Source organism: Caretta caretta, chromosome 4 (assembly GCF_965140235.1).
Source record: "Caretta caretta isolate rCarCar2 chromosome 4, rCarCar1.hap1, whole genome shotgun sequence".
Lineage (NCBI taxonomy): Eukaryota > Metazoa > Chordata > Testudines > Cheloniidae > Caretta > Caretta caretta.
Genome location: NC_134209.1, coordinates 148,361,225 through 148,649,582, shown reverse-complemented (window position 1 = coordinate 148,649,582; position 288,358 = coordinate 148,361,225). Strand labels below are relative to the sequence as shown.

Below are 288,358 nucleotides of genomic sequence, written 5' to 3'. Positions count from 1 at the left end.
TGCTGATAACATTCAATTGTATATCTCGTTCTACGACCATGACTACTTGTAGCAAGGTGGAGTGCCCTCCCTCTGACGCTGACAGGAAGGACCCACTCCCCGTCCCCAGTGGGCGGAGTCAGGCCCAGCCCACCCCTTGCACCCGAAGTGCAGGGTCGGAACAGGAAGTATAAGAGGTGGGTGGGGCCTCCAGCTCAGATGAGAGAGAGCCAGGGACAGAGTTAGATGCCGCTGCCTTGCTGCTGGGCCCTGAACCAGGGAATGAGATGCACCAACCCCTGCTTCTGGAGGAAAAGCAACAAGGAGTTCGGTGGCACCTCAAAGACTAATATCCCGAGGAACTGCTGGAACTGCTGGCTGCCGAGTACCCCGAGGAGCCTGAGGGCCTGTGAGCGACAAAGCCCTAGGAACAGGTCGGGGTAGGAAGTAGCCCAGGGAAACCAGACATTAGTCTGGTTGTGTTGCTGAAACCACACTCCAATGTCAGTGTCTACAGGATGTTAGCTCTTAGATGAAACGCAGCTGGCTCAGGCTGGGCCCAGGCAAGACTGAAGTGATGCTGGTTGAAAAGGGGAAACGCTTTGAAGAGCTGGCAAAGATGTTGTCTTCACCTTCTAGCTAAGTCTCACAGCCCTCGTGTGTCAAAGTGGGGCGAAGCCTCAGGGATCTGACTCCTCATTAAGCCTGGATAATTAGGTAGCTTCCATTTTCCAAAATCCCTTTTATCTCCAGCTAATGAAAAAGCTTTGTTCCTTCCTCCTGGATGAGGACCTGGACCCAGTGATCCATGCATTTGTCACCTCCAGGCAGGATTACTGTATTGTATTTGGAAGTTGAATAAGACAATGAACAAGCTCCAGATAGCAAAGAATGCACCTGTCTGCCTTCTCCCTGGTTCAGGCCACTGTGTGCACATGAGGTCTGGGCTCAAATCCTTCTTCTGGCTCCCAATCAACTTCTGATGCCAGTTTAAGGCCTTGAACCTAATTTTCAAAGCAATTCATGGATCCAGCCCTGGCACACTGTTGACAGCTAAGGTCATGATATTTCACTCTTTCTTCCAGTGGTCCCATGCAGATATTGAAGAGAAGCTGAGCTAGTGGGGATCCCTGTGGGAATCTGTAGATGAGGGTCTTTGGAGAGGAGGAGCAATTACCTATCACCTCTCTCTCTGAGTTCTGCTAGACAGGAATGAATTTTGATCTAGGAACCACTGCAACACTTGCGGTCCTGGAGGGTACTGCAGAGCAGAAAGACCAGGATGAAGCATCCGAGGGCTGGGGGCAAACATTTTCTGTCCACAGGCCCCAGCTACGGAGCAATCTTCCAGAGATCAGGCAAACCCAGAGACTGACCATCTTTAGGAAATGTTGCAAAGCCTTCCTCTTTGAGAAAACTTTTCCACTGTGACAGTTGCAATCCAAACTATCCTTTTATTCCTACCCACCTCAAATTCCCCTGCCGCCCCACAAAACCCAGCCAACCAACAAAAAAGAGCAAAAAAAAAAAACCCCTACCATGACCAGAGTTTTGACCCCCAAAAGGGAGAAGTGCCAGAGACTCCATGAAGTCCACTAGAGATTTGACTATTGCTATTGACTTGACATGAAAAGCGCCCAGATACCATGGTGATGGGAAGCAGTATAACATTCTAAGGTAGACAGATAACAATTCCATCTCTGATAAAGCCTTTGAAATTGACTCTCAACCCCACAGGTCACTCGCCAGCCTGGGATTTCACTTCAGCTCCCAACAAATGATTCCCCCCACCTGACTGCACAACTCCTCAGGAAAACTTCTAGAATGTACATCCTGTGAGTTGCCATGACAACTGGCATGTGGCCAGCCTAGCATTCTCTGGTGTGTACTTATTCATAGCATCACAAGGAGAATTCTGATTTCTGGGGGGAGTGAAACAGGAGAAAGCGATAAACAAATAAATTCAGGTTTTTTGTCTGTGTCTCCAGCCCCTGTTAAAGTTAAGGAATGCGACACCCAGAAAACTGATGTCAGGGTAGAATTGTTTCTGAATAGAAGCTTTTCCCAAAGTTGTCCATGAGGTGTCAGCAGATTTAAGAATCACTTGTGTCTAGATGAACTGTCTTTTTAAAAGCTCCGATCTAGTTCAACTACACGTCATTGGATTTGGTGGAAGAATCACTAAGTGAAACTCTATGACCTGTGTTCTGCAAAAGGTCAGACTGTCAGTGGTTCTCAACCTATTTACCATGGTGGGCCACATATGCACCTTTCTATGTGTAATGTGGGCTGCACCCACACACAATATATATATACACTACCTGTATGGCCCTGAGGATGTCACGTGGGCCACAGCTGTGTGCTGATTGGGCTGTGGGTTGAGAACCACTGGACTAGATTTCAGAGTAGCAGCCGTGTTAGTCTGTATTTGCAAAAAGAAAAGGAGGACTTGTGGCACCTTAGAGACTAACAAATTTATTTGAGCATAAGCGTTCGTGAGCTACAGCTCACTTCATCGGATGCATTCAGTGGAAAATACAGTGGGGAGATTTATATACATAGAGAACATGAAACAATGGGTGTTACCATACACCCTGTAAGGAGAGTGATCACTTAAGATGAGCTATTACCAGCAGGAGAGCGGGGGGGTAGAAAACCTTTTGTAGTGATATTCAAGGTGGGCCATTTCCAGCAGTTAACAAGAACGTCTGAGGAACAGTGGGGGGTAGGGGGGGAATAAACATGGGGAAATAGTTTTACTTTTCTTTGTGTAATGACCCATCCACTCCCAGTCTCTATTCAAGCGTAAGTTAATTGTATCCAGTTTGCAAATTAATTCCAAGTCAGCAGTCTCTTGTTGGAGTCTGTTTTTAAAGTTTTTTTATTGAAGAATTGCCACTTTTAGGTCTGTAATCGAGTGACCAGAGAGATTGAAGTGTTCTCTGACTGGTTTTTGAATGTTATAATTCTTGACGTCTGATTTGTGTCCATTTATTCTTTTACGTAGAGACTGTCCAGTTTGACCAATGTACATGGCAGAGGGGCATTGCTGGCACATGATGGCATATAGCACATTGGTAGATGTGCAGGTGAACGAGCCTCTGATAGTGTGGCTGATGTGATTAGGCCCTATGATGGTGTCCCCTGAATAGATATGTGGACACAGTTGGCTACGGGCTTTGTTGCAGGGATAGGTTCCTGGGTTAGTGGTTCTGTTGTGTGGTTGCTGGTGAGTATTTGCTTCAGGTTGGGGGGCTGCCTGTAAGCAAGGACTGGCCTGTCTCCCAAGATCTGTGAAAGTGATGAGTCGTCCTTCAGGATAGGTTGTAGATCCTTGATGATGTGATGGAGAGGTTTGAGTTGGGGGCTGAAGGTGATGGCTAGTGGCGTTCTGTTATTTTCTTTGTTGGGCCTGTCCTGTAGTAGGTGACTTCTGGGTACTCTTCTGGCTCTGTCAATCTGGACTAGATGATCATCTATTTTAGGGTCAGCTATTGCCACCCATCACCCTAGTATCTCAGTCCTCAGATTATTATAATCGATGGATCTGTTCTTCTGTGTCTCTTTTCTACCCCTGATGGCAGCATGAGTCATATGCTATTCAGGGAGGAGTAGAATACACTGGATTCACACTCACCCTCATGCTCATGCTCTGGTCCTTTGGCTACTAACTGTAATTTAGCCAAGGAAAACGGCCATCTGAAAGCCATTGCATAATAGGATGGAAGTCAGGCTTGCCTCACATCCTGGCTTGTGTGACCATATTGAACCCTAAAAATAGGCCCAACCGGAAATCTATTTCTGGGCTCTTTTCTCTCCCTTCCCACAATAATCAAATCAATAATAAAGACAAAGTGCTAATGTAACAAGGGCTCAGAGGATCCAACAGAGGACAGAAGAAGCATTTCTATTCCCCCCTTAATTACCACCTCTGTTCTCAACATTCTTAGCGTGTACTTTTTGCATTTAATGGGCAGAGGCAGAAAAATTAATCGGGGCCATTATAAGCATAGACTCAGCACACAATTACCAGTAACGAAATGGTTCTGTGGTGCAGCGTGTGGGCATTTTTTCCTTAACGAGCTGGGCGGAGAGGTTGGTCTCCAGGGGCACTGTGGTAGATTTTGTTTTAAAATCATATTTTCTTGTAAGGGCTATATTTTGAAAGATTACATTTTACTTAAAGGGACAGAGCCGACGGTACCCTCTGGCATCTCAGAGCCGCCAATAACTTGGCTTAACCAGCCTGTTACACTGAGTTGATGGGTACTTTGCATTGCCAGAGTGCCACAAAGCAGCTGAAATGGACTGGTGAATCTGGCCCAGTGTGCAGGGAGCCCGAAGTCACTGGGGCCTTTCAATGGACCCTTAGGCTGCGTGTATTCTGCAATTAACCAACTCACGGCACCAATTCTCAGAACCCAGGGCAGCTGACTTGGGCTGGCGGGGCTTGGGCTCCAGGGCTATCAAATTGCAGTGTAGACATACGGACGTGGGCTGGAGCCCGGGGTTTGAGACCCTCCCCGCCCTCAGGATCTCAGAGCCTGAATGTCTACATTGAAATTTGTTAGTCCTGCAGCCTGAGCCCTGAGAGCCCGAGTCAGCTGCCCTGGGCCAGCCCCAGCTTGTCGCAGTTCTTTTATTGAAATGTAGACATAACCTTAGACTCTGAATGTGTCTCCGCAAGAATGGCATCATTGGGCTCCATAAAAAGAACAGGAATATTTGTGGCACCTTAGAGACTAACAAATTTATTAGAGCATAAGCTTTCGTGGGCTACAGCCCACTTCATTGGATGCATAGAATGGAACATATAGTAAGAAGATATATATATACATACAGAGAAGGTGGAAGTTGCCATAAAAACTGTAACTGTAACTGTAATTAAGATGAGCTATTATCAGCAGGAGAAAAAAACTTTAATACTGATAATCAAGATGGCCCATTTAGACAGTTGACAAGAAGGTGCCAGGATACTTAACATGGGGAAATAGATTCAATAAGTGTAATGACCCAGCCTCTTCCAGTCTCTGTTCAAACCCAAGTTAATGGTATCTAGTTCGCATATTAATTCAAGCTCAGCAGTTTCTCGTTGGAGTCTGTTTTTGAAGCTTTTCTGTTGCAAAATTGCCACCCTTAAATCTTTTACTGGGTGGCCGGAGAGGTTGAAGTGTTCTCCTACCGGTTTTTGAATGTTATGATTCCTGCTGTCGGATTTGTGTCCATTTATTCTTTTGCGTAGAGACTGTCCAGTTTGGCCAATGTACATGGCAGAGGGGCATTGCTGGCACATGATGGCATATATCACATTGGTAGATGTGCAGGTGAACGAGCCCCTGATGGCGTGGCTAATGTGATTAGGGTGGCAATTTTTAAAAAATCACCCGTTTTGCTAAAAACCAGTACCTTAGAAAGAATAAGCAGGCTCGCGGGGATGGGGACCTTGACCATAATTGATATCAAGCAGGGTTCCCTTGGTAAAACTCTTGTCCTAGCCTATATGAATATGTCAAACGCAGCACCAGGCAAGGGGTGAAGGCCGACCTGGTGCTTTGGCCAGACTCACCTCTTGTTTTCATTGGGCACCAGAGGGTCATTATCTGCCAACTTCCATTAATGGCAGCAAAGCCTAAGAGCTTGATCCTATGCCAGGCAGGTGCGAAGAGCTGCACGATAAACTCCAGATGCAATCTGATAGGCAAGGGAACTTGGTCCTGCACTAGTGAGGCTCTGCTGGGCAGACACCGAGCGCTCTGGCCATATGGCAGGAATGAAGGCTAAGAAGAGAGCATGGAGGTGTTTAATCATCTCATCAGCGTAAAGATAACTGTCTGAAATCCCATACACCCTCAGACACACCCACGCTCCAATCCTTTGTTACCCTGTGAATTTGCAAATAACAGCGCAGGTGTATAAGTGGCCGGAGACTTACTACTCAGTGTATGTAAATAGCGACTCCTCTTACTAAATCTAAGGTACTTATCTGGTGCCCCTCATTGTAGTATCTGAGCGCCTCACAATCTTTAATGCATTTATTCTCACAGTGCCTTTGTGAGATGGGGCGGTTCTATTATCCCCATTGTGCAGATGGGGGACTGAGGCATAGAGGGCTGCATGCTCGAAAGGAGTTAGGCTCCTAACGACTATCGAAATCCTGCTGAGCATTCAGCCCGGAGAGACTAAGGTCCAGAGACCCAAAGATGAAATCAGTGGAAGTTAAGAGCCTAAATAATTCTGAGCATAGGCGCCGACTTCCCCTCTGCCCGGTGGGTGCTCAACTCACCCTCTGCCACTGGTCCAGTCCCTGCCCCGCCTCGTCCCGCCCCTGCACCATCCTCGCCCCACTCCCATTCCATCCCTTCCCCAAAGTCTCCACCCCACCCCACCTTTTCCTACCCCAGTCCCGCTCCTTTCCCACCCCCTTTCCTCAAGTCCCTGCCCCTGCCCTGCCTCTTCTCCGCCTCCACCCCTGAGCGCGCCGCGTCCTTGCTCTGCCCCCCTCCTTCCTGGAAAGTCCTAAGCACCACCAAACAGCTGTTAGGCGGAGTTGGGGTGGGAAGCACTGGAGGGAGGGGCAGGAGCAGGGACGCGGTGCGCTGCGGGGGGCAGAGAAGGAGGCGAGGAGGGGGGAGCTTGGCTGCTGGTGGGTGTAAAGCACTCACTAATTTTTCCCCGTGGGTGCTCCAGCCTCGGAGCACCCACGGAGTCGGCGCCTATGCTTCTGAGGACGTTGGCATAATGCCTTTTCCTGGATAGCACAGTAAGCCTGTTGGAAAGCAGTGAATTGAACCAGGTTCACCCACGTCTTAAGCCAGTGGCCTAACCACTGAACCATCTTTCCTCTGCAGTCCCATGCCTCTTCTCCACTTGTACTTGCCCACAGCAACTTCACCCTGCTGCTGCAGAGGTCTCAGGGAAGGGGACTTGCAAGATCGAGGCATTGACCAACAGTTGATCCCAGATAAAGGTTATCAATAGACTGAGTTCTGAGCATCCCGTGCTTCCTTTCCCAGCTTACTGCTCCTTTTCAGGCGCGCTTCCAAGATTCTGGAGAGACGCTCTCCAGAGCCATTCATCAGAAGAGCATGAAGATTTATTCACTCTCCTTTCACAGAAATAAAACCATCAGCCTCCAAAGTTCATTTCTATGCTATCAATTCTTCCTCCCCAGTAAATGTAAAGGCTATCATTGTTAGCTGCTACCGGAGACAAATCCATCCATCAAGTTCTGATTTGTTCCATATAGTAACAGTAGTCAAGATTCAGATCTAAAAATAAAATTTAAATTATAGTTATTAATGCTTGTCATTAGTATTAATTATATTAATAAAAGATAAACATATTCCTGCCTCTGGTGCTTTCACCAGAGGGCTAAAGTGCATGGGAATTCATGGATCTCTTCTGGTTAAGTAGTCTGTTTCCTTTTGCACACGGTGAGACAAAAAGTTTGATTTTAATCTAATAAGGCTGTGTCTACACTACGGGGGTAAGTCAACCTAAGTTACGCTATTCCAGTTACGTGAATAACGTAGCTGGAGTTGACATAGCTTAGGTCGACTTACTGCAGTGTACTTGCCTTCATCTTGATGTGCCAGTGAAGTACCGGAGTTGACCGGAGAGCGCTCCATTTTAAATCGACCCCCGCTGCATTGGATCACAGCAGTGTCAATCTCCAGTAAGTGTAGACATGGCCTAAGGTGTAATTTAATTATGGTCTCTTTGATTCCAGATTTAGAATAGCAAAATTCAGATGCTCAAGGTTATGTGCTGCCCTAGCCTCTCCCCGAAAGCCATACTTGTAAATTCAGCGGCTTACCCTTTTTATAACCCTCCTTCTCTCTCTCCCCATAGCATGCCCGGTGGTCCAAGTTATTGGGCTAACTGGAGCCAGGGCCTCCAGCCTGAGTGCCCCGCCGTGCTGTGTGTGGGAAGGAAGGGTGCCTGGGCCCTTCTTTGAAGAGTATGGGGGAGTGTTGGGATATGTAAGGGTTAAGTAGAGACCTAGGAAACCGCTGGTGTGCTGGCATGCTATTAGGGACTAAAAGCAGTTTTTGTGCTTGATAAATAAAGTGCTACCCCTCTCCCTTCCCTTCTCCTTGTTAAGGATTGATAAGCATTGCTGCTGCATAAGGAATGTGGGTATCTTTGTGTAGAGCAGTGTTATCTCCCCCTCCCTTCCTTTCCCAGCTACATAAACGAGCTCGGGATCATGGCCCCTTCCTCCCTCCCCTGAGAATTGCTGATTAAGGGAACTTGAGTCAACGATTACTGCAAAGAAATGTATTTTCAAGGTAAAAATGTGTGTATAATATGTGTAATGCTGTAATCAGTCAATAGAAGTGGGTATAATCATAGTGTGGGTGTTTGTATTACTTAATAAGGGTTTTGGGGGTGTTGTAGCGGATGTAGGCATTTACATACTAACTTAGCTAAAAGGAGTGTGCTGAAACTAATTCAGTGCTTACTTGACAATGGGGTCGAGGGGAACAAGAAGCCCGTTTATGCAATCCGTCTCTGGGTCCCCCTGCTCCTCTGCTCCCTAGCCGGACTACATCTCTCATAGTGTGTCCAATGTTTTGTTTTGACAATTGTGGAACTTTTTGTTCTATGAAAAATGCTGAGATTTCAACTTTTCATCCTGAATCAAGAGGAAAACACAGGTTTTCAACAGAAAATATTGGAACTGGAATTGGAAAACAGGTTTTCAAGAGGAAATATTGGAATTTTCCATAGAATGGAAATTCTGATTTGTGCAATTCTGTTTTTTTGCTCTGTGTGTGTGTGTGTGTGTGTGTAAACCTGCTAGAGCTGGTTGGGAAATTCCTGTTGGAATGATTTGCTGATGCAATATGCTGTTTTCACATAATTGAAATTTTCTGCAGGAAAATTTTGATTTTGTCGTACATTTTTGATTTTCCATTGAGAAAATCAAGATTCTTTTTTCAGAGGAACAGCCGTGTTAGTCTGTATTCGCAAAAAGAAAAGGAGTACTTGTGGCACCTTAGAGACTAACCAATTTATTTGAGCATGAGCTTTCGTGAGCTACAGCTCACTTCATCAGATGGGTCAATTCAACCCAAATTGGAATATTTCATTTTTTGAACTGACCTGAAACTTTTAGTTTCTAATCAGTTTAAACAAAACAGTAAACTGCTTTTGTTATGAGCACATTGCCTTATGGGAGTTGTAGTTTGGGTCCCCAGTCCCGCCTATGGATGGGGCTCCCTGGAGGACTACATCTTCCTAAAATGCAACCCAGCTTGCCCTTTAACCTAGCTGCATGGGTGCATCGTGGAAATCACATGGCTCTGGGTGCATTATGGGAGATGTAGTCAGGCCAGGGAGCCTGGCCCATGAGGGAAAATGGAGGCGTCAGGTTCCTGAACTACAGCTCCCATGAGATAATGCAGTTATGGAAAAATTCAGTTTAATATTGAACTGACTCAAAACAAAGATATGCCTTCCTCTGAAGCATGTGGTGGTGGCCAATGTCATAGAGAGAACTCTTAATCTAGCCTAACGGTGTTATGTTTTGCCACACACAAAGAGCCACCATATATACTTCCAGTCAGAATGACCTTTGTTTCACACTACAAGAAAGACTAGACAAATCTTATGGAGAGAAAACTCAGTGTGTTTCTCTTCTGTAACAGGCTGCATCAATCTTAGGGCAGCTGTTTCCAGTTAAACAGGAGATCTCTGGAAATGGAAAGGTACAGCACACAGAAAACAAAGTCTCACCAGCTCCAGGCAGCCCACTCTCTGGGCCTGTGGGATCAGAGCTTTACAGAGATTAACTAGAGATGGGAGCAGATACTACGGTGATAGGCGGGATTTAAAAAAACTTAAAATAGATGGGATTGAGTTGCAAAGGGACGATAGGTATCTAAACTTTCAAGGATGTTCAGATACCCATCTTTGGTTTTGGCTCATCTCTAAAGTTAACCAAGTTTTCATCCCTCTGCGTCTGCTCAATCAGGCGTCTTATTCTATCAGGACTGGGTGACATGTCCGTCGAAAGGCACGTGTTTGCAGGATGGTAATTTCACAATGAACCTCTTGCAAATTCACCTGAATCCTGCAGTCCAGGTATTGCTTGCTAGGGGACTAGTCTCTTCCCTGACTCCTGGGGATTCTATTCATTATGGCTCCACCCTGACTCCAGTGCTCATGTCCGCCCTGGCCTCCTTTCTTGTCTCTCTGGCCTGGCAGGTTTTTTCAGACATTTCAGTTGTCAGCAGCAGAGGGATCTGGAGGAGGAAGGCAGCTGTCAGTAATGCACTCCCAGCGTTCCGCTAGTAAATATCAGTGTGGCTCCTACTGGGATGTTGGCATGAGCAGTCCTGCAATTTATTCTCTCTCCACCTTAAGCATACCCAGTACTGCAGATTTGCATGGCAAATGATCCTATGTTGGTACTCTGCAGTGCTAGCTTTTTGCTCTAGCCTCCGGATTATGATTATATTGCACTTCTCAGCTGTGTCAAGGCAATTTGCTCTCACAAACCATTGGTCTACTCCCCATCCTCTGTATTTTCCTCTGTCTCAAGCTGGGCTGATACCTTCAGGTCTCTGGGTTTCCTCTGCTTCCTGTCTCACCTGACCTGCCGATATGTACAGTAGCTTCTCTGCCTGCGAGCACTCTCTACTCTTTATTCTCCTTTCTTCCAACCATCACCCATTACCTTCTCTCCAGTTTCCCAAAGCTTCCCCACCATCATATAGCTTTTCCTGCTCCTAGATCTCATAGAATCATAGAATCATAGAAGAATAGGGTTGGAAGGGACCTCAGGAGGTCATCTAGTCCAACCCCCTGTTCAAACCAGGACCAATACCAATTAAATCATCCCCACCAGGGCTTTGTCAAGCCAGGCCTTAAAAACCTCTAAGGATGCAGATTCCACCACCTCCCTAGGTAACCCATTCCAGTGCTTCACTACCTTCCTAATGAAATAGTGCTTCCTAATATCCAAGCTAGACCTCCCCCACTGCAACTTGAGACCATTGCTCCTTGTTCTGTCATCTGCCATCACCGAGAATCATAGAATATCAGGGTTGGAAGGGACCTCAGGAGGTCATCTAGTCCAACCCCCTGCTCAAAACAGGACCAATCCCCAACTAAATCATCCCAGCCAGGGCTTTGTCAAGCCTGACCTTAAAAACTTCAAGGGAAGGAGATTCCACCACCTCCCTAGGTAACGCATTCCAGTGCTTTACCACCCTCCTAGTGAAAAAGTTTTTCCTAATATCCAACCTAAACCTCCCCCACTGCAATTTGAGACCATTACTCCTTGTTCAGTCATCTGCTACCACTGAGAACAGTCAAGATTCATCCTCTTTGGAACCCCCTTTCAGGTAGTTGAAAGCAGCTATCAAATCCCCCCTCATTTGTCTCTTCCGCAGACTAAACAATCCCAGTTCCCTCAGCCTCTCCTCATAACTCATGTGTTCCAGTCCCCTAATCATTTTTGTTGCCCTCCGCGGGACACTCTTCAATTTTTTCACATCCTTCTTGTAGTGTGGGGCCCAAAACTGGACACAGTTCTCCAGATGAGGCCTCACCAATGTCGAATAGAGGGGAACGATCACGTCCCTCGATCTGCTGGCAATGCCCCTACTTATACATCCCAAAATGCCATTGGCCTTCTTGGCAACAAGGGCACACTGTTGACTCATATCCAGCTTCTCATCCACTGTAACCCCTAGGTCCTTTTCTGCAGAACTGCTGCCTAGCCATTCGGTCCCTAGTCTGTAGCAGTGCATGGGATTCTTCCGTCCTAAGTGGAGGACTCTGCACTTGTCCTTGTTGAACCTCATCAGATTTCTTTTGGCCCAATCCTCTAATTTGTCTAGGTCCCTCTGTATCCTGTCCCTACCCTCCAGCGTATCTACCTCTCCTCCCAGTTTAGTGTCACCTGCAAACTTGCTGAGGGTGCAATCCACACCATCCTCCAGATCATTAATGAAGATATTGAACAAAACCGGCCCCAGGACCGACCCTTGGGGCACTCCACTTGATACCGGCTGCCAACTAGACATGGAGTCATTGATCACTACCATTGAGCCCGACAATCTAGCCAGCTTTCTATCCACCTGATAGTCCATTCATCCAGCCCATACTTCTGTAACTTGCTGGCAAGAATACTGTAGGAGACCTTGTCAAAAGCTTTGCTCAAGTCAAGGAATAACACGTCCACTTCTTTCCCCTCATCCACAGAGCCAGTTATCTCATCATAGAAGGCAATTAGATTAGTCAGGCGTGACTTGCCCTTGGTGAATCCATGCTGACTGTTCCTGATCACTTTCTTCTCCGCTAAGTGCTTCAGAATTGATTCCTTGAGGACCTGCTCCATGATTTTTCCAGGGACTGAGGTGAGGCTGACTGGCCTGTAGTTCCCCGGATCCTCCTCCTTCCCTTTTTTAAAGATGGGCACTACAGTAGCCTTTTTCCAGTCATCCGGGACCTCCCCCGATTGGCATGAGTTTTCAAAGATAATGGCCAATGGTTCTGCAATCGCATCCGCCAACTCCTTTAGCACTCTCAGATGCAGCACATCTGGCCCCATGGACTTGTGCTCGTCCAGCTTTATTAAATAGTCCCGAACCACTTCTTTCTCCACCGAGGGCTGGTCACCTCCTCCCCATGCTGTGCTGCCCAGTGCAGTAGTCTGGGAGCTCACTTTGTTTGTGAAGACAGAGGCAAAAAAACCATTGAGTACATGAGCTTTTTCCATATCCTCTGTCACTAGGTTGCCTCCCTCATTTAATAAGAGGCCCACACTTTCTTTGACTTTCTTCTTGTTGCTAACATACCTGAAGAAACCCTTCTTGTTACTCTTAACATCTCTTGCTAGCTGCAACTCCAAGTGTGATTTGGCCTTCCTGATTTCACTCCTGCATCCCCGAGCAATATTTTTATACTCTTCCCTGGTCATTAGTCCAATCTTTCACTTCTTGTAAGCTTCTTTTTTGTGTTGAAGATCAGTAAGGATTTCACTGTTAAGCCAAGCTGGTCTCCTGCCATATTTACTATTCTTTCTATACATTGGGATGGTTTGTCCCTGTAACCTCAATAAGGATTCTTTAAAATACAGCCAGCTCTCCTGGACTCCTTTCCCCCTCATGTTATTCTCCCAGGGGATCTTGCCCATCAGTTCCCTGAGGGAGTCAAAGTCTGCTTTTCTGAAGTCTAGGGTCCGTATTCTGCTGCTCTCCTTTCTTCCTTGTGTCAGGATCCTGAACTCGACCATCTCATGGTCACTGCCTCCCAGGTTCCCATCCACTTTTGCTTCCCCCACTAATTCTTCCCGGTTTGTGAGCAGCAGGTCAAGAAGAGCTCTGCCCCTAGTTGGTTCCTCTAGCACTTGCCCCAAGAAATTGTCCCCTACACTTTCCAAAAACTTCCTGGATTTTCTGTGCACCACTGTATTGCTCTCCCAGCAGATATCAGGGTGATTGAAGTCTCCCATGAGAACCAGGGCCTGCGATCTAGTAACTTCCGTGAGCTGCCGGAAGAAAGCCTCGTCCACCTCATCCCCCTGTTCCGGTGGTCTATAGCAGACTCCCACCACAACATCACCCTTGTTGCTCACACTTCTAAACTTAATCCAGAGACTCTCAGGTTTTTCTGCAGTTTCGTACCGGAGCTCTGAGCAGTCATACTGCTCTCTTACATACAGTGCAACTCCCCCACCTTTTCTCCCCGGCCTGTCCTTCCTGAACAGTTTATATCCATCCATGACAGTACTACAGTCATGTGAGTTATCCCACCAAGTCTCTGTTATTCCAATCACATCATAATTCCTTGACTATGCCAGGACTTCCAGTTCTCCCTGCTTGTTTCCCAGGCTTCTTGCATTTGTGTATAGGCACTTGAGATAACCCGCTGATTGTCCCCCTTTCTCAGTCTAGATCCATCCTCTTTGGAACCCCCTTTCAGGTAGTTGAAAGCAGCTATCTCCCCTTGATCTGTTGGTGCTGTAGCTGGCTGACTGTAGTTCTTTGTAGACGTCAACCCCCAATTAATGACTTGGGGCGATAGCATAAGTTACTTGGCTTAAACACAGGTATAAAGAAGTATGGTAGTTCAGAAATTAATAATATAATCTTAGGCACATAACAGTGTGGTCTGCAGGCTCCTACTGGGAATGCATAGCACTTTGCAACAGTAGATCTCAAAGTACTTCACAAAGGGGAGAATGGATCAGTGTCCTCTTTGGAAGGATGGGGAAACTGAGGCACTGGTGCTTACCCAAACTCATAGAGCGAGTCAGTGGTGGCGTGAGAAACAGAATCCAGGTCTCATGATCCCCAAGTCTATGAACTACACACGTGGCCACGCTCCCTTCGTGATTCACAGCCCTGCGGTGGGTTGCTCAACACGTTTTGGCCTCCTGCGTGTCGTTGTCAAAGGCTGCTTGCGCAGCCATCTCATAGCAGAGAGAATCCTACAGTGGGGAAAAGTTGCTTGGAGCTTACAGAGAGTTAAACAAAACCCTGGTGCTCGTTGACGCAGCACAAATAGGAAGGGGTGCTCTTCAGTTTCCTCTGCCCATACCTGGTTTTGAGGCAGAAACAGCAGGCCAGGGGGGTCAATGGGATTCCAGATTTGCACCAAAGCATAATTTGGCCCACTGTGTCTCAATGAAAAATTAAAAAACAAAACAAAACTGGCATAAAGGATAAACCACCTGCCAGGAGAGTGCACTGTTTCCATAGAAACCCCTGACAATAGAATCTGACGCTAATCTAACAATCACTGGAATAATTCTGTAGCCTCTGTGTTATAAATGGGCTCAGCCTCTCTTTCTCTTTCTCTTTGTAAAGAGTAGAATGTAATAGCCTGAGACAATGCAGAACCCAAGGGCCAGGGATGGATGGCTGTCTCCTCACAGGCTGTATGAGAGCCAGCGATGACAGATGCATGTTTGGCTTTCATAGGTCTCTCCTTCACTGCTCCACTTCAGGACTAAAAATAAACAGAAAACGGAGCTTAGGCTGGTTCAAGGCTTCCTGGGGAAAAATTGTTTGTTCCTGAACTCAGATAGTTCCAAAATTAGTTAAACTCTTTCTGCCCTAACCTTTTAAAATTCCTCCTGCCCTGCATAGGGACTTCCACTGAAATAACACAGCTCCTGCTAAAAAATTAACTCTCCCTTCTGGTATGGGCAGGAGGAATTGAAAAGGGCAAGGACAAAACCCATATTACCAATCCCAAGTGTTTAAAAATCCTGTAATGAGACCCCCAAAAATCAGGAGATTGGTTAAACATCAGTCCATTTTTATAAACAATTTTTAGTTGCCTTCTGCTTTTTGAGCTGTTAGGATTCATATTTCATTCTGCAGCCATGAGAGCTAGAAAGTTACCTTTAAAATGAAAGCTGTAATCACAGGACTCCAGGAGTTTGGACTTTATGAAAAACAAATATTGTGAGACTCACCATAAAAATCACAGGAGTTGACAAGAAGGAACTGGGTGATTCTCAGGAGCGGGAAGGGGCTTGAGAGCCCTTCATACCTGGCTGATCGCTCAAACCCAGGCCAGGGCAGTAGGCCCTCCGCTATTGCAGTGTTGGGTGTGGTATAAAAGGCTATACAGATAGTGACTGAAAGTTATGACCATCCATGACTGTTCAGTGCATAGACACCGACTCTGTGGGTGCTCTGGGGCTGAAGCACCCACGGAAAAAAAACAGTGGGTGCTCAGCGCCCACCGGCAGCCTCCCCCCCCCAGCACCTCCTGCCTGCCGGCGGGCCGCACCAATCAGCTCCTCCCGCTCCTTCCCAGCACCTCCCTCCCACCGCAATCAGCTGTTCAGCGGTGTGCTGAAGGGGGAGGAGCGAGGGCGGGATGCTCGGGGGAGGGGTGGAACGGGGAGGCGCAGGGGTGGGAAGAGGCGGGGCAGAGGCAGAGTGGGGGCGAGAAGAGGCGGGGTGGGGGGTAGGGAGAAGGGGTGGAGTGGGGGGTGGGGCCTGGGGCAGAGCAGGGGTCGAGCACCCCCCAGCAACTCAGAAAGATGGCGCCTCTGGTTCAGTGAGCCCCTGTATGCCATGAGTTTGGTGATCTCAGTCCATTTCCAAGTGGACAGGTAGCCAGGTTCCTGGAGACAAAGGCTGACCATAAGTTAAGGCACTTGACTGGGATTCAGGACAGCCAGGTTCACTTCCCATTTTAGCCAGAGGCTCCCTCCAGCCTCTGAGCAAGTCATTTAATCTCTCTGTGCCTTAGCTCCCCCTCTCCCACCCTACGTTGTCTCGGCTGTGTAGGCTCCAGACTCTTCTGGGCAGGGGCTGTCTCTACAGCACTCAGCACATCGGCGCCCTGATCTTGGTTCAGACCTCTAGCTGCTACTGTAATACAGACAATAACGGTAGCGCCCAAGGACCAACTGAGAATGGGCCCCATTGTGTGGAAGCCCAGGGCTGAATAGTTATGGCAATAACTAAGTGGGTGTCTTCTGCCCTAAAACAGGAGGGATTATAGCCCTTATATTTTTTAAAGAAAAACGTAATGTAATGTGACTCTGGATGGTCTCGTTATGCACATCAACATCTAATCGTTTTGACTCCTCCAAAGCTCTGTGACATCCTGTGGCAATGAATTCCATAGGTTAATAATGCACTGAATATAAAAATGTGTTTTCAGGGTATCAGTTGGAACTGTGATGCCTTTCAGTGTGCCCTTGTTCTCATATATTGGGGAGGAACAACAGGGCCATCCCACAACATTTTGGCACCTGAGGCGGGGAGCTCAAATGACGCCCCCATGCACCCTCACTTGAGTCAAAACTTTGAAAGGTCTCGATTTTGCCTTCGTCCTGTTCTGCTCCTCTCATGGTACTGCTCTGCTGCCTACCCAAATAAAGGTGAACTAATAACTTAAAATGCCTTCTTCAAAAATTTTAAGTAACACTTAACTTTCAAACATCCGAACAGCAAATGTAACTTTTCTTGTCTGCATGGTAAACACTGGTTTCAGAGGAACAGCCGTGTTAGTCTGTATTCGCAAAAAGAAAAGGAGTACTTGTGGCACCTTAGAGACTAACCAATTTATTTGAGCATGAGCTTTCGTGAGCTACAGCTCACTTCATCTGATGAAGTGAGCTGTAGCTCACGAAAGCTCATGCTCAAATAAATTGGTTAGTCTCTAAGGTGCCACAAGTACTCCTTTTCTTTATGGTAAACACTGGCATTTTTATCTGTTTGAATAATCAAAGTGGTGCTTTCCGAGCCTTCTTGGTTGCAAAGATTGAACTGCTTCCTGAAGGTCCACAGTCTGGGCCAGCTCCTGCTCTATTGAGATGGTTGCAAGGCCGACCAGCCTCTCCTGTGTCATTGTGGAGCATAGATGTGTTTTTATTAACTTCAGCTTGGAGAAGCTGCGTTCTCCACTGGCAACTGTTACAGGAAGTGTTAGACGTATGCGCAGAGCAACAAAAGCATTTGGAAAGAGGGTGGTCATCTTATTTGTGCACATATATTCCAGAACAGCCTTTGGAGTTGATCCTGCTAAAATGTTTCTTGAAAGGGCTTTCAGTTCATCACCTAAATCACTCGCATCAATATCGCGCATGTCATCACGTGTCAACACTGTCTCTAGTGCCCGGCATTGCTGGTGTAGGTCTTCTTCAGGTATAGTGAGGTGTTTTGGAATAATCATACAACAACCCGAATATACTGCTGTGTTCCTTGAGCTGCATGAAACGTTCTTCAGCTGACTGTATTGCACAATCTAGCACCTGGTTAAAGAATTCAACTTTGAATTGTTGTTTGGGGTCTCTTGTGGGATTATCCCATGCCTCGTAATCAAAATGTCTTCTTCTTCGGTGACCGTTGTATTCTTGAATGGGTGGGAAAATAGCTTCAGTGTGAAGTTCCTCTGTCAACTTCTATGCACTCTTCAGAACATTTTGAAATCCCTCATCTGACCGGTAAGACTGTAGGTATGACTTCGCTTTGTCCAGTTGTTCCATTGCTCCAGATGTATCACCTTGGAGTCTCTTGCTTACAACATTTATTTCAGACAGTACGTCATGCCACAACACTAAGCCACACAGAAATTTGAAGTTATATATGTTTCTGGTGATTCAATTTCCCTCTGCCACTGTTCTCCCATGAACAGTTCCTGTCACGAAAGCTCATGCTCAAATAAATTGGTTAGTCTCTAAGGTGCCACAAGTACTCCTTTTCTTTTTGTCATAGCATTATCCTCCATAATGGCAGCTATGGCATCATCTATCTTCCCAATTTGGTGTTTCATAGGCTTTATCGCCTGCACTCGACTTTCCCATCGTGTGGCACTCAGTGGTTTCACTGAGAGAGGATGTTCCCAGATGTTGCTTCAGATTTTGCCATCGATGAGTTGATGCAGAGAAAAATACATAGATGCTTTGAATTACATTAAAAAATTCAGCAGCCTCACTAGAGGCTGATGTTGCATCACTGACCACCAAGTTCAATGAATGAGAACTGCATGGGACAAAAAAAGCTCAAGGGTTTAACTCTCAGATCCGTGTCTGCACTCCTCTGTTCTTTCCCCTCATGTTGGCACCATCATCGTATCCCTGACCTCTTATGTCAGCTATCGCGATTCCTGTATCTTCCAGCTTTTTAAGAAGCACATTTGTCATACCAGTTCCTGTAGTATCATCAATGTCAATAAATCCTAGAAAATGCTCTCTGACAGTCACCATTGCAGGGACATTTTCACTAGGTTCTGTTGTTGTTACAAAATGCACCATTGAAGTCATTTGTTCTGTATGGCTGATGTCAGGTGTGCAGTCCAGATAACAGAGTAATATCTTGCTGACTTCCGATCTGCCACAATCTTCTGTTTGACTTTTGTTGCCAGGAACTGTATGATCTCATTTTGAATTGTTTTTCCCAGGGAGTGGTGTGTGTACATTTCTTGGGTGGTGACTCTTCTTAGATTCTCCTGGAGCACAGCATCAAAGTCAGCCATCAGCTCCACAATTTTAAGGAAGTTTCCACTGTCTGGCACATACAGCTGATCTGAAGTGCCACGCAGTGCTAGGTTTTGGGTAGCAAGCATTCTCACCATGGCCATGAGCCTTTTCAGAACATTTTGCCAGTAAAGAGACTCTGATGCAATCTTCTCTTGATGCTGATCCTCTATGGTGGCCTTTAACCTTAGTCTCATCTCAAGCTCTTTCCAGCTATGGAATGCTCTCTGGTGATTTGCTACTTCTCATGGCATGCCAGATTTCTAGCCAGAATTTTCCAGTCCTTTGTTCCTGTAGAACCCAATGTGGTGGGAACATTAGACTGGAAGAGTTTGCAACAAAAACAGTATGCAGCATTCTGGGTTTCTGAGTACATAAGCCATGGCCTCTGCACTTTGTCCCCATTGTGCCCCCCCCTCCCCCCCCAGTCTGCCACCTGAGGTGGCCGCCTCAGTTCACCTCACAGTAAGGCCAGCCCTGAGGAACAAACAGGTGTCCGTTGTCCCTTCTCTGGCCCATTCATTATTTTTAGGCCTCTATCAGTCCTCTCCTCTCTAAACAGGTTCAGTCTTTTTCAGCCTCTCTGCACTTGGTCGTTTTTCCAGGCTCACTTTGACGGGCCCACTCTGAATCCCTTCCACATCTGCTATATCTTTATCGCAGCAGGGTAAACAGACCTGTACACAGTGTTCGAGGGAAGGCACCCTCAGGAGTTATATTTTAGGTATTGTTTCCAACACGCCTTTCTTTAGACACCTCGTTGGACACACTTTGGCTTCCCAGAGGATCACAGCAAGCAGCAGGGTTTTGAGCGGAGCGCTTGGCTGCCCGTCTGTCTTCCTTCGTACAGAAAGGAGGCTGCGGTGGCTCTGAGGTCCTGCAATGAGTTCGGCATGGGCAAATCTATGCACAGCCCCCCCCCCCCCCCCGCCCTGGTTTTTTTAGTGAGCTCTGTGTGCCCAAACGGAGCTCCTGGCAGGATTGGGACCTTTGTGGGGGGCCAAGCATGGAGAAAGTAGCCGATCAAACAGCTCCCAGGTTGGCAGCAGGAGTCAGTCGTTGCGGCAGCAGGGCACCCGTTGGAAGTTAGATACATGGCGCGTCTTGTATATGGGTTGGCAGAACAGCCAGGTCTGTCAGTTTCCGCCAATGGAACCCTCTGGTTAGCGTGTTACAGGTCCCTGCGTGCCTGCTCCACAGAGGACGGGAGTCGGTTACTGCCTCAGCTAGGGAACACTGGAGCTTTAGCAGCTCCAGCTTTTAGCTCTGGAGGCCCCTGGTTCAATTCCTGGTGGACATCTGGTACATATTTACAGGCCACTGGAGCAAGGACTGTATGACGTGGTGTACATTACGGTTTTTATGCACCTTTCCCTTATTGAGTCAATGGTGGGTGGTTGTAGTTGGCTTTATGAGGTCTTGAAGTGACAGGGAGGATGTGTCATTGGCCAAGACTCCAGCCTCTTTCTCTGGGCGTGTTGGGTGTTCTTGCTCTATTAGACAGTGGCGGGATTGCGCTGTTAATAGATGGCGTTATGTGCAGAAGAACCTCAGAGTTACGAACACTTCGGGAAAGGAGGTTCTTCATGACTCTGAACAACGTGTTCTGGCGGTTCTTTCAAAAGCTTGCAACTGAACATTGACTTACTACGGCTTTGAAACTTTGCAGAACAAAAACGCTGCTTTTAACCATCTTGACTGAAATGAAACTAGCAGAGAAGCAGTTTCCTTACCTTGTGAAAACTTTTTTTTAAAAGCTTTCCCTTTATTTTTTAGTACTTTTCGTTTAACACAGCGCTGTACTGTATTTGCTATTTTGTGTGTGTGCATGTGTGTGTGTGTGTGTGTGTGTATGTCTGCTGCTGCCTGATTGCGTACTTCCACTTCCAAATGAGGTGTGTGGTTGACTGGTCAGTTTATAACTCTGGTGTTCGTAACTCTGAGGTTCTATTGTACCTGCAAACTTACAGGGGTCAAGGAAGGTCTTGTGACTAAACCGCTAAACAGGGAATTCAGCGACCTTTATCCTGTTCCTGGCTCTCCCAGTGACTTCCTGTGCAACCTTTTAACTGCTGTGTGCTCCAGTTTCCCTGCAGGCGCAAAGGGATAGTTACACAGCAACGCAGTTGCATATAGAGCTTGATCCAAAGCTCACTGAAGTCAGTGAAAAGACTCTTGTTGGCTTCAATGGCCTGTAGAGCAGGCCCATGGGTATTTAGGGACCAATACCACAACGTGCTGAGAGCTCTGGCTCAGCTTCAGCAAAGCACTTAAGCATGTGCTTAAAACCCTAAAGGGACTTGGCATATGCTTTAGTGCTTTGCTGGAGCCCTCAGCACCTTGCAGGAGCAAGCCCATACACAGCAAATGAAGGACACAGTCCCTTCACTGAAGAACTTACCAAAGTTTAGACATACACACTGACTACAGAGAGGATGGAGAAAGGGAGGGCAACAGACTGGAAGTGTTCTTCTAGGAACCCATCCTGTTGTCAGGCTTGGCCAGTCCTGTGAGGAGATGCTAAATGAGTCTTGGTGACTCACTGTTTGTAGCTGGGGCTCACTAACCCCACCAGAGCTACAACAGAAGTGAAAGTAATCCTTGAGCTGGAGAGATCTTGGATCGGAGGCAGAGAAGACCCCAAGTCTGGTCCTGAGTAAACTGGAGGAGGGAACTCTAAAAGCCACCAAGACCACAGAGAAGGTTTGGGCTGACCGTTGTCTGCTTGTTAATTTCTTTGTTAATAAAACCAAACCCCACGAAGAGAGTGGGCCAGGGCTTAGGCTTGGCACAGTGTTTTAAACTGGGTTGGGAAAAGCACCTGCTCATACTAACAAAAATAAAACGATGTGATTGGTTGGGTTTGCTGGGTAAGCACCTTGAGGCTGGGGTTAGATCTGGTATTAGCATAATACTGACCCACTCCAGAGAGACATTGTGTGGTTTAATTCATTAATGGTGGAGAAGCACTGTGAGGTGAAGTGGCTTGGCCGAGGTCACACACACGGTTAGGGCTTGTCTACACCAACATTAAGCTTGCAGCAAGCTGGGGTGTGAATCTACCCTGCCACAGACAAACCCTGCTGGTGTATGTTAACAGTCTATTAATGCGCTTTGATCTAGTCCTCTTTGAAACATGACTGAATCAAAGCGCATAACTAGCTGTTAATGCACATCAGTAGGGTGCAGGCTGGTGGGGGGTAGATTCACTAGCACCCAAGCTTGCTGCCAACTAAATGTTCCTGTAGACAAGCCCTTAGTCATCTCCAGAGCTGACAATACAACCTAGAGGTGAAATCCTGCCTCCGCTGAAGTCAATGGGAGCTTTAATATTGATTTTAACGGGGTCAGGATTTCACCCCAGGTCTCCTGTCTCCCACTGTTGTACATGGTTGTTGTGTAAAGCTACTGTGTGGTTATTTTGATAACTACCTGTCTGATAGTAATAATCTTTATGCATCTACCTATATCGCTATCATCTAGAAGGCTACAAAAGAGCTTTGCAGGTTATAGGCTACATTCTGTGCTGCTGTGGACCCAGTGTGACCTGATTCATGACTGCCTTTCAGCCTCTGGGGGAGTGTGTGTGTGTGCAACCAGCTCTATTGTGGAGCATGTTAGGTTTTCTTCAATCTGAACAGTGCATAGTGATTTTTTTTCTTTTGTGAAGATCTATTCAATTGGTTATAATATAAGCTGTAATAAACATACACACACAAAATCTCTGCAACCGTGCATTTCAGAGCACGGCATTTATTGGAGGGAGGGAATCGGTAAATTTTTGAAAGCGTCTGAAAGGAGATTACGTTTTGCTGCTGTTGTTGTGACTTTTCAGGGTGATAATTCAGGCAATGCCCAGAACATACATTGCATCAGCAAATGTGGCTCCCCGCCTTCTTTTTATTCTTCTCTTTGATTATAACCTCTCGTTGGAACTGCTCCAGCTTCCTTGGTATTCATTGTACACGGTGATTAATATTATTTGATACTTTTCTGATGTGTGAAAAAACAATCCGTTTTGTAAATGCCAAACTTTTGCCTGAGCTGAGTTGGGAATATTTTCCTCCGTTTGTCAGATTTCACCATATACGTTATCATGATCGCCACAGAATAATTTTCTTTCCTTCTGCAACCATGAATTAAACTCTGGAGCCATGAAGTAAACTGCATTTCATTTTCACCTTTGACTTCCTCACTTGCACTTTGACTATTAATCCAGATCTACTGGACTATTTTCTTTCTTGTAAAATGTTACCCCACAAAAATATGTCCTACTTAATCCCCAGAGTATGGATTAATCCCCACCTTAATCCCCACCTCCTTTCTGAAAATTATATTGGCCCAAGGTCTAGGGCTGACAAATTTCAACCCTAGATACTGACCTGATTTAAGATCCTGTAGCCCACAAACCAGACATTTTTGTCTTATCCTACTAGAGAGCTGGGATTCTACTTTTTCTAGGGGTTTTGTGTTTAGCTGCGACAGGATACATCCTGCAGTACCAAACCTTAAAATCTTGATACGTTGATATACAGAGACGCTATTTCAGATCAATCTAGAGGTTTTAAAATATCAGTATGATGTGCAAGCCTCTGGGTGACATCTTTGAACCAAGGGAACCCTGCTTCACCAGGTAGAGGGATACAAGAAATAGTGCTGTTCAAATGACTTAAAATTCTAAAGGCAAAGTCCAAGTTAATGGAAAGACTCCTACTGGCATCAGTGGGATTTGAATCAAGCCCCCCAAATGTGGGCTATCATTTTTCAGCTGCATGGTAATCGCGTAGCCAGCAAATGTACCTGGAAAAGCTGTCTCTTGCTACAACCTCAAAGGAGGCAATCCCTTCATATAACTTTGCATCGAAAAATAATGATGTGTGTCAGCACCATAGATATGTGCTGAATCAGCCAAAATGATTCAGAACCGTTGGCAAAAGGGAGGTGTTAGTTACTATGAAAGATCGAGAAGTGAATGTTGTCATACTGTGGGCATGTCAAGGAGAAATGGAGACCACCTAAGGAAGAGGGTGATGCCATAGAAGAGCAGCAAAGAAGGGGGCGGAAGTGAATGGAGAAGCTGCTTAGATAATGATAAAGTAGAGTCTGGACTATACACGATTGCAGGCGACACAAACAAGTCACTGGTACTGGCAGATCAGGGTGTGACATTGTCTATGCTCAGAGGACAGGGGCAGGTGACAAAGACATGCTGGTTAACAAGGATGCATGCTCCTATGTATCACAGGGCCCCTACAGGGGTCTTACTCTATGAGAACTGAACCCGGGACTTCTAGATCTAAAAGCCTGAGCATCTCACTGCTTGACTTAAAAGAACAGCTGTGGTAGCTTTGGAGACAGTAGCACTCTCAGGCGTGGTCTACACTGAGGGGGGAATCGATCTAAGATACTAAACTTCAGCTGCGTGAATAACGTCGCTGAAGTCAACGTACTTAGATCTACTCACTGCGGTGTCTTCACTACGGTGAGTCGACTGCTGCCGCTCCCCCGTCGACTCCGCCTGCGCCTCTCGCCCTGGTGGAGTACCGGAGTCGATGGGAGAGCTCTTGGCGGTCGATTTATTGCGTCTAGACTAAATCGACCCCCACTGGGTCAATCACTGCCCATCGATCCCGCGCGTAACGTAGACAAGTCCTAAACCTCTGTATCCTAGCCACTAGAGGGGGACAAAGAACCACACGGCATTAGCGTAGATCACATTTGCACACCACACTCGTTGACTTTTCTACTTAGTAGGGTGAGTTGATTGCTGTGCAGAGGGCCAGCACTTGGCCAAATGGACCCCTTAAGTCCTGTTTGAAGACTTAAATGCTGCACAGGTATTGCCCTCTACATGGGGATGAATTTTACCTTCTAGACACTTCTACCTAATAAAGAAAAACACTCAGTGGATGGCTTGGGGGACTGCCAGGACAGCTGTCACTTCTAGGTTGCTGATTCATATCCAGTCCATATTGGAAGTGACCTGTAGGGCAGGTGTCATAATCAAGACTGGTACATTTGTGAAAAGATTTCTCTTTCGTGGACTACGGCCATGACTATGTGTTGGGGGTGGGGGAAGGCCTGGCAACAACAAAATACTAACGAGTTAACAATAAAATGTACTTTTACTTACTCATCCTGTTGTATTTTTTCTGTAATAGAAAGAGGAGGGGAAATGGGGGAGGAAGCAAAGCGGTTAAGAAGAAAAAAGAAAACAAAAATGATTCACTCCCCAAATGTGTGTCATTAGCTGGGGGTGGGCTCCACCTTTGCTCCTGAACTTCTCCTGACATTTTACCCAGCACCTGGCTGAGATTCTGAGGATGGCATCGTTAAGTAGCCAACCATTTTCTGGCACTTCTGGATGCTACAGCCACAAGGCTATGTTGTGGGGTTTTATTTTGTTCTGGCAACCAAAAACTCCGTAATGATTCAGCTTTAAAACAATCAACATCAACAACATTTGAGAACAAACAGATTAGAGATATTTGGCACAGCAAATAGAACAGATGAGCTGGGGTTTTTCAAAGACATAACTGGGCCAGGTTCTGTGCTGATGTAAATTGGCAAAGTTCCATTAAAGTCAATAGAAGTGTCACCAAAACACGATCAGAGAATTTGGACCAGAATTTTTTAAAGGCCTGATCCTGCAAACACTCCTTGTTATATAGCTTCATAGATAGAGCAGTAAGCACTATGGCCAGAAGCCAGCATGCACAGGGTGTAGCCCCGAATTGGTAGCAGTTAACTCTGAAATGATGGCTCAAGCCACTGCGTACTATGATCCATGCGATGTAAAGCTATTTAATATTTTTTTTGGAGGGCTTTGCAAGTCCTGTGCAAGGGAGAAGTGGTAAACTGCAAGAGCTGAAGAGAAGGATGGTCTTGGGGTTAACTGTTAAAGCCTGGGCAGCTGTGTTAGAGGACTGGGTTCTCTTCCTGGTGATGTTGCAGATTTGCTGTGTGGCCTTAGACAAGTCATTTTACCTCTGTTGCTCCATCTCTGAAAAGGTGATGAGGCTAGTAATAGTCTATCTGAGTTCTTACCTGCCTCACGGGGCTGTTAGTTTTAATTTATTCATATTTGTAAAGATCCACAGATGGAAGGTGCTAGACATGTGAAATTATTATATCATATTATATAATATGAGTCAACAGTGTGCCCTTGTTGCCAAGAAGGCTAACGGCATTTTGGGCTGTATAAGTAGGAGGATTGCCAGCAGATAGAGGGATGTGATCATTCCCCTCTATTTGGCATTGGTGAGGCCTCATCTGGAGTACTGTGTCCAGATTTGGGCCCCCCACTACAAGAAGAATGTGGAAAAATTGGAAAGAGTCCAGCGGAGGGCAACAAAAATGATTAGGGGGCTGGAGCACACGACTTATGAGGAGAGGCTGAGGGAACTGGGATTGTTTAGTCTGTGGAAGAGAAGAGTGAGGGGGGATTTGATAGCTGCTTTCAACTACCTGAAAGGGGGTTCCAAAGAGGATGGATCTAGACTGTTCTCAGTGGTAGCAGATGGCAGAGCAAGGTCTCAAGTTGCAGTGTGGGAGGTTTAGGTTGGATATTAGGAAAAACTTTTTCACTCAGAGGGTGGTGAAGCACTGGAATGCGTTACCGAGGGAAGTGGTGGAATCTCCTTCCTTAGAGGTTTTTAAGGTCAGGCTTGACAAAGCCCTGCCTGGGATGATTTAGTTCGTGTTGGTCCTGCTTTGAGCAGGGGGTTGGACTAGATTACCTCCTGAGGTCTCTTTCAACCCTGATATTCTATGATTCTATGATTATTTTTATTAAAAGATTTCAAGAGGGTTACTGGGTGGCACAAGAGATTGTTAATGGGCTATAGCATATTTTACTTCTAGTGTGGTAATCTTACTCCAGCCCTAATGGATAACATATCTGAAGGGTATATCATCCGATGGCTATCAGTGATCTAAGAAGGGGACAAAGTTTGATGGTCTCTGTCCAGACAAGCATCCATATTGCAAAACCTACCAGAATTCATTGATGACCTGGAGTGAAGAGGACTGGCTGATTTAGGACTGAATGTAAATGGCGTCTGCTTACCATTAGTGAATGTGTTCACATCAGGGGTTAGGCGCTTTGGTGAGGCAGCATGTGGAAAGCTTGCATGGCAGCGCTGCCTATGACTGGACTTGTGGAGAGCTCTAGTTTCAGGGCTGTCCCTTGGCACCTAAAATCACCTAATGCTTTTACAGAAAATGAGAGGCAAACTGCATGCAAGTTTCTCTGGGAAAAAGACCCCAAAGTTGTCATGCTGGGGATTCAACAGGAAGCCCTCTTCCCTGGGTCAGTGCTGAGCCAATGCCTCAGCCTATGGCTGGTGATTAGTAGTGCCCCAATGGCACTCTTTGCAAGGGAAGGCATGTCCCAGCCAAACTGCAACGTGGATAATTATATTCTGCCTCCTTTAGACTGTAATGCCCTCAGGGCAGGTGATGTCTCTTTTCTGTGTTTGTACAGCATCAAGCATACTGGGCCCTAGATCCTGACTGGGTCTTTGAGTGTTACCAAAGTTACTGTTACTACTAAAATCCCCTCCTGTGTGTTTCAGCTGGATAAAGTGTTCTTTACCCTCTGCCATAAACTGTCCTGTCATGTTTCTGTGCTCTGTTAAAAGGCTGCTACACTGCACTCCAGAGGTGGCTGCATTTCTGCAGTGGGGCGGGTGGAGTGATTATCTAGTACTTGGAAAGAACTTTGGGATATATACAGGAGTAGAATGAAAGGATTTGCATAGAAAGCACCCATTGATAATAAAACAATCATAACCTCTCTTCAAGGAGAGTCCATTCTTCTGCTTAATAATGTGGAACTGACCAACAAGGAGAGTGGGATGCTACAAAAAAATACACCTGCTTTTGATAGTCATCTGTTGCTTTGACAATATCCTGCAAATCTCGTTGAAATTCTTCAGATGTCTGTTATTTGCTACACACTTCAATTTAATTGCTCTGTTTAATTTATTATGCTATTCCATTCTAAAATAGATAACCTGTTTGGCAGAATTTATTCTTAAAATAATCAGGGTTGGTAACACGATTAAGAGCAAAATCAATTAATGCTTCTGCTACTAGACAGTCAACTGAAGAATGTGTGTTTAAATAGACAGCTTCTCCTGTGTCTCTGATTTTTGCAAAGCATTAAAACATAGATCATTTAAATAAATCCATCCAAATATAGGAATGTTTATAAAAAAAAATTCCATAAAATAGGAAGAAACAGAACGTAAGAAACGCAAATTCATAGATATTCATCGTGTGACTAATGCAGTAGTGATCAATTAGTCTGTTCAGAAGCCAAATATCAAGGATTCTATGTAATATCAGACTATCGGTGATCATGCAATAAACATGAGTGATGGTTATGATGAGTAGGATTTTGCTAAGATGCTAAACTTATATTACTAAGTTTAGATCTTTCCTTTCTTAAAATACAAAAATTGCTCTGTCCAATTAACACAGTTACCCAGCCAACTCTGAAAATGGGCTACCCTGCTATGTCATTAATCTAAGTTTGGAGCTTTTTAATTGTACCTATAAATCATATAAGGATGCTCAGCCAATTAAAATTGAGAATACCGGTATGGATTTTAAACCTCCCACCACCTAGTGAAAAAGGCTTTGCAAATGGTTTTAGAATAATTATCATGATTAACGCTTGCATAAGGCCCATTCACATTATCATTGATGTCAATGGCCAGACTTTCAATGACGTCAGTGGTGCAGGATTGGGCCTTAGTGGTTTACATCTTCAGAGTGCTTTACACTAAAGCCTCGATCCTGAAACAGGATCCATGCAGGTGGATCCTTGCACCTGCATGAAGTCCCATAGATTTTCATAGATTTCAAGGCCAGAAGGGACCATTGTAATCCTTTAGTCTGAGCTCCTGTATAACACAGGCCAGAGACCTGCCCCACAATGATTCCTAGAACAGAGCTTTTAGAACAATGTCCAATCTTGATTTAAACATTGCCCGTGATGGAGAATCCACCACCAACCTTGGCAAATTGTTCCAGTGATTATTTACTCTCACCGTGAAAAATTGACATCTTATTTCCAGTATGAATTTGTCTAGCTTCAACTTCCAACCATTGGATCATGTTATACCTTTCTCCACTAAATTGAAGAGCCCATTATTAATTGCTTGTTCTCTATGTAGATACTTACAGATAGTGATCAAGTCACCTCTTAACCTTCTCTTTGTTAAGATAAATAGATTGAGCTCTTTAAGCCTATCACTATAAGGCGTATTTCAGAGTAGCAGCCGTGTTAGTCTGTATCTGCAAAAAGAAAAGGAGGACTTGTGGCACTAACACATTTATTTGAGCATAAGCTTTCGTGAGCTACAGCTCACTTCATTGGATGTTTTCCAATCCTTTAATGATTCTCGTGGCTCTTCTCTGAACCCTCTCCAATTTGTTAGCATGTTTCAAGAATTATTAGCACCAGAACTGGACATAGTATTCCAGCAGCAGTCGTACCAATGCCAAATATTGAGATAAAACAATCTTTCTTTTCTTATTTGAGATTCCCCTGTTTATAAATCCCAGGATCACATCAGCTCAGGTGTTCTCAAACTGGGGGTTGGGACCCCTCAGGAGGTTGCAAGATTATTATATGGGGGGGTCACGAGCTGTCAGCCTGCACCCCAAACCCTGCTTTGCATCCAGCATTTATAATGGTGTTAAATGTATAAAAAAAGTGTTTTTAACTTATAAGGGGGAGTCGCACTCAGAGGCTTGCTGTGTGAAAGGAGTCACCAGTACAAAAGTTTGAGAACCACTGCATTAGCTCTTTTGGCCACAGAGTCACACTGGGAGCTCATAAGAATGGCTATATTGGGTCAGACCAATGGTCCATCGAGCCCAATATCTTCGGAAAGTGGCCAATGCCAGACACTTCAGAGGGAATGAACAGAACAGGGCAATTATCAAGTGATCAGTCCCCTGTCATTCAGTCCCAGGTTCTGGCAGTCAGAGGTTTAGGGACTTTTGGGGCACCCAGAGCATAAGGTTGCATTCTTGACTATCTTGGCTAATAACCATTGATGGACCTATCCTCCATGAACTTATCTAATTCTTTTTGGAACCCAGTTATACTTTTGACCTTCACAACATCTCCTACATAAGAACATAAAAACATAAGAACAACCATACTGGGTCAGACCAAAGGTCCATCTAGCGCAGTATCCTGTCTTCTGACAGTGGCCAGTGCCAGGTGCCCCAGAGGGAATGAACAGGTTATCATCAAGTGATCCATCCCCTGTCGCCCATTCCCAGCTTCTGTCAAACAGAGGTTAGGGACACCACCCTGCCCATCCTGGCTAATAGCCATTGATGAATTCCACAGGTCGACAGTGTGTTGTGTGAAGAAGTACTTTCTTATGTTTATTTTCAAACATGCTGTCTGTAAATTTTATTGGGTAACCCCTGGTTCTTGTGTTATGTGAAGGGATAAATAACGCTTCCTTATTTACTGTCTCCACACCAGTCATGATTGCATAGACCTCTATCATATCCCCACTTAGTTATCTCTTTTTTAAGCTAAAAATCCAGGTCTTTTTAATCTCTTCTCATATGGAAACTGTTCCATATGCCTCATCACTTTTGTTGCCCTTTTCTGTATCTTTTCCAATTCTTTTATATAAAATAATATATATATATATATATTATTCCCCCAGCTCAAATATATATATATATATCTTTTGTTGCCCTATATATATACTGTACTTTTTCTGTACTTTTTCCAATTCTTTTCTATCTATCTATCTATCTATCTATCTATCTATCTATCTATCTATCTATCCACAAAAGAATTGGAAAAAGTACAGAAAAGGGCAACAAGAGATAGATAGATAGATAGATAGATAGATATATTTGAGATGGGGGACCAGAACTATATGCAGTAGTCAGGGTATGGGAATACAATGGATTTATGTAGTGGATCTATGATATGTTCGGCTGATTACCCACCACGACTCCAAAATCTTTTTCGGTATCACTGCTTCCCAGGATAAAGTCCCCCATCAAATAAGTATGGCCAATATTTTTTGTTCTTAGACATATATATTTACATTAGCTATATTAAAAACATTGTTTGCTTTTGTCCAGTTTACTAAGCAATCCAGATCACACTGAACCAGTGACCTGTCCTCTTCATTATTTACCACTCCCCTAATTTGTGTCATCTGCAAACTTTATCAGTGATGGTTTTGTGTTTTCTGCCAGATCATAGATGACATTAAATGGTGTAGATCCAAGAGCCAATCCTTATGGGACCCCCTGAGAAACATACTGTTTGATAATGATTCCCTATTTACAATTACACTGTGAAGCCTATCAGTTAGCCAATTTTTAATCCAGTTAATGTGTGACTTCTTAATTTTATATCTGTCTAGTGTTTTAATCAAAATGTTCTGTTGTACCAAGTCAAATGCCTTAGAGAAGTCTAAGTATGTAACATCAACACTATTATGTTTATTCCCCATCCCACCCCCCACCAAACTTGTAGTCTCATCAGAAAAAAATATCAAATTAGTTTTACAGGTTCTATTTTCCATACATCCATGTTGGTTTGCATTAATTGCATTACCCTCCTTTAATTCTTTATTAATCAAGTATCAGCACCTCCATTATCTTGTCTGAGCTCAATGTCAGTCTGACAGGCCTATAATTACGCAGGTGTACCCGTTTGCCCATTTTAATAATTGGCACATTAGTTTTCTTCCAGTCTTCTGAAACTTCCCTAGTGCTCTAAGACTTATTGAAAATCAGCATTAATGGTCCAGTGAGCTTCTCAGCCAGCTCTTTAAAACTCTCTGATGCAAGTTATCTGGACCTGCTGATTTAAAAATATCTAACTTTAGTAGCTTCTGTTTTCCATTCCACTAGTATCTCTGGAATATGTTAGAGTGTTATCATAATCATAGGATGAGACTATAACATCTGTTTTTTCCTCAGATACAGAAAAGGAATATTTATTTCACACTTCTGCTTTTTCTGCATTATTATCGATAATTCTACCAATTTCATCTAGTAAAGGACCAATTCCATTGTCAGAACTCTTTTTGTTCCTAATATATTTTAAAAACTCCTTCTTATTGTCCTTAACTCTGCTGGCCATAGATTTTTCCTTGTGTCCCTTTGCTTCTCTTATCAATTTTCTACAATTCCTATCAACTTCCCCTTTCTTCCATTTGTTATATATATTCTTTTTTACAGGTGCCATCACTTCCCGTCTAAATCAGGTCAATGCAAGGTAGATTGATATAAATTAAAGTGATTTTAATCATAATTTAAATTAGCAAGGAGGAAAGCTTGATTTAAATCATTGCTTTTAATCTCATTGTTTGATAACCATTAGAACATGTTAATCTGCAACTAAATACAGGTTTTATACTAAATTTGGTTCTTTTTGCTGAGCAGGAGGATTCACTGTATCTATACACATTTATTTAAGCAATTATATAGATTAACATACACTTATCCAGACTATTTTTTCTACATTTTGTATTATGTTAGAAAATGGCGAATGATACATTTCTTATTTACTAGATGATTCATTTTTTACTCATGATTTGTGTCAGACTGTTTGTATGGAAATTGGAATTCAATTAAAACTGCACAAAACAGCATTTTAAAATTGTTTTTTATTAGTTAAATAACTCTACTTGAAATGTGTTGGAAGCATAAGGAAAACATTTGTCAACCCTGATTTGCATTTAAAACAAATTGATTTATCAGGCAAAGAAAGTAGTATCTGAGTTAGTGAATTGAACTGTTGTTTCTGGTCACCATGTCCTTCAAGATATTAGAACCTGTAGATCTCATGCTCTTTCACCTAGTTTTATTGATAGATTGGAAGAAGAAAACAAGCGTTTCCTATTCCCAATTGATTTCTTAACTTTGAACTAGTCATTGAACTGAACTAGTTGAATAAACTGAACTGAACCTGCAGAATATGCTACTGCTGTCAAAAGCTAGTTTAACACTTCAACAAAGGCCATGTCTACACTTACTGAGGATTGATGCTGCTGCGATCGATGCAGCTGCAATCGATGCAGCAGGGGTTGATTTAGCGGGTCTAGTGAAGACCCGCTAAATCAATGGCAGAGCGCTCTCCAGTCAACTCTGGTACTCCACCAGAACAAAAAGAGTAAGGTAAGTTGACGGGAGCGCATCTCCCGTCAACGCAGCACAGTATAGACACCGCAGTAAGTCCACCTAAGCTACGTTGATTCCAGCTATGTTATTCAAGTAGCTGGAGTAGCGTAACTTAGGTTGACTTACCGCGGTAGTGCAGACAAGGCCAAACTCTGGTTGCAGGTGCTTACCTAGTGACTTCCAGCAGGTCAGTAGTTTGACTTTCTTTAAAATTTTGGCAGCAAACACTTACTGCTTAATATTATTTTTTTATTTAATTCAAATTAAATTTAGGCATTATCATAGGTTGTCATAAACCTATTTAAAATTAAATTTGAAATTATTTTTAACAAGAAATATGTATTTCATTTCAATTTAAAAACATTCAAATTAAATAAAAATGTGATTTTTTAAATGTTTTTTTTTATCCATCATGCTTCAAGGCCTGCAAAGCTTGAAAACTGTTATCATGTCCCCTCTCAGTCTTCTCTTCTCCCAATTTTTTCAATCTTCCCTCATAGGTCATGTTTTCTAGACCTATAATCATTTTTGTTGCTCTTCTATGGATTTTCTCCAATTTGTCCACATCCTTCCTGAAATGTGGCTCCCAGAACTGGACACAATACTCCAGCTGAGACCTAATCAGAGCGGAATGGAGCAGAAGAATTACTTCTCGTGTCTTGCTTACAACACTCCTGCTAATACATCCCAGAATGATGTTCGCTTTTTTTGCAACAGCATTACACTGTTGACACATATTTAGCTTGTGATCCACTATGAACCTCAGATCCTTTTCCACAGTACTCCTTCCTAGGCAATCATTTCCCATTTTGTATGTGTGCAACTGATTGTTCCTTCCTAAGTGGCGGACTTTGCATTTGTCCTTATTGAATTTCATCCTATTTACTTCAGACCATTTCTCCATTCAGACCATTTCTCCAGTTCCAGATCATTTTGAATTTTAATCCTATCATCCAAAGCACTTGCAGTCCCTCCCAGCTTGGTATCATCTGCAAACTTTATAAGTGTACTCTCTATGCCATTATCTAAATCATTGATGAAGATATTGAACAAAACCGGACCCAGAACTGATCCCTGCGGGACCCCACTCATTATGCCCTTCCAGCATGACTGTGAACCACTGATCACTACTCTCTGGGAACAGTTTTCCAACCAGTTTTGCACCCACCTTATAGGAGCTCCATCCAAGTTGCATTTCCCTAGTTTGTTTATGAGAAGGTCATGCGAGACAGTATCAAAAGCTTTACTAAAGTCAAGATATACCACATCTACCGCTTCCCCCCATTCACAAGGCTTGTTACCCTGTCAAAGAAAACTATCAGGTTGGTTTGACGTGATTTGTTTTTGACAAATCCATGCTGACTGTCACTTATCACCTTATTATCTTCTAGATGTTTGCAAACTGATTGTTTAATTATTTGCTCCATTATCTTTCTGGGGAAAAAGTAGTTAAGCTGATTGGTAGATCATGGCAGATGCTTGCACTGCTGTTGCTATCCTTATTCTCTGGGTAAAGGAATGACTTCATCTTCCAGACCTGCCAATCAGACAGCTTTCACCTCCACTAAATTCACTTATTTTTTCTTTTTTTTAAACTTAGTGCATAACCCAAAGAATACCATGTTTTAGCTTGACAGGAGGTTTAGTAAGGCAACTGATTTACCAATTCACAGGCTATTCCCTAGAGACGCTTGCCAGAAATGTCAGTTTTGAGTTGTGAACCTCTGATTTCATTTCAGAAAAACTTATATCTTTAAATATTATCTCAGCAGGAAAATTCACAATTAGTTTTACATTTTCTATACAGAACTTTCTCCAATTCATGTGAAATCTGGAGAAAAACTCTATAAATCTACCATAATTTCCTAACACTTTCTGCTTAAGCATTAGACATGTTGTGTGGGCAGATTTAATAGGCTCTTACTAGCATCCTGCTGAGGATAAAGATTGCATAATGTGTGACTCAAGATATCTGGCTTGAATCTGTCATTGGAACACTCACTGGAGCTGTGTTATCAGATGTTGGTTTAATGTCAATGAAGAAATAGCAAACCTTTGGAGCCAGGATATTGGCATGCATATTTGGTCACCGGGAAAAACCTCTATAGAATCTCTTTTGCACGCAATCAGGGGTCAACATTTTCAATTCTAAGTATTATGCCAGCATCCATGATCATGGCCTGAGAATTCATCCCTCCAGCCATGAAGAAATCCAAAGCTTTGCAAATGTTAATTCTCACAGTATGAATGTGAGGAAGAGATTAGTCCTCCCTAGATACAGGGAACTGAGACACAGATTCATGAAGTGAATTACTTAATTCCCCATAGTGAATCATGAATGAAGCTCAGAATAGAACCTAGGAGTTTTGGCCCCTGCCCGTGCTGTGATCGCTAGACTACACTACTGCAGTACATTTTCACTTATACTGGACAATCCTTTTTTGTACGTGTCTGAGAACAAAGGAAAACTCTTCAGAGAGCAAATTGTCTGTCATGATTTGTAAATACAGGAGATGCTTTGACCAATTTTGAGATGGAAGGTAACTTTACTTCTAAGAAATTCTGCTAAATTCCCACGTGAGGTTTTTATTTTATTTTTTTATGAGCACAACAAAAGCAAGAAAATGTCTGAGAATCAAGTGTCCAGCATTCAAGCCCTCCCTTTTGTCTTGACAGGTATCTTTGATCACTGTTAAAACAGGTTTCAGAGTAGCAGCTGTGTTAGTCTGTATTTGCAAAAAGAAAAGGAGTACTTGTGGCACCTTAGAGACTAACAAATTTATTTGTTAAAACAGTAAGTCAGTATTCTGTGGTAATGTCCCAAAACAATTACCTCTTGGTTGCATACCTCACATGAATTAACAAGGCCTTTGTCACCTTCAGACTGGATTGCTGCAATGTGTTCAAGATCATTCAGAAACTTCATCTTGTGCTCACTAAGTCTGTCTGCTTGCTTAGCATGTTTTTTCTCATATGGAGCAAATTATGCCTGTGCTCTGTTGATTACATTGGCTTCCAATTTGTTTATAGCTGTATTTTCAGTTGTTGACATTGCTCTATTAAGCCCTATCTGGGCTTTGGGTCTGGCTATCTTGTGCATTGAGTGCCATCTTTCATAGATTCAAGGCCATTGTGATCGTCTAGTCTGACCTGCTGTATAACACAGACCATAGAAGTTCACCAAAATAATTCTTAGAGCAGATCTTTTAGAGTGACAATCAATCTTGATTTGTAAATTGTCCGTAATGGAGAATCCACCTCGACCCTTGGTAAATTGTTCCAATGGTTAATTGTTCTCACCATTAAAAATATATGCCATAGTTCTAGTCTGATTTGTCTAGATTCAGCTTCCAGCCACTGGATTGTGTTATACCTGTCTCTGCTAGATTTAAGAGCCTGTTATTAAATATTTGTTCTCCATGTAGGGGTACTTATAGACTGTGATCAAGTCACATCTTAACCTTCTCTTTAAGTTAAATAGATTGAGCTCCTTGAGTCTATCACTATAAGGCATGTTTTCTAATCTTCTAATTATTCTCATGGACTTTTCTTGAACACTCTCCAATTTATCAACATCCTTCTTGAATTGTGGACACCAGAACTGGACACAGTATTCCAGCAGTGGTCACACTGGTGACAAATACAGAGGTAAAACAGCCTCTCTGCTCCTACTTGAGATTCCCCTTGTTACATACTATACCTTGGGGGAGCATCTTGTCACCCCCATATTCCTCATTTGTATATAATTGTGATATTGCATATAAAGCATGCCATGTGAGATATCAGGGAAAAGGTTATGATCAGCTGAAAGTCACTGTTCTATCTAAATATGTATATCATTAATGCACATGAAGTTATGAGAATTTTGTTGTTTGGTTGTCACCAAAACATGCTGTAAATTGGGGAATTAGCCAGATATTAGCTCCCCAGAGGCAACAGCAAGGAAAGTAACCAAAACCCAGGTGGGGTGTCAAACAACCCATCAACAGCCATTGTCCAGCAAGGGAGTTACAACTTAATGACTCACCTGCATAAGGCCACACCAGGGGAATTGCTCAACCTTGCCTTGGGATTCAGCAATGCCCACCAGACCTGCCTAGACTTGTGTTCTCCAAGCACATGGGACTGAGGGTATAAAACAGAACATGGGGCCCAACCTTGGCCTTTCTCATGCCTCCACCTACGCTGCAAGCAACAAGGACACTGAGAAGACTTAAGACTCCAACAGATGGGATTGGCCCAGGTTTCAAGGGTGAAACCTGTATACTATGAACTGCAATTTCCAGTGGGGTGAGAAAAACTGCTTAATCTAGATATTGCCCAGTCTAATAGGGTTGAAAATTTAGACTGCATGCTTTATGTTTTCTTTTCGTAACTAACGCTGACTTTTTCCCTATCACTTATAATCACTTAAAATCTATCTTTTGTAGTCAATAAATTTGTTTAACTGTTTATCTTTACGAGTGAGTTTGCCTGAAGTGTGTGGTAAATCTGCTCAGGTTTGCAAAGGCTGCTGTATATCCACTTTCCATTGATGAAGTGGTGAACCAATTAATTAATTTGTGCAAGATGGTATATTCCTGAGGTACAGTGATAGAAAGTGGGGGGATTTGGCTGGTGCCCTTCTCTATGTGATTCATGAGTGGCTCTGGTAGCATTCATGCAAACTAACTGGGTGTGGGGCTCCACATGCTGTGGTGCTGAATGATCACAGGACCTGGATGGGTTTTCTGCTTGTCACTAGCAAGGCATTGTGAGAGACAACCCAGGCAGGAGAGAGTTAAGGGGGAACAGTGGTCCCATGGTCCCACACTGCACCCTGGGGATCCCGTCACACCCCTGTTTTTGCATATAAGGATTGTGTTAGACCTTTTGGCTACACTGTTGCACTAGGAGCTCATATTCAGCTGATTATCCACCACAATCCCCAAATCTTTTTCAGAGTCACTGCTTTCCCATAGAAGGTGGTCCAGTGTTCCATGAAAAGATGAAACCAAAACTCTCCACCACTTACCTAGCCAGCAGTTCACTTCCAGAATCTTCTGCTTTCTGTCTTCCTTTGCTTGTGGGATAGGAGGGTCTCAGAGAAGATCGCTTAGACATTCTTCTTCAGCACACTTCAAAATTCTCTGAAGTCCGCTACTAGCTGTGAGATATCCCACAATGTAGCATCTTAAGTGTCGATATGAACCATCACCCCTGGCTCCTTTTGCATCAACTTCAAAAGCCTATCCAATCTTTGAATGATGTCTCATGTCTTGGTTCCGGGGGTGAGTGGAGAGTTGAGATGAGATGGCATTGTCTTGCTGGCAGTCCACAGATTAGTATCATCAGGGACAGGGTCAGGGGCTTCAGTTCTGGAATATGCATCCTCTGTTTTTTCCTGCAGGCTCTTTTTTTCTTCTTCTTCTTCTTCCTCTCTAGGACACATTGGAGAGCCCTCGGATCACTCAGGCTCTCTCCCAAATGGCTAGATTGCAGGGGAAGATTTAGTGACTGCTGTGGGTTGGGGAATTCTTTTTGCTTACTCGCTCCTTTGCAAACTTCAGTACAGTAAAAGCTGTGTTATCTGGCACTTTACCAACCGGAAAGCTCTATAAACTGGCATTTCTGATTGTCACCATGCCTCCCATGGGTCACCTAATTCAGGACAAACTGCTGAGAAACTGGTGGTTATTCTCCCATAAGATATACCAAAGCAGCAACAAAAGTAAACTTCTATTTCACCACACTGCCTAACAAGAAGTCAGAAAAGCAGTCTCCTTAGGCATTCCAGTCTTGTATCACCACCAAAAAACACTAGACTTAATGATGAGTGGTTATTTAAAACCAATTTAATCAAACAAAAGGGTTCTTCTGATCCCAAAGGACCAGCCACATACCCAGGTCAGTATATAACTCAGGTCTTACCCAATAATCAGGCTGTTGCCAATCCTTTAGTATCTAAAATCTAAAGGTTTATTTATAAAAAGAAAGAAAGAAAGGTGAAAGTTAAAATTGGTTAAAGGAATCAAATACATACAACAATTGCAAAGTTCTTGGTTCAGACTTGTAGCAGTGATGGAATAAACTGCTGGTCTTGTTAAGTCTTTGGTTGCTTCCAAATCATTGGAAGGTCCTCAGTCCCTTGGTTCGAATGCTCCCATTAGTGTAAGTCCATAGTCCAGAGGTTTGAGCAGGAAAGAGGCAAAATGGAGATGTTTCAAGGGCCTTTTATAGCTTCTGCCAAGTGAAGGGAATCCCACTGTTCTCACTGTGGAAAATTACAGGTAACAAGGTGGTGTTTGAAGTCACATGGGCAAGTCACATGTCCATGCATGATTTTGCTTAGTCATAGCAGAAGCCATTACCCGTACTCCAATTAGAACGTTCACAGGAAAGTCAATTAAGTGTAGATAGGCGTCTTCCATGGTCCACTGAGAGTCAAGTGTTTTTTGATGGGCCATTCAACTTGAATAGTTCCTTCACAATGTGCTGGCTAAACACCTTGTTGGTGTTTCCACATGAGCAAACATTTGAAATACAGGTACATAGTTAATACTCATAACTTCAGATACAAAAATGATATAGGCATAGAAATAGCATAAACATATTCAGCAAATCATAACCTTTCCATAGACACCTTACGTGACACACTTTGTATAAGATTTGTTGCAATTATATAGCAGGGGTAGTAACAGTGATCTACATGGCCATATTTTAATCAGATAATGTCATAATGATCTTCATTGAAAGTCCGATTTAAAGTCTGTGTGCCGTGGGGCTGGCAGGCTACCTACCTGGCTCCGTGTGGCTCCTGGGAAGCGACAACATGTCCCTGCTGCTCCTAGGTGGCGGAGCGGACACCAGGGTTTTGGAATGCGGGAGTGGGTGTGGGGCACGGGCTCTGGGATAGAGTTTGGGTGTGGGAGGGGGCTCAGGGCAGGGGGTTGGGGTGCAGTAGCCGGTGTGGGATGCCGGATCCGGGCGGCGCTCACCACGGGATTTGAAATAGGTTATTTAATTTACCATGGAAACTTTGTAATTTGCACTAATCACGTCAATGAAAAGTTCTGCTTCAAAATCAATGGCACAGTAAGGAGACGCATTTCAAATGACAGTAAAAGCTTTCTTATTTGGCATGTTGGAGGAATGTGGGGTGCCGGTAAGTAAAAAAATTCTGGTTTACTAAGAGGGAGTGAGTTTGGGTGCGGGAGAGGGCTCAGGGCTGGGCCACGGGAGGGGGTGCAGGCTCTGGGAAGAAGTTTAGGAGCAAAGTGGGCTCAGTGGATGATCCCAATGAAATATATGTTGGTGTCTCCTGGAGACAGAGGCTGGTTCCCAACGCCTGTGATGACTTTGCCAGTCTCTTGCACCCAGCAGCACAGCCCCTGGGTCCCCGCAGGATCAAGCCCTTAATACAGTGCATGACCTATTGTGCCACATTTATTAAGCATGACCTCAAAAATTAGATTTTACCCTGATTCTTTCTTTATATACAAAGGGTAGGGGGCCAATGCCCCCTGTGCTCCTGCTGCGGGTTGCTCCCCAATGCTGCAGATGATCTGGCACCCATGTCCCCAGGCCATACTCACCATGCCGGGTACAGCAAGCTGGCTCAATGAATACCTTGTATAAATGTTCTGCCTTGTACTTCAGTGGAGTAAGGGGAGTGATTTTTATATATCAACTGTGCACTAGACCTTGGTTATGCACTGACAATGATTGCTTTGTGCTTTCCATGTTTTATAGCTGACAGTGTGGCCTTCACCTCATCCTCCACATCGGTGGAGAGGCTGTCCCAGATTAGAAGAAGACAAAGGAGAACATGTGATGACACGTTTAATGAGATTATGAAGGCCTCTGGGACAGCCGACACCAAGCAGAGAGTGTGAAGGATTTCTCTCTCTGAAAAACTGGACATGGATACTGCAAGCAGGAGAGAAGCCCAGGAGCAGGAGCATGGCCTGCAGCAGGAGATGGTGGGGATTCTGAAGGAACAAACAAGACATGTTGAGGTGTCTGGTCGACCTTCAGGAGAAACAACTTGAGACTAGACTCCCTCTGCAGCCCCTCAACAACAGCGTTCCTGCATCACCGTATTCCCCTCTGGAGGAGGTATTTTGCTTTGAATGTTATGAGATACCTTAATAGAGGCTCACAGAAAAACCTCACACAGCAATGTGACTACCTGACAGATCAGAAGGACCACAGATGAAACAAAAACTGAGTGCGAGTGGTAGATATAATTTTCCATCCATTAAAGGGTGCCTGAGTTTGTTTGTAAATAAAGCTTGATGCCTGTATTTGAGTGAGATCCACCCCACACATCCTACAACCGCTCGGCCAGCATTTACAGGATGTTAATACTAAGTGTTTGATATTAAATGTTAATTGTGTGATGGTTTTGGGGATGATGTGTATAAACAGGGACTAGGATAGGATGGACCAGCAAATTTATTTTCACTTGTTAAAAGAAACAGGTTCAACTGTAAAGATGAAATGTCATGTCAGCTAGTTCTATCTTTGTAATTCTTTTAAGGAATGTTGTCCTGTATAAAACTTGGTGTTTTTGGTCTACCCACTGTAGAATAATAGTAATGTCCAACTTATTCTAGGACATACATAAATAAAATGGACACATATTGCATTGGCAGGCATATCATATACTCAGATGCCAACATATACCAAGGGGAAATGAGATGATTCAGAAGACAGGAAGTGGGATTGGGAGCCTTTCACCTTTAAACTTTCTAGTTTAAGTCCAGTTTCTAGTGGACAGTTGCACACGTCACTTACATCAACATCACAGCTGGCTGCATAGGAAAAAAAGGCATGAATGCAATTATCTTGGAGAGTATGAACCTGATTCACAGCTCATTGAAGTCAATGGAAAGACTCCCATTACGTTCAACAGGCTTTGAATCAGGCCTAAACTACAGCCCCATACCTAGAAGAGATCCCTAGATCAGAGCTGAAGCACATTGGCAGAGTAGTACGAGGAAAGCATGCACTGCTATTTCCTGTGATGTACAAGCTCTATGGATAAAAAGAGGACTTAATTCTCCAGGGCTGTCAGGATAGAATCATAGGACTGGAAGGGACCTTGAGAGGTCATCTAGTCCAGTCCCCTGCACTCATGGCAGGACTAAGTATTATCTAGACCGCCCCTGACAGGTTTTTGTCTAACCCACTCTTAAAAATCTCCAATGGTGAAGATTCCACAACCTCACTAGGCAATTTATTCCAGTGCTTAACCACCCTGACAGTTAGGAAGTTTTTCCTAATGTCCAACCTAAACTGCCCTTGCTGCAATTTAAGCCCATTGCTTCTTGTCCTATCCTCAGAGGTTAGGGAGAACAATTTTTCTCCCTCCTCCTTGTAACAATCTTTTACGTACTTGAAAACTCTTATCATGTCCCCTCTCAGTCTTTTCTTTTCCAGATTAAACAAACCCAATTTTTTCAATCTTCCCTCATAGGTCATGTTTTCTAGACCTTTAATCATTTTTGTTGCTCTTCTCTGGATTCTCTCCAATTTGTCCACATCCTTCCTGAAATGTGGTGCCCAGAACTGGACACAATACTCCAGTTGAGGCCTAATCAGAGCGGAGTGGAGCAGAAGAATTACTTTTCGTGTCTTGCTTACAACACTCCTGCTAATAAATCCCAGAATGATGTTTGGTTTTTTTGCAACAGCGTTACACTGTTGACTTATATTTAGCTTGTGGTCCATGAAGGACATAAATCCACACCGTGTAGAGGTCAAGCACAGGAGTTTATTACGTACAGTGCTGACGGAGTGTCACCTTGCTTATTAGGCTCAGAGACACTGTCAATCAATTGATTACAATGGAACATATGGATTTTCCATGGGCGGGGGAAAGTGATGGGGTAGGCAGTCCCACAAGCCCGGATAGGTCTACCAGCAAGACATGATAGCACAGTAGCCAATGGTCAAAGGTTACATAATGTCTCCGCCCATGGTCTCAAGTTGACAATTTAACATTTAACTAGTACTTTAATAAATGTATCAGTATAAAATATATATGTTGAATTCTGATTTGGGGTCCATAGGAATGAAGTAGCTCCTTTGATTGTCCAACAGATACATATCTAGGGGTAAAAGCAAAGAAACAGTAAAAGTATATGGCAATAAAGACTGTCTTTCAAGTTGTTCATTTGTGTTTTAAGGCATGCATTGGTCTCTGGGAAAGGGAGATGGGAGGAGGTCATATCTTATACTGTTTATTGTTTCATATTCTCTGTGTGTATATAATGTCTGCTGCAGTTTCCACGGTAAACATCTGATGAAGTGAGCTGTAGCTCACGAAAGCTCATGCTCAAATAAATTGGTTAGTCTCTAAGGTGCCACAAGTACTCCTTTTCTTTTTGCGAATACAGACTAACACGGCTGTTCCTCTGAAACATATCTTATACTGACATGCTTGAATCTTTCATAAACTCAAGTTTGGATGTGTGGGAAGAACATCTCCTTACAGAAGAAACTAACACAACAGAAACAGGGCTTCTTTGTTCTATTTGCAACTTTGAATAAGGCACAATTATTGCCCCCAACATCTGGTGTTTTGCTGACCAGGCATATTTTAGCAAAAGCAAAATTATCTTTGGTTATTCTGCTTTCTCTTAGCTATTGCTAGGCTTCTGACCTCTTGACCAAACTCTGGACTTTGGGCCTGTACACAAATCCATATACTGGGTTATTACATCAGCAATGGATTTTAACCCTTCAGTCCACTATGACCCCCAGATCCCTTTCCGCTATGTCTTCCTAGGCAGTCATTTCCCATTTTGTATGTGTGCAACTGATTGTTCCTTCCTAAGTGGAAGACTTTGCATTTGTCCTTATTGAATTTCATCTTATTTACTTCAGACCATTTCTCCAGTTTGTCCAGATCATTTTGAATTTTAATCCTATCCTCCAAAGCACTTGCAGTCCCTCCCAGCTTGGTATCATCTGCAAACTTTATAAGTGTACTCTGTATGCCATTATCTGAATCATTGATGAAGATATTGAACAGAACCGGACCCAGAACTGATCCCTGCGGGACCTCACTCATTATTGCCTTCCAGCATGACTGTGAACCACTGATCACTACTCTCTGGGAACAGTTTTCCAACCAGTTTTGCACCCACCTTATAGGAGCTCCATCCAAGTTGCATTTCCCTCGTTTGTTTATAAGATCATGCGAGATAGTATTAAAAGCTTTATCAATACTAAAGTAAAGATATACCGTGTCTACTGCTTCCCCCTATCCACAAGGCTTGTTACCCTATCAAAGAAAGCTATCAGGTTGGTATGACACGATTTGTTTTTGACAAATCCATGCTGTCACTTATCACCTTATTATCTTCTAGATGTTTGCAAATTGATTGCTTAATTATTTGCTCCATTATCTTTCCAGGTACAGAAGCTAAAACTGACTGGTCTGTAATTCCACGGGTTGTTCTTATTCCCCTTTTTATAGATTGGCACTCTATTTGCCTTTTTCCAGTCTTCTGGAATCTCTCCACTCTTCCATGACTTTTCAAAGATAATCACTAATGACTCAGATATCTCCTCAGTCAGCTCCTTGAATATTCTAGGATGCATTTAATCAGGCCCTGGTGACTTGAAGACATCAAATTTGTCTAAGTAATTTTTAACTTGTTCTTTCCCTACTTTAGCCTCTTTCAATCCTACCTCATTTTCACTGGTATTCACTATGTTAGATGTCCAGTCACCACCAACCTTCTCGGTGAAAACCAAAAGAAAGAAGTCATTAAGCACCTCCGTCATTTCCACATTTTCTGTTGTTATTTCCCCCCATCCCCTCATTGAGTAGCAGGTCTACCCTGTCCTTGGTCTTCCTCTTGCTTCTAATGTATTTGTAGAATGTTTTCTTGTTACTCTTTATGTCTCTCGCTAGTTTGATCTCATTTTGTGCCTTGGCTTTTCTAATTTTGTCCATACATACTTGTGTTAGTTGTGTATATTCATCCTTTGTAATTTGACCTAATTTCTACTTTTTGTAGGACTCTTTTTTGATTTTTAGATCATTGAAGATCTCCTGGTTAAGTCAGGGTGGTCTCTTTCCATACTTCCTATCATTCCTACGCAGTGGAATAGTTTGTTCTTGTGCTCTTAATAATGTCTCTTTGGAAAACTGCCAACTGTCTTCATTTGTTTTTCCCCTTGGACTTGCTTCCCATGGGATCTTACCTACCAACTCCCTGAGTTTGCTAAAGTCTGCCTTCTTAAAATCCATTGTCTTTGTTTTGCTGTTCTCCCTTCTAGCATTCCTTAGAATCAGGAACTCTATCATTTCATGATCACTTTTACCCAAACTGCCTTCCACTTTCAAATTCTCAACCAGTTCCTTCCTATTTGTCAAAATTAAATCTAGAAAAGCCTCTCCCCCAGTAACTTTCTCCACCTTCTGAAATAAAAAATGGTCTCCAACACATTCCAAGAACTTGTTGGATAATTTGTGCCCTGCTGTGTTATTTTCCCAACAGATGTCTGACTAGTTAAAGTCCCCCATCACCACCAAGTCCTGTGCTTTGGATGATTTTGTAGTTGTTTAAAAAAAGCCTCATCCACCTCTTCTTCCTGGTTAGGTGGTCTGTAGTAGACCCCCTACCATTACATCATACTTGTTTTTTACCCCTTTTATCCTTACCCAGAGACTTTCAACAAGTCTATCTCCTATTTCCATCTCAACCTCAGTCCAAGTGTATACATTTTTAATAAATAAGGCAACACCTCCTTCCTTTTTCTCCTGCCTGACTTTCCTGAGCAAGCTGTACCCTTCTATATCAATATTCCAGTCATGCATATTATCCTACCAAGTGTCTGTGATGCCAACTATGTCATAGTTATTTTTATTTACTAGCATTTTGAGTTCTTCCTGCTTATTCCCCATACTTCTCACATTAGTATACAGACATCTAAGATACTGATTTGATTCCCCCGCCCCCCAAGTTCTGTCTTGTCTCTCCTTTTTACCTGCTATAACAGCCCATGCTCCCCTCAAATTCTGAAATTTCTCCCAGGTTTCCATGTTCTTAACTTACCTGTGGGCTTTGGTCACCTGCCCCCTTCTAACCTAGTTTAAAGCCCTCCTCACTACATTAGCCAGTCTGTATCCAAATATGCTCTTCCTCTTCCTCAATAGGTGGACCCCATCTCTATTTAGCAATCCTTCTTCCTGGAACAGCATCCCATGGTCCAGGAAGCCGAAGCCCTCCTGGTGACACCATCTTCACAGCCAGGCATTCACCTTCAGGATGAATCTGTCTCTGCCTGGGCCCCTACCCTTGACTGGAAGGATTGAAGAGAACACCACCTGTGCTTCCAACTCCTTCACCCTTAGTCCCAGAGCTTTGTAGTCACTTCTGATCTGCTGGGGGTCATACCTCACATGATCATTAGTGCCCATGTGGATGAGTAGCATGGGGTAGTAGTCAGAGGGCCAGATGATCCTCGACAATCCCTCCGTAATGTCTTGGATACGGGCCCCTGGCAGGCAGCATACCTCCTGGGATGCCATGTCAGGGTGACAGATTGATGCCTCCGTCCCCCTCAGGAGACAGTCACCAACCACCACTAGCTTACGTTTCCTCCTGGGAGTGGTGGCTGTGATCCTCCCAGCCTTGGGGGTGCATGGCTTCTCCTTCTCCACCTTTGGGGGTGATTCCATATTGCTTGTCGCCAGGGCAGTATATCAGTTTTCCATCATCATGGTGGGTGGGTTGGGAGTAGGGGTGGAGCACTGTCTGCTGCCAGAAGTAACCAGCTGCCAGTGTCCTCCGTGTGACAGAGTCATATCCTCCTCCTTGGTGCTGTGACTGCAATCCTCCGCAGCTGGATAGATTCCTCAGCCTTGGATGTCTCCATATGAATATTCTTGAGGAATTCCTCATGGGCACGGATGCTCCTCAGCCGAGCCATCTCCTCCTGTAGCTCTCCCACCTGCTTCCTGAGAGATTCCACCAGCAGGCACCTTTCACACTGGATGGTCCCCCCAGCCTGGCTTTCTGTGAGTGGGAATTATAGGCCACAGCCTCTGCAAATACATACCGGGGTAGAGGCATCCATGGTTATGTTGTCTGTCTGGATACAGGTGCAGGTGGAGGAGACAGGAGCAGTGTTGGCACTGGCAATGCTGCCCTTCCTAACCATAGCGATTATATTATGTCTCCCTCCCACAAACTCCCCTGTTTCTGGTCCCCTATTCGCTAGCTCCCCTTGGTCACTTAGCCTCTGGCTTTTAAGGCCTTCTCTCTTAGGTCAGCCCTACCCCCTCATTAATCACACAGGGGTAGAGTGATCACAAGGCTGACTGAGGCTGATCAAAGATGATGGAGGATTATCCAGGGAACAAAGGCTCAAACAGTCCCCAGGCACGCATTCCCAACTGACCAGTAACTGAAATAACTGAAAATAACTAAAATAACCTGAAAGAGAAGGAAAAACACAAACAGCCAGACAAACTCACTCACATGTCACTGTTCACTAAGTTCACCTCTACTTTTTTTTAAAAAGGTTATTAATACGGATATTTGGAAGGAAAAACAGGGACTCCACTAAGGTTTGAGTTTTCTTAGAGGGGCATTCCCATGTTTTTCACCCAATATTGGTATATCACAACGAAGTGCGACTTTTTAGTGCAACATTGTCATGTAATGTCAGAACACCCCACAGAGATGTAACATGTGGGTTTCCTGGCAGAATTTTGCCACATTTGCATCCTGGCATTATCTTGTTACATGATAGTAGTACAACATGAATGAGTTATATCAAAACACCATCAGATAGCATGAGGTAGTGTCTCTGGGGGCAATGAACTGTTATTTACTGTATCTTTGTACAGTGTCTAGCACACCAGGGCACCAATTCATGTTTCTGATTCTGAAACATCACCACAAAGCAATAATAGCAGTATGAGAAGACCATGTTTGCAATGCCAATATGCAACAGTGTTGCCAAAAATTGTGATTTTATCATTGTGACAATCAGGATCGAGACACCCCAAGGGGAGAACAGGAGATCTGAATCCTAAAGAATAAGCAATTGACTCTCAACTGGTTTTATACAATGTTATCATGTATAATTATGTCAGGTAAGGTCTTTTATGAAAGCTTGTAAAGTTCTGATAGGTTATGTTTATGAATGTATGTGTAGAAAATTGTAATTGTAACTGTGGTGCAACTACAGCATCACCTCTCAACTGGGAGGAGGAGGGAGTGAAGTAATCAGGCAGGGAGGGGCACCGCTCAGGCTAGCTGTTTGCAGGAAACTAACTGCAAGCAACTAGCATTGTAATCTAAGGAAAGACAATGGTGGACCATTAAAGGTAATGAAAAGACGTTAAAACAGAAAAGAAAACCCCAGTCTTGGAGAATTAAGACTGTGTAACCATGAATTACCAGTGTGAGAAAAAGGGGAGGGGAAAACAAACTGGAAACCCTGTTAAAAGGAAGAGGGTTTGTTGCATGTTTTTTTGTTCATTTCATGCTCAATATAGTCCTTATGATGTTTATCACAATGTTCTATGCACTTTTAGCTGTTTGTTATTACATTTACTGTTATTAGTACATTTTAGACAGATTACAGTATTTTCCAAAACGGAGTTCAGGTGTCCATCATGGCATCCGAGGCAAAGGATAACTCAGATGCCACACTGGGGAAGCTTCTTTACGGAACTTTGGCATGAAAGAAGCCAATGGACATTTGGAATTAGTTCCAACTGGCTCCTGTAGAGCTACTTACCTCCGAACCTAGGCGTGTGCGTCTTTAAAAAAATTAAATTAGTCTGAGTACCCGTTGCTAGGGAGCTCTCTGTTATAGAGACAGTCAAGGTGCAGTCTTTTTGTGCGGCGTCGGATCTCCGGATCAAGACCACTGGATGAGGCAATCGGATCAAGATCACCAGCAGCTGTAAAGACATTAAAGACTGTTAACAACTAGTCACTTACCTCAAACATCGTGGTGTTCCAGAGTTCCAACATCTTCCCTTTGGGACCAGTCACCAGGATCCTGAGGGCTCTCACCTTTGGGCCCCACTACTTCAGCTTCTAGATCCTGTAAGCCCGTGGATCACCTGTGAAGACAAATGCATCTTAACCTCATTCCTGCTGGTTAAGAAAACCTAGAGACAGGAAAGTATCTTGGGGTATTCTTTTGTTCTCTTTTGTTTAGTTGTTGCCACAGTTTGGGTTAGTTGGGGCCTGAGTTTTATACTCACCTCCGTTAAACCACAACTCACTTGTTATCTGGTTATAGTTCATGATTCTTCCCTGTTCCTGTTGTTACTTCTCTTAAATAAATCTTCTGTTTTTGTTTTGGAAAAATCCTCTATCTCTTTTGTCCACTACACACACAAGGGAGGTGGGAGGCACACCAACTTCTATCTAACCCCAGATGATAGATCCTGAGGGATGAAAAGATCCTGCTGCTGAAACCAGAATTGTAGCTGGCCTATTTACTCTGAGTTTCAGGTTAACAGGTTTGGAGTGATGGCTGTCTAGAAACTGAGGGCCAGCACCTACGCAGGCTGCTGTTTGTGAAACACTGGATCCCCTTTAGGACAGAGGGCACACAGGGAAACTGTTCAGAGGCAATAGGCAACTTGTATTAGAAAACGGAATTTAGCTACTATAGAAATGTGAAGCTGAGATTGCATCTTTGTTTATTTTCTGTGTATCTTGTATATTCGCTCTTCCTTACTATTTCATCTTTGAATCTGTGATTTTTTCATTAAATAAATTTTTTATTTTTTCCCTAAGCAGGCCGCTGGTGTGCAAACTGTGGGAGTGTGTCCCGCAAAGTGAACTGATAATTGGTGCCAGGTTTTACTCCTTCGGGGGTGAGGATCCAGAAAGAAAAATTCTGTGTCTGGCAGTTGAGAACTCAGGGTGATGGATTTTGGGGGGGACTCAGGACCAAAGGGGCTGTGGGGTCACGCTGCAAGGAGCAACTAGGCTGCTGGAAGTTAGGGTTGAGAGACATTTATGCTTGTAGGCTGGCTAATGGTGTCAGGGATGTGAACATCAGGACATCCAAAGTTACAAGGCAGATGGTGCCAGAACCTCTTAGTGGTCTGGGTGATCCCAAAAATGTCAGTCACGAGTCTCACGCTATTTACTGCTTTTCTTAAAGGCCAAGCACCTAGCGCTGAGAATTTCAGCTATTGTTTTTTGGAGTAATATTTTCGTTCTAACAGTTCTGGAACAAGGCCTGTCCATGTGACCTGAGAGCACCCTAACGGCTCAGAAACCAAAGACTCCAACAGTTACTCTTATTATTAAAATCTTATCATTTTTCTGCTGGCTCTCATGATTTTTTGAAGGTGTGGGGTTAGCCCGGCTGCACAGAATGTCGACAACCCCAAATTAGCAGGAGCTTGGGTGGAAAACGGTGACGTTCCTTTGTGATTTTTTTTTCTTTTTAATTTCTGTGGAGAAAACAATAGTTGACATTTCAAATTTTGTTGGCCTCCTTGGAGTCGTCCCGTGGCGCCAGGTTAAGAAGCGCCACCATGTGGCACCCTCATAACCCAGGGCGAGGGCAGGCCGTGTCGCTGCCAGGGCGGCACTGGGCACGACGCGCAGTCCCCAGGCTGGGTGCCCCAGGGCTTTGCGAAGGGGACAGATGCTCATTGGCAAGGCCGACGGGGCGAGCGCCCTTGTGCCAGCAGGGCCATGGGCACTGCCAGTGCGCGCGGCCGTCACTGACATCCGGGCATTTCAACAGCAGCGCCAGCCACCGCCGCCTCCGCCCCTCGACCCTCTCGGCGGCGCGCGCACGCTCAGTCCACGGCAGGGACGGAACCCTCGCGCGCGCGCCCAACGGCTCTTCCTCGCGCTGTTGACAGAATCGCGCGCTCGTTTCTCTCTCTCTCCCTCTCTCTCCCGTCAACGGCTCCTGCGCTGACGCCGGCGCTCGCGCCGCTCGTCCCCGCTCTCCCCTTTTGCTCTGAGCGAGTCCCTAACAACGGGCGGGGGAGGTGGCCGCGCATGCGCAGCTGGTTGCCGCCTGCTTGCCTGTGTGTGGCCCGAGTAGCGGGCCGCTGCGTGAGGGAGCACGGAGCAGCATGGAGCCGGGCGAGGAGGAGGGGACGGAACGGCCGGGCCAGGCTCCTGTGAGTACACGGCGAGCCAGGCTTGGCCCTGTTGGCTTGGGGGCAGGGCAGTGGTCTCTGGGCTGGGGGCCATGGCTTGGGGGGAGGGGTTGCACACAACACAACACAACACAACACAACAACCAGCGTCGCTGCCAACCGTCCCCTGCAAACGCTTGGGGTTCCTGTGTGACAGGGCAGCCTATAGCGCTGACCCATGGCCTGAGCACTGGCCTCATGCTGCCCCTGCGAGGTGCCCCCCTGCTCAGCGAGGCTGCCGGGAGCTGGGCCGCTGTGGTGGTGTGGAGCCTCCTGGCCCAGCACGAGGTGGCGGGCTCCCGGGTGGTGCCCAGACGCCGTGAGGATGGGCCTGTGGGAAGTGCGGCACCTGCAGCCTCCGGGCGGGTGGATCTGGGAGGCCGTCCTTGCAACAGCATTATAACCAGCGGCTGCAGCGTGGCCAAAATGCGGCTGCTGGTTTGGGGCGCCTCCGTCTTTGGGCGCCCAACTTGCGACATCTGAGGCCTGGTTCCCAGAGGTGCAGAGCACCCACGACTCAAGCTGAAGCCAGTGGGGTTCAGAACCACAGCAAATCGGGCCCAGGTTGTCTCAGATTGGGCACCCATAATCCATAGGTGCTGTTGGAAACTTCAGCATCTGTGTTGTGGATGGGAATATCCACATTTATTACTGTATGGGATTGTTATTGCACAGAAACTTAGCCTGCAAAGAAGAGATTTAAATGACACCTTAGGTTGCTACAATCCAAGGAACTTTTAAAAATCTAATTTACTTTTCACTGTCATGGTGTTTTACTTTTGATGTTCCTTTCAGCTTGGCCAGTGCAAATAGATATGTGAATTTCAATTTCTGTCTCTCATGCACATAAGAGGATCACATAGGACCCTGTTCTGCAAAGACTTCAAACATTTATGCACCTGAGTAGTTGCATGCTTTTGCAGGCTCAAGAACCCTCAGTGTTTGGGCTGCAGATTCTGCAGGGTGATGTTTAAATCCTGAAGAAAACATTTTCTCTTAGTGTTTGGTTTTGTAACTTTTTAAAAACAAAACCTATATTTGGGTCCTAAGGTATCTGACCAATGTTCCTTTAATTTTAATCCCAGTGTAAACTTTGGATCTGGGGGAGAGAGGAATGAGCATTTGCCCAAAGGAAGAGGGCAACTAGGGTAGGATGACAAGTATTATTTTTTAGTTTAAGTGTGAGTGATATAAATAAACTAAAGAAGTTATAGGCTTGTTTCATTATGTAAAAAGGACAATGAAGTCCAAACATGTTGGTATTTGTTGTTGGAGTTTGTTGTTGTTGGAGTTGTGATCTGAAAGACAAGCAATTAGAGGCTCTCTGAATGGGAGTAAAAATAACCGGCTATATCTGCCTGTCTGAAACAGGTAGTTTTAAAGTCCTAGGCAGTTTCTTTTGTTAAGTTTGCTTGTATCTGGAACAAGCAGAGATAAAAATAGGTAAACGGTTGGTTCTGGTTACCCACTATTATACTATAGGATTGTGGCAGTTATGCCAGTGATGAGCAGTAGGGTTTCTAGAAAACTGTAGTAGATCTTCTAAAAGTGGAGATCAGAATGCTTGGGCTTGGATTAGTACAGCAGCAATCCATTCTCTAGACTGAGAGCTCAGTGCTAAACACCTATGGTTCATTTATTCAGAACTCCTTATTCAGTCAACTTTTTTTTTTAAGGTAGAGCGTTTTGAAATCGGTGAGTATGGAGCACTGAATAAAGCTTTGGGCATACTTTGAGCATCAGGGCATATTACAACAGTCAGCCATAGACAACCACAGAGTGAAGTAGACCAGGGGTCTGGCAAAGAACAGAGGCCAGTAAAGATAGGTAAAATTGTTGTGGGGCAGAAATATGTAACTTTTCACCTGTTACTTTGGGAGCTTTCCCTAAACTATTCCTCCTAGAATAGATAGTAGGTTGTAATCTTAACTGTAGAAGCCACGGCTGCTGCATATTTTTCTTTTAAGATATGAAATGATGCTCTTACAGCAGTTAGTTATTCAATATACACTGACATTCTATCTGGATCTCTTTTCTGGCACTAAATAAATATTTGGTATATGTGTTAAGGTGTTGGGGGCATGCTGACTATGGCTTAATACATTATGAATTATCTGTTTCACTTGAGACATGATACAGGGACCTTGAGTTAACTGATTACTGTTAGAGCTGTCAATTAATATTTCACAATTTATGTAATGCTTAATCCACTTGTTGGCCATAGTCTTCATGCCATAAGCAAAGATGAAGGGGAACGAACTCATATACATAATAATAATAAATAATAATTAATAAAAAAAACTTGCTTAAGCAGCGTCTCCTAACATCTCTGAGTAGTAAAGAACAGAGTTCACTATGATTCTGTTTGCGGCTTTATGAAGTTACTGTATCAAGAGGTTAGAGGCTGTGGTGATGGGTTATTTAGAGCAGCAGTTCTCAAATTATGGGGCGGGCAATGCAAGGAAGGTGCAGGAATGGGTCAAGGGAGGCGTGAGCTTTGTGCTTTTTTTTTTTTTTTTTAAAAAGCTCTGGTTGTCAGCCCTGGATCACTGGGACTCACGCAGAGTGGCTGTGCACACCCAGGAGGTGAGCATAAAGGCGACAGCCAGAGCCCCACTTCCCTGGGGCTGACAGCTGGAGCCCCGCCACCCAGGCTCCCCACTCTTCCCCCAGTCCATCACCTGGAGGCAGCAGGGCTCTGGCTGTCAGCCCCGGGTGGCAGCAGCAGCACAGAAGTAAGGGTGGCAATGGGGCACGAAGTCTTCTGTGAAAAGTGATATTGACAAATACCACTTTTCACATTGCCACCCTTATTCCTGTACTGCTGCGTTACACTGCAGTGCAGCCATTTAGGTGGAAGCAAAGTGATTTCTCTGCATATGTATAATCTGCATAATGTTTTAGGGATACCTTTCATCCAAAAAGAAAAGGAGTACTTGTGGCACCTTAGAGACTAACCAATTTATTTGAGCATAAGCTTTCGTGAGCTACAGCTCACTTCATCGGATGCTCACGAAAGCTTATGCTCAAATAAATTGGTTAGTCTCTAAGGTGCCACAAGTACTCCTTTTCTTTTTGCGAATACAGACTAACACGGCTGTTACTCTGAAACCTTTCATCCAAAGAAACTGACTGCTAGCAGGCCTTTAGCACCTATAACAAGATGGGATAGGAAGAAAAGGAGCACTTGTGGCACCTTAGAGACTAACAAATTTATCCAATGAAGTGAGCTGTAGCTCACGAAAGCTTATGCGCAAATAAATGTGTTAGTCTCTAAGGTGCCACAAGTCCTCCTTTTTTTTTTTTTGCAGATACAAAGATTAACACGGCTGTTGCTCTGAAGACAGGATAGGTAAAGCACTGTTGTAAAGATTTGATTTAAACATTTATTTTAAGTTTAATTATAAATATATATACATTCATAAAATATCTATAATTTTTTAAAAAGTCAAGCTATTTTCAGTAATAAATGTTATAAAAAAAGTGCAACTAACTTCTTCTTTTACCCCAAAGGACAGTTATTACCATCTTTCATACCATCTAAGAGACTGCCAAACAAGGTTTCCCCCCCCCCCTAAATATTCTCTCCAGCTAAAGGGAAAGACTAACTTCGTCTTCTGGAAAAGGAGGGATGACTCCTGAGGGTCCTCATCCTTCCTCAATCTTCTGAGGCCTGTTTGCCAGTCCTAAATTTTCTTGAGAGTTAACAGCTGCCTGCTCCCTCATGTTCGTTCTTCAGAAAGGGGCTGTTCTCCCATATCCACAAAGATCTTTTTCCTGTGGCAGTGGGATTCTGACCTAGTCTATTACTTAAATTAGATCCATGCTCAGGGGTGTGAAAACTTTCGCACCCTGAGTGTTGTGGTTAGGTCGACCTAACCCCTGGTGTAGGTGCAGCTTCTATTGATCTAGCTCAGGCGTCGGCAACCTATGGCACGTGTGGCAATTTTTAATGGCACTTTGCTGTCTGCTGGATCCGGGCAGACAGCAGCGTGCCACTAAAAATCCTGCCTGGCCCGGCCCGCTTTTTTCCGCCCCCTGCCCACTGCTCTCTCCTTGCAGGGCAGGCAAGCTTCCCCCTCTCCCCGCCTCTTCCCCCAGCATGCTGGGTTCCTGCCCCTCCTCCGCTCCCTCCCTGTGGCTGATCAGCTGACGACCCTTGCTACGGAGGGGGAGAGGTAAGAGCGGAGCCGGAGCCGCAGCATGCTCTCTGCTCCGGGGACCTTGGGGAAGGGGCTGGAATCAGGGCATATCCCCTCCAGCCCCCTGCTGTGAGCCCTGCACCGCCCCCACAACCTCAGCCCTCTGCCCTGACCCCTGCACCGCCTCACACAGCCCCAGCCCTCTGCCCTCACCCCTGCACTCCCCTCACACGCCCTCAGCCCTCACCCCTGAACCCTTCTCACACATCCCCTGCCCTGACTCCTGCATCCCCCACATCCCCACTCCCACCCTGAGCACCAAACGGGAGCTCCTGCACATCTTCTCCTTCTCCCCCCCCCCCCACATTCCCACCTGCACCCCTCGCACCAAATGGGAGCTGCCCAGGTAAGCGCTCCACACCCAAACCTCCTGCCCCAATCCTGAGCCCCCTCCCTCATTCTAGCTCCTGGCCAGACCCTGCACCCCAACCCCCAGCCTGCTCCTTCACCCCCAGCCCTGTTCTCAGGACACTCCCACCCTCACCTCAGTGCAGAGAGAGGAAGAGAATGGCTAGAACCAGGGAGAAGATAGGTACCTATTCTATGTGGACAGGGCCGGGACTCCAGACCGGCAGCGGGCTGAGCGGGGCCGGCAGCTGGGACCCTGGCTGGCAGGAGCTGGCAGACGGAATCCCAGACCGACAGCGGGCTGAGCCGCTCAGCTTGCTGCCAGACTGGGGTCCCGGCCGCTGGCCCCGCTCAGCCTACTGCCAGTCTGGGGTTCTGGCTGCCTGCCCCTTGCCAGCCGGGGTCCCGGCCACAGGCCCTGCTCAGCCTGCTGCCGGCCTAGGTGAACAGAACCCCAGGCCGGCAACGGGCTGAGCAGGCCGGCGGCGTAAGATCATCATTTTAATTTAATTTTAAATGAAGCTTCTTAAACATTTTGAAAACCTTGTTTACATGCGACAATAGTTTAGTTATATAATATATAGACTTATAGAGCGAGACCCTCTAAAAAACGTTAAAATGTATGACTGGCACGCGAAACCTTAAAGTGAGTAAATGAAGACTCAGCACACCACTTCTAAAAGGTTGCCAACCCCTGATCTAGCTACTGCCTCCTGGAGAAGTGAGTTTACTAAAGTGACAGAAAAATCCCTTTCACTGATGTAGGATGTCTCCCCAGTATGGTACTGTGGTAGCACAGATGCACTGCTGTGCTGTAGTGTAGACATACCCTCTGCCTCGAAGTGATGTGAGTTCTGTATTTCACTTCTGTATATATACAGGTTTTCCCAGAACACTGCCAATCAGCTCTTCCCTATTCCGCAGGATTTTCCACAGCCGAGCTGAAGCACTGTCATATTTAGAAAGTTTAATAAAATTTTTGAGTATGGCAACTTTTGATTTTTTTTTTTAAAGCATTAAATAGAGTAGCAGTTAAGAAAAGTTCTGTTTTATGCCCAGATATAAATGGGCTTCTTTTTAAACTGCAGATTTCTGATAGGTTTAGTCCTCATTAAGGACAAGTGTCTGATGTACTGTAAATTGAAATCAGGTAAATGGAAATGAATCACATTCACTCAGTGATCACACATTCAAAAACATACATGCTGGGTGTCTGTTTGAATTGGATTAAACATGAAAAGATATGTGCATATGCACGGCTTGCAAGATTGGTCCCTCCCTGTATCTGTGTTCAAATCTGACATTCTACATACATATATTTGCAGTAAATGCTCAAAATTTGCATTTATCTGAATGTGATTGTGTTTGTGATGTCACAATTAATATGTCCCTACATAGTACATGAATTCATTCTCCTCTCCCTCCCCCAAGCCTAAGGAAATAAAACACAAAATATTACATGAATGCGTATTTCATTATAATAAAGCATAAAATTAACCCCATCTCCAGTAATGCAATAAAATCAAGGGACATAATTCCATATTTTATAGGAATGATAACTTTGGATTTCTAGATGTGGTTTTAAAATCCAACCATAGCACTATGCATTTAATAAAGATAAACTAAACTGAGTTCTTTCAGAGTCTTTCCTAATTTTTGATGTTCTGGGCGATGCACTTGTTTACTGTTTGAAATTTGAACACTTCACCTGGGAACTGTATTCTGGCTAGGTCCCTCTAGCTTTCTCTCTTTGTTGTGCTCTTTTCTGTTTGTTTGTGTTTCAGTAGACTCAGGTTCAGAACAAGGATCTATACAATTTGTTTTATTACCTAACCAAATTGAAATAGTTTCCTTGGTGCCATTTTTCCTTTTACAAAATGTAGCAGACACTACAGATTTCCAACAGAAGTTGGTATATAAATCTCCCCACTGTATTTTCCACTGAATGCATCCAATGAAGTGAGCTGTAGCTCATGAAAGCTTATGCTCAAATAAATTTGTCAGTCTCTCAGGTGCCACAAGTCCTCCTTTTCTTTCAACAGAAGTTACTCTCCCTAGCAAACAAATCATCACAGATGTGATGCGTTAGTTCAGTTACTGAGCCCTTTCTTTTTTTCTCAATGTGGAGAGAAAGGGAAATCATGAAAACTTGACAATTTTTCTCCTCCCTCCTTGATCTGAACAAACCCTCAGATAACTATTCTAGTGTAAATTTATTTTCTGCTTAAAGAAAAGGCGTACTTGTGGCACCGTAGAGACTAACCAGTTTATTTGAGCATAAGCTTTCGTGAGCTACAGCTCACTTCATCGGATGCATACTGTGGAAAGTGTAGAAGGTCTTTTTATACACACAAAGAATGAAAAAACAACTCCCCCCACCCCACTCTCCTGCTGGTAATAGCTTATCTAAAGTGATCACTCTCCTTACAATGTGTATGATAATCAAGTGATTGTTTTGTGCATCACAGCTAAGATGACATTAGCTTTACACATTACTGGTATCAAATGGTAGAGCTTCTTGATCACTTTCGTGTTGCTCTCTGGTATCTGGTATTTTTTGAAACAACCAGAATGTTATCTTGCCTGTTTCTTTTGATTTCTCCAGCTGCTACCCTATGAGACTATTTAATTAGCGTACTAGGCTGGGAGGCTTCTCAGGAAAAGCCTAATGCTGCAGGAAGTAGTAGTGATCAGTAGGCGGCGCTCTTCTCTGTGAGTCAGTATTAATTCAATTCCCCAAATTTGATGACTGTATTTTTTTAAAGGTTTCAGAGTAGCAGCCGTGTTAGTCTGTATTCGCAAAAAGAAAAGGAGTACTTGTGGCACCTTAGAGACTAACAAATCTATTTTTTTAAAGCGTCCCTGTCTCAGTGTGATGTGGCTTTATTCTCTTCTCATTGAAGTCCTTCCTTAAAGCACATTTTTCAAAAAGAGCTGTGGTTTATGGGCCTTCTGCAGAAAAGTGTTACCAAACAGGTAACTGGAAATCATAAACATTGAAATTAAAGTGGAAGGGGATCGGAGCAGGAAATCCAAACAGAAACTGTGGAATTAGCAAGATGGGTGGAGGATGCCATTGTACTGTCAATTTTTTTTTTTTTTTTTTGCTGCTCCCTTCCCTCCCCCTCCTCCTTTTTGTATGTTTTGTATTTAAATTGGGAATTTTCAAATTGTTTCACAATGTGGATCATATCTTAATAGAGAACCAGAGTCACAGAATCACAGAACTAGAAGGGACCTTGAGAGGTCATCTAGACCAGTCCCCTGCACAGATGGCAGGATTAAGTATTATCTGTAGTTCCCCAGGCTGTCCTTATTTCCCTTTTTATAGATTGGCACTATATTTTCCAGTCCTATGGAATCTCTCCCATCTTCCATGAGTTTTCGAAGATAATCGCTAATGGCACAGATATCTCCTCAGTCAGCTCCTTGAGTATTCTAGGATGTATTTCATCAGGCTCTGGTGACTTGAAGACATCTAACTTGTTTAAGTAATTTTTAACGTGTTCTTTCTCTATTTTAACCTCTAATCTTACCTCATTTTCACTGCCATTCACTGTGTTTGACATCCAGTGAAAGATTGACTTGTGAACACCTTTTCTCCTATTCATCATTGAGCAGATCACTTCTCCTCCCATTCATAATCACATAACATCATGGTTACATATACAGTTATATATACAGCAATTGGGACATGCAATATTAAAGTTAAGGAACTGTTTTGTACACTTCAGTTATCTTTAATTCAATAAGTATTTTGTTCTTTTTGAAAAAAAATTAATCACATTGTCTTCTACTCATTTGATCTCCTCTTCCCATCTTATCCTTTCATCTCTTTTTGCCTGCTCCCAGGCTTCTCTACTGGCTTGTCCCCCTCTCCTGGACACCTAAGGCAAAAGGACAGACAACTTTTTAGAAATGCAAATAAGGAATACAGTACTATCTAATAGTTAGACCAGGGTACTGAAAGTCAAGAGAACTAGGTTCTAATGCTGGCTCACATAGTGTCACATTAGGCAAGTCATTTACCTCCTTTGTGCCTCAGTTTCCTGATCCGTAAGATGAGGATGATAATACTCATATACCCCATAAAGTGTATTATGAAGCCTAATGTCTATGAAACGCTTTGAGATCCTTGGATGTAAGGCTCTGTGTAAGTATTCTTTATTATTAATGTCTTGTCTTAATGTATTACTAATCTCATTCCTCAAGTTAAAGCTTCTAAAATTATCGCCTTCCTTAGTTTTGGGCCCAGTTGTGATTCTTATAGGCTACTATGGGTATTTGTAGTAAGCAAATAATAATTCACTGAGCTTTCTCCTCTATTTCCACTTCCATGAGGAAGCAGCATGTATAAATTTTAAGTATCAAAGTAAACAATATGATATCTGATATTAGCTGACAAACGTCAGTTTTCCATGGTGCATCTATCTCTGATTCAGCTTCACTCTATTTTTCCCCACTGTACAGGATCAAACTAACCTATTCCAAGTTCCATACCATTCATTTGAGATTAGTGTGTCTCAGGGGAATAATGTACTTGGGGAATAAAAATTTCAGTTACTTCGGTTTTTGCTCCAAATGGAGAACTCAGATATGCTTCATCTTTCTATATTCTCTTTTTTTTATGTAGTTTTTGCATTATTTTGGGGCTGTCACAGTTTTGGGGTAATTGTACCTTTGACCCTCCTATTGTCTCCCTATTTGGTCTGTGCAAAGAATGCCCTTTCAGGCCTCCTACCCACATCCCTCTCCCTCCTGACCACAGGTTTAGGCTTGAAGTCCCTTTGCATGTTGCTGTGATTCTCCCAGCAGGTCTGACTAAGGCCTGGTCTACACTAACAAGGTAAGTGGATCTAAGTTACCCTAGTTAAGTTACATAAAATACATAACTTAAGTCAACGTAGCTTAGATTGACTTACAGCGGTGTCTGTACTGCGCTATGTCGACGGGAGACGCTCTCCCATCGACTTACTGCGTCTTCATCAGACCCACTAAATCGATGCCTACTGCATTGATTGCAGCAGGGCTGATTTAGCCCATAGTGAAGACAAGCCCCAAAGTCCAGCACCTGTGCTTTGTTTTCTGTCCCTGGGCTATGAACAGTGTATGCCAACAATTACAAATAACCAAACAGCTCTTTCAAAACAGAATACATTTATATTAGGATAAAAGCCTTACAGAGAAAACATAAAAAAATAAAAAGGTCTAATCGTGTATTTGAACTTACCAGTGGCATACACTGCCAGGGTTAATTGATTTAAATTGTGATTGAAATCACAAAGTGGAAAACCTCGATTTTTAATCAACTTTTCCATTAGTACTTCAGTTATTTTCTCTGAAGGGTGCATTCTCATTGGATCATCTAATCATTAAAACTTGTTGATTTACTAAATATAGCCTTTATACAAGATTTGGTAATCTTTCTGCTACATAGGTGGGCACACTGTAACTATATATATTTATATAAGCAATTATATAGCTTAATATTTTCAGATTCTTGTACATTTTTAGTGGGTTAGAAAATGGTGAATGATACATTGCTTATTTATTACATTTGTGTCAAGCTACATTAGGATAGTTACTGAAATTTAATTAAACACAAAACAACATGTAACATTTATTTATATAAAGCAAAACCTTAAATGTTTTGAATACATAAACGTCTCTTATCAAAACATGTTTCATATTCACAACTAAATAATTTATTAAAGAAATAGAGTAGACAATTGTAGTCAGTGAATTAAACTGATCTCAGGTCAGCGTGGAAAAATTTTCAGATATGCCTAAGTGAAAGTGACTGGAGCTTACTATGGTCCTACTCACCTCAGTCTCTTGAAAATGAGACAGTATTCTAAGTTACTTAGGCTGTTCTTCAAATTTTTAAACCTAGTAGATCTCATCCCCTCCTTCCTCCTTTTTATTCATAGACTGGAAGAGAGAGACAAGTTCTTCTTTGAGTGCTGGTCCCTATGTGTATTACACTGTGGGTACACGTGTGCTCCACGCATCTGGAGTGAAAGAATTCCTGAAAGCCGTGTATGTTGGTCTGCACATGTGCCCCTGCTCTCCTCATGCCTGCAATTGAGGAAATAAAGGGTGGAGTGGACCGACCACCTGTCCAATTCCTTCTTATCACTGCCTGGCCTGTGTCAGAGCTTTGTCTTAATTTATTCTTCTGTCTGAAAATACATGTGTACATATTTTGTAAATAGTTGTAGAATTTTATCTGGTAATTTTTAGCTAAGTTTTTCTGGTTGGATGGATAGATAAATAGTTTTCCTATCCAGGGGAATCCCTGTGTTCTCCTCCTCCTCCTCCCCGGTACCCTGTTATAGGTATTGGACTATGCCCAGGACTAGGCTTCAAAATCTGTGCTTCTTGTCCATGCTCCTTGGTCAGCGATCATCAGCGCTATCTGTACTGCCTCTGGGAAGTGCATGTCATGCCAAGGTGCATGTTCTTTACCCAGCCATACCTGTGAAGGGTTGGAACTTTGCCTCAAGAAGCACTTGATAAGACTATGACTCTGCATTTGGCTTCAGGCCGGGGATGACACCTCCCTTCCCCTTCCCTCCTTTACCCCCCGTCCCCAGCCCCAGTATGTCAGCCTGACTCAGGAGTGCATCTCCTGCCATGCGGTCCAACTTAAGAGTGAGGGAACCTACCCCCACAAATCCCCCTTTGGGGTTTTGTTGGGAGGGTAGGAGCATTTTCATAAACAGGATAGCAAATCCTCCTCTAAATCCACTTCAAAAAAGTTGTATTTAGCCCTGCCTAAGTCAAACAAGTCTTCCTGCTCAGCCCATGAGCACTTGGAATGTCCCAAGTCTCAGGGTCACAACAAGAAAGCCCACAAATCCAGGGCTCTGTCAGTACTATGCTGTGCTCTGGTTGCAGCACTACCTCTGGCACCCACTGAGCCTAAGCTCCGAGAACCAACAGCACTGACAAAAAGGCAACCATCGAGAGCCTCAGCCATTGATGGTGCTGGGTCTGCCTTGCCCTAGTGTGGTACAAACAGTAACTGATCCACTCCCTTCCGTTCAGGCAGACAGGATCTCTTGCACTCCATGGAGAACAGAATGTGATGCTCCACCTGATGACATTTTTGCTCTCCTGGATCCCCAATCTCCACCTTCATCCGTTCCGTCCCTTACAAGAGAGGTCCTGACCACACTAGAAGATTCAACTTTTGGAAGGAGTCTGGCTCCTAGTCAATTATCGAGCATTGGTTTCCCTCCAGTGTGACTATTGGTAATGTCGATGGATATAGCATTGGGGACTATGGGACCCGTACCACCTTGCAGAGTTGGCATGATCTACTAGGGGGTCAGCCCACCTTTCCTCTCCAAGAGGACAGCCAGAGGTTCCTCCTGACCCCATGGAAGGTGAAGAGTATGAGTCAGATCTGGCAGTTTTGCTAGTACTGGTGAGAGTGTCTTTGTCATCTCCTGATGAAGCAGTTGCCCCAGTGTCTCCATCTCCCCCTGATCACCCAAGACAATTCCAGGAACTGTTACATGGGATTGCAGAGGAGCTACAGATCCCCCTTGAGGAAGTTCAGGATCCCAAACACAAACACACAGATGTCCTCCATTCCTGTGTTTCCAGCCAAGTAGCACTTCTTGTTAGTGATGCCATTTTGGAACAAGCTAGAACAGTCTGACATACCCCTGCTGCTTGTGCCACTACCCATAAGGGGGTGAAAAAATGCTATTTTGTCTCAGCCAAAGGGGTGGAATTTCTTTTTTTTTTCATCTTGCTCTGAATTTTTTGGTCATCCAGGCTGCTGTTGAGAGATTTAGACAGCAGCACCCTAGTTCTACTCAGTCAATAAAGAAGGTAAATGACTTGACTTATTGAGGAGGAAAATACTCACTTTTACTTGCCTTCAGTTTTGAATAGCCAGTCACCAAGCACTGATGGCTAGATATGACTGCCTGGACTATTCTAAATTCACAGAGATTCTAAATCCACAAGAGGATAGAGCCCAGTTTCAGGCTCTCATTGAGGAAGGCAAGTTGGCTGCCAAGACGGCTTTTCAATCAGTGGTGGCTGCAGCAGATACATCTTCTAGGGCAATGTCTACTGCTATTGTGTTGTGAATCATCTCTTTACACTTCAGGGTTTATCAGGGAGGTCAAGAACCAGTCTGGAGGACCTGCCTTTCGATGAAACTCATCTGTTCAACCAGAAGACAGAGATGAATCTGTACATACTTTAAAAGACTCCAGGGCCACTCTCTGCTCCCTGGGAATATATACACCTGCCCTGAAGAGAGTTCCACAGGCAATTATACAAAGCTAGGCTAATGGCTCAACAACTTTTACCACAAATGATCTTATGAGGCACCTGTAAAAGACAAATGGTTCAGAAGTCCCATTTCCCTGTACCTTCTGTGGCAACATTATCATCCTGATCCCATCAAAATGATGATGCCAGTGCCTTCTGATTTGTGCATATCCCTTGAGAGTCATCTAGCACTCCTTCCACCTCTGGAAGTAACAATAGTCAAGTGGGTACTAATCATCATCTATTCTGGCTATGCAATTGAATTTACCTCCCTGGCTCCTCTAAATTCCCAACTCCACTCCTTTTCAGGGGCTATTCTCATGAGGAGATTCTCAAACAAGAAGTAGAATCCCTCTTGCAGGAAGGAACAATAGAACAGATACCTCTTCAGTGCTAACCTTCGATATGAAGGATGAGTATTTTTCATGTGGACGTTCATCTCACTCATAAACACTTCCTCAGATTCATGGTGGGCCCAGACCATTTTCAATACAGAGTGCTCCCATTCAGCCTTGCTTCTGCCCCCCCCCCCCCCCCCCCCAGGGTCTTTGTAGTAGTAGCAGCTTGTGTCAGACATGGTGGCTTCGCAGTCTTTCCCTATCTTGGTGACTGGCTTCTTGTTGCCAGAACACATCAAGAAGCTCACAAAGCCATTTCGTCAGCACTCCAAGTCCTCTCTTCCCTAGGAGTCAGCATAAATTTGGAAGTCTGTACTCACTTCAGTGCAGACTTTAGAATTCATGGTGTATCCCTAAATTAAATCATGGCAGGGGCCTATCTGCCCAGGAACAGATTCCACATGATGAACACCTTCATAGATCAGATCATGAGTCCTCGAACTCCAATTAGAATTTCTCTCTCTCCTGGGACATATGGCTTCAAGTACTTATGTCACACTATTTGCCAGACTGTCTTTGTTGTCTGGAAGCATGGCTTCAGGCAGTGTACTCACCAAGCAAACAATCCAGGAATGCTATAGTAACTGTGTCCAGCAAAGTAACCTCATCTGTACTATGGTATGCAATCTTTTTGGATTCGTCCTGTTTAGCACAGGGCATTTGGACTTCCTGAGAGACCAGGATGCACATCAACATTCTGGAATGATAGGCAGTCTGAGAAGCTTGCAAAGCCTTTCTCCCATTAATTCAAGGTCACCATGTCTTCATCATGTTGGACAGTGTGACGGCAGTCTTTTACATCAACAAGGATGGAGGAGCGAGATCCATTTCCCTGTGTGCAGAAGCAGTCACCCTGTGGAATTGGTGCATCAGCAATTAAATCACCCTGTTGGAAACTTATCTTCCAGGGAATCAGAATATGTTGTCGGACTCTCAGCAGACGCTTTGCTGCTATTGACCACGATTGGGAGTTGCACAATTCAGTAGTATAGATGGTATTTTTGCTCTCTGGGGAATCCCCACAATAGATTTGTTTGCCTCTCCAAAGAACAAAGTGCAACATATCCTGCTCCAGAAGGACTCTAAGTCTTCACTCTCAGGGCAACACTTTCCTCCTCCTGTGGTCAGACCGTCTGAACTATATCTTCCCTCCCTTACCAGTCCTACCTCGGGTCTTATGAAAATTTGTCAAGATAAGGCATGAGTCATTCTCATCACCCCCAACTGTCCCAGGTAGTTTTGGCACCCAGATCTTCTACTCATGTCATCATGGTTGCTGATCAACATGCAGTCCTTTTTTCAATCTCCTGACTCAGTGGAAAGACAGATTCAAGCATCCCAAATACTCCATCTCAGCACTTGGTTTTTGGATGTGCATCAATTCTAGAATATTCTTGTTCTGAATTTGTGCAAAACGTTGTTAATAATAGTAGAAAAACCTCTACTAGAAAATGCTGTGCAGCCAAGTGGAAGCATTTCTCTATCTGGGCACAACAAAAACTTAGTCCAGCATGCAGCCTCTGGTGATGTCGTCTTTCACTCAGAACAGTGGGTCTTTCCATCAGCTCTTTATGGGTTCACATGGCAGAAATCAGTGCATACCACCCATTTTCACATGGTTACCCTGTTTTCATTCACCAACAGAGTAGCAGATTCTGGAAGGCCCTAATCAGAACCTTTCTGCCGGTAAGGAAACCTATTCCTCAATGGTACTTAAACCTTTTTCTTCTGGTGTTCACTCAGCTTCCCTTTGAACTGCTGGTTATATGTCTTTCCTATCTATGAATGTTGCATTCCTGGTGGCCATTACCTCAGACAGGAAGGAGGGTGAGTTTGGAGCACTGATGGCAAATGTACTTACACTGTATTCCATAGAGACAAAGTCTCATTGTGTTGACACCCGAAATTCACCCCCAGAATAGTTTTTCAGAACTAGTGAATTAAATTACTTGTGATTTTTCCAAAAAGTCCACACATCTGAAGAAGAAAGGGGATTTCATTCCCTTGATATGCAATGAGCCCTAGCCTTTTGCCTGCAAAGGATGAAGCCAATCTGAAAGTCTGATTGTTTATTGCCATAGCAGAAAGAGTTTGAGGTCAAGCGGTATTCTCTCAGAGGATCTCTAAATGGATATTGACAGATTTCAGAGTAGCAGCCGTGTTAGTCTGTATTCGCAAAAAGAAAAGGAGGACTTGTGGCACCTTAGAGACTAACAAATTTATTTGAGCATAAGCTTTCATGAGCTGCAGCTCACTTCATCGGATGCAGTGAAGTGAGCTGTAGCTCACGAAAGCTTGTGCTCAAATACATTTGTTAGTCTCTAAGGTGTCACAAGTACTTCTTTTCTTTCAATAGATATTGGACTGAATGCTCTGCTGTAAGCTATCTAACGTTCTTCCCCCACATGGGGCCAAGGGCTCATTCTCAAGGGGACCAACGATGTCAGTGGCATCTCTCTAAGAAATACTTTTGATTGACATTTGCAGAGGAGCTACGTGGTGGTCCATCCACACATTTTGGAAGGCATTATGCTTTAGTGAAGGCTGCTTTGCTGATGCATGCTTTGGGATGGCAGTCCTTCAAATGGCTCTGCCACCTGCATCCTCGCACCTACCTCCTACTTGACTACAGCTTGTTGGTCACCCCCAGTGGAATACAAATAGGGACCAGCACTTGAGGAGGAGGAAGAAGAGAAAGTTACTTACCTTTGTAAATGGGGGCAATTCAAGATGTGTGGTCCATATCTGCATTCCACTCCCCACCCTCCTTCCCCTCTGCTTTGGACAGTTCTTTGTGGTATAGAAGGAAATGGAGAAGTTGTCAGTCCACTCCGCCCTTTGTCTCCTCTGTTGGAAGTACAAAGAAACCAGACCAATGGACACTGCTTTCAAGAATTCTCCAACTCTGAGTGCATGGAGTGCATGCATACCTATAGTAAAATTCCAATAGGGACCGCACATCTCAAAGAACCTCCAGTTACAAAGTAAGTAACTTCTATTTTCCTATTTTTTCAACTCCCAATCGATTTCTCAACTTTAATGAATTAGTCCACATGAAGAAAATGTTCATTTTGTGCTGCAGAAGAGGCTACTGCTGTCAAAAGCTGGTTTAGCACTTCAACAAATTCTGGTTCTAGGTGCTTAGTTAGTGACTTCCACCAATTCAGTGGTGTGACTTTCTTTAAAACATCATCAGTAAATGTGCTGCTTGAATGGTTCACCTCTAGCCTTGACATTTATTATGGTTGGCATGATTGATTGAATGATTTAGATGTCCATTAGTCATAGCAGCAGCATCTTCTTTAGCAATTGGGTATCTACCCTGGTACCCTGGGTTGGACGTATTGGCAAAAATATGAGGTGGTGTAAGTGCTTCTTTTCTGCCTGCAATTTACCTTTGTTGTTGGGCATTTCGTTCTTCAATATCTCTTGAAGTTCTTTCCAAATTTCAGTGGTATCAGCAGTACAGCAGCAATCTCTCTGCAGTTTGTCCAAGGCTATGGAAATAAGTTTCGATATATTCAGCATATCTTCTACATTTCTCTTCAGTCCCATGTTGACTACTTTGGCTATGATAGTTCATCTATTTTGTCATGGTTTTCTTCAAAAATTGTGATCAGAATGGGCCAGTTCTTCATAAATATCAAAACAGTCAACCACTGAATTCCATTGTACATCTTGGGGGAGAAATCGTTCGGATCCTCCTGCTTTCTTCAGTGATGCTGAAGCAAAGTGATTGTTTATGGAAGTTTTAACAATTTCAACATTTTCCTTGGTTTCGGGAGTTTTACTTAAGCCTTTGATTAAAAGATGCATCAAATGAGCAAACATAAGTTTTAGGTTCCCTCCATTATCACCGTCTAGATTTTCTCTTTGCTACATTTGCAGTATTGTCTGTGACAAAGCTATGCACTTGACACTTGAATTTTGCTCACAGTTTGTTCGAGCTTTTATTGCTACTTTTAAGTATTCTGCTGTATAAGCATTTCCTGATTTATCAGTTGTTTCTGTATGATTGACAACCCGATCTTCTGTCACACTAGCATCCGTTACTGGACTGGATCATTGTGTACATTGGATGTGCTCCATCTATCAAGATTCAGATTAACAAATTTCCCCTTGTGTGTTTTACACTGTCGCAGGGTAGGCCCACTCCGTCAGGGGGGTTTTGAGTTGTGGAGGAATTGAAGTAGAACTGGGGTGGCCCAAATAGCCTAGTCTTCCCAGCCACCACAGCAGCCCTGGCTCCTAAGGCAGTGTGGCCTAATGGTGAGGGTCAATGTGTAGTAGCCCTTTGATGAGGGTTCATGGGCTGATGGCCTGAGTCACTAGGGCTACCCTTCTAGGTACGGCAGTGCAGCCTAACAGCTGAAATCAGTAGAACTACCTTTTACGGCAGGGCAATGCGACCTAGTGGCCAGAATCAATAAAGCCACCCTTTGCAGCAGGGCAGTGTGATCTAATGGCTAGAGCGGGGTGGGCAACAGCTGGGGCAGGGATATCTGCTACCAACTCAGTGTGCTTCAGAAGGATCCCCACTGAGTCAAAGCCCGGTACCTCAACTAGAGCAGTGCTTAGTCACCCTGGCTACTTCTTACCCCTTCTTCTGTGGCTGGTAGTCTCGCAGGTTCTGCAGTCTCTCCTCCATCTGTGGCATTGTGTGGCTGGGGTTCAACTGGAGCCGCAGCCTGGATGGCCTCTGTGTCCTAGAGTGCCGGCAGTCTCTCTGCAGGAGCCTGCAATGCACCTCTGCTTCCTTCGGTGGTCAGCCCAGACTGAGCTGAGCTGCTCCATTTATATCCTGGTTCCAGCTGGAGTATGCCCAGCAGGCACGAGGGGATGTGGCCTCCTCGGTCCACAGAATGTGATTAACCCCGGCTGAACCAGTGCATAGTAGGTATGTCCGATTACATGCACATTGTTCAGTTTCCTTCTCATACATTGTATCCAGCACTCTTCCAGCAGTGTGTGATCTGTCAGATGGAGTGTAGCCTGGTTGTAACGATTGAACTACAGTAACTCCTCACTTAATGTTGTAGTTATGTTCCTGAAAAATGTGACTTTAAGCGAAACGATGTTAAGCGAATCCAATTTCCCCATAAGAATTAGTGTAAATGGGGGGGTTAGGTTCCAGGGAAGTCTTTTGTCTGGTGAAAAAAATTACCTTGTATGTACAGTATAAGTATTAAACAATTTAATACTGTACACAGCAATGATGATTGGGAAGCTTGGTTGAGGTGGTGGAGTCAGAGGGTGGGGGTTTCCTGGGGAATGCCTTAGTGCTAAATGATGAACTAGCACTCGGCTGAGCCCTCAAGGGTTAATACACTGTTGTTAATGTAGCTTCACATTCTACAAAGCAGCACAAATGGAGGGAGGGGAGAAAGCATGGCAGTCAGAGACACATACCCTGTGTGTGGGAGAGAGAGAGAAAGAGAAGCGCATTGCCCCTTTAAATATACCAACCACACTCTATGTACCTTGCCTTTTTAAGTAGATCAGGAAGTTGAGACAGCAGCTGCTACCAGCAAGCTCCCTCTGCCCTGAGCCCTGTCCTGTCGTCCCATCCCGTCCCCCTCTATGGAGATGGGGTAAGCAGGGTGCAGGAGCAGGGGGACACCCTAACATTAGCCTCTCCCCCCTCCCCCCCCTCCAGCAAGCAGGAGGCTTCCGGGAGCAGCTCTAAGGCAGAGGGCAGGAACAGCACATGGCAGTTGGGGGAGGGACAGCTGAACTGCCGGCAATTGATAGCCTGCTGGGCGGCTGCCGCATAGGGAACTTAGAGGACCAGGGAGTTTATAGGGGGCTGCTGGTCCACCCTGGTTCCAAGTCCCCACCAGCTAGCTCCAACAGGCTGCTCTTTCTGCAAGCAGTGAACAAAGCAGGCGGCTGCCAAACAATGTTATAAGGGAGCATTGCACAACTTTAAGGGAGCATGTTCTCTAATTGATCAGCAACGTAACAACGAAACAACGTTAACTGGGACGACTTTAAGTGAGGAGTTACTGTATATCAATGAAATGTTTGTTCTGAACAAGATGAAAGGGAGAATTTTTTGCATAAATGAACCGAGCAATCTGTTTATGGAATCTTGCTGGAATTTACTGGTTCTGATTACGAACTCATTCATGGCTTGATTGGATGATGATGATGAAGAAAGTCTTTTTTTTTTTTTTTTTTTTGGTATAGGTAATTTAATGTCTGATGTATATTAGTTGCAGCATTGCTGGTGGCACCAGCAGAAGACTGAAGTTGTAGACATTGCAGATGTTGGACGTTGATAAAATCCCATATGTCTAAGCTTGATTCTGAAACAAAATGGTGGTAAAAAGTCATGGTGTCACTGAATATTATTCAGTGCACTGCTTTGAAAAAACTGAGACTGTAAGTGAAAGATTCCTTTTACTTCAGCTGTTTGTACCACTGTTTAAATGATGTAATTTATTCTTGACCCAGTTTTATAGGGAAAATAATAAATCGTAAGGATTATTCAAACCTATTTAAACCCTTATCTCTAGCAACATACCAAACAACTTGAAAAAAGTTTAAATGATTAAATTCATAAATACCTAATAAAATATTACTTTTTAACAGGAAGTCTTGACCTAGGATGTTTGTTTTATTGTTCAATATAATCATTCATTTCAGAAGTCCAGGAGTAACAGTAAAAATGCAATTGATAAATACTCCTACAACAAACTAATAGCTCCAGGGCTGACAGCTGACAGCATTTTTCACAATGTCGTTTCAGTACGACAACCAGGCTTACCTCTGTTTGTTGCACTGCGTACATTTGGCACGTGTTCCCTTTTTACCCAGAGGTACAAGAATTTCTTAAAAATATTCCCAAATAAGGCTCTTTTTACGGCCTGTGGCCATGATTGTTTTCCCTCCAGCTCCCATGTGTTGATAGAGGCTTCACTCTGAAGAAAGTTGTCCCTTCCTTTTCCCCATGGTGTCCTGCTATGACTCCAGAGTTGCTCCTTTTTGGTTGCTCATGTTTGTCTTTTTTCCTTGTTACATAGCTCCCCCACCCCCAGAAAAAAAAAAAGCACTAACAACAATCAAAGACTTCTGCTCGTGTAACCCACCTGCCTTTTTCACTGCAGTATTTTATTGAGAGACAGAGAGGGACTCTAATGAGAAATTAATGGGTTTCTTTTTATATTTCTGCCTGTACACGTGCAAGTAGACAGAGCAAAGTCATTTACTTGGAGGCCCCAGAACCATCCAGAAGCATGTACTTGTAGTTACTGGGCCAAAAAGTGTTTTCCTCATCATCTGGAGTGTCAGTTTCCATGGTAGGTAGAGTCAGAAATATTCATAATTTGAGAACTGAACCAATCAGAGCTCAGGTAGGGAGAAGCTATAACAGCAGTTCAAACTTCATTGTACCATGACTCCCTTCTGACAACAAAAATTACTACACAACCCAGAAGGGGGGAGTGAAGCTTGAGCCCTCCGAAGCCCCGCTGCCCCAGGCAGGTGTGGTCAAAGCCCAAAGGCTTCAGCCTCAGATGGGGGTGGCTGTAACCTGAGCCCCATTGTCCAGGGCTGAAGCCCTTGTGCTTCGGCCCTGGGTGGCGGGGCTCGGGCTTCGGCTTCAGCCCCGGCCCCAGCAAGTCTAACACCAGCCCTTGCAATCCCATTAAAATGGCGTCACGACTCACTTTGGGGTCATGAGCCATAGTTTGACATCCGCAGAGCTTTAAAATAGGAGTATGAGACTACCAAAGTGGGCTCAGTGGATGGTCCCAATATTATACATGTTGGTGTCTCCTGGAGTCAGAGGCATGGTGCCAATGTCTATGATGACTTTGCCAATCTCTTGCACCGAGCAGCACAGTCCTCGGATCCCCCACAGGATCAAGCCCTTAATACAGTGCATGACCTATTATAATTTTTATAAAGCTTGACCTCAAAAGTAAGATGTTTTTCCCCCTGATGCTTTCTTTATATAGAATAGCAGCCTTTCACTCAAGGTTTTTGATAGAGGCTCATGGATTCAGCATATGTATTTTTTTTATTTAAGTATTTTAAGGGATTATAACAAGTTTAGTCTCAACATATTTTGTATTAAATTCAGATTTGACTTGAAACAGATATGTTTTTAAAAAGAAAAATGTATAATCATTTAAATAACAATTTAAAAATCTGATTTAAATAAGAAATCGTAAGTTTTTAACCATTCTGCTTTAGTTGTGTTGAATTGGAATGTTCCCCTTTTCAAAACTTTTCCCAGGGGCGTGGTTGAAAAAATGAGTTGATGATCTTGGTCTAATTCTTAATGGACAGTTCTCCCAAAAGGTGGGAGGTGGGGGAAAGGGGCACTTACTCCCACTTATTCGAAGAGGGCAATGAATGAGTGGGCTTTGGAGACTCCTACCTTGCATTGATTTTAATGGAAGTTAGGATTCTAACTACCTTTGTGGATCTGGCCCTGAATTCTCTCCCCTCTTCCACCCCCCCCCCCCCCCCCGTTGATTCCTCCCTGGTTATGGGTGGGAGAATGTGGAGGAAGGAAATCTGCAATTCCACAACTTGATCTATAGACAAAGTCTTCAAGGCTGCCAGGCTGACATATTTATAAATAATAAAATAACTTCAAAAAGTAACAAATTTCACCATAGACATAGGAAGTTTAAATTAAACAGAGAATCACAACCACTGCTCTTTTGTTCCATCTTACTCTATTCATTACATGTATCTTTAACACATGCCCTTGTTACTGATCTGTTCTAGTACCATTCAGAACACCCAGCCAATTAGCCATACTTAACATATCTAAATAAAATCAATATCTATCACATTTAATGCTTCGTTAATTATTTGTACTATTTTGCTCATGTCTCATTACACTTTTTTGATTAGCCTCCTAAGGGCAATATGTGTCCCATACTGAAGAAAATTCATTTCCAGTGGGATTAATAAAAACTCCCCTGTATTGAAGATATATATTATAATACCAAATTGTAACCTTTTCAAAATCTAAATTTTAAATAAAAGGCCCCTTATTTAATTATCAAACAGCTGCTGGAATGTGTTTTTATTCAAAACCATTGTCAAGTACCCTAGTGTTGCTTCTTCTAATGACTGATTAATATGAATAATGGAACATATGCATACAGGATAAAATTAATTTCCTCTGCCCTAGCACAAATCCAAAGCAAACTGCCACGTAGGGGTGTTTGGAACGGACTTCAGCCCCAACCAGTAGCCAAAGCATGGAGCAGCTTCTCATTGTATCTGTTGCTGTGCTTCCGGCATCTGGACTGAACAGGAGCGGTGACTGTTGCACACACTGCTGTGCAGAGGTTCATGGCCACTGGTCTATTTAATTGCGGATTCAGTGGCCTTGTCCTGGCCTACCTCAAAGTTCCTATGCATGGGTTACACAGAATAATCATTCCACTGGTTTCAGAGGGTAGAGAGTCACCCTGTTTACCTACTGTGTTAGCTGCCCTTCTCCTGTGCAGCAGAACAGCTGCTGCAACAGCTGTTCTGCTGTTACCAGTTTTAAGTGGCCCCTGTTGTTGTGGGTGAATTTCATCCACACTTAAATACTGCTTTAGAGAATGATTTTATTGCATAGATTGCCTGCTGTCAGTTGAGCATATGAAAGTTTGATTTTAAAAAATTATTCAGTAATGTCTATGAATGCTTAAAAGTTTAAATAAACATTTGATCTTGTTTTGAGTGACATGAATAATTTTCTTAGAAGCTGTTTGCCTTTGTCTTAGCAACATTGTTCCATGCACAAGCACTAGGTAGCACAGCGCAGGTTTTCAAAATGATGCCATTAGCCTTTTACAAATACTGATGCTTTTAAACTGGTTTCAACCGACAGCTTTGGAACAGCTATTTTCAAGGAAGAGACCCCCTGTGTTGTACACCCACAGTTGTTCAGTACCAAAGAACAGCCACATCATGTATATATTTCAGTGATCTGATTTCCTGGAAGACTTGAGGAAGGCAAACTGAGCAATAGAGCAAATTTTGGCTCTATTGTTACGCCTCCAGAGCTAAGATTTCTGAAATTAATTCATGAAGTGGCTTTTTTTTAACTGGTGCTGAAGAAATGTGGGTGTGTGGTGCTGGTGGCATCTCTCTTTAAAATCAGCCATTTGGGCAAGCCGGCTTTTCTTAAGGGGCCATTGAGCACTCAAAGCCCCAAATTAAATTTGCCGTTCTTAAAAGTGAAGTGGGTTGTGATTTACATCCCAGGAGAGTGACCTCTTCCATTTATTCACAGATGGGATGTGCAGTGTAGATGATCAGGTTTCCCAGTGCTGTTTGCCATTGTGTCCCAATGCTAACCTGAGGAGAACACCATTAAGGGCGAGAGGGGAATTCACTCTTTATGATCCATTCAGACTTCATTGTGTCAGTTGAAACTACGGCCAATAATGTAATGAGAGTCTAATGTATTGGTGGCTTTTGTGATGTAGACCTCTGTCCATTGGGAACTAGTTTGAGACCCTAAACTCATTTCTTATAGGCCAGCAGTCAGCCATTGGATGGCAACAAATTTCAATTTGTTAGCAGTTTGAGGCATATCTGGAAGTGTGACCTACAATTGAAAGGATCTTTATGCCATTATTGATCCCTGAATGCCTCTTTCATCAAGGTTGCCTCATCTTCATGCCTGAATTGATGGCTTGCCAGGAGCATTAGAAATACATAATTTGTGTATGCACTTATGTATTTTTATTATTAAAAATAAACAACCATCAAATGTGCTTGAACTTAAAATTCTTTGTTAGATGAACTGAAAATACTTGTTATGAGTGCCAGTATGAGAGAAATTAAAATATAAACAAACAACGTAAGGGAAAAATAGATTCCACTTTTAAGTTTTTCAGATCTAATAAATATAAGATGCAATTAGTTACGTAGGTAAGAAAATGTTTATTTAATGAGTTACAACATAAGTCTCCTTTTAAGCTTGATTTTTGTTTTACTGCATTTATTACATTAAAATTTTTTAAAATTTTTAAATTTTTATTTTAAGCATCAGCTAGGGTAAATTCTCAACCTTTGTATTAGACTGACTCTTATTTTATACTTACAGAATCTAAATAACTGAATTTCATGTATTTGTTTTTGACATCAAATCTTCATTCTGGAGTGGGGTCTGCCAAGATTGAATGCCTTACCTCGCATTTTGGGGTACAGAGACTCTCTATGAAATTGCCATAGCATTTTTTGCGATTCATATAAAGGTAAATGGAAAATACCCCACAATTTATGCAGATCTATGCAACTAAGTACAACTTTCCAAGTGAAAACCAGGAATAGGTTATGTATGACTATAGAAATGTCTATAAAAATGATTCACTGGAAGATTTTTAGCTATATTGTGCCCCTAAAAAAACTATTGTAAATTCGTCTACAAGGAAAGATCTCATATGTAGTAGGTTTCGTGTCTCGTTGGTTCTACTCCTTTACCAATCCATTCCCTATTTTAGTAGAACCTGTTACGAACACCTCGAATGGAGGTTGTTTGTAACTCTGTACAAAATGTTATGGTGGGTCTTTCAAAAGTTTAAAATTGAACATAGACTTAATTAAATGTGAAGCAGGCTAGAAAAGCTGTATGTAAGCAGGCCTGGCAGTGCCCCTCCCCAGGCAGTTTCAGACAGAGGTACTTACTCCTTTATCCGTCATGTGCCAACATGTCATGTGTCATGTAGTAGTTGGGTGGGAGAGAGAGGACTTCTCCCTGAAGCAGCTTGAGGAATGGAGCTACGAGACCTGCTCTACAGCTATCTTCTTTAAACAGCAAAGCACAGGTGGAGAGAATGAGCATAGACCTGACAAGCCAAAGATGGCTTGAGGGCAGGGCCATCCTTAGGCATACGTAGCTGCATAGGGCACCTGAAAATTTGGGGCACCCCGGGTCTTCGTGTCCACCCCCCTTTCCCCCCCCCCATTCCTATCCCTGTTCTGACCCTTCCTGCAGGCTCCCATCACAGCTGGCTGCTGCAGCCTGGTAAGTCTTCCTCCAGAGGGGATCTAGTACTTAGAAGTGAAAAAGCCACCAGCTTGCCAGACCTATTAGCACAACATTGAAACTGTTAAAGAGCCATTCAAGTGATGATAAAAGGAGTACTTGTGGCACCGTAGAAACTAACAAATTTATTAGAGCTGTAGCTCACAAAAGCTTATGCTCTAATAAATTTGTTAACCTCTAAGGTGCCACAAGTACTCCTTTTCTTTTTGCGGATACAGACTAACAAGGCTGCTACTCTGAAACCTGTCAAGTGATAATGAAGCCATTTAACAGGCATTTGTCAACCCCCAGGTGTACACGGTCAGTTTCTGAATTTACTGACAAAAACAGTTGTGCATTACTGTAATATTTACTCAGAACATGTTAGTCTACAGGACCTTAGTTTAAAACTTGCTTTAAAAATATTTCATTAGTGTATTACTGAAGATTATAAAATCACATCTCTAAAAAATCCTTGCATAGATTTTTAGATGCACAGTCTGAGTATTCATCTTTAGCCTTAAATGCTTGGCTCTTCAGACATATAGTTTTTTAAATAAATCCTTCAAAAGACTACCTTTGTCTAAAATACACATGCGAGCCTGGGCTGTCATTGGGCATAGGGGCACCAGTTTAATAATACTGCATAGGGCCTCATAAATCCTAAGGACGGCCCTGCTTGAGGGTGTGGGGGTATGGCATAATTACAAGAGGATTATGGTTGAGGATGGGGTGATAGGCAGAGATGACCTCCTTGATATACTCTTGTTATACTTGATATACTTTTTGTGAATACAGACTAACACTGCTGCTACTCTGAAACTTGATATACTCTGTGGTGGTGTGAAATATGGAATGAACAGTGATTGGTGGTTAAGGAGGATGGAGATGCCATGCACAATTCCCTATTGCTGTAGTCCCTCAGACCCTCAAGTAGTACTCCTAACACTCAGTCGGGGTGCTCCATGCCATGCTGAAGATGTAAAACATTGGTTCTCTCTTTTTTGAAGATCGTTTCCTGGTGCCGAGGTGGCCTGTATCTGATGGAGCTGAGGAGTTACATTACTGAAGTCTGAGAGTGAGGAGATGGGAATGGCTATGGCAGACTATGGAGGAGAGAAATGGGGGAATATTGGGAATTTGGAAAGACATCCTTTCATTGATCCCGAGTGTGGATAGGGGACAGGCTTCATCTTCCACAAGCAGGAATCTCATTCCTGCAAGTTTTGTTGGAGCTGTTATTCCTCAGAAAACAACCAAAGAGGGTGGTTGGAAGGAAAATCTGCTTCAATAGTGGAGCTCATGGTGTCACTCTAGAGTTGTGTCCAGTTGCTGTTGTGCCCATCTCTGCAGTTACAGTAAAAGGAGCCAGGGGGAAGAGAAGAACAGTATCTGAATATGGCTCCAGAGCAGAGCTGTGAATTTCACTGCAGAGTCAGTTACAAGCTTTTTCTCCTTGGTTATAATTGATTGTCTTAGTGTGGAGGTGTTTATCCTCCTCTCCCTGCAACCCATTTCCCATAAATCTCAATGAAGAGACTAGGTCAGTTTCATCCCTGGAATAATTCATTACTTGAGTTACACTAGAGGTGAATTTGGTCCTGAATGTTTACATAACATATAAGTTTCTGTAGGAGTTGCAATTTTCCCCATCTTTCTGGCACTTTCTTTAGACATTTTCTCACAAGGGCGCTTTATAAGATTCCACAAGGTCATTGAGAGCTTGTGTTTGCATTTTTATCTTACCAATATGAAGCATCTGCTCTGCTGTCCCCTGGTATATCAGGTGACTTTTTTTCTTCCTACTGTCGGTTGCAGAGAAAAGTCAGGCTTGCTCGACCCGGAATAAATTAGTAAATGCTACTACAGAGTTTCACTATCCCTCCCTGCCTTTCAGCTGCAATGTTATGTGGCAGACTCACTTATCTCTTCAGAAGCAAAGAAAATCACTTTGGATATTGAAAGAGAAATTGAAGCCACAAAAGAGCATATAGGCCATCCCTGTCCATATGACCAGTAGCTCTAAATTAACATTGTTTTTGAGAACTGTTTCACAGGCATTTAATGTAAATGAACTGCTCTCAGAATCGGTGTAACACGTCTCCATTACCTTTTCCAGGACTTAGGTCAGCCATAACTCTTGCTTTGAGATTAAGCCTATGTGACGTTATTGACAGAATCTCTAACCGTATAGATCACTGTTGCAACCACTGTTATATATTTGCAGCAAATATTGTACAAAGGTTGTTGTGTGAGGTGTCTGTGGGAAGGTTATGATTTGCTGTTTATGATTATGCTATCTGTATATGTGTATCTTTTTTGTAGTTGAAGTTATGAATATTGGCTCTAAACTGTCTGTATTTCAAACTTATTCTATGCTTCTGGGTGACACCCCAGACAAGTTGGTGTCAGCTCTGCCTAGCCTGCTTGATGGCCCATTAAGGACCATCAGCTATACAACTGACCCATTGAGAGAAGGCAGATACACCTTGTGACTCAGCAAGGTATGCAGGGACATGCCTGTGGACAGAACTCTAAGGTATTTTTTTGCCATGTGCTGGAATGATTGTTTTTGGAACAAAGAAAGAAAGGCCCCATGACAAGAGACTATAAAAAGCTGCTGCAGCTCCTCCATCTTGTCTTCAATCCTGCTTCTTACCTCTGGAGGGACTTTGCTACAAATGGAAGCTCTACACAAAGGACTGATGACCCATCCCAGCTGTGGATGTACTCCAGAGATTTGATTTGAACCTGCAATTTATTCTATCACTGCTACAAGCCTGAACCAAGAACTTTGCCATTACTGTATGTAATTGATTCCATTTAACCAATTCTAGCTCTCATCTATATCTTTTTTCCTTGTATGAATAAACCTTTAGATTTTAGATTCTAAAGGATTGGCAACAGCGTGATTTGTGGGTAAGATCTGATTAATATATTGACCTGGGTCTGGGGCTTGGCCCTTTGGGATAGGGAGAACCTTTTTTCTTTTATGGGGGTATTGGTTTTCATAACCATTTGTCCCCATAATGAATGGCACTGGTGGTGATACTGGGAAACTGGAGTGTCTAAGGGAATTGCTTGTGTGACTTATGGTTAGCCAGTGGAGTAAAACCAAAGTCCTCTCTGTCTGGCTCATTTGGTTTGCCTTGGTGTGCAAAGGAACCTCAACCTTGAGCTGTAACTGCCCTGCTCTAAACAATTTGTTCTGAATTGGCACTCAGTTGAGTTCCACCAGAACCAGCATCGTTGCAGCCTACTAGGGAGAGAATCAGATTCAAACAGTGTTATTTCCTTTTTGTTTTTGGAACGTAGTCTACATGGCGTGCTGCATCAGGAGCCATTTCTTCTCCTACTCTTGAGGATGGGATGAATTCTTTTTTCACTGCTAAGCCATGAAATGACCACTTAGCATTTTTCAGCCTCTTTGCAGCCTTGGGTACCAGTTGTCACTCATCTGGCAGCCCTATTACTCAAGCCCTGGCTCAGCCTGAATGTCACACGTTTGGCTAAATCTACTGGTTCTCAAGCTGTGGGTCAGGACTACGTTTTAATGGGATCGCCAGGACAGGCTTTAGATTTGCTGAGGCCTGGGGCCAAAGCCCAAGCCCTATTGCCCAGGGCCAAAGTCTGAGCCCCACCGCCTGGGGCCAAAGCCTGAAGGCTTCAGCCCTGGGCGGCAGGGCTTAGGCTTTGGCTTCAGCCCTGGGCAGTGAGGCTCAGTTTACAGGCCCACCGCGTGGGGCTGAAGCCCTTGAGCTACGGCTTTGGCCCCCTCCTGCCCAGGGCTGTGGGGCTCCAGAGGGCTCAAACTTTGGTCCCCCCTCCTGGGCTTGTGCAGTAATTTTTTGTTGTCAGAAGGGGATCATCGTGCAATGAAGTTTGAGAACTGCTGGGCTAAGCAATGGGCAGGAGCTGCAGTTGTGCATTCTGGAAACTAGAGACCACTGTGACATATGGTTTTTGGACACCCTTGGATGCCTGTGTGCTTCCTCTCTGGTTACTGACACTGATGGATTGAAGCATCAGCGGCAACAAAAGGAGTTGCTGTCAGTGTCTGGTGAGGACAGTAGGTGAGGGGTCTCAGTACTATCCCCAAATTTGTCTCCCAGCTGAACCTCAGATCCCTTATCTTAGTCCCAGAGAGACCTCAGCCAGACCCTAAACCCCCAGAGACATGCCCCGCTCCTCTACTGGGAGTGCCTCCTTCCAATCCCCAGTCCTTCAGAGATCCCAGCTGGACCCCAAACAACTGCCCTTTTGGCAGAACCTTGCTTCCCAGACAGACCCTAGCTCCCCTCCCAGATGGCTTCTGTCAACCTACACTAGCTCTCCCAGATGTCTCAGCCCCTCCCTAACCCAGAAAGAACCCAGCAACACCTAGACAGCAGACATGCACTTCAGCTACCCCAGACACTCTCCAACAGCACTCCCCCTACGCTACCCCAGCACCCCAATACACTCTGTCTAGATCGGCTTGGGTTTGATGCTTCTCTTCTGGACTAGTGCTTTTCTTGTCTTAGGGAGTAATTTTGTTTCAGTTGAATCTCAGTATAATACACCACAGATTTCATTTTACACTTTCATGCTGGTGTGATTGGAACGGGCTGCCTCGCCTGTGAAGCTGGCTCCAGGATTACTAGGAGCTTAGACAACTGCACGGATTCCCTCTTGGTGTATTATAGAGAAGAAATGTGACTCCAACCACAAAATAGCTTCATCTGGTGTCTCATGAAGGCAAAAAGCCCTGTGACAGGTGTTTTTTGCAGGCACAAGGCAAACTTATTTTTTCCCCAAGAAATATCCTAAACATTTTTCAGGGTCCTACAGTTACATATATAAACTTCAAAAAGAACAGGAATATTTGTGGCACCTTAGAAACTAACAAATTTATAAGAGCATAAGCTTTCCTGGGCTACAGCCCACTTCATTGGATTATAGAATGGAACATACAGTAAGAAAACACACACACACACACACACACACACGAAGTTGCCATACAGACTGTAAGAGGCTAGTTAATTAAGAAAAGGAGTACTTGTGGCACCTTAGAGACTAACCAATTTATTTGAGCATGAGCTTTCGTGAGCTACAGCTCACTTCATCAGATGTTTCTGATGAAGTGAGCTGTAGCTCACGAAAGCTCATGCTCAAATAAATTGGTTAGTCTCTAAGGTGCCACAAGTACTCCTTTTCTTTTTGCGAATACAGACTAACACGGCTGTTCCTCTGAAACTAGTTAATTAAGATGAGCTATTATCAGCAGGAGAAAAAAACTTTAGTACTGATAATCAAGATGGCCCATTTAGACAATTGACAAGAAGGTGTCAGGATACTTAACATGGGGAAATAGATGCAATATGTGTAATGACCCAGCCATTCCCAGTCTCTATTCAAACCCAAGTTAATGGTATCTAGTTTGCATATTAATTCAAGCTCAACAGTTTCTCCTTGGAGTCTGTTTTTGAAGCTTTTCTGTTGCAAAATTGCCACCCTTAAATCTTTTACTGAGTGGCCAAAGAGATTGAAGTGTTCTACCAGTTTTTGAATGTTATGATTCCTGATGTCAGATTTGTGTCCATTTATTCTTTTGCGTGGAGACTGTCCGGTATGGCCATTGTACATGGCAGAGGGGCATTGCTGGCACATGGTGGCATATATCACATTGGTAGATGTGCAGGTGAACGAGCCCCGATGGCGTGGCTAATGTGATTAGGTCCTATGATGGTGTCACTTGAATAAATATGTGGACAGAGTTGGCATCAGATTTTGTTGCAAGGATAGGTTCCTGGGTTAGTGTTTGTGTTGTGTGGGGTGTAGTTGCTGGTGAGTATTTGCTTCAGGTTGGGGGGCTCTCTGTAAGCATGGACTGGTCTGTCTCCCAAGATCTGAGAGTGTGAGGGATCATTTTTCAGGATAGATTGTAAATCTTTGATAATGCGCTGGAGAGGTTTTAGTTGGGGGCTGAAGGTGACAGCTAGTGGCGTTCTGTTGTTTTCTTTGTTGGGCCTGTCCTGTAGTTGGTGACTTCTGGGTACTCTTCTGGCTCTGTCAATCTGTTTTTTCACTTTAGCAGGTGGTTATTGTAGTTTTAAGAGTGCTTGATAGAGATCTTGTAGGTGTTTGTCTCTGTCTGAGGGATTGGAGCAAATGCGGTTAGATGTATCTTAGAGCTTGGCTGTAGACAATGGATTGTGTGGTGTGTCCTGGATGGAAGCTGGAGGCATGTAGGTAAGTATAGTGGTCAGTAGGTTTCCGGTGTAAGGTGGTGTTTATGTGACCATCACTTATTAGCACAGTAGTATCTAGGAAATGGACCGCTTGTGTGGATTGGTCTCGGCTGAGGTTGATGGTGGGATGGAAATTGTTGAAATCATGGTGGAATTCCTCAAGGGCTTCTTTTCCATGGGTCCAGATGATGAAGATGTCATCAATGTAGCGCAAATAGAGTAGTGGTGTTAGGGGATGAGAGCTAAGGAAGCGTTGTTCTAAGTTGGCCATAAAAATGTTAGCGTACTGTGGGGCCATGCGGTGTTTTCTGGAAGATCACCGATGGATTGTAGTTTCCTCTACACCAACATTCCACACACAGATGGACTACAAGCCATCGGGAACAGTATCCCCGATAATGTCACGGCAAACCTGGTGGCTGACCTTTGTGACTTTGTCCTCACCCATAACTATTTCACACTTGGGGACTTTATATACACCTTCAAGTCAGCGGTACTGCTATGGGTACCCGCATGGCCCCACAGTATGCCAACATTTTTATGGCTGACTTAGAACAATGCTTCCTTAGCTCTCTGTGAATTGCACAATGCTGCATGAATAGGGAAAGATAATCTCCTGACTCATGCAAGTAATCGTCTTATGCACAGAACATGATATTTCATTGCTACTATTTTAGCGTGTAAAACTAGAAATGTTATGCACAAATTAACTTTCCCCCTTTGCACCTCCAGCTACAGCCTGTGTTTCTTATCTCATTAGTTTGGGCCAGCAACTATCTGCTTTTACTGATATTGCATAGTACATTACAACTTAGATGGCTCTGTACCTCAAAGGATCATGAAAATAAATTTTTACTTCTCTCTTTAAAAAAAATGATTTTAGCCTATTGCTACAACACCACCACACTGTGGATGGAAGGAAGAGTTGTTAAGCCAAAGCAGCAGTGGGACCCAGATTTCAACTGCCAGTGGGATCTCCTTGGGAGAAGCAATCCGACAGAGATCTGCCGTTAATCAGGTATTTCAAATATACCTTTAGTAGATCCTTGTTTATCCAAATAGAATCAGACAAGGAGTTCACTTACCTGAAATCCTGTGTATCCAGGTGAGAGATCTGTAATGCAATTGATACATGTTGGGAATACAGCCAAAGACTGTGATCCTGCAAACATTTATGCATGTTCTTAACTTCACATAATGTTAGTGGTCCCATTGAAACTAATGGTCCTCTTCACTGTGTAAAATTTAGCACATGCATAAGTATTTGTAGGATAGAGGCCCATTTTTGGCTATTGGGGGTTTTCTGATGAGAAAATAGTTAATTTTTAGTTTTTAGTTATCTTAAATTAGTTTGTAAGTTCTTCGTGTCAAGCATGATGTTTTTAAGTGTTTGTTGAGTACCAAGTACACTCTTGATTGGTTCCTCTGGGTGTTCCACAATACAAATAATGAGAAAACTAGTTTTCTTACTTACAGCTTTTATTTCTCACAAAGGAGGGCATCCACTGGTCTAAATATGACTTTTGGATTAGACTTACTCATTCTACCATGATGGAATCAACTTCAGCTTTTTCCCCTCTGCTTCTTTCCTTCTTTGAGTTCAGACTTTTGCTGGTGGATTGATGCAACAATCTTTAAAGCAACACACTTTAATGCCATATGATTACTTCCAAAGAACTACATGAACTAGTAGAAAACAGTTAATAAAACTGTAGTAAATTATAAGATAAATAGAAAGAAAGGAATAACACCAAAAAAACTCTTAATTTTTATCAGGGACATTTTGATTTATAAGGCAAGTCTGTAATTTTACTTTATTAAAATAAATTACTCAATACATTAGCCTAATACTTCTGTTAGAGTAGGTATGGTGAGTATTACATTAAAACACAGCAATGTCTTAAATATCTCTGTCAAGTCCCTATTTTAAATTTAAAAATAAAACACTAATTTTTCAAAAGCAATAATTTTTTTCTAATGTTTGCCATTAGAGGTATGATCTAGATAGCCATCCAAAATATTTTTTCCTACTTTGTTCATTTGTGCATATGTCAGTCAAGATCCTACAGATGTCAAAAGTGGCTTTGGAGTTTCAGATAGGTCAGGTGATGACCAGCTTGCACAGTTGAGAGATCATGTGGAATTTTTTTTATTACAGAGCTGGCTGTTTGTTTCATGCAGCATATTACAATAAAAACTGTTTTATCTGGCACTTTGCCAAACAGAAAACTCTATAAACAGGTATTTCTGATCTTCATTGAAATTCCAGTTTATAGTCCGGTTGGTACAGGTCTGGCAGGGTGTTGGGGCACGGGAGGGGGTGTGGAGCGCAGGCTCTGGGAGGGAGTTTGGGTGTGGGAGGGAGCTCAGGGCAGTGGGTTTGGGCACAGGAGGGGGTGCAGGCTGTTGGATCTGGGGCGGGGGCGCTGACCTCAGGGGGCTCCCTGCAAGTGGCGACCTGTCCCAGCTGCTCCTGGACAGAGGCGTGGCAGGTGGCTCTGTGCGCTGTCTTCGCCCACAGGTGCTGCCCCCACAGCTCCCAAGGCCATGGTTCCCAGCCAATGGGTCCTGTGAAGCTAGTGCTTGGGGCAGGACGGGGGCACTGTGCAGAGCTGCCTGCTGCGCCTCCACCTAGGAGCAGCCAGGACAGGTCACTGCTTGCGGGGAGCTGCCTGAGGTGAGTGCCCACTGCATCTGGCACCCCAACCCGCTGCCCTGAGCCCCCTTGCGCATCCAAACTCCCTCCCAGAGCTGCACCCAAACCCCCCAGCCCCGCACTCAAATTCCCTCCCTCTTAATTAACTGGCATTTTGCACTTACTGGCACCCCCGATTTCCCCAACATGCCAGATAAAATAGCTTTTACTGTAGTATGTTTCCTTAGCAAAGCCATAGTGGTATTCAGGTGGGGGAGGTTTTTTGTTGATTCTGTGACATACCCAGTGTACAATCCAGACTAATGAGTACCTGTGTGTCCCCTGCCCTCTAAACTGGGGTGCCCTTTACACGGCTTTGCTGCTGTAGCCTCCAGTCTGGAATGCTCACAAACAGCCTCCCGCATGCAAGTCACTCCCAGCTATGTCAGAGGGTGTGCTGTAGCCAGCCAGCCACACATTTGTTCTTACCAGCTTTGGTTATAATATGGGGTGACCCCAACACACCACCAGTCCTAGATTTCCCCCCAGCAATGTATGTCCTGTATTGCCCAGCCCTCTCCTGGACAATACAAATTCATATAAAGTCTGTATTTCTTTAATAGAAATAATATGCACACTTTATTACCCCAAATTGAGTTTCCCAGACACTTCCATTCAAACACATTGGATTAGATAAAACACTAAACCAACTTTATGAACTATAAAGAGAGAGATTTTAAGTGAATACAAGTAATAAGGCATAAAAATCAGAATTGGTTACAAGAAAAATTGACGAGCTAGTCTAGTGAAACTTTGAAGTGGATTCTTCTGAAGATTACCTCTCAAAGCAAAGTTCATTCAAACAGTAAGGAAGGCGACATGGAGTATGGTGATCAAGGAGACACCATGCTCTTTCTCCCCACTTGTTTGCTAAAATGCATATTTGATCTGCTCTGCTTCCCCTGCTGTCTTACTGGCCCTGTTTACTACTTATATGTAAATTGAGGTAAATACACAGTACTTTGTTTAGGACAGATCTGATTAATAACCGTTGGCGATGTAGTGTAGTTGTAGCCGTGCAGGGCTGTGTGGTTTTGAACATGTGCTAATAACATCATACAGGGGGATTTAATTTTACATATAATGTTGCTATATATATTTCATCATGATATTATTTACCAGTGAGTTATGAGTTTTCAAGTGGTACCTCACAAGGCCTATTTTGTACAAAGATGATTATGGTAGTCTGTAGGATGTGAATACAGGGGTGTGTTCAATCACAGGGGAACTTTAGCTAGCCTCTAACAAGAAGGAATCCAGGTAGTTCCCCAAGACGATATAATCTTCCATCACTTACTGCCGTCCTACCTGATTTACACTGCAAACTTAACGTTGCCTTCCAATAAAATATATCCAAAACTATATGCCAGGGTCAAATAACAAATTATTAGAAATTGATGTCTTGAATAAGAATTAAGATTTATAATCCCCCAGTAATTTATTTTTTGACCTTTTGCTTTTTTTTTTTTTCAAATTTTATTTGGAGGCAGAGTTCAGTTTGGGTGGGTGATATTGAGTGATGAGAGACTTGTGGTAGTGGGGGAAATGACTGGATACTTCAACTGTTCATTTGCAGGTTTTGTAACTTTTTTTAAAAGTATTTTTGTGTAGAAAGTGTATTTGAGGGGGAGAGTTAACTGGGCTCCTTTGAAACACATTTTCAACCTTTAATTTTTTGGGGGCAAAAGTTTTTGGTTTACAAAATTCCCTGGATTCTTAAAATAAAAAGTGCCGATGTTTAAATTGGGCTGGCATTCAAGATTTGCTGGAGGGAACCTTTGCTCAGTCAGGTAATATGTGGGCCATCAAAGCAGGGTGCTGTCCTCTAAATGTTTGCAAATCTGTAGGAGGTATGTTGGTGGAGGGAGTTGTACCTTAGTGGAATACGGGGATGCTGGACATTGGAGAGGATTGGAGGCTTTTATCCAGATGGAAAACTTGAAGAAAACTTACTGTTCCTCTCTCCCTTATCTTCAGGTTCCCTGTGCTCACTCAATATTTTGTTCCCCGCACTTACCTCCCATGCCTTTTCTTAAACCGTGGACCTAGCAGTAAGGGGTTGAAGGCTAAGTTCCCTGTAAGCTGTGTGGCCATGCAGCCAGCTATCAAGGGCCATGCAGGCGGGGAGAGGTGCCTTTTCCCCCGGCCCCAGTTCCGGAGCTGCTGGGGCCGGGGAAAGGCGCCTCTTCCCCTGGCCCTGGGCTGCTGCAGCGAGAGATGGCTGGGGAGAGTCCTCTCTCCCTGCTGCAGCCCCCAGGCAGCCTGCACCCCAAACTCCTCATCTCCGGCCCCACTCCAGAGGCCCTCACCCACCCCATCCCAACCTTCTGCCCCAGCTCTGAGCCCCCTCCAGCACCCCAAACCCCTCATCCTCAGCCCTACCCCAGAGCCCACGCCCCAAGCAAGAGCCCTCACCCCCCACACACAACAACCATCTGCCCTAGCCCTGAGCCCCTTCTCGCACCTCCCAAACCCTTTGTCCCAGGCCCCACCCCAGAGCTCATACCCCCAGCCAGAGCCATCACCCCCCCGCACCTCAACCCTCTGCCCCAGCCGTGAGCCCCCTCCCACACTCCGAACCTCTTGACCCCACCCCTGCCACACATCAACTCCATATTGGTGCACATAACAAAATTCATTCGCACATGGATGTAAAAAATTAGAGGGAACATTGGTTGAAGGCCTTTCTTAACCCCTTTCCCTCCTCTGCAATTCATGTTGCCTTCTGTCTTAGCCCTATGGAGGCTCTGTCTTCTACCAAGTACAATGCTCATTGCACGCTTTAGTAATTATGAGTGAACATTGTTGGTGACTTTTTGTCAGACTTCTGGTGCGTTCTGTTACCCACACTTAAAGGGTAGGACGACATTCACCTTGTAATCCTTGATTGTGCAGTTGGGAGATCCTTTTGAAAATGTGACATCCCAAAAGGGCTTTCCTTCTCTTAAAGAATCATCCTGCAAGGAAATTGACCAGCGTTGACTGGTACAAGGGCCATATTTGTAATGCTGTTGAGTCACATTCAAAGTTTATATCGGAGTGAAGTCTGTTTTTAATGCACCAGCGATATTGCATGCTTCTCTTTACCACATTTGGATTTAACTGTCTTGCTTTGGTTGGGACCTTTATTTATACCTGAGTAGATAGGAATATATTCAAGACATTTAAATAGAAGAACAGTCTGTTTATACTATAAAATACATTTTAATGCAATAATAATACAAATAGCTAATTATTAAACTTTTGATTTTGGAAGCAAAAGTAAGACTAATGAAAAATTAAAGAATTTTTCTTCCAAATTGTTGTAGGGAATGGAGTCGTGGTATCAGCTTCCAGTAGAAATGGATGTCAGCCATCTAGCGGCAACATCAGGGATGAGGTTGGGCCTGACTGGTGGTGGAAATGACTTGACAGAGTTCCCTACTCTGGAGGAAGGCTTGTTGACTCCGACAGAAGAGCTTGGAAGGCAGCATACAGGCGACATGGCACACACTCCACTATTGGGTATACTGAATAATCTTTTAACAAGATAAGCTTAGTTGCTTACTGAGCATTCACAATCCTTAGCATGGATTTAATTTACTACAGCTCTGATCAGTGGTTTTTCAAAATAAATCCTATGTAGTTTTGTTGTCAAGGTCCATCTTTGGAATGAGGAACCTGACCACTTGTATCTTACTTTAGCAAGAGAACCTGTTATCTTTAGTGTTTGAACAAAATTCCAGTCTTGGTAACTATAATTAGAAAGGCAAGGATAGTATAGTTTAGTGAACTCAGAGTTGGGAGTTCCTAACTAGATGATATAATGGTTCCTGCAGGCCTTAAAAACATATGAGTTGTAATCCTGCTTCTGCAAGTGGCTTGCACTGTGACCTTGGGCAAGTCACTTAACCTCTTTGCCTCACTGTCTCCACTTGCAAAGGGGGAGTAATCCTTAGCAAGGTTGAAGATGAAGTAGTCCAATTTGTATAGTGTTTTGATAACGTAAACCACTAAGCGATAAGCGTATATAATTCCCTATGTAAAAAATCATTCTCTTCTGAAGTGGGTAAAGTATTCTTCGTTTTCTCTGCAGTTGTTGTGCAGTGTTGTAATACATTTCACTGGTGGGAAAAATAATCTACATTTATAGTGTTTTGAAACTTTCGTTGAAAGGTGCTGTATAAACATAAGTTGTTATCATGCTTCAGCTAGGTCAATGACTTAATGTTGCATAAGATTTTTATTTTCAGTTACAAAAGGCATCTGAATAATAATTATTTCTCAAGAATTTTAGCTAGAAATACCTTATCATGGTAAGACTTATACAAATCTTTTTATTTGAATGTATCAGATTTTAAGGTCAGGCTTGACAAAGCCCTGGCTGGGATGATTTAATTGGGGATTGGTCCTGCTTTTGAGCAGGGGGTTGGACTAGATGACCTCCTGAACGAGACTCTGATAGTGTGGCTGATGTGATTAGGCCCTATGATGGTGTCCCCTGAATAGATATGTGGACACAGTTGGCAACGGGCTTTGTTGCAAGGATAGGTTCCTGGGTTAGTGGTTCTGTTGTGTGGTGTGTGGTTGCTGGTGAGTATTTGCTTCAGGTTGTGGGGCTGTCTGTAAGCAAGGACTGGCCTGTCTCCCAAGATCTGTGAGCGTGATGAGTCGTCCTTCAGGATAGGTTGTAGATCCTTAGGTTTGAATAGAGACTGGGAGTGGATGGGTCATTACACAAAGTAAAACTATTTCCCCTTGTTTATTCCTTCCCCCTCCCCCCCCCCCCCACTGGTAATAGCTCACCTTAAGTGATCGCTCTCCTTACAGGGTGTATGGTAACACCCATTGTTTCATGTTCTCTATGTATATAACTCTCCCCACTGTATTTTCCACTGAATGCATCCGATGAAGTGAGCTGTAGCTCACGAAAGCTTATGCTCAAATAAATTTGTTAGTCTCTGAGGTGCCACAAGTCCTCCTTTTCTTTTTGCGAATACAGACTAACACGACTGCTACTCTGAAACCTGTCCTTAAATAACTTACACCTGTTTAGGGGGAAAGCATCTCATCAGAAATCATGCGGTGATTATGAAGGATGTAAAAGAGTACATTCAATGAAAAAAATATATTGTGTGCTAGTGGGTAGAGGGACATTTATCATAATTGGATGACATGTTAAAAGAATCCACTTTTGTGATATTCCAGGGATCTAAAAGTGCTTAGTTGAGTAAAATTAGCTCTCATGGTGCAAACTCAGCTTGCCCTTGCCTACACGGAGAGGTGGTCTACACTGAGAAAATACATCATATTAGAATATGACCTTGAGGAGCAGTGGTAAATAAATGCAATGATGAACACAACTTAGCACTCATTGTCAACAAGTATGGTTTTGTTTAACATTGTGTCAGTTGGTCTGGCTTAACTCTAGGGTATTCAGTATACCCAAGTTTTCCATTAAATGGATGTAAGGTAGAGACTATCTGCTATTGACAAATAAAACTTGGCACTATGTTAACTTTAGTAGCTGTAACACTTCTGGTAAAGCAAATTTAAAAATGATGGCTGCCTCTTTATCCTTCGTAGAAAGAAGAACCAATATTTTGTTTGGTCTTCAGCTGAGGCAGGAGAAGAGCCATGGAAATTGTCTGAGGGTAATTTGTTTGTTCAGTATATTACTGATGTGCCTTACGGTTAACTATGATCAGTTGTCAAGATGTTAAACATGGCATTTGGTGTCCACACTGTGTAGTAAGCCCTGTTCAACTTCTTGTTAGTGACCGTGACGCCTTAGGATGGTATTCTAGTGCAATGTAATTTCCTAGGGTAAGTAAGCCCTTACGTCTCGGCATTGATGCAGCTATACTGATTACTGAACATGGACTTTGAGTGGTTTCAGAGTAGCAGCCGTGTTAGTCTGTATTCGCAAAAAGAAAAGGAGTACTATTGGCACCTTAGAGACTAACCAATGTATTTGAGCATAAGCTTTCGTGAGCTACAGCTCACTTCAAATAATTTGGTTAGTCTCTAAGGTGCCACTAGTACTCCTTTTCTTTCTAGACTTTCTGAGTGAAGACCAGACCAGAATTTCTTTGCCTCAGTTTTTTCTTCTGTAAAGAAAACTCTTCTCTATCTTGCAAGGTGGTGTGAGGCTTAATTAAATGTTTGAGCAGCCTTACAATGAAAAGTGCTATATGTTTTCAGCGTTATTACTGGTTCACTATAACCAAAGTTGCAACTTAATGTATTGAATAAATATAGGTTTCAGAGTAGCAGTCATGTTAGTCTTCGATTCTATTTTGCAGTATATGGAGTTTCATTGTAAAGTCATAGAAGTTAGAGAAGGATGAGACCCATTAGCTTATATTATCCAATTCATTTCCCTTCCAATTCATCTTTCCAATGCAACATTTCCCTCTTGGTACTTTTCTAGAGCTTTGTCCAGTATAAATGTCCAAAGATTCTGCTACCTTTGGGGACTATTGCATCGTGAAGAAAACCTCCTGATACTTGGCTAAATTTTCTCTTTCTAAATTTTATCCTGTTACTTCTATTTACACTGTCCATGAGAGAGTGCAGAGCTTGATTGTGATGTGATATTGAAGACTCTCGAGGTACTTTAGGAAGCAGTGACTAAAAAACTGCATGTGTAGAGAGTGCATAGGTTGATACCATACACGTTAAGCAGTAGCTCAACACACAAGCTTGAATTTTCAGAATTGTTTTATTGGGGGGAAATATTGGTTCTAACAACAACATTTCTCTTTTTTTAAAAGTGTTTTGAATCTGTAACTCTGCCTTGCAGCTTCCTTTTAAATGCCATTATGAAATTTGTATTGAGGTCACCTGATCTACATATAGAGCAAACTGACAAAGCCAAGAAAGTTCTGTTTTGTTTTTGCCTTTCTCTTTAATCTTCCATGAACAGCAATTTGATTCTGGCATTCAGATTTGTCAGTAGACTGTAAGATAAAGTAGCATGCCCATGTTTGCTTGCTCGGTAAATTCAACTGTGAGAAGGCTTTTGACCTTTAGAGTGACAGCAGGAAGAATTACTGTTTTGACACAAGATACTCAAAGAGTGTTGCGCTGACGTCACTTGCTGCTTTGAGCATCATGCACCTGCTTTTCTGCCCACAAAACCTAGGGTACATCTTGGTGTAATGATCCCTTAAATCATCATAAGCAGCCAGAATATGATAGTGATGATCTTTCTGTTCCTGAAGTAAATAAGTGATCAAAAATGTGATGATTCAGGCAGCATAAAATTAGAAAACCTTAAAAAATACTGAGGGGAGAGGAAGATGCATTTTTTAAAACTGATAGGACTGTGTTTGTGTAAGGAATTAGTTCTGTAGCCTTAAACCCTTAGAACACTGGCTTAGTGCAAGGTATTTAACCCCTTGGGGCGTGTTTAACCAGCCAGCTTCCTTGGTTTCCAGTTAGCCTCTAGGGGGCACTGTATTGAGGAAGGAAGGATTCAGGGTGCTGGAAGATGGGTCTAAGATCGGACTATACTAAATTTGACCGGCTCCTCTTCCTCTTTGCTGAGAATTTCTCCTTCCTTTGCCACTTGTTCTCTAGCTTGCCTCCCTGACCCACTCAGTTGTTTGCTGCTGGTCACTGACCACTGCCATCAGTCCCCTAAGGCTGGACACCTATGGGGGAAATGAGATGCATTGGTCATCCAGCCCAGGAAAGAACTGACATGGAGCAAAGAGTCACTCCATGCAGGGAACAGGCCAGTAGCTCAGAGGTGGCCGACTGCTTTAAGGCAGGGGGTGGGGAGGTAGGAAGCAGAGAGAGAGAGGGAAGTTGAGGACTTAGAGGTAGGGAGAACAAGACAGAGTTTACTTTTCTGCTTAAAACTTTTCTGTTTATTACTCCTCTCATAGTAATAAATTGAGATGCCTCAATGCAAGGCCAATTTAAAGAAAATGAAAGTGTATTCCAGCTTGTAGACTTAATAATTAGTCACAATAACTTTAAAGCCAGGGAAACAGACATGTACAGTGAGATGTTTTGGGATATTTCTGATGATCCCCCACAAACGGATCCTTTGCTGTCATTACATGCCCTTTGCCTTTTTAACTGCCATGTATTCCATATCACCTCTCCCTTCTCACACACTTGTCTTGCCTTCTTTCAAGCTGCCTTCTGCACCTGGCATTCTGTGCTATCAAAGAGCACCAAGCACATACCCACTGTACTTCCAAATGCTATCTCAAAAGTTCCTACAGTCATACACAGTAAACCATGGTAGAAAAATTGGTATTTCTTAACATTATACTGAAAATTAGGGTGAGAGAGAGAATGGAGGGGGCAGAGGACAGAACTTTTCTGTGGGTGTCCCAGTCTAATCTGTTTAGACTGTAAGCTCTGAGGCATGGACTGAGGTGTTTAGTGTCTTGTACCGTAGTAGAGACAGCAGCTGAGATACAATGAATTATTTGAAATTGCTTTGTGATCACATTATTATTACGGATGGGGGGAATGACCCATATTCTGGGCCGCTTTTGGTCTATGATTTTGTGGCTGTGGAATTATCTCAGTCCGTATAATCATCTCCTCACTGCATAATGGAGCCACCCTTGCCTCCACTTCTCTTCCCCCCCCCCCCCCCAAAAAAAAAATTAAAATCCCTACATCAATTCTAAAATGTATTGTGATGGGTTGTCACCCCCAAGGTCCAGTCTGGGAGCTGTGGGAACCACTGTGGGCTCTAACCCTCCAGTTGTGCTGGCCCTTTTCTCTCACTGGTGGAGATTCAGACAGCCTCACCATGCCCTTTTATCGTAAGTATGTAAGAATGGCCATACTGGGTCAGACTAAAGGTCCACCTAGCCCAGTATCCTGTCTTCCGACAGTGGCCAATGCCAGATGCCCCAGAGGGAATGAACTGAACAGGTGGTCATCAAATGATCCATCTCCTGTCGCCCATTCCCAGCTTCTGGCAAAAAATCAACACAACAGCAGGTGGCGCCACACACCCAACTGAGCTACCTCAGGTTTCAGAGTATCAGCAGTGTTAGTCTATATTCGCAGAAAGAAAAGGAGGACTTGTGGCACCTGAGAGACTAACAAATTTATTTGAGTATAAGCGTTCGTGAGCTACAGCTCACTTCATCGGATGCATGCAGTGGAAAATACAGTGGGACGATTTATATACATAGAGAATGTGAAACAATGGGTGTTACCATACACCCTGTAAGGAGAGTAATCAGGTAAGGTGAGCTATTACCAGTAGGAGAGCCGGGGGGGGGGGGGGGGGGGGAGGAACCTTTTGTAGTGATAATCAAGGTGGGCCAGTTCCAGCAGTTGACAAGAACGTCTGAGGAACAGTGGGAGGTGTCGGGGGGGGGGGGGGGGAATAAACATGGGGAAATAGTTTTACTTGTGTAATGACCCATCCACTCCCAGTCTCTATTCAAACCTAAGTTAATTGTATCCAGTAAATTAATTCCAATTCAGCAGTCTCTCATTGGAGTCTGTTTTTGAAGTTTTTTGTTGAAGAATTGCAACTTTTAGGTCTGTAATCGAGGTGACCAAAGAGATCGAAGTGTTCTCCAATTGATTTTTGAATGTAATAATTCTTGACGTCTGATTTGTGTCCATTTATTCTTTTACGTAGAGACTGTCCAGTTTGACCAATGTACATGGCAGAGGGGCATTGCTGGCACATGATGGCATATATCACATTGGTAGATGTGCAGGTAAACGAGCCTCTGATAGTGTGGCTGATATGATTAGGCCCTATGGTGGTGTCCCCTGAATAGATATGTGGACAGAGTTGGCAACGGGCTTTGTTGCAAGGATAGGTTCCTGGGTTAGTGGTTCTGTTGTGTGGTGTGTGGTTGCTGGTGAGTATTTGCTTCAGGTTGTGGGGCTGTCTGTAAGCAAGGACTGGCCTGTCTCCCAAGACCTGTGAGAGTGATGGGTCGTCCTTCAGGATAGGTTGTAGATCCTTAGAATCATAGAATATCAGGGTTGGAAGGGACCTCAGGAGGTCATCTAGTCCAACCCCCTGCTCAAAGCAGGACCAATCCCCAATTAAATCATCCCAGCCAGGGCTTTGTCAAGCCTGACCATAAAAACTTCTAAGGAAGGAGATTCCACCACCTCCCTAGGTAACGCATTCCAGTGTTTCACCACCCTCCTAGTGAAAAAGTTTTTCCTAATATCCAACCTAAACCTCCCCCACTGCAACTTGAGACCATTACTCCTTGTCCTGTCCTCTTCTACCACTGAGAATAGTCTAGAACCATCCTCTCTGGAACCCCCTTTCAGGTAGTTGAAAGCAGCTATCAAATCCCCCCTCATTCTTCTCTTCTACAGACTAAACAATCCCAGTTCCCTCAGCCTCTCCTCATAAGTCATGTGTTCCAGACCCCTAATCATTTTTGTTGCCCTTCGCTGGACTCTCTCCAATTTATCCACATCCTTCTTGTAGTGTGGGGCCCAAGACTGGACACAGTACTCCAGATGAGGCCTCACCAATGTCGAATAGAGGGGGACGATCACGTCCCTCGATCTGCTGGCTATGCCCCTACTTATACATCCCAAAATGCCATTGGCCTTCTTGGCAACAAGGGCACACTGCTGACTCATATCCAGCTTCTCGTCCACTGTCACCCCTAGGTCCTTTTCCGCAGAACTGCCGCCTAGCCATTCGGTCCCTAGTCTGTAGCTGTGCATTGGGTTCTTCCGTCTTAAGTGCAGGACCCTGCACTTATCCTTATTGAACCTCATCAGATTTCTTTTGGCCCAATTCTCCAATTTGTCTAGGTCCCTCTGTATCCTATCCCTGCCCTCCAGCGTATCTACCACTCCTCCCAGTTTAGTATCATCCGCAAATTTGCCGAGAGTGCAAACCACACCATCCTCCAGATCATTTATGAAGATATTGAACAAAACCGGCCCCAGGACCGACCCCTGGGGCACTCCACTTGACACTGGCTGCCAACTAGACATGGAGCCATTGATCACTACCCGTTGAGCCCGACAATCTAGACAACTTTCTACCCACCTTATAGTGCATTCATCCAGCCCATACTTCTTTAACTTGCTGACAAGAATACTGTGGGAGACCGTGTCAAAAGCTTTGCTAAAGTCAAGAAACAATACATCCACTGCTTTCCCTTCATCCACAGAACCAGTAATCTCATCATAGAAGGCGATTAGATTAGTCAAGCATGACCTTCCCTTGGTGAATCCATGCTGACTGTTCCTGATCACTTTCCTCTCATGTAAGTGCTTAGGTTTGAATAGAGACTTGGAGTGGATTGGTCATTACACAAAGTAAAACTATTTCCCCATGTATATTCACCCACCCCCGTTCCTCAGACGTTGTCAACTGCTGGAAATGGCCCACGGTGATTATCACTACAAAATGTTGTCCCCTCCCCCACCCCTCTGCTGGTAATAGCTCACCTTACCTGATCACTCTCCTTACAGTGTGTATGGTAACACCCATTGTTTCATGTTCTCTATGTATATAAATCTCCCCACTGTATTTTCCACTGAATGCATCCGATGAAGTGAGCTGTAGCTCACGAAAGCTTATGCTCAAATAAATTTGTTAGTCTCTAAGGTGCCACAAGTCCTCCTTTTCTTTGAGCTACCTCAGTTCTTTACCTAAGCCACTCAAAGACAGACAACCAGTTTCCCAGCTCCCCAGGCTTGCACCCCCTGCTATAGTATAAACCCAGAATTATATTGTCTTACACTGCACAGGAATCTATACAATGTAAGCTCATTAATATAGGTTTCAGAGGAACAGCCGTGTTAGTCTGTATTCGCAAAAAGAAAAGGAGTACTTGTGGCACCTTAGAGACTAACCAATTTATTTGAGCATGAGCTTTCGTGAGCTACAGCTCACTTCATCATTGTGGCACCTTAGAGACTAACCAATTTATTTGAGCATGAGCTTTCGTGAGCTACAGCTCACTTCATCATGATGAAGTGAGCTGTAGCTCACGAAAGCTCATGCTCAAATAAATTGGTTAGTCTCTAAGGTGCCACAAGTACTCCTTTTCTCATTAATATAGTTCACCTTCCTCTCTCTGTGAGAAAGATATGCACAACAAGCTTGTGTTAACCAAGCTGAGATTTTTCCCAGACACTTCACTCAAAATACACTGGTTAAAATAAAGCGTAAAACAAGTTTATTAACGACAGAAAGATAGATTTTAAGTGATAAGTGATAGCAAACAGATCAAAGCAGATTATCTAGCAAATAAACAAAACCACAAACTAAGTCTAAAATACTAGATAGGATTTGAATCAGTAATCTCTCACCCTGACTGATGATACAGTGTGTTCTTAATGGTTTTTTTTTTTTCCAGGTGGATTTTTATAATTTAATACTTTGGAAATGCCAGAGATCTGCTTACCTATCATATTAGATGGGAGATATTACCTGTATCAAAATGGGTGTGTGTTTTTAAAAGGCCTCTGCTGGTCTACTGTATAAATAAGTAACTTTTGTAAAATGCTGTTTTGCTTCTTGTGATATAAAACATCCATATCTGCTTTTGTTGATAATTAATGAAAAATAATGTATAGGTGCAAAGTTTTTTTCATACTGGGTAAACTGACCATTGGCATATAAAACAAGCAAATGTGCCAGAGAATCAAACGCTTACTGCTACAGAATATAACAGTGCTTGACATAGTAATCGATGTTAACGCTAGCACATTCTGTGGGCTTTGGTTATTTTATGCTATTACAGTAGAGGTTTAGAGGTCCCATTTCTTATACAAAGGGATCAAATAAGCAAATAAGTCTAAAAACCAACATCATAAAAGTTAGAGATGGAAAAGATCTACTAGGTCACTTGGCCCTTTCTGCTTTAAATACAAGTAGAGAGACAACTAACCAAGATAGCACTCTTTGGCCAGATATGTTCTGATTGAGTGGGGAAGGGAAACCACCTGTCTAGTAAATCCATCTAAAAAAATATGTGATTTGGTACTACTTTTTATAAACTCACCATTGTGCAAGTCCAAGGAGTTGCCTTTACTCATGGTGAAGTCTACACGGCAGGTGGGAGGTGTGATTCGCAGCCCGGGTAGACAGACTTGTGGTAGCTCAGCTAGAGCTAGTGCACTAAAAATAGCAGTGTGGACATTGCAGCGCTGGCGGTGACTCATGCTAGCTGCCCGAGCTCCCACCCAGGTAGCTAGTCTGAACTCCTGTCAGTGGCATAACGTCCATGCTGCTGTTTTTAGCACATTGGTTTGAGCTGAGCTAGCACAAGTCTGTCTACCTATGCTGGGAATCCACTTCCCAGTTGCTGTGGAAACATCGCCTCAGTGGCTCTCTTCCCATTAAGTCAATATTGGGGTAACTGGACTGATGTAGCCGCTGCCTCTATTTAATGTTTATAATTTATTTACAGTAGCTACTTTGATGTACTAGGTACTTTCCAAACACTTAAGGGATGGTCCCAACTTTACAGAGCTCATAGTCTAAGGGCAGACAGGGATTAGGGAAAGGGGAATAAATGGTAATTTACATACAAGTCAGCTCAGTTCACTAAGTGGTGTGGCAGAAGTGGATATTTAAAAAGGATTCAGATGTGGATTGTACAGGGTCTTTGTAGATGAGCTATGGGAATTCATACCATGGGGCTTCCTGGAAGTGATTATATGAGAAGCTGGCAAATGGGTGGACAAGGCTGGGGAGTATTGGAGCAGAGGTGGTGGGGGAAACATGAAGCTTAACAATGGAGGACAAGTAGGAGAAGTCAAAATATATAGCACTTTGAACTTGGTGACAAAAAGCTTAAATTTGATGCAAGAGTGGACTGGTACCACTAGAAGGATTCAGACGGGGCTGATCATGTGGTCAAATCAACAGTCAAGGAAGATGACTTTTTGAATTAGGTGTACAGTCTGGGTCCACTTGTGATCATTGACAATCCCATGGCACTTTTACAATTGTAAGAGCTTTAGCTCTGCTGTTTGAGCCAAATTCCAATTTGAGTAATTATACTCTTGTCTAACTAAAAGAAAAGGAGTACTTGTGGCACCTTAGAGACTAACAAATTTATTTGAGCATGAGCTTTCGTAAGCTACAGCTCACTTCAACTAAGTTCCCCCTGTAGTTGTAGTAGCTATTGTTTACTTTCCTTTTCAAAAATGTATTGTGGTGGTGGTGGTGTGCTCTGTCAAGCCAGAGTGTCTCCAGAAGTGGGTGCATATTAGTTTTGGGTGAGTGATCTGATCCTTTGTGCAATTTTTAGAGCATTTTGAAATCATTCAAAGTGAAGACTGTATCAATAGAAGTTTAAATATTGTTTGTCAAACTTGGTATTTTCTTGTAATTTAGATCCTAAAACAGAGACATAGATGCTATTTTTTTGAAGATTAGTGGGATCTTGACTGTCCTTTGTTGCTCAGTAAAGCAAAGCATCAGCCTACTATAGAGACTGATCTGGTAAAGTGCTGAGCCCTTTCACTGGGAATTGAGGGGGCTTGGCATTTAGCTGGATTGGATCTTTGACCAGGATATTGAAGCTGCATTGACAATTGGGCATGCTGGGTGGGTAGGTAGATTGATTTATGAGTACTTTTCTAGCTCTACTTTCTAAGATTCTAAACATCTAATTTCTGAAATTCCATCATCTATATAATTGGATGTCTGTATAAAGAATCATAATGTGATCTTCCATACCAACTTCTTTGAAATGTGTATTATTTCTTTTTGATTCACCTACTTCAGTCACTAGCATTGCTGGATTATGTAATTTTTTTTACCATAATTGGCATTTTTTAGCCTTGCAAGCTATGCCAGATGGCAGGGCAGTTGGATTAGTAAGGGGTTGCTTAGCAAGCCATGACTATTGCATTATTACCACATCATCATGATATTTTTACTCTTAACAGAAATTCAGGACAGTCGCTTCTCTCCCTGTCTCCCACTACTGATGACATATTCAGTGCAAGGTCAGAAGTTTTTGGATGATACCCTGTTTCAGCAAACTGAGCTGGATTTTGCTCCTCTAAGGTGGGATGAAGTTCCTGTGTGTTGTTTGAATTCTCTGCATTATATGTTCTCTATGTGCCTGTGATTCAAAGAATTTCCAGATACAGTAGAATCTACTTATTAGCAACCCCTCTGTTGCTAGCAAAAAGATACCATTGTCTGGGGATTGCTAATAAGTGGAAGGCAGGTTTGCGAGGTTGCAGCTAGGGAAGGAAGTGCTGGGCTGTGCCATCCCTGCCTGCTAGCCGGGCAGTGGCAGGGTAAGGGGCTTCAGCCCAGATGTTAGGGCTTTCTACAGTACGTGGGGGTGCTAGGGGCCCCACGAAGCAGGGTGCCATTTCAGATTTTGGTGGGGGGGGGCATTTTAACCGTGATTCCAGGGGCTACTTAGGCACCTGAAAACTCTCATTTTTTTTTGCAGATAATAACTTAAAAATTATTATCTGACAGGAGAACTGTATCTAATTCCTATATAAAGAAAATTAAATAAATATTAGACTCTAAAACTAACATGTTCTGACGTCTTGTCAACTCACTTAAGGGACATTGGTTAGGTTTAAAATTTTAATATATATTCTTACTTTGTTACTAACTCTTGAATACAACAATTATAGAAAAATCTAGCTTACTTTCTATTACTTTTTTGAAGTTCACCAAGCTTGGAATAGATCATTTAACTTTTGGAAACATCCTACTAGGGCAGGGCCCCGTGAGTTTAAACTGCACCTGCCTGGGGCTCTAGGGGTGTTACGCTACTATAAATAATATACTAGAAACTGACTTTAAACAGGAGTGAAGCTGATACTTTCACATTAACACTATTGCCAATCCCAAATGTTCAAAAATTATGAATCAGGCTCACCAAAAATCATGTGATTAGCTTTAAAATCATCATATCATGTAAAAATAATAGATTTGGTATTATTTTTATTTGCCTTCTGCTTTTTGAGCCTTTTGAGTGCACTGAGATCATATTTTGAAGCTTTCTCCACAGCCACGAGGGCTAGAAACTTCATTTTTCTTTAAGAATTGATGGCTGAAATCATCACATATCCACTCGACTCCAGGAGCTGAGGCTTCAAGGAAAATAATAATTATCATGGAACTCATAACAAAATCATGAGAGCTGGCAGCACTGCTTTCACTTCTGTTTAAAGGTTAGTTACTTTCCAGAAGGCTCTTAAACACAACACTATAGTGATTTAGTTGCAGTTCTCACAGGAGAATATTTAAAACCAAACCCTAAGAAAATTCCACGTTTTAAAGTTGAGAAAAAAATTGAGACCCCTGAGGTATGTCAGGGACACTGCAGGCAGGAAAGGAAAATAAATAGGCACAGGTGCTCTGGGCAGCTCTTCCTCTTGAAAAAAAAGTTGGATGGTCAAATCTTCTAGTCCTTAATCAAGTAAAATTTCAATTGCCATCAGCGCCACCACTCGTAGATGTTAACATCACAGTGAACATATGATAACATGGTCAATAACTATACACTTCGTAATTAAATATCTGAGCAATCTTATCCAGAGTTACACATCCTATACGCATTTACTCAGAGACTACATTTTCTGGCATATTCTGTACAGTGCTGAGCACACAGATGGTGCCCAGTGAATAATACAAATAATGACAATAATCGTCGACTTTATGGACTCCGTGGATGCAATTTCTGTTTTTTGTTCTGGAATTGGCCTGGATACAGCTGAAACCCTAAGAATTTGAGGCATAAACACATCTGATACTCATACGACACTTTCTCATTCCTTTCTTTTCTCGAACTTAGAACAAAAAACGACAAAACAAAATACTTTTCAGTTAAAATCTAAAATTGCACAGCAGGCATTGCTCTACAACCCAGCATGGGACAGAACCTGCCCCCCCTTGGCAGGTAAGTGCTCTCCTTTCATCTGACTCTCATTCTCTCTTTTCTTCATCCTTCCTGACCGCTGTGCTACTTTTCATACTTGTCAACCATGACATCCTTCCCAATTGCTGGAGTCTCGGAGAACTGTCCTCCTTGGTTTCGCTCCCATCTATCAGAGTCCTCTTTTTTGCAGCATGAAGCCAAGAGATAGGCTGGTCAGTGGATAGGGAGTTAGCCCTGAGAGACCTGGGTTCTACTCCCCCAATGGAGTTCCTGTATGACCTCAGGCCAGTGCCTTATGCACAGAGTTTCAAAGATTTTTAGGAACCCAAAGATGCATCTAGTGGGTTTACAAAGCACCAAGCCTCCTAGGTGCTTTTGAAAATCCCACTAGGTGCCTAAATACCTTTGAAAATCTGGCCTTTAGTCTCTCTGTGCCTCGGTGCCCCATCTGTGCAATGGGAATAACAGCACTGCTCTACCTCACTGAGGGGCTGTGATGTGAGGCTCTCAGATATTATAGTGATGGGGCCACATAAGTACCATAGGTAGAGTGGAAACTTCTCTATACCACTGCTAGCCCTTCCCTGGGTTTTGGCCCCTTCTTTTCACCTACGCCCCTCACATCTCCCTCTTTTCTAAATGTAAACTTGGCTCAGAGGGCTTGGCTGTATTTCTTCTGAGTCCCCTGCAGACTCAGGGGGTGGGGGGATTTCTTCAGCATCCCCCATCCCCTGCAGTGGGATTCCTGTTTTACAGGTTCATCTGAAGACTTCCAGATCTTTAATTTAATTACCAGCCCTTTCTTATCTTAATCACCCTGCCTCTGTTTGGCTTCCTGCCCCAGGGGCACAGGCTGGGAGAAGCACCTCTCTGCAGAACTCACATTCCACACTAATGCTGTGCAGTTAAGAGCTCTGCCTGGGAGCATACCTCCTGTACGAAACTCAGAGGGGGGCAGGAGCACCCCCTTGTTCCCACCTAAATGGCGCCCCTATCATGGAGCTACCTGGTACCTCTCCCTGGACTCTCCAGGGGTCGGGAGTCAGCTCGACACAGTGCTTCCTTCCCTGTGTAAAGTCCTCCCGCAGGGTGGAACCTGGAGAGGGCAGGGAGAGATACTGTGCAATTGTGCAAGTGAGCTGTAGCTCACGAAAGCTCATGCTCAAATAAATTGGTTAGTCTCTAAGGTGCCACAAGTACTCCTTTTCTTTTTGCGAATACAGACTAACACGGCTGTTACTCTGAAACCTGTGCAATTCTGACACCTGGGCTGCAACCCCACTCCCACCATTGCCTTGCCCACAGTGTCTCCTTGCAGCCCACAGCTCCTTACCTCCTATGTGGTCCTTTGTACAGGCAGGTTTGCAGGGCTGCAGCACCAGAAGGAAGCTCCAGGAGTTGCTGAGCACTGGCCGCAGGCAAGTTTGCGGGACTGCAGGCAAGGGAGGCACATCCCAGTACTTCTTTTGCTGGGTGCAGCCTTGCAAATCTGCCTGTAGTTGGGGCCTTTCTTCCACAAGATGTACTTAATAAACGCATGCTGTTGCCAATATCCGAATCCATTAACATTAAAGTCATTGGGACAGGACTAGTTGTTAGTATCCAGGTTGCTATTAAGTAGAATCTGCTGCAGATAGTTTGTATTAATGGCACAATGAATTAAAGTGATCACATTAGTAGATGGACAGGACAGAAACTGGATAAAATCTGATTAGATATCCTTGAGTTCTGTTTGGGGAAAAGCCTGTCCGTTTTACTGGTCCTTCCATTTTCTCCTCATTTTAACCCCTTTCTTGAGGATGACTGGCCAAAACCCCTTTTGAGTCATTCTGTGTCTCCTTAATCATTTGAGAGAAATCACAGTTGAATGGCATGAGGCACTCTCTCGTTCCCCAGGGCCCTGTCTGATATTCCAGCCCCATGGACGCTAATATGGATTGATCAATCTTTATGAGTAGAGCTGGTTGTGAATTTTTCAATAAGACATTTTTTGTCAGAAAATGTTAATTCTTGAAAATTGACATTGGGAATATTTCTTGGGTCCAGGATGTGATTTCTGGTGAGTGTGTGAGACCTTAGTTCCTTAAAAAGAAAAGGAGTACTTGTGGCACCTTAGAGGTGTAGCTCACGAAAGCTCATGCTCAAATAAATTGGTTAGTCTCTAAGGTGCCACAAGTCCTCCTTTTCTTTTTGCGAATACAGACTAACACGGCTGTTACTCTGAAACCTGTCATTATGCAAGGCACTTAGTTCCTTAGTAACCTAGTGACTAGGGCACTCACCTGGGTTGTGAGAGATCCAGATTCAAATCTCTCCTCTACCTGAGTTCCATGCATGGATTTGAACCTGGGTCTCCCGCATCCCAGGTGAGTGCCCTGGCCACTAGGCTACTGGCTATGCTGGAGTGGAGATGTCTTTCATGTTTTTTTTATTAAAGTGTAGAAAGGTCTTGTTCTTGTTCTAATGTGAAACAAAACATTTTGAAACTTCGAATTTTTTTCTAAAACTGAATGAATGGTTTTTGGCTAGCTCTACTTTTGAGCAGTTATGATTGTGTTGTAGGGATGAGGTCTTAATTCTCTTTTCACTAAGGCCAGTTTACATTGTTCTGGCTATACAAAGGGGCCTTAAAATTTTAGCCTATTGCATTTTACATTTCACTAAAACTCTTGTCCTAGAGAGTCTTTGTTCAGAAGGAAAACAAATGATTCTTCTTGTGTGATGTTGGTAAGGAGTGTACTCTGTTTTAAAAAAATGTGCGTTTCAAGACATAGATGCATGCAGTCTCCTTGCAATGTTGTCAGTATTTAGGTTACATGACACAAGAATCCAGGCATGAGGAAGGAAAAAAGTATGTTGTATCCCAGTGCCAAGTGTCACTGTTTCATTACTGGTTAATAACATGTGATTTAAGACTTCGTGGATTCAGCTGGAATTGATCTTCCAATGAATGTTGAAGAACTATTGTATGCACCGTGGAGTGAAGCTCATAGAAGAATGATTATCAAAAGCAAATAAGGCATTTAATAATTCAGGGTGAAGACAAAAATGTAAGAAATCTGTGGCAGTCTCCTAACTATTGCAACCCCTGGTGTTCATTTCAGGCCTGGCCTATTTTATATCCTCGTTGAAAAATATTTGAAGTCCTAACTTGGAAGATTTTTAAAACGAATACTGTGTAGGGTATTCATTTCTAAACAATATATAGTTGTCACATTTTTTAACTATTAACAAAAATGAGACCTATGAATACAAAGAGAGTTAGAGGGTCCTAACTGGTGGAAAACACTGACATGCTCATTAGAACCATAGTAGTTATATTTCCAAACCATTATTTATAGGGATATAGTAATCATTTTTTTAATGTAAATTATCCTGTTTTTAAGGATTTAAAATATCTGCTTGAACTATTTGGGTAGTACCTTCAGATGTATGTGTTGCTAAATCCTAGTTGTTTGCTCTCATGTAGAAGTCCTATCTTTAAGCTTGTTTCTTTTAGGCGGAAAATAAGCTTGTTTCTTTTAGGCAGAAAATGTTGGTGTTGAAAATAAATGTTACCAGAGAAACATTTTCTTTTTCTTTTCTTTTCTCTTCCAGGGGAACCTCTGATGTTTCTGATGCTTCTGAGCAGCATTCAAAGCCTTTGCAGATCAGTGAAGCTGTGCAGCTGGCAGCCACTGAAATACCTTCAGACTTAGTCAGTGGCTGCTTGACCCTGTCCGAGCATCCACTTGCAGTCAGCACTGTAGAACCTTGTGATGTCAGCTGCACCAGCTATTTGTCTCAGCACCCCATTTGTCTTTCTGGACAGATACCTGTGGAGAGGAAGGAGAAGGCTGAAGATCAAAATTGTAAACTTGGTATTAACAAGTCTTTCATCCCCAATAGAGATGAAAATTTAACAGACCCAAATAGAAAAATGCTGCTAAACGAGCCAGAAACAGTACAGCCTCCAGAAGTATTTGCTGCAAAGGAAGCCACTAGTGGTTTTGTAAATAATAACTTCTTTTTAGACAGCAATGTGCCAGCTCCTCTCCTCCTTGAGCTTCTGGAAAAAGAAGTAGGATTATCGAGCCATGGTGGGTTCTCATCTTCAGAAAGCTCTTCATGCAAGAGCATATCGGCTAGGGACCCAGGGAAAAACAAAACAATGCAGCGAGTAGGAAATATTGAGCTTTCTGACAGGGAGTCAAAAGTGTTTGTAAGAGAATCACATCAGAAGCTGGAAGAAGAAAAGTGTGTTCCTGAGCTTGACTCCTCCAGTATGTTTTCTGATGTTTTGAGGAGAGAACCTTTTAAAAATTCCAATGCCCCAGATGTGTTTTCTGCAAAGCCTTCAGAAATGTTCATGTTGTCCAAGGGACATAGTTCAGATCTGAATGACTCTGGCAGATTGTGGTTCTCTGGTGTTACTATGGAGCCCCTGGGAACCATTCTAGATGAGCAGCAAAAACAACTGTTTTCTAAAATGTCTGGGAAACAGGAAGAGGAGCCTCTCTCTGCTATGTCCAAAACTAGTGTCAAGAACAGCGCATCTGACCAGCCAGTCACAGCTAGTGTAGAATCTGGTGGAACATGCAGTGAGAAGAATACTGTTGTGGAAATCCCGTCTGGAATTAACAGAAGTGAATTAACTCTTTCAGACTTCACCATAGAAAGGGGACATAAAAATACAGGCATTTCACCTTTATTTAATCTTCCTGTAGATGATGGTTCATTCTTTGGACATTTAGCTCAACCAATCTATCAGTCCACCCCGGGGATATTTGTAAGCAGAAGTGAGAAGCAGGAAGTACCTGGTAAGCCCCTTCCTATCAAATCAAATCTTCAGGCTTCTCTTATTTGTTTAAATGAACAAACTTCTAGGAACTCATCTACAAATACACTTGTTTCTTCTGCTGAGAAGCATCATGCATTCCAGAGTGGACAGGAAATAAACAGTGAAAGTTGTGAGTCCTTAAGAACAGTGTATCCTCGTACTGGAAGAATCCAGTCTCTCCCTACCCTTAATTTCATGGAAAAGGTAGGAGCTTGGAACGTGAACCAGCCAATGGAGAAGATACCTGATGCTTTGGCTTTATGTGGCTTGAGTGGAGTTTCTCCAAGGAAGAAAGCCTACAGTGCAATTGTTGATTCCTTAAATCATATTTTATCAAAGCAGAGCAGCAGCAGTGGTAACCTCAAGAGTGGTTTAGCCGCACCCTTTGGCGGGACGGGTTCAATGACCAGTTTGCATTCCTGTGATAAGTCAGCACATGCTTCACCACTTATCAGGTCTCAGTCTGACAACTCAGTACATGTTATCAGCAGAGAGGCTTCACAGATTGAAGTTGTTCAAGCAACAAACCCAGATGAAGTTGTTCAGCCTACAGAAGACAAGAGCAGAGTTTCTGGAATGCCTGAAATTAGAGAAAGTGGTGCTCAGTTAGGAGACTCCACAACCCCACAGTTTACAGCTGTTCTTGTCACTACTGGGTCCGGTGGTGGTGGTGATGACGACAATAATAGCATAGGACAAAATTCAGATCAAAATGTCTTCATTTCCAGTGAAAGGGTTGCTCAACTTCTCAGAGAGGAGGAATGCTATCCAAGTGGTGAGCAAGAGAAACACAATGGTCTTGAAAATAATACCAGACAGTCACATGGTCCAGAACTCTCTACTAGCCAGATTGGTATGGATCATTTCAATGACATTTCTCCAGATAGTTTAAACCTCCTGGCTAGTTCACAGGCAAGTAGCCATGTTGACTTGACCTCTGCAAGCTCTTCTTCAGTAGTTGCCAGGGATTTTTTCACCAGTTTAGAAGGGGATAACGTCATTCCTTTCTTGGCTCCTACTTTGAAAACTCCAGATAAAAAAGACATAAATATTGAAGAAAGAATACCGGTAAGATATTGCTTGTAATTTTGCCACTTTTCTTTAGGTTTAGTCATAGGAAGACTGAGCGGCCTCAACTTGTGTTAAAAGAAATAGGAGTTGAAGGTGATTGAACATCACAAGAAAGAGTCCATTGTATGGAGAGACTGGTGTAGTTATAGAAGCTTTTAATATCCCATGTGTGGTAAGAATATTTGGTGCTACAGCTACAGACTTCTTCAGCTTAGATGTTAGCTAATATGATTTAGTTTCTAAATAAGGTAACTGAGCCAAGTAATTTTAAAGGACTCCTTCACTGAAGATAACTTTAAAATATATACAACTAAAATCTTCTAAACCCACTTTCTCCTACAGTGTTTTCTTACACTCTTTCTGCAGTCAGGGTAAAATTTATTACTGACTAACATGGCCATGGCACCACTGAAATGGAGTTGTGCCTGTTTATGGCAGTAGTGAATTTGTCCCATAATGTTGAATCAGTATTTTAAGTACTCATTGTTGATCTGGAAGTAATACACTTCTAGGGTATATTTCAACAAGACAGTGGAAATGCCTGGGCAATGGGTTTAGGGAGGATGATCCATGTGTAGAGGGTAGCATGGAGGCAGGAGTGGGAAAAGGATATATATGGCGTATTAAGGCTGGTGACAGTGGCTGAATGTAGAAGGTAAGAATAAAAGCAAAAGGAGACAAGGTCAGTGATATAGGTTGGGGTTGAGTGAAGCAGAGCCTTGAAATAAAGGACAAGGTGCTAGAATTTCTGTTTGCAGTGCAACGGCAAGCCATTTATGACCTTCCAGTCTCTTCCATGTAAGCAGACTGTGATGTCCCAAATGTCAGGTTTTGATTCTACCACAGACCCTGGGGAAAAGCTAGGATGCAAGAGAGAGAACTTTTCACACACCCACACATCTTCAATAATAGCAAAAGCAACACAGAAAATTCCTGGCGAAGCAGATGGCTTCTTCTATAAATATTATTTCTTTTTTAAGTTTGCCCCAGTGTAAAAGTCTTAAACAACTGATGATTAATAAACACACACACACACACAAAAATGATAGCCATTCTGCCTACAGTTCCTTACATAAAGACCAATGGGATCTTATTTTGCTAATCCAGTCTCCCCTCCCTCTCTTTTCAGAGTGGCTAGATATAGGATGGCTGCCAGATTAGGTGTCAGCCATGTTAACACTTGCCTTTGCTGATAGCTGATGAGTTAGTGAAAATTAAATGCAGATGTATGTTAATGATGGACTTTATAATTCAGAATAAGTGGCTCCTCTTCTTGCAAAATGATTTCTATAATAACAATTTAGTCTTTGGAATCAGACTTTTACTCTTATTTTCCTTGAAAATTCCTTGAAATTTACACTGGGAAAATAATCTTAGAACAGCTTCTGTGTGCATATAAAGCTATTCTCAGTTGCCTAGGAAGATAAATATTGAAAGAAAGATGTGTGAAATTTATTAAAGGTAAGAATCAGAGACTACAAACTATCTCTGTTCTAAATAGAATTAGCATTTCCCCTTTAATATTCGTTTTGAGGAATTCTCTTCTCATAAATCACTGACAGGACTCAGGAGGTTTGATCATGCATTTGGCTATTAATATGTATGTCTATAATACAATAATAGAAATAGAGATGGAAAAGATCTATAAAGTCATTTCGTTCATTCCCCAGCCAGTGCAGAATGTATAATACAGATGAGGCGAAATTTAAACCGTCCTTATGAGAAGGAATCAGATAAAGCTTTGCTTAACTGGCAAGTGTCTTCACTGGTGTTGCAGACTTTGTGAGAGAGGGGGAATCATTTTCCTAGCTGATCCGGGGAGGTCCCTTGAATCTGTTATAGTAGCATATTCAGAATATTTGCTTTTTCTTTTCTCCCTTTATTTGGGGTAGGAGCTGGAGTGACAAGGCAATTTGATTTCTCCTCTAATCTTTAGGTTGACTAGGGAAGAGAATTGGTCAGTTCCTCTCCAATTTGAATTCAGTGTGAGAAGGGGAAGAAGTTACTTAAGGTAAATCTGACTCTTCATGAGTCACTGATCTGATAAAATCACTTAGAATGGTGTAGAGCTGCAGACAAGGGATTAGACAAATGTGAAATATCAAGTCAACAGATTTACAAAAAGTTTTAATAAAAAACCCCAACAGTTTCTTCAAAAAGCTTTTGTATTTTCTAAAGAGCAAATCCACGTGATGATCTTGAAGAAACTTTCCAGCAATCACAACGGGTATGCTGCTGGTTCGATATAAAAATGGGGTTATCTCAAGTGCTCTCTTTAGAGTCAAACTGTTCTTGTTTAGTAGGGACAGAACATAAGAACATCATGAAGAAAGAAAGAGATAATAGGACAGAAAATATCGTATTACCTTTAAATAAATCCATGATACGCCCACATCTTGAATACTGCATGCAGATGTGGTCTCCCCATCTCAAAAAAGATATTTTGGAAAAGGTACAGAAAGGGGCAACAAAAATTATTAAGGGTATGGAACTGCTTCCATGTGAGGAGAGATTAATAAGACTAGGACTTTTCAGCTTGGAAAAGAGATGAGTAAGGGGGGGGGGGTATGATAGAAGTCTATAAAATCATGACTGGTTTGGAGAAAGTAAATGAGGAAGTGTTGTTTACTCCTCACAACACACAAGAACTAGGGGTCACCAAATGAAATTAATAAACAGCAGGCTTAAAACAAACAAAAGGAAGTATTTTGTTGCCAGTGCAGGCTTGTACCATGCAATGCTTTCACAACTGCTTTGTCCAATAAGACATTTAAACAGTTCCAGCAATGGGGCTTCCATCACTTTCCTTTGGAGACTGTCCCATGGTGTAATTGGAATGTTAAGGAATTTTTCCTGATGCCCAGCCCAAGTTTTAAGGTATTTTTTGGACAGGAGGAGGGTATGTTCCCTTGTGCCATGTTCTCATTTTGATAGAAAGGGCTATTAAACCAAAGCCTCATTTTTTCCTTCCAGATTTTAATTAGTAACCATTTTAAAGGAATACTATCAAGGGAAGGAGGCCTAAAATTAAGACCAAGTGGAGGGATGGCTTGATGTGTAATAAATGCAATGGTCTTGTTTGTTGTTGGTACATCTGCTGGAGAACAGGTTGAAACAAACTTTTCAAGGGCAGGGGGATGTTGAAAATAGAAACTTTGTGCGTTTTGGAGATGGTGGTTGGGGTAGGTTAAAATCTGAGTTCCTTTATAATAGTACCATATATATTTATTGCTTTCTTTGTTCCATGTCCCCCCTTTGTGTCAGATGTATCTTCGTAATCTTGGCATTGATCAGTCACCTTCAGCTATACTGACTCCATTTGTACCCAGAGGACCAATCAGGGAGGTTGAATTTTCCCCATCAGAGCTCAGAACATTGAAGGAATCCACTGACACCTTAACAAAGCATGTCCAGCTATCTGAAGGTATGGGGAAAGGCAGAGGCATGCTACAAAAATCTTAGAGAACAGAACACTTCATGCACTTGGTTATTTCTCCTCAGTGAGGGGTGTTTCCGTGCCAATTACCAGCTTTCTGCCTCCAGTAGTTTTGAAAGTAGAGCTGTTCACAAAAGTGTTACAAGGATATTTTCATAATGGGAAAAGTGTATCTTTGTTTCTCTCTTTCTTTAGTTTCTCTGGTGCAATATGTGACTAGGGTACAGGTAGACAGTCATACCCAGTTATCTAAATACAACCAATCCAGAGGCCCAAAATTGGGGATATAGCCAGGAGTGAGTCCACCTCAAAACAAAAATTGTTCAGGACTAATAAATACATGATTCTGTGACCTAGTAGGTGGGGCAAATGAAAGCACATTCAACTAGATCTATGGCAACTTCCATAGCATGCCTTCACAGTGAATTGTTTGTTGAAATATACATTGCTGCTGGTTAGAGAACTGCATAAGTCTTTATGAAACATTTCCTCCTTGATCTGGCGTCCAGATCTCATACCCAATTCAGGAGAGCAGTCTTGCAATCTCTTTACAGCTAATACTTTTCAGACCAACTCCTTGAAGGTCACTACTGCTTGTCTTCCCAGGAGTCTCTGCATTGAGTTGATTTGCCTTTCTGAGCCAAGGTGGCTGGATGCAACTCTCTCCCATGCATATATCAATCAGGCACTCTGTTTTTATTTTACTTTATTATTTTTTAAAGTATCATGAGTGTTTCTCTACATATCCTTAGGATTTCAGATCTGATGAGTACTCTCATTTTATTGCTCTGCAAAGAATACACATCAAATTAGAATATCTCAGCACTTAGACATTTAGGTTCATAATGTTTCTAGTTATTTGAAAGTTTCCTTAGTGTACATAAATCCTAGAAGTTTGTACCAAATGATCAAAAGGCTTTATTTCAGAAAACCGTGATCATAAACAGTTTTAGTAGAAGCCATATTCTTGTATATTTTCTTATATAGGTTCTTATATATTTTCTAGAATAATCACTTTTTAGGAGGCCTTTGGAACAAGGCAGATATTCTACACTGAGGTGAATGTTTCCCATAACCCTTAATTAATCTTTTTTTCCCTCTCCCCAGGTTCTCTGTCTGCATTTGACGTTACTCAGATAAGCTTTAACTCTGGTGCTTCCACGCTCGGCATGTCTATACCAATGGGTTCAGAAGCGGGCCCTGATACTCCATTACCCACTGAGCTCTCACTTCAGTTCTCAAGATCTTCCAAAGACAAACCACTGAGTCAATGCAGTATTGCCTACCATCAACTGGAGCTACCTGCCGCACACTCCACCAAAGGCGGCTCAGAATCTTCTGCTGTTTCAAAATCTGTTGAACTGAGCCAGATACTTCATACAGTTCCAGCTGGCTCTGACTTTGAAGAGGGTCACACTCTTGTTTCAAAACGTGTTCAAAAGCTGATAGATAAATTTGAGTCTAGGGATATTGGCCTCAGCCTAGAGAAGTTGTCCGCTAGTCCTTTGGCTGGAGATGCAGATGAAATGGATGTCGGTGGAGAACCACTGTCTTCAAATGTAGATGCCTCAGTTAATGATTTAAATAAGGATCAAGGAAATGATTCCTTCATTGAATCCAACACATTGAAAGAGATCCAGAAACTTTTAGCAGAGGCAGAAAATATAGCTTTGACTCAGTTTGATCCTGTCCCTTCTGTTGCCCCTTTCCAAGAAGTCGGCGACTTTTCATCAGTGCCAATTGAAAAGGATGGTTCTGAAGATTCCAGATTAGCAAAGGAGATCAGTCCAGCACTTCAGAGAATATTATCGTGGGATGAGTCCTTGACCAGAAGAAGCATGCAAGAAGATAGTTCACTAATGAAGACCCTGAATCCCCACAGGCGCAGTTTAAAATGGGAAAGCTCTCTTGCTATTGATTTACCCACCAAGGAAGAAATTGTGGAAGAGACGACTAAACCAACACAGCAGGGAGCTATGGAAGCTTGTGGCGTAGCAAAATCCATAGGGAGGTCAGAACCGGAGGGTTGCAGTAGTGCAACAGTAGATAAAAACTTGCCTGCTCTCATGGCTCTTACAAAGAGTAGTACAAGTAGTAAATCAAGCATTGAAAGGGTTTTAGAACTGCGGAATCCTTCTGCCACGGAGCCCTTAGGCAGCATCACCAGTGACCTTGGGGATTTTCAGCATGCCTTGGCTAAAACTAAAACCAATGTGGCTGGCAGCGAAGAGGGAGATGGCATTCGAGAGAGCGATGATAGTAGCAGTGTAGATTCACTAGCTGCCCGTGTCAAAAGTCTTCTGAAAAATGAATCTCCTGTGCTACATGCAACACAAATACTAAAAAGTGCGGAGAAAGAGGAGAGAAAAGCTCGTGGTAAGAAGCAAATCACTGTCTAAAATGACTGAGGGGTTTTACGCAAGACATGAGAACACTGAATCCTACTTTGATGAATATAATAGAGGCTGCTTTAAAAATTCTTTTGGGATGCAGCAGATTGGTTATGGGATATATGGAGCCTTCCATTTTGGTGTCACCATTTTGAATTAGGCATTGGTGATGGTGACCGAATCTTTACCCTCTGAGATTCAGGTATCCTTATCACAATTTGCACTAATTGGCACCCTTGTTGGCTGTCTGGTCAGAGAGGCGAAGGAATGAATGGCTATGAAGACTATTACTTTTTCACACCTAGAAAGGCCATTCCAGATCAGGATTGAGTTATACCGGCACAGTGATGTGGGGAAGCTTGCATCAACTCTGCCCTGTGGGTACGTGAGACTTGTGTCCCAGAGTTTTTGATCTGCAGTCTTCTTACAGATTAATAGCTTTGTACTCTGTCCCAGCTTAGAATAAACTATAGTATTACATAGATTTAAAATTATATGCAAAACTCCATGGAATTAAAACACTGAATTTGCCAGGTAAAAATGCCATATTAGTAAACTATAGAGGAAGGTGGTCTTCCAAAACCAGTTGAAAATAGTCATGCATTTGCTATTGAGGTTACTTTTCATGTAGTTTAAAGTTAGAGACTTCCCCTTCCCCTGCTCATTCCTGGAAATTGAGATAATTACCCTTGAATACGTAAGTGTCAAAATAATTCATAGACGGCACCAAATTGTTGATACTAGACCATTGGGCTGGATCAACTTAACTTGTGATTTGAACTCTTAACATGGTTGTTGATTCTGTATATCTTTAAAGGAAGCTATTTCATATGACTGTTTTCTGTTTGTGTAGATAGATATTCTTGCTGTCCTAGGTTAAAAGACATTTGGTAGGAAAATGTTACTTGACTCTGGATCGAGAGATGATTGTGTTATGAGGATTAGGCAGTGGGTACATGAGAAAGTGTATGGGGAAAAAGGTTGATATCCCTTAAAGGGATAGACAGGAGCCTGCAGCCTGGGGATAAATAACAAGACCCTGCCTTGGCCTAGGGGCTGAGTTATATAAACAGGAAGTAGAGCTGGGGTGAAAGAGGGGAGAAGAAGCCAGGAAGGCTGCACTGGGTGGTAATTGCTCCCTGAGGCGCCTGGAGCCAAACTTGGCCCAATTCTGAGACTTGGGTGTGTACTGTGAGATTGGGAGCCCTGAACCTGGGCTTGATGAATTTATTGTTGTGGTGATTCCTAGACTGAGAACTGTTTGATGTAATGATACCTGCCCTGAAGCCTTATTAAAATGTGCTTAATGTATGTTGGCTTCTCCTTGCTCTGGGTTGTTAAAGTGGAAGCTATTGCTGCTCCACTTGGGAAAATTACAGGTGGGGCCCAGCTGCAGCAACACATTAGGTTGCAAGGGAGTGCTCAGACAGTACCTGCACCTTTACAGTGCATCATTCAGGTAGGTTCTCACTTACTGTCATTAGAAGGTGTCATAATAGTCCATTTAAATTTAGTCCTATTCCTAGTCATTCTATCTTGTATGGTATTTCTGATACTAATGTATGTTCCCACCCAATCCTGATAATTAGCATATAGCACACTTCTCTCTCTAAAATTAAAATGGCATCATAAAGGAATTGGCTCTCTGTTTTATGTTTTCTGTTCACAGCATGGGTGAAGCTGAAGCTGACTAGCCAGCCTCAGGGTTCTGTGTCAGATCTGAATGAAGAGGACAGGCAGAGAATAGACGAGATCAAGACAGAGCTGCTTCTGAGTGCCAGGAAGTCTGTGTTAGCCAAGGTATAAAGGAGATGATAAAGCTAATTTAGGGGAAATTTTGGAAGGGGACAAATGCTACAGATTTTTTTATTTTGGTGTGGTGATTGTCTTATATCCACTGACTCAGTGTATTTTACAGTGATATCTGACCACCAATGATGATTTACCATATAAGTGTTGGTGACATTTAATGAAATGTAATTCTCCATGTAGCTTGAAATGTAGAGGAAATAGTGTGATAAATTTGATGATAACTTGCCACTGTCACTGCTGTATATTCTGTTCAGAACACTTCTGATTCATATATTTCCGTATACTGCATCCTGAGTGGAATTGATGAGTAAGCTTGACAGAGTATATTGTCTCCAATCTGCCCTTGAATTTCTATTTGTTTTCAGCGTTTGTCTGAACTAGTGTTAGCTATGCCATGAGGACCTTGGAACTATGAGCGGCTGCCTCTGTGTCTGAAATCTTGATGGATCATTTAACGGAAAGTTTGCAAGCAAAAAGGGCAGAACGGGTGAAAGTATGGAGATGTTTGTCTGAAAAGCTAACAAATGGGTTGGTGAGGTTTGCTTGTTGGCAGAATGGAGAAGGCCAGGTTGATATGGGAATTGACAATAAATGACAAGAAGGGAGGGGCAGAATTGGCGACAGCCTTTAAGGTGAGCACAAGAAACTTTAATTTGAATCTGTGCTGATGACTTGTCCCTCACCTGCTGTCTCCCCAAGAAAAGCTCACATCTTTTAGTAGTCCACAAAGGCGTAGCGACAGTTACCTTATTCTGCTTTCTGATAAATTTTCCTCGGCCTGAGATCTCCAGTAGAAAAGGGAGCTGTGGGGGGCAAAAAATCACAAAGCTGATATAAAAATAATTGATTGTGTCCTGAACTAAAGAATGTCATGGGTAATATTATCTGTGTGTTCTATGGTTCATTAACTATTAACAGTGGGGATGATGCAGGGAACATTAACCTGGAAACGCTTGTTTTTTCTGGTAACTCTCGAAGTTTTTCTGATTTTGATATAAACCTTATATGGAGAACCTGACGAAATAAAATTCCAGACTTTCTCATAAATACAGAGGAAAGAGACCTCTGTGTCTCAAACTAAAGGTTAAGAGGGGAATCATGCAGATGTCCAAACTATGAGAGGGAGCAAATGGATGGATGATAAAAGATCTGTTTACTACCATACATAAGTCCAAACCTAGAGGTATTAGGTTGATTTCTTCAAGGTGCTGATTCAGCAAAGTACTTAAGTAAGAAAGTGCTTTGCTCAAATGTGGCCTAAAACACTGGCATAGAATAACAGTGTAGTTTTTTTTTTTTTTTTTTAAATCACAATTCTCCCTGAAAATTATCTGGCATTTCAATTAACACCTAAGCCTACTGTAACTGACAGATCCGAAAGACCAGATATTTTCTGTATTTTTTACTTGATGCATTTGGCTGCACTCTGTACAATCAGTTTCTGTGCTTTCACTTATATTCAATCAGCTTGTTTCCCCTATCGTTTGTGTGGATCCTTCATACAGTAACAGATGAGAGAGAAATAGTTTGTTTAAAAAAAAAACAAAACAGTATGATTGTAAACTACAAAAATAATCATGGAGAGTCAGGCAGGTGTCAGGCCTGGAACTTTCAGCTTACTTTGTGAAATTTACTAGATTTCATATTAACAGTGTTCTCACTGGATATTTGCATACCTCCATAAGGTCATGAGTAACCTATTGTGGGAGGGAATGTGCAATGATTTTCCCTCTTATATTTTCTTCAGACTCTCATCTTGCCAGGATGTAACTCTGACTGGGCAAGGGGGCTCACAAGCAGTTTACAAGCAGTTTTTAAGTGTGAAAATGTTGGGGGAAAATAGCAGGTTTTGGGGTTAGTGTTTTTTTTTTTTTTTTGCTTTCTGCAATTCTAGAGCAGTGATGTTTCCTCACTGGCTTCAGCAATGCTGCAGTTTGTGTGTGTGGGGGTGTTTTTTTTTACACAGCTGTACATTTGATCTATACATCTAATAATGTCATATTCACTCCAATGACACTACTGGAAGTAGGCACCTCGTTCCCTGAACTCTGAACCTCTGCTACTTTGTCATAGGTACTGTTGCTCTTTTTTACACTGACAAATACATTCAGGTTGATTTTGAAACAGAAAAACTAGTCTAGAGAGAAGGTTGCGAAAGAGAAGTAGAAATGGGTTCTTTAAAAGATAATGGTTATAGGAAAAACTGACGGTTTGCAGGAAGGGTATATGGAACCTAGAAAGCATAAAATATCTAGAGATAGAAGAATGTGCCTGTTCTGAATTTCTTCTTCTAGATTTACTTTCATTATATGAATATTCCCATTGCAAAGCTCTGTAAGTGGATGTTTACAATTCGGCAATAAATATTCACTGTCTAAAACTCCTGTTGCTAAGCCAGATTGTGCTTTAAAAGTAAGGGCCTGAGTTGAGGATGGTACAGAGCTTCCCTGTCTTAGGGAGAGCTCAGAGAGTCATAAAGCAACCTGGAGCTCCCCAGCATGCAGGGAGAAGGTACATTCTTGTACCATCCTTTAAGAGTATTATGTGCATCCAACTCTGACCAAGGCGGGGAGAGACTCAGGAAGGGAGACCATGGCTTTGCATCCTCCCAAACACTTTGCTGTGATGGTAATAGGAAACAGTCTCTGTGTTTAGGAAAAGGCAGGCACTGTAATTGTTGCTGGCTCCTGTGACGCTTCCTGGGGGTACGCAGGGTTTTGAGGCATCTTGTTACCACCTGCCTTTAGAGTGAGGAAGCCTTGCCCATGCCTTCTGGGGTCAGCTCCCCAACTCCATGGGCAACACAAGCACTTCACCCTAAGTCTCCAAAGGTCCCACTGCTTCTCTACAGGTTAGCACACTTAACAAACCACCGAGCCTTGCAAGCATCTCCCTTGAATGTCCAGCCCCTGTTGCACTGGACACTCTCAGTATTCACGCATCTGCTGCTTCCAAAGAAACACCAGGTACACCTCAGATCACTGCTCTGCTTAACGCACACCAGTTATATATGTTTACAGAGAAATGAAGTAGAAGCTTATGTAACAGATCAGAGATTCAAGTATTATCAAGAAGTAGTATTGGAAACAAATGGCTACATATGAAATAAAATCATAACATGCATTCTAGAACCTAGACTTAATTAACAAGCTACTTTCATGTCTAAAGTATTGCTCACCAGTGCTTTACAGCTAGGCTGGCTGTGACCCTTCTTCCATGAGATGCAATATGCTGTCACCTCCACAAGTGAGGGATCCTGTGTTTCTTTGCATTCCCTGACATACCAGCCTAATCCTTTGATTTCAGTCATAAACAGGACACCCATTCTCCCCCGCACCAACTGATATATATATATATATATATATATATAAATTTATTTTATTCTCTGTAGATTTTTCTCTTGTAGATTTCACAATCTTTTGACTGATATCTGGTTCAGTATGCAAATAGGCATCCTTTTTTGAGGCATACAGTATACAATACTCTCGTGTCTAAACAGAGATAGAAGCATCTGTTACCTCCTGTTGGAAAAGAACATGTAATGCCAGGTGGTGACGTGCCTCAGACAGGTTCTGTTCAGGCATCTGTTCAGGTAGAGGCTTGTCTCTCTGTGTGGTCATTGTGTGTTGCACAAGGTATGTCTGTTTGCATACGGAGTCATTAGCTAACCAAGACTGCAAAATCGGCAAGCAATGGTGAAATCTACAGGAAGGAACACACTGCAGGAGTCTGTCCAGCTTATGAATGAAGATCAGAGACTGTTTTGATATATCTGAGGTTTTGAAGAGATGCACAGTATTCTTTACCTACGTGAAAAGCTGGAAGCATGTTCTCTCATATGAAAAAAGGATCATAGCCAGGCTGGGCTGAAAAATGTTGGAAGGACTTTAGAGTTAAGTTTGCTTGATACGACATAAAAGTATCTAGTTAAATAAGTCTAGGTTATAGAATGCATGTTATGATTTTATTTTATATGTAATCATTGGATATTAGGAAAAACTTTTTCACTAGGAGGGTGGTGAAGCACTGGAATGCGTTACCTAGGGAGGTGGTGGAATCTCCATCCTTAGAGGTTTTAAGGTCAGGCTTGACAAAGCCCTGGCTGGGATGGTTTATTTGGGATTGTCCTGCTTTGAGCAGGGGGTTGGACTAGATGACCTCCTGAGGTCCCTTCCAACCCTGATATCCTATGTTTGTAATATATTCTATGATTTGTTTTCAATATTTTTATATGCTATCATTTGAATCTCTTCTCTTTGTTGAATAAATTTTTCCTTGTTTTCACTATAAACATATCTAAGTGCTGTGTGTAAAATGGAGTGGTGATCTGATATGAAGCTGGTAAGCTGGAGTGTACTGCTTCTCTGGAAGCAGTGAATCTGTGAATACTGTGAGTGTCCAGTGGAGCAGGGTCTGGATACTCCAGGGAGATGTTCGGGGATTGGAGTGTGCCTATCGCTAACCTGCAGAGGGATATTGGAGCCTGTATATATTGGGAGTGGAGTATATGTGTTTCCCATGGTTGGTGGAGTCAGGGAGCTGATCTCCAATAGGCACAAACAAGACTTCCTCACTCTGAGGGCAGGTGGTAGCAAGGTGCCTTACAATCCTGGGTACCCTGGGAAATGTCACAACAATGGATTCCACTTTCAACAGATTCTGGCAAATTTGGCCCCATCCTACGCAGTGACCAAGGTAAGGGACTTTGGCTGCTCTTATGTTACATTTTGACTGCAAGATCTGCATCTTTGATCTTCTTCAGGACAATCCCAAGTGGTTTTTATGATCTGTCCAGAAGATGGCAATGTCATCTATGTAGGCTAAAGCAAAATCCTGGACCCAGCTAACATCTGGTTAATGAGCCTCTGAAATTTGGCTCTTGCATTAATTAACCCAAAGGGCAACACTTGGGTCTTTTTGAGTTCAGAATTGATCATGGAGGCATTTTTATTTTCTGCCCTTCACTGTGTAAGGGAATATTCCAGTACTCTTTTGTTAAATCCATGGTGCTCAGGAACTTTGCCTTGTGTAGCACAGGGGTGGGCAAACTTTTTGGCCTGAGAGCCACATCTGGGAATAGAAATTGTATGGCCAGCCATGAATGCTCACAAAATTGGGGTTAGGATGCAAGAGGGGATGAGGACTCTGGTTGGGGATGTGGGCTCTGGGGTGGGGCTAGGGAGGAGGAGTTTGGGGTGTAGGAGGGTGCTCCAGGCTGAGACTGAGGGGTTTGGTGGGAGGGAGGGGGATCAGGGCTGAGGCATGGGGTTGGGGTGTGGGCTCTGGGGTGGGGCTGGTAATGAGGGTTTTGGGGTCCAGGAGGGTGCTCCGGGCTGGGATTGAGGGGTTCAGAGGGCAAGAGGGGGATTGGGCTGGGGCAAGGGGTTGGGGCGCGGGGAGAGACTCAGGGGTGCAGGCTCTGGGTAGTGCTTACCTCAAGTGGCTCCCAGAAGCATCGGCATGTCACTTGTCCAGCTCCTATGTGGGGGAGCGGACAGGTGGCTCTGCACACTGCCCCATCCGTGGGCACCGCCCCCGCAGCTCCCATTGGCTGCGGTTCCCGGCCAATGGGAGCTGCGGGGGCGGCGCTTGGGTGGGGGCAGTGTGCAGAGTGGAGCCCCCTGGCTGCCCCTTCGCATAGGAGCCGGAGAGGGGCCATGCCGCTGCTTCCGGGAGCCGCGTGGAGCGGTCCCCGACCCTGCTCCCTGGCTGGAGCGCAGGAGCAGGGACATGCCTCTGCTTCCAGTAGCTGTCTGGAGCGTTCTCCGACCCCGCTCCCTGTCTGGAGCGTTGGAGTGGGGCAAGCCCCAGACCCCGCTCCCTAGCAGGAGCTCGAGGACCAGATTAAAATGGCTGACAGGCCAGATTCGGCCCGCAGGCTGTAGTTTGCCCACCCCTGGTCTAGCATGTCATTGATTCTGGGCATAGAATGTGCATTAGGAACAGTGACAACATGCTTTCTGTAACCAACAAAAATGTTAGACCCATTATTTTTGGGAACCATAACAACTGGAGATGCCCAGGGATTGTTTGACTCTGCAATTATTCCTGTTTCCAGTGTGCTTGTTATCTCCTTACGTACCTGCTCCTGCCTTTTACCAGTCATCCGCTATGCTCCACTGAGTTCAGGCTCTGTTCCTACAGTGTTAAATTTATGGACCATTTTGTGACTCAGGCCTGGCCTGCTGGAAAATACCTGCTGGTGACTTTGCTGCACAGCCTTAATCTCTTGATTTTTTAGTCCAAGTTAACCCTTTATATAGATCAGTGCTCTCTAGTGCGGTGTCACTATGGCATTCAGTCACCAAATCAATAAGTGGAGCTGTCTTCAAGTCGTCCTCTACATTGCATATCACGTTTATAATGGCTTCATATTTGTGATACACATTTAACTGGTTTATATGTGCAGTTTGAGGTGCAACGCTGCTTTGGGGCCTTTGTATGTTGTAAGTAACATCTTTAACCCTTTATACCACCTCACGTCTGCAATTTGTCCTTTATTAGAAGGAGTAACACCAGTGACAAATCCCCCACATGAAATGACTGAACACAGGTATTGTGATCATAGCATTCTTTCTGACCTGCCTGTCTTTTTGTGAGGTTTTGCTGCACTATCCCCTTCATGGATTTTAAATCTTCCCATAACCACTGCATATACTGAGCCACCAGTTTCCCTTCTGTTTCCGTGCTATCTTCCTAGGAGTCTCTAATTCGACCCAGGGCACCTCTGACATTTCTCCCCCACTGGAGGTCAAATGGGGCGAACACTGTGGATTCTTGGGGCACCTCCTCGTAAGCAAACAGGGTAGCATTGTAGCCCAGTCACTTGCCCTTTTGTTTACATACATTCTCAGCATAGATTTTAAGGTCCTGTTGAACCTCTCAGCTAAACAACTCTATTCTGGGCGATATGGGGCAGATGTCAGCTGTTTTACCCCTCCATAATTCACCAAGTAGCTGGGACATGAAATTTAATGCCTGATCTGATAAGTTCTGTTTTGGGAAACCCACCCTGCTGAATATGAAGAACAGTGCTTCAGCAGCTGTTCATAGATTCTAAAGCCAGAAAGGACCATTATGAGCATCTAGTCTAACCTGTATAATGCAGGCAATAGACCTTCACCAAAATAATTCCTAGAGCATACCTTTTAGAAAAACATCCAATCCTGATTTAAAAATTGTCAGTGATGGAGAATCCACCGTGACCCTTGGTGTAAATTGTTCCAGTGATTAATTATTCTAACTGTTTCAGCTTCCAAGTTAGACAGAGAAACTGCTTCTGGATACCAGGTGGCAAAATCAACAACCACTAATGTCAGGGTTCTCCCCCTCCCCCAAACTCTGGGGTACAGATGTGGGGACCTGCATGAAAGACTCCCTAAATTTATATTCTACCAGATTAGGTTAAAACTTCCCCAAGGCACAAATTCCTTGGGAGGTATTGTTGCCACCACCAAGTGACTTACACAAAAATTCAGAGAAGGGTCACTTGGAAATTTGTGGCGAACCGGGGAAGTCCCGGATGACTGGAAAAAGGCTAATGTAGTGCCAATCTTTAAAAAAGGGAAGAAGGAGGATCCTGGGAACTACAGGCCAGTCAGCCTCACTTCAGTCCCTGGAAAAATCATGGAGCAGGTCCTCAAAGAATCAATCCTGAAGCACTTACATGAGAGGAAAGTGATCAGGAACAGCCAGCATGGATTCACCAAGGGAAGGTCATGCCTGACTAATCTAATCGCCTTCTATGATGAGATTACTGGTTCTGTGGATGAAGGGAAAGCAGTGGATGTATTGTTTCTTGACTTTAGCAAAGCTTTTGACACGGTCTCCCACAGTATTCTTGTCAGCAAGTTAAGGAAGTATGGGCTGGATGAATGGACTATAAGGTGGATAGAAAGTTGGCTAGATTGTCGGGCTCAACGGGTAGTGATCAATGGCTCCATGTCTAGTTGGCAGCCGGTATCAAGTGGTGTGCCCCAAGGGTCGGTCCTGGGGCCAGTTTTGTTCAATATCTTCATAAATGATCTGGAGGATGGTGTGGATTGCACTCTCAGCAAATTTGCGGATGATACTAAACTGGGAGGAGTGGTAGATACGCTGGAGGGGAGGGATAGGATACAGAAGGACCTAGACAAATTGGAGGATTGGGCCAAAAGAAATCTGATGAGGTTCAATAAGGATAAGTGCAGGGTCCTGCACTTCGGACGGAAGAACCCAATGCACAGCTACAGACTAGGGACCGAATGTCTAGGCAGCAGTTCTGCGGAAAAGGACCTAGGGGTGACAGTGGACGAGAAGCTGGATATGAGTCAGCAGTGTGCCCTTGTTGCCAAGAAGGCCAATGGCATTTTGGGATGTATAAGTAGGGGCATAGCGAGCAGATCGAGGGACGTGATCGTTCCCCTCTATTCGACATTGGTGAGGCCTCATCTGGAGTACTGTGTCCAGTTTTGGGCCCCACACTTCAAGAAGGATGTGGATAAATTGGAGAGAGTCCAGCGAAGGGCAACAAAAATGATTAGGGGTCTGGAACATATGAGTTATGAGGAGAGGCTGAGGGAGCTGGGATTGTTTAGCCTGCAGAAGAGAAGAATGAGGGGGGATTTGATAGCTGTTTTCAACTACCTGAAAGGGGGTTCCAAAGAGGATGGCTCTAGACTGTTCTCAATGGTAGCAGATGACAGAACGAGGAGTAATGGTCTCAAGTTACAGTGGGGGAGGTTTAGATTGGATATTAGGAAAAACTTTTTCACTAAGAGGGTGGTGAAACACTGGAATGCGTTACCTAGGGAGGTGGTAGAATCTCCTTCCTTAGAGGTTTTTAAGGTCAGGCTTGACAAAGCCCTGGCTGGGATGATTTAACTGGGAATTGGTCCTGCTTCGAGCAGGGGGTTGGACTAGATGACCTTCTGGGGTCCCTTCCAACCCTTATATTCTATGATTCTATGATTCTATGAATCCCTATCCCCCAAAAATATCCCCCCAAGCACTTTCACTCCCTTTCCTGGGGAGGCTTGAGAATAATATATCAGCCAGTTGCCTTAGCAATGTGAGCACAGACCAGACCCTTTGTCTTCAGGACACTGAAATCAATCAGGTTCTTAAAAGAATAACTTTATAATAAAGAAAAAAGTAAAAGAGTCACACCTGCGAAATCAGGATGGAAGGTAACTTGGCAGGGTAATAAAAAGATTTAAAACAGAGAGGATTTCCCTCTGGGCTTAGCTTCACAGTTACAAAAACAGGAATAAAACTACTGTAGCATAGGAAAATTCACAAACTAAAACAAAAGATGATCTAATGCATTTCCTTGCCCTGCTTACAATTTCTGTGGATTTAGATGGATTATTCCAGGTATATTTTCAGGAGCTGTTGTACCTGCTTGGCTTCTCCCTCTGTACCAAAAGAGAACAACAAACAAATCCTTCCCCTCCAGGTTTGAAAGTATCTTCTTTCCTCATTGGTCCTGCTGGTCAGGTACCAACTAGGTTATTTGAACTGTTTAACCCCTTACAGTTAAGGCAGTTTAGTACAGCTGCCATGGAGAGATTTTATGCTACTCTTCCCTCTATATTTATGACAACTAATATCAATCTTTTTCCATTATGGGTTGGCCTGGGTCTGGGCCCTATGTTATCCATGACAACTCTGTGAAATGCTGCTTTGATCACAGGTAAAGGATGCAAAGGAGCCTTGCAGAGACCTACAGGCTTTTTCCACTTGTGACATAAGTCTTGCAGTATTCCCTCATCTCATTTTGAATATTGGGCCAATAGAAATTTTTCTTTTGTCTTTTGTATGTCCTCTCCATTCCCAAGTGACCTGTGGACTGGGAGTCATGAGCTAACAGCATTGATTTCACACGATGCTTTGAAGGTCTGATCAATTGTCCTGGGGAGCCCTACAAACTTCTGTTTTTTGCCTCCCTATAAATCCTCCCCTCTTCTATAAAGAACCTCACCCTGTTGTCTTTTTCTGAGGCATTGCTTAGGATGGCCTCCCTTATGCTGTCCATGGAGGTGCCTGCACTTTCTTCTGCAGCAAACTCCATTTGTTTTTTTCTTGCACAGAGAGCTGTTTTAGGCAAGGGGGGGAGTGACTCCTTCCTCCCTTCCCCTGGAGAGACATCGCTATTTTCTGCTAATAAAGGTGTTGAAGACTCCTCTCCCCTCTCAGCTGCCTATTCTTCCCCAGGCTTACCTTTGGAAATTTAGGGACATATTCCTCTTGCTACGGGTCACAATATTAACAGCTTTGGGTAGTGATAGTATGTCATTTCCCATCAATAAATCAGCTGCTAAAATTTTAAGAACCCCCATAGTCAAAGTACCTTGTAAGCCTTCCCACTCTAATTCAATGCAAGCTAAAGGCACCGTGGTTCTAAATTGCCCTAAGGCAAGGAGTTTTACCTCCTCCCCTGGGGGCATATCAGCCTCCTTAATCACATCCCTCCTGACTAGAGAGATCTGGCCACCAGTGTCTCCTTCTAGCATGCTTTACCATTTGCTTTGGCCTCTTTAATGAACTCGTTGTCTACCACTAGGAGGTCAGATCAGATAAAATTACTAGAATTTCCTCTGAGACCACTGAAGTCTCTGACTCTCGAGGGTAACTGGATTAACCTGCATGGACTGGGCATTGTCTTTGGACTCCCAGGCCTTGGGGCATTGTTTCTGCTTGTGTTCAAGGGACCTACATAAGAAGCACTTTCTTGGGCCAGCACCTTGGGCTGGGGTCCAATAATTAGGGCTACCAGGATGAGACCCATGGTGGGGTCATGTGTGTTTAGTGCCCTCATCTCCCTCCTTTTCCTCTTGAACAAACCAGGGACCCCCTTTTATGCCAGGCTTTTTCCCTTCCCTTTGGGACTTGTCCTCTGTGAATGGTCTTGTATGCAAAAGTCAGCTGCTCTGGCTGCCTCTTCCACAGTTGTTGGGGATTTTTCCAATACCGTTGCCGTCATCTCATCAGAGCAGATTTCAAATAACTGTTCGTGAGCAAACAGATCTACCAATTTGTGATTAGTTTCTTTCCCTTTATACATTTTCTCAAATAATCACCCATTTATGAAACACATTCCCTGTGACTTAATTTATCAAATTTTTGATGTTTATAAACTTTAGGCGATATGCCTCTGGAGTAATTTGAAATCTTTTTAAACACAAGGCCTTTAAGCAAATTGTACAGCATAGTTTCATTTACATCATTATATCATTAACCACTTTTAAGGCTTTACCAGTCAGTCTGGGAAGTAAGATGGTCATTCTGTGAGGTCATCAGGGATTTTGTGTGTCCTGTGTATCCTTTTGAAGGCGGTTCAATAGTATTCAATGCTATCTGTCTCCCTGTTGTTCGGGCACAGTCTTTCCCAGTTGTGTGATCCCTCGGGAGGAATACCTGTGGGCTGAGGGTTCAGTCCTTGTATTTCCAGCTTTTTAAACTTGTGCTGCCTTTCCATCTCCCTTTTTTGTGCAGCTGCCACCTGCCGTAGTTTATCTGCTACCCACTGTTGCTTTACTCGGGCACTGTGCTTACGGTCTTCCAGTTGCAGTAGTCTCTGATGGGACTCCTCTGGTGCTGCTTTCTCTGCCTCCTGCTACTGCTTCTCTGCTAGTATCTCCCTTTCCTGGGCTCTCTCTCCTTTGCTTCCTGCTCTCTGCCATTTCCAGTTTTTGGAGCTCTGTTCCGGACAGCTCTAACTTTGAGGCTGCCGCCCAACTGGGAACTGTGCGAGGCTAGTTTCCTGAGCCTGCACCCTGCTCAGGATCAGGCACTTTCAATGGATTAAACAGTTCTACCTGATGCTTATCATATTCCATGAGTAAAGTTCTCATCCCCTGTCCTGTTTTCCCTGTAGTTTCCAAGCCATGGTCTGCACAGAGTTTTTCCGTCTGCAAATTGGTATGTTTAGCATATGTCTCTGGCTTACTCATCCTGTCCTTCCCTTTGTTCTATTTTCCTTACCCAAATAAAACAAATGGAAAATAACAATCTATAATCTTTTTCTTTACCTGTTTCCAACCTTCTCAGTATTTATATAATCTGATATATAAGTGCCTGGAGTGTGACCTTTGGCTAAACAGCAAATGGGTTGTAGATCCTGTGACTCAGCCATTGTGATGCTTCCCAGAGGCACCCAGAATTGAGGCACCTCACTACCACTTGCCCTTAGCGTGATGAGGCCATGTCTGTGCCTGCTGGGGGTCAGCAAGCACCTCAGCCCCATCAGCCACAGGCAACACAAGTACTCCCCTCTAGATGTACGCAGGCCCTGCTGTCTCTCTACAGGTTAGCAATAGGCACGTCCCAATCTCCGAGCGTCTCCCTGGAGATTCCAGCATCTGTTCCACTGGATACTCACAGTATTCAGATCTGCTACTTCCAAAGAAACGGTACACCTCCAAGAAACCCGTATTTGAGGGTTAGCCGTGTTAGTCTGTATCCACAAAAGCAACGAGGAGCCCAGTGGCACCTTAAAGGCTAACAGATAAGCTTTTGTGGGTAAAAACCACTCTGAGGTTAGGTTTGGTATGATATGTAAGTTTACTCACGGCTCAGATTTTTGGATACTTAGGCACAGTGGGGAAGAGTTTATGCATTTCTGCTTTTAACTATTTTCTTGCCTTTACTAGTTTAATTTGGGCAGTCATGGTGATTTAATGTATTTTTAAAGGAATATCATTAAAATAAAATTTTAAAAAAGTTTGTTACTAACAGCACTTCAAATTACTAAAATGGAAAATTTTAAAAATCTGATTTATATTTGGGATTGTTTGTTGTAGTACTGTGTTAATCACCATGGTATCTGAATGCCTATTTTTCACCATTTTTGCATTTTGCTTAATTTGGGCAATGAAACTATACTGCTAGTCAGTTTATTTCTGGTTCTCATGCTCTAGCATATATTTGGCTTCACAGTACTGCAAGATGTCATGTAAATTGGAGATAAAAAACCTTTGTTAACTTAAAATACTTCTATGAAAAGATTTTAAAAAACATTTGTATTTATATTAGATTATACATTTTGTAAATGAAGAGAGCAAGATAAATTTTGGGCTGAATTAGTTCACACTGTCTTTTATTTATTCATTGGGAAAGCATGCATGCACTCTAACATGTTCTTAGATTTTGTCTTTGAATAGTCAGTTAAAAATAACAACAAAAACGTACTGTGGTTAACCTGATTAATTTTTCTGATGATTTGCCATGTAGGAAAAACCTGTCCAGACATGCCGCCTTATAATTGTATTTTTATTAAGGACAGTAAGAGGAAATTTAAAATGGTTCATATGGGTTTTTGGTGCCTGGAGCTGTAGCAGAACCTTGGCATTCCTGTTGCAAGGGGGAAGTCGGGAGTCTAAGACCTCCTCTCTTCTAGAAAAGTGCACCAGTTTAACTAAACAGATTTTTTAAATTTCTCTGGTTAAACTGGTGTAAACCCTTTTAATATGACACACTTAAATCGATTTATTCCTTACTTAAGTTGGTTTAGTCTTGGTAAATTACTGACTGAAGCTAAATTGATATAGGTAAAGGGTAAACGGATTTAAATGCATCTGTTAGGGCTTTTTATCAGTTTAACTTGACTGACTTTTAAATCAATGTTAGTTAATTGCTTGTACTTTTCTAGCATAGATAATGCCTCAAAAGGTGTGGTTTGGAAGAATGAACCTAATGCTTGTCTTGAAGGTTTTCTTGATCAAATGATCAAAGTATTTAATTTCCAATGACATTTTGGACGTCAAATAGCTTGTCCAGGATTATATATTTAACTCACGGTTTACACAAGACCATTTCCAGTTCTACTGTGGCTGGCTTTATTTGCTCATTCCTTTACTCTAGCTGTTGGAACAGTACGTGTTCAGACATCCACATCGCCTTCTACTAATGAAATGTAAGATTACATTTTCCCCAGTTGTACAGATCAGAAGATAAATTAACAAACTACATAGATTTTCTAAGCAAAAACAGGACTATCTAAACTTTGTCCAGGTCAATATAATTTATTTCACGTTAGCTCTTCACAGCATCAGTGGAAAGTCCGTCAATTTTGAATGAATCTAAATTAAAGGAATGCAAATACTGGTATCTTAAAAATAATACACTTTCGTCCCTGTCAATGAAATTCTCTATTTCTAAAGAAATTGGACAGGGATTGAGGTTTTATGGAGCAAATGTGGGCTCTAAAGAGATTGATGTAAAATTTGCTGATCAAAAATGTTTCTTGTCTATTTCCAGTATGTGGTGATCATGGCACTGCTTCTGATGCTAATTTGTAACTAAAGGTGATAGGATGAAGTGATGTAAGAGAGAGCGGTTTTCTAGCATGTTGTGTGGAGTGTGGTTGATGCATCTCAGTGCTGTCTGCAGTGGGGTTAAACCGTGTGGCCTCTCTTTAGTTAGCATACCCCTTTGACTTAAGGAATTTTAGACTGCTAGTTGAGAATTTTCTGCATGCATCTGGGAGTTTGGTGTTTGTTTACTTACCTGTCGACTTGTTTACAGTGTGATTTGCTCTGTAGAGGTGTATTTTATTTCTAGTTTTTCTTTTAAAGATGCCACCTGTTAGATCTATCAGGTAAGCTGCTGCAGAGAGAAGCTGTTTGTTTGGTGCTCCTTCCCTAATAAAGATATTCTTGGGAACCTAGGTTTTATTCTCTTCTGTTAAACAAAACAAATCAACAAACCTGCAAGAGACATATCTAAAAACAAAAAGCCTTGTTTTGAGTGGTGGTTATCCTTGGTAAGTCTGCACATACGTTCACTACTATATAGGGGTAAATATAACACCTTAAAATGTCCATTATTTATCATGAAAACTTGAAAGAGAGCAGAGAGTCTGGTATGTTCAAACCTTATATCGGCATACTTTTATGTGCATTATTTAGTACTACATTACAGTAAACAAATTTGGCACAGTAACCAGAGCTGGCTAAAGTATCTTTCAGGTCTGTGTCAGCATATTGTGTACTTGTTGGTATGCAACTGTCCGCAAATGACTGTGCAGAGACACCAAGCTTCAGTTTATTGTTTAGAAATTAAAGAGCAGAATATAGAGGAAGATATAGTCTATACACAAAGGAGTTAACAATTGAAGGGCAAACTCCTGCCATTTAAATTAATGGAAATTTTGCCATTTACTTCAGTTGCCCATGTTAGCAAGATAGCACACTAATAGATGAAAGACAAGAGATCTGACAAACAGAACATCATGTGACCAGGAGAAAGAATCATCAGAAAGTAGGGCAGCACTTATTTTCTGATTAATTGATGGGCTATACCATGTTTTATTTAGTTTTTTTGTTATTTAGGTTTTGTTGTTGCCAAGGCAAGTCTGTTTTTATCTCTGTGTCCTAAATTATTGTGCAGTTGCACATTTCATACCAGAGGTGCCTGTGTTTCAGTGGTCGATTAAGTAATTCCTGTGTATAGTTTCAATGTTAATTTTACATTTGTAAAGTGCTTTGGGATTAAAGGTGTTCTATAAGTGTAGGATCATTATCACAATTAACATCAACTTTTATACGTGATTGAAAACATTAAAAATGCTGACTGAGTTTTTTACCTGGTGGCTTTACTGGTAAGTAACTGGTCTGGTTTTAGAAATCTAAAGATTTCTCCCCTACCCCTCCACTCTTACTTCCAGTACAGTTGAAAGCAGTCTTACCAGTTTTTGTAAAACAAAAGAATGTTCTTATGGAATACATGTATATTTTAATAGGAAAAAAGATGACATATGTCTGGAGAGTGAAAAGTTATTGCTAACTAATAGTGGCTTCTTAAACTCTGGATATTTTTTGAATTCTGTTTTAATTTTCTTGTCAGTTTGACATTGGCTTGCAGAAAGAGCACTGTTGCAGATCTAATGCTTAGACTGCTGTTGGAAAGATTTGTTTCTTAGTCAAAAAAAAAGGAACTATTAAATGTGAGAATTAAAATCACCAAACTTTAATTGAAGACTTTTCTCATGTATCAGTTTCAAGAATAGCTTTTTGCTTTGCTTTTATCAGTAATTGAAGCTTTCTTTGATTTGTGTGTGAAGCATACGTGCACTTGGCTTCTTAAACTCTGTTGGAGTGGAACAAGGGAGAATTTTTATGTGCCCCGTTTTATTTCTTACAGTGACAGCTATGGAATGCAAGATGTCTGACAGCAGTAGTGTCCCATAGTAATCAGTCAGGTCCTCTCCTAAGTAGCTAATGGCCTAACCATATCAATATTTGTCATTTCTTAATGTCTAGAGGCCCCAGTTGGGGATCTGAGTTCTGCTGTGCTAGACACAGTACAAATGAGAAGTAAGAAGACAGTCTCTGTTCCAAACACTTTATAATCTAGGCTTATAACAAGATGGGACAGGATGGATGAAACAAACAGCTGGTGGGGTAGCGAAGTGGGAGAGCAAGATCCCAGTGAATGAAGTGAGCAAGTTTTGTTCAATAAGAAGTACTTACAGCTTGCCTCCTCCCTATCTCAAGAAAATCTATATATTGTCTATTTTATTACAATAAAACCAAACCCTGAAGAATACTGTTAGAAAGGTAAATTACAGTGATCATGTTGTATATTGTGGCATTGAAACTGACTGCTTTTCTGGCATACCTGAAGGCCAGTCTTGTTATGTTTACAGTCATATTAGCAGTTGTGTTCCAAAATGTTTGTATTTTCTGTGTGATGGCAAAAATAGGGTTATTGCCAACTTTAGTCCTTACTTGAATTGTTAAATTCTTATTGCACAATTTATTTTTTTTTTTCAAGAATCTTTGTGGTTTTTTTGCATTTACAGGATCCATGGGGAAACAATTCAGAGGCTATAATGAGTCACAGCCATAGTCGGAGGCAGAACACAGGACACTTCAAATCTCCAGCTGGCAAACAGTTGCAAATTGACAGCCAGACCCAAGATTTCAAACTTAATGAGTCTCCAGAGTCAAACACAAGACCGGTCACACCAATATATAGAAGTGACCCTGCTGATTATTCACCACTAGATGATGCACAGTTTAAAGCTTTGAATACCATCCAAAAACATATCTACCATCAGCTGCAGACGCTCAGACCTAATCCCTTTGATGCTAGCATTGAGCTCCACACACCCTTGTGTAAAGATATGGATAAATTTTCATTGGGATTGGTGGATGGCTCCTGTGCACCAAAAGAAGAGGATGTGATTCTTTCATCTCAGAAGAGGCAGTCTACAGAAAAGCCTTCTGTAGAAGTTGCGAAGCAGATTACTTCCATCACTTTTGCATCCTGTAAACGATCCCAGTCTCCATTAGCTTCCACTGTCCCTAGTGCCAGTCTCAGTGAAGATACTCTTCATGGTATAATGCCTTTTGAAATTGTATCTGTTAGTGCTAAAGACCAGAGACCTGGCAAGCAACAAGTGGAAAGTTCTAAATCATGTCCTTCGTCAAGCCCAACAGCCACTCACTCACATGATAATGATTTTAAGTTTAGTGCAGATAAAGACAGGTTTCAACATGTGCCCATTGCTGTTGGCAAACTTGGAACTTCTCGAGAAAAAGAAATTTTATCAGGTCAAGGTTCTATAACCACATACACTGACCAAGGACTGACCCTAGTTGCAGATAGTGTTGAGGAAGCTGAATCTTCCACTCACGATACTCTTGGGTTTGGCAGACATAGTTCCAAATTTTCTGGGGTTGATCGTGATATGAAATTTGATCAAGAAGTAAATATGTTTTATCAACCTCTTTCCATGAGTCCTCATCAGCAGGGAAAGATGAATCTCTACAACCAGGTACCCTTTGCAGATAGCTCAGAAGGTCCAGTTCATAGCCTACAAAACCTTTTGCTTAAAGACCATGGTAATTCGTTGGAAAAGGATAAACTTTCTTCTGATATGTTCTCCGTCAGCCAGACAAATGTTGAGACCGGACATGCCAATGTGACACATTGTCCTTCCCCAGATAAAACTTTAACCGCCATGCCTGAATCTCCTTCATCTCCAACCAGGAAAGCACTGTCTTGTGTCCACATAACTCTCTCCCCAAAACTTAATTCAGAACTGGTCAGTATATTGGATGCTGAAGCTGAAACAAGATCTAATGACAGACTTAAGACTGTTGCTCAACAAATGCTTTCAAGCTCTCCCCCCAAAATTTTGTTAGAATCTGCCTCTAAATTATTAACTACTGAATCTATCCCAAAGGATCAAAGTTCTTCACACTTCCCAAAACCAATATCTTCACAAGATTTAAGATATATGCCTCTGGAAAGTAGCCAGAGGGTACCATTCTCAAGTCAGGCTCACACCAGAGTTTTGGATTCATGTGGACATAATCTGCAGGATAATTTCAAGATCACAGTTTCTGCACAAACTGGAAAGGCAACATCTGATGCCATAACTCAGATAACAACAGAAAGTCCTGAAAAGACAACATTTTCAGCAGAGATATATATGAGCAATGAAGATGGTGAAACCAGTTCCTTTGGGTCCTCTCACCAAAGGGCATGTGAAATCGCTAACCTAGCTACTTCATCTCTGAACCACATTTCGCCTTCCCACAGGCCAGCTGGTGAGAAAATCAAAGTGTCTTCCATGAATCTACAATCTTTCCTCTTCCACACAACCTGTCAAGTCAAATGTTTTGATTCTTGTGCACTTAGTGGGAGAAACAAAGGGGTTTTTTTTTAAATGAACTTATTTTTAAAATTGTTATTTAAAATGATGCATATTAGAAATCATGAGGGTGCTCAGAGACCTTTGAGTTGGCAGGTAACTAATCGTATATTACTCTGTGGGCAAAATAATTTATTTACACAGCTACTGAGAGAGAGAATGTGGTAGTGATGATATATACCCCAATAAAATCTGAACTCACGTGGCAGATTAACTCACATTGGTGCAGGCCGTGCAAATTGTACCTCTTTACACCAGTGATTGCTGCTGCACAATGCAAGTGTATGTAGACTCATTCAGTTTCTATAATATTTCCTCTGTTCCAAACTCTGGGTCTCTCTCCTCTTTGAGGTGTTGTGTAAAGCAACATCAGTCAGTTGTGTGCATATGGGGTGAGAAGAGATCAGATGCCTTCAATATGTGAAGACCTCCAGCTCTGTTTAAATGGGAATACAAAGATATCCTTTCAGCTACTTGAACAATTGTTTATCTTCACTATTAAGAAGCACTAAGTGCTCCAGCCCTTGCCACCTGCAGCAAACAGAATCTTCCAGTGGAGTTGCACCATAGTTGCATGTTATATTTGTTGACCTAAACACAGGCAGGTGATTTCATTAGTTATTACTCACAGTGAGCAATGTTGGTATGTAAATGAGCTTTTTAAATTTATTACAGGTCTCACTAGTCACACATTTTATTAATCTTTAAGGAATGTTATAAATGATTAAGTCATCCTTTCTAGCTATAAGCGGGTCAGCTTTCTAACTAGCAGGTAGACTCCTTTCTGATCATTCTTTTTAAAGAGCGTATTCTCTAGGGCAGGGGTTCTCAACCTTTTTCTTTCTGAGGCCCCCCCTACATGCTATAAAAACTCCACAGCCCACCTGTGCCACAACAACTGTTTTTCTGCATATAAAAGCCAGGGGCAGTGTTAGGGGGTAGCAAGCAGAGCAATTAACGGGGGTCCCAAACCACAGGGGGGCCCCACGAAGCTAAGTTGCTTAGGTTTTGGCCTCAGCCCTGGGTGATGGGGTTTGGGGCCCCAGGCTTCAGCACTGTGAGGCATGGCTTTGGCTTTCTGCCCTGGGCTCCAGAGCGTCTAACACCGGCCCTTGGTGGACCCCCTGAAAGCTGCTTGTGGTCCCCCAGGGGAGCCCCGGGCCCCTAGTTGAGAATTGCTGCTCTAGGGAAATAGTAAACTGCAAACTGAACACAATCTATGCAGCACATCTTCCAGGATCTTTTTGGGTCCTTATCTGTGACCTCGGCTTATTACAGTTTTAGGCTTTGCTGATTTCTGTTAATTGCACTGCTCTCCATTCCTGCAGATCAGCCTCTGTTGTTGCCATATAAGCCTTCTGGAAGTTCCGTGATGTATTATGTTCCCCATCCGATGAAAGGACCCAAAATATCTCCTGTCAGGTCAGAGACCACTATTGAGAGCTCTCACTCAGGTATTTACATTTCTAAAAACTTTTACAAAACTGAGCCAAATTCTATCCTGAGTCTGAATGCATAGTTCTAAGCTCTTGCTGTAGTCAATAGGGCTAAGTATGCATAATGCAACTGCAGAATGTTCTAATGAGTTAAATTCAGCTGTTACAACAAGCAGATCTTGAGTAACTCCACTGATTTTTAATAGTTACTTTATCTGGATTTACTCTGTGAAACTGTGAGTAGAATCTTGTCCCAGTATATTTATGCCACTTATGTTTTTTAGCTTTGTAACATAAAGATGTGACATCCTGGATTTGAAAGATGTGGTCTAGACTTCTCTAGTCAGAGACTTCATTACCTCTGTCTGTTGGGACTGAAAGGAGAAGTGTGTATGTTTTTCACACAACCTGGCAGATTTTCCTTTAGTTCTTCTCTTTCCACTTGGAGTTGCTTCTTCATTTGGGCCTGTTTCATTTCTTCAGCGGTCCTCCCATCCATCCTGATCTAGTTCCCTGCTTTAAATCTCCTCTTAAAATGTTCCTTTTTTGTTTAGCTTGTTATGGATGCATTCTGAAGTGTAATATGATACCATGTATTAAGGAAGGTATATCAGAGTTTTTAAGAAAAAAGAAAAGGAGTACTTGTGGCACCTTAGAGACTAACCAATTTATCTGAGCATAAGCTTTCGTGAGCTACAGCTCACTTCATCGGATGCATACTGTGGAAAGTGTACAAGATCTTTTTTATATACACACAAAGCATGAAAAAATACCTCCTCGCACCCCACTCTCCTGCAGGTAATAGCTTATCTAAAGTGACCACTCTCCTTACAATGTGTATGATAATAAAGGTGGGCCATTTCCAGCACAAATCCAGGTTTTAACAAGAACGTCTGGGGGGGGGGTAGGAAAAAACAAGGGGAAATAGGTTACCTTGCATAATGACTTAGCCACTCCCAGTCTCTATTCAAGCCTAAGTTAATTGTATCCAATTTGCAAATGAATTCCAGTTCAACAGTTTCTCGCTGGAGTCTGGATTTGAAGTTTTTTTGTTGTAAAAATAGTGACTTTCATGTCTGTAATCGCGTGACCAGAGAGATTGAAGTGTTCTCCGACTGGTTTATGAATGTTATAATTCTTGACATCTGATTTGTGTCGATTTATTCTTTTATGTAGAGACTGTCCAGTTTGACCAATGTACATGGCAGAGGGGCATTGCTGGCACATGATGGCATATATCACATTGGTGGATGTGCAGGTGAACGAGCCTCTGATAGTGTGGCTGATGTTATTAGGCCCTGTGATGGTGTCCCCTGAATAGATATGTAGGCACAGTTGGCAACGGGCTTCGTTGCAAGGATAGGTTCCTGGGTTAGTGGTTCTGTTGTGTGGTATGTGGTTGCTGGTGAGTATTTGCTTCAGGTTGGGGGGCTGTCTGTAGGCAAGGACTAGCCTGTCTCCCAAGATTTGTGAGAGTGTTGGGTCATCCTTCAGGATAGGTTGTAGATCCTTAATAATGCGTTGGAGGGGTTTTAGTTGGGGGCTGAAGGTGACGGCTAGTGGCGTTCTGTTATTTTCTTTGTTAGGCCTGTCCTGTAGTAGGTAACTTCTGGGAACTCTTCTGGCTCTATCAATCTGTTTCTTCTCTTCCGCAGGTGGGTATTGTAGTTGTAAGAATGTTTGATAGAGATCTTATAGATGTTTGTCTCTGTCTGAGGGGTTGGAGCAAATGCAGTTGTATTGTAGAGCTTGGCTGTAGACGATGGATCGTGTGGTGTGGTCTGGGTGAAAGCTGGAGGCATGTAGGTAGGAATAGCGGTCAGTAGGTTTCCGGTATAGGGTGGTGTTTATGTGGCCATTGTTTATTAGCACTGTAGTGTCCAGGAAGTGGATCTCTTGTGTGGACTGGACCAGGCTGAGGTTGATGGTGGGATGGAAATTGTTGAAATCGTGGTGGAATTCCTCAAGGGCTTCTTTTCCATGGGTCCAGAGGATGAAGATGTCATCAATATAGCGCAAGTTGAGTAGGGGCGTTAGGGGACGAGAGCTGAGGAAGCATTGTTCTAAGTCAGCCATAAAAATGTTGGCATACTGTGAGGCCATGCGGATACCCATAGCAGTGCCGCTGATCTGAAGGTATACATTGTCCCCAAATGTAAAATAGTTATGGGTAAGGATAAAGTCACAAAGTTCAGCCACCAACATTCCACACAAAGATGAACTACAAGCCATCAAGAACATTATCCCCGATAATGTCACGGCTAACCTGGTGGCTGAACTTTGTGACTTTGTCCTTACCCATAACTATTTTTTCATGCTTTGTGTGTATATAAAAAGATCTTCTACACTTTCCACAGTATGCATCCGATGAAGTGAGCTGTAGCTCACGAAAGCTTATGCTCAAATAAATTGGTTAGTCTCTAAGGTGCCACAAGTACTCCTTTTCTTTTTGCGAATACAGACTAACACGACTGTTACTCTGAAACCTGTCGGAGTTTTTAAGGTAGCCCCAAGTTAGGTGATTTCAGATTAGAAACTTGTTTTTTCTTAAAGTGGTTTATAGTTGTGTTTCAAAAAGTGCTAGCGGAGTGGAAGAAAGAGAATGATTCATCAGCATATTCTGCCCTGCTTCTCTCTAAATATGGTTGCTATGTACAGCATTTGCTGCTCATAACAGACATTATAGGCCTGATTTTCAGGTATACTTCAACCTGGTCTCCCTTTTGGCACCCACAGAAATTTGCAGCCACAGTTAATGTTATGAAGATGTTGTCTTAACTCCCTGGTATACAGGTATACTGGATAATAATTACAACTACAACTGTGTCCACAGTAATCTTATCTGAAAAATTACAGAAGTAAAAGCAAAGGTCAGGCTTCCAAATCTGTCTCCACATGTTTCCTAATCTTCACCCATTCTGTCTGCTGTAATGTAAGGGAGAAGAGAGAGGTAGATGTGATGTGTGGGCTTTTTAGGAACCAGGGTGCTAACAGTGCAAATGCAATGTAGACATGATGCAGCTCAGGTTCTAGAAAACACACAACAGTATTTTTAAAAATCTGTATAAGTAGGGGCATAGCGAGCAGATCGAGGGACGTGATCGTTCCCCTCTATTCGACATTGGTGAGGCCTCATCTGGAGTACTGTGTCCAGTTTTGGGCCCCACACTTCAAGAAGGATGTGGATAAATTGGAGAGAGTCCAGCGAAGGGCAACAAAAATGATTAGGGGTCTGGAACACATGAGTTATGAGGAGAGGCTGAGGGAGCTGGGATTGTTTAGCCTGCAGAAGAGAAGAATGAGGGGGGATTTGATAGCTGCTTTCAACTACCTGAAAGGGGGTTCCAAAGAGGATGGCTCTAGACTGTTCTCAATGGTAGCAGATGACAGAACGAGGAGTAATGGTCTCAAGTTGCAGTGGGGGAGGTTTAGGTTGGATATTAGGAAAAACTTTTTCACTAAGAGGGTGGTGAAACACTGGAATACGTTACCTAGGGAGGTGGTAGAATCTCCTTCCTTAGAGGTTTTTAAGGTCAGGCTTGACAAAGCCCTGGCTGGGATGATTTAACTGGGATTTGGTCCTGCTTCGAGCAGAGGGTTGGACTAGATGACCTTCTGGGGTCCCTTCCAACCCTTATATTCTATGATTCTATGATTTTAAATTCCCTGCTGCAGTTAGGACTCGTAGTTCATGAGAACAATCTGAAGAAAATTGAGTTGAATAAGGCCACTGAATGTAACTGGATGGTGTTGCCAAAGAATAGAAATCCGTTAACTGTCTCTTTAGGCTTTCAGACTCATAGGACACAGAAATGTGGTGCTGTGGGAGCTCTGCTGGAAAAATGTGTTGTTGTTGTCTTGAGCTATTGTTTAGAGGCTGTGCAGACCTAGTTATGTAGCTAAAGAAGCATTCAGTAGGACTAGAAAAAAAAATCCCTCTAACTGCTGTTTCATACGTCTGTCAGCTTGCTTCATCCCTTCCCTGTACAGATCCCAGAAAATAACTGTTTGCATCAGTCAATGAAAATATCTAAAATTGAATATGAAGATTCAGCAGGAGGGAGTCTGGACCTCTGAGTGTGTGATCTTAACCTCTATGTGCCTGTCTGTAGTAAAATGGGTATAATATTTGCCTACCTCAGAGGGAAGCATCTTTTGATCGTGGGATCAGAGGCGCTATAGAAAAACTAAGCTGCTGGTATTATTTCACTAGAACTATGTTGTTCATTAGTTGAATGCACTACTAATAATGCCTTACTCAGGCAATAAATTAAACTCCCTATGTTAGCTGCCTTTCAGTGATTTGCTGTGACATGAAAGCTCTAGGTCAGTGGTGAGCAACCTGTGGCCCATCAGGGTAATCTGCTCGTGAGCCGCGAGACAGTTTGTTTACATTGACTGTCGGCCGCCCACAGCTCCCAGTGGCCGGGGTTTGCTGTTCCCAGCCAATGGGAGCTGTGGAAAAACAGTGGCTTGCACGTCCCTGCAGCCCACCACTGCTCTAGGTTGTGGCCTGGTTTGGCCTGTTCTTAAAACTGTACCTTCTCTGTGCTGCTTCGCTTTAACTTTTTATTCGTTATCATAAACCTCTGTGACCATGTTGCTTGCTTTATTTATAGGATCAAATGATGCTATTCCTCCAAATTTTCCAGCAAAGGTACTTGGCTCCATGGATGAGAATCCTCTAGACATTGTAGCTATTAAACATAAAGAGGGTGTCTACAGTAAGAGATCTGAGCCTAAGGTAGCCTGGGCAAAAGAAAAAAAGACATCACTGGAAGCTACTACAGGTAATTAGATTATCCATGTGCATTTTTCTTTTCTATATCTCTTACAGGTATAGCCTTTTATTTTATTTAAAGTGAATTTAGTGATGTTGTATTATACCACCAGGGGTTTGGCTCTGGTTGCTACAGTTTCAGATTTAGAGCCTTTAGGAACACATGAAGACCAAGGATAGTGACCACACATACATTCACAAGTACAGGATCTAATCTGTTTTACAAGTTGCATTAAAGCAATAAGTAAAGTTACAATCACCTATGCATATAGAAATCCTATAACAAACTATGCAATAATTATAACTGTTGTCATACTCACATCCTCAACGATATTCTGCGGGTCTGATGGTTGGCTTGCCAATTGATCCACAGGAGAGAGTTGGCTCCTGCTGGAGTTTTCCTATAGGTAACTCATTTTACCCAATCCAGGCACCCTCTCTTATCATGTGATTCTGTCTACACCTAATACTGTGTGCATATGCATGAAGGTGTCAACACTCATTTTCCTTATCTGTATTGTGCCCCCCAAGAATATTGGGGTAACCCATTTTTCATAGGTTGTTTTATTCTCATTAGCATCTACACACAACATCTACCCTGATGTCAGGACATATTTTGGAAGAGAACAGGGTATCAATACCTCATGGTTTTAAACAGTACCTTGCGGTCAATTTTTGTAACACCATCTGTTGGCACATCTTTCTCATGATCCTGTGGCATAGGGTCAGTCTTTGGTCATTTACTTATGTCAAGCACTTCTTAAACATATATGGTCTAGTATGACTAAGCTTAAAATCTTACAGGCCTCGGCCTTCTGCCCTGTTATACTTAGATACCTAATGCATACTTATCACTTCTAAATACTTATCAGTCTTATACTTCTATAATTCTACAACTTAAATCTATTAATTATTTGTAACATAGCATATGAGTTAATCATAACATCATACAGTACAATAATATATGGATAAAATGAACTAATTGGCTACACAGGAGAGTGTGTGGTTAGAGCACAGGACTAGGAGTTGTACTCTCACTGATTTCTCATGATCATGTTATTTGTGTCTCTCTGTCCCTCAGCTCCCCCAATAGCACAATAGATATAATTACAGTTAACAACATGCAAGGGGTGCTGAAGCTCAGTTAAGGTTTAGTAAAATGCTTTGAGGTCATCCAATAAAAGGCACACTTAGTGCAAAGTATTCTCAGTCAGGTGTGGAAAATTATCATGAGGTCGTTGAATAGCAATTTCTTGGCAACTAAAATGTGACAGGATGGCTCCATAGACTCATTAGACCTTTTGTTCATGTCCAGGGATACCTGACGTCACATTGCCAGGTACTGATTCATCTCTATAAGTATTGAATATTAATATCTGTTGGGTTTACTGTATCTTTACTCCTTCCCCCTCATAGCTTGGGTTGGCTGATATTAAAACTAGAAACTGATTTCTAGAGGCAGAAGCTCAAATTTATCATTGCAGCACTCTGCTAGAGGGGACACTGCACCATTGGAAACATTACTCTTTGATGAAATTAAGTGCATTTTTTTATATTGAGATAATGTATGAAGTGTCAATTATCCCATGGCAGTAGCTAAAATTAGTCTTGATTGACATTCCAGATCTTGGTCCTGTTTGAGTTGTTGGGAGTTTACCAACAGTACGAGTAGGATCAGGGCTTTCATTGACATCAGTGGAAGCTGCTCCCTCTTATTCCTGGGCAAAATTTGTCCTGTGTTTTTTACTCTAAGTGAAAAAATTGCTGCGTGACTGCCATCTCTACTGCATGCAGATATCCATTCCATTAGGGAAAAAAACGAGGAGTACTTGTGGCACCTTAGAGACTAACATATTTATTTGAGCATAAGCTTTCATGGGCTAAAACCCACTTCATCGGATGCATGCAGTGGAAAATACAGTAGGAAGATATATATATACACAGAGAACATGAAAAAATGGGTGTTGCCATACCAACTGTAACAAGACCAATCAATTAAGGTGGACTATTGTCAGCAGGAGAAAAAGAACGTTTGTAGTGATAATCAGGATGGCCCGTTTCTAACAGTTGACAAGACGGTGTGAGTAACAGTATGGGAAAAAATTAGCATGGGGAGATAGTTTTTATTTTGTGTAATGATCCATCCACTCCCAGTCTCTATTCAAGCCTAATTTAGTGGTGTCCAGTTTGCAAATTAATTCCATTTCTGCAGTTTCTCTTTTGGAGTCTGTTTTTGAAGTTTTTGTTGTTGGAGAATTGTGACCTTTAGGTCTGAAATTGAGTGACCAGGGATGTTGAAATATTCTCCGACTAGTTTTTGAATGTTATAATTCTTGATGTCTGATTTGTGTCTATTCCATTAGAGTTACACTTAGTGCTGTGTACAGCATTATGAAATACTCTTTGTACCAAACAAGAACTGAAAAAGTTACAATGAGGTAATGTAATTATGTCCACTAATGAGGGATGAGCGCAAAGTGGGTTCTGAATTAAGTGTCTGATTTCTCTGGAGCCCTATTTTTCCTCTTAATATCACATAAACTTGTTAAATGAAGATCTTCAATGCAATGAATGTTTATGGAGTACTTCAGTGTAATTATTGTATTCCTGAGCTAGTAGACAGTCCAACCTGACTGGGGTGAGGTCATTCCAGGAGACCAGGCTAGCACATCAGTGGACGTTCCTCTTGATCACTTTCACCTGGGGAGAAATCTTCCTTGAAGCTTTTCTGCTCCTTGAGTGGAGATTGTTTTGAGTTTTAAATATCCACGTGTATGTTGTAGTAAAATATCCTCTCATGTTTACCTTGCTTGTTTGGTAAGCGCATCTGGGAGCTACAGCTCCCATACATTGAATTTGTGTAGTGTTTCCCTTCACTCCTACAACATATCATCCTCTTCCTTAAAAAGAAGTAATAGCTGGCCTCCCAGTCTGTTTTCTGTGTGGTGTTCTTCGTAAAATGCTAGGCTACAGGAGTAAAAAGATGAGATAAGGGAATGACCCTTTCTCTCTTGGGGAAGAACAATACTAGACAAAAAGACCAGTCTTTGAGGAACGCCAGAAGTAAACCAACCCTGTTCAAACCAATGGTTCTACTTTCAGCAAAACCTGTTAGTCTCCCATTTGGCCACTTCCTTAATCACCTTACAATTATTGTACTAATCCCCACCTTCTCCAGTTGAACTAGTAATTTCCCATGTGGTGCCATATCAAATGTTTTACTGGTTTCAGAGTAGCAGCCGTGTTAGTCTGTATTCACAAAAAGAAAAGGAGTACTTGTGGCACCTTAGAGACTAACCAATTTATATTATTATAAATTTATAAATTGGTTAGTCTCTAAGGTGCCACAAGTACTCCTTTTCTTTTTGCAAATGGTTTACTGAAATCCAGATAGACTACATCTACTGCATTATCCTTGTCTAAAAAATTAGTTATCTTATCAAAGAAAGATATCTAGTCAGTGTGGCATGATCTACCTTTAATACACTCATGTTGCATTTTATCCCATTTTCCTTTTACTTCCATGTCTTTAATGATTCTTTCCTTTGAACTCTGTTCTAAAGCTTTGCATATCATTGAGGTCAGATCGCTTTCCCTTCCCATTTCCTAAATATAGGTACTGCGTTTGCTATCACCAATCATACAGTACCACCCCCACTTCGATAAGTTTATGAAAAATTCTTGCTATCAGACTAACAATTTCATGTGTCAGTTTCCCCTCCTCGACTCCCCCATCTCCCCAGACCCAAGTATATTAAGCTCTTTGAGTTTTGTTTCCGCCCCAGATGTAGTAGTTTCTGTTTCAATATGCTCATTCCCATTAACCATCCTGCCTTTGCCCCCATGTTCTACATCATCTTCTTATTGAAAACAGGCAAAATAAACATTTAGTTTTGGGGCCACGCTCTTAGATTATCCTTAGTTTCCACTCCAAGCTCACTACACATCATTTCTTTTTTTTCCTTGCTCCTTTTTATTTATATGGCTAAAGAATCTTTTACTTTTTGTTTTAATTTACTTTGCAAAGTCTAACTCAGGTTGACTTTTGGCAGTTTTCACTTTAACCCTACATTTTCTGACCTCCAAGATGTAGCTTTCTTTGCTGATCCATCCCCTATTTAATTCCTGTAGGCTCTCTACATACTCATAAATATCCTTTTAGAGATGATTATTCATCCAGTTAAGTCTGGAGCATTTCCTTACAAGCATTTTCTCTTTTGACTTGGGATGCATATTCCTACTGCAGTGCATGCCTACAAAATACATTCATATTAATTAAAATCTCATTTATAATACATTGTGTAGTTATTTGAAAACACAGGTCATTCTACATACATCATCTTTTGGTGGGATTTCCTTGCAGCCGTTCTACTTTGGGCTGAGTAATCCCATCAGATTTTACAAGCTAAGACTTGGTCAATACTTCTGTGGGATACCTCCAAGACATATACAGGGTGATACAGGAAGTAGCATCACTTACAAGTGGCATTTTTTTAAGTTAGTAGCATGGCACTGTATACTAGGGGTTTCATCCTTTGGAAGAGAGGTAAAACTGAGTTTCTGGCTGCTTGTCATTGAAGATCTTATGGCACTTTTTGAAAGAGTAAATGTTAACCTCAGCATCCTGTCCATATGCCAATTTGGGAAATTACATACTGCATGTTTAATTCCTCCTGCAGTTTTAATGGGTATGGTATTCCCCTTCATTTCCTAGCCTTAATGTCTGTATAAAACTGCTGTGCACTGTTAATAACTTTGAGATTCCATCCTAGAGGTTGCATTTCAGCATTGTGTGAAGTGACTCATATATACCTGCAATTGGTAAACTGCTTTGGGAGTCCTGTGGAATGAGAGTTCCCTATTTATAGGAGACTGTTTCTGAAGAAGCCAGTAGCCATCATTTGTGTGTGTGTGGAAGTAAAACAGCAGTTTTCTTTCTGTTTCAGAGTCTGTGAATCATTTGGAATCTGTAAAAACAACTCATTCAGTTTTCAAGACAGCCCAGTTTTACCTTCACCATCCAGTGCCCCTGCAACATGAGAGTTACTTCCTCTCTAATGATGAGCCTTCAGAGGAGTGCACTGATATTGGACACACGGGACCTTCTTCAAGAGATTTCTTCCAAAACTGGAGAGCTGCCAAGAAAGATCAACACTCATCCTCTGTTTATCCTCAAGAGGGTGAGGAGGATGAATTCTCCCCACTAACTGCAGAAATGGATTATAGCAAGGTTGAGGACTTGAGATTCAATGCATTTTTGGGGAAAGAAGCTTCAGGGAAAGAGCTTGTACAAGAGGACCAAAAGAAGGTCAGAGATTATCTGCTATCAAGCAGCCAAAGGACTGACTTAAGCAGGAGACAGAAGATGGATCTGCCACTAAAACAGAGTACCTATTCCACTGGCAGTTTGGATGAGCTTTGGACTAAGTTTTTAGAGCGTCAAAAGAAGCACCACCTTCATAATCTTAAGATCAGCAATGAGCTGTCCCTAGTGGAACGCCTTGATCGACTGGCCCGAGTCCTCCAGAATCCTGTTAGGCATTCACTAATGCCTACAGAGAATGGCAAGAGCAATATTGGAGAGAAAACTAGGGGAAGAGAGCAGAAGAAAATAAGACATCAGGACAAGAAGGTATATGAAAGTAACCTAGACTCTTATAGAAATGTACTGAACGCTGAAGAAAGATCAGATACCAGTTATGATGAAAAAAGACGAGTTGAGTCTAGACAACAAAGGGCAGGAGAGAGAACTATCAATCACATGAAGAGATTCTTGAAACAAAAATATTTAGACCCTCTGAGTGACACCTCTTTAGAGACTATGCCTACTAAAGACCACGTTGTGGTGACAGATTCTTCTGCCTCTGAATCAGACATGGTGACCCAAACAGAGATGGAAACAACTTCTCAGACTGAGGTGAGCAGTTCCATTTCCACCATTGACACTGCCAGGCTGATCAGGGCTTTTGGGCATGAAAGAGTACGCTTGTCACCAAGACTGTCCAAACTGTATTGCACCATCAGTCAGCAGAAAAGTCGCTCTGAAAAGTGGGACAAGGGAAGAAGTAAAGTAGTGGGCTTGAAATATCCTAACATGACTTCTGCTGAGCGACATAAAAAAAGAAGAGATACTCAGGTATGTGATCAGTTAAATCAAGAGGCAACCTAACAGGTTTTTTTTAATAGCTTTGTTGATGCTGTATCATAAACAGAGTGGAAAACATAGTAATCATTCCTTATTTGGAGAATGGTTGATACTGGCCTAGAGAGAGGGTTATTATAGGATAGGCTTCCCTCACCAGTGAGAAAAGTAGCCCACAAAACAAATCAAGTTCTTCTCCCTTTTTCCAGGGCAGCAAAATCAAGTTCTGTTTTCTCTCTTCCCTTGTCAAGGGGCGTCCTTGCCTCTAGGTACACCTTTCTTCCTGGACACAGCATTGCAGGGGTCTTAGCATCTTGTACCCCATGTGGTGGCTACTTTCTCTGACACTGACACAGTGACCACTCCCATTTGGACCTCCAGCCAAGTCATATAATAGTTCAGTCCTGTTGTGTGGTTTGGCTTCACAAACAAAAGGTCCTTTGCCTCTCCTGGGCTCAACTTAAGTTCTTTCCCCTAGTCAGCTTACTGCCCCCCCCACCCCACCACCCCAGGCTTTTCTCTGCTGGGAGTCCAAATACCATTTAAGCTGGCCTTCTACCCCCTCCCCCATCCCCAAGCTGAGGACTTCTCTACATTCTAGGGCCCCACCACAGGAATTAAGCCTACTTCTATAGCTCTGCTTCCTGGCCCTAGCCACTCCCAAACTACTGGACCTTCTTCCAGATCCTTCCCAGGAAGAGAGAACTCTCCCTAGCTTCTCTCTCTTCGGTCTCTTCCTCTCTATTGAGCTGTCTCATCTCCTTATACAGCTTAGCTTCACCTCCTCTGGCCAGGAGGCAATTAGTTAATCACTTCCCAGGTATGGAGCATAACTAATTAGGTTCTTTCCCTTATTTTACAGGCAGTGGGGAATTAAGCCCCATCACACCCCTTCGTTCACTTCCTTCCTTTGCTTCCTATTTATGTCTGTCAGAGACCCTGTAGAGCAACAAGCTCCAAATATATCTGCTCTCCAAACACTTAAATATTCCCTGCCTACCTCCATATTTCAGCAGATGAAACTGGGAAAGCAGGGTTGTGGAATTTTTATGCTCTTAAGACTAAGCTCCTTCCATTACAGTTGTCCACTGCTTGGGAGTCATCATTAGTGGAGTATGCATATGTATGTTTGCTTGAAGAAGAAAGGAAAATTACTTAGCTGTACTGTAATTGGAGTTCTTTGAGCATTTGTTGTACATATAGAAATCCCTCAACCTGCTCTCCATCCCCTGTACCTCAGAGTCCTTTACCAACCAGGATTCTGCAGTGGAGAGGAAACGGAGGCAGTTGGTGTGCTCTATCCGTTTATGCACTTGACTAAGGGCGCAAGGGTGCATCGAGCACAAGCGTGTCCACACGGACACTTTTGGCCAAAGATTTAGAACTCAAATGGATGGGATGTGTGCACATCATTAGTAGAATGTACATATGGACAACAGATCTTTAAGAACTCCAGTTACTGTACAGGTAAGTAACTTTCCTTTTTACTTATAGAAACCACTACTCCAAGACAAAGTACTGCACAATATTTAAATTATTATAGAATAAATATGTTGTATAAGAGAGTGGCACCCTTTTTATAATCAGTGTTTATTATATCTGTGTTTTATCTGAGTAATATTGTCAACTCTTCTTCCACAGAACCCTGTTTTGGATAATTTTTTTTATTTATTAATCATTTCAATGCCAATTTTATGCTGAACAGTATACAAACTCTGGACCCTTCCTCAGGGTGTTTGCTATCTAATATAATTTATCTCGTTCCTAAGGCACCCCTCAAAGCTATATCTGGCGCCAGCTGCAAAACCAAGGTTTACATTAAAGTTGGTCTGAATGGAAATAAGCATGTATATATTCATTGCTGAATGACTGAATATATCTAATCCTTCTTGAATGCTGAAATGCTTGTTTGGATGGGAGGGAAATCACGTTGTTCTGCATATAGAATAAGGATTCTGTTTTCTCAGAATGTATATCTGCATTTTGATTCTGTCCTCTGATACGCAGGTGTGTATCTGCCACATCTGTCTTGTAAAATCTGCCAGAGCAGATTTTACAAGATGCAAAGTGATGCATTCCTGTATGTGAGAGAATAAAAACCAGGCCTTTTAAATGTGGTGATTGAAATTATGCATTATGTCGATTTGGTGACAATGAAGGTACAATAGTTCCTGAGCAATAAAATATAGCTCCTGTCGTTCCCATCATATTTAGTATTATGAGTTATAAATAGAATACGGATTACTGTGATAGGTGAGAAAAATCTGTTTCCTAATTAAAAATGAAGCACAACTAACTTCATTGCAACAGCTGTTTGACGCCACATGGTCAGAATTGACGGCTGTAGAAGCATTGTCAATAAGTGCTGTGTTATTTAAGCACCAACATATCCCCATTTAGATAATCCGAATACAAAGCTTGTGTAACTAGGTGCATTATATTCACAGACAAAAGACCCTACATTTTAAAGGGCAATAAGATCATTATACAAACTTACAAAGCCATCTCATTCAATGTTAGGCTCTGTGAGTGCAGCTAGTTCTATTTTTATATTGAACTAGTGCCTGTGCAATCTCCCAGGTACTTAGCTCCTTGTTTCTTATAAATTACTATTTTCTGGATGGGTTTCACCTCAGTAAAGAACACTGATTTTGGGGGGGTACAAAAATGTGGGGGAACCTTCACTGATGCCTTTTTGAAAGTCCTTTGCTTTCTCTCTGGTACTGTAGATCCAGAAATCATTACTGAGCAGCAAGAGAACACATCAGAATTCCAGGCTAGTCCCTTCCCCTAACAGGCTCTGCAGCATTCAGGTACCCTTGGCCCAAAGGGTGGGAATGTGTGACTCACTTTAGAGCAGGGGTTCTAGCAACAAATTTTTTGGTGGCCTCAGAGTGCAGCCACCAACTCTTGCTGGTGGCCACACTGATACTTTTTTTCCTAAAATTATTTATTTTTCCTAAAGTTAATAAAGTAATGTGCACATATACACATCCAAATCCTTGTAATTTATTTATGTAAGGTCTTGGGGTTTTTTTGCAGACTCAGTAATAAAAATAGGTTTCAGAGTAACAGCCGTGTTAGTCTGTATTCGCAAAAAGAGGAGGAGGACTTGTGGCACCTTAGAGACTAACCAATTTATTTGAGCATAAGCTTTCGTGAGCTACAGATCGGATGCCGATGAAGTGAGCTGTAGCTCACGAAAGCTTATGCTCAAATAAATTGGTTAGTCTCTAAGGTGCTACAAGTCCTCCTTTTCTTTTTGCGAATAATAAAAATGATGCAGTTATCTCTATTCTTTACTGGACCTAACACAATAGAAATACAAATTAGGTGCTGTGCATGTTCTTGTCTTTTTTTTAATATTCTTTTGCTTTTTTGGTAAAAGTGGTTGTCTGTACAATTCTGAAGTAAATTTAAAAATGATTTGACACAATAGAAGTCCAAATAATAATGAAAAACATATGTGGGTGGCTTGGGTCTGGGGAGGGGAGGCATGGCTGTGATTGGCCCGGGGCTCCTCTGGGCAGGTGTGGGGCGGGGGGCTCAGAGCTTTGGCGGGCCCAGAGCTCCTCTGGCTGGGGGGGCTCCTCTGGGCAGGTGTATGTGTTGGGTGTGGGGTGAGGTCTTGGGGCTTCAGCCAGCCCGGGGCTCCTCTGGCCGGATGGGGTGGGAGGGGACGCTCGGGGCTTCTCCCGGCGGGGGGGCGTGTGACTTCAGCCGCAGGGGGGGTAGGGGGTCTCGGTACTCCGGCTTCCGGGGGTTGCAGGCGGAACAGTTACAGTTGGGGGCTAGCCTCCCCAAAGGGGGGCTCCACCCACTGCCCATCCGCCTGCCACTCACCTCAGTCCCTCACCTGCTGCTCGCCTCCTCTCACCCCCACACCTGCCGCTCACCTCCTCACTCCCCCCTCGCAGCCAGACCCCCCCACCCGCCTCCTCACCCTGCTGCTGGCTTGCTGCTTGCCTCCTTACTCCCCTGCCACTCACCTCGCCACTTGTCTCCTCACCCCCTGAAATGTTAGTACAATAATTATATTCCATTTGATTTTTTTTATAATTGTATGATAAAAATGAAAAAGTCAGCAATTTTTCAGTAATAGTGTGCTGTGACACTTTTTTTGGTATTTTAATGTCTGATTTTGTAAGCAAGTAGATTTTAAGTCAGATGAAACTTAAGACAAATCAAACTCCTGAAAGAGGTACAGTAGTCTGGAAAGGTTGAGAGCCACTGTGCTAGTGAATGAAGTTAAAGCTTTAAAAAATGTCATTTCTAAAACAGTGTTTATTTTAAGAAAGCAAACAATTATATATGTGAATGGATGTGCATTAGGATTTCGTGGCTGACTGTGTTAGTTACTGGTGGCAGAGCTGTTAAAGCATTGCCATTTTCTCACCTGAAGAATTGGCAGAGTGACGCTCCTAGTTCATCAGGTTTGATGCCAGCAATGTACGTCCGTTCTTCTAAACAAATGGAAGCCAAGGTTAGCGGAATTGTGTAGAAAGTTGTGGAAAGATGTTCGTAGGCCTGTGCTCGATTGTTAATTGAATCATTTTAAGAACTGAACTTGGGACTCTTGCTCCTTTGCAGCTTGACCCCTCACCCCTGCCCCCATGCTGACTTGAGTCGAATAGAGATTCCCAAGAACCTGTTATGTTTTTTTCTAGATGTCAGACTCTGTTATTTCATCAGATTCTGTTGCTACAATCAACGGTTCCTGTGGACCAAGTTCTGCCCTCGGTAACAAGCGACACATACGGATGTTAAACAAGGGCATCCAAGCAGGTAAGTTTCTTAGGTCCGAACTTCACCTCTGCTTATTCACTTCTGACTTTCATCTCTTCAAAACCATCGTAGAGGGCTGCTTCAGAGTCTAATGCATGTCTTTGCAGACTGGTATGTACACTGGACATTCACTGCCCACAAACTGTACTGCTTAGATGCTTTCACAATAAAGTATTGTGTTAAGATCAGACACTTCCATTTGCTGGCTCCCACTGTGCTACTGGCCAATGTCATTGCTCATCTGAGTTCTGCTAACCCAGACCTTTAATCCATCTCAGTATCCAATAAAAAGAACAGGAATACTTGTGGAACCTTAGAGACTAACAAATTTATTAGAGCATAAGCTTTCGTGGGCTACAGCCCACTTCATCATTGCATCTGATGAAGTGAGCTGTAGCCCACGAAAGCTTATGCTCTAATAAATTTGTTAGTCTCTAAGGTGCCACAAGTACTCCTGTTCTTTCTGCGGATACAGACTAACACGCCTGCTACTCTGAAAAGTATCAAATAAGTGACTTAGCTCTAGCTTCCATGTTATTTTTCTTTTGCAAGAGTTCTAAAGTTCCTGAGGTCCTTTGTCTGTATGTAAGTCACTGAATGTCTTTCTAAGCACTTGCTATTTTATCAGTGTAGTCAGCATGCCAACAGCACCCTTTTTATCCCTGTTCGCAGTATTGTCCCTTTGAACATCTCTTGTCCTCTGCTTAAGATATGATGTATCCATTGACTGGTATAATTCCTGTGTTCAGGCTCTTCCCCCCTCCCCCCAATGGCAATTTTCAATTACACCATTCCCTGAAAGCAGGCTTGCAAAATCCTCCTTTAAGGGATGAGTGACTGTTTTTGATGGGCAAACAAAATACCTGTTTTTCATTATCATTATTTTGTGAGTAAACTTTGCATCTGGGATGGTAAATGTTCATGATATTTTTCCAAGATTTCTTACAGTTTCTTAAGCCTTGGTTAACACCTTCAGTTGTACACATTTTTAGTTCTCCCTTTCATCCCAACTGTTTAAAAATCTTTACAAATAAAATTTAGCATCCGTGGAAAGTGCTGGAGGGATCACCCTGAGCAAAGGATTCTGTTTATCCAGTAAAATGTAAGCAGCACAAGCATATGCTGACTTACCTTTGTGCCTCAACCTGGATACAGGAATCTTCCTCTAGCAGAGAGGTGGTAATTCACTCTCTCATCCCCTTCAGTGCTTGACCTTTGCTGTAACTGCCAACAGTAGAGTTCCAGTTGTGTTAATGGTGTTGTGATGTAGACACCTTTTGCCCTGGGAGCTAGAATGATGGCACTAAACTAACTTCACATGGATCATCATATAGTAACAACCGTTGGTCACTGAACTTGAGCTGGATTTGGAGTGATAACTTAAAAGGCGTGAGTCTGTTTTTACCAACCCTTAGAGTCCTCCAGCCCCATATTTAAGATTACAGTAAAATGGCAAAAAACTCTGACAAAACCTGCACAAGTACCACCTTCTGAATCACTAACACCACATTCTGCAGCTTGTAGATCCTCGGAAGTCTTCTATCAATCTTCTGGTCTGGTTCAACCCAGCTTAGTTTATGAGATCTGACATGGTTAGAATACACGGGGGTATGGCAGTAGGCCACTTACTTAGTTTGAAGGACCAGGGAGGGCTTTCCAACATCTTAGCTTATTGAGTCACTGCTGCTCCCGAGTAATGTGTTCCTTTTTCTTTCTTTTGAACTACAGGAGATTTGGAGATTGTGAACAGTGCAACTAAGAAAAACACTCGAGATGTTGGTATGACTTTCCCCACCCCAAGATCTAGCCAAGTGAGGCCACAGAAACCCTCAAGTTGTGCCGATGGTGGGTTTGGGCAGTTGGATGGTGGGTTTTCAGACTTTCAAAACCCACCAGGCAAGGGGAAACTGAAGGGACAGCCCGGCAATTTTCTCATGGACAAAAAGACAGGAAGCAACAGGCCACAGCTACCACAAGGTCAGACCCAGTATTGCACCTTTGTGAATGGGGAAGTGCTCACATTTCGCATCAGCCAGCATATATTACCAGTACACAATGTATATATTCATGAGATCTCTAGCTGGCCCTGTAAGAACAGTTTCTAACAATGGCACAATTATATTTTTTTAAAAGGCAATGGAATCACTTAACTTTTATCAAGTGTTTATAGTTGATTATTTTTAGTGCCCCGAAGTGTTAGAGCTCACAATCTAAATTTCAGGCATGATATATCAAATGATGGTGACAAATATAGGGAGTGAATGTGGCAAGAAAAAACAAATCAAGTATATGCTCACATGGATACTTTGTTTAGGCATGTGAACATCTTAGCATTTCTGTGAAGCTGCATATATTAAAATGATAATATTCAGTATTTCATAACTTTACTGATTCATTTATTGAGGGCTTCATGGAATAAGTGAGTTTTCAGGTGAAGAGAAGGTCATAATGTTGGAAGGAAGTGTTCTTGTCTCCCTCTTCAGCTGTGGTTGTATCTTGGGGAAGGACAGGGTCCAGCCTCCTAATTTGAATTTCCCATCAACACTCAGCTGCCTGGCTGCTGAAATGTTCTAAAATATGTTAGTTTCCATCCCTTGATGCAATTTTTTATCATCTTTTGGTTAGGAACAGATAATCCTACTCATCACAGACTTGTATATGCTTCACTTGAAAACTTCTAAAGGGTATCTTCTAGTTGTATTTAAATTCCAGAAGGCTATAAATTCAGGAGGGCCTAGCACGTGAACATAATGGCGTTGGAAGATGAAAAGCATGTGCCCTCAGAAACATCTTTAAGAGCCATAGGACTTTTTGGGATTACAGGTGCTTTAGAAATGTGAAATTATTAGTAATTGAGGGTATAAGTAAAGAGAAATTTCTTAGCTGAGCCATTTCAAAGAGTGTTTTATCCCTGTTCGTTGATAGAGACTCGAGGACTTTCTCTAGTGTTTGGTAAATGCAGTTGTTTGAAACAGCCCTGGTGTTAACATGAATAGTCTCATTGAAATCAGTGGAACTATTGACGTGAGCAAGGACTGTAGGATCAGGCCTCTAACTGTGTTTAGTGACACTATGTATACATAGACGCTCAAAGGGAGATGGAAAATGAGAAATTGTATATTCTTCAAAATAAATTTTTCTCTAATTTTTCCTTTTTGGCTCTAAAAAATATTTTCAATAGGAGTTTCCTGGTTTGTTCCTCCTGAGGATTTAAAGTCCGACTCTAGGAAGGAGAACAAATCTAGCTCCTTTTCTGGTCCAGGTCCATCCTGGTTTGAGCCACTGACCAACACAAAGCCATGGAGAGATCCACTCCGAGAGAGGAACTGGCAAAAGCAGCAAGGCAGCATCAAGATTCAACCGGTAGTCCCAGTAAGAGATGTTGAGAACAAGCCCCCAAGACTGTTTGTGAAAATGACGTTGCAGGTAAGAACACTCCACTGTAGAGGTTCTTGTTTTACTGTAAGTTTTGGAGGAGAGAGGTGAAAAGATGGAGAAGATTAAGCCATGTTTAGGTGCTCATAGAAACAAAACTTGTGGCCCTGATTTTCATCACTTTGCTTTCACTGCTGTAGGTAGTCAACAACACAACCTATAATACAACACTATTGCTGTTTTTGAAAAAAGGATTGGATAATTGTATACATTTTATAACACCTATGCCTATACAAGCTAAGATAATCAGGATGATCAAATCTCATGTTGTTGGGCTTCAGAAGGAATGTAGCAGCAGCAGTAGCAAGTTGGTTTTTTAATTGCTGCCCTGCAGAAGTATCCATGGATGCTTAGTAATAAAGATTAAAGAGCGTGATACATTTTAAACAGTGAATACAATAAAAACAGGGAACTTACCTGTGAAATGGAAACTAAAATGCGGATTTCAAGTACCCACACAGCAAATTATATAGACACTCAAGGCCAAGTGTGAAAAATACAGTTTTATGGTGATGATCAAAAGTGAGGAGGGTTGAATAGAAGTTGATGTCAAGGGGCAGTGAGTTTCACACCTACTTCAGCAAGGGCATAATTGCCTGCTGCCTTGAGATACAGGAGTAGAGCAGAGTGAAGGCAGTTGTGTCAGCACAAGCAGACATCAGGAAGAAGTTCACGGAAGGTGTCTCAGATGCAGCCAAGTCATAGTACTCATTGGCTTTGCATATTGAAAGCTTCTTATTACCACTAAACCTTGGGGTTAAAATGGAAGTGAAATGCTGAGACCCCATTTAAAAACTTTCCTTAGAAGCCAACATAATGTGGACACTAATGAACATATGCTATTTAAAAAGATAGCTATAATGGACTTTAGTTTTATTTTGATGGAGGTGTCTAATTCTGTGGTTAACAGTATCTTGTCCTGTGTGTGTGGCTGCCTGATCTTTGGCCTGCTTGTTTAAACTGAAGTTTACATCCTTTTTGCAAATTATTTCAGCTACTCTTTTCCTCAGCCAGTTAGCTTTCACGTTGTTTAAAACCAAAGTATTTGCTAACAAGATCCCCAGAGAATTGCTCAGCATTATGGATGCAGCATTCTGTGCCATGTGAGGATGACTCTTTGAAAGGAATGCTTGCCATGGTTCACTCATGGGGTTAGATATTTTGATCATCCCCTCCCAGGTTGGAGGAACATCCTGAAACTACTTTTCTCTGAGGGTTTTTTCACCTTCTTAGGAGGCTCTTGCATTGCACCGCCCTGATTTCATCTCCCGCTCTGGGGAGCGTGTGAAGCGCCTGAAGCTCATCATGGAAGAAAGGAAGCTACAGAGTGTGTTGCAGAGTGAGCGAGAGGAGCTGTTCAATCCCCCTGAGAAGAAGGATTATAAGAATGCTAGTTACCTGCTCTATAACAGAGGTGCCTCATGTTTATGCCTTTTCATGCTCTATAGGAAATACTGAATGTACGCTGTTTGCGTACAGAGCATTATTCTAAGTGTACATATTTCTAATTAGATTCTTAAACATTATTATTCATTTTATATAAATTCATTTTATATATGCATTCTTATAATAGGATAGTTATCCATTTTATATGAATAATGAGATTGTGATGGGTTGGGTCACAGAAACCCCCTTGGGACTGCCAACTGATGTGCTGAGACTACCTCTGAGCCTGTTTTCCCTGGCAGCTTGGGACTTCAGTACCCTGTCTTGTTGAGCCAGACATGCTAGCCTGTTGCAAACACAGACCCAGGTCTGAACCATGTCCCCCAAAAGCTACAAGCTTAACAGAAAACAGCTTAAGAAGTGTTCCTGTCTCCAGCACCCAGATACCCAGTTCCCAATGGGGTCCAAACCCCAAATAAATCCATTTTACTCTGTATAAAGCTTATACAGGGTAAACTCATAAATGTCTGCCCTTTATAACACTGATAGAGAGAGATGCACAGCTGTTTGCTCCCCCAGGTGTTAATACTTGCTCTGAGTTAGTTAATAAGCAAAAAGTGATTTTATTAAATATAAAAAAGTAGGATTTAAGTGGTTGCAAGTAATAACAGGCAGAACAAAGTAAATTACCAAGCAAAAGAAAACAAAAACATGCAAGTCGAAGCCAAATACAGTGAGAAACTGATTACAGATGAAACCTCACCCTCAGAGATGTTCCAGAAAGCTTCTTTCACAGACTAGACTCCTTTCTAGTCTGGGCCCAATCCTTTCCTCGGTACAGTCTTTGTTCCAGCTCAGGTGGTAGCTAGGGGATTTCTCATGATTGCAGCTCCCTTTGTTCTGTTCCACCCCCTTATATATCTTTTGCACAAGGTGGGAATCCTTTGTCCCTCTCTGGGTTCACACCCCTCCTCCTAAATGGAAAAGCACCAGGTAAAAGATGGATTTCAGTTCAGGTGACATGATCACATGTCACTGTAAGATTTCATTGCCCACTTGCCAGCACACATGTATACAGGAAGACTTACAAGTAAACAGAGCCATTTACAACCAATTGTCCTGGTTAATGGGAGCCATCAAGATTCCAAGCCACCATTAATAACCCCCACTTTGCATAATTACAATAGGACCTCAGAGTTATATTTCATATTTCTAGTTTCAGATACAAGAATGATACATTTATACAAATTGGATGACCACACTCAGTAGATTATAGGCTTTGTAATGATACCTTACAAGAGACCTTTTGCATGAAGCATATTCCAGTTATATTATCTTCACACTCATTAGCATATTTCCATAAAATAATATAGAGTGCATTAGAACAGTTCTCTGATCTAAACAAACTTGTTCACTGTTTTTGTAAGCTTTAAAGTTTTATCAGGCTCAAAACTTTGCCTTTCCATTTAGACTGCCCGGTTAAACAGAAGAGAAGGACCATTCTAAAAGGTGAAATGGTTCAGAGATCAAAACGGTAAGGCTAAGAAAGACTTATTTCAAATAGACTGTAAATCAGGTGACCTCAATGGCGTGGTGAGAATAGATAAATCACTCTTGCAAGTGAAGGTTTTGGACGTTTGGGAAACATCAGGTGGTTTAGGTACAAAATGGAAGGTTTTCTGTCAGAAGGTGAGCATGACTTGTTATTAATAGAAGTTTCCATGGTTTTTTTTAATTTTGGGAAATTTGTTTCTTTTAGCTACCTCTGAACATTTCACTGCAATGTTTGCAAGTCAAACGTTGCAGAATTGTGTAGGTGAGCACTAGAACTGAAATGGTCTAGGAACATAAGCCTTTGCTCAGTGAATAGCCTAGCCATTGGACAAACTGAGTGAAATGCAAAAAGTAATCAAGCACCACAAATAGTGAAAAGTAAATCAGAGTTCTTCGTCGAGTAGTGTCCCTATGGGTGCTCCACTTTAGGTGTCTGTGTGTGGAGATTTTTGGTAGCAGTGTCCAGTTGAGTCCGCGCATGTGCTCTCCCTCCCTCGTGGTCTGCCTTGAGGCTATTTAGCACTGCACGGACGAACCCCCCTCACTTCCTTCTCTACCACCTTTGGCCTCTGACAGAACGAGCAGTTGTTCCTTCTTTATGTGTGTCATGAGCATATGTAGTGTTTGTTTTGTTACCTTTGTTCTCCCTAAAAGTACTCAGGCTAGTGTGTTTTGTTTTTATTTTATTTTATTCCTTTGGTTTAAAAATAAAAGAGAAAAAGGAAAAGAACTTCACTTTCCTTCCCTGTCTGGGGGCATTCTCCCCTCTCCCCGGGCATCTAGTAGACTCATAATTATTTTCTTTTTCAGTTAAAAAAAACCCACACACCTGAAGAGGAAGCTGCCTCTGCAGCACACTTCTCCTCATCTGTCCCAGATGAGACTCTGCTGCCCACCCCTCATCACTAGATGAAGATTTAAGAACTTTCTGGATCTTACCAAGAGGGTGGCAGACAAGCTGCAGATTCCCTTACAGGAGGTGGCAGATACACATCACAAGTTGGTGGAAATTCTGCACGCTACCTTCTCATCTAGAACTGTCCTCCCAATTAATGAGCTGATTTTAGATCCTACCAAAATCATCTGGCAGAGCAAGCCTCCATTGCACCAACCCGCAACAGTGTGTAAACAAAAACAACCCTACATCTCTACCATCTTTGTTTTCAACATCTGCAACCCAACTTCATCATAGTGGATGTGGTTAATTCATGAAGCAAGCAACATAATACCAAGTCAACTCCATGTGATCAGGCTTCGCAAGATGTCGTATTCATCGACAGCATTACTGTTTAGAGTCATAAATTACCAAACTTTCATGGCTAAATTATTTTGTTAATCTTGGGAAACCCAGGATGTTTCTGAAACATTACTGGAAACACAAAAAGAACAGATTCAGACCATTCTTAGAGAAGGTCAGTTAATAGCCAGAGCGGTCCTAGAGACATGACCAGATGTAGGTGTTACAGAGCCTGCCCAGTCTCCATGACAGTGGTACTGAGGTGGGTTGTGGGGTGTTTTTTCTTTTTGTTCGCTACACCTCTCTAGATTGCCCAAAGAGCTACAGACTTCCAATTTGAAGGGCCAAACTCTTTGCGGAGAAGACAGATTTTCTCTCCACATCCTGAAGGATTCTTGGACCGCACTACACTCCTTAGGAATCTACACTGTGGAACAGAAGAGAAGATATACCTCTCAACCAGACCACAGATCACAATCTTCTCAATACTCACCATCTCTGTGCTGTTATAAGCCACAGTGTAAGAGGCCCAGGGCTCAAAAGTGAGAACAGTCTGCACCCCAGTTCATGACCTCTCAAACTGCCTCTTATAAGCACTTCGATGAGCTGGTCAGGGGCCTGAACAATGATACCTTACAGCATCAGCTGCCATCTATACACCTGTCACGCCACTCAGAAGTCACCTTACCTTACTTCACAGCAGTTAGGACCAGCTCTAGAGCAAAGAGATTGATTTCTAGCCCTGAACCTACAGGGTGCCTACTTCCATATCTCAATACAACCATCATACAGGAGATTTCCTATTGCTTACCTTTGGGACAGGATCATTATAGGTACAGACTGCTCCACACAGGGTAGTCTCCAAGGTTCACTTCATTGTGGTGGTATACTAACCCCGGTACAGTGACTCGACTTTATCAGCACCAACCTGATGCAGTACAAGTGAGAATGCTCCTCTCACTACCCACATTCACCACCCTGGGACACATGTCTCCCTAATATGCTGGGGAGCTCACCTACACAACAACAAGGTTCAGGACAAATGGCCTTCCACAGAAATGACCTTCCATATCACTCTTTTGGGGCTAGGGGCTGTCAGGAGTGCTTGTGCGCAAGCTTTGTCTTTCATCAAAAACAACACACAAAGGTTATGATGGACTTAATGTGACCTGTATGTTTTGTATAAACTGCCAAGGAGCTGCCAGATCTCCCTCCCTCTGTAAGACAGCATTCAAACTTTGGAATTGATGCACCCATCACAATGTGCTCATCTTAGCTGTCTGTCTACAAGGGATACAGAACGGGATAACCAACAGTCTCAGTTGGAATTTTCTCACGAGAATGAGTGTATACTGAATTCACAGGTGCTTCAAGATGTAGCCACCCTTTGGGGAAACATTCACTGGCAGTTGCCCTCATCTTCCCAGCGGACAGAGCCCACTTGTATGTCTTTTCCCAGTTTCCTATCCTGTCCCAAGATTCTGTTGAAAATTCAAAGAAACAAAGCGAGAGTTATTGTGATTGCCCCTCTTGACTAAGACAAGTCTGGCTGCCTTACCTGATGCAGATGGCAATATGCCCTCCTGTTCCTCTGATGTCAGCCCATTCCTCACCTGCTCTCTCAAAACAATGGGCTGACCCTTCATCCCAGCCCATGGGTCCTCTGCCTCCAGGCTTGGATCTTTCTTTGTTCCAAGGCTAAGAAACAGAATGCTCTGACAAGCTGAAACACATGTTGCAACACAACCACAAGTTGACCACTCCACATACCTATCTACAAAATGGAAACGACTCCAAGTTGGTACCATTCGAAGCGGACAGACCCAACCTCATCTTTCCTCCCTCTGATTTTGCACTATATTTTAAACTCACTCAGGTCCCTTAAGGTACATCTCATGGTGAAAATGGCTTCCCACTTGGAGTTTGCTCAACCACTAATGCGTAGACTCTTTAAGGGCATTGGGACTCTCTTCCCCCATGTGACACCACTCGCTCCAGCCTGGGACTTTAATCTAGTTCTCAGGGCTTGGACTAGACCTCCCTCCGAGTCCAGAGCAACTTGTTCTCTCTTACAGCTGTCCATGACGACAGCATTTCTAATTGCCATCACCTCAGCTAGGCACATAGGAGAAATAGCAGCCCTGATGGCACACCCATCATTCACGGCCTTTGTCTTTAAAAAAATAAAAAATAATAATAATAACTGTAAGGCCATATCCCAAGTTTCTCCCTACTTTTTCTGCACTTTCCATATGAATCAACAGCTCCATCTCCCTGTTTTTTTCCCAAAACCACATTGTGACAACTGGGAGACAATTGTGCATATGGTAGATATTAGAAGGACATTAGCGTTCTACTTGGACAGGACTAAGGACTTCAGGAAATCCCCTAAACTCTTCCTTTCGTCCACAGAAAGATCCAAAAGCTCTGTGATTTCTCCTCAAAGACTATCCAAATGGGTCTCTAGTTGCATTAATCACTTAGCAAGGGTGCAACTTGCTTCTGTCCATATGCACTCCATGAGATCAGTTCCTACCTCAATCACATTCCATAGGGATACCCCTATCTCCCCAGTCTATAGAGCAATGTTCGGGGCCTCTGTCCATACTTTTGCAGAACATTATGCGATCACTGAAGATTTGGCCGCTGACAGCATCTTCGACTCCACAGTACTCTCTGTAGTAAAAGACTCGGCTCCAAAGTCCCAGCCTCCAGTGGTGGGTACTGCTCCAGAGTCACCTAAAGTGGAGCACCCATAAGGACACTACTCGAAGAAGAAGAGGAGGAGGAGGAAGTTACTCACCTTTTGCAGTAACTATGGTTCTTCGAGATGTGTGTCCCTGTGGGTGCTCCACAACCCGCCCTCCTCCCCTCTATTTCGGAGTTCTCTATAGGGCTCTGTGGTAGAGAAGGAAATGAGGGGGGTTCGCGCAAGGCAGACCATGAGGGAGGGAGAGCACATGCGTGGGCTCAGCGGGACACTGCTACCAAAAATCTCCGATTAGAGGTGCAGGGGCACACAGACACCTAAAGTGGAGCACCCATAGGGGGACACATCTCGAAGAACCATCGTTACTGCACAAGGTGAGTAACTTCCTCATCTAAAACTTTTACGGGTGTGGAATGTAGCAGATGTCTAACAGCACATACCGCTACATGATCATTTGGGACAAGTATTTATATATAGGATATGAAATTGGGTAGATATTGCGGGGGAGTGCATAATATTTGGATAGTGAATTAAGAATACACAAATAAATGGTGAGATAGGGACAATAAGTGAAAGGTAGATATGAAAAATGTGATAACTTTCAGTTGGGTCTTGAAATGGTGTAGGAGGAAAGAGGTGAGAAAGGAAGGGAGGGGTATTATATCTACATGATAGTCTGTAAAATATTTAAAGTCTTTTGACTTGAAAAGTGCTACAGAAGCATAAGATACTTAAAGAATCAAAACAGCAGCCACAGGGATATTGGAGTCAATGGGACTTAAACATATGGCTAATTACTTTGCTGAAGTGGGACTTTAGAGTGTAAGACTATATATAGGGCAAATATATGCCAGAAAGATTAGGTAATATACAAAATAAACCCTGTGATTTAATATAAAGGCTGGAGGAGAGTGAGCAAGATGATAAATTTGATTTCAGTGCTGTTTGGCATTTCAAAAATTGTTTTAAAGGCCATACATTGAAAGTTTATAGTAACTTTGAAAGTTGCCACTTGCCCCGGGAATGCAGATGCCAAAATCTTAAAATACTCGTTACTTTGGGGAAAACTCTAATCACAGGTCAGTAGTACTCCTTGATATGTGCCATTAACTGCAGCATCTTCATGAACTCAGAGTTCATATATATCTGAATTCATAGCATGTCTGCTGATTCACCCAAACTGGATCCAGTTGTGATATTTTTATTGCCATTTACTTGTTCATGCTGCACTTTTAACTTTTCTCTCAGTTGAAGTTGGAAAGTAATTTATCACTTTCACTGGCCTTTTAAAATCTGCCCATTTAATGAGCACAGTTTTTTGTGGGTCATTCCCATGAGGTGACTATTCTATTTCTCCTTACACCTTGTTAGAATTATAAATCATCTATGGAACAGGGTGCTGAATTTAGCTACAGTCGTGTATTCCCTAAGTAAGTTAAATGTATCCATGAATGGGTGAGCCAATGGCCTAATACCTGAACAGCAGATTACTTTCTAGTTAATGAGGCACCTCCAACCATCCTGGAAGGAGCCTTGGAGAGTAAGTGGGATGGTAGTCTGAGGGACTCCTGGTAGACCTTCCCACCCCCATCCAGTAGATCATTTGTAGGTCTGAAGAGGCTTTGATCCCCTTTCCAGTGGAGAACTTGTATGGCCTGAGGTAGAAACTTCAAAATGGAGTATGTGCTAATGTCTAATAGGGGATCATGGATGGTGATAACTCTCATGCCTTGAACTGATTGTTTTACATAGAAAAGCTGCCTCAGATGGAATACATGTTGTTACAGAATAGTAAGATGAATACGAAATCTAGGCAGTAGGTCTTAGTAGGCAAATGCTTCTGCTCTTCCTGAAAATACATGGCAGTTTTGTCTCTGGGTGAATGTTTCAGTGTGTAGTGGGGAACTGAGCACATTGGCCAGAGGTAAGGCAGTTTTGCTGGCAAGTGCTCTGTAATCTCTTCATGCGGCTGAGCCATTGCACCTCAGCTCTGACCTGCAACACAGTCCTCTACAGTTTTGGACCCCTCATCAGCAAAGGCAGCTAGTTGTGCTGTTATAAACCAGATTGGGCCGTGGTTTTATGGGGTGGGATTTTCAAAAGTGTTCAGCATCAGCCTCATTCTACTTCCTCTGAAATCGTATGGAAGTCTTACCTTTGACTTCAGTGGAAGCAGGGTTTGGCCTGTGCTGAAAGCTTTTGAAAATCCCATCCATGATGATAGTACCTTTCTGTTGTACACCACTTTTGATTGGTAATTCTCAAAGCACGTCACAATATTTAATGTCTTTAATGTATTTATCCTCACAACAGCCCTGTGAAGTAGGTTGGTGCTATTATCCCATTTTCTAGATGATGAACTGAGACACAGAGAAGCTAACTGACTTGCCCAAGGTCACACAGGAAGTTGGTGTCAGAGTAGAGAATCAAACCCAGATCTCCCCAAGTAGTAGGCTAATGCCCTAACCACTTCAGGCCACCCTTCCTGATGAAGTGGATAAAGCATCCACCCAGAGAATGAAACCACCAGTAGCCTTTTCACTTTTGAATGGATGCAATTCTATACTTGTGACTTCAGAGGTGAAAGACCAGTGTATTAATCCAAGTACTGCCTAACTCCTTCAGTTTAAGTCTTAGTAGAAGTAAAATTAAGAATCCAAATGTTACTCATTTTGTCTTCTCTATAGAGGTAATGCTGCTAGTGAAGTTTTTAGAAATGTTGGGCGTCTGGGAGCAGCCACAAACAGAGTAGGAAAACAGGGACAAAAGAGAAGGTATGTCTGTGAGAAGGTAGTAGCAAAGAGCTCTACATTAAGGGAACTGTTAATACTGTAGTGGCCGTGTTCTTATTTTTATAATGGAGTTCTTTCTTTAAGTACCCTATTTTAATTTGTATATGCCTACTCCCACAAGAATCAGCTTCATCGGGTATATCTACTCTAGAGTTTAACTCAGGTTAACTGATTACTAATTCAACATGTTAACTGACATGTTTGTACATGGTAGTCTGGACTCTCTACAAATGTGTGTGGTTTAATCGTAGTCTGAGCTTTAGGATATTGCATAGGAATCAGGTACAGCATTGGTCAAATTCATTCCCTGGGACCGTTGGGGATGGTGGAAGGGTAATTTAAAGTAGGGAGAGTCTGCTTTATCTAGTACCCTCCCATTTCTTTTCCTGCTAACTTCCCTCACTTCCATACCCTGTGATGTATTTTACAGGCCTGCTAAATGTCAAATTGGTGCAAGTTACACAACTTTGCCACTTGCCCCTGTTTTTTGACCATCTTATGTCCTTGCTGAAATTAGCACAGAGACTTCCATGGGAGATGCACCCACTTACTCTCAGCTACATTTGATCCTATTGTGACAAAGCTCTGTCCTTGCCTCTGTGGGTCCCGTGTTTCCTGGCGGATTTTGCTAGCCTCAGAGGCTCACTGTGACCCTCCACATAACCCTTCTCTCTCTAGAGACTAGGGTCACAGTCTACAGCTGTAGCTCACGAAAGCTCATGCTCAAATAAATTGGTTAGTCTCTAAGGTGCCACAAGTACTCCTTTTCTTTTTGCGAATACAGACTAACATGGCTGTTCCTCTGAAACCTGTCATTATGCAAGGCACTGCATTTAGCCGTATGGAGTGGAAATCTATCAACTGCATGAAAAAACTTGTACAGATACAGACAGACATCATCTTCCTTTCCAAATGCAAACAGATGGACATCGTACCAAAAGGACTGAAGGTAAAAAATCCATTACAATCTACATACCACACAGACTATGCTGACAGCTTGTGCCTCACGCTCTCAAAGAAACTGCGGAATCACCTGATCAAGATCCTCTACAGCAAACAGGGAAAGATTAAGAATGAGCTCTCAAAAATGGATACTCTCATAAAGAACCAACCTTCCACACAAACTTCCTCGTGGCTGGATTTTACTAAAACTAGACAAGCCATTTACAACGCACACTTTGCTTCTCTACAAAAGAAAAAGGACACTAAACTTTCTAAACTACTACATGCTACAAGGGGCCACAGCAATGGTTCCCTCACCCCACCTAGCAATATTGTTAACCTATCCAACTATACTCTCAGCCCAGCAGAAGCAGCTGTTCTATCTCGGGGCCTCTCCTTCTGCCCCTCCACCCCCACGAACATGATACAGTTCTTTGGTGACCTAGAATCCTATTTTCGACGTCTCCGTCTCAAGGAATATTTCCAAAATACCTCTGAACAACATACTAATCCACAGAGGTCTCCCTGCCAACACTACAGAAAGAGGGATTCTAGATGGACTCCTGAAGGTCGAAACAGCAGACTGGACTTCTACATAGAGTGCTTCCGCCGACGTGCACGGGCTGAAATTGTGGAAAAGCAGCATCACTTGCCCCATAACCTCAGCCATGCGGAACGCAATGCCATCCACAGCCTCAGAAACAACTCTGACATCATAATCAAAAAGGCTGACAAAGGAGGTGCTGTTGTCATCATGAATAGGTCGGAATATGAACAAGAGGCTGCTCGGCAGCTCTCCAACACGAGTTTCTACAAGCCATTACCCTATGATCCCACTGAGAGTTACCAAAAGCAACTACAGCATTTGCTCAAGAAACTTCCTGAAAAAGCACAAGATCAAATCCGCACAGACACACCCCTGGAACCCCGACCTGGGATATTCTATCTACTACCCAAGATCCATAAACCTGGAAATCCTGGGCGCCCCATCATCTCAGGCATTGGCACCCTGACAGCAGGATTGTCTGGCTATGTAGACTCCCTCCTCAGGCCCTACGCTACCAGCACTCCCAGCTACCTTCGAGACACCACTGACTTCCTGAGGAAACTTCAATCCATCGGTGATCTTCCTGATAACACCATCCTGGCTACTATGGATGTAGAAGCCCTCTACACCAACATTCCACACAAAGATGGACTACAAGCCGTCAAGAACACTATCCCCGATAATGTCACGGCTAACCTGGTGGCTGAACTTTGTGACTTTGTCCTTACCCATAACTATTTCACATTTGGGGACAATGTATACCTTCAGATCAGCGGCACTGCTATGGGTACCCGCATGGCCCCACAGTATGCCAACATTTTTATGGCTGATTTAGAACAACGCTTCCTCAGCTCTCATCCCCTAAAGCCCCTACTCTACTTGCGCTATATTGATGACATCTTCATCATCTGGACCCATGGAAAAGAAGCCCTTGAGGAATTCCACCATGATTTCAACAATTTCCATCCCACCACCAACCTCAGCCTGGTCCAGTCCACACAAGAGATCCACTTCCTGGACACTACAGTGCTAATAAACAATGGCCACATAAACACCACCCTATACCGGAAACCTACTGACCGCTATTCCTACCTGCATGCCTCCAGCTTTCACCCTGACCACACCACACGATCCATCGTCTACAGCCAAGCTCTGCGATACAACCGCATTTGCTCCAACCCCTCAGACAGAGACAAACACCTACAAGATCTCTGTCAAGCTTTCTTACAACTACAATACCCACCTGCAGAAGTAAAGAAACAGATTGATAGAGCCAGAAGAGTTCCCAGAAGTTACCTACTACAGGACAGGCCTAACAAAGAAAATAACAGAACGCCACTAGCGGTCACCTTCAGCCCCCAACTAAAACCCCTCCAACGCATTATTAAGGATCTACAACCTATCCTAAAGGATGACCCAACACTCTCACAAGTCTTGGGAGACAGGCCAGTCCTTGCCTACAGACAGCCCCGCAACCTGAAGCAAATACTCACCAACAACCACATACCACACAACAGAACCACTAACCCAGGAACTTATCCTTGCAACAAAGCCCGTTGCCAATTGTGCCCACATATCTATTCAGGGGACACCATCACAGGGCCTAATAACATCAGCCACACTATCAGAGGCTCGTTCACCTGCACATCCACCAATGTGATATATGCCATCATGTGCCAGCAATGCCCCTCTGCCATGTACATTGGTCAAACTGGACAGTCTCTACGTAAAAGAATAAATGGACACAAATCAGATGTCAAGAATTATAACATTCATAAACCAGTCGGAGAACACTTCAATCTCTCTGGTCACGCAATCACAGACATGAAGGTCGCTATCTTAAAACAAAAAAACTTCAAATCCAGACTCCAGCGAGAAACTGCTGAATTGGAATTCATTTGCAAATTGGATACTATTAATTTAGGCTTAAATAGAGACTGGGAGTGGCTAAGTCATTATGCAAGGTAGCCTGTTTCCTCTTGTTTTTTCCTACCACCCCCCCCCCCAGATGTTCTGGTTTAACTTGGATTTAAACTTGGAGAGTGGTCAGTTTAGATGAGCTATTACCAGCAGGAGAGTGAGTTTGTGTGTGTATGGGGGTGGGGGGGATGTGAGAAAACCTGGATCTATGCAGGAAATAGCCCGACTTGATTATGTAAAGAGTTGTCACTTTGGATGGGCTAGCACCAGCAGGAGAGTGAATTTGTGTGGGGGGGTGGAGGGTGAGAAAACCTGGATTTGTGCTGGAAATGGCCCACCTGTTGATCACTTTAGATAAGCTATTACCAGCAGGACAGTGGGGTGGGAGGAGGTATTGTTTCATATTCTCTGTGTGTATATAAAGTCTGCTGCAGTTTCCACGGTATACATCTGATGAAGTGAGCTGTAGCTCACGAAAGCTCATGCTCAAATAAATTGGTTAGTCTCTAAGGTGCCACAAGTACTCCTTTTCAGTCTACTGAGCCATTTTCATCATAAGCCAGCGAGGGAGGTGAGGAGAAGTTATCTTTCCTTGCACAGTCTCTGTTTTCTCCCAGTCTCAGTGATTAATCAGGGGGCAAAGGTCAGGGGGGAGCCTGGGCCCACCCTCTACTCCGGGCTCCAGCCCAGGGACCATAATAGTATCAGCTATGGTAGCTGACCTTTTAGAAACATGACATGTACAATTCCCTGGGCTACTTCCCCCACAGCAGCCCTCACTTCCTCAAGCTCCACTTCATCCTTACCTCAGGGCCTCCTTCCTTGTGCCTGATACGGTGTGTACTACTCAGCCTCTCCAACAGTGCAACTTCCTCCCACAGCTCCTGACGTGCACCCCACCTGACTAACTGGGAGGCTTTTAACTAGTTTCAGGCAGCCCCTGATTGGCTTCAGGTGTCCCAATCAACCTAGCCTTCTCCCTGCCTTCTGGAAAGTTCTTAATTGGTCCCAGGTGTCTTACCTGACCTGGAGCAGCTGCCATTTCACTTATCCTGGTACCAGGGATTTGTTTAGCCTGGAGCTAATATATCTATCTCCCACTACTTTTCCATAGCCATCTGGCCTTGCCACGTCACACTGTGTATCCCTCATCCTCAAAACAGAATAAACTGAAGCCATTTCAAATGATTACCAGTTGAAGGAATAAATGTGTTTAAGAGAAAATCTGCTTCCAGTTCCCTCTGGCATTGTAGACCGTGATCTGATGAAATCTATTGCATAAAAGAGCAAAGCAATCAATCTCTTAAAAGAATATATTTTAGGTACAACATGGTGTGTGTAGAAAATTTCTACTGTAGTCACTCGATCTCGAATCTGTGAGAAAAGAAGCAAGGTACAGTTTCTCCTGTTTAAGTATTATACCAGGCTGACCATTCAGAATATGGTAGTGTCTCTGCTCCAATTATTTTTTTTATTATTGGAGGCATTCAGTCCTACGTGAACTTGGCAGCCATTTTCATGAAATTAGCAGTTTCCAGTCTTAAAGCAGACACAAGACTCAGAGCTTTGGGGAGTGTGGGCTGAGCACAGCTCCTGTGCCAACCCTAGGAAGAGGGTACAGAGTCTGTTGCCTTCTGTGCCTAGCCAGTGTGTAGAAGGGAGACTAAGATCCTGATCACTGTACAGAACTGGCAACAGCAGCACTGGCCTTGCAGAGATCCTAGTCCTTATGCTTCCTGAGTTCAAGGCTTCCCATTATTTCTGGCTCCTGCCTGGGGGAGGCTCAAGAGGAGGAGAGGGCAAAATCTGGCCCTAGATCTTTGGATATCACAGATGATTCTGCCAAATTTGATCCATTTCAAGTGCTTTCTTGCCACAAAAATATCTACCATTTACAGATAAACTTGGTATTTGGAACCCAACGTGCCTATCCACTGGTGGCACCATTCTCTGCTGGTGATCCTGAAATTTGCACTTTTTGGAGAGTGCTGCCGTATCATTGACATTACTCCCAAAAATACTCTTTTAGGGGGTGATACTTCAATGAATGGCATTGTGGGATGTGGAAACTTCCAGTACCATGGCTGGCTGTGATCGTGTATTCCACGTTTGGCCTCCATGACACTAGCTACCCCAAAAGATAATCTTTCTCTGCTATATTTGGCCAGAAGCCTTTGAGAGAACGTTAGTGAAAAAAGCATCCTGCTTTTTATCTCCAAGGTCCTTTATTCCCAAGTAACTTTTTTTGTCTTTATTTTGTATTTACACTAAGAATCTATGAACAGCTGCCTGAGGTGCAGAAGAGGCGAGAGGAAGAGAAAAGAAAATCTGAATATACTTCATACCGACTGAAAGCACAACTTTACAAAACGGTAGGTGTTCTGTCTCACAAGCCGGCCTTCTACAGGTCATCAAGGAAAAGAGAATTCCAGGCAAACAAGTTAGACTAGGATATTCAAGATCTCTTACTTTGGGTCAAATTAATTTACTCTAGATTAAATCACTATAAAGTGAATGCAAAACTGGTTGAAAAACTATTTTTCAGAGTAATTATCAATGATTCGTGGTCAAACTGGAACGTTATATCTAGTGGGGTCCTGCATGATTCTGTACTGTTCAATATTTTCATTAATGTCTTAGATAATGGAGTGGAGAGTATGCTTATAAAATCTGCAGATGACACCAAGCTGGGAGGGGTTGCAAGCACTTTGGAGGACAGGATTTGAATTCAAAATGACCTTGACAAATAGGAGAATTAGTCTGCAAACAACAAGATAAAATCCAGTAAAGACAAGTGCAAAGTACTACACTGAGAAAGGAAAAAATAAAATGTCCAGCTACAACTTGAGGAATAACTGACTAGACAGTAGTACTGCAGAAAAGGATCTGGGGGTTACAGTAGATCACAAATTGAATATGAGTCAACAATGTGATGCAGTTGCAAAAAAGACGGGGATATTAACAGGATGTTGTATGTAAGACACAGGAGGTAAGTAATTGTTTTGCTCTACTCAGCACTGGAGTACTGTTCTAGTTCTGGGAACCACATTTTAGGAAAGATGTGGATAAACTGGAGAGAGTTCAGAGGAAAGCAACAAAAATGATAGAAGGTTTAGAAAACCTGACATAAGAGGAAGGATTTTTTTAAAAAATAGAGCATATTTAGTCTAGAGAAGATTGAGGAGGGGGACCTGATAAGTCTTCAAATATGTTAAGGACAGTTATAAAGAAGGTGGTGATCAGTCGTTCTCCATGTAATCAGCTTAGTTTGCAGCAGGGAAGATTTAGGTCAGATATTAAGAAAAACTTCATAAGGATCGTTAAATACTGGGATAGGTTACCAAGGGAGGTTGGGGAATCCCTGTCATTGTAGGTTTTTAAGGACGAGTTAAACATCTGTCAGGGATGATCTAGGTTTACTTGGTCCTGCCTCAGCATCAGGGGGATGGATTAGATGGCTTCTCAAAGTCCCTTCCTAGCCCTACATTTCTATGATTCTATTATATTTATATATTTTCTACAGTATGCATCTCTGTGTGTGGATGCTGAACAGAATATATATATACAACACTTAAACCAAGCTGCAGTGACCCAACTTAGCCACACTTCAACAGAGTAACCTCTACCCAATGTGCACACTCGATACATAAAAATGAAAAAGAAAATCTGTTGAAAAGGGAGGAAAAATGGTCCCAAATAAATAAATATGACTAGAAAGATTTGAATGCAGACAGGACACGTGCCAGACCTGCTGGGTCAGTAGGTTGGAACAAGGAGCATTGTGTGTGTAGAGGGAAACTAGAACTGGAGGCTGACACAGGGAGGAAGAGAAAATGGGAGTTGGGTTAGGTGAGACTGGGAGGAGCTGGGCAAGGAGACTGGAACTGGGGCGGAATTCTAGGTTGACTGTGTAACCTTAATTGGACCCTCTTGTGTGTATGAGTTATGATACAGTCTTTAATTACATGATCACTTACTGTTTTTTTTCCCACGGGCCTCCTGTCTCATTCAGGGCACAGGATGGATGTTGCTCTGTTGGTGACTCAGAGCTGGGTAGCATAGGAAGAAAATCCCACAGGTGTTGGACAAATTAATTTGATTACATATTTTCCCTTTTAAAGATCTGAGCGTCCATGCATGCATTAAAAATCAGAAACAGTGAGCCAGTTTTTGAGATTAGATGTCACTTTAAGGGTATGTCTACACTACAGAATAAGGTCGAATTTATAGAAGTCGGTTTTTTAGAAATCGGTTTTATAAATTCGAGTGTGTGTGTCCCCACAGTAAATGCTCTAAGTGCATTAAGTGCATTAACTCGGCGGAGCGCTTCCACAGTACCGAGGCAAGCGTCGACTTCCGGAGCGTTGCACTGTGGGTAGCTATCCCACAGTTCCCGCAGTCTCCGCTGCCCATTGGAATTCTGGGTTGAGATCCCAATGCCTGATGGGGCTAAAACATTGTCGCGGGTGGTTCTGGGTACATATCGTCAGCCTCCCGTTCCCTCCCTCCCCCCGTGAAAGCAAGGGCAGACAATCATTTCGCGCCTTTTTTCCTGAGTTACCTGTGCAGACGCCATACCATGGCAAGCATGGAGCCCGCTCAGGTAACCGTCACCCTATGTCTCCTGGGTGCTGGCAGACGCGGTACGGCATTGCTACACAGTAGCAGCAACCCCTTGCCTTGTGGCAGCAGACGGTACAGTACGACTGGTAGCCGTCATCGTCATGTCTGAGGTGCTCCTGGTCGCCTCTGTGAGGTCGATCAGGAGCGCCTGGGCAGACATGGGCACAGGGACTAAATTTGGAGTGACTTGACCAGGTCATTCTCTTTAGTCCTGCAGTCAGTCCTATTGAACCGTCTTATGGTGAGCGGGCAGGCGATACGGACTGCTAGCAGTCGTGCTGTACCATCTTCTGCCGAGCAGTCATGAGATGTGGATGGCATGCAGTCCGTCTGCTGCCAGCCAAAGATGTAAAAGATAGATGGAGTGGGTCAAAACAAGAAATAGACCAGATTTGTTTTGTACTCATTTGCTTCCCCCCCCTCCCCTGTCTAGGGGACTCATTCTTCTAGATCACACTGCAGTCAAGGTGCAGCGAGGTAAATCTAGCCATGTATCAATCAGAGGCCAGGCTAACCTTCTTGCTCCAATAAGGACAATAACTTAGGTGCACCATTTCTTATTGGAACCCTCCGTGAAGTCCTGCCTGAAATACTCCTTGATGTAAAGCCACCCCCTTTGTTGATTTTAGCTCCCTGAAGCCAACCCTGTAAGCGCCCCTCCCAGCGTCAGAGCAATGGCAAACAATCGGGCATCTGAGAGTGCTGTCCAGAGCAGTCACAATGGAGCGCTCTGATGGGGCTAAAACATTGTCGCGGGTGGTTCTGGGTACGTGTCGTCAGGCCCCCGTTCCCTCCCTCCCTCCGTGAAAGCAAGGGCAGACAATCATTTCGCGCCTTTTTTCCTGAGTTACCTGTGCAGACGCCATACCACAGTAAGCATGGAGCCCGCTCAGGTAACCGTCACCCTATGTCTCCTGGGTGCTGGCAGACGCGGTACGGCTTTGCTGCACAGTAGCAGCAACCCCTTGCCTTCTGGCAGCAGACGGTGCAATACGACTGGTAGTCGTCCTCATCGTGTCCGAGGTGCTCCTGGCCGCGTCGGCTGGGAGCGCCTGGGCAGACATGGGCGCAGGGACTAAATTTGGAGTGACTTGACCAGGTCATTCTCTTTAGTCCTGCAGTCAGTCCTATTGAACCGTCTTATGGTGAGCAGGCAGGCGATACGGACTGCTAGCAGTCGTACTGTACCATCTTCTGCCAGGCAGGCAAGAGATGAGGATTGCTAGCAGTCGTATTGCACCATCTTCTGCCAGGCAGGCAAGAGATGGGGATGGCTAGCAGGCGTACTGTACCATCTTCTGCCAAGCAGCCATGAGATGTGGATGGCATGCAGTCCTTCTGCACCGTCTGCTGCCAGCCAAAGATGTAAAAGATAGATGGAGTGGGTCAAAACAAGAAATAGACCAGATTTGTTTTGTACTCATTTGCCTCCTCCCCTGTCTAGGGGACTCATTCCTCTAGGTCACACTGCAGTCACTCACAGAGAAGGTGCAGCGAGGTAAATCTAGCCATGTATCAATCAGAGGCCAGGCTAACCTCCTTGTTCCAATAACAACGATAACTTAGGTGCACCATTTCTTATTGGAACCCTCCGTGCAGTCCTGCCTGAAATACTCCTTGATGTACAGGCACCCCCTTTGTTGATTTTAGCTCCCTGAAGCCAACCCTGTAAGCCGTGTCGTCAGTCGCCCCTCCCTCCGTCAGAGCAACGGCAGACAATCGTTCCGCGCCTTTTTTCTGTGCGGACGCCATACCACGGCAAGCATGGAGCCCGCTCAGCTCACTTTGGCAATTAGGAGCACATTAACCACCACACGCATTATTCAGCAGTATATGCAGCACCAGAACATGGCAACGCGATACCGGGCGAGGAGGCGACGTCAGCGCGGTCCCGTGAGTGATCAGGACATGGACACAGATTTCTCTGAAAGCATGGGCCCTGACAATGCATGCATCATGGTGCTAATGGGGCAGGTTCATGCTGTGGAACGCCGATTCTGGGCTCGGGAAACAAGCACAGACTGGTGGGACCGCATAGTGTTGCAGGTCTGGGACGATTCCCAGTGGCTGCGAAACTTTCGCATGCGTAAGGGCACTTTCATGGAACTTTGTGACTTGCTTTCCCCTGTCCTGAAGCGCATGAATACCAAGATGAGAGCAGCCCTCACAGTTGAGAAGCGAGTGGCGATAGCCCTGTGGAAGCTTGCAACGCCAGACAGCTACCGGTCAGTTGGGAATCAATTTGGAGTGGGCAAATCTACTGTGGGGGCTGCTGTGATGCAAGTAGCCCACGCAATCAAAGATCTGCTGATATCAAGGGTAGTGACCCTGGGAAATGTGCAGGTCATAGTGGATGGCTTTGCTGCAATGGGATTCCCTAACTGTGGTGGGGCCATAGACGGAACCCATATCCCTATCTTGGCACCGGAGCACCAAGCCGCCGAGTACATAAACCGCAAGGGGTACTTTTCAATAGTGCTGCAAGCTCTGGTGGATCACAAGGGACGTTTCACCAACATCAACGTGGGATGGCCGGGAAAGGTGCATGATGCTCGCATCTTCAGGAACTCTGGTCTGTTTCAAAAGCTGCAGGAAGGGACTTTATTCCCAGACCAGAAAATAACTGTTGGGGATGTTGAAATGCCTATATGTATCCTTGGGGACCCAGCCTACCCCTTAATGCCATGGCTCATGAAGCCGTACACAGGCAGCCTGGACAGTGGTCAGGAGCTGTTCAACTACAGGCTGAGCAAGTGCAGAATGGTGGTAGAATGTGCATTTGGACGTTTAAAGGCGCGCTGGCGCAGTTTATTGACTCGCTTAGACCTCAGCGAAACCAATATTCCCACTGTTATTACTGCTTGCTGTGTGCTCCACAATATCTGTGAGAGTAAGGGGGAGACGTTTATGGCGGGGTGGGAGGTTGAGGCAAATCGCCTGGCTGCTGGTTACGCGCAGCCAGACACCAGGGCGGTTAGAAGAGCACAGGAGGGCGCGGTACGCATCAGAGAAGCTTTGAAAAACAGTTTCATGACTGGCCAGGCTACGGTGTAAAAGTTCTGTTTGTTTCTCCTTGATGAACCCCCCCGCCCCTTGGTTCACTCTACTTCCCTGTAAGCTAACCACCCTCCCCTCCTCCCTTTAATCATTGCTTGCAGAGCCAATAAAGTCATTGCTGCTTCACAGTCATGCATTCGTTATTCATTCATCACACAAATAGGGGGATGACTAGCAAGGTATCCCAGGAGGGGTGGTGGAGGAGGGAAGGAAAATGCCACACAGCACTTTAAGCACAGCACTTTAAAAGTTTACAACTTTAAAATTTATTGAATGACAGCCTTCTTTTTTTTGGGCAATCCTCTGTGGGGGAGTGGCTGGTTGGCCGGAGGCCTCCCCACCGTGTTCTTGGGCGTCTGGGTGAGGAGGCTATGGAACTTGGGGAGGAGGGCGGTTGGTTACAGAGGGGCTGCAGTGGCAGTCTGTGCTCCAGCTGCCTTTGCTGCAGCTCAACCATACACTGGAGCATACTGGTTTGGTCCTGCAGCAGCCTCAGCATTGAATCCTGCCTCCTCTCATCACGCTGCCGCCACCTTTGAGCTTCAGCCCTGTCTTCAGCCCTCCACTTACTCTCTTCAGCCCGCCACTTACTCTCTTCAGCCCTCCACCTCTCCTCCCGGTCATTTTGTGCTTTCCTGCACTCTGACATTATTTGCCTCCACGCATTCGTCTGTGCTCTGTCAGTGTGGGAGGACAGCATGAGCTCGGAGAACATTTCATCGCGAGTGCGTTTTTTTTTCTTTCTAAGCTTCACTAGCCTCTGGGAAGGAGAAGATCCTGTGATCATTGAAACACATGCAGCTGGTGGAGAAAAAAAAAGGGACAGCGGTATTTAAAAAGACACATTTTATAAAACAGTGGCTACACTCTTTCAGGGTAAACCTTGAAAGTTAACATTACATACATAGCACATGTGCTTTCGTTACAAGGTCGCATTTTGCCTCCTCCCACCGCGTGAACGGATTTTGGTTGAATGCCAGCAAACATACACTGCAATGCTTTGTTCTACAGTGATTCCCCAGTACGTGTTGCTGGCCTGGAGTGGTAAAGTGTCCTACCATGAAGGACGAAATAAGGCTGCCCTCCCCAGAAACCTTTTGCAAAGGCAGAACCGCAAATGCCAGGGCAAAGTAATCCTTTCACATGCTTGCTTTTAAACCATGTATAGCATTTTAAAAGGTACACTCACCAGAGGTCCCTTCTCCGCCTGCTGAGTCCAGGAGGCAGCCTTGGGTGGGTTCGGGGGGTACTGGCTCCAGGTCTAGGGTGAGAAACAGTTCCTGGCTGTCGGGAAAACCGGTTTCTCCGCTTGCTTGCTGTGAGCTATCTACAACCTCCTCCTCATCATCTTCTTCGTCCCCAAAACCTACTTCTGTATTGCCTCCATCTCCATTGAAGGAGTCAAACAACACGGCTGGGGTAGTGGTGGCTGAACCCCCTAAAATGGCATGCAGCTCATCATAGAAGCGGCATGTTTGGGGCTCTGACCCAGAGCGGCCGTTCGCCTCTCTGGTTTTCTGGTAGGCTTGCCTCAGCTCCTTCAGTTTCACGCGGCACTGCTTCGGGTCCCTGTTATGGCCTCTGTCCTTCATGCCCTGGGAGATTTTCAGAAAGGTTTTGGCATTTCGAAAACTGGAACGGAGTTCTGATAGCACGGATTCCTCTCCCCAAACAGCGATCAGATCCCGTACCTCCCGTTCAGTCCATGCTGGAGCTCTTTTGCGATTCTGGGACTCCATCATGGTCACCTCTGCTGATGAGCTCTGCATGGTCACCTGCAGCTTGCCACGCTGGCCAAACAGGAAATGAGATTCAAAAGTTCGCGGTTCTTTTCCTGTCTACCTGGCCAGTGCATCTGAGTTGAGAGCGCTGTCCAGAGCGGTCAGAATGGAGCACTCTGGGATAGCTCCCGGAGGCCAATACCATCGAATTGTGTCCACAGTACCCCAAATTCGAGCCGGCAACGTCGATTTAAGCGCTAATCCACTTGTCAGGGGTGGAGTAAGGAAATCGATTTTAAGAGCCCTTTAAGTCGAAATAAAGGGCTTCATTGTGTGGACGGGTGCAGGTTTAAATCGATTTAACGCTGCTAAATTCGATCTAAAGTCCTAGTGTAGACCAGGGCTAAGGGTGAGGAGGTGGTGCGGGAGGGAGGCTGTAAGTAAGATATTGGCCAGTAGGTGTCATTACACCAGCTGGAAAGGAAGAATGTTGTTTCCAGAGGCATATAGGCATATAATAGTCTTCTCAGAGCTGTGATTCCCACTTGCTGCTTTAGTGAATCTGTTCATCTGATTTTTGACCTTCTTGTTGCCTCCCACCAGCGACTTTTAAAAAGTTTTTTTAATTGTTAAGGGAGAGGTTGTTAAAGTTCTTATCTTCCATCTTTGGGACCAGAGTTCAGTTCAGTCTGGAGCAACTTTCTGAGTCCAGAGTAGTCAACGTTTCTACAAAACTGCCAGTTAGAAAACAGCAAGGCATAACCACTGGCACCAGTGCCATGTACTGTGTAGCTGCACATGGCAAATGTAATTTGTTCCAGTCAGGGCTGTTCTTCAGTAGTTGTGCAAGTATCTTGAGATCGCAGGATGGAATAGGGCAGTATGTGTGCAGTATTGAGGGGCAGATTCCATACCGAGATGGATGATGATTGTTCTGTTGCTTACAAAGTTTTCCATTATACTGTAATGAATATACAGTATAATTATTATACTTTAATAAATTGGATCATTTGTTTGTGTGCATCTGCTTCCTCTGTCGTGCAATAGATCAGATCTGCTAATGAGCATATCAGTTCTCTCTATTAGTAGATTATATAGATAATCCTGTGTGTTTACACTGCACTTTACAAAGCAGAGTAAGATTTCTCCGTGCTTCAGAGATACCACAACCTGCTGACTGAATCAGCACAAAGGTGTGGTGCTTTTATATCTGAAGTTTGTTCACTTAATATCAGAGATCATAAACTGGGAGACACAAGGCCACTGGATGCTCAAAGAGAAGAGACTTAGTATCCAGAGAGAGATGTGGAAAGTGAGAGAGACTTGAACTTTCAGAAATAATAGAAGTTTTTCCACTAAAATGTGGGCAAGAAATTCTGTGCACTTCCTTGGGCAAAGGGTAAGAGTTGTCGAAACAGCCTCACAATAAGGGACAGCCTGTCACTGAATCAGAAAAGAATAATAATATAGAACAGATATTTAATAAAACCCCATTATCAGTGGAAAATCTGTTCGTACACACAATTACTTGATTTATTAACTGTCTTGTCTACCTTGTCATGACAATACAATTACAGAAATGGAAAAAAGAGAGTTCTGTTCCCAAAGCCACATGTTTTGCCAGTGGTCCTGGTGTCTTTGTGTATGTGCAGCCACAAAGCATTGTTAGGCAAGAGGAGTAAGGGAGTTTTATCTTATTCAGTGATAGACAGCTAAGTCTCTGATCTAGCCTTCTGGAAGGCCGCCTGCTTAATTTTCTTTGTTTACTCAAAGGCAACTAAAACAGTGGAATAACAACTGTTGCTTTCATCACACAATAAGTTCATTATGTCAGTCAAAACAAGTTTGTGAGTTCATAATTGAAATATCAACCATTATTTGGAAGATGATAGTTGCACATTAATCCTCCATTTGCTTGTGCAATAACAATAGGCACTTGCTCCCTCTCTTGTTCTCTGTTTGTGCCATTCCACCAGTGGGAAGTGTGTCAACATTCTTGTCTCCTTATACCTCTATGGGGGAAAGCACAGTTGGTGCAAGATATATGTTAAGGGATTTATCGGTATTTACTTATTGGTGACAGTGTTTTGAACAGTTAAATGCTAGGTAGTAGCATTGTTAGAGAAATAATACTAATTAATCTGTCATTTATCTTCATATTTCCCCACAGAAAATCACCAATCACATCTTAGGGAGAAAAGTACCTTGGAACTGATCGGAAAAACAATCTTCTGTTTCGATAAGGTGTATTGCATGTAGTGAATTTTCATGCGTCTTTCCTATGTACATTAATTTATGACGTGAGAATAGAATACACAGTAAATATTCCAATGTGCAGAGTATGTTTGGTGCAATTCAGTAATGTCGTATTCTCTTCACATATTGAAAGTTTGGATGTATTTATAATTGAGGATCAGTGATTTTATGTGGATGGCAGGTTTTTAATTTTAAAAAAAATAAATTACTGGTTTCAGTAATGTTGTTACACCCTTCCCAGATTAATTTAGTTTTGTAGTATTTATAAATACTTAAGAATCAATGATCTCATGTGGACAACAGATTTTAAATATTTATTTTTAATAACTATTTTAACAATGATTTTTTAATTTTTATTTCATAGCTCACTGTTTGTAATTATTTTGTACTGCTGAAAAAATTAAATAGCTTCAGATTGATTTGCAGTAACTGTCACTTTACTGTAGTCCTTTTTCTAGGGTTTTGGTATGTATGGCATCCGCAAAAGTGAGTTAATTAAACAGCCATGAAAGGTTTCTATTGGGTAGGATAAGCCTGCAGACTGTAACTGATTTCATCTTTAAGGTGGGGCAATTTTAGCACTCTATGGAGTGGTTTAGATTTGTTCCTTCCATTAATAATGACTCTACAGTTGTACAATCCTGTTGTACTCACCAGTAGAGGCCAATGGAAAATATGTTTTTCCATTTTGTTGGGAATTCACTGTTTCCATTCCCAAAGTGTTATCCCATTCCCAAACTATATCCAGAGAGAACAATAGTTTTAATTTTTTTGGCACTCAAACCTTGAAGGCCTAAAATGCCTCAACTCAAAAAAAGTCAAGGTTCCAGTTACAAATAAATGTTAACCAGTGTCGTCAGACGTCACCTGTGTGCTACTCTGTTCAATGTTGATAACAGTTGGCTGCGTGCATGTGTGCTGTCCCAGCTCTGCGCAGATCGCTGGCACAGCAGATCTTGAGCAAACCACCCAATGACCACAGACTCCAATAAGGTATGAAGGCACCCGGCCAGGTTTATTGCCAAACGAAACACAGTCTCTAGCTCCCTGGATCAGATGTCTACAGATCTGCTAGTACAGACAAAGACATCCACTCAGGGATGCATTCTTATACACAGGTACAAACAAGTTACACATCACTCCTGACACATCAAGTACAACCCCTCTGTGCTTTAGGGTGCTACCTCTCTCCTGGTACATGTTGGTTTGAACAAACAAGTCTATCCATCATGTTATCCTTTTGACCCTTTCTTTAGGATGGGTCAGCCTGTTCCTTATCTCTGTGGAATGTGTTCGTACCAGAATGTTCTGGTGCCATCCTGGCACCTATTCATCCTACTAGTACTTGATACCTTTTAACTATGTGTATACGTGCAATTAGCAGCCTTCTTCTTGCCAACTTCTGTGAGCAAGGCCTGCCTCTGGCTCAGCTTAACTTTGCTTTATGTTAACAAAGTCTTGACCATTACTTTAGCTCAGGCCTTAGGTCTCATACTGGGCCTCTGATACAAGGGTTTATGTTTCAGGGCCTCATCTTACCACATTCAGCATGAAAAAAAATCCCTGTCCCCACCACCCCAACAATGTTGAATTTTCATTAATGAGCAAAAAGAAAAGGAGTACTTGTGGCACCTTAGAGACTAACCAATTTATTTGAGCATGAGCTTTCGTGAGCTACAGCTCACTTCATCGGATGCATACCGTGGAAACTGCAGCAGACTTTATATACACACAGAGAATATGAAACAATACCTCCTCCCACCCCACTATTGTTTCATATTCTCTGTGTGTATATAAAGTCTGCTGCAGTTTCCACGGTATACATCTGATGAAGTGAGCTGTAGCTCACGAAAGCTCATGCTCAAATAAATTGGTTAGTCTCTAAGGTGCCACAAGTACTCCTTTTCTTTTTGCGAATACAGACTAACACGGCTGTTCCTCTGAAACCTGTCATTAATGAGCACAAATTATACACATCAATTGTGGAGATGATTTTTTTAGACTCATGCCCTTTGAAGAGAATGCCCTGCCCTCCCATCCACTAGGGAGTCTATCTTGAGATGATCAGTAAGTCCATTCTCAAGTGTCATAAGAGCAGGTAAGGCAGCAAACTGTCCCCATGGTACATTGGACTTGTGTTACAGGAAGATGATGATGATAAAGAAGTCTAATTTGGTAAGTGTTCAGTGGACAGAAAATTGTTGATGCAAAATTTTCAACCAGTTCTGGTTGAACTGATCTTTCTTTCTGTCTCTAATCCACCTTCCGTTAGCTAGATGCCCTCTCCAGGATGTTTGGTTATACACATAACTGATGTCCCAGTGATAGAATACAAATTGTAAAGGCTGTGGTTCTCAGTGTACAGCTGCTTTTTTGTCGGCTTTTTTGCTTACCGCAGAGGAGGCTGTATGAATGTATAAACAGGAAAGGCATCTGAGTAAAACAAGTACATGCAAACTGTGAGTTGTTATAATTGCAATATTTCCTGCTTCACTGTAGTTAAGGTGGAGATATTATTTATTAATTACAAAGAATGCTCTTGGGTATAAAGCTTTACTGTATATTTCTGTATTCATTTACTCTAGAAGGGTGAAATATAAAAGGGGGACCTCTTGTGATCATTAAAAATTTCACAGCACTTTTATGAAAAGTTAGAGATGAAAGCCCCAGTGTCCTGATTAATTACAGTCTGCCCAGCTAAATTCCCCCTGAAGCTTCCATTGCATATGATCGACCAGATCCTCAGCTGATGTAAATTGGTGTAGTTTCAGTGAAGTCAGTGGAGCTACACTGAATTATCCCACACGAGGATCCAGTTCAATATTTTTCACCTCTGCTAAACTAGTGGTACCATGTGCTTTAAGCAGCTGTCATGTCCTACCCCAGAGTCAAGAGGAAATGGGACAGAGTGAAATCATCTCTGTATGTAGTTTTAGAAAGGGCTTTTATTATTACTTGTTTGTCACAATAGCATCCAAAGTGTGGTAAACGCTGTGAAGAGTTTACAGTCTAAAAAACTGTAAACAAAGGATGGGGAATGTGAAATAGCATGCAAGGATGGAGCGTCAAGGTGGTGACTAGCAATCTCTCTAGGCCCTTCTATGTTACTAGAAAGAAAAGGAGTACTTGTGGCACCTTAGAGACTAACCAATTTATTTGAGCATAAGCTTTCATGAGCTACAGCTCACTTCATCGGGTGCATTCAGTGGAAAATACAGTGAGGAGACTTATATACACAGAGAACATGAAAAAAATGGGTGTTATCATACACACTGTAAGGAGAGTGATCACTTAAGATGTGCTATTACCAGCAGGAGAGAGGGCGGGGGGGGGGGGGGAACCTTTTGTAGTGATAATCAAGGTGGGTCATTTCCAGCAGTTAACAAGAAAGTCTGAGGAACAGTGTGTGTGTTGGGGGGTAGGGGGGAATAAACATGGGGAAATAGCTTTACTTTATGTAATGACTCATCCACTCCCAGGACACAAATCAGATGTCAAGAATTATAACATTCATAAACCAATCAGAGAACACTTCAATCTCTCTGGTCACTCGATTACAGACCTAAAAGTCGCAATATTATAACAAAATGTATTTTTTTTTGTTGTAAATAAAACAGACTCCAACGAGAGACTGCTGAATTGGAATTAATTTGCAAACTGGATACAATTAACTTAGGCTTGAATAGAGACTGGGAGTGGATGAGTCATTACACAAAGTAAAACTATTTCCCCATGTTTATTCCCCCCCACATACACACACTGTTCCTCAGAGGTTCTTGTTAACTGCTGGAAATGGCCCACCTTGATTATCACTACAAAAGCTTTTCTTCTCCCTCCCCCTGCTCCCCCTGCTTTCCTGCTGGTAATAGCTCATCTTAAGTGACCACTCTCCTTACAGCGTGTATGGTAACACCCATTGTTTCATGTTCTGTGTGTATATAAATCTCCTCACTGTATTTTCCACTGAATGCATCCGATGAAGTGAGCTGTAGCTCACGAAAGCTTATGCTCAAATAAATTGGTTAGTCTCTAAGGTGCCACAAGTCCTTCTTTTCTTTTTGTGGATACAGACTAACACGGCTGCTACTCTGAAACCTATGTTACTAGACTATATCCCTTCTGCCCACCTGACTAATTATTACTGCTTGGGATCCTCTGGGATGAAAGTTGCTGTTAATGACTTTCGAAGTGTCCATTTGGAGTCATGTAATCACCTCCAAATGCTGCAGAAGAGTCTACAAGTGATTGCTATAGCTTTTGCCTTATTTATTGGACCCATTCCTATGGTATAAATGTGGGTGACCTTTTCCCCCATGAAAACAAATATAGCTCTATGGAATCTTCTTGGTTTTATGTTCTCTCGCCAGAGATGCTAATAGCTTCATTGTTCGAGTTTTTTTTAAGTTTTCAGCTGATGAAAAGCATATGTCCACAGTAACCTTTAATAGTCTGTTAATGCCCAATGGTAAACTTTAGGAACCTTCCTGTTTTCAGTTAGTTCTTCTTGGTTTGATTATATTTAGATTTCTACATTATACCTGTCTAGCTGCCCAAGAAACTACAAGCGTCATAAGAACATAAGAATGGCCAAACTGGGTCAGACCAAAGGTCCATCCAGCCCAGTATCCTGTCTACTGACAGTGGCCAATGCCAGGTGCCCCAGAGGGAGTGAACCTAACGGGTTATGATCAAGTGATCTCTCTCCTGCCATCCATCTCCACCCTGTGACAAACAGAGGCTAGGGACACTATTCCTTACCCATCCTGGCTAATAGCCATTGATGGACCTATCCTCCATGAATTTATCCAGTTCCCTTTTAAACCCTGTTATAGTCCTAACCTTCTCAGCCTGCTCAGGCAAGGAGTTCCACACGTTGACTGTGCGCTGTGTGAAGAAGAACTTCCTTTTATTTGTTTTAAACCTGCTGCCCATTAATTTCATTTGGTGGCCCCTAGTTCTTATAATATGGGAACAAGTAAATAACTTTTCCTTATTTACTTTCTCCACACCACTCATTTTATATACCTCTATCATATCCCCCCTTAGTCTCCTGTTTTCCAAGCTGAAAAGTCCTAGCCTCTTTAATTTCTCCTCATCAATCAAATTTATTGCAAGTCAGAAGGACATTAGAGGCTGTCCATTAAACTGTTTGAGGCTTTCCTAGGTGCTACCACAATAGAAATAAGAAATAACAAGCAGCTAGCTACATGTTGCACCACCTGTAAAGAAATGGATGACTTAGACATGATCTCTTTCTCAAAGAAACACTCACAGTCTGGTTCTTAAATGATCATGGCTGACATTGCCACTTGGACTTCCAGAAGTTGCTGGAGCTGTAGGTTTGAAGCATTAGCAACAAACAGGCATAACCCCATAATTGGTGGTCTAATCTGGTGAACAACTGAAAAACAATTCTGCTGGTGGAACTACTTAATGTTCAAGGAGTCTACAATACAGTTTGTGTTGCATCTGGAATTTATGCTTGGTCCTTTTACAGCATCATTCATCAAGGAACTTGAGCCGCTTAACCATTGTTTAATATTTACAATACTGCAGGGAGAAAAAGGAATATTATCTCTCTCTTCCAGATGAAAAAATGAGATGTGGAGAGGGTAAAGGCATGATTTACAGAGGTTCTGAGAACTTCACCTGAAGTCAACATAAACTGCAAGTTCTCAGCACCTATGGAAATTGGGTCCGAGTGATTTGTAAGTCACACAGCAAGTTTGTAGTTAGAATATAGGTCTTTTGTCTCCCCGATCCTAACAACAAGACCATCCATCTTTCTTCGTGCTTCTTCATGGAGAGCAGTGGTGTATTCAACACATACTTCACTATTATTTCCATATTGTCACAAATAAGGTGGAACTCATGCTTGGTGCAGAGCATCTGAGGTTCGTAGTTCTTTACAATAGTCTTGTTCCAATTTTGTAAACACATATAGGGAATTGGAACCCACAACTCCCAGCCTCCAAAACACATGCGTTTCCCGAGAATTTGTTTTAATTATGAGATCCATGTTCCTCTTTTTTTCTATCTTGTTTTATTTGCGTGGTAAATAATTACTCTTATTTTAATGATTTGTACAGCACCCTGATGGGAAAGGCAGGCACTCTAGTAGATAAAATAATTACTCAGTGAGGTAGAGGAGCAACTCCTTTGGTTTGAGCAGTAGGGGGAATTTAGAGTCGGGCCCAAATTGCAAAGTTCAGATCCAGACTTTCCAAACACTCCGATCTGTTTGAATTCAGGATTTTATTGGGCCCACCTCTGTTATGAACCTTCTTTCTGCTCTTTGTACTTTCTTCTGTGCTGCCCCCTACACCTGGAACTCCCTTCCTCCTCCCAATCCACCTGGCCTCTCTCCTCTCCGATCCTTGGAGCAGAGATAATATCTCCCCCATGCTTTGTACAGAACCAAGTACACTGAACAATCAATGAATACTAATGGACTGTCTTGTCCCCAGCTAAGGGGGAAAACGCTGAAGGGCCAGGAAACCCCATGAGTCCCACTGTGCAGTGTCCTTCAGATCATTTCCTCAGGGAAATTGTAATTGCCTGTGAAAACAGCAGGGGACATGATTTTCCTAACTCCCTGCCATGCGGCATTATGAGAGGAATTCCCACAGATTTCTGGACATCTGTGGAAGGCAGAGGCATTTATGTGGAGGCCCAGAGACTGTGCACAATTTCTCCGATCTCTTATTTTGTCTGAGATGCTTTGCTGTCTGCTTTTTTGGGAAGATCATGAATAGTGTGGAGAAAGTGAATAAGGAAGTGTTATTTACCCCTTTCCATAACACAAGAACCAGGGGCCACCCGATGAAATTAATAGGCAGCAGTTTTAAAATAAATGAAAGGAAGTACTTCACACAACGCACGGTCAACCAGTGGGTTCAAAAAAGAATTAGATAAGTTCCTGGAGGATAGATCCATCAATGGCTATTAGCCAAGATGGTCAGAGATACAACCCCATGCTTTGGGCGTCCCAAGCCTCTGAATGCCAGAAGCTGGGACTGGATGACAGGGGATGGATCACTTGATAATTGCCCTGTTCTGTTAATTCCTTCTAAAGCATTTGGCACTGGCCACTGTCTGAAGAAAGGATACTGGGCTAGATGAACCATTGGTCTGACCCAGTATGGCCGTTCTTATGTTTTGCCACAACTGCTACTACCAGTGTGCAGAGAGGGAATGTGTTTAAACATCACTGAGACCCTGGGTATCATAGTCACCTATCTCAGTTTGCTGGGCGGAAGCACTGTCTTGTGATTTAGAATCCTGTCACTAGAGTCTGAGAGAAGCCTCGAGCTTTTACTGTTATCACGTAGTGTATATTTGCTACCATACGCTTTGCTGAAGGGATAGTATGGGAACTGGCACCCTGCCATAGATACCTAGCAAACCCAATTCAAATTTGCTGTCTTATCCCCCTTTGGAGGATAAAGCATGTACAAGGCTGGAATAGAGGTGATAGGAAACTGCATGTTGGGGAAATGATTGTTTGGGGGTGGGAATTAGGTTTATAGGAAGGCACTTATGCTTGGAAGGGTGCCCTTTTCCTGTACCAAACAGCTTTCTTTTCCTTCATTTCCTCCATGTAGTCTCCAAGGCTGATCTTCTCCTAGTTACCACCACTTCTAGAAACACCATCACATGGGGGCTCTTAAGCCTGTGGTGTCAAATTCTGAGGTGCTTACTCAACTTTTGAAAGGCCTTTCTAAGGAAAAAACTCTTTTGAAGTCAGTGACAGTTTTGCCTGAGGAAGGGATTAGTGAAAACTGAGTAAAGAAGGACCTCAGGATTTGGCCCCTAGTCTATACTCTTTGAGCCAGATTATCCCTTTACAGTAGTATATATTGCGAGTAACACACTGAAGCCAATGGAGTCGCACCAACGTAAGAATGGTATGAGTGAGAAGAGAATCGGGGCCTCTGAATCTGAATTAGACTGTAAAGTCGTTGGGATAGGGCCTGTCTCCTCTACAATGTGGAGCGCATTATCCTCCCTCCAAGGTAATGCTGTTATAGTCTGTAGGAGCTTTAAGATTGTTGGTAGGAGTCAGTCTCTTCTGATGAATGGGCAATCTTAGGAGAGAATCTCTTTTGGGTTTTTTTTGTGTTCAAGCCATCTCACTACATGACTGAGAACTGTCAAAGAGGAAGGGGAGTGGTGCCTCCCGCATCTCAGATTCTAGGAAAACAGTAGAATTTTTAACCTCCCCAGATCCCAGGCCCTTTTAACCACGATCCCTTTTTTTCCAGCGGCTAATTGTCCTGCAGCCTGCTTTCCTACCGGTGTGTTCCCCCTGACACGCCCCGTCAGCCACAATGCTGCATATATGCTCTTTAGAGACCTGTGCCTGGCGGGCATAGAGCAGAAGATCAGTGGATTAAATACTGGCCCTACTGAAGTCAACAGTAAAACTCGTACTGGGAAGGGGCTTTCCACACCAGCTAGTTGGAAAGTGCTGGCTGGAACTACTGTAGTGAAAGACGGAAGAGGACCAGGACGGAGGCAGCAGGCCCTGGATTTCAGGGAAGAAACGGTTGGGTCCAGTAAGGAGCTGAGGCCATGTGCTATTATACACACTGGAAAATCCTCATATAGAACTAATCATGCAATCACCTCTCCAGTTGTGGACTGCTACTTCCCCACATCCCGGACGGTAGGATAGGGACCCACAGAGTTGTAAGGAGTGCTCAGCGTGAGCATGCTGAACAGGTTCTGCTGAGCCGCTGTAAGTTGGAAAAGTGCAATTCCTTAATGCAACATTTGAGAATCAAGCTGGTTTCCTTTCTCCTCATACATCACCAGGTAAATGAAAAGGCTAAGTGAGGCCCTTGGGGAAAAGGAACAAATGCCACATGAGAAATGCTGGTCATATTGATTAGTATAGTTCTAGATACCACAGTGATGAGGGAAATGAAAGAACCAGTGTACAATCCTGTTGTGTTCATATCACGCTATAAGTGACACCTCTGCAACCCTATTACTTTCCACAGCTAGCACCGATGTAACTGCTTGGAACTTGATAGACTATGTTTTGATGATGCAAAAAAGGGAACAGAATCCAGCTCCTTCCTCTGTAGCTGTGTTGGCTCCTACAGGGCTATCGGGTCAAAAGCAGTAATGTTTTGTTGGAGTTCCCAAGGTTAGCAGATCTGGCCCTGAATACACCCAGAGGACAGAGCTGTTCTATAAGACAGTGTCATTTCTATATTGCCATTTTTTGGACGGTCCCCTTGGGGATTTTTGTAGAAGAGTCAGCCTTGGGGTGTCTGGCCAGAGTTTCCATTCCAGTCCTACAGCAGGTCACTGTGGCTGCATTAGCATGGTGATGAAAGGTTTGATACATAACATCACTGAAAGTTTAGATTCTGGGGACTGTTTGTGGACAGACCCTCTATCTGCTGAGCTTGTGGATTTCCCCTGCCAGAAAATTCCCCTTGTTCCACCATGGCCAGTGACTTCTTCCTGCATATTCAGCCAAGGATTGTAGCAAGTGCCTGAGTAAACCCTACACCTAGTACCACATAAGAGCTTTTTCTCTTTATTCTTTGCAGAACCAGCTGCTAAAGGACCAAAGTGGTGCTGGAGATGTGCTGAGGGCCAAGGAAGTGGCAGCCTGTGTCAAAGTGGGGGTGTGAGGCGTATCTTTCTAATATCCCTGCCTAAAAATCGCCTCCTGCGTGATTACAAAGAGCAGCAGAGAAGTGGAGAGTGAATGACATGGAGGACTTGGGAGGTTGTTAGGTCCATCACTGAGTCTGTTGTGGAGAAGCATTAGTGCCAAGGGAGTGCTTCCCCTTTCTGTGTGCAACATTTGTTGTTAATCCCTCTTTCCGCTGCCCATGTGCTACTGTTGGCTCATGCATGGATATGTGAATCTGCACCATAGCTGCCTGGCAGCGTGATCCCGCTGCAGAATGTACTCAGTGGCAGTAGTTTTTGTAGGTTTATATCAGTACTGATGTCACCCAGTGCTTAAAGCCAAGAGGTTAATGGGACATGGAGGTAGAGGGCTTGGTTCTCATTTATACAAAGGCCCTTTATGCTGCTCTGGCTTTTGTGGGCCTGGTGCAAAACATAGTTGTGGCCCCCCCTGGGAGCAATGGAGCATGGCGCAGGGAGATTGGTCCCCAGAGTGAGGGGCCGGCCAGGGTCCTGTCATGGATGGGGTGGCCCCGCTCTGCCCAGCCCAGTGCTAGGGCACTATTTACAAACTGGTCCGCCTGGCCCTGTGCTGCCAGCATGCCCCTTCCCCTCAGGGGTAGGTCCATGCTGTCCCCGCCCCCCCCCCCCCCCACCGCCCAACACTGGAACACCCACCCCTCCCATTCCCTATGGCCAGAGCCCCCCCCCCCCCCCCCGACCTCCTCCACAAATGCACAGTACCCTGCACAACACCACCTCTGCTCACAGCCCTACCGCAACTGCCCAGCACCCTTCACAGAACCCCCACTCCCTAGTCCCCCAACACACACACAGATCTTCCCCACCCCCACACAGCCCAGCACCCCCCCGCCAGACTCTCCAGAGACCCACTTCCCCCAGGCCCTGCTTCCTGGCCGCACTCACCAGCCCTGCTAGGAAGCGACTGTGTCTGCCGAGCTGAGCCACCAGTGCAGCCATGGCTGGTCCTGGAGCAGAGAATCACTCTGGCCCCTCAGGAGTGGCACAATCAGCCACTGGGCCTGCCCCAGCCGGGATCTCTCAGGACCCACTTGCCTGGAGGGGCCCAGCCAAGCCCCCCCCCCCCCCCCCCCCCAGTTGGCTGAGACTGGCCAGGCTTCTGCACCAGTTTCAGGCGGCTCAGCTACAGGGAAATAGGCAGGGCCTCGCAGGTGGTGGGAAGCAGAGACTGCCCGGAACCGGAGGTGCACTGGGGCCTGGCCAGGGGACAGAGAGAAGCCGGCAAGTAGGGCCAGGGGGTGGAAAGGAGCCCTCAGCTGGCTAGGGGGCAGGCTGAGAGGAGCAAGTGGGCAGGGAGGTGGGGGAGCCAGTAAGCTGGCAGGTTTTCAGGGCACAGTGCAAGCAGAGCAGGCCGGGGCCCCTTCTGAGCATGGGCCCGGCTCCGTGGTGCTCCTGGCACCATTGTAAACCCAGCACTGTAAAGGGGTCTCAAAGTAGGTGGAAATGGCCCCTGAGAATGCCCTTGGTATAGATGATTTCCCTGGCCTAACATATACCAGGGCCAGGCAGTGCCCTGCACAGCTCGAGATTCGACCCACGGCCTGGCCACGGCTGGCTCAGGCTGCGGGGCTAAAAATTGCTGTGTAAATGATAGGGCTCGAGCTGGAGCCCTAGCTCTGGGACCCTCCACCCTCACCAGGTCCCAAAAAATCTACGAAGATTTGTTTTTTTTTTTTCAGTCTCTAACCTGAGCCCCGTGACTCCCGCGAGCCTGACTCAGCTGATCCGGGCCAGCCGTGGGTATTTTATCCCAGTGTAAACACAGCTAAAGCCATCTTTGCCCTTTGCTGTCCCTGCCCCAAGTGCTGGAGCAGAGTAACTGAAAATTGGGCCTGTTAAGTTGCAGGAATGGTAGAGGCACTTAAGGAGGAAGCCAAGGAATGAGAGAGAACTGAAACTCATGTGGGTATTGCAGTGGTGTAGCCAGGTGTATCACCGTGGCTTGGCAGGCGATGTGCATGAACACACTTAGGAAACTTGCCGCTTCCCAAGTGGTTAATTCCGGGGTGCAGGCTGCTTCTGAGGCTTTGAGATCCTCTCCTAGAGGCTGCTGGAGACTGGAGTGGGAAGTCAGAGAGGCTTTGCAGCAGCGCAGCAAATGCCTGCAGTGAGTCTTGGGTCCCCCGCCCTCCACTTCTGGCCTGTGATCCTCATTTATCTAAACTCCACCTCATTAAGAGTCCCCAGAGCCATCCAGTCCCTTGGCTGAGTGGGAACCTCTTGAGTTTGTAAGGCCTAGCCTCCCCACACCAATCTTGACCACGGACTCTGCCGTTTCTTGTATGTGTGTTTGTGTATATATGCAACGACAGGAGGAGTGTGTGTGTGTGTGTATATACACACACACTCTCTCTCTCTCTCTCTCTCCCTCCTCTCCTCCTGTCATTGTTACATTGTGTGTTTCTCCAGTGGGTGGAATGGGAAAACCCTTCTCATCTGTTTGAAACAGTGACTTATTGCTGATTTATAGCAGCATTATATTGAATTTTCCATGCCTGTGTGCGGGAATTAATTATGTGAGATGGGAAGCTATTTTCCGTCTTGTTCTGAGAAGACTCCCATGACGTTTACACAGGTTTATTACTTAGGGTAACTTTTAAGCCAATGAACTGGTGGGGGTGGGTGGTGAGTGTGTGTGTATTCACATCACTGCCCCATATTGGAGAGGATTTGAACTGCACAGCTTTGTTTTATGGTCCCTATACTGTAAAGTGCTAATGAAGATTTTCCTTTAGCTCAAGTGATAGGGGCTTGTGCTTTTTAGAGTAGCGGATTCTGAGTTCCATACCTGACATGACTGTGACAGCTATGTGTTGCTAAGTGGCATCCCATTTATCAAATGAGAATCTCAAATAAATTGACTGTCTCTTAATCCTCCAGAATTATTAGACCCAATTTATAGATGGGGAAATGGAAGCACAGAGATGAAGTGAATTTCCAAAGGTCACCTAGTGAGTAGCAGATTGAGGACTGGAACCCAGGAGTCCTGGCTCCCCGTCCCCTCCTCCAACTTCTAGAGCATATTGTCTTTTGTGGAGGCAAGGGTGCTGGAACAATTTGTATAGTGGGGGTGCTGAGAGCCATTGAACCAAACCGTAAACGCTGTATATGATAGAAACCATTTCAAGCCAGGGAGGGAGGCAGCACCCCGAGTTCCAGCACGTGTGGAGGTAGTTACATTGATTCCCAGGAAGGAGGTCACTGTTGCTGACATATTGCTTGTGTATCCTCTCTCTGAATGTGATGGGGTACCTCAACATGTTTTTATTTGTAAAGGTTGGGAACACTGTAAAAATGAGGATTGGGTTTAACAGTTGATTTAAACTCTCCGCCTTCTGTCAAGAGGCCAGAGGGTCCGCAGAGAGCAGGATGTGGTGGGGATTGGGGATGACCTTTTCTAGAGCAGGCCGTTGCTTCCCTTAGACTCTTCTTTACTCTGAGGGCTGGTTTGCGTACTGATTTATCTAAATCTATGCAGCCCTCTGCTACGGCACAGATTTAAACAAAAAATAGCGTTCTGAAAGTGCCAGGGGATCTCTCTGTTTTTACATCTCAGCAATGTGTAGGGGACATTGCTCCGTCTTGCTCTGCTAACACCCAGCTGGGGCATTAAGTTCAAGAAAGGAGGGTGGGGGGGCCAGGAAGCTAAAGAAAAATATATTCCCTTCATCCTGAGAAAAGTCCTGACATCAGCTGACCCCCAGGGGAGGAATATCTGTGACCTTTCAAAACCGGTCAAGTCATTTGTGGCGATGAACAAGACTCGTGTATTTTTTTTGGCAGGCACATTTGGAAAGGAAAGCGAGAGGCACCCAGTTTAATGGTTGCTGCAAGCCATCCATGCTTTTGTTCCACCCTGGAGAAGAGCTGTAAACTAGTCAAAGGCAGGAAAAGGAGTACTATGTATACAATGGGAACTGTGTGTGTAGAGCAGGGGTGGGCAAACTTTTTGGCTCGAGGGCCACATCTGGGTATGGAAATTGTATGGTGGGCCATGAATGCTCACAAATTTGGGGTTGGGGTGCGGGCTCTGGGGTGGGGCCAGAAATGTGGAGTTTAGGATGCAAGAGGGGGCTCTGGGTTGGGGCGGGAGGGGAGGGCTCATTTGGGGTGTAGGAAGGTGCTCCTGGCTGGGAGGGCTCTGGGGTGGGGCCAGAAATGTGGAGTTCAGGGTATGGGGGGGCTGGGGCAGGGACTTGTGGTGCGGGAGGGGGTCAGGGGTGCAGGCTCTGGGCGGCACTTGTGTCAAGCAGCTCCTGGAAGCAGCGGCATGTCCCCCCTCCGGCTCCTATGTGGAGGTAAGGTCAGGCGGTTTACAGGCTGCCCCATCTGCAGGTACCGCCCCTGCAGCTCCCATGAGCCGTAGTTCCTGGCCAACGGGAGCTGCAGGGGTGACGCTTGGGGCAGCAGCTGTGTGCTGATCCCCCTGGCTGCCCCTAAGCATAGGAGCCAGAGGGGGGACATGCTGCTGTTTCCGGGAGCCTCTGCACAAGCGCGCGGAGCGGCTTCCGACCCCACTCCCTGGCTGGAGTGTGGAAGCAGGGCGAGTCCCAGACCCCACTCCCCAGCAGGAGCTGGAGGGCCGGATTGGAGCACCTGGAGGCTCCCGTAGTTTGCCCATCCCGCTGTAGAGAGAAAATCTATAGCAATATATCTACACCTCTAAACCTATGCCGGCCTGAAACGGACCCCCACCTTTTGTGTGAAAAGTGAGCCTAAAGGGAGACCCTCTCGGATCTCTCCTGGCCTAGCTTCAGAAGCTCCCCAGAGGAGACCAACCCTTTTATTTTTATTTCTTCCTTTTTTGGAGGTTGGAATTTGCAGCAAAAGAAAGTCACAGCTGTTCGCTTTGTGCCCCAGCCAAACACTATGGCACCTGGGCCATTTGGAGCAAGACAAAAGTGCGGGGTCGGGGGGACAGTGTACGGTAGGTAGGGATGTGTGTGTGCGTGATGGGGCCTTTGTGTTCCTGGCCCGGCCTCGGGGCCTGGGCTTCTGAGCCTGCCTGTATCACAGAGACCAGGCCGAGTAGCTGCAGCCAAGGGGGGCGCTTAGCACAGCGGCTGGTTCTCATTACGCAGCCGGGCCAAGCACTAGACCCGGACCGTGCCGCGGCCCCACGCCGCCTACAAGCCCCAGGCTGCAGCGGGGCGCCCGGGACCGGCCCCAGCTGCCGGCGAGGAGGTGGGGCATGGGGAGGCAGGGCTGTATAAGACCCGAGGCAGGGCAGCGGGCGTGCCGGGCAGAGGGCAGCGCGCCGCGGGGATGGAGGCGGGCGGTCCCCGCACGCCCTGCTGCCGGAGGACGCGCACGGGGCCCCTTGCGGAGCGTTTCTTCCTCCTCCTGCTGCTCCTGCTCCCCGGCCCCGCGGCCGCCTCCGAGGCACCAGGTAAGGGAGAGCGGGGCGGTCGCAGGGGCAGAGCCCCCAAGGGGTCCCTGGCCTGGGAGAGGGGCCCGGGCCACGCCGGGGGGGATGTTCCCATAGGGGCCCCCCGGGTCTGGCTGGCGGGGACGGGAGGAGAGTGCACATGGGGTGCAGCCCTCCCGGGTGTGGCTGGCGGGGAAGGGAGGGGGGTGCAGCCCCCCTGGGTGTGGCTGGGGGGGCCCCCCGGGCGAGGGGTGAGCCCCCCCCCGGGTCTGGCTGGCGGGGAAGGGAGGGGGGTGCAGCCCCCTGGGTGTGGCTGGGAGGGGGGGCTGCCCCCCGGGTGAGGGGTGAGCCCCCCCCGGGTCTGGCTGGCGGGGAAGGGAGGGGGGTGCAGCCCCCTGGGTGTGGCTGGGAGGGGGGGCTGCCCCCCGGGTGAGGGGTGAGCCCCCCCGGGTCTGGCTGGCGGGGAAGGGAGGGGGGTGCAGCCCCCTGGGTGTGGCTGCCCCCGGGCGAGGGGTGAGCCCCCCCCCGGGTCTGGCTGGCGGGGAGGGGGATGCGCCCGGGTGCACATGGGCGAGCCCGGTAGGTTGCCTGGAGCCGGCAGACAGCTGGGCAGGAGCGGGGACTGTGGCTGGCGATGTGACCGGAGCGGGGGTCCCCTGCAGTATCGTCCACCTGGTAACCCAGCCGGGCTGGCGGCTGCCCCAGCAGAGCGGCTCCCGCTTTGCGGCCCCAGGCCAGGCGGGCTCCGCTCCATGCCTCTATATGGTCGTGCTGGGGGATCAGGAGGCGGCTTGCTGCTCGCAGCCAACTTCCCTCTGCCCTGGGCTGGGCTAGCGAGCCCTCACCCTGCAGACATCGGCTCCGGGGGACCATCCATCGGGGGCCCCTGTCGGACATCGCAGCCAGTGGCCCCTTGTGCCCCTGCGGGGTCCCCACCCCAGTGACCATCAGTAGCTTGCGGTGGAGGGGCTCACAGCCTTCACTCAATCCACAGCTACCCCAGCCACCACTCCCAGGGGGCAGGAGCGAGGTTTCCTTGTGCACCCTCTTTAAGATGAAACCCAGCTTTTTGGAAGGACAGGAACGTTTTCTGGGAAATTTTTTGTTACCTTGAAAGTTTTCTGCTATTGACCAAACCAGAATGTTTGTCTCTATTTCTGGCATGGGGGGAGGGTTCCCTCCAGAAAAATGAAATTAGATTTTTCTGCTTGAAATGAAACAAAAACAATTTTGTATCCTTTGGATTTTTTGTTTTCTTTCTGAAAACACACCACATGGTTTTGAGCAGCTGCATGTGAAAAGGACCCTCAGAACTGGGTGCATGGCAGGATCCTGGCTTGGCAAAAATAACTGATCAAGTTTGGGGGCAGGCAGGAGCTGTGAAGGGGGAGCGGAAAGCTTACTTTGAGCGGGGCAGGGACTGCCTTTAAGTGTTTGTACAGCACCTCGCAGGGGGCCCTGTTCTGTGACTGGAGATTCTAGGCGCTCCCCCAATGCAAATAAATAATGACAGCTCTATCAAATGCAGGAAAGGTGCGCTCCTGGAGAGCATGTTTGCAGAAGAGGGTGGGGTGTGTATGTAATTCCCTGAAAAACAGGGAGATGGATAAAACGTCCCATTGTAGTTTATTTGATTTAGATTTTAACAAGGTCCCATGTCAGGGTCTAAGCCCCTCCCATTCACTGCAAGGACAGTTTTCAGCACAGCTAGGATCCTAGCATAATAAGGAACAGCCATTATGATATGACCACAGGCCCCCCAAGTAATCACTATAAACAACTCCCCGTGTCCCATCCTATCTCCAAACACCCCTGGAGAAAGGTGGGCTTTGCAGCATATCCAGCAAGGTTCGGACCCCTGCTCAGTTGGATGAATGGAAAGGCCCTGATCCTCAAAGGTAATCAATTTGAAATCAATCAAATATCCTTGAGGATCTGGGCCTCAGAGCCTTTCTGTAGGTTCCTGGAAGCTTCCCTAAGCAGCTGGAGGTTTCAAACCTGGGTATTGAACTTGTTCGTTCTTTACATTGTTGTTTGGCCTTTTCAGTGTAATGATTATTTCTGCCTCCATCAAAAATCTGAAGCCACAGATTGCCCCCAGTTGTGACAGGAATCCAGACCTTCTGAGCAAGGGCAGGAGCAGTATAGAAACAGTTAGTTCTGCTTTTCCCCTTCCTTCCCTTTTTGGGTATCCTGTAATGAGACCTTAGAAAACCACAAAGGGAAATGATTCCTAGGGGTTGGGATGCTGGCCTGTAGTTCTAATTCGAGCTCTGGCAGCATCTCCTTTTGTAATTTGAGGGTAAGTCACTTCACCGCTCTGTACCTCAGTTTCTCTGCCTGGGAAATAGAGTCATTTACCTCCAGAGGCTTGAGGCTTAATTAGTGTTTGTAAAAATGCTGAGATTCTCCCACGAAAGCTGCTCATAAATTTGCCGCCTTATTTTAGCTCTTCATGCAATCTATTAAGCTGCCGTTTGAGAAAACAAAAAAATCTCAGACCCACCCAGTGTCATATTCATGTTACAGAACAAGACTTCAGGGCTCTTCAGTCTAGGTCCTGGCTTACACTTAAAAGTTCATTCAACATAGGTATGGCGTTTGGGGGTGTGAAAAATTCATACCCTGAGTGCCGTAGCCATTCTGATCTAAACCCAGTGTAGGCGTGGCTAGGTTGATGGAATAATGCATCCATCAACCTAGCTACCACTGCTCGGGGTGGTGGTGGAGTGGATTACCTACAGGGACAGGAAAAACCCCTTCTGTCGCTGTAGGAAGCGACTACACTATGGCACGATGGTGGCATAGGTAGGGCATCATAGCTGTGCCATTGTAACGCCTGTAGTGTAGTCCCTTCCTACAGCAACAGAGACAACGATCGAGCAAGATCCGTTGGTCTGGCTTCAGCTTCCAGCCAATTCAGACTAGAAATAAGGTGCAGATTTTTAACAGTGTGGATAACTAACCATCAGAACAATTTACCAAGGGTTCGGGGTGGATTCTCCACCGCTGGCAATCAAGATTGGATGTTTCGCTAAAAGATCTGCTCTAGTTCAAACAGGAGTTCACTCAGGGAAGTTCTGTGGTCTGTATGATGGGGGAGGGCGGGCAAGATGGCCTAATAAACTGTGAGTCTGTGCAACATTGACACAGCTACGCTTTTGATCTTTTTTCAGAGGAACAGCCGTGTTAGTCTGTATTCGCAAAAAGAAAAGGAGGACTTGTGGCACCTTAGAGACTAACCAATTTATTTGAGCATGAGCTTTCGTGAGCTTCATCATCTGATGAAGTGAGCTGTAGCTCACGAAAGCTCATGCTCAAATAAATTGGTTAGTCTCTAAGGTGCCACAAGTCCTCCTGTTCTTTTTGATGATCTTGTTATTGTAGCCTTGGTTTTAATGTGTATGTAGTTTCTGACCAAATCTTTAGCTGGTTTTAGACCAAACCCTGGTTTTCAAATACTCCACCCTTCACATCTCCCCCAGCCCAGTCTGCTTTCAGATATTCGCACTGAGGAACTGAAACAAGTAGGTGGGACCCTGAAGTAAGGAGCCCTGCTGTTCGGATCCTAAAGCGTCCCATTTGGCTGAGACTAAATCCAATCTTTGACTGAAAGTGTGTTCATTAGTACAGTGTGCCCGTCACTTGAGGTTTTGCAAGATCTTGTGCTGTTCTGCAAGTTTCACGTGTTTCTTCAGCAACAACAGATTTGTTTGTGTTTAAAATTGAGTCATCAGTCACTATTCTGCAGTCAAATGCAGTGGAATTTTTATGAAAACTTGGGGTACTTGCATGTCTCTAATCGGGTAGGGGGGCTACACGCATTGCCTTGTCTTGGGGAGTTGGGATGGGTCAGAGGAAGTGGTGATGGGTTGCAGGTCCTTTCACTGCTAGGCTGCAGGCTCTAATACAGGTTGGAAATCAGTGAAAGTTGTTACTTTTGGCTGTTTGGTGACCGGTGTGAAATGAAGTGGAGAGACTCATTCCAAGGGCCAAATTCCTTGCTGGTGTATAGAAGCCAAGGATTGCACTGGGTCATGGTGAATGCTCTCCCCTCTGGCCTCTGGGTGTGGCCCCAGGATAGCAAACTGATGCAGCGGGGTCAGCGTGCGTTCCCTGCTGCTGCCAGTGCTGTGCCTGCGGGGTGATTTCACTAGAGCATTGTGGTCTCCAGGGGCAGTCTGGCATCTTTCACCAGCAATACGTTTGTGTTCAGGATGCAGGCTTTGTGCTGGCACTAGGTACAAGCTGTGAGTTTGGATCCGGCACAGAGCCCAGATTATTATAATGTACTGATTGTTACATTCAGGTAGCACTTCTTGGGGGGTGGGAGGGTGCTCTGCCTGAGAGGAAGGATGGGCCAGTGGCTAGAATGATAGCTTGGGAATTGGAGGACCTGCGTTCAATCCCCTTTTTCACGATATTTTTCCCATGTGACCTCAGGCAATTCACTTTAGTCTCTATGAGCCTCAGTTCCTGTAATCTATAGAATAGCACTTCCCTATTTCACAGGGGGAATAAATACACACATTTGTGGGTCCCAAGGCCAGAAGGAACCACTGTGATCATTTAATGTGACCTCCCGAATAATACCCGCTAGAGACCCTTACCGAAGTAATTCCTGTTTGAAGCAGAGCAGATCTTTTAGAAAAACACCCAGCCTTGATTTTAAAATTGCCAGGGATGGAGAAACCACCAGGACCCGTTAAATATTGTGAGACACTCCGACATTAGGGCCTGTGTTATCACTAGGGTGACCAGATGTCCTGATTTTATATGGACAGTCCCGATATTTGGGGCTTTTTCTTATATAGGCTCCAATTACCCCCTCCCTCCCCCCCCCCGTCCCGATTTTTCACACTTGCTGTCTGGTCACCCTAGTTGTCATGTAAGAGCCTGAAATAGATGAGAGAGTTCTCAAAGGGCTTTGCCAGGCTGGATTCCTCAGCCACATTCTGCCAGTGCAGTTGGAGGGGAATCCTACCGTCAGCACATGAATGAGAAATGTTCCTCTCTCTTGATTTTGTTCTCTTGCGGGGAGGGGAGAACCCCTGCCTGTGTTCTCTGCACCTGTTCACCGTGACGTTTTCGCTTGCAGGGCTGCCACCGCACGGAGAACTGGTCACCCCTCACTGGCTTCTGAGAGGACGCAGCAGGCGAGCAGTCAGCGTGGCCGAAAAGGTGGGTGAGATTCAAAGCGTGCGTGTTTCTTGGTTTCCCCCTCCACCCTGAGTGTCCTGGGGCATGAAGGGTTAAGCCAGGGCTTGAGCAACATGCTCTTGTATTGTGAGTGGGCAGCTCTCCTTCCCCAGTGTCCATGTGTGGGGCTAAGAAGTCAATATCTGCACAATCTGAGCTGTGAGATATATTTTTTTGAAGAGATCTTTTGGCCCTGTAGGTTGCTGAAATAACCTTCTTCCCACGGTGCAGTGTAAGGCTGTCCTCCTGCCCCTACAGATCGGCAGCCCCAGCGCCTCGGCTGCTGCTCAGAGCTTTGGCCAAGGCCAGTTTTTATTTAGGATGTGAATTTCCTGCTGGCAGTAGGTACCAGCTATGAGTTTAGATCTGGAATAGAGCTCCACCAGATTATTGGGTCAGTTTTCACAGCTGCTGTTCAGCCAGGAAACTGACGAGATTTCTGTATAGTTCACGCTGCTGCTGCTCCTTGCGGAAAAGGGCTACTCTGAGGAGACGGACACCTCAAACACGAGAGGCTGGGTAAGGGGCAGAGTAGCAGACTCCTGGCTGTCTGTGGATTTTGCAGTGGCAGGGGGAAAAGACTTCTATCCTGTTCCAGCAGGCAAGTGGTAATGAAGATCTGGCTCTCATGCAGTTGTCTCTCTGGTGGGAAAACCCCTAGAAAGCATCAGTTGTCTCAGCAAGATTGCTTCTGTTGTGTTACTAGAACCTTTGTGGCTAAGCTGCCCGCTGCTCCTGCCATACAAGGAGCAGTTGTGAGGAGGAGGCCTTGGGTTTCAGACGGATGTGCACGTAGCCTGGAGGGGCTGGGTGAGGCCGCAATTGTGTAAATAGCCTCCTTAATGTAGGGCCTTTCATCCCGAAGGATCCCAAAGCACTAGAGACCCTGTGTGCGGGGATCAGTAGCATGCAGCAGTTGGGTGAGTGGCACATGGGATCTGTTCTGTAGTGGCTACGTGGTGGTCTGTAGGTGGGAAGGGGGAGGTGACATCTTTGAATGCAACCCCAGGCGGACTCAGGAGGATGGAATGTAACTTTTGATTGGAGTTCGGCCGGGACACACGGGGAGACCCTTAAAGACCACGATGGTTCAGGTGACCTTGGAGAGGTGGACACAGTGCCGAGCAGTGCCTGGGGCAGCCCCAGCTGGCTGGCACGTGCTGCTTGCGTGGCAGGTGCAGCCTTCATTTGCAAGGCTGCCTTTGCAGTCACCAGTTCTTTCCTTTATTAAAAAAAACGTGTTTTGTGTGATGTTGCTCTGTGACCTTCCCTGGTCCTGTCAGGGCATGGATCCTGGATCTCGGGTGCTGCCACTCTTCTCAAACAGCTGGCCTCCCAGCTGCTTGGTATACTCTTGTGCTCACCATCTTGGTTTCTCCCCTCCCCCGCCCCCCCCGGCTCCCTGGTACAGGGGTCAATTGTCTCATGTCCCCTCCACGTGCCTCAGTTTCCCCCCCTGTAAAATGGGGGCAATGTTACTGACTCACCTCCCTGGCGAGGCTGTGAGGCCTGATTGATGTCTCGTAAAGCACTCTGAGGCTTTGGGGTGATAGCACCCGGCTGGAACACTGAGCTTGTTAGTGGCTATTGAATTCCATGGTGAGACGCCTTCATCCAGCAGCTGCGTTCCATGACCGGCTCCTCGCCCTGCCTGTAGCAAGGGGGATCAGCACCAGGCGCCCTCCCACCTTAGCCCACGGGGTTGCTATGGCTCCTGTGGTCCATTCCTAGGAAGGGATTGCTCCATTCCCAGTGAGTTACAGCAGCGAGGGGGAGAGGGCCCAGGTCTATATATAGGCCAGAGGGCAGTCAAGGCGGGGAATGCGGGATAGCCGGGAAGTTTATTTATATTGCTACTTACATTCCTCTGCCCGGAATTCACTCACAAGAAGCTGGGAGAGACCGAATCTGAATCGGGGTGGGGGGGTGGGGGGGTGGGTGTACAGGCGCAGGCTGGGGCCCTGGCTTTGCACAGGGCATCAGCGGCAATGTTAAAACATCACTTACCAGCGGGATTACAAGGAGGGAGGGGCGAGACCCCCGTTCATTTCCTGGCATCTGTTCTGCCTCAAGTGACTCCAGGCAGCTCAAGACAAGAAGACGGCTGTCCTGGCGGGGAGGGACAGGAAGGGTGTGTGGAGGCAGGGGGGTGGATTGTGGGAACCAGACTGGGGCTGGGGGTGGGGGACGGCAGATCTGCATTCTTGGCGATCTCAGGGGATCAGAATTTCCAGGCGCTAGATCTGAAGTGGACTTTAGTACTGTGCCCATCACCGTGCGATCTTGGTGGTGAATGGCAGTTGTTTCGAGGCAACCCCCTGCTTACACCAAGGACAGGGCTCTGCGTATGCTGTCCTATCCCCCACCCCCCCTCCCCACCCCGCCAATCAAACAGCCTGCTTAGACTCAATGAGGCCACGTGAATGGTCAGAACCCACCTGTTTTATGAAGGACCCCTTTGGAGCCGGCATGGCCCCACCCCGCAGGCTGGCACTGTGAGCGGCTGCTCGGGCAGTCAGTGCCAGCCTGGCTCCATTCGGCAGCCAGGAGAGTATAGGCCCAGTTGCCTGGCTGAGCTGCGGGGTACCCACTGTGTTGCACAGCACCTGCTAGCTCTGAGCACCCCAGTTCTTGGCCCTATGCTATTTAACACCTGTATTGATGACCTGGAAGGAGAGAGAGACCCATCACTGATCAGGTTTGCCGAGGAGATGCAGACTGGGGGAGTGGTGGTGAATAATGAAGAGGACAGGCCACTGCTGCCAAGCAATGCAGATTGTGCCGTAAGCAGGGTGCCAGCAAGCACTGCTAAATGTACACATCTGGGAACCCAGAATGCAGGTTATCCCTACAGGATGGGAGACTCCGTCGTAGACAGCAAGGATTGAGAGAAGGACTTGGGGTCGCTGCAGGTAATCGCCTCCACGTGAGCTCTCCGCACAGTGCTGCGGCCAAAAGGGCTAACGTCATCCTTGGGTGTGTAAACAGGGCCACATCCCAGAGGAGTAGGGAAGTGATCTTGCCTCTACGAGCTGTATTGACAAGACTGCCACGGGGATGCTGGGTCCTGATCTGGTTCCCATGCATCAAGAAGGCTGTGGGAACACAGCAGAGAGTTCAAAGGAGGGCCATGAAAATGATTTAGGGGCCTGCAAACAAGCATGTGATGCGTAAGGGACTTGACCTATTCAGCTTCTCGAGGTGAAGGTGGACTTGGTCGCTGCGTATAGGCCTATGTGCATGGCAAAGATATCTGTTGCGGGGGCTGATCAAGGCATAACAAGATCCAATGGCTGGAAGTTGAGGACACCCAAATTTTAACCTTGAAATAAGATGTAGTTTCCTAGCAGCGAGGGTGATTAGACATTGGAACAGCTTCCCTGGCGGGTGGGGGACTCACCATGGCTTGGAGTCATTAAGATCGGTTTCTAGGGGCAACTCCACAGCCTGTGTGCATGCGGGAAGAGGGGTGTCGGACTGGATGGTCAGGGTGGTCCCGTCTGTCAATCTGTGAATCCCCCTGTTCGTCCCCTTCCTTCCTGGGCCATGGGGAGAACAGGTCGCCTGCCTGTCCTCAACCTGCTCATCTTGACAATTGCAATTCTGCATTAACACTGTTAACCAAATCTCCATCTTCAGCTGGTCACCTGAAGGGGTCAGGAAGGAACAGTTTTTTCCCCCTGATGCACAAATGATCTGATGTGTTGTCTCCCCCGTCATCCTATCCCCAGCCTCAGGGGCTTCTGAAGCATCCAAGATTAGCTCGGCTGGAGACAGGGCACCAGAACCGGTGGACCCACTGCTCTGAGGTGGGACAGAGAATCCACTTATTAGGTGCTGGCTGCTGTGTGTTGCTCACGTGCTCAGGGTCACGCTGGTGGCCAGATGTGGGGCTGGGAAGGGATTTCTCCCCGGGGACCTTGGGGTGGATCATCTGGCCACAGCTCACCTCATCAATTCCCTGCCGTGGCACTGGTGGGGCCTCCGTCTCCCCTGGTCTCTCCCCGTGGCTCGCAGCACCAGTCTCCTAGGACTGAAATGCTTTGGGCTAACTAGCCTCACTGGGCTCAATCCAGGGGTGTCTGGGTGACGTTTAACGGCCTGGCACGCACAGGAGCTCAGACCAGAGGAGCCAACCCCGCCTTGCTGAGGCTTGTGGTGATCCCCCATTGCTGGGGATCAGATGATCTAGGCAGGAAGATCCACTCTCGTTCAGCCAGAGCAAGTGGCCTTGGGAATTAATTCAGGGGAGGGCCGTGGCCTGTGCTGTGCAGGGAGGTCAGGCCGGATGATCACAGCGCTCCCCTCTGGCCTTAAGCTCCATCCTAGGAGCACAGGGATGGGATCTGCCCAAGGCCAGGAGGGTTTGCTCTGTTCCCCATGTAGCAGCTTGTGCAGGATCCTGGGGGTTGGGGAGAGTAGAGGCAGGGAGAAGCATTAACCCTGCCACCGTTTTGTTGGGGGCCCCGCCCTGGAGCAGGTATGTGGGTGGCCTCGTGTTCGCTGTGGTCTCGCCCCCACAGACAGCAGGGCGGACGTCTCTTGTATCCTGTTTCCTTTCTCTTCCCCTTGCTTTGCGTGCATCACAGAGCTGGCTAGCCCACTGGCTGCTCTTGCCAGCTGCCACCCCTCTGCTGTGGGGGTGACACGGGGAGAGGGGCCGTGCATTGCCGGAGGGTGGGCTCTGGGACTGGCCGTCCCGGTGGCTCTGATCAGATACCTCTGTGTCAGCCACCACCCTCTCCCTAGACCCATGAGTGCTCTGTGCTCCCACCGTGACTCGGGGGAGAGCGCGGCAGGCTGGGGCAGCCAGAGTCCTGGCGGGAGGAGCGTGGGGCAGTGACTCTGCATCTTGGGGCAGGTGTGGGCTGCATGTGAGTGGCAGAACAGGCTAAGGGAGGAGCTAAGAGGCAGCGGGGCCCTGTAGATGAGGCACTGGGCTGGGACTCCGGAGACCTTGGTTCAGTTCCCTGCTTAGCTACTGCTGTGCTGTGGGTCTTGGGCAAGTCCTTTCCTCTCTCTATGCCTCAGTTTCCCTCCCACCCTTTGACTGTGCAGACGGTAAGCTCTGTGGGGCAGGGACTCTCTTGCTGTGGGGCCCCGATCTCAGCTGGGGCCTCTGGGTGCTACTCCTGATGACAGTGGTATCCCAGGCTTTGTGGTTTTGCAGGAACCAGCCTGGATCTCCTCTTGCTGACAGTATAAAGCGAGAGCAGCCTGTGTGACCGTCCTGGCCTGCGCCCTAGTACTAACAGCATAGGCAGAGCTGGGTGCTGGGTCAGCGTGGGTGAATGTCTCACAGCAAACCAGACCCGGCTTCGTTCTGAATCATTGCACAGTCGTTAGGCTGACGAAGCTAGAAGTGGCTGGGATCTTGCCCGTGGCTCTAGGTACTCCGCCTCAGTTTCCCCATCTATACAATATGGAGAGAGAATCCCTTCCTGAAGTAGGGGTGGGGAGGATTAGTTAGTGCCTCTAAAGTTCTTTGAATAGGAAAGCCCTCTAGAAGGGTTAAAGGTCACGAAGACCTGTGGCCTGAACTGGATTTTAGAGCCAAGTCCTAGTTCATTTGAACTTTGGGGGCCAAAAACCCAGAGGAGAAATCTAAGGTGGTGAAAGTTATCCTGTTGGAGGGAGGGTATAAATCACATCATTCTAGACTGTTAGATCCCCTTCGACCGACACCCTCTTTCCTGTTATGTACTCCAGCACCACCCAGAGGCCCTGATCAGAATCAGGCCTCGTTCTGTGGGGTGCCGGACAACCCCTTAGTAAGAGATGGCTCTGCCTTGAAGGACTCATTGTTGGTTCTGAGTCATTTTAAAAGGTGCTGGGCTCTTTCCCCCAAACACAACAGCAGGATCGGCCCTCCTCTATCCCAGCAGCCCTGCTCTCTTCTGGCCCCTCGGGCCGAATGCTGCGCCAGCCAAGACACCTGTCAACGCAATGAGACAACATCCAGAAACATTGCGTAAGGGAGGACGTCAATTGCATGTCAGCCCATCTGAGGCTGGTGGATTTTATCGGTAGCCTCTTCCAGATCTTCCATGGGTGGGTTCGCTTGGTACAGGCTGCTGAGCCCCGTCTGCCCTGCGCCCGGCACTGCTTGGAAGGCTGGCACGCAGCGGACAGGACATGCTGCCATTCTGACTGGGAAAGGGTTTATTCCCACTTCGCACTCGCTCTGTGCTGGTGTCAATGCCTGTTCTAGGCACAGGGCAATGCACAATCAGACCCCGGAGTTTTGTCCTGCTTCTGTCTTAGATCTAGGTACTTACATGGCCCCCCCCCCCCACAGCGCCGCAGTATCTGAGCACCTCCCAATTCTTAAGGTATTTACCCTCCCCACGCCCTTGTGATGTAGGGCAGTGCCATTGTCCCCATGGTACGTGGAGGATAACACCCAGATCATCCGAGGTATTTAGGCTTCTAACTTGCATTGAAATCAATGAAATACCTCCATGACTTGGAGGATCGGGGCCTTAATGACTTGCTGCCTGTGGGATCGTGGGCCTGCGGTCGAGCAGGGAATTGAGTGTGGGTCTCCTGGACTAGTGCCCCAATCGCTGGACTGTCCTTTCTGGGTGGGGAGGTGGGCCCATGTCATGGGGAACCATACAACGATCTCTCTCAGCCAAGTGACGTTCCAGCTGAGAATTCCAGCGTGCAACCAGCAAGATTGTCTCTGCGGAGCTTGCCTTGATCTCTCTCTGAGTTCCAGGCCGCAGAGGGGTCCCAGGAGCTAGACCCACCCATCTTGCCATGCGTTAACGCTTCCATGTACCCTCCATGTGGGCAGAAGGGCGTTGATTTCTCCATCGCGCCCATGGCAGCCTCGGTGCCTAGGTTAAGGCACCCGGCAGCCGCTGATTTCACTGGTGCTTTGGCACTGCCTGAGCTGGTGCCTCTGGGCAGGGTCGACGGTTGCTCTTGGGTTTGGCGTCATGAGCCATGCAGCGAGGGTGCAGGTGGCCTGGGCGAGGCCGCGGGCTGCGGAGAATCAAAGATCATTTCCCCTCCAAAGGAAAACAAAAAGCTTTGGTCTTGGCTCCTCCATCAACAGCTCTGCGGTTTTTCTCATCAGCAGATTGAAAAAGAAAAATACTCTTGAATTTCACCCGCCGGGGCTGGGTCTCCGACACCGCGGCTCCTTCCCCAGCTGCTGTTAACTTGGCCGCCACTGATGGATTTTGGACGTGCTGTTGGAGCCTGGAGCTGGAGTCTTGTGCAGAGAGTGCCCCCAAACTAGACCCCTTGCCTGCCCTCTCTGCAGGCGCCACGGGGAGAGAGGATTCCCCAGTTTGCTTCTAGCCCCGGCAGTGGTGGAAACGCCAGCATCTGCTTAAGCCCCCCGGGCTGGATAGCTGGGAAGTGTCTTGCGGCAGATGACAGCTGGCGGGTGGGGCTCACTGCTGCAAGGAGGCGAAGGGCTTTGCCATGGAGCAGAGGAGCATCCACCTGCCACTAGCTGAGATACGGGCTGTCAATCCTCATGCTCCAGGGCATGCGCCCAGTTCAGCGAGGAATTCCCAGTATGGCGCGGTTATGCCCATTCTGGATGGGAGTCTTAGAGCTCCCTCGGTCTCTGAGCTTTGACCCCTGTTGGAGAAGCCCCAGGACTAGAGACCTAGCAGGGGAGACTGGTTCTGTCTGCTGCTGGGGGAGAGTCTGTGGCCTGTTACACTCTGGCACCATGAAGGGGGTGGCAATTAGACCCCAGACACAGCCGCCCCCTGGCTCTCCACCAGCCAGGCCCCCAGTGTCGGGGGTGTGCTAGGAGTGGGGGTGGCTGGCTGGTGTGCAGGGCACTTGGGCTATTTCTCTGCCTCCAGGGGGAGTGGGGCTTAAAGCCACCTTTGCTCCCCCTGCCCCCCCCGGCCTGTGCCAGGTGCAGGAGCTGAGAATTGGGCGAGGACTCTGAGCTGCAGCCCCGGGCTGTTGCGGGTGGCAGCTTCCTGTGTCTGACTCAGCCCGACCAGATGCGGGGCGGTGACCTCGGCTGGTTGCTTAAAGGCAGGTGCTGGTTCTATGTCCCGTAGATAAGCCGGTGCGCTGGGTTGTGGGGCTCTGGGGCTGCAGGCACAGCCCGCCACTCCCTTCTCTCTGCTAGGCCATGCTGCCCACCCAGGAGCCCTCGCCAGCCGGCCCTGCGACACGGGGACAGACCCTGCTGCCACCTCCACCGATGCTCAGTCCTGTCCCCTTCATTTCCACGGGCATCTTGTGATAACCCATCTCCCGGGTGAACTAAACACCCTGGGGTGGAGTCGACATCTGCTTGGCTTGAAGCTCAGTCGTCTCCCCCAGGGACCTGCAAGTCTATATGGCTTCCCCGGGGCCTGCCTGGGTCCTCTCCTCACTCCACACCAGAAGTGCAGGGGCAGCTGGCTTTAAAGGGGCCACCCCAGTGTTGGAGGGTTCCCTGCTGACCCCCCCTATTCTTTCCCAATATCTCTATTCAGCAAGGATTTGGGGAAGCCCTGTGAAGGCCGTTGGACAGTCGGGGCTGGCTGGCTGTGGCGTGCAGCAGATAAGGGCCCAATCCTGCTCCACTGAGGGTAATGGGAGCTCTTCTGTTGGTTTCACTGGAGCAGACTCAAGCCCCACGTGACTAGATGGACGGAGCAGGCGGAGAGCGGTTCCCTGTGCGTGGCCAGAGGAGACAGTAATCTTCCTTTGTGAGTGACCCTCGGCCCTTCTCATCCGAGCCCCAAGGCACAGAAGGGGAAACTGAGGCCCAGAGTGGGGAACTCTGGCAGCACCAGCATGCTAGTTCCAGGCCTTAATCACCTTCTCTGCCAAGGGCTTTGAGTCTGGTGTGTGTGTGGGTGTGTGTGTGTGGGGGGGGGTGGCGTTTTTAGGAAGGGGAGCAGCAGCTTTGTGAGCATGGCCCTTTAAGAATTCAGTTTGACAAGAGCATCCTGCCAACAATGCGCTTATGCAAACACACAATGTAATTGCTGGGGAATTTGAAGGAGCGAAACTCCACAGAGGAAGAGACCAAGAGGGCGCTGGGGAAGGGGAAAGCAGAGGGGGATTTGAGAGGGAGGGAGGCAGGAAGAATGGGGGGAAGAACTGGGACCCAACTGGGGGATAGAAGGGAATTGAACAGAAGAACGCACAGACCATGTTTGGCCAAGGCAGCGCTGTTTGTATAAGATCATGTTCTAAAAATACAGCCCATTCCCAGCATCGCCCAGGGAGAGACCCTCTGCTTCCCTGCCTCCCTCCCCCTGTGAAATCACCGCAGCGCTGCGCCTGGCTGGCGCGGGGAGCTGAGTGGCCATGTTTTGGGAATGACTAAGGGACTCCCAGGGAAATCATGGATTTTTTTTTTTCCTGTGCTCTGGTCTCCTTTTTTGGAGCTGGGAAGATCTTCTGGTGGCGGAAGTGGGGCTGGTGCGATATCACACCTGGCAGTTTCAACGCTCCCCATGTCCCCTGCCCCACGCTGCCACCATGCGGCAGTGAGTCTGGCATAGATGTGTATAGGGGCTAAGCCCCTCTGTCTTTAATTTATTTCTTCTGCCAGCTCCCCTGTGAGACAGGGCAGTGCTGGGATCCCCACTGTGCGGACGGGGAGAAGCCGGGGGCACCATTTTCACAAGTGCTTAGCATGGGGGCCCAGATCCTCAATGGCTCCCGAGTTCTGTGGAGGTTTGGCACCTAAATACCTTGGCCGCCTCATTTTCACAAGGAATTCCGGCACTTGGGGGAGAGGTTTTTCAGAGGTACAAATGGCAGCTGGGCACCCAACTGCCCCTGGCGTTCAGGTGAAGTCTGGCACCCACTTGCTGCTTGTGCCTTTGGAATTTCCCCCTTGGCAGCCTGAGTGCCTCTGACTCGCAGTGAGACGAGGCAGGAGAGGGCGTCTCTCTTATTGGACTAACTTCTGGTGATGAAAGAGACAAGCTTTTGAGCCACACAGAGTGCATGAGGCTCCTAAACCACTTAGGCCTTGAGGAAAGGAAAGGGGATAATTGTACCAGGTTAACCCCCCCCCCCGCCCTCAAATTGTACTTGGGGGCCCAAATTTCTCCTGATGAATCCCAGTCCCTGGAGTGCCTGAACCTTCACATCTTCTTCCCTGAGTGTTTTGTCTCTGGATTGGGCTACTCCGTGCAGATTTGCGCCTTCCTTGAGGAGAGCCCTGCCTCTGCCCAGTTGGCCTGGAGCCCTGCAGGCGACACCAAAAGTTACACAATAAGGAACAAACTCCAGCCTTGCTAGGGAGATGGAGCCTGCGGATCCCACTGCTGCCTCTTGGGTGTGTGGCCTACACGTTTAGCATTGCTGGTCTGGCAGCCTGGAGCCCTCTGATGTGGCAACACCCGCTTCCTTGCCCTGGCATAGAGACCATGGCCAGGTCACTTCCCTGTAGGGGCTGCCCATAATTAGCCCCACTTGTGGGCGTGGCTTTTTCACCTCCCAGGCCACCAAAGAGCTAGTCATTGCTGGTCTGGATTTGAACCCACGGCCAGTCCCGGGGGCTCACGATGAAGGCCTGTACGCTGTGGCCTCGTAGCCGCCACCACAGCGGGCCTCGTGGAGCTGCCTTGGGCAAGCAGGGCTTCGCAGGTTCCTGAGTCAGAGTCTGAAGTCTCAGGCTCCAGAGCAGCACCTGTGGGCTGCCCAGAGCCAAGTGCTGGGACTTGGGCTTCCCCAAATGCCAGGCTGGGGGTATGCTTTATCCTGGGAACTGGGGCTGTCTTTGATCGGGAAGTGCTGGCTGATTAAAGAGGGGGAAGGTTGCCACTGGACGTGCGTGGGCCTTTGAATTGGGGTGAAGACACGGCAGTTCCTCTGGCTCGTCTTGCCTCCTGAGTTTTAACCAGCGTCCGTGGTGATCAAAGAGATGGGGAGGCGAAGCCCTGCATCGGGAGTGGATTTCGCTCTGACGGCTGATTCTTCCTTGTACAGGCAAAGTCCATCCTGGCGTGCGTTTTGAGCGTAAGGTGGGACCCGTTATGAGCAAAGCAGGGGTGGGAACGGCCCCGTGCCAATAGGGCGATTCTCGGAGGGATACGCGGTGCCGAGGGAGAGCCATATTTGCTTGTCTAAGTCTTAATCTCCGCAAGAGCCTCCCCAAACCAAGTGTCACTGCAGTCCCAGCACATGCAGTCCGGCCCGGCAGCCAGCTCTGAGCAGGGGCCGTTCTACGGGGACGGAAGCTATGTAGATCTCTAAAGCCCCCATCACAATGCTTGGCACCCAGGGCTTCATTGCAAATGTTCTTTAGACGGCCTAGGAAGGAGTCCTGCAGAAAGGGATCTGGGGGTCATAGTGGATCACAAGCTAAATATGAGTCAACAGTGTAACGCTGTTGCAAAAAAAGTGAACGTCATTCTGGGATGTATTAGCGGGAGTGTTGTAAGCAAGACACGAGAAGGAATTCTTCCGCTCTACTCTGCGCTAATAAGGCCTCAACGGGAGTATTGTGTCCAGTTCTGGGCGCCACATTTCAGGAAGGATATGGACAAATTGGAGAAAGTCCAGAGAAGAGCAATAAAAGTAATTAAAGGTCTAGAAAACATGACCTATGAGGGAAGATTGAAAAAATTGGGTTTGTTTAATCTGGAGAAGAGAAGACTGAGGGGGGACATGATAACCGTTTTCAAGTACATAAAAGGTTGTTACAAGGAGGAGGGAGAAAAATTGTTGTTCTTAACCTCTGAGGATAGGACAAGAAGCAATGGGCTTAAATTGCAGCAAGGGCGGTTTAGGTTGGACATCAGGAAAAACTTCCTAACTGTCAGGGTGGTTAAGCACTGGACTAAATTGCCTAGGGAAGTTGTGGAATCTCCATCATTGGAGATTTTTAAGAGCAAGTTAGACAAACACCTGTCAGGGATGGTCTAGAAAATACTTAGTCTTGCCTTGAGTGCAGGGGACTGGACTAGATGACCTCTTGAGGTCCCTTCCAGTCCTACACTTCTGTGATTCTTCACGAACAGGCAGTTCTCCCAAAAGAAACAAAGCTTCTCTCCTCCCCCTTTGCGAGGACCTCTCACTGGAAGGGTCAGAGGCCAAGGGACCCTGCCGGTCCCAGTAGAGTGGAGGAATCTAGAAGTGGCCGCCCGTCAATAGGTGGTGGGCTGTAGCTGAGTTCCTCGTGCACAGGTGCTCCAGTGAGCTCTGCTACTCGGGAACAGTCTCAACAGAGGCCAGAGATGGAATGAGCCATGGAGACTGAGGTGGGCCAAAAGCTTTGTTACCTTTGCAAACTCCAGAAACTCCTTCCCATGAAGCAGCTGGCTGGGAACCCTCCGGGCTGGGATCACTGGGTGCCTTTCTCAGGCCTGGCTTGTGAGGGAGGTCGCACCAGATGATCAGGATAGTCACGTTAATCCATGTATCTACAGAATGGCAAAGCACCAAGCCCTCGCAATGAGCCCTGGAAGGGTGTTCTGGCTCGGGGAGTCTGACAGCCCCCCCGGGGGCTCTCCTTCTGCTCTGCCTTTAAGCACATGGCTCTGGAATGACAACAGTCGTGCTGGGAAACCGGAGCCTGACTCAATGTGTCGTTTGGCTTGCGAGGGCCTTGTTTACTGAAGGGAAATGTTAAACCGTTGTCTGTGGGGAGAAGTGGAGAGGAGGGGCAGATTGCAAGAGAGACATAAACCAAGTCAGTAACATCAGGGAGAGACATAAACAGAGATTGAGACACACGCCCAGAGAGAGAGAAAGGATCCAGCCTTCCGGCCCTTGTGTACACACAGCGCAGCTCGGGCTGATGTAATCCCCTGTTAGATGCACTTGGTGACCAGGTAGGATGACCACCTGGACCTTAGCCCCCCCTTTCCATAAGGCCCCACCCCTGCTCCTCCTCTTCCCCCGAGGCCTCACCGCCAGCCTGGAAGCCAGAGCCGGGAAGTGGTAAGAGCTGCCCAGGCTGCTGTGGGGAGCCCCAGACCCTCCGCCTGCCCTGGGGGGCAGGGACGTGGGCTGGAAGCTGTTTTCAGGCACCCTGCTCCCACCCCACCCAGGGCAGATGGAGGGTATGGACCTCGACAGTGGCCTGGGCTCCCTGGGCAGCTTTTACCCTGGCCCGACTCTGGTTTTGGGGGGGCGGGGCCTCGGGTAAGAGATGGAGTAGAGGGAGGGGCCTCAGGGGAAGAGGAGGAGTCAAGGGTGGGGCCAACGTGGGGGCGGGGTATGCATCCTGCTTTTGCCTTTTGAAAAGGTGGTCACCCTATGCCAGCGGCCAGTTCCTGGCTCCCCTCTGGCAGCATAGAAGAGGCCTGGAGAAATGCTGCACTCCTCTCTGTTACTCGCTGTCACCAGGAAGATGAGTGCTTTAGAGCTGAGATAGAATTTGGGAGCCCCCAACAGGGCTCCCCGGTGCCTCTGCCCCGGCACAGGTGGTGGGAGTTTTGGAGTCACTTCAGCACCTGAAGATGGCGTCTGCACTGATATTTCATTCAGATCTGTTCTGTGATCAACTCCACTTGGCAGAGCGCTGGCCAATCATCAGACAAATGCACAACGCAGGGGCACCCTGGGCGAATGCAAGCTCTTTGTTCCTGCCCCGGTTCTGGGTCAGATCCTCTGCGTTGGGCTGCTTTTCCCAGCTGATGAGCTGAATCTTATTGTCTGGCCACTTTCCTGCAGCACTGGGATCCTGGGGCCTTGGTGTATAGGCAGGAATTGCTGGTTCTAGCAAGATGTGGGAGCCGTATGGGCAGCTTGAAATCCCAGGCACTGCTCCAGTTGGAGTCCAAGACGCTATGTTGAAGTATTGATCCCACGGGGTGGGGTCCTGGACACAAGTCAGAGAGAGAGTTTTGGTTTTAGCCAGTGGCCCCAGCCCACTGAGCATGGGTCTGTGGGGGGAAGGGCTGCTGCTAGCCAGGCAGAGCTGCTCTTAAGTTAAGGATTTGTACCCTGGTGCCAAGCCCCTGTGGAGATGGGCCACCCTGGTGTGAAGCAGGGTTGGCTCCGATGGGATCTGTGCCAGACAAGGCCCTGGACTGCGGGCCCGGCCCAGAAGCCTGTAGCGTCCTGGGGAAGCTGAGTCAATCATTTCCTCCCCTTGCACCCGGTATTTTTACCAGCCGTGTGTTAGGCAGTGCCCGGAAGCTGACATTTCTATTTATTCCCCTGCCCTGGCATGACAAACCCTGCAGTCACCCGACTGCACCACTCAGATCCCAGCCTGCGGAGACAGGGATGCTGGGCCCTGCCTGGACAGCTGGCAAACCAGCTGGAGGTAGCTGTCAGGGTGCAGAGGATGGGGAGGAAATGAACAGCAAGGGCCCAGTTCTCCATTGTCTCATGCAGCCGTTTACTCCAGTGCAGAGCACCGGGGGGGCTGATTCAATGCAGAATCGAGCCTCAAGGTGCGGGAGGCTGAGCTGGTGGGGAGAAGAAGGGGGAGGAGGGAAGTGGCAGGGCTTGGAGGTAGATAAAAGCAAGAGCTATGGGTTGAGAGGAAGAGCTCTTTGTGGAGGGGGGAAGGGAGGTTGTCCTCCTTGCTCTCCGGCTGTAGTAGGGCCCAGGGAGCAGAGCTGCTGGCTCCCACGCTGGCTGCAGGGAGCCTCCGCTGGCATGAGCTTGCCACTTGGATTCCTCTCTTGCTCGTCCAAATTGCCACGGTCCCCTGGGTTCTTACCCTGTGGGCTGACAGTCGCTTGCCAGCGTGGGTTGGAATGTGGCCAGCCCCAAGGCGTTGCTGGTCTGGGGGTGCTGGCTGGGTTGTTGTAGCTGTGATGTCTTGTCCCACCCCAGGATGGGGGTCTTAGCTCCTGGGGACAGGAGACATTCTACTCAGGGCTGGAATTCAGTTTTCAGGGAGGAAGGCTGGCCTAGTGGTTAGGGAGTTGGACTGTGACTTTTAGAGGCAGGGGTCAATTCACTGCTCTGCAACAGACTCCCTGTGCGTTCTTGGACAGGCCCCTAGTATCTCTGCCTCAGGTCCCCATCTGCCTGGCGGGGTAATAACCCTGGCCGCTTTCAGTTCAGTTCTTTGGGGCAGGGACGGTCCCTTCCTAGCACAGCTGGGCCTGGATCGTGGTTGGTGTTACTGCAGAGCAAACACTAGGAACTATTTTTGTCCCTGGGGAAGAGATGTCCCATTTCCGATCTGGGGCGGGGATCCCGTCTCGTCCCTTTGTGTATTCTCTGGGATGTTTCCAATTCATTCTTGCACGCATGCGTATCTCTGCAGAGAGTGTCTGTCTCCCCGGCTTTCCCTTGTGACCCCATTCCTCCCTTGCTCTCCTTCCACAGGTGCCAGCACCCGCCAGGGGGGATGTGGCCGTGACTGCTGAGGGCAGGGAGCTCATCCTGGCACTGGAAAGGAACCAGTAAGTATCCACCTTGGGACACGGGGGGCTCTGCAGGACTCTAGCTGCAGGGTTGGCCCTGGATGTGTGCAGCAGGTGTCCGGGGTGGGGGTGTCTGCATGGACCACCTGGCTGTGCAAGGAATCATCTCAGTGTTGCCCCAAGCATGACCCTGTCTCGTAGATTGTCACGCCCTTGTGTCGCCGCTCAGCCACCAACGCTGTTGACTGTCCGCTCCCTGGTTCACCTGCCCATCGGCTCCCTCCCTCTTTCCCCTGCCCAGTCTCCTGCCAGCCTGGAACGTGCCTCTCGCCTGGCACGCTCCCTCCCTGCAGTGCTGGTGCAAACGCATGCCGGAGGCGTCATTGCCCTGCCCCGGTGCAGTCATTCGCACAGCGGGAAGCCGGCGTGAGCCGGATTCAGTGGCATGTTATGCGCTGAGCGTGGACGACGACGCACGCTGCCAGGGGGCTGGGCATTCCCATACGCCCCCGCTCAGACACGTGGGCACGTGCCTGCTCTCAGGCAAGCTGCACTCGCCCTGTAGACGGGGCGACTTACGAGAGCTGGGAGAGTGAGCCGCTGCTGGCTCACCGGGGTTTCTCAGTGACTCACAGCCAGAACACAGCAGTTCCTAAGCTGCGGGTTGCTTTGGTATTGTCGGGGGGCGCGCCAGGGCTGGCCTGTTGGTTCTTCTCAGGGGGTTTGTGGGGGCTGGGCTGTGTGCCGTCCGTTGTTCCTACAGGGTTGTTCATCCGTCCACACTGGTTTGTTTTTACAGGCTTGCTTGCAGGGACGGGACTGAGCACCGTGGCTTGTTATTGTAGGGTCTCTCAGAACTCATCTGCTTTGATTGATTTCCTTCCTCCTGCCATTTTGGAATTCAAAAAAGCTGTGAAACCTTTAACCTCTTGATCTCCGTGGTGCGCCCAGCACTGCAGTGTCTGTGGGCCCTGCTCATATCAGTGAAGTTAGCCTTCCAGTGGGGCAGGGCAGTGCTGGTAACCCTATTGCACTGCTGGGGGAACTGAGGCACAGATGAGGCTAAGTGACTTGCCAAAGGGGCACAGGGACCGCTCTGCAGCAGAGCAGGGACTTGAACTGAGGTCTCTGGAGTCCCAGTCAGTTCTGTAACCACATGCCCCCTCTTCCTCCCATGCAGAGCTGGCTTCCCCTGCCGGTCTGTGGAAATGCCTGGCCCTGTGAGCATCCCAGTGACTCCGTTCCCTGTCCCCTCTCTGACCCTGTGCTGGCTGAGTAACTGGTGCGGAGCGGTCCTGACGAGTTGCCTGCTGATGGAAGCTGAGCTCTTTGGACTCTGCATGGAGCTCGGTGGAGGAGAGCCCGCCAGACTGTTTTGGTTTCTGCAGCTGGAGGCTGCCAGGCTCCTGGGGCTCTCGCTGGCGGGCAGGGGGGTCAGCGGTGCCGGGGGCCCCGCTGGGACAGGGATTTGTTTGCAGATGGGCTGTGCCCTGGCAGGGAGTGAAACCAGTGGAAGTTCAGGCCAGAGAGAGCGTTTTCAGCTTCCCTCCTAAATGCAACAGCAAAGGGGCAAAGCTCCCATTGGATCAAGCTGTGAAAGATGCCCAGGGAGAGGGGTCTGGGGTTAGAGAAGCCCCGAGAGAAGGATGTTGGGGAGCAGTGTCTGGTGAGCAGGAGGGGAGTCGTGAAGGGAGCAGAGAAGCAGTAAGAACTGCTGTGCTGAATTGGGCCATCTGGTTCCATATCCCACTGCCTGGCGCACGAACCAGGCTCGGCCTGCCACCTCTTGGTGCATGAACCAAGGCCCTGGGCCAAGGATTCTTGTTCTCTCTCTGCCCCATCCTGAGCCCTAACATAGTATCCAACTGCCTTCCATACTGACCGTTCGTCCATCTAGCCTCCCTCTTACCGCCAACCTGGTCCAGACCCTCCATCCACCTGCCCGGGTCCAGGATCCCACCTACAGCAGTGGCCAGTACCTATGGCTTCAATGGAGGGCACACTGTTCCCCTGTCAAATACAATTGGTTGCTCTACTGGAGCAGGGTGGGCTGAGGGAGGCATTCCTTCCTGACCCCGCAGGCCATCGGCCTGCGCCCTGAAGCATGACATTTGCTGATGCTCGGTGGTATCTTGGCCTGGGAAGAGGGCAAGGGACGCACTGCGGCAGCAGAAGTAGCCCACGTGGGGAGGGAAGCTGGAATAAGAGGAGAGTAAGACATAACCTCAGGGATGGGGAGACAGATGTCATGAAAAATTGTGGTCCAGTGGTTAGAGACCACGGGCCTGGGAATCGTCTGGAGTTTCACCCTGGCAGGAATCCAGCTGGCGTGGGCATAGGAGCAGTCAAAGCAGCACAGCTCAGGTTTCCGGGTGGGTAGCTCTGCCCTGGCCCAGGCCCCGAGTACGTACTCGGCTCGCTAGCCCGCTCTGGCTTCGCTGCTGCTGCCCGTGCTAGCTGGCATCCAGCTCCCTCGGGCCGGCGAGCCATTCACGGCTTTTGCCGTGTGGAGATACCGGGTGATCTGAGCGTCAGCCTTTCCCTAGCTGGAGACGGGGACGGTGAGCCAGTTACTCCCTGCACTGGGCCTCTGGTCAAAAGCTCAAGTGCTGATTTCCACTAGTGAGTATCAGAGCAGTAGGGAGGATAAGGCCCCGATGGGGGTCCGATGAGCACCTAAATCGCGAGGGTGCCTGGGCGCTTTCCTTGGGGGTGGCTGCAGTGCGTACCGAGGGGCGTGAGCTGGGGCATTGCTTGGGGTCGTAATTAACCAGAGGAAGCTCTAACCTCGTGTGTAATGCCGGCTCGCGGCGGATCTGAGCGTGCCGGGAGAGCACGTTCCACCCCAGCACCACAAAGCACTTGACGGCTAGGCTGGGAGGCAGCTGGCCCAAGGGCCGTGACAGACGCTCCATCGCTGGGGGCGTTTAAAACTGGACCAGCCAAACACGGGAAGCCAGGCTGTGAGGAATCACCTGCTTTGCTGGGGGGTGGAACAGGCTCCACAGCCTGACCAGGGCTTTCCCTTCTGTGGTTTCCACCATGAGCTGCCCTCAGCATTAGCACTGGGCCGATGTGTCACTCCTGCCTCCCTGACACCCAGAGTGGGGCGAGTCACCGCCTGCGTCCCCACCACTGGGCTGAGATGCTCCCGAGGCGTCTCCCCGCCGTAGAATTCCTGTCGCCCCTGGGTCCCGTGGGCAACAGGCTGCAGGACGTTGGTCCTAGGCCTCCCTCCCGATCGCCGAGCAGCAAGTGGAATGTTCTCCCTGAAGAGCGCGTCGGCCTCGGTTCGGGCCGTGGGAGCGAGGCGGGCGTTTCCCGGGGCGGGGTCCCCCGCCGGCCGCGGTGCTGTTGTGTCCTGGGCCCTGTGCGTGTGAACGGGGTGATTTCACCTTCCCCTACTGAGTCAATAGTACGATTTCTGTCCTGCAAGGGAAGTACCAACCCTGTGAGCTTCCTGCCGATAGCAACCTCCCTGAGCCAGCTGGGGAATTGTGCATCTCATGCCTGGTAGGAGTTAATCTCTCTCTTTTCCATGTCCCACACCCACCCCTCCCTCTCTCCCTCCCTCGGCCCCCACCCCTGAGCTAATGTACCACTCTCCATCACCCTCTGGTCCTAAACAGTGATGGACAAAGATCTGGAGGGTCCTTGCAGCTAAACACCCAGGAATCTGTGCAGCATGTGAAGTGTATTGTGTTGATGTGCAACATTTCCCCAGCATCTCTGAGCGTTAGCTCAGACTGTTAGGTCTGGATATTGGACTAGAAATCTCCCAGGAAAAGGCTTTTCCTCTGGGATTCCTGGCTCTCTTTGGAAATGCTGCCGCAGTGGCCTTTCCTGTGCAGCATCTCGTTCCTCTGCCCTGGATCCCAGCTGGAACGGGCAGGCGCAGGGAGCATAACGAGGGGACCAGACTAAGGATGTTTTGGGCACGTTCAGCAGGACCAGCAGGGAAGGGTGGAGTTCGTGGCTTGTGGCAGCATGGACTGGTCTCCGCATGGGACTGTCAGACGGCCATGAGGCCAGCTCGCCAGAGTGGCAGCGTGCAGGCCCCAGGTAGCGTTTCAAGATGCCAAGGGGTGGGATTTTCAAAAGCGCCTCGCTGGGCCCCCGGTGGAGCGGGACTGTTAGACCCGTGCTGGGGGCTTCGAAGCCTCCCCGGCGCTATTCTGCGGGCCCCTCCTGGTCCGGGTGAGATCGCACCAGCAAAGGCAGGACCACGCGGGGAAAATCCTGATGGCTCTACTAGCAGCCAGTGTCCGCCTGACCTGACGTGACTCTCCTGTGTGCTTGTTTGCACCCAGCTCCAGCATTAACAAGCCTGGTCCGTCGGTGTCGTTGCCTCTCCTCCGCTCGGAGCTGGTTTGGATTTGTGCTGGGGCTGGCAGCATCCCTTTTCCGTAGCCTGTGGCCTGAAACCCTCCTCGGGCCGGGGATCTGGAATGTTGTTTCTTCTACACGCTGCGTCCGCGCCGATCAAAAAAATCGCAGGAGAAGACGCTACGGCCCTTTCCTGCCAGCAGCCCTGCTCGACATCGTATTTAGCTTGGAGCCTGGCCTAGGCAGGAAGTATTTGGAAGGGTAGACTTGATTTTGGAAACCAAATGAAATGAAGAAACGCGCGCTCTCCAAAGTAACCAAGAAGAGAGGGACGGGGGAGAGAGAGAATGTTTCAGGCATCATAATCCTAGCAGGGGCCTGTGCTCATTCCTTTGTCTTTTCCTAACCTCTGGGTGGGATCTGGGCAAGGACTCCTGGGGTGGCATCTTCCCCCGGCTGGGGCGGGTGCAGGACACATTCATGACCCAGCACCTCGTCACAGTCTGGGCATGTCAGTGTTCTCGCCAGCCAGGAAGGCACAATGTCATGCCAAGGTCTGTACCTCCCCTCGCGCAATGCAACAAGCCAGGTGCCCAGCTGGTGTGAATCTGTCTGTCTGTCCGTCTTCGGGTTCTACGCGGCTGCCCATTATGGTAGTATCCGAGCTCCTTCCATGTTAAATCAATAGCAACATCCCTAGTGGATTTCGGGGAGTCTCTGGCTCTTCTCCCTTTGCTCTGGTGTCAGTGGGTCTTTGCTGATTCACACCAGCGGAGAGTCTGGCTCTTGCTTAGCCCTGATTCTCCTCTCTCTGGTTCTGCTCTTCTACCGGCGTGTATCTTCTGACCTCAGCGGAGCTGCTCCGGATTTACACTGATGTCAGCGGCAGGAGGAGCAGGCCCAGTTCCTACGTAGCAGTGTTTGTCTGGGTCGCCTCCTCTCACTTCCGGCTGGACCTGCTGTCACCTTACATCTACCTGCCTGGGCAAAAGATAGGGAAAGCCATTTGCAGGCCCATTCATGAAATCTGACCCCGGCCCGGCTGGGCCCTTTGTTCTGTGGCCCCTTCCTTGGTGTGTTGGATCCGCAGGGCTGGCTGGGATTCCAAGGGCCCCTTGTGATCCTCTCACCCGACCTGCGTTACCCAGACTCATCGACCTTTGATTGGTGCTGACGTGGGTAGCCAGGTTCGAACAGGTGAGAGCATAAGCTGAAGTGCTCTCCCGGCATCCCTGCCTGTGCTGGCTCCGGGCCCAGGAGAGGGAGGGTCACGAAGGGCAACAAATGAAGAGGAGAGAGCGAGCCATACAGCCCATAGCTCACTCAGCGCCCAGAGGAAAGCCCAGCTCAGGAGCTGAAAGTCCTAGGCCAGTGCTATCACTGTTACGGGGCAGGGAGAGTTAACCACAGAAATACCGACTGAAGGGTCCTCGGGGATGACCTAGCTGGTTGAGAAAGGTCACGTGTCCTCCCCCTCCCAGGCACCGGTTCCAATCGTGCATGGTCTGTAGCTAGACAGGGCTTGAATCTGCAGGGTTTTCACTAGCACCACGTGCTGCCTGGCTCTTCTCTCTCTCCACACTCTGCCACGGCGGGGACTTCCAGCATAGCCAGGCGGCTGCCTTGGGTTTCTCTCTGTCCGCTCCCGAACAGCCTGATGCTGGCCCGGGGTTTGCTGCGGGTGCACCCGTGTTGGCACGTCACCGCCCCTGGGAAGCAGCGGGGCATTGAGCCAGCCTGCGGGGCCCCCGCTGATCGAGGGTTCTCGCCTGCAGGGCGATGCCTTCTGGGGCAGCGAGCGCAGGGGGAGTTGGCGGCAGCAGCATAAAAAAGTTTAGTATTCGTTCTATGCGGAGTGCCATCCCCGTGTCTCCCCCCCGACCCCGCATCCAATACTGGTTTCTGGGTTTAACTCAGGCTTCGCACCTCAGCACCCTGTTGCTTGCAGGCCGTGCCCTATCCCGGGTCAGGCGCTCTGCCCAAGAGGTTAGAGGGGACACAGTGGGGAAGGAGGGCATGGCCCCAGGAAGGGGAGGCCCCTGGGAAACTGAGCAATTGTGGAGCATTGTGCAAACTGCATTTGGTTATTTGGATCTTAAGATCAGTAGAACCCCAGTTTTAACACCGGTCCCTACTCCCATAGCCCGATGTAGTACAAGGCGAGTGACACATACCAGGGTACATTTATGTACTGTGACGTGGCAAGGCCAGATGACTATGAAAAAGTAGTGGGAGATAGATATATTAGCTCCAGGCTAAACAAATCCCTGGTACCAGGATAAGTGAAATGGCAGCTGCTCCAGGTCAGGTAAGACACCTGGGGCCAATTAAGAACTTTCCAGAAGGCAGGGAGAAGGCTAGGTTGATTGGGACACCTGAAGCCAATCAGGGGCTGCCTGAAACTAGTTAAAAGCCTCCCAGTTAGTCAGGTGGGTGTGCACATCAGGAGCTGTGGGAGGAAGCTGTGCTGTTGGAGAGGCTGAGTAGTACACACCATATCAGGCACAAGGAAGGAGGCCCTGAGGTAAGGGTGAAGTGGAGCTTGAGGAAGTGAGGGCTGCTGTGGGGGAAGTAGCCCAGGGAATTGTACATGTCATGTTTCTAAAAGGTCAGCTACCATAGCTGATACTATTATGGTCCCTGGGCTGGAGCCCGGAGTAGAGGGTGGGCCCGGGTTCCCCCACACACACCCTTTGCCCCCTGATTAATCACTGAGACTGGGAGACAACAGAGACTGTACAAGGAAGGATAACTTCTCCTCACCTCCCTAGCTGGCTTATGACTTATGATGACCCTTCTTTCTAGAGAGAGAAGGGTTACGTGGAGGGTCACAGTGAATATCTGAGGCTAGTGAAATCCGCCAGGAAACGCGGGAGCCACGGAGGCAAGGACAGAGCTTTGTCACAGTACATAACTGGAGTGCTGGGAAGCAGTGGGTACTGGCCTTGGTCTTGAGATGGGGTATAACCTTTATAGCCGTGACCAATGTCTGTGATGGGGTATGGGGTAAAAATCAGTCTCTTCCCAACCCTCCCATGTATCTCCTCCACTCCTCTTATTACAACATGCACAATTCATAGACAGAGAGAGAGAGCAGTGTGGAGACCGGTTTAAATTTCATTCTGGCTTAATTTGATGCGCCCTGTTTGCCAGCCCTTGGATGGAACCCCAGCCCTCCTGTTCTTCCCTTGTTAGCATCAGGGCATAAACGTTTGGAAGCCAGGCTCGTTTGCGGCCATCTGGCTGATTTGGGTAACGAGGAACAAGCCAGAAGGAAACCAGAGCTCGCTCTTGTTGAAAAATGCTGACCACTGAAGAAGTCTGATGAGTAATGATGCTGGCTCTGAGCAGAGAACAGCGGAGTTTCCCAGCAGGGGAGAAAGCATGGCTGTGCATGCAAGGAGGTGGATGTGCAAGAGAGTGTGTGCTCATGCATGTAAGGTGTGTGCAAAGGTTCTGGTGTCCCTGGGAGCAGGGAGGGAGGAGCACAAGACTATGCATGTGTTTGCATTCATGAAGGGACAATGGCACAACACTCTGGGAAGGTGTGTGTCACTTCTCCCTCTACCACTGGTCCCGTAGGTGATGACAGCTTACTACTGCTGCTGGCTAAAGGGGCTATTCCTGTAGCTCAAGTGAGGGAGGTCTGTGCTGTGGTGGTGAATGTCCCAGGTTCAGACCTTGCTGATACTGTATGAAGGCGGCTGTTCCAGAGCGTTGTGAGATGCGGGTGAGGGGTTTGTCTATCCGATACACTACAAGGATATATGTGCATGCACGCGCCCGTCCTTCCCCCCCCTTAAGGGCTTCTAATAACACCACGGGAACCATGGGTCTGATCGGAAGTCAGTGGAGAGGCTCCTATTGACTTCCAAGTGCTTTGGATCAGACCCGGTAAGAGCAAGGATGAGCTGGCTTGGGGCTGTTGACCTGTAACGTGTGTAGCCTCATTTCCCCCATCCAGCCCCCTGTTTTCTATATCCAGAGATAGTAAAGGTGTCACTGAGGCTTTCCTCTTGTCTTGAGTTCCTGGAGCTGCATCTCTGCTCCCAAACCTGCCAGCTTCCTTCGCTTTTAAAACCACAGAGGAAGCTGTAGACGTCTGTGATCTCGTCGGCAAGCGAAAGGGAGGTGCTGAGCCCTGAACACAGCCCTGGCAGGGGAAGTAGAAGATGGACGGACTTCACCAGCTTGTTGTAAACGCGTGTGCAGTTCTTGGGCCCTGCAGGTTTAAATCAACACAGCGGCATTGACTTTGGTGGGGCAAGGTCAATTTACACCAGCAGGGGATCGGGCCCCCGTCTATCTACCATGTACACATTTATGGTCAGGAATTGTAAACCTTTTAATTAATACTTTTTTTAAAAATCGTGTTTGTGATTCTCCTTGAGCAAGGGAAAAGAAGGGGATTGAATCCTGTCCTAAATAGGAAAATGAAAGGTGAGAGGGCTAAGATGCTGTTTGCCAGAAAAACATGAGGGAAAGCTCATGGGAGACTTCTTCAGGCTTTTTTTGTTTGAAGTTTCCCATTTTGATTGCAATGGGAAGAGGTCTTTTTGCAGAGGTAGGACCCTGATTGGGGTAATTCAGCCAGTCCTCTGGCAGCCCACTTTGCATACGGCAACCCAGTGGCTAAACACTGTGAAAGTTGTTGTGGAAACAATATCTCATTTGCACCAGTGCAGTACCGCCATGCCCCTCCTTCATGAGGTCAAATCCTCTCAGGAGCTGGCCTCAGATGAATTACTTCACTGGAAACAGGCCACCAATCCCTTCCCTCTCAGGGCTGCCAGGCCATAGGGAGAGATGGATGCATATATTGCATCGACTTTCCAAAGCAGCTTTCGTAGCGTTTGCCCATTAGCATTATACTAGGTGAATGAATGAAAGTATGTTAGTGATTTACGCACATTGTGTAGCGCACTTGCTCAGTGTCCTAACAGCCTTCTACTGCTGCTGGCTAATGGAGTTACTCCTTTAGCTCCGGAGGGCTGGGCCTCAGGTGCTGAAGGCCCTAGATTCGGTGTCTAGTGCAGACTTGGGGTAGGGGCTGTTGCAATCCCAGGCAGTATTGTCCGGTGGCTAGAGCAGAGCACTGGGAAATGAGAATTCTGAGTTCTGTTCCTGGCCTTTGCCATTGAATCGCTTTATGGCCTTAGCGTCATGTGTTTTCATGTCTCTGCGCCTCGGCTCGCCAGTCTATGCGGTGGATAACCATGCTACCTCCGAGACCCCGAGCCTTCATTTGTTGTACCGTGGCTTAAGAGCTTCGCATGACGGGTGCTGTTGGAGGACACAGGATAATTACCCCGTAGAGTTTGAACGGCCTTTCAAGGATCATGTGTTCAGGGAAAAGAGCTCAAGCGACGTTTCTCCTGATCAAAGTGGCTTGGACTGTCTGATGCATAGGTGCTGACTTTTGCTGCCACCGGTGGGTGCTCGACCCCTCTCTGCCCCAGCTCCGCCCCTGCCCTACCCCATTCCAACCCCTTCCCCAAAACCCCGCCCTGGCCCCACCTCCTCCCCTGAGCGCGCTACGTTCCCTCTCCTCCTCCTCCTTCCAAGCATGCCGCCAAACAGCTGTTTGGCGTCGGCCAGGCGGGAAGCGCTGGGAGGTAGGCAGAGGAGCGAGGGTGCGGATCGCTCAGGGGAGGAGGCGGAAGAGGAGGTGGGGTGGGGGTGGGAGGGGAGAGCTTGGCTGCTGATGGGTGCAGAGCACCCACTGATTTTTCCCCGTGGGTGCTCCAGCCCTGGAGCTCCCACGGAGTCGGCGCCTATGGTCTGATGGGACAATGGGTGGCTGGTGGCAACTGTAGCTATGGAGTTCTTACTGGGAACTTCAGAGTGAAGCACTGTCCAGCCGTGGTTACTAGGGCTGCTTTCTCCGTTCTAGGACAAGGGATCGCCAGACATCTAGGGATCTCCAGCCCTGTGCAGAGGTGCTGTGGAGTGGGATCATGACAGTGGTGGTTCTTAATTCTCTCCCTGCCGAATGGGATTGTGACCCTGAGCGGTGTTGGTATCAGGAGCTTTGCTTTAAATGCCAGGCACCCACTGAGCACTGCATGTACTAGCTTGTTCCCTCTGGAGTGATTAGTGCTGACAGCATTGTGATATCCAGCACAAATCTGGGACTGTTTCATTGTCCTGTGAGTCAGAGGGACAGGAAGTGGGATGGATCCAAGGAGATCGGAGGTACCTATGATTTTGGGGCTGGCCACTGGCCCCAGTGGGTGAAAGGGGAGGGAGAGTAAAGGTCATAAAGAATATCAAGCAGGTCCACGGGCGGGCTAAAGTCTTGTTTGTCTTTGTGGGCATTAAAGATCTCAAGGAACTTTCATAACCATAGGGGTTTGCTTTGCTGTACTCGGCCAAAATGTCCCCTATCTCTGCTGCCCTCCACCCCAGAGGTGGCTGAATTTTGGTGGGTCTCTCGTGGACGGTTTGTGAAGAACATCACGTCCTTTTTGATGGCAGACATTCCTGTCGCCAAGAAATTGTCTCTGTTTAAATCTCGCCCCCACGCTCTGGATTGCACTTGGCTCTAGTTACACTGGGGTAAAGCTGCACTAACCGAAGCCAGTGGAGTTACTCCTATGCTCCCCCAACGAGAGAAGAGCACGGCCCCCGCTCTTGACACGTGGGGCACTAAAGGTCACACTGCCCGATTTTAGCTCCCTTTTAATTGCCAGGCGGTGCATGAGGTGGGAAGCCACAGCTTGGTCAATGCCAGCTGATCGCCCCAGGCAGGGGCGGGGCAGGCGAGGAGTGGGTGGTCCCAGAATCCACAAGTACTTGTTACAACTCAGCTGGTTGCAAAATAAGAAACCGGGAGCGAGGGAAAAGGTTGGCTGCTATTTTTTGCTGCTGTTTGTTTTTTTCTCTTTCTGCTTTTCCCTCTTTTACTGTGGTATAAAATAGACCAGGTGGGGCCCAAGGGCATGGAAGTAACCTATGGATTTAGGGCGAGGTCTTCAGCAGATGTAAATCAGTGCAGCTCCATTGACTTTACACCCGCTGGGGATCTAGCCCTCAGGGTCTGATCCTGCAAGGTGCTGAGTCCCCTCAGCTACCACTGAACTCACTCTGTGGGATCGGGCCCTTAAATAGCATCATCCTCGTTAGGATGTGTCCCAGGTGCCCAGCACCATGGTAGAGGGTCTGGATGGGAACTCCTCATGGATCGCCCTTCGTTTGGGGATGTGTTGTGGCTGTGACTCGTGAGAGCTTAGCTCCCTGCCATCCTTGGAGAGCCCCGGTGCGTTGGGTCCAGCCTGTCAGAGCAGAGGAAGGGCCCAGGACAAAGGTGGAAGAGGCAGGAGGAAGGTGGGGGAGGGCAGAAGTGAAGGAGAGGAGTGGCTGCTACAGGGGGAGGGGGATGAATGGAAGCAGGCCAGGAGACGCGCGCGCCCTGGGTTCACGTCTCCTGCCACAACATGATGGTTGCCCTTGTCTCCCGTCCCCTGTTACTGTGCAATGGTCACTGTTCATAGCGCTGCCCAATGGCGGTCACCACACACAGGCAGGGCCCCGCCGGGAGGACCACTTGGGCCGGAGCCCGGCGCCGCGGAGTGTTGCTCCTTGCGTCTCCCCCTGCTCTCCAGCCTCCGTAGCTGGGGCTCCTCCGCTGCCCCCCCTGAGGGCCCTGCCCAATACCCAATTGCTCTTGCATGTTGGAGCCTTTTCCTAGCACCCGCCTCAATTCCTGCCTGCTGCCCGAGAGGGTGAGTCACTGCCACCCTGGAGGAGTCTCCAGACCACGTCCTCCCCCATCTTCTGGGTGGGTGCAGCGAGCCGCCTCCTGCCAGCGCGCCTAGGGGAGGATGGGCGTCCGTCGGCATCTTCTATCTGAATCCCAGAGATGGGGAGGATCTTGGGAGCTCTCTAGTCTCTCCCCCATTCCAGCCAGTACATGAAAGTTATCTCTGAGCCCGAGGGAATTACTCAGTGGCCTAAGCAGGAGATTCCGGCTCCATGGATTCCTGGGAAACAAACATTCAGCCCCCTGCAGAGCCATCTCCGACCTCCTCGGCGAGCCTGGTTCGGGGCCAACTGCTCTGCGTGGCTCTTTCAGAGGAGATCTTAACCCTGGCTCTTCTCTCTGCACGCTAGAAATCCTGCAGGGCTTCTGGCGAGCTGCCCGCTGTCTTCGAGTAGTGTGGATGCGCCCTGGCTGACCACGTCACAGCTCCCCCAGAGGTGGCTGCATTTCAGTGGTGGAGAACGTAATTTATGTGTTTGGGGCCAGGCCAAGGCCCCATGTACTCAGCAACAAGCTGAATTCTGTGGCAAGAGCCCTCGATTCTGCAGTAGTTTTGTTTTCATTCAAATCCAGATGTTTGTTGAGATACAAAAATTCATATTGTGAGATCAGCACAGCAGCTCCTGGGTCATTTATCCTGTTGCTGAATTCAGCTCACTCATTGTCCCCAAAGCTGCAGTTTTGGATGCCAAAGACTTTTCCATGGACCGTGTGTGGCTGCATCCCAGAAATGGCTGGAGGGATGCTGGAGGTTTGGGTCGCTAGGTGAGAGGCAGATGGGGCTTTTGGCACCTGGAGAGGCAGTTTGGGATTGTGGGCATAGCACGGTAGCTGGATGTTTCTGCCAAACTGATCGGTGGTGAAATAGCTCACAGGGTTAATATTCAGACTGCCCTCTTCGGCTCTCAGTTCAAACCTCTTTGATGGTTTCAGGCTCTCTGCACACTCAGGCAGGCATCTCTGCATTGGGTCACATTGCCAAGGTTTCCTTTGAAGCCAGGAGGGCTAGAGGGTGTTTCAGAAATGGAAGTGGAGACTGGTGCACAAGGGGCGGATTCCACTGCTAGAGTATGTGGGTCCATGTGCGCAGAGCTTGTGCAGCCCTCGGGGGTCCTGCAGGATGACAGTGCTGTGGCCAGAGCAGTGTGGCACATCAGAGCATATTCTGCAGCCTGGTCTAAGTGCCCCATGAGATGGGGCCTCCATGTCCTGGAGAGACGATTCCCCAGGCTAACAGGCCGGGCCATTAGCAATTTTGCTCAAGCTCATCCCATTCCTCCCACCACGCTCCCTCCAGCTTGGACCACCCTGGCTGGCTCCTCTCCAGGCTTGGAGCTCCTCCGAGGAGCTCTGGCCTGTAGGCTGCAAGGGGAGGAACTTGGCCATCTTTGCTCTCCCACCTACAGGGGGTCATTCCTGTCTAACTCCCTTCACTTCGCTCCCGGAGACGCCCGTCCTGCCCCGCGCAGGAGTCCCCCGAAAGAGGCAAACGCCGCCTTCGCTCGGGGTTTTAAGACGTTCTGTCTCTGTTCCCGAGTCTTGTCGTCCGTTCAAACAGCAGGAAGCCGTTTGTCAGCGCGGGGCTGGGTGTGTCGCAGTTGCAGGGCTGCTGAGAGATCGCAGGCAGCTGTGGGAAAGTGACTCACTGGGGGGGGGTGTATGGGGGGGGGAATTTTGCTGCTTCTCAGAACCAGCTTCTTCTGGCTCAGGGGCGTAGAAAGCTGCTGTCAGTGTAGTGTCTCAGTGCCTCACAGTCTTTATGGGCTTTCGCCTCACGCCTCCCTCTGCAGGTGAGGCGAGGTGACTTGCCCAGGGTCACCCGGGAGGTCTGTGGCAAAGCAGGGCAATGAACCCAGGTCTCCCAAGGTCTAGCTAGTGCCCTAAGCACTGGACCCTCCTTCTGCTTTGAAACATGCCACTTCTGCAGACTGCTTGTCAGCGGGGGGCTGGGTCCTGCACACAGGCCCCTCCCTCTGCCCTGCCGGTATCACAGAGACGGGGAGTGAGCCGACCCCCAGGCCCCCTCCCCCACCCAAAACTCGGATCCTGGTTTTGTTCTGAGGCTCTGAAAAGTTTTCTTCTCTCCCCCCTACCCCAGTGATATGTAAATGTTTGGCTCCCTCTGCACGTTGGGGGTTGTTTTCTTGTTTGATTCCCACCCTCCCGCCCCTCTGCTGTGCAGAGCGCGTTCGCAGGGACAAACGCACCGTGATGTCCTACTGCAAACCTTGCCGGCTGATGCTGCTGCCTCAGTAATATTTCATGCCTGGCAGCGGCGGATCCATGGCAATCAAGGGGTTAACTCCAGCTCAGCTTCTCTCTTCTGCTCCTTGGCAGGGCTGTAAATTTGGCTGTTTGTGTCAGAGGCCTGGGCTGCATATCCCCCCCCCACATCCCCCTCCGCAGGTAGAGGGTAATAGCCTACTTCTGCTGCCAGCTAAGGGCATTGTTCCTGTAACTTAAGTGGTAGAGGTTTGTGCTTTGGTGCTGGGTTCAAACTCCGCCCGGGCCCTGTGGTGGAGATCGTGCCCCTGGGGAGACTACTGGAGGAATGAAAATTGGGGAAGGGGTGAGCTTCACGCCCCAGGCCATGGCATCGGGGAGTTTTCTTGTTGGGACTTCTCGCTCTAAATACTATGCCTCAGGAAAGAGACCTCACTGACTCTGACTGTGTTTTGTTTTATTTCTCCTGACTCATCCCACGTGGCCCCCAGCATAAGCCTACCTGAGTCTGTCGTGCCCCAGGTCCGGCAGCTCCCAAAGAAGGGGGGCAGGCAGATTTGGATTTGGGCATCCTTGACAATCGTCAGCCCCGGCCTGCATTGGTCAGGGACGGGTGGCGGGTATGTGGGTGGGTGGGGGAATTGTAGGAAGTCCAGCTTCCCTGGAGTTAGTTCTGAAATCCCCTCTGGCCTTAGGAGTTAAAACCCAGACAGCCCCTTCTCTGCAGCTCCCTCTGAGTTCCTGCCCCGTTTCTCCAGCTCTGGGGTGGGATCACCCCCTCCTTCCCTACTGCTGGAGCAGCAGGACCCTGCCACTTCCCCACTGCCCTCCCGTCTCAGATCTGGCCCAGCGGCCCGGATCTCCATTCCCCTTGCCTCCATCCCCCCAAGGACGTTACGGGAGTGTCCCATCAGCAGACAGCCTGTGCTGAGATGGGAACCCGAGGGGAGGCCAGAAGGGGGCAAAGCACTTCTGGCTCAGAGGCCTTTGGAAAGAAGCCAGAGGTTGTGATCCATGCTCAACGTATGTCTCCTAATCCCAGAGCCAGAGAGGCAGGGGAGCGGGGTCCAGTCAGCAGCCAACCCTGGGGCCGAGCCGCGCTCCTCTCCACGCCAGGCATGTCTGTGAGCAGGCCCCGGGTCCGCGCCCCTCTCTGGGCTAACGATGATTGGGGCCGGGGGGGGGGGAGACAGGGAAGCCCACAGCCTTGGTTTTGAATGGCTCCCTCTGTGCGGCTGCCTCAGTTTCCAAGACAACAGCACTGGGGCAGGGGCTCAGGGTTTGGCTTATGCGCTCTAGGCTCCCCTAGCCCTCTCCCCTTCCCCAGGCCCGGCTCTCCTCTACCGGCCTACCCCTGCCCGCCCCGCTGCTCCCCGATTGACCCCTCCCAGCTCCCCTCCCGTTTGCCTGGGTGTGTCTAGTTGTGCGAACACGTAGCGAGGTGAGCGCACGCACAGAGGCGTGTGTCTGCGTGTACGGCTGCGGTTGTGGCCTCGGTGTGTTGTGTGGATCTTCACGTGTGTGCGTCCGGGGACGTGTCTGTGTGCAGTCCCTTGGGGCGTCTGCCTGCCGGGACGGCGGCGCTGGGATTCGGCGGGAGGGGCGCCATGCCAACGCCACATGCCCAGCGGGAGGGGCCTGCAGGGAAGGAATCTGCGTTGAGGCTCTCGGTAGAGCCACAGGACCGGTGTAGCCAGAGCAGCGGCCGGGCAACCCTCCACTGAAGCTCCCGCGGCCCAGCCTGTTCCAGGGGTGGCCACCACCGGGCCGAGGCGGGAGCCTCCAGCCCAGTCTGACTGGCCAGGCGGCCGTCAGTGCCAGCAACGGCCGTGTTTTCTGTGCCGTGGACGCACGTTGGCCGCCAAGCAGCCGTCAGGTGGCCCTGGGTGTCGGTCACTCCTGACCTGGTCTGCACTCGCCGGGAGCAGAAAGGCCCCAGATCGGATCCTCCAGCCCCCACCTTTTACTGGCTAGTCCTTGCCCCTCTTAGGCAGTAAAATAAGGAGGGGCTAGGAAGACCTGGGACTGCTCACCGGGTTCTCTTGTTCTCTCCCAGCAGGCTGCTGTCGCCGGACTACACCGAGACTCACTACTCAGCCGGCGGGCAGCCGGTGACGCTGTCTCCCAACTACACCGTGAGTAGGGTGCCCAGCATTGCCAACGGCAGAGGTTTTGCAGTGGTGTGGTGACTCCTTCCCTCTGAGTCAGCGCTCGCCCAGCGCCCGGCTCGGCGTGATGTGCTCCTGGCGGCACCGTCCCTTGAATGACCTGTAAAGCTCAGGATCTGTCCCGTTGTGGGCATTAAGGGTCCGGTGGCTCTTTTTGCAAGCCTGGGCGTGTTTGTCCCAAGCAAATTCCATCCAGCTCAGGTTATTACATTCTACCTGTCTATAGCCCCCCTGTACGATATGGCATTCTTCACTTCCTGTCCCAAACTATTGTGTGGTGCTACTGTTAAACAGCTGCCGTGATCCACCCCAGAGGTGGCTGCATTTCTATGGTGGTCAAAGTGATACCTGTGTAACGCTTGTACCTAATCTGGGGAAGGGGGTGGAAAAGAGAGGTTTTTACGGTGTGTGCCTAGACGGCTCATCTGGACTCAGGGAATGTTGTGGGGTGGTCAGATATCATGATGAGTATCTAGAGAGCTAGCTGGACAGCTTCATGGTTGTACAGCGCTTTGGGGTCTTGTGGGATGAGAGGAGCTGGGCAAATGCAGAGGTCAGGTAGTTGTCGTGTCTGCCCAGTCATTAATGGAAGAGACTGTCCTTAGCAGGTGTAAATCAGGATCATTGAAATCACTGGAGCTTGCTGATTTACACCAGCTGAGAATCTGGCCTCTATCTCTCTAGAATCCCTGCCGCCAGCATCTTTCACCAGCACTGCACTAATCTGCGACACTCCACCTCTCACACCTCCTCCCTCTCACCAGCTTGTATCCTATCGCCTCCAGATGGGATCTGGTGACCCTCCAGGGGTGCAGGCTGGTAAGAATGGAGGACAGCACTGGCTGTGAGGGTCACCCCTTCACTATAAGTCACAATACAAGTCAAACCACAGAGAAGAAGGATGGTCCAATGGCCAGAGCTCTAACCTGGCACTTGGGAGACAGGGGTTCAGTTCCTTGCTCTCCAACAGCCTTCACCTTGGGTGACTCACTTAGCCTCTCTGTGCCTCAGTTCCCCCCCCTCTATCATGGGGATAATAGTACTGCCTCCCAGGGGTGTTTGGGAGGGCTAGATAAGTCCCATAGATGCATACTCAGGCTTCCATCAGGGCCACAGTGCAGGATGTGTATGGTTTGTGGAGATTTCTGCGGGACGTGACTGTCGCTATTTGCTTGCGTGCTCTTTGAGAAGCCGCCGTATTACTCTGGTTTCAGGAGTCCTGCTTTATTGGGGGTTGCTTATGGCAACCAGAGACTAGGGGATCCCCTAAAGTAATAGTATAAACCCCTCCCAGCTGGGTTCTTGGGCATTGAACTGTCATTAATGACTTCAGGTCGGCTCACTGTCCCCGTCTGACTCTGTTCGTGTCGGGGAGCTGCTCGATGCCCACACTGAGGCAGTGCCCATGGAAACACCCATAAACCAACACGCGCTGTGGGAATGGAAATAGGCACTCAGCGATTGAGCGACTTGAAGCAAAGCTGGCGAGTGTAGCGGCGGGAATGGAACCCAGGAGTCCTGACTCCCAGACACCTACTGTGACCACCGGACAGCACACCCTGCCCGTGTAGTTCCACAAGGCTGACATGGCTGTTCTGTTGGGGGGCCTCCTCTTCGGGAGCCTCCGAGGGCTGTGGCTGGTTTACCGCACAGATTCTCAAAGGGTGTGAGTGCTCCAGCTCACTTCACCACCGCACTGGGGTGTTGTGAGGATACATGCATTAAAGACTGTCAGATCCGACTGTCACAGGGGCCATCCAAGCCCCTTAGACCGACAGTCTCCTTACCCAGAGCTGCTCTTTTCATGTCTTGTCTGCGTAGTGCTGGGAACTCTGCTCTCCTGGCTAGATTCCCTTTTCATTCTGTCTGCCTAACTCCCAGACCTTAGGTGCTATATTCTTCTGCAGATGGCTGACGATGGCTTTTGAACCTAAAACATCTCCTCAGCATTTCAAACTTTGCAATTCAAACAACGCAGGGAAAACACTTACAAATTTTGTGACATCTCCCCCTGAGTTTTTAACCAACTCTAAAAGTAAGAAAGAAAGAAAGAAAGAAAGAAACACGCCACATTTTGTAAAACAGCGGAAACATTGGGGGGAAAAATTTCACTAAATTCCCTCTCCTGTTTGTTTTGCTTTTTGACCAGCTCTCTGCTTTTCAGATCCTGTCCTAAATTTCTGGGCTCTGTTGATTAGCAGCCCCATTCCACCCCAGAGGTGGGCACAGTGCCCTTTGCCATGTATCCCTTACCTGCACTCTGGCATGGCACTGTGAGGGTCGCCTGTCAGCTAACCTCGCCCAAACTGGGGAAGAGGTGGGTGTAGGAAAGACAGCTTGATTTAACAGACGGAGTCCCTCTCTTTAGGCTCCCACCGACAGGCTGGGCAAACAGCCCTGAAGTGAAGCTGTCTTAGTGAAAGGAAGCGGGTGGATGGATGGAGCCAGAGGGAAATTCAATCCCTCGCAGAAAGCCTGCTGCACCGATTCTGCAAGTTGCCTGGTGTTATGGGCACAGATTCCAGGGCAGGGGAGCTCAGTCTAAATACCTCAATAGCCAGACCACAGCGCTGTTGCTGGATGCCTGCTGGGCAGCCAGCCTTGTGCTGACTAAAGAACCAGGCTTAAAAACTTGGTTTATTATTACTGGTATGACAGGAAAGCCCAGGGGGCATAACTGGGATCAGGGTCCCATTGTGCTAGGTGTTGTACAAACCCAGAGCGAGAGAGAGTCTCTGCCCCAAAGGCAAGCCAGACAAAAGGTGTGGGGGGGGGGAAACTGAGGCACAGAGAGGGGGAAGTGACTTGCCCAGGGCCACACAGAAGGTCAGTGGCAGAGCCAGGAAGAGAAACCAGGACTCCGGCCTCCCAGACCTTCCCCCAGGACCACACTGCCATCTAAAAACAAAACTGGATTCTGTTACAAGCCTGGATCCTGCTGTCTGGTTTCAAGCCCCATTGATTTCAGTGGCGAGCTCCGTTTAGCAGCCGGTGGCACAAAGCCATTGCTGTCTGGCCAGGCAGCATTAGTAGGGGCCAGGCTGAACTAAGGATATTTAAAAACCACGCTGGAGCCCCAGTGCCCCTCACGTCCAACGCATTCAGGTCCGTTTCTCTACGGGCGGAGGTGATCGTAAGTCCCACCCACACACTCCTACCGGCCAAACGTGGTGTTGGAAACCAGCTTGTCTGGCACCAGGCTTGAACTGTGGTTACAGCCATGGTTCTGTGGCCAGGGGAGATGGGGCTACAGGCTTCAGAGGAGCCAGCGAGTCTGCCCCATCCACCACGCCCTTGCTGTCATTTAGGCTTTTGTTCTTTCAGCCTACCCATCTATCGGAATCGAATCTATCGCCCCGGGAGGTTAGAGCCTCAATATTAAGCCTTTTTCTTTTTCTTTTTCTCTCTCTTTTTTTCTCCAGTGATCCCACAACCCCACTTTAAGATATTCTGTCACCAGGGCACCATCCCTCCATCTCTAACGTGTGATAGTCTAAGCAGCCTGTCCTCAGGGTATCTGTCTCCCACTCATCTCCCACACCCCAAATCACAAAGCTGGCCCAGAGCATGGTTTCTCCAGACCCATGGAACCCTGCTTCTCCTCCCTTCCCTGGGCCAGGCTGCTGGGGGCAGGCTCCTCCGGGCTCGGGCTGTGGTCTGAGGACATCGGGATGCCAGGTCAGCGGAAAGCGTGTTCCCCGAAGCTCAGGTTTGCTTTGCTGGGCCCGTGCAGATCCCGCGGAGCTAGTTTTTCCCTCCACTGTGGGTGCAGCTCTCTCAGGGGTAGCTCTGCCCCGTCTCCCCAAGTCCCCCGCGAGTGGGCACAGTTCAGCCCCCAGACAGCTGTGCACTGAGGGTGCCTGCTTTGAAATGTTGGGCCCCGATGTGCAGACGTAGGCCCCCCGAGGCTGATAACTGGGCACCCTCCCCTCCCAACATGGCTCGCCATGGGCCTGCTTGTGTGAGGAGCTGGGGTGACCTGTTTTCCCTGGCAGTGGGGCTGACGCATGTATCTTTAGGAATGTGAGCAGCACACGGCTGCTTGTGTCTCTTGGATGGGATACGGCACCTCCCATCCCAGGGAAAGAGAAACACGCAGCAGAAGGCAGCTGCTTTCCTCCTGCCCCCGTTCTCCTCCCGCTCCCCGATCTGGTCTCCCCACACAGCCTGCCTCAGGCCTTCCTGCCCTTCCGATGGTGTCTCACTCCATCCCCCCGCCTCGTGCGTATCTGCCTTCCTTGTACCGCACGGCAGCTGGCCTTCAAATTGTCCTCACTGGCTGCGCCGCAGCTTGACGGGAGATGGTAGTTAAAGCAAGGGACAGGAGTCGGAAGCCCCTGGTTCTGTTCCCGACTCTGTCACTGACCTGCTTCGTGACCTTGTGCAGGTCACCGCCCCGCGCCTCAGTTTCCCCATCTGTAGAGTGGGCATAATGATACTCATCCACTTTCGTAAAGTGAAGTGAGAATTTAGTCCAGGACTCCCGAGTCCAGTGAACTTTGGGATCCAGATTCATGGTGAGTCTGGCATTGTTCTAGCAGCTGTGTGGGGTTTATTCTCTGGGGCGGGGATTATTTCCCCTATGGGCTGCCTGACGTATGGCCCAGAGCTACAGGAGCAGGGTGCTCTAAGTGAGAGAGCTCTGATCACCTGCGCCCTGGTCCAGCTCACATGGAAGTCATGGCGAAACGCTCATTGCCTTTGATGGGAGTGCGATCAGGCCTGGACAGGACAAGTGGCTGAATTTGGTACAGTCCCTCACACAGCCTACGGGGGGTGCAGACAAGGTGTGTTGAATTCCCTGTCCTTAGATGGACTGGGTTGGCGGGTGACATGATTTAGTCTTGATTTAGTTGGGGCCACAGCAGGGTTGGTTTGTCACCGAGCAGTGGATGGGAATAGCAAGCAGCAGGGTCTGTTTGTCTGATGGCCAATGGTAGCCAATCACTGCTGTCTGTTTCCCTTTCCCCAGGATCACTGTCATTACCACGGCCATGTGCGAGGGTACCAGGGCTCCTGGGTGGTTCTCAGCACGTGCTCGGGGATCAGGTAAGGAGGAGAGTTTGGCATGCAGGTGGGGGGGGGGGGGAACTGGGGGCAGGGTGTGGGCTCAGTGTGTGACACACAATGGAGGCGGAAACTCCTGGCAGGGAAAGCACAGTTCATACATCATAGTCAAGGCCCTTGTTCATCCTGGCCAAGCCGTTGAATGTGGCCTGCAAAGCCTGGACCCCCCTGCCCGCTGACTAGACCACTGCTCTTCGCGTTCACACAGGGAGCTTCTCTGGCCTGTGTTGTGCAGCACATCACACTCCCAGTGGTCCCTTCAGACTGTGAAACTATAAAACATCCTGCTTCCAAACTCCTTTCGACCAGGGGCCCAATCAACTCCCCAACTCACAGCAGCCATAACAAAACCAACAAGGAAAACTCCAAGTGAAGCCAACGCACCTACCGTGCCAAGTGCATTCTCCGCTGTTTGTCTGTGGCAGACGCAGCGCTCGGGAAGCAAGCGAGGCGCTACGCTGCACTTGATCTTTCATCGCTTTCCTTCCCCAGTCACGTGCACTGGTGCAAAGGACGCCGCTGTAGACAAGACCGTCAGATCATCTGGATGCAGTTGCCCTGATGCCTCAGTGATGGGCACAGCATAAGAAGATGGATGGCTAGATAGAGACTTTGGGCCCATTTCTCCATTGCCTTGTGCCTTCGTGCGCCATTCTGACCTGGGAGTCTGTTACAGGCGCTCCGCCCTGACGAAATTGACGACGCAAAATGCAGGGCGGTGGAGCACTGGGCTCTTTGTCTGTAAAATGCCAGACACACGATAAACGATCTTCTCCAGCAGCAGCTGGTAGGATGGGTCTGGAATCGCCTGTGGAACTGGCTCGCTTTACGATTTAACTCCCCTCTGCCATTTTCATGTAAAAGAAACGCCAACGCCCCAGGCACGGCCCCGAAGGGCAGAGCCCGTGTAATTGGCTAGAGGTAAGGACGGAGCTGTCTCCCAAAGCTGGAGTCCTGTGGCAATTTACCAACAGATCGAATAGCAATGGCTGATGCTGGTAGCGTTTTAGATAAAGTGAGGAGGGTTGAGGGGGAGGCTGTCTAAACAGTCGGTCTGTCTGTCCAGGTCTTTGCCTCTCACTCGTCACTGGGAGCATGAAGGCAATGTGGCCTAATGGATAGAGCACTGGATTGGGGCTTAGGAGACCTGGCTATTCCTATGACCTATTTCTATTGCTGGCTCTGCCACTGGCCTATAGGGTGACCCTGGGCAAGTCACTTTCCCACTCCGTGCCTCAGTTTCCCTATCGGTACAATGGAGCTAATGATACTGACCTCCTTTGAAAGCGCTATGGAAGAGCTGGGGATCAGCGTCCAAATGCCTAGGTGGTTAAATAATGAAATCTGGCAGGGCTGCCAGCTCGGGAGGAGGAGGAGAAACTGTACCCTATTGTTCAGTGCTGCCGTTAGCTCTCTGGTGACAGCAGGAGGATTAAGGATATGGCAGATTCTGAGCCACATGTTAAACAATCCAAGCAGGTGAAGTAATTGCCCAGCAATGCGCACATGTGATTTCGATTTGATGGGGGAATGTTATGGATGTTGGGGCCAGCCCCTCAGCTGGACGGCCTGTGTGTCGGCTTTCATCTGACACAGGATTCCTGCCAGAGGCTGCAAACTGACCGAGACAGCGGTGGAGGATTCGTCAGCTGGGGGTTTCATTTGATGTTTGTTCTCCTTTGTGCCATAAAGATGCCAAGGTCTCTGGTGTCTGCAGGGGTCTGTTTTCCAGCACTCTGGGCCCGCTCTCCTGCTCAGGCATGCGCCCTGGCTTGCTGTGGTTGCTTGGGGTAAATGGCTTTGCATGAGCACCAGATTCCTGGTTCAGACCCTGCATTGCCAGCAGCTTGGAGTTTGCATGATCTAGCTGGGTGTGCAGGCTCCCTGTTGGGGACTGCTGGGGCAGGGCTGGGGACGAGCTATCATGAGAGACCTTTGTTACTGCCGGTGGGCCAAAACGGTTTGGATCAAATCCATAAGGAGCGAGCTAGGCCCCTAGTTACAGAGTGAGCTGATCCTTTCCAAGGCATGAAATTGCTGGATCCATTTATTCACAGCTGTTTATTCATTCGCTTGTCCGTCGGCATCTCTTCCCCCATCTCTCTGTCTGTCTGTCTGTCTTCTATCTGTCCCACCTCTCCAAATGCCTGCCCTTCACCCTAACCCTCCATCTGAATTTCTCTCGCATTGTCTCCCACACCCACTTCTGACTCTTGCCACCCTTTCCCCTGGGAACAGCCCCGGGGAACGCTTGCCAAGCAACTCCTGCCTTCCCTCTCAAAGTCTACCCTGACGCCCCCCCTTTCCTGTAGCAGCTGTAAAGTGCTCACGCCGCTCTGTGCCTGGTCCATACTAATCCAGCGAGTGCCTTCAGACTGCACGCCAACAGGCTGTTATGTTGGGCCCCGATCCAGCATCGCCTTTCAGCAACATGCAGACATTAACGTGTAGTTAGAAGTCAATGGAACTGCTCATCTTCTACAGCTAGGCCCATGCATAAGTGCTTCGCTGGGTCAGGGCATCTGTCTCTGCTCTGCTCCCCTGGTTAACTTGGTCAGAGTTGCCCTTTAATTCCTCGTGTGCATGAAGTTCCCTTTCCATTCACGGCTCTCCTCTCTTTATTGCCAGCGGCCTGATCGTGCTGAATGTCAATGACAGCTACTACTTGAAACCTCTGGGGACCCCGGAACCCGAGCATCACATCCTCTTTCGGGCAGAGCACTTGCCAGTCGAAGGCGGGACTTGTGGGCCTAGCGGCCTGTTAGGAAGCAGCGTAGCTGACATTGCCAGACTCGTCAAGCCGGTGCATCAGCGGGTATGTCTTTGCTTTCCTTTCACTGTCCTGTTAAAGGGTCCTTACCTGTGTGGAGGCAGGTGAGAGCTCTGAGAGCTCGTGGCTCAGCAGGCGGTGGTCTTCCCTCTGGGCTGGGATGGAGCCTGGTGCCCTAGCACGGTGTTGAAGGTTGCCCTGGTTTGGACGAAACGTGAAACTGAGTATTGGTCCAGAAAGATACCACAGCAGGTTCCGCGAGATACGGGGGGGCTAACGTTGGTGTCACAGTCCAGATCAGCAAATTGCATCTGAGCCGCCAAGATTTTTTTGGCTGCTCCGTGCCTCAGTTTCCCATTCTCTGACCATTTCCCCATTGCTATTCAATGCACGTGATCTTGAATGTCAAGATCGTGGTTGCCTCAGAATTTGGACTGATTCCTGTCTGTTGCACTGGCTTCCTTTTCCTCCTTTCTGGTGACGCTTGTGATTTGTTGTGCAGGCAAAGAGAGACACCTGGAGGACCCTGAAGTACATGGAGCTGTTCATTGTCGCTGATTACACCCTGGTGAGCACTTAACTCTCAGAAACTGGCTCCAATTGACCGTCAGCTGGAGGAACACGGACGACTGTCAGGGAGGGAGGCTGGATGCTGGGACAGCGTGGTCTTTGTCTGTCATTCAGAAGAGCCAGGATCCCTGACTTTCTGTCAGGTTTTTATTTTTTATCTGTTCTTCGGAATGGCCAAGATCAATCATATCCATCCATCCATCATAATTATATCCACTCTTAATCTTCCAGTGGTACCCAGAAGGTACCCGTCATTATTACTTTATAGGGCCCACAAGTGTGCTGGGTGACATGCAGAGAAAACAGGTCTCTGCCCCCAAGGAGTTGATCTGTAACCAAAATGTCTGACCAATGAGTGGGGCAAAGGCATAGTGCTGGGATAGGAGTGGGGCTGCAGAGGAAACGGGAGCCCTTTGTATTAAAGTTTCCTTTTATAAAGGGTTAATAAATGCTTAATGGATATTGTAATAAATGGTTAATTGTTACAGAGGTTTACAGAGTCCAGCAGGTCAATAGGTTGCTAATAACCATGTATAACACATACGCAGGCACAGATAATGCAGACTCAGAACAATGGGAAAACAAAATAGGGAACTGGAAAAAAGAGTGATGGCTTGGAAAAAAAATTAAAGCAGACAAAGATAAACTAGACCATCAAGTCATAGAAATGAAACAGTTAATTTGGGATTTGACTAAGGAAAAGGAAGAGAAAATCGCAAGCGTTTCTCACAGTTGGTGCCAGAAAACTCTAGCAACATTAAAAAAGCAAGTGAAAATACAGGAGCTGCAAGTTGTCTGTGTCAAAAAGAAAAATTTTTTGATTTGGATTTGGATTCCAAAATGCTATTTGGTTTGAAGAAAATCTGCGAGGGGGGTCAAAAGAGAAGGGAATTCGGCCAACCTCGAGAGGGGCTTTATACTAGGTTAAGAAAAGAGATCAGAAACTGGCTGGAAGAGCCTAAGCCAGAGAAGCCTGTAGCAGCAACAGACCGAGATCAACCGTTAAGGATGCAGCCGGGGAGATACGGTCAGAGCAGACCCAAATAATTCCTGTGAGTTCGTCAGACTTACAGTTGGTGGTCAAGTCACTGGGCCCAGTGAATATAAAAAATTTAGCTACATGGCTGGTATAGTGGTCAGAATTAGGAGGAAAAAGGAATTTAAATATGAATTAATCTTATAGGTTCATCGTGGCAGCTACAGGCAGTAAATCAAGTGAAAACTGCCTTGGACAGGCAGCCAGAAGCACACCAACTGATACTGCGATTTATGATGCTGTTTTTTAAAAAAAAAAAAAAAAGAGGTCAAAGACCCATGAAGGTGTTGTCCAGTGCAGATTACATGAAGCCTGGAAAGTCACCCAGGGATTACCTGTTAAGGAAAAAAGCGCTGGGATTATGGGTTGAAGAAATGCAACCGGTGACTAATCCCAGGTCAGAGGTCACCAGACATGTCACAGCTGATTCTTTGATGGCAGCTGATTTGAGTTCGAGGGAATTTTGAAATAATGTGTTGAAGGGACTGAACAAAAATGTATTTGCACTGTCTACTAATCTGGTGAGCCAAGCAGCCCGGGACAAGGGGTTACCTGTTATGGATGCACTGGGTCGTTTGCCAACGAATGATGACGGGGGAAGCCAGGTAAAAGAATGGAAACCCAAAGTACCTTTTGTTAAAGCAATAACATATGCAGATAAGAGTGCTTATAAATCAGGATACCGAAAAAAACAACCCCCCCAAACTCGTGGTAAAGAACAAAACACCCCATCCCAAGGAGGGAGAGGGTGAAATAATCAAAATGAGCCCCCAAAAGGAGTAAATGTGATTCAAAATATCGCTTGGAGGTATTTAAAATTAAGGAAAGTAAAATGGAAAACGGACGCATGAATTAATTAAGAAAAAAAAAGGCAAAGAATAAAAAAAAATTTTAAGGAGCAAAAAAAGGTCACAGCTCTAGAAGCCGAGGGTTCAGAAATGCCTGCTCTGTAGGGAAGCCCCGATGACCAGTTGCTCCCACTGGAAACGGGCCCTCAGAAGTGGGAAATGGTCACTAAATTAAAATGGATTTAAACGGGAGGCCTAGGACAACTGTCCTTGTCAAAAAAAATAATGAACCCAAAGATGCCCGATTGAATAGTGGGGCTGGTGTAAATATTGTAAATAAAAGTTGTAATTTAACTCGATATGTGTCAGAAATTATTGTAGCAGCCTTCTTTACTGGGGAAGGTGTGACAAAAAAAAGTATCATTCAGTAAAAATAGCTCTCCCCAGAGAGAGAGTGGGGGATTTTTGTTGTAGAAAACAAATGCTACAGATCAGGCGGCTGAGCCAGCAACATTGGGAACTCCTTTTTAAAAAAGAAATTGGTTAGTTTTGAATTTAACTAATAAAGTTCTGTGGCGTGTGGCGTGTGCCGGGCTGGACGGAAAGCATCCTGACAGCGGGGTACATTCCCAGCATATGTGTTGCAGAAGCAGTGTAAAAGATTATACTGGATCGCCTTCCTCTGCAGCGTGGGGCACGGGTCACTTGCTGGAGGATTCTCTGCTCCTTGAGGTCTTTAAACCACAATTTGAGGCCTTCAATAGCTCAGACATAGGTGAGAGGTTTTTCACAGGAGTGGATGGGTGAGATTCTGTGGCCTGCGTTGTGCAGGAGGTCGGACGAGATGATCATAGTGGTCCCTTCTGACCTTAATATCTATGAATCTGTGAAAAACGGCATGTGAGGGTAAAGGGGTTTCCCAATGTATACATGAAAAATAAAGCAAAATGTGGTAAAATCAAAGCATGTGTTAAAATCGTGGGGAATAAAGGGCCACCACAGAAACAATATAAATATCGTGTGCAAGCAGAGGCAGGAATTAAAAAAAAAAAAAAAAATTAAGTCATTAGAACAACAGAAATTAATTAAAAAGGGAAATTCTGCATACAGTAGCCCAATTTGGCCCGTATTAAAAGCCTCAAACAATTAAAAATTGACCGTGGATTTTAGACAAATTAATAAAGCTTCCCCCGCCGCTCCCCCCCATGGTACCAATAGTAGCAGATCGACCTCAAGGAATGGCAAAAATACAGGGGGGCCCTAAATGGTTCTCTGTCATAAATATGGCAAATTGTTTTTTTGCCATCCTGTTGCATCCCGATTGTTGGGCCCGCTTTGCGTTTACTTTTAAGGAACAACCGTGCTTATGAAAACCATTCCCCAGGACCTACGCTGCGCTCTGGCTATTGCGCTCCAACATGTGGTGCGACTGCTGGATCAATTCTCCGAAAAGAATTAAAAGTCTCCTCCTAGGTAAATAACATAGTGTGGGGGGTGGGGGGGCACGAAAGAGGAGGTGACTGAGCGAACTGAAAAGGTGTTAAAACTCCTTCAGAAAACGGGTTTCAAGGCTAAGAAAAAAAAGAAAAGCCCAACTAGTGCAAAAAAAAAAAATTATTTGGGGGTGACCCTAGGGAAACAAAAAATTCAGGTAAATCAACAAAAGGTAAAATCATTATTAAATGTACCCAGGCCAAAGAATTCTCATGCGTTAAGGGTGATGTTAGGGGGGGTTAACTATTTAAAAAAACACATCTGGAATTTTGCCGCAATCACTGGACCCTGGTGGCATTTACTAAGAAACGTTTAGGGAGGGGGGCCCTCAGCAACAACAACAAAAGAAGCTTTCTGTCATTTAAAACAAGCCTTAATGCAAGCTCCAGCACTGAAATTCCCAGAGATAAACAAGCCGTTTGTCAGTAAGTTGGCAGCAACTCAGCACAGTCTAGCAGTGGTATTGATGCAAAAACTAATAAAAAGTTAATACCGGTCGCATACAAGTCTAAAAAATTAACCCCTACGAAGCAGCAGTTTGGAGTCTGGGGGGGCGGAAAAATGGTTAATTGCTGTGTGGGCCACCGAAGCTTTTGCTTTGACGACCGGCACAGCCCCTACAAACACCTCGCTCTCCCCTGAGGTATGTTTTTATCAGAAAAACGGCAGGGAAAAAATATCAAATACCAGAAGGGCCCAATGGACCTTAATGTTAACTAGCAAAAAAGTTACTTGTAAAAATAACAAACAAGCCATAATGTTACCATATGCCCTCCTGATGGAAGGAAAGAAGCATAAATGCCCACTTTCAAAAACTGAACCAAAGTTTGTTAAAAAAGCACCCCCGGTAAATAAAGTGTTAAGCCTCGGGACAAAAGGGGAAGAAAAAAAAGGGTTGGTTTACAAGTGGCAGTTCATACCATAAGAACTCTAAAAAATATACAGGGTTCTGCAGCTGCACAAACTGATGGGGAAGCTATTTCTGGTTCTGTAAGTAGAATTTCAGCTCAGGGAGCCAAGGTCAAAGCTCTTAGTGATCTGCTTGAACAAAAAAATTATGTTGCAGACTTTCTTTATGTCTATATACATTCAAACTTTGTGGTGCAAGACCCTATTATATTCCACTGAAAGTTAAAAAGAAAAAACATTGGGAAACAGCTGAGGAAACAAATGTGGTCCAGATTTCTTTTTTTTTGTTTTGTTTTTGAAAATCTATCTATAATTGGTTTAAAAAAAAACCCAGAGAAATTAAAAGTAAAACGTATTAAAGGGCATCAAAATCAATAATAATAATAATTAATAAAGCGGATGCTTTAGCTAAATTAGCAGCAAAAAACCTTTAAAAGTTATGATAGTTACTAAAGCTCAAGCTATAAAACAGGAGGTTAAACCTAGTGTGTGTGTGTGTGTGTGTGTATACACACACATACATGGTGGCTATGTGGTAAATAAAAAAACGGAAAAGGTAAAGTGGGTACCTAACAAACTTCCAAAAAATAATAAAAATTATTAACCTGTGTCACTCTATGGCCTAAGGTGCAAAAGAACGTAAAAAACTTTGTTAAAACCTGCATAAGGTGAGCAGCAAACAAAAATAAACCACCGAATTCGGGACCCTTTTGAGGTAAAATTTAAAACAGGGCAAAAACATGGCGAAAATGTAACATGGGAATATCTCAAGCCAAAAAATTTTAAAAAGCAATACGTACTAATTTAGTTATCATAAAAACAATCTAGATACAAGTACTCTAAACTACCTTTTAAAGTTTAAAATTTAATGTAGTCACCCTAAATGTAACTAACAAACAAAAATTGGCTAATACGCATGTAAAATAAAATGTCAGTGGCTCTTAAATGATCAAAATATGGTGTAATAGCAAATCCTTCCGTAATAATAAAATTAAGTTGCTTTAAAAAAAATTAATAGGGGAATATATTTTCAAAAATATGGTCAGTTTTTTATGTTTATTAATTGAATACCAGTAAACCAAATTGCACCAAAAATCATGGCAAACAAGCACCTATATATAAATGTAATCAAAGCCCCAACTATTGTAAATCAAACAATCTGGTTAAAAAAAGCGCAAGCAAACATGAGTGCACAACCTCTGCCGTGTACGCCATCTGCCTCGAGTACAAGCATGGCAACAACAATAAAAGACCAGAACTATACAAAATAAAAAGTGTATAAAAATATATCGTAGGCAGTATTGAAGCTGAAGCTAGTTTTAATCTCATTTAATATTAAAACGTTACCAAAAACAAGTCAGCTTTGCGTAAAATTTTGGGGGCTATACAAACACGTGTCAAAATTGTGATGCATTATCGGAACAAAAAAGGTGTAAAACTCCAGTTAAAACAAGCCCAAGCCTTAGAAACGTCTCTAAATGCAAATCTTTTTGGTCTGTCTAAAATTAACAGTAAAATGGTACTAGCGATACAATGTGTACAAATGCAAACTTATAAAATACAGTGCATAAAACAAAATGGTTACTCTGTTAAGTAATGGGCAATGGCCTTTTAAAGGGTTCAAAAATCCTCATATACAAAATCAACAAATTACAAAATTAAAAAAAAAAAATATAACGTAAAAAGGCAAAATGCTGTTACCCAACACAAAAACCAGCGGCAGTCGCCCGGGTGTTGCCAGAAATTATTAATAAAAAGTTATGGCAAATAAAAATAAGTAAAACACACTTAATTCAAAAGAAAATGATAAATTAGTAAAATTTAACAAAACATTGTAAAAAGTAAAAACAAAGCAAACGGGTGTGCCCACAACCAACTTGGTCCCTGAAAAAATGTCATTTAAACCGTTCAAGCAAACACTGTACCATGCAGTACTTAACCTCTAATGGCACAACCGTGTTTAATTTAGGCAATGGGTGTATTTGTGTGTTTTAAAAATGGATAACAAAAGAAGACCCAATTAAGTCATGTAAAGGTAACGTAACAAAGATCGTTATTCAGAAAATTATTTACCAACGTCCTCTTTTTTTTTTAAAAAAAAAATTGTTTAAAAACCAAAAAATGTAAACTGGTCCTTTAATTTAAAAATACATTAAAAACGATAAAAAAATTAATTGGTAAAAGCAAAAAAACCAGGAAATATGCAAAAAATGTATCTATCTGCTCAGCTAAAAAAATAACAAATGTTATTTTAACTCACGGTGGTCAAATTTTAACATAAAAAAAAATTTGGTAATTTCTCATTGGTATAATGTTTAAAAAATGGTCTCCCAGTGTCCCAGCTCTTCTAAATTGAATGCTATATCCTATTGTTTTGTTATTTGCATTAATAATTTTGTTAACCTATGTTTATACTGCCAAATAGAAAGTTTCAATGCAAGTCATATATACAATTAAATTGCTTGCAAAATTATAAAGTGATGCAATAATTAATAAAAAGAAAAGGAGTACTTGTGGCACCTTAGAGACTAACCAATTGATTTGAGCATAAGGTTTCGTGAGCTACAGCCCACTTCATCAGATGCTCATGAAAGCTTATGCTCAAATCAATTGGTTAGTCTCTAAGGTGCCACAAGTCCTCCTGTTCTTTTTGAGGATCCACACTAACACGGCTGCTACTCTGAAATCTGCAATAATTTATGGCATTAATCATGTATCAAGAAGGGGGAATGTTGGGAGATATATAATATAAAACTCAATATATGTTGTGATTCATATATAGCCATGTAATATGTTATAGGTCATTGAGGCTTGGTATGAATGACGTGTGTTTGGCATGAATGCGTGTGTTGCAAATTAGCAACTGAAGCAAGGACTTAAGATCAAGTACTATTAGAAATCTTTGTGTAAAAACAATCTTATGTTCCGAGAAAAATACGGGGAAAAAAAGCATTTAAAGTGTTGTATACCAACACTGTCCGGTATCTGCTTGCTCCCCATCCCGTAGAAACACCTCTATTGCGGGTCTAACACTCCAATGATTAGGCTCACAAATCAGTCCTGGGAGAGATGGGATGACTGCGGGGATATGTAAAAGTCAGCGTGAAAGGACGGGCACGTGGCTCGATGAAGCACGGCTGCCGGTGCCCTATTCCTGAGTCACTGTCTTGGAAGAGCTCAGAGTGGTGGTTTTTATATAGGACTTTCCATATACAAAGCACGTGACAGATATGAGCAAGTGAATGCTCACCCCAAGGTGAGGCTTTAATCACACGTGGGGAAACAGAGGCACAGAACGGGCCAGTGACTGCCCAAGGGCACAAGGCATGTCAGTGTCGGAGCTCGGGAATTCCTAGCCCCCAGTTCTGAGGTGCTGAGAGCACAGGACCTCATCTCCCTCTCCCTCTTTGTGAGGAATCCTGCTCACCCACCTCAGCAGCTGCAACAGATCAAGTCCTGGGAACCCCGTTTCCTTTGCACTACTTCTGCCCTCGTGTTTGTCCTTCTCAGCCCTCTCAGCTTGGCCGCTGGAACTCAGCGAGGTCGCTTTCCCTTTGACTTGCCTCAGTGTGAAACTGAGTGCTCACAGGGCTTGGGCTGCAGCTGCCAACGGCGACTGCTCGCTTGCCAGGCAAAAACACCCTTTTATTTGAAATTTGACAAAAGGAGTCATAGCGGCGTGCCTGTCGCTGTGTGGCTCTGTAAGACCTCGTTTATGCCAGGTCTCTCTTTCAGGCCACGCGTATGCTGGTGCTGCTAACCCCCCCGCCACACCCCGTTTGCATGGGAGCTGAGAATGGGACACCCAGTGCCTGATTCTTGCCTGGCTGTGAGTGGCCACTAGGGAATTCCCCTGGCTTCTGTAGGGGGCACGGTGGGGAGGGGTTTTGGCAGAGCAGGCCTCTGTCCTCCGCTGGCTTAGGGTCCGTTAGAGACCCAGTGACAGTAGCATATTAGGGCAGTTCCTTGGGTACTCAAGCCTTTGCGAGGCCCGGGCAGACTAGTCCTTGGGATCAGGGAGCTGTAACCGGTTCTCTTCCCCTCCCCTCTCCGCTCAGCCTCAGCTGAGAATCGGGCCCAGAGATTTAGATCGCAGGTTGTCAAGATGCACTGTGCAGAGGTCAGCTGGCCTTGTGGTTCTGGATCCTCCCGCTGGCTTTCCATTGCTAAGTCCCCTGGCAAGCCAGCTAAAACGCACGGACTCCTGTCCTGGCATTGCGTCGCCAGCCTGAGCAATGGGCGGTAATGTCGCCCGGCAGTTACGGGAGCGGAGGCGGGCAGCCGGTCCCCAGCGTGGTCCCCGAGACACTAATCTGAGGCCTCTGCTGTGCAATAGATCCAGACACTGACCTGGGTGAAGCACAGGAGGAAATCTCCCGGCAGTTCAGCTCTCCACAAAGGAGAGGCCTGTGAACACTCATCCCTTGTCTGTGGGACGCGTTGGCGCAGCTAGGGTCCTGCTGCAGTGTCGTGTGTCTGGGTGGGGCACCGAATAACAGGACGCTCTGCTAACAGACAGGAACCCCTCCCTTCCGGCTGCACGAGCTGGAGGTACTAGCGTGGCAGGAAGTCGTCGAGGAAGATCTGCTCCTGCGGGTAGCTAACCTAACCTAATGATTTCTCACACGTGTCGGTCTAAGCTCATTGCCACTGCTGTGGTCAGAGTTCATTTGGGCCAGCGGCTGCTGAGGTCGATAGAAGTAGCTCCAGCCCCCTGTTGCTCCATGCGCCGGGCCCCTCAAGCCTGAACGCTCGGCATGGCCACCCCAGACGCCCCATCGTGGGTGATGGAAATGGACACCATCTCTTTCGACCGTGGCTGAAGTTATTGTGAGATCCATCCCCACCAGTCCCGTATGGTTGTCGAGCAAGGTCCCTCAGTAGCTTTGCTTAAGACGGGACTTAAATATGCCCTCCTGCCTCGCCTAATCCCTCTTTTGTTCCCCTCTCTCCAGTTCCTCAAACAGAATCGCAACCTGGGCCAAACAAAGCAGCGGATTCTGGAGATTGCCAACTACGTGGACAAGGTAACGCCCGGGTGCCCTTGGCAGAGCAGGTTGCTCTCTGCGTGGCATCGCGTGTGTACAGCACCTTGCGTCCCCGGGCCCAGGCTCACAGTGCTGAGACTTGAGCTGAGGCCCCTGCTCCGGACAGGCAAACCTTTGTCTTAGACAGCGCCCCTGGCCTATCCCAAGGTTCCCAGCATTGTTGTGTCTCGATTAAGTCACAGGGCCACTGAGTCTGAATCCTTCCTGCGCCATCCAGCGTGGCTCAGGGCAGGAGCAGGGTAAGCGGAGTGGCCAGCGGCCTGATCTTCATCTGGTCCCTGCCCTTTGGCCTGTCCAGTTTGGGTGGCTCCCACTGGCACAAGCCTTGCCACCATGTCGAGGGTGGAGACTACTAGGGGGCTAAGGTTCAGCTCTTCCCTTAGGGGATCACTGCAGATAGGACTCACAGTACCAGTGTGTCCTCGAGCAATGCGAGACCTGAACGCATGACGGCCTCTGCCCCATGGGGTGGGGAGGGAAGCGTGGCAGAGGTGATCTGAATCCAGAGGAGTCCACCGGAGGCCCAGCTGTGAAGCACTGTTTGGTTGTCTTCCCCCCGCCCCCTGCTCAGTTTTACAGGTCTCTGAATATCAAAGTGGCCCTCGTCGGCCTGGAGGTGTGGACGGAGAGGGACCAGTGCATGGTCACCAGCGACGCTAATGCTACCCTGTGGTCCTTCCTGCAGTGGAAGAAGATGCTGAGGTCTCGGAAGAAGCATGACAATGCCCAGCTGCTGACGTGAGTCCCCTGGTTTCTCGGTGGGTGTCTCCCCCGGCGAGCGCTCTGCCGCCAGGGCACACTAACATGAGCCCACCCCGTCCCTTCTCGTTTCCGGTGCATGTCTGGACAGCGGCAGGACCTTCCGAGGGACGACCATCGGGATGGCTCCGCTGGAGGGGATGTGCAGCGCAGAGAACTCGGGAGGTGTGAGTGCGGTAAGGAGAAGGGGGTTCCCATGATCCCCTCGCTCTCTGGGGCACCCTCCTCCCCCCCGTGGCTCCCTCCCACCTGCTGGGGTTACATCATTGCAGCTCCCTCTTCTCCTGGGCCAAGTTAGCAGCCTCCAGAGCCGGTGCCCGTGGAATCTGTAGGCTAGAACTGCCTGGTCTTGTGTTTCCTGAGCTGCTTGCTCCTCTGCCGGCCCAGGCCTTCTTGAGCAGCATCAGTAGCTGTAGGAGCTTAGCGGACCTTGCTCCTCTGTCAGCTGGAGCCCTTTCCCTCTGTGGTCCGAGGCCTTGGTGCTTGTTCACAGGGTGGCCAGATCCTGGGGTCCCCCTTGAGCTGTGCGACACAATCCCGCCATTGGAGCCTGAGCCCTGCACCCAAACGCCCCGGAACCTGGGGGAGCTCAGAGCTGGGGTTGCATTTCATAGGGGGCTGAACCCCGATTCCAGGCCTGACACCACCTCATGGGAAGCTCTGGGTCCAAATCTCGACACAGGAGCACAGGCCCTGATCTCTGGCTCTGGCTCCGTTCCGCATCTCGGTTCCCCGTGCCCCTCGGAGCTGGGATCCCAGGCGGAGACCAGCCTTGAGGTGCCACGGGCATCCTCTGCTTTCCTCACCATCGGGGACACGATCCCAGCCCTTCTGAGCCAAGTGGCACCAGCTCCTTTACCAGGCCAAGCTGCTCTCCCCAGCCTGGAGGGCAGAGGCCCTGATGCCGTCTTCGTCCCTCCCCTTCTCTGCACCAGGACCACTCGGACCTGCCGATCGGAGCCGCCGCCACCATGGCTCACGAAATCGGGCACAACTTCGGCATGAGCCACGACAGCGAGGGCTGCTGCGTGGAGGCCACCCCGGCTCAAGGAGGCTGCGTCATGGCCGCTGCCACTGGGTGAGAGGGTGTCGGCGGAGGAAGTGGCTGCCCGCGGCTCCCCGCGTGCATTGTTCATTGCAGGCCCCAGGGGTGCTTCCCTTACCAGAGTCCGGCATAGCGATGAGCACTGTGTCTGAGTTATCACAGCGCGGCTGGTGCGTGTTTTACCGCTACCCTCCATTCAGGCCTGCACACGCGTGTGGTCACGTCTCTTTCCAGTGGCTGGAGCGTGTTTAACGGGAGCGCTGCTGTTCTGCAGAGCCGGAGTCTCTGTTCGCTCCTGTGGCCGAGGCCTGTGTTTCTGTGGTGAGGCGGGGCACGCTCTCCCCACACCTACCTCGGGTGCTTTCGCTGACACCGGCGGTTTCTGTACGGACCCAGCCTCAGAGTCACCGAACGGGCAAACTCAGTAGCCGTTCCCCTCTGAAGACCCAAATTCCTGCTTCACGGGTCTCCTCTGAAAGGAGTTTCTATCGCTCTGCTGCTCCTGAGGCAATTCTGCACCAACAAATTAAGAATTCTACGTACAATATTTGCTTTGTCAAAATAGCACAATACAGTCACATCGTTTTCAGTTACGTAGGTCAGCGTTTCTCAAACTGGGCTCCGTAGACCCCTAGCGGTCTGCGGGGTCACTCCAAGGGGTCCGTGGGCCCCTCTGATCAACTCCCCTCCCTCCCTCCCTCCCAGTGCCTCCTGCATGCTGGGGAACAGCTGTTCAGTGGCATTCAGGAGGTGCTGGGAGGGAGGGGGAGGAGGGAGGGTGGGAAGAGGTGTGGGGGGAGTGGGGCCTTGGGGGAAGGGGTGCAGTGGGGGTAGGGCCTGGGGCTGAGCGGAGGCTTTGGGGGCTCTGCAAAATTTTTTAAATTAAAATGGGGGTCCTCAGGTTGCTAAAGTTTGAGAACCGCTGATTTAGGGACTCTGCAGGGGATCCAGGTGAAGGTGGTTGGGGCTCAGCGAGGGGGGGAGTCTGGGTGCTGGGGGAGTGAGGCTGAGTTGGGTGGGGGTCTGGTTGCAGCTGGTTGGGGTTCGGTGGGGTAGGGGTTTGGATGTGGGGGAGCTTGGTGGGGTGATCCAGGTGCAGGGAGGGTGGAGCTCGGCGTCGGGGTTCTGAGTGTGGGGTGGTCCAGATGCATGGGGGTTGGGCAGTTCCTCGTACAGTGACCCCTCCCCCCCCACAGCTGGGGAGTGATTGGTGCAGGAAGCTGGGGGTCCTTGGGGAACTTCCTGCAGCCGGGGGACATTTCCAGAGGCAGGTCTGATTTTGACCTGGCCCTGGCCCCGAGGCGCACAGTAGAAGCCACCAGCCATGGCATCCCTAGCCCTGTCCCTCCCCAGCTCCGGGCTCTCCGCGATAGGGGACAGAGAGAGCCCATCCCCGTCCCCTGAGGTGGCAATTTATGTCTCTCCCAGCTGCTCCCGATGCTCAAACCAGACCCACCCCCCGGTGCCCAGGAGGGACGTGTGAATCAATTTTTCTGTGGGGAAAGAGTAAAATCTGCGGGGGACATTAATTCTGCGCTTGCGCAGTGGCGCAGAATTCCCCCAGGAGTAATCTACCTTAGGAACTTTTCTGGCTCCCATCACTGTAATACCTGAGCACCTCACAGGCTGCTTGCCCGTGTGACCCTGCTCTGGAGGACGCTTTGGTCATTACTCTCCAGTACTATGAAGTCTGCCTACAGGGCCTGTTTCAAAACAGGGATTAAGTGGAGCCTAGGGGTGGATATCACCGCATGTGCATTGAAGACCCTGTGCTCTCTAATTCCCAGGCATTTGGGCTGCCAAGCTCAGATGTGTTGGTGTCTTCCCTTCTCCCCTCGGAACTGGTTGCTCCGATTTAAATATCTCCCTGTCTTTCTCTCTCTCTCTTTCCCCCCCTCCGCAGCCACCCGTTCCCTCGCGTGTTCAGCTTCTGCAGCAAGAGACAGCTGGAGAGTTACTTCCACAAGGGAGGCGGGATGTGTCTCTTCAACATGCCCAGCACCAAAGACCTGGTGGTGGGCAAGAAGTGTGGAAATGGCTTTCTGGAGGATGGGGAGGAGTGTGACTGTGGGGAGCTAGGGGTAGGTGCCCTGGCTCTGCAAGGAGAACTGAGCCATGCCCTTGCAGGCACCTGGCGCCCCATTATCTGCTGTGCCCAATGCGGGGCAGCGCAGGGGTAGAACACCTCGTGGATGGAGGGGGAGTCAACAGGGGACAGAAGGGGGGGATTCAGTTCAATTCAGTGGGCTTTAGATCAGACCTTCTGACTCTGAGCGCTTACAGTGTGTTTGTGTGGAACCTAGCATAGTGGGACGCTGATCTGGATGAGGCCTCTGGGCGCTACCTGTCGTCAGTGAAAAATCAGTGTGAACCAAGGCGAGGTTCTGGCCAAAGGCTGTTAACCAGGGGGTCCTCCCGCTCGCTAGGTAGGGCAAGTTGCGCCCCACCTCGTGCCTCAGTTTCCCCATCTGTAAAATAGGGGTAATGATACTGACCTCAGTGAAGTGCTTCCTCCCCTAAGGAGGACTGAAGAGCTATCTTGGAGAGGGGGAGGGTCCCCAGAAGCCAGCCCTGGGGTGGTGGTGGGGGGGAAAGGAAATGACCAGGGTCAGCTTGAGAGAGGCCAAGTAGCCAGCTGATCCGTGGCTGGCTCTCCCTGTACAGGAGTGCACCAACCCCTGCTGCAACGCGCACAACTGCACGCTGAAGGCCGGAGCCCAGTGCGCCCACGGGGACTGCTGTCAGAGCTGCCAGGTAACCTCACCCGGCTGGGCCGGGGGCTGGCCGGACTCGGTGCTGGGGGAGGGAGGTGGGAGCAGACGGCTCTGTGTAGGATCGGATTTGAGGAAGAGAGCCCCCCTCTGGGCCTGATCCTCAGCAAGGGGCTGCGGATCCCAGCGTAATCCTCTAGCTCAACCTGTTCTTGTGTTGGCTCTGGAGGGCCTGGGTTCAGTCCCCTTGGCTACCACGATGGTGGCTCTTGCCCATTAGCCCTCCAATGGCCAGGCTCCCTCGGGAATCCCTGCTGACTGCTTCTGTGGCTACCACATGGGGCTGGGAGTCAGGAGGCCTGGATTTCCTGTCTTCATCTGGCCCTGAACATGTTACCGCGGCTGGGCCCCAGGGGAGAGGATCAGGAGGGAGTAGATCTAATCCCAGTGCTGATGGAGTGGCCAGTCCAGCTGCCAGTCAGCCTCCAACCCATCCCACTGGGGGCTCAGGGGACCAGGCCACCTGGTGTGGCTACGAGGCGGGCACGGCTAAAGGGCTTTTTGCGGCTGATGGGACCGAGGTGCAAATGTCTCTCTTCTTCTCCGGCTCTGGCAGCTGAAGACAGCTGGGACCATGTGCAGAGAGCCGGCTGGATCCTGCGACCTCCCTGAATACTGTACGGGGGCCTCGCCCTACTGCCCCGGCAACGTGTACCTGCTGGATGGCTCGGCCTGCGCCAGCGGGGACGCATACTGCAGCAACGGCATGTGCCTGACTCATCACCAGCAATGCGTGCAGCTCTGGGGCCCAGGTGAGCCCGGCTCCCTCCCATTCCGTTCCTCGCTCTGCGTACAGGGCTCGCACCTGGCTTTGGCAGGGGGGAGGGACACACCGAACGGCTCCGAGCTTGCCCAGCCGTTGGCCTCTCTGTTGCCAGCCCTCGGGCCCAGCCGACGTTCCCCTGCGGTCGGGACGAGCCTGTGATGTTCAGGCCCAAGGGGCAGCATGTTTCCAGGCTGGGGCCGCTGCTCCCCAGGGCAGGTCTGGCTGCATTATGCCTGGGGTGGGTTTTGGGCAGCCCCCTCCTGCCGTATGCAGGTTCTCTAGCTCCTGTGTCACTGGGATGGGCGTTAAACCCGCTCAGCCGTGCGCCAGCCGCCTCCAGAAACACTGCGTGTGCGCATCTGCTTGCACGGCATCCGTATCCCGGTGGTCCCTGAACTTTTTACTTCCTGCCGCCCCCCCAGCAGGGGCCGAGAGGGGAGACTGTGGGCAGGGGTAAGGGGGCCACAGCTGGAGCCGGGGGTGGGAGCGGAACGCTGGACACAGGGCCGGCAGCTTGGGCCAGGAGGTGGCGCTCTCTCCCCGCCCTCTGTGGGGTCTGGCCCAGGCCCCAGTCGCATCCCCCAGGGGAGCGTGCCCCACAGTGTGGGGAGCTCTGCTGTATTCCCCTCCCCTCTTTCGCCAGCCCTCAGTGCACACACAGCACCCCCCAGGCAAGACCCACGGCACACAAGACACCCGCATGTTGCGTGACGCCTCCGTGGGACACGCTGCCCACCCGCCCTTCAATCCCAGTGCATGCTGCATGCGCACGCCAGGAGCACGCTGCATCCACACGCGCCCTGCCCATGCGCACCGGCTCCGCACGCCAGTTCAGACACGCTAGCGATAGGCAGCCTGGTCATCTCGGTCCGGGCGGAGCGGTGAGCCTTGGGGGAGCCTGGCTCATAGGCTACAGATTAGCAGGTGTGAGACTTCGCGCGTGGCCTGTCCCGTTTCCCCCATTCCGATGGAGAATCTTCCCGTTAGTGCCACCTACTGGCAGGGGCTGTGTACTGCGCAGTGCAGCAGGGGAAACGGCCCTGGAGACTGAATTCCTCTGCGAAGCCACTGGGCAAAAGTGGCTCCTTTTTCTTCCCCCGAGTCTCCCTGCCACCTCTGTGCAGCCTGGGTGCAAGCGCGGCCTGATGCCGGAGCTGCAAGCGTCTCCGGGGAGATCCCGCACCCCGGGCATTTCCAGCTCCGCACGGCAAACCCCAGGGTCTGTGTGAGCAGCTGAACCTCCAGCGTGCTCCACACGGCTGCAACCTCTGAGCCTCCCACCCTCGCTCTGGCTTTCCACCCCCACCCCCACCGGTCTCCGCCATCCCCACGGCATGGGGTCTGCACGCAGGGTTGCTCAGGGCGCGTTGATTCTTCTCCCCTGCAGGCGCCTGGCCGGCTCCCGATGCCTGTTTCCAAGATGTCAACACAGCCGGCGACACATATGGGAACTGCGGCAAGGACAGCCAGGGGCATTACGTGAAATGTGACCGGAGGTGGGCGCTGGGGATTCACACCCACATGTGTAACACACCAGCTTAGTGAGTGTGATCACGGCTCCCCCGAGCAGCTGGCCTCCTGTGGTAACAGCCTGCTGCTCACTCCTAGCTCCTGGAGATCCCCAGCAGCTCAGGGGGAGGCCCTATGTGCTCCCGGTGCCGAAGATCTTGAGTTCGATCCTCACACCAGCAGCGTCAGTGTCTGGGCTTCCCTTAGCCAGAATCTTGTTTCTCCTTCCCTCTCTCCTGAAGGCCAGATTCAATTCCTCCTCCTAGCAGGTAGCACAGTGTCCGATTTCCGCTTAGGAAGGAACAATCAGTTGCACACATACAAAATGGGAAATGACTGCCTAGGAAGAAGTACTGCAGAAAGGGATCTGGGGTCACAGTTGACCACAAGCTAAATATGAGTCAACAGGGGAACGCTGTGGCAAAAAAAAAAGCAAACATCATTCTGGGATGTATTAGCAGGAGTGTTGTAAGCAAGACACAAGAAGTAATTCTTCCTCTCTAGTCTGCGCTAAAAAGGCCTCAACAGGAGTATTGTGTTCAGTTCTGGGCACCACATTTCAGGAAAGATGTGGACAAATTGGAGAAAGTCCAGAGAAGAGCAACAAAAATGATTAAAGGTCTAGAAAACATGACCTATGAGGGAAGATTGAAAAAATTGGGTTTGTTTAATCTGGAGAAGAGAAGACTGAGAAGGGACATCACAGTTTTCAAGTACATAAAAGGTTGTTACAAGGAGGAGGGAGAAAAATTATTCTTATCCTCTGAGGACAGGACAAGAAACAATGGGCTTAAATTGCAGCAAGGGCAGTTTAGGTTGCACATTAGGAAAAACTGCCTAACTGTCAGGGTGGTGAAGCACTGGAATAAATTGCCTAGGGAGGTGGTGGAATCCCCATCACTGGAGATTTTTAAGAGTAGGTGGGACAGACACCTGTCAGGGATGGTCTAGATCAGCTCTTCTCAAGCTATCTGATGTGGGGAACCGGCAGTTTTTTTTTCCAGTGTGCACACAGACCGGCAGCCGATAGCTCAGTCCGCGGACCACCACTTTGAGTAGCACTGGTCTAGATAATTAGTCCTGCCCCAAGTGCAGGGGACTGGACTAGATGACCTCTCGAGGTCCCTTCCAGTCCTACGATTCTGTGATTTAGCAGCTGTAGGTTTGTCACCCTCATGTACCTGCCGGTCGGTGGGCGAGAGGCCAGTGATAGTATCGGAGTGTGAAACGGGTGACTGGAGAGGAACTGTTCTGCATTGATCCATTGGTAGCATGTGTTAGGGGGCTTATTCCTTCACCCACTTACTTCCCTGGTCCTTCTCGCATGAACAGAGAGCAACAATACCCGAAGTCCAAAGGTGCAAACAATTTGATGTTTATTGGGGTGAACTTCCAGCAAGCATGATTCCAGTTTCCTTCCTTAGTGTCCCCCTTCCCAGCTCTGACACCACAGAGCCTTAACTGTGTCCCTGTTCCCATTCCTGCCCTTAGCCAAACATGATTCCAATTTCCCCCGCCCCCATTCCCTGTTCCCATTCTCCCCCCCCCACCCATCCACACACACACACTTCCTGATTGACAGCAGATTATATAGTAAAACTTGAATTCTGCTTAGCTATACCTTAATCTATCATTTTCCTGAAATTTAACTAACCAATCCTAACATATTGTAACTTGATTATTTAACCAATTATATCCCACAACTTTAATTAGTTTACACCAGCAAAATTAATTATACAGCAGACAGAAACAATCACAGAACCAGACGGAGATTATACAGACAAACAATAGGGAAATGGGGACTACAGTGATAGAACAAACACAGAAGTGAGGATTTCACACCTCAGCTATTGATAAGTGAGTTCTTGCCAGACAGGATGCTATCAAACTAAGTTTTCTTTTACATCTTCTAGGCACTTCCCTTTCTCTGGGGGTGATAGGCACTATCAGGACAGGATTGTATCCTAACAGCCCAATAGCACCTTATTTCAATGTGACTAGGTTGGAATGTGAGGAGGTGACCGGTCGCTTCCCAGCTTATGGCTGCCTCTGCTGCTTAGCCAAAGGCCTTATCCTAAGCACAGGGCCTCAGGCTGTCACAGTAAGAGAAGGCCCTTACACCGGCAGACAGTGATTTTGATTCTTTCTTTTATACCTCTAACTGGCCAAGTGATAAGAATACACCTAAATTCTTAGAGTATAGGCCTTTACAGACAGGCCTGAATATCTATATCCTAACAGCATGCAACTGCTCCGTGAAGACATTCATGCTGCCCCGGGGCTGTGTCTGGTGCAGAGAGAGAATCGTTTGTGGTCCATGCCCTCAGCTCCCTGGCAGACAGGTACTAGAAATGGCACTTAGGCAAGTGAGGGGGTCTCACAACACTGCAGGGAGAGGGGTCCAAATGAAAATGCTCTGGGGCCGGAGCGTTTCTGGGGAATGGGCAATTGACTTCTCTGGAATTGGGCACTGGGCCTAGCAGGCGGTGTCATGTGAGACAACAGCCGCCACGTGCTTAAGCAGACAACTCATGAATTACCCAGAATCCCTTGCTTTGTTAAGCTCCTCCTACAGCACGTCCCGATCCTCTCTGATACCGAGGTGGGGGGGCCAATAACTCGACGAGTTCAGCTCGACCGGCGACGGCCTGTTAAGTAACCTGGGCGCCTCTCTTCCTAGAGACGCCAAGTGCGGCAAGATCCAGTGCCAGAGCTCGGCCAGGAAACCCAAGGGTACCAACACCGTCTCCATGGACACCACCATCCGCTTCAACGGGCGGGAGGTGAAATGCAGAGGCACCTTCATGTACGCCACCAAGGACGACGAGGGGGACCTGTCGGACCCCGGCCTGGTGATGACGGGGACCAAGTGTGGGGACGGGATGGTAAGCGCCCCCTCCCTCCCCCCCCCACTTCCTGAGCGGTTGGAGGATGCTGTGGTCTTTGGTTCCTGGAGACTCACCCAGCAGAGCCTTGGGCAGGACGATGCAGGACACAGAGGGGCTCCTGACCCCCTTCGCCCCTGCAGCTGAAGGGAATTGGCCTCATTACGGGCTTCAGAGATACGGTGCCCACACCGCCGCAGGGGGCATGAGTTAGCCTCCTGCTTGGCAGGCAGGACTGGCTGGGCCATGGGGCGGAGCTCCCTCCAGACCCAGAGAGATGGTCCCTGCAGGTCAGGGTGGAGGCACGGTGGTGGGAGAGATCAAGGCTGGCGGGGGGCCCTAGCCAGAGAGGACTCCAGTCTCTGGGCTGTCAATGTGATCCCGTCCCTCCAGTGCTGAATTCACCTCAGAACATCCCAGCACAACCCACACGTCTGTACATGCGGGGACGGGGATATGAGGGGCGAAGGGGCATTGCTCGCCCTTGTGCAGCATTGCTCACCCCGCATCTCCACACACTTCACGAAGGAAGTCAGCCAGCTCAGTTAGACTAGGAAGGAGTTTCCAAAGTGGATCTGTGCTGCTGGCATACCAGGAATATTGCCCCGACTGAACCCTTGGGAAGGCGCTCTGGGGTCCCAGCTGACGCTTGCGGGGAAGGGAGGAGGTAGGGTGGAAGGGACTGGATTCACTAATCGGGTCTGAAGTGTCTGAGATATTATTGGGGTTTGCACATTACAACTGCAGAATGACGGGTTGGAGGCTCCATCTCCCAAGTTGTCTAGGTGCCCAGGGGTCCTAGCTGAGGAATGCAAGGTTACATTTTCCTATCTGAACTCCTAGGTCTTTCTCCACTAACTCCCCCCTCGCTCATTTCACTCAGGTCTGCAAGGATCGCAGGTGCCAGAATGCTTCCTTCTTTGAGCTGGAGAAGTGCATTTCGCAGTGCCATGGCCACGGGGTGAGTAACCATCCCAGAGCTTTGGTGGAGTCCTGAGGTTGGCTCAGGTTCTCCAGTGAGGTGAGCCTCTCACAGCCAAGTGCTCACCTGCCCTTTGCATCCATGTCAAATAGAGATGCGGCTGAGTTGGTCTGTTTGAGTCTGGGGTCGAATTCGAGGGGGGACAGGTTGGATCACCAGGGTTCTAAGGGCCTGGGTTCTAGATCTGAACTTCGCCTCAGTTTGGGAGTGGTCAGAGTGTGGTTCAGATGCCTGTCAGCTTAGCATCCAGCTATGCTCAGAAGCCTGGCTGAGACCTTCATGCAGGAGGGAGAGTCGTAGGCCAGCAAGGAGCCATTCTGATGAAAAGTTTAAAGGGGATGAAGTTTTGGTCTCCAGAGGCAGGGCTCCCTGCGATATGAATCCAGAGCTTCTGCCATCGTAGGTCAGTATCTTCCCAGCAGGTCCCCACGGGCTCCTTGGTGAGTAGAGGGTGAGTGAACTTGGAGCAGTTTGGGTGGAGTGCAAAGTTCTTCAGGAGAAAATCCCCCCTCCAGAGCATGAGTGGAGAAAAGGGCTTCCAGAGCACAGTTGGTTTAACGATGCGATGTCAGCGCATTGCCTCGCCCAAGTCCACGGAACTGGACCTGCAGATGTCCAGGTGGGCCGCTAGATGGCTCAAGCACTTCACCCCGCTGGGAGGGGGAAAGGGACAGCCAACAAGGACGTTGGTTTGATCCCATGATTACAGACTGGCCTGGCCAGAACCGTGGGTGCTCCAAGGTGGCTGTGAGAGAGGCACCTAGACGGATGGTCCGGAGCTCTTCCAGTGCTGCTGTCACTGCTCTGAGGGCTCTCCTGGGGAGGTGGAGCCTGGGAAGGCTGAAACTAACCATGGCTATGCCTCCTTCCCCAGTTGGGCCCTCTCCGGTGTTGGTTGCCTGTGGGAGCTCGTCACCGGCTTTTCATCTCCTTGCGCTTTGTCCTCTTACCAGTCTGCTATTGACCGTTACCCTGCCCTGGCCCTGACACCCTCTCCCTGCACCTGTAGGTTTGTAACAGCAACAAGAACTGCCACTGCAGTGCCGGCTGGGCCCCCCCGTACTGCGAGAAGCCGGGCCTGGGGGGCAGCGTGGACAGCGGCCCCGTGCAGCACGACAGTGAGTTCTGATGTCAGGCCGGTGGCCCGAGGTGGAGGGGGGCGGGGCAGCGGCCCCAGGGCTTCCATACACCCACCCTCAGCTCAAAGCCGGGCCACTCCCTGGGATGGGAGGTGGGAGTGAAGCATGGAGCTGCTCTCTCTGTTAACATGCCAGAGGCTCAAGAACGGCGAGGCGGAGAGAGAAAGCAGCTGATGGGCCAGTTCCCAAGTGGGGAGGTTCATTAGGCATCTCCCCATGCATAGGGAGAGCTGTTGGCAATACTTCCCCACAGCTGCCTCTTTAGCAGCTTCTCGGGTCCCTGGTGGCTGGGCAGGAGCTACAGGCTGTTTGCAGAGATGTGCCCGCAACTCCGGCTTGCCCTGTGTGGGGGGCATACGTTGGGCATGCCATTTTGCGTGTGCAGGTTAGGCCCACGCCAAAGGTCTCGGGGTCTGGGTTTGCAGCACTGGCGGTCGGGAAGGTGGCTCTGTACTGGTTTGCTGTGAACCCCTACGAGGTGCAATGGAAGGGGATGGACACAGATCGCTGTTTTCTACGCAGCCACGCTGCAGAGCCAAACTGCTCTGAGCTTTCCTGTCAGATGGGAAGGGGTGTTTTCCACCCCCAATGTAAGGGGCTGATGCAACTTCAAGCCCCCTCCTCATTTCTCCATTTCCCCCCCCTCCCCAGACCATGAAGCCATCTTGATAGCCCTGCTGCTCGTCTTCCTGCTGATCCTCCCTGCCACAGCTTTGGGGATCTACTGGTGCTACAGACGGAAGAACTCGCTCCTGAGCAAATGGATAAAGAGCACGAGGAAGAGCCAGGAGACGTGCAGGTGAGTGGCTGATGGAGCCAGAGACCATCTTCCCCTTTGAGGACCCAGCGACACCCACAGTTATTTGATTCTGCGCCTCGACTCACTGGGGGAGAGAATGGGTGAAAGGCATTGTTAAAGGCATTTAGGCACTGCTGCGCTCAGCATTGCAATGCCTACCTGATTTAGGAGCCTAAATCTCATTGTCAGAAGGGATTTAGACACTTAGGAGCCAAAATCCCATCGACAGTCACCTGCAACTCCTAAATATCTTTAAAAATTTGGGTCTACCTCTGATCTGATCTAATGCCAGTTTCACATGGTGTCACTTCTGTGGAGTTACTTGCAATATACACTAATGTGAGATCAGAATGTGTGATTCTTGCTTGCATGCATGGGGTTAAACTGATAGCCAGATTTGAGGTTGGGAAGGGATTTTCCCCTGGCTAAATTGGAGTTTGCATCTCTCCTCCAAAGCACTGAGCAGGAATGATCCACTAGACTCGGGCATCCTACATGAACACTGCCTACCTCCATCCATGTGTCATCTTCTGTTCCTAGGGGACTGCAAATGTTTTCGGTGTCAGACCAGAACTAGATCAGTTCAGCATTTCATGTGTTCTGTCTGGTCCCCATCCTCTCCTCTCTGAGCCGCACCCAAATATTTAAAAACACGGTTAACAGCAAAGGAAACCAGCCCCATCTGTCGATTTAAATCCCGGGCACATTCAGAATATGCCTCAGTGAAAATGCTACCTTCCCTCGGGTATTAAAAGCAGCCGTGTAACCGTACTCTCTTCCCCTTATGGCTCACTTGTCCATTCCGGGGTCTGATAGCCAACACCCGCGAGGGCAGCTATTGCAAAGCATTTGATTTTCTTTATAGCTTGTGTTTTCTGTTTGTGATTGGGGGCAGGAACGGAGCCATCCATCAGAAGGGAACCGGGGGCCATTCGAACGCGGCTTTCACCTTGCAGGATGTTTCCTCCTCTGGTAAAGCTGCCAACAGCACTAACAAAGTAAGTCGGGGCTTCAGATCTTTGCATGACCGATTACTCCAAGTTTACGTCTCCTCTTCCTACAGAGGTGCTCTAGCTTCCTGTGTTTGTGCTCACGTCTCTCTCTAGCGGCTGGCTCCAGCACCTCCAAATCTGCTACCCAGCAGAACCTAGTAATGTGATTCCTGGAGCTCAATAGGCAGGGCTTGTAGTTTTATTGGTGCTGTAGATCCTGGGTTCTACACCCGCTAATAACCTTGGTGGCTGGGTGTATGTGGCCATGGTTTATTTCATTAGCATCGTGGCCGAATTTCACTGCTCTGCATTTTACTGCTCTAAATCCAGAATGACTTCCACCGAAGCCAAGAGTCACTCCAGATTTACACCACAGACTCCAGGCCAGAAGGGACCGTTGTGATCATCTAGTCTGGCCTCCTGTGTAACGCAGGCTGGGGAACTGCCCCACAATAATTCCTAGAGCAGAGCTTTTATAAAAAAGCAGCGTAACGGAGACCAGAACTGGGCCAAGAATCTGCAACTTGGCTGGTGCTTGACTGACTATTACATTAAATGAAGGCTTCCAGTCACTCATAACCCAGCTAAAACATGTTATGCTCTCATAAATAATGACAAGACCCTTATAATCCAGTCACATGGCTCCTTTTCCCACCAAGGCCTCTTCCTCCAATACTGATTTGCTTTTCACCCCTGCCCTTGAAACAGTGGTTCACTTTTTGAACCATTCCCCTAAGTCCCATCTTCTCCGGGACAACCTGGCAAAGGGCCGGGGTGGGGTGGTGGGGGTGGACAGTTGTAGCAGGTTCGAACTACATCCCGAAGGTGCAGCTTAGCAGAAGTTGCAAATGACTCTCCTTTAATGGCTCAAGGCCAGGAGTTGACACTGAATCTCAGCGACTGTGGACAGCTTCGCTGGAGGGGAGGGATAGGATACAGAAGGACCTAGACAAATTGGAGGATTGGGCCAAAAGAAATCTGATGAGGTTCAATAAGCATAAGTGCAGGGTCCTGCACTTAGGATGGAAGAATCCAATGCACCGCTACAGACTAGGGGCCGAATGGCTAGGCAGCAGTTCTGCGGAAAAGGACCTAGGGGTGACAGTGGACGAGAAGCTGGATATGAGTCAGCAGTGTGCCCTTGTTGCCAAGAAGGCCAATGGCATTTTGGGATGTATAAGTAGGGGCATAGCGAGCAGATCGAGGGACGTGATCGTTCCCCTCTATTCGACATTGGTGAGGCCTCATCTGGAGTACTGTGTCCAGTTTTGGGCCCCACACTACAAGAAGGATGTGGATAAATTGGAGAGAGTCCAGCGAAGGGCAACAAAAATGATTAGGGGTCTAGAACACATGACTTATGAGGAGAGGCTGAGGGAGCTGGGATTGTTTAGCCTGCAGAAGAGAAGAATGAGGGGGGATTTGATAGCTGCTTTCAACTACCTGAAAGGGGGTTCCAAAGAGGATGGCTCTAGACTGTTCTCAATGGTAGCAGATGACAGAACGAGGAGTAATGGTCTCAAGTTGCAGTGGGGGAGGTTTAGGTTGGATATTAGGAAAAACTTTTTCACTATGAGGGTGGTGAAACACTGGAATGCGTTACCTAGGGAGGTGGTGGAATCTCCTTCCTTAGAGGTTTTTAAGGTCAGGCTTGACAAAGCCCTGGCTGGGATGATTTAACTGGGAATTGGTCCTGCTTCGAGCAGGGGGTTGGACTAGATGACCTTCTGGGGTCCCTTCCAACCCTGAGATTCTATGATTCTATGATTGTCGTTCTGTTCCAACGCTGGCACTTGGAATCAATACGATGGAAGGAAGCCTTGGGTTTAGTGAGCGTGTCCGCTCTGGCTGGAGGGCTGCACGGAGTCCGCAACTCTCCTGTCCTCTGTCCCCTCTAAGCTGCGCAGCTGGGCGGCCGTCCAGGAGAGATTCAAGTGCCACGCAGCTGATTAGCAGAGCGCACACATCTGGCAGCGTGTGTTCAGGTGCCCCTCCTCCCGCTGCTTTGCAGCCATGCTGCTCCTGCAGCTGTTCCCGGGACCCTCCTGCTGGCTGTGCAGAGCGCGGGGTCAGGGAGATGCCGAGGTCAGGGTGTCCCCCCTCCCTCCCACCCCTGTACCGCGTCTCCGCAGAGCAGGGGAGAGGGGACAGCCTGGCTCAGGACTTGGAGCTGCGGCAGTCTGAGGTCAGGACTAGGGTGAGTGAGTGAGTGTGCATTTCTTAAAGAGACAGTGCATGGTCTGTAAGCCTTCCCCAGCAGCCAGCTTATCACATAGTCTCTCTCCCTTCCCCTCCCCCTGCCCATGTACCCCATCTCCGCAGAGCCGGGAGGGGAGACAGGGCTCAGAGTCAGGACAGAGCAGGAGAGCTTTGAGTGAGTGCCTCAAAGAGAGAGCGCATGGTGTCTCTCAGAAACTTCCCCAGCAGCCCCTCTCCCCACACACACTGTCTCTGGGTCAGTCTCTCTCTCTCTCTCTCTCACACACACACACAGTCTCTTTCACACTCACCTCCTAACACACTTGTGTTATTGTTGTTACTTCTTGGTACTTCCTACAATGCACATATATTCTCTGTAATTTTATTCTTTCAAGATGTGTTATTTTAGTGTTTTGACTGGTCTATGCATTTCATCATTTTTATTTCTCTTACACTTAAATTTAATTCTTTGAGTAGTGAGTTCTATAAAGCCTAACCTGTCCTGGCTGGAGTAATTATTCCTATGGTAAACTTTTTAAAAATATATATATTATATCTAGGTTTTTTGTTTCTCCTAGTGGCGCACGCCCACACATACCTTGGTGTGCATAACAAAATTTATTCTGCACATGGATGGAAAAAATTAGAGGGAACATTGGTCCTGTCCTGTCCCAGAATGCACTGGGTCTGGTGGAAAATCTGGGCTGGATACTTCCAAGGTAGTCGCTATTCCTAGTCCCTCTCCTGGGGCGACAGTCCCAAGGCACTGTGTTCCACTCCACTTGCAAAGAGTGAGCGTGGCCTTCAGTCACGTGAGGGAGAAGGGAAGGTGAAGAGGCAGGAACAGTTGAGCACCAACCCGCACAGAAGCAGAGGAACACATAGGCACTGGACTCCTGTGTGCCCGCTGAGGATAGTCCCCTCCCAGTGACCGGGGACCTGGGCCTTAGGTTTGACTTCATTTGTTTGTTCTTCCGGCCTTGCAGGCAGCCAGGAGCATCTTCCCCCTCAAGCCGAACGGTTCCCAGCCCATCAGCATTGTCCACCCCCTTCGCCAGGCTCCCAGCCCAGCTGCTCAGCCCCACCGAGACCTCAAGCCGTCCAGGCCGCCTCCTCCTGGCGGCAAATCCCCCGTCGTTCCGGCCAAAACGATCGGCTCCCAACCCAAGCTGCTGCCTCCAAAGAAGCCTCTTCCCAGCAGCCCTGTGAGGACCCCTGTGGTGAGTTTCCCGGTTGCTCCCCAATGCACAAGGGTTCAGTTACTGTGTCAGTCCCTCTTGGGGTACAATGAGGTGTCCTCTCTCACCTCTGTCAGCCAGGCCCCATTCAATGCTGCTAGGACCAGGCTACTGCTGGGTCTCTCTTTGTCCCGCTCTCGGGGTGAGGCCATGCATAGTGGCTTATCTGCCTCTGAGCTGACTCTAGCTCCAGCGGTAGAAGCTCATGCTTTTAGATACCAAGGGCCTGGGTTCAGACCCCGCCTGGTGCACACGGGGCTGGTGGCTGGCAGCCTCAGAGGCTGCCGTGCTGACGGCCTGTTTGTCTGCAGAACAGGACTCTGCCCCGGGGCCTCCACCCCACCCCTAGCCGCCTCGAGAAGGGATTTCTGCCTCCGTGGCTCTTTCCAATGAGGTGCTGGGCCGAGTTAACCAGCCGCTGGGTCCCCCGCAAGAGGTGGCTGTGTTGCAGTGGTGGGCAGAGCTAGCCATGTCCAGCAGCAAGAGAGGGTTTGAAGTCCGCCTGGGTCCCCTGGGGCATAGCATGTACAGCAATACGCCATTTCTAGTCTCCAGTAGCCCCAGCTCTGTCCTGCAGCTGGAGAGGCCGTGCTGTGGGCAGCTGGGGACTGTTCCTGGGACAGAGAATCTGCTGGATTGACACCTGCTTGTACCATGGTCTCCTCTAGATCGTCTCAAAGCACGGACCCCCTCGCCGGCCTCTACCTGGGAGCCCTCTCCTGGCCAAAACACCTCCCTTGGCACAGGGACGGACCCTGCTGGTCACGGTCCCTCCCACCAACTTCAAGGCGGCAGGGGCCAGCTCTGCCAGGTACCTAACCAAGTAAGTCCAGAGTGAAGCTCGAAGCTTGGCTGCCCCCTTGCCTGGCTGCATCCTGGCAGGATCCGGTGGTACAGCACGCTGCAGCTGAGGCCACCAGGAGATGTCCCCCCTCCCCTGCAGCTGTCGAGAACAGGGTCCCATTCCCTTGCTACAGCAGTAATGGAGGAGCTGCAGGCGAGTGTGTAACAACAGTGAGCAGGCGGCCAGCACCTCCTGGGCCCAGGCAAATGGTCCGTGGGGCTTGAGAGAGAGGGCCCATGTCAGCAAGTCTCCCGGGCTGAGGGGTGCCAGGTGACTGGCCTAGGAGGTTGCACTTGGTGGAGATGTGGGAAGTCTAGGCAAAGGCAGCCTGATGGAGTGCCCGAGGGGACGGTCGGTGTGGTGGGGGAGGCGGGGCTGGGGCTGAGCAGGGGCCAGGGGAATGGTCTGGGGGGCAGTCTGGGGGAGGGAGCTGGATGGTTTAAGGAAGCACTATAGAGATTAGTAAATGCTCTGTGTGGCTGGAGGGGCACCATGGGGCAAGGGTGAGCAAGTTCTCGCTGCCTGAGAGGCCCCTGGTGGGGAAGGGTCCATTTGGGGCTGCTGCAAAGGGGCTGTGGCATGGGAAGTTTCTGTACAGTCAGATGGCATCTTCCTTCAGACTCAGCTGCCCGCAACTTGCCAGGCTCTGCCCAAAGGCCTGGGGTGTGGGGGGTAGGGGGGTGTGCAGGGATTCCCTGCAGGGTTCGGGCCTGTTCCCTGCCATGTGCCCAGAGGACAGTGAGCAGTAACAAGGGGACCGGGCTGTTTCTCCTTTTTCTCCCTGCCCACGCCCTTCCCCCTTCCAGCTATCCCGCTGACGCTGCACTCTGTGGCAGGAGCTTGCCTTGCCAGCAGGAAGAACGGCCTTGTGGTTAACAGGCCGGACTGGGGAGCGGGGAACTGCAGGTTCAATCCTTTGCTCTGCCACAGACTCCCTCTGTAACCTTGGGCACTTCACTTTCCATATGTCTCCACTCCACGCTATGGGCATGTCTGCACTTGAAAGGCTACTGCTGCAGTAACGGGGGGGGGGGGGGGGGTGGTGGTCTCCCGTTGGCGTAGGTAATCCACCTCCCCAAGAGCCAGTAGCTCGATTGGAAGAATTCTTCCATCATTGCCCCAGAGCTGTCTGTACTGGGGGGTCAGATCAGCTTAACTATGTCACTCAGGGGTGTGGGTTTTTCATGCCCCTGAGCGATGTGGTTGGGTCGACTTCACTTTTGAGTGTAGACCTGGCCTAAGCCTGGGCTCTGATTCAGGTTTCAGCCAAGCCCCCCTTCTGTTCACACACAAATCAGTCTGACTCGGGTCAACAAGCGCTCAGGCTCCAGGTCCCAGGACACTGCTAGGGGGGTGAGTCAGAGAGTGAGTCCTCCTGTGGCTTGGGTCCAAGCCCGGTCATTGTGCAGTGCGGATGCAGCGCAATGTGGACACACTAGCATGGCTGTGAGACCTGGGTCCACCCATTATAAGCCCAAGTTTCCAGAGCAGCGTGGACGCTCAAGCGTGGGCTTGGAAACACTGAGTTCACAAGCCCGGGTCCCACAGACCCAGGTTTACAATGCAGTGTAGACATCCCCTTAGTCACTCTGGGCCTCGTTCCCATGTGGTACATAAAATGGGGCCTCAGTAATATTGCCCTTCCTGGCAAGGCCATAGTGATCTTTCAGCCCCTGTGACTACGGGCCCATATCAGAGAGCTGGCGTCTCACTGGTAATCATATTTAATACGGCAGTTCCTACGGGTCAGCCAGGAATGTGGCCTCATGCTGCTAGGTGTTGCACAAACACAAGGGGGCGCCCCGGAGAGCTTACGGTCTCAATAGACAAGCCAGACCCCGGCGCCCACAGGACTTGGGTGGTGCCTGGGCCGTGAGCCGTCTTTCTGCACAGGTGTGAATTTGAGCTCGATGTTTATGAAGCCCCTTCAGTGCCGAGAGCTGCACAATTGCCGGTTGGTTTCTGCTCTCTCGAACGTGGCATTTTTCTCTTTCTCTCCATTAGGCCCGTCCCGGGGTTCAAAGTCCAGTCTGCCTCCTTCCCCTTTAAGAAATGACAAACGTGGAAAAAGCAAGAGGAATCCTCGCACATGCTCCCCGAACTGGTTCTCCTCATTTGCACTATTGCAGGCAACGGGGCTCTTTTGGATACCAAAGGACTATTTTTATATGAGGGGAAATGTTTCTGCACATAAAAGAGGGAGGGTGTGGGGGAGGGGAAAGTGGTACGGAGCTATATCATTGGGGTGGGGTGGGCAGGGCAGCTTGTGGGATTAACCATGACGCATCAGCTGCCTGCCAGGGGCATCATCCAGACTCTGCTCCTTCCCAGCCATGCCTGCTGGGCTGGGAAGCAGCAGATCTGGGTGCCCTAAGCAGCCAGCACTGATGGAAGAGGCTGGTGACCAGTCCCAAGGCAGGGCCTAGCTACCTTTGCCTCTCTCACCAGCAGAATCCAATGCTGGACGTTGTTACCACAGCTGGCACGGGCGATCCACGCGGCCCGGGGGACAATGCAATTGCCGACTCAAACGGTGCCACCTAGCGGTGGGGTGTCTGACTGGCGTGTCCCTGGAGGATCCTTGTTGTCACCCTCCCCGGCTTCCTCCTGGTCTGAAAGGCCGTGACAATCGTGGAGAGCCCAGCAGAATAAGGTGCTCTGAAGAGGAGCCAGCTGGGAGTGCTTCTTTCGTGCGGCACGTGTGGCAACGGGGTTTCAGCTGCATGGCTATTTCAGGGAGCGGGGGGTTCCCCAGCCACGTGCTTTGTTCCCGTCATATGGTGTAAGCCATGTGGTTGCTTTCTGAGCTGCTAATGTTTTATTATGAAAAGGGGGAAGAAGTGTGGACCAGTGGTGAGAGCAGGGGGCTGGGGAGACCCACTCCCAACTCTGCCACTGACTCACTGCGTGGCCTTGGCCAACTCACTGCACCACTCTGTGCCTCAGTTTCCCCATCTGTAAAATGGGGGTAATAATACCTACCTCACAAGGGTGTTGTGAGGTTTGACAAACTGATGTCTCTCAAGGGCTTTACGATCCTCAGATGGAAGGTGCTGCGAAGTATTACGATGTGTTTAATGTCTGAGTCACTTTCCTATGACATGACACCTGACGTCGTCAGGGTCTCTGAAGTGAGAACAATGCCTTTCTCCAGTCTCCTTGTGTTCTTTCGTTTTGCTCGATTTGAATCACCGCCGTCCCTCGGGCACTTCAGTCACAAAGTGCAGTTGTCAAGGCTCTCGTTTCTCAACCCGCTCACAGATTCCTAGGCCAGAAGGGACCACTGTGATCAGCTACTCTGACTTCCTGTATATCACAGACCAGAGAACTAGATCCTGTCCTTCAGAAAAACATCCCATTTGATTTAAAGATGGTCAGTGATGGAGAATCCACCCCAACCAGGTCTATTAACCAGAGGTAATTACGGACTGTGATCAAGTCACCCCTTAACCTTCTCTTTGTTAAGCTAAATGGATTAAGCCCTTTCAGTCTATCACTGTAAGGCAGGTTTAATCATTCTTGTGGCTCTTCTCTGAAACCTCTCCAATTTAGCAACATCCTTCTTGAATTGTGAGCACCAGACCTGGGGACAGTGTTTCAGCCCCAGTCGCACCAGTGCCAAATACAGAGGTGAAATGACCTCTCTGCTCCTATTCGAAACTTTCCTGTTTATATAGCCAAGGATCTCACTAACCCTTGTGGCCACAGCATCTCCGTGGGAGCTCAAGTTCAGCCAATCATCCACCATGACCCCCTAAGTCTTCAGAGACCAGTGGAAATCTGTAGGAGAGCATCTGCAACAGAGCAGGGCTGAGCTGGGGAGCGAACCCCAGGGGAGATGGCAGGGAGCAGCTGGAGTGTGAGGACAGTACAGTCTTTACTGTTGAAATATTGTAATGAAGAAGAGTTGAACGACTGGGGACTAGAGGGCAGGGGTTGGCAGAGAGAAGCTGAGTCTATGAGAACAACCAGCAGTGTGTGATGAGCTAACGTGTGTATTTGCACCACTGCCCTCTCTTAGCGTTCCTCAGGCCCCACGGGTGGCCCAGCTCTGGGCACAGTCTACAGCTTCCACCCTTCTGTACCACAGACAACTGGCAACTGTCGGCTGTGTTCATGAGCCACCCGGGCTGTAGCGGACGAGAGGATTGTCTCCTGGTAGGCCTTGCGGGCTGGGTTCCTGTGACTCGGGAACATAAGAACATAACATGAGAACAGCCACACTGGGTCAGACCAAAGGTCCATCTAGCCCAGTCTCCTGTCTTCGGACAGTGGCCAATGCCAGGTGCCCCAGAGGGAACGAACAGAACAGGGAATCATCAAGTGATCCATCCCCTGTCGCCCATTCCCAGCTTCTGGCAAACAGAGGCTAGGGACACCATCCCTGCCCATCCTGGTTAATAGCCATTGATGGACCTGTCCTCCATGAATTTATCTAGTTCTTTTTTGAACCCTGTTACAGTCTTGGCCTTCACAACATCCTCTGGCAAGGAGTTCCACATGTTGACTGTGCGTTGTTTGAAGAAATACTTCCATTTGTTTGTTTTAAACCTGCTGCCTATTAATTTCATTGGGTGATCCCTAGTTCTTGTGTTATGAGAAGGAGGAAATAACACTTCCTTATTTACTTTCTCCACACCAGTCATGATTTTATAGACCTCTGTCATATCCCCCGATTGATGCAAAGACTCTTGCAGCCATTTGTGGACAGGTGTTTGCTCCTTTAGTCTGAAGACACAAACCCAACTCATCCTCCTCAAACAAAAGTCACAAAGCAACGAAGGGCCTTCCCACCCCCAGCTGTTTAAAACTGGATCACCAAATTGATTTGATTTTTCTGGGGAACGGGTATGATCACCTGCATGGGGCAGAGCCCCTGTGCCCGGATCCCCCAGCATCTGAGGGTCAGGTCCAAAACCCACTCTGCTTTCCCTGCACACAGTCACCTCTGCCTCTCAGCACGCGAGGCATTGAACCTCCAGCCAAGGCTCAGGCTGCTGCTGCTCGCCATGGGCAGGAAGAAGAATCTATCTGAGAAAGGCAGGACAAGGTCCAACAGCTGGATGTTAAAGCCAGACAAATCCAGGCATAGGTTTGAGCAAGGAGAGTAGTTGGCCGTTAATGACCCAGGGAAGTGGTGGACTCTCCATTTTTTGGTGGCTTCAGATCCAGGCTTTCTGGGAGATGCTTTAGTCAAACCCAGGTAACGGGGCTCATTAAAGGGGTGTGCCGGGGAAATGTCAGGGCCTGTGAGCTCCAGGCAGGCAGGCTACATGGTCTAAGGGTCCCTTCTGGCCTTAAAATTGAGGAAGCAGCTCCAAGATAACTGGAGAGAAAAAAGTGTGACCAGTGACAGGCTGCTCAGAGAGCAAGGTCCAGGCTCCAGAAGGTGGCTCGGTGGTCTTGACGCCCCATACGAGCTTTCTGGAAGCACGGGTTCAAATCCACTCCATCTTCTTCAGTGCTGGTGGGTGTGGGGGATGGGCTGCATTCTGTTCTTCAGCTGCCTTCCCGCCGCTCCGGAGCTGCCCACTCTGAGCAGAGAATAAATGAGCTTGTCTGCAAGGCCCCTGTCAAGGTTCCTTCCCCACTCTGAACTCTAGGGTACAGATGTGGGGACCCGCATGAAAGACCCCCTAAGCTTATTCTTACCAGCTGAGGTTAAAAACTTCCCCAAGGTACAAACTTTGCCTTGTCCTTGAACCCTATGCTCCCACCACCAAGCGTTTTAAACAAAGAACAGGGAAAGAGCCCACTTGGAGACGTCTTCCCCCCCAAATATCCCCTCCCAAGCCCTAGTCCCCCTTTCCTGGGGAAGGCTTGATAAGAATCCTCACCAATTAGCACAGGTGAACACAGACCCAAACCCTTGGATCTTAAGAACAATGAAAAAGCAATCCGGTTCTTAAAAGAAGAATTTTATTGAAAGAAAAGGTAAAAGAATCACCTCTGTAAAATCAGGATGGTAAATACCTTACAGGGTAATCAGATTCAAAACATAGAGAATCCCTCTAGGCAAAACCTTAAATTACAAAAAGACACAAAAACAGGAATATACATACCCTCCAGCACAGCTTATTTTACAAGCCATTAAACAAAAGAAAACCTAAGGTATTTTCTAGCTAGATTACTTACTAACTTTACAGGAGTTGTAAGGCTTGCATTCCTGATCTGTTCCCGGCAAAAGCATCACACAGACAGACCCTTTGTTTCTCTCTCCTCCCACCCCCCCAGCTTTGAAAGTAACTTGTCTCCTCATTGGTCATTTTGGTCAGGTGCCAGCAAGGTTACCTTAGCTTCTTAAACCTTTACAGGTGAAAGGGTTTTGCCTCTGGCCAGGAGGGATTTTATAGCACTGTATACTGAAAGGTGGTTCCCCTTCCCTTTATATTTATGACAGCCCCCGTTACCTGTCTAGCTTCTTCCAGTTCCTCCCTACCTCAGCCAAGGACAGAGCAAGTAGCTGCCCTCTCCGAAGGGAAGGCAGCCCAGCCCAATCTTCCAGCAAATGACACCTTCGGCCGGGTAGGTGCGGCTGGAGGAGCCGGTCCCCGTCTGAGTAAGCTGCAGCACCTCTCACTCCGGCTGAACCGAGTTCCAGCCAACGTGTGGATCTTTGAAGCTTGACGTTCCAAGCTGAGCCCAGGGGCTGATTCTCTCCTGCATCGGGAGGGAGGGGGGTGGAGGGATCGTAGGGAGCTGGCTCCAGCTTCCTGATTCTGTGGCCTGATCTGTGCTGGTCCCAGGATGAGCTAGAAAAGCCTAATAGCGGCTCTCATTGATGCTAAGTGAAGATTGGATTGGTGTGAGCTCTGCTCTCCCTCCTCAACCGTGGCGGATTAGCTCTGGCCAATTGGGGGCGGACTTAGAAAAATGGGTGCCCTGCATCCTGACCCCACTCCCCAGCAGGAGGAGGAAGCAGGGGCGCGACTGCACTTGCTCTGGTGCAGGGCCCCACAATCCACCTCTGCTCCTCTGACCCCATCTGCCAGGCTGGGGAAGGGGCAGTCAGCACAGGAGCCAGCTCTGCCAACGTTATACCAACTGAGCTCTCACCTCCCTCCACAGAGGATTCTAGCTAGCCAGGATCCAGCTCCTTTGTGCCCCCCCCCCCGAGCAATGCAAAGGAGCTGGGCTGCCCTTGAGAACCTGGCCCACTTCAGTCCTGACGGAGCAGGACTGAGCGTTTTCTGCCCTCTGCTGCTTATAAATCCTGGTCAATATCAGTGTTTAGCAGTAGGTCAAAGAGCTAAATGTTTGCTGCTGTGCTTAAGTCTTAATTACAAAGGCTGAGGTGTTGGAGACAGACAAACCCTATACAGGGGCTGTATCTCCTTGCCAAAGCTCTTTTTATCAGCATGAACTATTATAACTCTGGCTATGGTTATTATCCAGATAAACATTCAATCCTTTTTAAGTCTTGCTAAGTTCTTGGCCTCAATGACATCTTGTGGCAGTGAGTTCCACAGGCCAATGATGCCTTGCATGTAAAGTGTTTCCTTGGATCAGTTGTGAATTTGCCACCTTTCGGTTTCCTTGAATATCCCCTTGATCTTATGTGATGGTACAGGGAGAACAGCAGCTCCAAATATCCCTTCTCTGGGCCATTCAGTTCTGGGTTAAATGTCCCAAACAATGACTCTTCCACCCCTTCCTCTGGGAGAGCATTCCTCAGCTGGACGGATCTCTGTGCTGGGTGAGCTGCCATGCCCCAAACAGTGCTGCAACCATCAGATTCATCTTTCCTTGCTGTGCAATGGGGCAGAATAGCAACTTCTTCCTGGGGAGCTTGGTACACTGTTCTGCTTTTCTGTCCTGTGCTGGAAATATCTCTCACTCTGTTCTTCATCACTTGATGGAAAATATGCGTAAACAGGGGAGCCACATTGAACCCTGAATGGGGGTAGTGCATTCCCAGGTGCTGCTTTAGGAGCTTCTCCCAAATCCAGTATAACACAGCCCCGAAGTTTAGCCCCCAGAGGCCCCTATTCAGAACAGTACTTAAGTGGGGGCTTAATTGGAATCACATGCTTAAGCACCTGCCAGTGAAAGGATTTAACTCAGGTTCAATAAACTGGGTCGTTTTCACAAACTATCCACCTGGTGGCGGCAGATGACTGCAAAAGGAAACGTTCTGCCCACAGCCAGCTACACATTGTGTCTGAAGAGCAGCTAGAATTCTGCAGGGACCATCCTAAGTAGCTTTTCCCTCCCATCTCTCATCCTGTTCTGCATGTAGGTGGTCATGAAGCACGCTGAACATCTGTGATGACTGGCTGAGACTGAAGTACTCTCCATCCAAGTTCTCCCTTTCATAAGGGGGTCCGCTGCAAGCTCTGGTACCTCAGAAGCTCGTGGTGAAAGCTCCAAAAAGCACAGCACTTCCCTGTGCCTCATATCTGCCTTCCAAACTTTTTTGTCAGCACTCATAACTCCGGCCATTCTTGTAGTCCATAGAAATGTCCTGTTCCCTCTGAATCTTGCTAAACACTTGGCCTCAGAAACATTCTGTAGCAGTGCATTCTACACACTAACCCCCACTTGGCATGAAAAAAACATTCCTTTGATTAGTTTTGAATTTGCCACCTTTCCATTCCATTGAATGTCCCTTTTTTCTTGTGTTATGAGAGAGGGAGAACAGAAGCTCCCAATCTCCCTTCTCTAGACTATTTGGTATCTTCTATAATTGGCCTTAAAATTGGGGATTCTATCTTAGGGTTTTAGCCTGCTGCCCATCACCATGGTATCTGGGCCCCTTCCACATAATATCAAGAGCAACAGCCAAGTCCCTAGTGGTCTCCATGGAATCTCTGTCCCATCTTCCTTTTTGGGGTCAGAACTCCGGTTGGGGGTTTGGGGGGAGATGGGGGGCTTGGAAGAGATCTGGGAATAGAAGGAGGCGTCATAGATGGTGGAAAGGCCTTTTCAAAGAAGAGCTTTGCAGCGTTTCCTAAAGCTGGTCAAACTCTGGATTCACCTGATCTCCTTGGGAAGTTGGATCCACTGGTGGATCCCCTTGACAGAGATTGCTTTGTCCCCTGCTCTCAGGTGCTTTGGGGTCTGCATTATCCACTAGTTGCCAGTGCATGCAGATAAGGTAGATATTGTGGCATGAGCCAAACAGGAGAAGGATGGAGCAGCTGAGGGGACGGGGAGGATAACGGAATAGCTTTAGAGGGACCAACCAGGTGAAGATAAGAGACACCAAGCACAGGGTGGTCTGGGATCAGAGGAAAGGTGATCAAAGCTCTCTAAAGGAGCTGGAGAGGAAATGTTGTGGACAGTGCTCGCTGAGCAGTCATGTTTTGATGATAAATGGAGGTTTTCAACCAGACTGACACTCTCCAGAGAAAAATGTAGTTTGGGTTGAGCTTTTTCATCTTTTTTCACTTAAAATTGTTTCTTTTGGGGGTTTTTTTTCCTGGAAGTTTTGGATTTTTTCCTTCTTTTCTTTCCTGTTTTACTCCTTCCCCCTTTATCCACTGGAAAGAGTGGGTGTGACGTTCCCCTCTGGTGTTATCCAGACTGGTGATCTGCTTGGCCACTCCAATCCTTGACTCTGGGAGCCAGCCTGACCCTGCTGTGCTGAGAGAGCCCCCGCTCCCGGGCTGGTCACGCACGGCCTCTGGCATGGAAGATGCTTCTTGGGTTGTGCAACTGAATGACACTAGCCAATCTCTCTGACACAACCCTAGGAGCCCCCGTCTTGCAGTGCCCCCGCTGGACGCTGCAAGCTTCTAGGAGTTTGTCAATTTAACAACGAAATCGATATGCGCCAGGCTTGTTATCCCAAGGGGAGCCTCCGACACGTTTCAAACCAACCGCATTGCTTCAGGTAGAATAAACAAACACATGTATTAGCTATAAAGATAGATTTTAAGTTATTACCAGCAGGAGAGTGGGGTGGGAGGAGGTATTTTTTCATGCTTTTTGTGTGTATATAATAAGATCTTCTACACTTTCCACAGCATGCATCCGATGAAGTGAGCTGTAGCTCACGAAAGCTTATGCTCAAATAAATTGATTAGTCTCTAAGGTGCCACAAGTCCTCCTTTTCTTTTTGCGAATACAGACTAACATGGCTGTTACTCTGAAACATAACAAAATGGTTATCAAAATAAAGTAAAATATAAGCGCGCGGTCTAAGCTCTCAACCCTATTAGACTATGCAGCAACTAGATGAAGCAGGTTTTCTCTTCCCACTGGATATTGCAGTCCTTAATATACGGGGCCAATCTCCTCTGTTGGAGTCTTGTCGTCGTCTTCTTCTCAGTGTCTTGTTTGCTTGCAGCATAAGTGGGGCAGGAGAAGGGCCCAGTATGTGTCCACTCTCTCTGTTTTATACCCTCAGTCTATATGCTTGGGGAGCGCAAGTCCAGGCATGTCTGGGGGGGCATTGCTGAGTCTCTCCAAACAAGGTTGAGCAATTCACCTGGTGTGGCCTCATGCAGGTGAGTCATTGCATTGTAGCTCCCTTGCTGGACAATGGCTGTTGATGGGTTGTTTGACACCCCGCCTGGGCGGTGGTTACTTTCCTTGCTGTTGCATATCAGGGGTGTGGATTTTTCTCACCCCCTAGCAACATAGTTGTACCGAAGGAAGTCTGTAGTGTAGACCTGGCTTCTGCGTGTCACAGCTAAATACAAGGTGGAACAGATTGGTAAGCATAGGCGTTACCATGTTGTGAGAGACCATTCAAAATGAAGTGGGCCATTAGCTTCTCTGCAATCATAGGAGAAAGGAGAGTTAGTGAGTTACAGATTGTTGCAAAGAGACATAATTCATAGTAGAGTATCTCTATTAAATCCTTCATTTTTAGTGGCTAGCAAAGGAATGAATTTAAGCTCCCAGGCCAGTCTTTTGAAGGTGCTGTGCAGGTTTACTTTGAGGACGAGGACAGAGAGGTCCGATATGGAGTGATCCGCTACAGACTAGGGACCGAATGGCTAGGCAGCAGTTCTGCGGAAAAGGACCTAGGGGTGACAGTGGACGAGAAGCTGGATATGAGTCAGCAGTGTGCCCTTGTTGCCAAGAAGGCCAATGGCATTTTGGGATGTATAAGTAGGGGCATAGCGAGCAGATCGAGGGACGTGATCGTTCCCCTCTATTCGACATTGGTGAGGCCTCATCTTGAGTACTGTGTCCAGTTTTGGGTCCCACACTACAAGAAGGATGTGGATAAATTGGAGAGAGTCCAGCGAAGGGCAACAAAAATGATTAGGGGTCTGGAACACATGAGTTATGAGGAGAGGCTGAGGGAGCTGGGATTGTTTAGCCTGCAGAAGAGAAGAATGAGGGGGGATTTGATAGCTGCTTTCAACTACCTGAAAGGGGGTTCCAAAGAGGATGGCTCTAGACTGTTCTCAATGGTAGCAGATGACAGAACGAGGAGTAATGGTCTCAAGTTGCAGTGGGGGAGGTTTAGATTGGATATTAGGAAAAACTTTTTCACTAAGAGGGTGGTGAAACACTGGAATGCGTTACCTAGGGAGGTGGTAGAATCTCCTTCCTTAGAGGTTTTTAAGGTCAGGCTTGACAAAGCCCTGGCTGGGATGTTTTAACTGGGAATTGGTCCTGCTTCGAGCAGGGGGTTGGACTAGATGACCTTCAGGGGTCCCTTCCAACCCTGATATTCTATGATTCTATGATCGCTCTGTGAAAAGTGTTCGCCCAGGGGTCATAGGGTTCGAGAGGCCATGTGGCCAGTTTAAAGCCAGACAGTCCTAGATTTGTGCAGCATAATCCCTGTCTGGTAGGGAATTAGCACCAGACATGGCTGTGTCCAGTGAAAATGAGAGGAGAGAGGAGGGAGACGGTGGATATAGGAGGATGTCGGGGAGGTGGGGGCCGTGCCTCCGTGCTGAGTGATCCAGGCAGGGACAGGGACAGGACCACACAGGTGGAGGTGGAGATGTCCTGTATTGTGGGGGTTGTCAGCGGCCAACCTAGATAGGGTGTTTTTGTCTTTTTTCATTTTTCTGTATAAAATAAGTCTCTCCTGAACTCCATCTTCCAGCCTTCGAACAACCCCCAACCTCACCAAGCTCATTATCAGAAGCAAGCTCCCTATAGACCAGGACACAACAACTCAAAGCAGCACCAGACCCAGCCAGAACAGCGGGTACAAAACCTGCAGACATATCTCCACTGCTACGATGACCAACATGCCCCAGACACACCTTTCAGAATCCATAGGTACTACACATGCCTATCACAACATAGGAACATAGTGGGTCAGACCAAAGGTCCATCTAGCCCAGTCTCCTGTCTTCCGACAGTGGCCAGTGCCAGGTTCCCCAGAGGGAGTGAACAGAACAGGTAATCATCCAGTGATCCATCCCATTGCCCAGTCCCAGCTTCTGGCAGTCAGAGGCTTGGGACATTCAGAGCATAGGGTTGTATCCCTGACCATCTTGGCTAATAGCCAGTGATGGACCTGTCCTCCAGGAACTTCTTTATTTCTTTTTTTGAACCCTATTATAGTTTTGGCCTTCACACCATCCCATGGCAATGAGTTCCACAGGTTGACTGTGCATTGTCTGAAGACGTACTTCCTTTTGTTTGTTTTATAATTGCTGCCTATTAATTTCATTGGGTGATTCCTAATTCTTGTGTTATGGGAAGGAGTAAATAACACTTCCTTATTCACATTCTCCAAACCTGTCATGATTTTATAGCCCTCTATCATATCCCCCCTTAGGTTATGTCTACACCAGGACTTTTGTCAGTATAAACTTGTGTCACTCAGGAGTGTGAAAAAACGCCCCTCTGAGCGACAGAAGTGACACCGACAGAAGTGCCTGTGTGGACAGCGCTATGTCGGCGGCAGTTGCTCTCCCACCAACATAGTTACTGCTGCTCGTTGGGGGTGGTTGCATTATGTCGACGGGAGAGCTCTCGTCCATCGGCCTGAGCGGCTACACAGTGGACCATACAGCAGCGCAGCTGCATCAGTACAGCCCTGCCGCTGTCAGGTCTCTAGTGTAGACGTGGCCAAAGCTGTCTCTTTTCCAAGCTGAAAAGTCCTAGTCTTTTCCTAGTCTCTTCTCAGATAGAAGCTGTTCTATACCCTTAACCACCCTTTGTTGCCCTTCTGAATACCTTTTCCAATTCCAATATATCTTTTTTGAGATGGGGCAACCAGAACTGCCCACAGTATTCAAGGTGTGGGCCTACCATCGATTTATATACTGGCATTATGATATTTTTCTGTCTTATCTATCCCTTTACTATTGGTTCCTAACATTCCATTTTGGCTTTTTTGACTCCTGCTGCACGTTGAGTGGATGTTTTCAGAGAACCATTCACAATGACTCCAAGATCTCTTTCTTAAGTGGCAACAGCTAATGTAGACCCCCCATCATTTTATATGTATAGTTGGGATTATGGTTTCTAATGTGCATTATTTTGCATTTATCAACACTGAATTTCAGCTGCCATTTTGTTGCCCAGTCCCCCAGTTTTGTGAGATCCCTTTGTAAGTCTGCAGTCTGTCTTGGACTTGACTATCTTGAATAATTTTGTATCATCTGCAAATTTTGTCACTTCACTGTTTAGCCCTTTTCCAAGATCATTTATGAATATGTTGAAAAGCCCTCATCCCAGTACAGACCCCTGGGGGACACCACTATATAGCTGTCTCCATTGTGAAAAGTGACCATTTATTCCCACCCTTTGTTTCCTGTTTTTTAACCAGTTACTGATTTATGAGGGGACCTTCCTTCTTTTCCTATGGCTGCTTACTTTGCTTAAGAGTTTTTGGTGAGGGACCTTGTCAAAGGCTTTCTGAAAGTCCAAGTACACTATATCCAGTGGATCACCCTTGTCCACATGTTGACCTCCTCAAAGAATTCTAATAGATTGGTGAGACATGATTTCCTTTTACAAAAGCCTTGTTGACTCTTCCCCAGCAAATTATGTTCATCTATATGCTAATTCTGTTCTTTACTATAGTTTCAACCAATTTGCCTGGTACTGAAGTTAGGCTTACTGGCCTGTAATTGCCAGGATCGCTGGTGGAGCCTTTTTTAATCAGGTGGTGTACCTCATCCAGTGCATTACATGCCCCAACAACAGCTATGGGAGTGAAACCAGACAACCCCTCTGCTCTTGCATGAACTCCCTCTGAAAAATAAAAGTCAAAAACGCCATAGCAATGCTGATTTTTTTTTTAATGTGTCTGCTAGAAGCGGAATAACCAGCTGTTTCCCCATCTACTGCTGCTCTTTGCAGAGCACCCCGTGAAGTTTAGCTGGGGTGTCTTGTCATTCTCTCGCTTACATCTTATCCTTGTTCTTATTCAATCGCACTAGGCACTTTACAAACAAACAACAAAACCGTCTTTGCACCAGAGAGTTTCCCCTCCAATTTACCGTGTTATTGTCAAGAAGGTCCCATGGGCTGCATAGATTGTTTCACTTGTAATAATCTCATCTCTTACTTGAAACAATTTGGTTTTGAGAGGTGGGTTGTTTTTTTTTGGTTTTGGGTTTTTTTTTAATAAATCTGACAGATCCTCTTAAAATGTTTGGACTTCTTTGAACCTACAATCCAGGATATAAAAACCTACATGGTCCAAAAGCAGGTTCTGCCAAGGAGATCTAGCCAGTTCTGGCCTGCTCTGGTCTTAGAAGGAAGGTGAAGTGATGCATTCTGCAGGACGCTGACCTGAGGAAATGCTAGGGCAGACGAAATCTGGATAGCTCAGCCAGAGACAGAGCTGGGAGATACCTGCGGAATAGCGTGAGACCTGCTATCTTGTCCAAAGCACCAGGGACATCCAGAGCTCTGAGCATGCGTCTCCACAGCTTGAACTAAAGTGCCATGCTCTGTAGCTTGGCACTGAACAAATGCTGCTTCTCTGGAGATGAGACACAGAGTAGGACATGTAATACACACTGGCCAGTGGGTGACATACTTCCTGGGATCATCCCAAGTACCTGACAGAGACAGCAGCTCAGACCAGTGTGGAGGCCTGGTCTACACTAGAAAATTAGGTCATTTTAACTACATTGGTCTGGGGGGTGTGGATTTTTAGGTCAGTAAGATGACCTCAGTCCCTGTGGACTTGGCTACACTTGCAAGTTAGAGCACATTAAAGCAGCCCCAGGCACCCGAACTCATGACCCGTCCACACTGCCAAGGCACGTAGAGTGCCAGGACTCTGCAGCTGGAGCGCTCCTGGTAATCCACCTCCACGAGAAGCATAACACTTGGTGAGTCTTGGCTGAAACGCCCCAGTGTCAGTGTGAACGAGATGTTGCATTACTCTGCGCTGCGATCGGCCTCCAGAAATGTCCCATAATCCCCTTAAGTCAAGTGGCCACGCTTCTCATTGTTTTGAACTCGGCTGCAGGAATGCGGCTATGCCCTTTGATAGCGCCGTTTCTGACAGCCGGCTGCTTATCTGCTCTGGGACAAAGCAACCATTACTGTGGAATGTTGCTTGAGGGGTGGGGGGAGGGGGGTCTGCTGCTGCCTGAATTTACAAGACAGCATGCTTGTCTCAGCCCCCCTAAAACCCACTCTTTCTTGCCCCACATACACCTAACACGCTCCCTGTCACACTCCACCCCACCCCCACCCCCCATTTGAAAAGCACGTTGCAGCCACTTGCATGCCGGAATAGCTACCACAATGCACTGCTCTCTGTGTAGGGAACAATTTCCTGGTGCAAGTGCTGGAGGAACCAACTAGGGGCAGAGCTCTTCTTGACCTGCTGCTCACAAACCAGGAAGAATTAGTAGGGGAAGCAAAAGTGGATGGGAACCTGGGAGGCAGTGATCATGAGATGGTCCAAGTTCAGGATCCTGACACAAGGAAGAAAGGAGAGCAGCAGAATATGGACCCTGAACTTCAGAAAAGCAGACTTTGACAACCTCAGGGAACTGATGGGCAGGATCTCCTGGGAGAATAACATGAGGGGGAAAGGAGTCAGGAGAGCTGGCTGTATTTTAAAGAATCCCTATTGTGGTTACAGGGACAAACCATCCCGATGTGTAGAAAGAATAGTAAATATGGCAGGCGACCAGCTTGGTTTAACAGTGAAATCCTTGCTGATCTTCAACACAAAAAGGAAGCTTACAAGAAGTGGAAGATTGGACAAATGACCAGGGAAGAGTATAAAAATATTGCTCGGGGATGCAGGAGTGAAATCAGGAAGGGCAAATCACACCTGGAGTTGCAGCTAGCAAGAGATGTTAAGAGTAACAAGAAGGGTTTCTTCAGGTATATTAGCAACAAGAAGAAAGTCAAGGAAAGTGTGGGCCCCTTACTGAATGAGGGAGGCAACCTAGTGACAGAGGATGTGGAAAAAGCTAATGTACTCAATGGTTTTTTTGCCTCTGTCTTCACGAACAAGGTCAGCTCCCAGACTGCTGCACTGGGCAGCACAGCATGGGGAGGAGGTGACCAGCCCTCTGTGGAGAAAGAAGTGGTTGGGGACTATTTAGAAAAGCTGGACGAGCGCAAGTCCATGGGGCCGGATGCGCTACATCCGAGAGTGCTGAAGGAGTTGGCGGATGTGACTGCAGAGCCATTGGCCATTATCCTTGAAAACTCCTGGCGATCGGGGGGGTCCCGGACGACTGGAAAAAGGCGAATGCAGGGCCCGTCTTTAAAAACGGGAAGGAGGAGGATCCGGGGAACTACAGGAACTACAGTCAGCCTCACCTCAGTCCCTGGAAAAATCCTGGAGCGGGTCCTCAAGGAATCAATTAGAAGAGAGGAAAGTGATCAGGAACAGTCAGCATGGATTCACCAAGGGAAGGTCATGCCTGACTAATCTAATCGCCTTCTATGATGAGATAACTGGCTCTGTGGATGAGGGGAAGGCAGTGGACGTGTTATTCCTTGACTTTAGCAAAGCTTTTGACACGGTCTCCCACAGTATTCTTGCCAGCAAGTTACAGAAGTATGGGCTGGATGAATGGACTATAAAGTGGGTAGAAAGCTGGCTAGATTGTCGGGCTCAACGGGTAGTGATCAATGGCTCCATGTCTAGTTGGCAGCCAGTATCAAGCGGAGTGCCCCAAGGGTCGATCCTGGGGCCGGTTTTGTTCAATATCTTCATTTAATGATCTGGAGGATGGTGTAGATTGCACCCTCTGCAAGTTTGCAGATGACACTACACTGGGAGGAGTGGTAGATACGCTGGAGGGGAGGGATAGGATACAGAGGAACCTAGACAAATTAGAGAATTGGGCCAAAAGAAATCTCATGAGGTTTAACAAGGACAAGTGCAGAGTCCTGCTCTTAGGATGGAAGAATCCCATGCACCGCTACAGACTAGGGACCGAATGGCTCGGCAGCAGTTCTGCAGAAAAGGACCTATGAGTTACAGTGGACGAGAAGCTGGATATGAGTCAACAGTGTTCCCCTGTTGCCAAGAAGGCCAATGGCATTTTGGGCTGTATAAGTAGGGGCATTGCCAGCAGATCGAGGGACGTGATCGTTCCCCTCTATTCGACATTGGTGAGGCCTCATCTGGAGTACTGTGTCCAGTTTTGGGCCCCACACTACAAGAAGGATGTGGAAAAATTGGAAAGCATCCAGCGGAGGGCAACAAAAAAGATTAGGGGGCTGGAACATATGACTTATGAGGAGAGGCTGAGGGAACTGGGATTGTTTAGTCTGCGGAAGAGAAGAGTGAGGGGGGATTTGGCAGCTGCTTTCAACTACCTGAAAGGGAGTTCCAAAGAAGATGGATCTAGACTGTTCTCAGTGGTAGCAGATGACAGAACGAGGAATAATGGTCTCAAGTTGCAGTGGGGGAGGTTTAGGTTGGATATTAGGAAAAACTTTTTCACTAGGAGGGTGGTGAAGCACTGGAATGCATTACCTAGGGAGGTGGTGGAATCTCCTTCCTTTGAAGTTTTTAATGTCAGGCTTGACAAAGCTCTGGCTGGGATGATTTAGTTGGGGATTGGTCCTGCTTTGAGTAGGCAGTTGGACTAGATGACCTTCTGGGGTCCCTTCCAACCCTGATATTCTATGATTCTGTGGCTATTGCAAGAGTTGCTAATGTGGTCAAGCCAGTGCGCTTGAATCTGACAGTGTGGACAGACTACAGTGCTTTCCCTACTGTGCTCTCCGAGGGCTGGTTTAACTCTCAGCACCCTACATCTGCAAGTGTAGCCATGCCCACATGTAGGCAGCACTAGGTCAGTGGAAAAATTCTGTTGACCTAGCTACCACCTCTCAGGGAGATGGGTTACCTATGCTGACAGGAGAACCCCTCTCGTTGCTGTAGTAAGTGTCTACGCTGAAGCACTACTGCGGCCCCCTGGTAGCCATTTAAGTGTAAACAAGCTCTTAGTCACCCTGGGGAATGCTAGCACTGAACATATGCGTATTTTCTAGGGCTGGGCAGGAAATGGTTTTCTTATTCTGTGGCTACTTTTGAGAGTTCAACATTTTTCTCATCGCAAATCGGGATGAAATGTCAAAACCTCAAAATTGTTCATGAACCAAAAAATGATTTCCCCCCCCTTATTTTATGTACATTTCAAAACAAAAAGTCCATGGGAACTGGACAACTGGCATTTTTGTTTAGGAACTTATTCGACAGTTGTCCAACATTTCTTCTGGACCTTCTTTCTAGCCGGGAGATTCATCCAACCTGAGCTTGCTTCACAAACAGTTTCAGTTTTGACGAAGCGGCGTGAGTTGGAAAAAAAAAAAGAAAGGCACGACTGGTTCTAGTCTCTACAGCTTTCGCTAAGCAGCCAGGCTCCAGAGTCAGGGCTGTAAGGAGCGCCCCGAGCCCAGCCAAACTTTGACAAACTCTGCTCGAGCTAGCATGCCAAAACCAGCTGTGTGGTGACTGCAGCACTGGGAGTGGCCGGCCCGAGCTGTTTTTGGCAGAGGCTGTCTACCAGGTTGGGAGGCCCGCTCCTGGCTGCAGGGTGTAGGTCAGCGGTCCCCAAGCTTTTGAGGGTCGTGGCCCCGCCTCCCACAGAGCCAGGATTGGGGGTGGGGCATGGCATTAGAGGACGTGGACAGGGCTAAAGGGGCCAAGGTTGGGGGTGGGTCCGGGCTGGGAGTGGGGCCAGGGGCTGAGGCTAAGGCTGGGGGTGGAGCTGCAGCTGGACTGTGGTGGGGTCTGGCAGCTGGGCCTGCGGCCAGGTGCGGCTCCACTCCCGGGTTCCCCCCAGCCTCAGCCCCAGGCTGGGAATGATGCTGCAGCCAGCAGCTGGGGCTGGGGGCAGGGCCGGGAGCCGGGGACACGGCTGGGGGTGGGACTGGAATGGGGCTGGGTGGCACCCCCTCCCCGCCCCCGTGGGGGCTGGCATGGACCCGCCGCACCCCCCAGATGTTCTGCTATGCCCCCCCTTAGGGGGGGCGCGGCCCACAGTTTGGGGACCTCTGGTGTAGATATACCCTGGCAGACCTGCAATCTCTCTAGCTCAGGCTCAGAGCAGGATGTGTAACTGGCTGAGCAGTGCATTACGGTAGCACACAGGGAATCGAAGTGGGACGCCGGCGTCCTTATGAACTGAGGCTCGGGAGGGGAGGGCTCAGGGAGGCTGACTGTGGCCAGAGGGAAGAGTAGAATGGGCGAGGCGGGGCAAGGGAGAAGGAGCCGGCTGGATTGAGGGGCAGGGAGGGTGATCCGATGGTTAAGAAGCCGGACTGGAAATCTGAAACTCTGGGTTTGTTTCCCTGCTCTGTCACTGTCTCCCTATGTGAGTCACTCAGTCTCTCTGGGCCTCCGTGCCCGTCTGTGGAACGAGGCTACTAATCCCACCATTCTCCCACCCTTTGTCTGGCTGTACTGTGAGCTTTCTGGGGCAGGGACTCTTACTTTGTGTTTGAACAGCGAGGGCTGTGATCTCACTTGGGCATGGCCCCCTCCGCTGCTACAATAACAATCCAAGAAACGGAGAAGAAATGAATCAGATAAACCATGGCTCTGGGTGAGTGTGATGGGGTGGACTCTCCATGCTGGCTCTGAGAGGGCTGAGCTAGGCCAAGGGGCCCAGTCAGCCAATTAGGCCGCAAACTGGGGGAATTAAGGGTGAGAGAAAAGCCTAATTAGGAGGGAGCTCCCATGAGCAGAGGTGGGCTGGGCCAGCATAAATCCTGGAAGCTGGCAGCAGCAAAGGCTGCTGGGAAGAAATTTGCAGTCACCCTCTGTAGTAGAGAGGGAAGGATTAACCCAGGGAAGGAGTAGGCCCCTGGGGGCCTGGCCTAGAGGCAGGGCATATACAGAAGAGAGCAGGGTAGAGAAGAGAGCCTGTGGGACATGGGATCGGAAGAGGCCATGGAGTGAGCAGCAAGGTTGGGGACTGAACAGACCTTGGCTGGGTGGTGCAGGGTCCCTGGGCTGGAACCAGGATTAGAGGGCAGGGTTGGGTTCCCCTGCCCGCTAGTGGCACCGGCAGGGCAGTGAACTGTCAGGAAGACTGCCTGAGCCACTTCAGGAGTGATAAGGTCAGGGCACCGGGCATGAGGACCGCCAGAGGCCCCTGGAGCAGAAGAAACATTGAAGGACTCTACCCCGGAAGGGGGGAACACGGAGTGACCTGGCCGGAGGGCCGAGTCACGAGGAGGCAGCAGCAGCTCGTGGAGCGAGAGAGAGGCTGTGAGCTGAGAGCGGGAGACAGGGAGACAGCATGCAAGCACAGGAAGGGGAGTCTGCCTCACAGAGCTAATCCCCAGAGCAGCCAGGAGGAGGCGCCATTTCAGCAATGAGCAGAGCACCCCTGTCACAACAAGACTTTGGGGGCTTTTCTGGACCAACCCCCCAGCAAATCTCTTTGCGGATTATCCATCATGTCCCTCCTTAACGTTCCACCCAGGGAAGGAAACTGCAGCCAATACCCAGGCCGAGCCGTGCAGCAGCCACGCGGTTAATGGCCCGACTCCGGCAGCAGAGAAGGTTGAAACATCCATCGCTCTTTTTCTTTTTCATCCGCAGAACACGATCACTCTCTCTGCCCATTACTGACATTCCGGGGCTTGCTATTCTGTGCCCACAGTGGT

General features: G+C 46.6%; 2 protein-coding genes and 1 long non-coding RNA gene across 9 annotated transcripts; all 3 read left to right on the top strand.

Annotated features, from left to right (window-relative positions):
- Positions 1 to 50,964: 50,964 nt before the first annotated feature.
- On the top strand, positions 50,965 to 189,909 carry ALMS1 (ALMS1 centrosome and basal body associated protein). 3 transcript variants are annotated; one of them, XM_048846406.2, is made up of 22 exons: positions 50,965 to 51,251; positions 83,618 to 83,752; positions 88,738 to 88,933; positions 100,298 to 100,418; positions 105,859 to 108,148; positions 111,416 to 111,575; positions 112,695 to 113,963; positions 115,647 to 115,777; positions 132,573 to 134,328; positions 135,761 to 135,886; positions 140,488 to 140,658; positions 145,595 to 146,784; positions 148,560 to 148,601; positions 151,458 to 151,575; positions 153,304 to 153,354; positions 154,757 to 155,001; positions 156,244 to 156,424; positions 157,867 to 157,930; positions 164,585 to 164,671; positions 170,371 to 170,470; positions 188,020 to 188,572; positions 189,322 to 189,909. In XM_048846406.2, the coding sequence occupies exons 1-21, from the start codon at positions 51,204 to 51,206 to the stop codon at positions 188,065 to 188,067; spliced, it is 8,529 nt and encodes a 2,842-aa protein (XP_048702363.2). In that variant the 5' UTR covers positions 50,965 to 51,203; the 3' UTR covers positions 188,068 to 188,572; positions 189,322 to 189,909. The 3 variants fall into 3 exon arrangements, with proteins under 3 accessions (XP_048702363.2, XP_074984251.1, XP_048702361.2); XM_075128150.1 differs by lacking the exons at positions 188,020 to 188,572; positions 189,322 to 189,909 and adding an exon at positions 179,670 to 180,174 and having other exon boundaries at positions 50,966 to 51,251; positions 153,304 to 153,552; XM_048846404.2 differs by lacking the exons at positions 164,585 to 164,671; positions 188,020 to 188,572; positions 189,322 to 189,909 and adding an exon at positions 179,670 to 180,174 and having other exon boundaries at positions 50,967 to 51,251; positions 153,304 to 153,552.
- Positions 75,586 to 79,389, top strand: LOC125635136 (uncharacterized). Its single transcript, XR_007356155.2, has 2 exons — positions 75,586 to 75,734; positions 77,515 to 79,389. It is a non-coding gene; the product is annotated as an uncharacterized LOC125635136 (long non-coding RNA).
- Positions 189,910 to 194,568: 4,659 nt separating the features above from the next.
- On the top strand, positions 194,569 to 270,529 carry ADAM33 (ADAM metallopeptidase domain 33). Of its 5 annotated transcripts, none has more exons than XM_048846399.2 (23): positions 194,569 to 194,840; positions 199,918 to 200,000; positions 215,247 to 215,323; positions 231,652 to 231,730; positions 236,736 to 236,812; positions 239,459 to 239,645; positions 240,103 to 240,168; positions 249,353 to 249,424; positions 250,017 to 250,183; positions 250,296 to 250,380; positions 251,140 to 251,282; positions 253,153 to 253,330; positions 253,914 to 254,003; positions 254,577 to 254,772; positions 256,174 to 256,282; positions 258,976 to 259,180; positions 260,064 to 260,141; positions 261,172 to 261,280; positions 261,953 to 262,100; positions 262,996 to 263,098; positions 266,278 to 266,511; positions 267,198 to 267,352; positions 269,378 to 270,529. In XM_048846399.2, the coding sequence occupies exons 1-23, from the start codon at positions 194,717 to 194,719 to the stop codon at positions 269,427 to 269,429; spliced, it is 2,817 nt and encodes a 938-aa protein (XP_048702356.2). In that variant the 5' UTR covers positions 194,569 to 194,716; the 3' UTR covers positions 269,430 to 270,529. The 5 variants fall into 5 exon arrangements, with proteins under 5 accessions (XP_048702356.2, XP_048702357.2, XP_074984250.1 ...); XM_048846400.2 differs by having other exon boundaries at positions 194,646 to 194,840; positions 231,655 to 231,730; XM_075128149.1 differs by having other exon boundaries at positions 194,657 to 194,840; positions 250,131 to 250,183.
- Positions 270,530 to 288,358: the final 17,829 nt, after the last annotated feature.

What these genes read in the sequence shown, in the direction of transcription:
- ALMS1 (XM_075128150.1), top strand. Translation starts at nt 51,204, where the DNA reads ATGGAGCCGGGCGAGGAGGAGGGGACGGAACGGCCGGGCCAGGCTCCT. An exon ending in CTGGATTTTGCTCCTCTAAG is followed by an intron (nt 100,419 to 105,858) that starts GTGGGATGAAGT and finishes TTTCTCTTCCAG; the next exon opens with GGGAACCTCTGATGTTTCTG. An exon ending in AAAAAAGAAGAGATACTCAG is followed by an intron (nt 146,785 to 148,559) that starts GTATGTGATCAG and finishes CTCGTTCCTAAG; the next exon opens with GCACCCCTCAAAGCTATATC.
- ADAM33 (XM_048846399.2), top strand. Translation starts at nt 194,717, where the DNA reads ATGGAGGCGGGCGGTCCCCGCACGCCCTGCTGCCGGAGGACGCGCACG. An exon ending in TCAAGCCGGTGCATCAGCGG is followed by an intron (nt 239,646 to 240,102) that starts GTATGTCTTTGC and finishes TTTGTTGTGCAG; the next exon opens with GCAAAGAGAGACACCTGGAG. An exon ending in GTCATGGCCGCTGCCACTGG is followed by an intron (nt 251,283 to 253,152) that starts GTGAGAGGGTGT and finishes CCCCCTCCGCAG; the next exon opens with CCACCCGTTCCCTCGCGTGT.